This window comes from Zootoca vivipara, chromosome 7 (assembly GCF_963506605.1).
Source record: "Zootoca vivipara chromosome 7, rZooViv1.1, whole genome shotgun sequence".
Lineage (NCBI taxonomy): Eukaryota > Metazoa > Chordata > Lepidosauria > Squamata > Lacertidae > Zootoca > Zootoca vivipara.
The window spans coordinates 37,657,816-37,868,849 of record NC_083282.1 but is presented as its reverse complement, the minus strand read 5'-3'; the positions used below and the strand labels follow the sequence as shown (position 1 = coordinate 37,868,849).

Here is a 211,034-nt window from a genome sequence, read left to right as displayed (position 1 = left end):
TAATTGGCTTCCCATTTGCAGATTAACATTACAATTCTTTGTATTTAATGGTGCTTAGTCTCACGCAAGTATAGGATTTCACTAGTAAAGTATTTAAAATCTTAATTTAGAAAAGATTTGAATAGGAAATCCTTATCGCCCTCAAAGTCCAGTTCCTACTTTTCTGTTTTAATCCTGAAATAATCAATCGCAATGAGTTAAAACACAGAGACTTCCTTGATTCTGGAGTAAAACTAAGCCATCTGCTAAAAGTATAGGAGATCCTGGTCAAGATCAATAAATGCTTTAGGGACACACACACACATTTATTTTTAATAAATATATTTTTATCTCATGGCAGCAACATCTTGAATAATACACTGCAGATCATATTCTGGAGCTACAACCACTCCCCATCAGAATAAAAACAAGAGTCATGAAAAGAAGAGCCAGGGTCTACAACTAGACACAACTGCTTACAGTCCGATGGTTGGTTAAAGGAATATTTTCACTACCTGTGATGTAGATCCGGCAGTCATAAGCCGGTGGGAATTCCACAGATAACAAGGACTGTACCAATTTAATTGTAGTTGAAAGTTTGTGCCAGACCGCAACCACCAGCAATTGCTTCTTTTTCCTACCAATTATAAATAGAGGCGTGGGTGCGGCTGTGGGTCAAACCACTGAACCTAGGGCTTGCCGATCAGAAGGTTGGTGGTTCGAATCCCCGTGACGGGGTGAGCTCCCATTGCTCAGTCCCAGCTCCTGCCAACCTAGCAGTTCGAAAGCACGTCAAAATGCAAGTAGATAAATAGGTACCGCTACAGCGGGAAGGTAAAAGGTGTTTCCGTGTGTTTCTCTGGTTCGCCAGAAGCGACTTCGTCATGCTGGCCACATGACCCGGAAGCAGTACGCCGGCTCCCTCGGCCAGTAAAGCGAGATGAGCGCCGCAACCCCAGAGTCGGTCACGACTGGACCTAATGGTCAGGGGTCCCTTTACCTTTTTAGCCTGTCCCTTATCATTTAGGGTTAAAGATTTCCTAGAAAAGGTAAAAGGCGTTTCCGTGTGTTGCTCTGCTTCGCCAGAAGCGGCTTTGTCATGCTGGCCACATGACCTGGAAGCTATACGCTGGCTCCCTCGGCCAATAATGCGAGATGAGTGCTGCAACCCCAGAGTCGGTCACGACTGGACCTAATGGTCAGGGGTCCCTTTACCTTTATAAATAGAGTCACAGGCTCCTTTAAATAATAAGTTGAGCATAATCTTATCTTTGAGGGCCGTTAGTACATCAAATTTCTAAGGAGGTTATGTTTATGCGTAAATTTATTTGTTTTTACAAACTTTCATAGCAGCTAACTATCGGATACAATACGCCATTAAAAAACCCCCAGAAGAATCTATAAAACAAACCATAAGCCAATTAAAAACAACAGAAAACAAAAATGGGGGATAAGGTTATAGAATTCTATTTGCAGTGCTACCACTAAAAGGGCCCTGTTTTCAGACATTCTCCTTGAGGAGACCTGGAGGGCACCTTCTACTCACTTTAACTTGCCTGGCACACGTTCTTCAGGTATTCTAATTATTTAAATGTGTACTTCACATCTCTGCGTTCTGTGGCTCAGAGAACAACAGAGAAATATAAATACAATATAAAAACAAGTATATAATAAAAACAAACAAAACCACTCTGGTCCCTCTTTGGGCATGTGGAGCTTTGGTCCAGGGCACCTCAGGAATCACCTGAACCCTTATATCCCAGCTTGATTACTGAGATCATCTGCAGGAGCACCACTGGCCACCCCGAGAGTTGGTGAGGCTCATTTGGCAGCAAGAAATAGAACCTTTAGTGTCATCGGCTCAGTATTGTGGGATAATCTGCCAACAGATTCTGCAGGCACCTTCTGTGCTGATTTTTAAATGTCTCCTGAAAACTTTTCTTTTCTACCAGGTGTATGCAGGCAATTAGGAACACATCTGTCCATAATGGTTAATTGAGTATTTGCTTTTAACCTTTTATATAGTTTTCTGTATTGTGTGGTTTTGTGAATTTCATTGCAAACCACACAAACAAAATAGCAGTATATAAATATTTTAATAAGTAAATGAATAAAGGCTAATGCCTCAAACCGGATACATTCTGAAATGCTATAATTTCAAGTAAATAAAATGATTGACCTGTAATGGAAAGTTTAGATTAAAATCCTAGCTCTTATATGCAGCAGTCAGTGGGAGCATCTCTTGAGCAGACTTCAGCACTAAAGATGATTATGCAGGCAGAGGGTGGGAGGCAACTTGCCAGTTCTCTCTTTCCTGGCCGTCTCTACTGTCACCACATGGGAAGTGACTGCAGGGGCAGGGGCAAATTGGCAAAAATTGCCCCCCTCCCAATAGCAAAATCCCCCTACTACAAAGCTGGGCCCTCCAGGTGGTGGTATACTCCATCGGCCTCAGGTAGCAGGGCCCAATAGGTTCCCCATCTTTGCTCTACTGAACCAAAAACCTTCTGTGGGTGGAAGGCACCTTTCTGTCTGCAGGAGGTGAAGTCTGGATCCAGCCCGTTGTACTAGTGTCTAAAGGACAATTTTTTGTGCAAAATGCTATGAGTTCATATGCAGATGTATTACTATCATGAAATCTAAGAGACATGAATTACTACAACATGCATCCCTTATACATTTATAGGTCCCATTCAAACACAAAGCTGAAAAATAGAATTGTTTTATTGCAACATCATTTCTTTACAACAAGCAACTTAGGAACAACCGTTTAACAGAGAGCTTGTGCCAAATCAGCTGACTCATTATGGGAAGCGCTCAGGAAAGCCTGAGTTCTGCCAACTGGATTCTCAGCAGATGGCCTAACCGATAACCTTTCCCCTTCATCGGTATTCAATGAAGACTAACAATTAAGAAAGATGGTTCAGGCTGTCCAAAGGTTTTGTCAGCTTCAAGTCCCATTGGTCCCATGACTAACAAAGATGTTTCTAGCAGTGGCTTGACCTTAGATGTTATCAATTTCACTGTTAATGATTAGTGCACAGATAAATGTCATTTACTGGAAAGTTTGTGGATCACTGTTTGCACAGAAGGCAAGCAGTATTGCCTGAGATTATAGATACAGAAAATGTTGTATATTTTATAAAAAGACAATGCAGAACAGAATCTGACGACCTACAGTGAGTGTAGTTTAGAAGCAACAATAGCACCCAGTTACTAGATAGGGAAATATAATTTATAATCTGCTGTTTTCCCCAAATACTTTTATTTATTGTTCTGCGGTGTTAACCAAATATACAAAATAAAAAAATTCCTTCAGTAGCACCTTAAAGACCAACTAAGTTTATATTTTGGTATGAGCTTTCGTGTGCATGCACACTTCTTCAGATACACTAGAAACAGAAGTGTCAGACCCTATATATATACAGAGGGTGGTGGGGGTGGGTGGGAATGGGAGATGGGCTGATGGGAGTGGTAAACCTGTAGATGGCTGTTAATGGCTGCTGATGGCTGCAATTAGTCCTGGGCTGAGGTGCTAAATATACACCTCACCAAATATACACCAAATATACACCTCACCAAATATACAGTGAGGGGGGAAAGTATTTGATCCCCGTTTGCCCTCTGATGAAGAAATGACCAGTCCATAATTTTAATGGTAGATTTATTGTACCTGTGAGAGACAGAATAACAACAGGAAAACCCCCAGAAACCTAGAAGACAAAAGATCCACTATCAACCAGCCAGATGTCAGGCTACCTGGTATCTTCACTATATGTACAGTGGTACCTCGGTTTACAAACACAATTTGTTCCGGAAGTCTGTACTTAACCTGAAGCGTACATAACCTGAAGCGAACTTTCCCATTGAAAGTAATGGAAAGTGGATTAATCCGTTCCAGACAGGTCCGTGGAGTACTTAAACTGAAAATACTCAAACCGAAGCATGACTGTAATGAATTTAGATTAGAATTACCTGCTGTAAGGGAGAGGTCTTACCTGTAATCCCAGCTCGTTACAGTACCTGCACAAAAGACACCTGTCAACAGAAGCAATCAACAGGCAAATGGGCAAATTTAGCAGGGGATCAGATACTCCCCCCCTCACTGTATGTTAGAATGAAAATTTACACAGAAAGTTAGCAATTGTATTAGATACAGTGGTACCTTGGTTTGCATACGTCTTGGTTTGCAAACATGTCAAACCCAAAGGTTTGTGTCCTGGGTTGCAACTTTTTTTGGATTACAACCCATTTTTTTGGATTATAAATTTTCTGGGATGCTCCATTGGCGAAAGCGCACCTTGGGTTACAACATGTTTTGGTTTACAAATGGACCTCTGGAACGGATTATGGTTGTAAACCAAGGTACCACTGTATTTGGGTTCAAAGGTATCGTAAATGGGTTCCGCTTCCGCCTGCAGGAATGGCTGACCCTTGTTCCATCTCTCCGACCTTCATGAGGAATTTGGTGGTTGCTAGGGGAGTAAATGGCAACCCCCCTACCTCTCTGGGGATTACAGAGAGGGGCCGCAGGCCCGCAATGCCCCCAAACCCACCCCGACTGTTCAAGGGGTGGGGGGCTTGGGCTGAAAGCACTCATGAGGTGTCGGAACTCCCGGACGCTAACCTGCATGGCGGGATCTCCATGATTAAAGAAGACAATTAGGCTTAAATTCATGGACATGCTTCAGAAGGAGGGGCAGAAGCTCTGTTTACTGCCAAGGAATTTGCGCTGCTGAGGGTGAGAAGTCGAAGCTGTATTTTATCTGGAAGAAAGATTGATGGGGACGGAATGCGAAGGGAAGCGAGCTTTTTTTATTTTCTTCATATACTCTACGAGTTACTTCATACCTTCCCGGACACGATGTCCTTGTTTGTTTGGAACAAACGAGAAATAAAGGACACCTGAGTGAGTAATGAACTTTATAAACTATTGATATTGAGCATATTTTTTGAAGTTGTAAAATTGCTGAAGAGAGAAGCCCCCCTCTAACTGGATAGTCGGAGTGCCTGGAATGCGTTCGGTGGATTTATGGGGTGTGATGCACTTTGAATTTGAACAGCGATCTGAAGCTAAGTTCAGCTACAGGGCAAGGAGAGCCACAAATTTATCACAAGTTTATGCATAATGTGACGGCTGTGTCTTTTGCCTGGAAAAGCTGTAAATTTTACAAAGATCGTTGGTTTAAAAAAGTTTTGAGAAGAAGCGAAAGTGATCTAAGCTTTCTAAGATGGTGCTGCTCCGTGTTGAAAGACTGACGCAACAAGGGACACTCCACAAGAAGATTTATGGGGGGGCCGGACTGATTAAAACTCACACAGGAGAAAGAATATATGTGAAATCTCGTTTGATACTTATCTCAGCAGCTGTGGAAAAATCGGATGAAAGAAAAAAACATCTTAGTGACTGGTGGGGAAAGATCGGGACTATTATGGACTTTGAGTGACGATTTGGACTTTAGAAAAAGACGGCAGTGGACAGTTGCGAGGAATCCCCAAATTTTTGAAGCATGGGAACTCTGAAAATATTATATGATTTGGCATAACGTTCGGTTTAATTGATATGTATTTGTATAATTTGAAATAATGGATGTGATATAATTGTGTTTTAATTGGAAAATTAATAAAAATAGATTATTAAAAAAACAAAGGTATCGTAAATGAGACACCCAGAAGACATAACTGGGTACATGTTTGTACATACAAGAGTGCCAGCCAGATTGTGAACACTAGTATGTTATTCAGTCTTGATTCAAATTAATGGTCAGAAAAGAAAGTTATAATATTAACTTGCATGCCAGATCACATAACAGGTAATATCAAACTTTCAGAGATATTTGCTGTAATCCAGTACAGAATTAGCAATGCTAATTTGCTGTTATCCAGTACGGAACTAGTGATGCTAACATCCAGTGTTGTCATGCTGCCCTGAAAAAGTTGGCCACGGGTGAATGTAGTCCTTGAGTCAAAAAATAGTTAAAGACTCCTACAATAGACGCTTGGTGGTTTATTCCATCAAGCAGTATGAAATGTTCGAGTACAGTGGTACCTCATGTTACGTACTGCCCCCCTTATGAATGCTGTGGGTTATGCACTCTGCTAACCCGGAAGTAGATGCCCCTTGTTGTGACCTTTGCCCCGGAATGCAAGCAGAATTCACGCTCTGGAGGTGCCATTAGCGAAAGCTCGCCTCATGTTACGGCTTCCGGTTACGAATCGACCTGCGGAATGGATTAAGTACGTAACACGAGGTACCACTGTATTTCAAATTTCAGTTGCTATTACAGTTTATGCTGGCTTCAGCCACTGGCAAAATTACTTTGTATATCTTCATACCGACCATAGTAGGTCATTATTCTTATTTGACATAAAGGAACTTGGATAAAAGGACTCATTCAACACCACCTAGAGATCCAGGATTGATGCAGAACTGACACTAACCATTTACTGCAGTACCACATTGTCTTAATTGTTAGGAACATACTCCGTATGAACATTGTTCTTTCTGCCAACTGTTTACAGGCTTTCCCCTCCTTTTAAAACTTTTGACTTGGGTTCCCTTTTGGAAACAAGAATGCACTGAAATGTTGTTGGATCTAAGAGAGCTATGAAATCGGATTATGGAGATAGCAATTTATAAGAAGAGATATTTTGCTGCTAATAATGCCTCAAATAGGCATGGCTTTTGAGTACATCATTTGTTTTCTTAGCTTTCTGATAAAACTTTTTGAGCTTGATAGATGGGCTGCAAGGCAAACATTTCCATGGAGATAAGACTATTTGGAACTGGGAAAAGCTAATTGCTGGACAGTTGCTTCATTAATGAGTCTGATATCCCTTTCCTGCAGCAGAATAATTTCAAAAGGAGATAGGTAATGCTCCGGCAGGGAATCGGGAAATCTCAACAGGGTATCTTGTGTTATTTCTCACTGCCTCACAGATAAGAGAGATGTCATATGATGTATATATTTCAATTTATAACCAATTCTGTTTACAACCAGAAGGGATAAAATTGCATCTTCCTGAACACACATTTATTTTAAACCTACAGGCCCCATTGAGGTATAAACTCAGAATTACCTAGTTACTTCTAAGCAAGAAGAGGCAAAAATTAGAAGTAAAAATATATCAAAACTTAGGCCAAATCAGATGCCTTTGTTCTTTGCATGTTGTTTTAAAGGTAAAGGGTAAAGGGACCCCTGACCATTAGGTCCAGTTGCGGATGACATTGGGGTTGCGGCGCTCATCTCGCTTTATTGGCCGAGGGAGCCGGCGTACAACTTCCAGGTCATGTAGCCAACATGACTAAGCTGCTTCTGGCGAACCAGAGCAGTGCACGGAAATGCCATTTACCTTCCCACCAGAGCGGTACCTATTTATCTACTTGCACTTTGACATGCTTTCGAACTGCTAGGTTGGGAGGAGCTGGGACCTAGCAACAGGAGCTCACCCCGTCACGGGGATTCGAACCGCCAACCTTCTGATCGGCAAGCCCTAGGCTCTGTGGTTTAGGCATGCCCAATTGTTTCTTTTAAACTATGGCTTGCACAGATAGCCTACCCTGGAGGTAGCCAACAGGAGGTGGCCAGGTTGGCTGTGGCTGATAGACGTTGTAGTTCAACAGCATCTGGAGGGCACCTGACTATCTCTGACCTACATTGTCTCAGGACAGCGATAATTCAGCAGAATTAGAGGAACAAAGGAAGTTGTCTGATAGAAAGTCAGACCATTGGCCCATCTAGGTCAATATTGTTGACACTGACTGACAGGTGGCTCTCTGGGGTTTCAGGCAGAATCCTATTTTTTATTTTTTTTTAAGTATATGAATGTGTCTTTACTAATTGAAAAAGGCTTGTGAACAGTGCATTATATATGAGTGGTTAATGGTCAGTTCTGTTGGGAACGCTTAGTTATGCCCTACCTTTTGATGGGAGTTTGTTATATTAAAAAGTAATAAATTATAAAACCTGCTAAGATCCAAGTGGAAGAACACAACATACTAGCAGTTCACCAGAACCTTCAAAAGTTCTATTTACAAAAGTACAATTTTATGGGATATTGGAACTGTAGTCAGGAATGGACAAGTGGTCAACTTTTTATATATTTTTTCTATCACATTCAGCCTGCAAAAAAAATGAGAGCAAATAATGCTTAGGATTTTAAATGTTTTTATTTGTAACAGTATTACATGGTGTGTTACAGAAATTAATGGAAAATTTCTAAAAATTTGTTGGTTTTTTTCTGCTGAATGCATTACACATAAAGTTAAGGGTGAAAAAAAGAGATATTCAACAAATGGTTTTCCTCTGAGGTAAAGTTAAAGTAGATCTAGAAATGTACTGCAAAAACAGTCACTTTTATCTTTCTTTTCTTTATTAAAAAAATATGTGTTGGAATGCAGAAATCAAAATGAATAAAGGTACGAGAGTAAACATCTTTGCAACGAAGGTGCCCAGTACATTATTTGATCATAGGTTTTGTCAGACAGTTGAATGACTACGATCTATCAAAATATTTTTTTAATGACATGGTTGGAATCAAGAAACTACTGGAGACAGTACAGGATGGTGAGTGGGATTCCCTGGTTTAAAATTTAAAGTGACAAATTTAGTGCTATTAAAGAGCAGGAAGGGGAAAGCTTGTTGACTCCCCTGAACCTATTATGTATCTATCAAATGGTACAGTGTAGGCTCTGATATTATCTTGCTTCTAGACTATGGCAAAAAATGAATCTTCTGATGGTGGGACGGGGTAGCTATGGAGTCTCTTGTTTCAACCCCCACCCCCAAAAACCCCACAACCAAATGTTTACATGGAGCAAATTTCTTTGTGAGTTCTGATTTTGCTATCCCAACTTGATTCTCTTTTATAGCTACTGTGTAGTATTGGTTACATAAACTTTTCCCATCCTGGGAAGGTTCTTCAGAGTCGTATAATTACAGAAATCTTCAAACTATGATGTGAATGCTTTGGTCATTAGCTGAAAAGCTAATGAGACCACAACCTACTCCAAAGTTTTATGAAGAACTGAAATGTCACCTTCTTCTAATCCAATATCCCAACTCACAAATAGTAAATAATAGGGTTGCTATATTTCTGGAAGCAATATTCAGTATACAAAAGTTGAACTTTTTAAGGCAATCAACCTCAAAATCTTGGACATTTTGCCAATTTCCCGTAATTCCCCACCAAATGCTGTTTTCATGGGAATTCCAGATGTTTGGCAACCCTGTAAATAACTTTGCTAAGGAAGAATGTAGCATTTCTTATTAAATTCAATAATTGGAAGATTTATCTAAAAAGAAAATGTTTTCATTCACTTGGTTGAAGCAAAAATATACAATCCCACACATTTTAAATCCTACTGGGAAGGGGTTTTTTTTTCATCTTTCGTTTGATGTGAGTTTGCCACAGAGATCCTGACAATTAGAATAGAGAGAAGAACTGATAGGAACAGTGCATTAGATCTCACTTCTTTGATACTGAGCCTATCCACATCTAGTGGATTCACTCATTGGTAAAGCACACATTCAGCATATACTGTATTTCACAGTAACTGGCTGGAATTAGGAAATCTAGTTGCCAGCACCACCAAATCACCATCCTGTTCAGCTTTCAGCTGTGTGTGTAAAATGCTTTCATCCCCATCCAAACATATGGAAATATACAACTCCAGGCCTACACAAATCAATGGAAAATACACAGAAACCTTGGTGTTATGATCTAAAAACAAAAATCTGCATAACCCATTAAGCAATTCCTCATTTGGGTTCATTAACTTTTTTTTTTTTAGTGCTAAACCACTAAAATTCAATATATTGTGATCTGCATAGGAACTTCAGGAAAACACATTTGACCTGTATAACAATTCTCTGTAGGCCAAAAATATATAGATTCTTTATGCAAATTATGTGCTAAGGATAGGAACCAAACACTGCACTTTTCTTACATAAATGTTTAAAAAAGAGAATTTTTAAAAAGTTGTTTCTGATTTGTGTGTAAACAGTTTGATTTTTTCATTTTCTAGCTATGAAATGGCTATGGAATGTACTTTTTTCCCTTTAAAATGTACAGTATGTAGTAATAATATTTGTGTCATAAAAACAAGAAAATAAATCATGTGTTACCCATCAACTTTACTAATTGCTGACAACCTAATTGCTGGTGGGAAATGCACTTAAGCTTCAGCCCATTATTATAAGCATGTTTTGGGGGAAAACCATACGAGATGCAAGAGCCACAGACTGGGGGTTTCCACACTTCCAAAGTACTGCCATTTGCTACCTTCTCTACAGTGTCATGGCATTATTAAAAGAATTCTCATAACATTTTATATTTACAAAAAAAGCAAAAAAAAAAAACCTGGCAAATTTCATTCAAACTCCTTAAAGCCATTTCCCCTTAAACATTTAAAGAGTTTTATGGTAAGTTTTTTTAATCCTTTTTAATTTCAAGTTATAAAATAAAAATCCCATTTGAATTTTTCTGATGTACAAAAAGTGATAAAGATGAACAATTTGATCACAGAATCAGTTCACTATTTCAAAATTCATGCCATCTTCATCTTGGTTAATAAAGTCCATTCCAATCAAATCCAGAAAGCATACTGGAAGTATTTGGCAAACAATTTATTTATTTTCTCTCTCTCTTCAAAAATGGCACACAGAGAAGAAAAAGACTTGTCTGCATAGCATTACAGCAGCAAGATATCAAAGAAATAAAAAATATTCCTTTTCTGGTCTTTGTTTTAAGAGTCCCCTAGGAAATAACACTTTTCATCTTCTTCTTTTTCTTCATCAAAACATTTGATGTCCTTTTCTACCCACAGTAGAAGTATTCAAAACAAAAAAGCAGCATTTCATCTCTTTGATGTACTGTAATTTCAAAAGGTCCATTTGGCAACGTTTCCCAGTCAAGATGGATAATCAGCAGAATGGCAATCCATGGTTTCAAGTTAAGGATAATTTTCACAGGAGGCATATTGCTGCTAGAGTCAGTCACCTGTCTAAGAAAGGGGGATAGAATGGAACAGTCAAATAATTTGTCCCCCACCTTAAAATATGCCATTATGGAGTGGTTGGTATAAGGGGTGGGGGTGGGAATACAGCCAGATCAGTCTAATATGGTGATTAAAAAGTCACCATATCATCAAAATGTGCAGCCACGGAGCTCAATGGCTGTAGAATTCATGATTTTTTCCCCCTGCGTTTTTATATTATTAAATGATTAGCAGTCCTTTAACCGATTTGAACTGATTACTTCTATAATGTGGTGCACTGGAAATGGCAAAAAGGTTGACAAGGTGTGGTGGGAAAATGCTGGATAGTTGAAACTTGAGGAAAGGTTTTGATTGGATATTAGGACTGTGGAAGAAAACAAAAGTGTCATGTTCTGCCTTGGAGAGTTGCCACTGGTTGCCAAAACATTTTGCTTCTTGAACTGATGCAGTGAGGTGATTATCCTTTATTAGATGGGATCAACTGCAAGAAAATGTGGGAGCCAAAGGCCTGTCAAGGCTGTAGTTTTCTGTTTGAGTCTTGAAGCACCACAAGCGTGGGTCAACGCTATTTCTTAGGTCTGTTGATCTGGGCATAGAGAGGCTCTCTTTCCTGGGAACAATAGAAAGAAATGTGAATAGAGACAATTCTAGTCATTTGTATCTAAGCAGATGATTTCAGGGAAGTAGGTGAGTAGAATAAAAATGCTAAAGAAATAGCATTTTTATTATTTTGAATTATGATGGTGTTTGAAAAGGCAGTAATAATATAGAAGGATTCCGCAGTTCCACACTGTTTATTAAGAACCCAATTCATAGTTTAAGTTGAAATAATTATAATGAAATAGAATTCATGTAAATCTCACAGTACAGTTGAGGCCAGAAGAGGCTAAGTTTGCAATTATTGTTTTTAAACACACAGAGAGCAAATCGGCCCATTGCCCCCACACCCTGAAAGATGATTCAAGACAGCTGACTAAATGGTAAAAATATTGTATTTATTAAAATGTAGCAAAATTAGAGGGTCTGCCAATTAAACAAATACCTTAAGTGTAGGCAGGTGGAATCGATGAATGCATATGAGAGAAGCATCCCTCTATCCCATGGGAATGTAAGCCATTGCATTGTGAGTTCCCCAGCCAAGGACTGGGAGAAAAATCTTCCTTTTTGCTAAGCAAGCCTTGGGTATGTGAAACCCAACCTGCACACCCGACTCCTCCTGCGGGGCATTCATCTTGATGTGCAAACCACATCCTTAGCACTCTTTCAAGTACCAACAAACCTCAGACTATGGATGATGACTCACGAGTACCCATTACCACCATAAAGCCTCAGGGTGGCAGTGACCAGATCTTATCTCTTCTTACCTGCCGGCACTGAATGCCAAACAGCCAAGTTACCCTACAGTGTGAAGTAGATAAAAACAGGGAGTCCTAAGTGCCAACCAGGGGCTCCCTCTAAACTCCTTCTCACCCCCCCCCCCAAAAAAAGTGGCTAGGCAAAGCCCACTATAGAGGGGCAAGACAAAATGAGGGAGAAGGGGGCGGCAGTGTAACTTTAAATACTGGACTTGGCTGTCCTCTCCCATTACATACTCCTGCTCATATGGCTAGCTGTCCTCTCCCCCTGGGAGAAACCAGCTTGAGTCTCTATAAAGTCCAAGAAGGTGGGTGGATGAGGCAAATTCACCCCTGCTGAGAGCAAAGACATCATTCAGCTTATAAACATGCAGTTTTAGTTCAGGGAAATAATGACAAACTCCAGTTAAATATTTCACATCTCATACTATGAACTTTTCTGTTGGCGCATTCTAGCTATTAGATGCAGGAAGGCTTCACTCCAAAGTCAGTGTAGGTTTGATCAAAACAATAATGGCTAAAATGGTGAAACAATGGATGATGGTGAGCTAACAAGAAGCCCAATGCACTATGTCACCTTAGCATTCCATGGATATTATACAAATTCAAAAGCCAAGTAAATGTTAAGTCAGCGACAACAGATATATCAGTAGAACTACCATGTAATAGACACATTGCAAGCACTGGCAAATTTGGCTATAGAACTTCCTAAAGGATCTAAACATTTCTATATATTGCCCTAGTAAATTGACATCAGGACCTTGCCCCACTATGAAATCCTGGTGTGGAGCAGTGCTGTAGGACCTATGCTCCCTGCCTGTCGAGTCCAGCAATGGGCACATGCGAGTGATAAAACTTCTGGAGAACTTGGAAGCTTGCTCACAACTTTGTGACATTTGGGTTGGTCTTGACAAAAGTATACTGTTACAGGTTATTTCCAAATGGAGTGGTGGTGTTTGGGTGGTGGTCTAAAAATAGCAGGTTATTTTTCTTTGTAAATGACTAATTTAAAATTCTGAATTATATTATGATACTCTGTTTGCAGGGCTCGTAAGTCAAAAATCAAGGAGTTGGTGCATGCAACAGCAGCATATTTTGCATTCCAATCCACAAAGTATTCACTTCTCAAGAAGAAGGGTAATGGTAAGTATACCATATCTTGTCTTTATGGGTGATATCCAACAAGGTCAGTCTACTTGGGCAATGGACTTTTGCTTAGGCAAATGGGATTTCCACTTCCTCTCCCCCATCCCCTAAGCTTCCAGCACCCCTAAACAATCTGCTGTGGAGGCTAGGGGATCCTCAAAGGGTGCAAAGTTGGGGGTGGAGGGGGCTACAGAAGGGAGTAAAGGGAAGCCCTATCACATCTACTATTGTGATGCTGGATCTTGCCCCATGAATCTGTAATACCTATGCAGAGAATTCCAGCATTTCAAATCAGGTCTTACTGCACACATAATGAACATTATGTTCATCAGCATATTTACCCCAGTATGCAAGAAAGAATAACAATTCTATTCCAAGTTTGGGGACACTTCAAAGATTATGGTTACATAGATTGCTGCTGCATAGACCACAGACACTCACAATTCTGGCTAGTTTACAATACAATAGTACTTGAAAGAATGACGATTTGGCCTCTAGGCTTCATAAATTTTGATGGGATCTTTCACTCTGCTCTGGTGTAATCCTCACTTTATCCCCTAGAATAATGGCCCTGAAGTTTCAGAAAGGATCCAGCTATCTGTTGTCAGTGCACTTTGGGTCATATATTTAGCAGTGAATAGCAAATGCACATGATTGAACAAAGTAAATTAAAAAGCCGTTTATCACCTTATAGTACCAGAGGTGCATGAGAAGTAAATCACAAGGGACAGGAAAGATTATGTAAATAATGCCACAATAAGAGACGGCCCTTTCCTGGGTCAATTGTTATCAATTGGACACTGAAAAGCAGTACTAGGATAGCCAGCAAATTATACCACAACATGTCAGTCTTCAACACAAGAAGTATTTGATGTATGTACAAAGGTAGGTAGGTAGGTAATCCCCCCCAAAATGTCACTTACTATTAAAACTGTAAGATCCTTGAATGTTAACCAACTCATTGTAGCTTTGTCCTACACATCTGTCTTACATATTTAATATTAAGTGTCACTAGCTAACAGGGTATAGATACATTTTTTAAATGACCCTCAAAAATTATTCCATAGGACTGGCTCTCTTATCTTCTTTATAGCCTTTGCAAAAAACAACAACACATTTTTAACAAGACTCTTGCACCGCAATTCCCATTTCTTAGCTCTCAAAATTATCCTCTAATTCAGAAAGTCATTGCTAAAGTTTCAGCTTAAAAATGATCACAAATAGCCTTTATGTAGCTTAGCTTTACAACTAAGAGTAGTGTTTGGTCCCATTATTATTTTGCTAAGGGAACTACCATTCTGGACATTTTCTTCAAGCTAAAAGTATTACCAAATACCTTATATCCATTACTACTGTCCCTGTATTCTTTATTATCTTAACAGAGACCATCCCTTTTTGCTAGTGTAAGCCAACCGGACAAGGTGATGGGCAGATTTTTTCTTACTGATGTATGTAAGGCTGGCATAAAAGATGCATTATGAACTTAAACTTGCAATTCTCCCAAGGCTTCTTTGACCTCTGTGCTCCTATGTAGATTTTAAGCAGAGTGTTTTCCTTCTGGCTGGCTGAACAGAAAGTAGAATCTCAGCTGATGCATTTCAGAAAATACGTCTTCTGCTTCCTGATCATCCAGTCAGAAGGAAAGCCCTGTGTTGAGACTCTGCTGCAGAGAAAGAAGGTCAAGGAAACCCAAAGGAGTAGCACCTCAGTCGAGATTGTAATGTATCTTTTATACTACAATCTAGGCTTCTTTAGAGAGCCAGATCCAACAGTGGAGGGGTAAGTGCAGGGCTGTTCTGCTTCCTTGTGGTGAAGGGACCCTTGCTTTATGTACTCACTAGTGTCTTCAGCCCGTTAAATAAACGGGCGCTAGAACGCATGCCGGCTCCTCGATCCGGTGCTCCGCGCAGCGCTGATCAGCGCCGACCCGGCAGGCCGCCAGATCAAGGAAGCGGCCTGCCGGGTCGGCACCCAGCAGCGCTGCACGAAGCACCGGGGGACTGGCGGCGGGGAAGGCAGGCCGGCAGGCACTTGCTCTCTTGCCTGCCTGCATTCCCCACCACCTGTCACACGAAGATCGGCGGGCGCTGCTTGCCGGGGTTTGTCAACCCCGGCAAACAGCGCCCGCCGATCTTCGGCTGTCCCCCGATGCGCTACGGCTTGGGGAAGCAGGCAGGGAGACGCAACAGCCCGCAGCTTCCCGGGCTGTTGCGTCTCCTTGCCTGCTTCCCCAAACCAAAGCGCGTGGGGGACAGAGCCGAATTGCGGCGCGCGGGGGCTTTTCGCTGTTTGCCTTCCCCGAGCTAAGGGGGAGGCAAACGGCAAAAAGCCCCCGCCATGCCGCAATTCGGCTCCGGGACTGGCTTAGCGGTGGCGGGAAGAAGAGGAATTCCTCCCCTTCTTCCCGCCGCCAAGCCAGTCCGCAGCGGGGGCTTTTCGCCGTTTGCCTCCCCCTTCGCTCCGGGAAAGCAAACGGCGAAAAGCCCCCGCCGCGCCGCACTTCGGCTCGGGGACTGGCTTGGCGGCGGCGGGAAAAGGGGGAGGAATTCCTCCCCTTCTTCCCGCCGCTGCCAAGCCAAAGCCGGCTTCCCTTGGCGCCCGCTGCTGCTTTGGCTTCCTCGGGGAAGGCAAGCAGGCGGGCTGCCTGCCTGCTTGTGTTCGCTGAGGAAGCGCCGTCCCATGCCGGCGGTGGGCGGCAAGGCTGCCGGGGGGAGAGCTTCTTTCCCCCGCCGCCTCACCGCGCACCTCCAGCATGAGACTGGGCTTCGGAGCGGCGGTTGGCCGTTGTCTCTCCGTCCAATCCCTGTTTCCCCAGGACACATGCGCATTAGCGCGAAAACGGGACACAGGGACTGGACGCAGGGACAACTTGGACTTTATTATATAGGATTAATAACAGCTGCTATGTATAAAAACACCTTATGTTTCTAAAGTTCTCCTTTCCACTGGGCTTCATGATGAAAAACAAGCCTCTAATTGTGCTTTGCTTGGTTATTCTGTCTCTATGATGAGCTCATTTACTCAGCATAGACCAGGCATCCCCAAACTTTGGCCCTCCAGATGTTTTGGACTACAATTCCCCTCATCCCTGACCACTGGTCCTGTGAGCTAGGGATCATGGGAGTTGTAGGCCAAAACATCTGGAGGGCCGCAGTTTGGGGATGCCTGGCATAGCAGGACATAGTAATATATATACGGTATATATATATGTGTGATTACTAACCCCATAACTTGAGTATCAGTGGTGCTTTGGATTGCAACCGTTTTGGTTTACAACCACGTCAAACCCGGAAGTGTGTGTCCCTTTTTTGGATTACAACCGATTTTTTGGGGGGAGGCCCCATTGGCGAAAGCACGCCTTGGGTTATAACCTTTTTTGGTTTACACCCAGAGCTCCGGAATGGATTATGGTACCAAGGTACCACTGTAGTCATTAACTTGTATAACTAAATAACATGTATTGCTTCATAAACACTTGGCAAAATGGTTATGGGGCTGAATTTAGCTGGACCAGTTTGAGCTACAGTAAGTGGGTTGTATCTGGCCACTGTTATCCTGTGAGACAAAAGCACACTTGGCCCAGGGATTGGGGAAAATGTGTTCGCTTCACATTATAATGCAGACCTATCTAATGTGCCCTCTGCGAATGAATACACGAACTGGCAGGGGCGTACCCAGGATCAAAACTGGGGGGGGGGGGGAAGGAGGGAAGAGAGAGGAGGAAGGGGTGGGTGAGAGAGGGAGGGAGAAAAAGGAAGAAAGAAAGAGTGGGGAAGGAAGGATGGAGCTCCCGCCTGCCCCCCCCAGCTCAGGCTGCTCCTCCCCCCTCCCACATTCCTGTTGCTGGCTGCAGCCGCGGAGGGGGCAAAAACAGCCCGATTTCAGGCTGCTTCTCGCCCTCCCCACGTTCCTGTTGCTGGCTGCAGCCGCGGAGGGGGCAGAAACAGCCCGATTTCCATAACCCACAGCGACTTTTTGGAGGGAAAAAGTGCGGGTTATGGCCCATAAAATATGGCAAATTTTTTTTTTGCTTAAGTTCTTCAAGCCAAGACTTGCATGTGGAATTTCATGATTATTTTTTTTTGGGGGGGGGGATCACAAACTGATGTAGCTGCAGCTCCTCCAAGTTTTCAAGTACAGGTCCAAATATGTTAAATGACAATAGGCTCACCTACAGGTTACAAAACAAGCTGATTGTCTTCAAGACTGAAAGACAGGAAACTATGCACCATTGTTCTCCTATCTCAGTCTAGTTCTCCTCAAATTGAAGGTTCTGCGCTACGGGTGGCAACCTTTAGGCAGAAGCCAAAAGGAATGTGTCAGAGGGTAAAAACTGCATGTGGCTGATCACTGCTACAGGGGGATCAGCCCTTTATGCTAACAATCCTGTTGGGTTCTGACAAACTCTGCCTTCCTGTAAAAAAATCCTGCCCTTGATGGATAAAAAAAATAAAGATTGTAATACTTTTGAGCAAATGCTGCCTTTTCTTCACAACGCTAGCCAAGTCTTTGAAGAAATATAAATAAATGTATTATTGCTGTTTGCTACCTTTGTCTTGTGATCCACAAATCTACATTCTCTGAATTGAAACAATGTGCTACTGCCTAAGAATAATGCTGCACTCGATTTAAAAAACCAGAGCAAGGCAAACATTTTGCTTATCAGTAGATTGCAGATTTGACTACTAACAGCACGGTTGTCATTTCTTTAAAGGTTAGTTGTGAATTCCAAGTTTGAAAGCTTCAGTTTAAGATTCCAGGTAGATGCAAAGTGCAACGTAGTTCAAGATATAGGAACTGATAAGACACTTGATTATTCAAATACAAAGACTTTAAGATACTGGAGAAAAGAAGTGATAACAATGCAGAAAGCAAAATGACATTAAAAAAAAACACCAAGTGGGAGAGTGCACTTGAATATCATATTTACTTGAATCTAATGCTCACCTTTTTTGGCCAAATTATGTTATGAAAATTAAGGTGTGCATTATATTTGATGACACATTAGACTTGAGTAAATATGGTATATACAGAGGCAGCATAAACAATATCATTGAGTGAAGATAACAAAAGGAACAGATAGCTTCCGAGTGCATCAGAACCCTGTGTTTATGCCAAGTTTATTCACTTCCAAATTCTAAAGCCCTCTATAAATATGAAGACCTCTCTCTGACCCTCTTACTGGGAGAAGATGCTTAGCATTAATAAAGTAGGACTGAAGATATTGGGCCTTGTCACAGTTTTAACTATTGATCATACAGACCATACTTGGACTATTAGCCCTCTAAATATTGTGGTAGCTTCCAGGGAAAAGAGCAGGCCCATTCAATTCCTTAATGTAGCAGTAGCCAACATTGTGCCCTCTGGATAATTTAGGCCTCCAAGTTCCATTGGCCTAATGGTAGAGGGTCATTGGAGTTGTAGTCTAAATCATTTGGAGGGCACCATTTTGGCTTTTTCAGATAGACTATTATTTAACTGTAGATTTCCCCTACCTGATGAATGTGTGGGAGAGCCAAAATGGAACACCTGCTCATCTCTCCCTTTAAACTGTCATAATGCTGATATGGAGCCATACAATGTGCAAACATTAAAAAGCAAAGCTGAATAGTATAGTTCAAACTGATGGGGAAAGTGGGATAAAGGTACATTTTTAAAGAGACAAAGTAGTTATTGAAGAGTCTGAAACCCCCTTAGTTGTATACCGCTTAGACATCTAAAGCCACAAATGACAAAGCAAACATTTCAAATTTACCTCTCTCTCTTTTTTTTAAGTAACGGAGGAAGTAAGACAGCGCAGACTTTAGGGATGACAGTGGTTTCAGGTGAGGGCAGAAATGGTTTGAGGCTCATGGGAAAGGGACTATTGGATAGCGGCTAGTACATTCAGATATCTGTAGTTGGGAGCACATTCTTAAAAGCCTGGAAACCGATGCACATTATGCACTAAAAATAAATCCACCATTTCCATTAATTTGTGTCATATGCTCCATACACAGAAAGATGAGCAATAAATCACATAGTGCTTGAACTGTTTCAAATCACAGCACAGTGTAATAAAAGAAACATTTTTCATATGGCAGCATTGGAATACATTGAGATGAGATGGGGATGTTCAACACTCACAGGCACTGTAGCATCACAATCTTTCTGACAAAACACAGATGCCAGAATAAAAATAGCCACAGTCACCCTCATAAAACATCTATCAACACCCACAACATGCAGCGTGCAGTTAACGATTAAAGCAATTGTGTTGTCTTAGCATTTTGTCATGGAAAATATATATTTAAAATGGGTTATATGTTCTCTGTATCAATGGGTTGTTAACCCATAGACATCAACATTGTAATTTAATATTTTCATTAGACCCTTTAGCTAATAGGTTTTCCAGCTGACCATTATTGTGGCCACAGAGTGGGAAGGCACATCTTAATTTATTGATGGTGCTTAATTCATTCTCTTAGAAAATATGTTGCACTACTGATATCATTTCAGTCCTGGATGAACATTGCCTGCCACTTTGCAATTTCTATCAGAAAAAGATAAAATGCACAAAATACAAATATCTTAAATGCTAATCATGAATACCAGAAATTGGAGATCATCAATACTCTGTAAGAAAAACAACAACTATGAACCTGTTGTTGGTAATCTCTCATTTCACATTCTTCGTATCTCAAGAAGTGTGCATGCACACGAAAGCTCATGCCAATAACAAACTTAGTTGGTCTCTAAGGTGCTACTGGAAGGAATTTTTTTTAATCTCATTTCACAGTTGCTGTAATATATATTTTCCCTAGGGTTGTATTGTTTTATTATTATTATTCTGACAACACAAAAGTGCACCACCTGGAATGGAATTATCAACCAGTGATGCAAATGGTGTGAGAAGTAGTGAAATGAAGGTATGAAATATTCCATATTGTATATGTGGAATATATTATGTAAGTGGCTAGCATCAATGTAAATGAAGGCAGGCAATGGTGAATATGAATAGCTCAAAAGTGACAGAGATAAAAGGACAGATACCTACCCCAACCTGCGCTATCTAGCTATCGCCCTGTGGACTTACAGTATCACCAATGGGCTCACCAAATGGATCACTGTTGGATGAGGCCTGAGATCCATCAGGCTAGAATACAAGAACATAACACCTTTTTTTCTCAACAACAGAAAGGAAAACAAAGTCAGCAGTTATTTTCATGCAGTGGATGCATTTTAACATGAATGCCTATTGTGGATGAAAATAATTTAAAAGCCATATACTACAGCTGATATTTCCTAGGACCAACTGCTGCCAGTGGGCCAGCCCTGGGTAGGATAGTAAACTGATCTGAGCTCACAGAAACAGTCTTTTAAGTTAGTGCATTTTGGCCAAAGCTAACTTTACCTTCAAGACTTGGTCAAGAAGCAGACAAATGCCTAGTGCCTGGCTTCTGCTTTAAGCTTGCCTAATTCGTGGTTCTCGTTTGTGATGAGCCATTCATGTGAAGCAGTTGCCATGGCCACGTCTGACTATTTTTGCACCGCAACTCAAACCCAGCCAAATACAAGTTTTCAGCAATGTGAGAAGCAATCTGCATCTGTGTATGGTGCCCATAACTGGCTTGCGATCATCACAAGCAAATTTGGACACCACAGATCTGAGACCAGGTTGCCATTATCAACGTGAGGTCATGCTTCTGCTGTCACCTTGCAAGTGGGGCAGGCACAGAATCATGCGTTGGCTATCGTATTCACCACTCGTGCTATTCAACTTAAGCCAAGCCATGTGATTGTACTGACAGCAAAAGTTATCCATATTGTCACCTACCCAAGCCACTACCCATTTGCCTGTGCTGGGTTGTCCATTCCCACCATTATCATGTATACTTACTTTCATTTTCAAATGTCACTGATTCCCCCTTCCCCCCCTGGGAAATCAAATGTGTTGTGCTATTTTTACAAAGTCTGAAGAAATGTTCCAGCTCCTCCCCTTGAAAACAAACTCGGCATATAAAACATTCCTCCTGAATGCTAGAAAAGCCTCCATGAAGAGCATGGATTCCCTCTTCCCTGCCAATCATCCTCCCTGGCTTCCCCGGAGAAAGCAGAGGGAAGAACTCACTACCCTGTAAGACCCTTCCTAAGTTGAGTTCAGCCTGAAGGGGGCGAAACTCGACTCAGACACTGAGTGCCAGGGGCTGCATTTTGAACTCGCCCCATTTTATCACACCAACGTCTCGGAATCCCTTTTTTCTTTCTGTCCCAATATCTTTCTGTGTTTCTAAGGCAGAGCTGCCAATTTATATTGGCTACAACGGTGCCATCACACAAAGCTTCAATGGCACACTGCTTCCGGTTCTTGAAATCTAATTCACAGTTGCTCCTCCTGAATTCTGTCTCTTTGAAGAACTGGCAGGAGCAGGTAGATACGGACTAATAAATCATGAGAGAACAATCCAGCAGAAATGTATAGCAAGCAAGAACACTCAAATAGACTGCGTAAGCTGACATGTAGATAAAAATGTTAAGTTAATCTGTGCAACCTTCCATTGTGACTTGCACGTTTTTGCTTCAGTAGTATATGTGCTAGTCTAGCACACATTGGTGCTGATGGGGAAACTAGAAGAGTGAAGTGGGAGCAGTGATCAACACTCTGCCCTCTGTAATTTACATTAGTTGTGAGCAGTCAGGAGAAAATCAGAAGAGTTTGAAGGGTGGGGGAAGAGGGCTTGGTTCATTTTTTCTCTTTCCATTTGATTAAACATTGCATCAAATAGGGAGAAAAATTGAGGGAACATTTGGGTTCATATCCTAACTCTCTATTTTTTGCAGGGCAACCTTCATTGCCCAAAGTCAATGTTAAGTGTCTATAATTGGACTAGGAAACTCTCCTCTATTTTCTTCTACAGTCCAATTTTGCTGATTTAATACTACCTTTAATGTGATCTACAGCAAATGTTTTAGTACTCATGCAAAGTAGAATTTTCAAAATTTTCAAAACTGAACCATGTACATAGTAACTGAGCATGGTTACTCAGTTATGGATTTATGATTTAGTGTTGCTCCACTTACCGCTTCCTGTTCTTCACTTTTACTTGGACTTTCAAAGCCCTCTTCAAAGAGGTCATCTGCAGCAGGGTCACTGGTATGAGATGCTGAGGATTTGGATGGAGAACTTTGTCTAGGAGCAGGAGTTGGAGCTGAATAAAGACAACAGAGATAATTTGAATTGAGTGGATGACTGACTCCTAAATATCACCTGCTGGCAGGTATCTGGGTGGGCTATGAGCCTAGTGCCACTGTGTGATTTGGCAATTCCCCCCCAAAAAGAGATTAACAATAAATGGATCTGAGAAACTTGTCTCAAAAGGCAAAATTGCTCTTAGTAAAGTGTTTGGGAACCATTGAGTTTGTCAGTTTTGAAAGATTCAAAATATTTTAGTTTTAGTTTGCAAAATTCAGCAACCTTTTATCATTCATATGACAAGTACAGCAACAAACCATGTCCCGGGTTTACTTTGTTTTTAATTTATGCAGCAGTACCAATGCATTTATCTTAAAATCTTTAACAAAAATTACATAAATATAAATATAGAAGCTATATATCACTGGAAGATGTCCCTCTTAAAAAACAACAACCTACACATGCCTACTTAGTCGTTTCTTCTAACACTGTGAAACAAATGAAATATAAAATTAGCAGTTGTCCACTGAAATCACTTGCAAAGCAATTGTTGAAGTACCATCAGAAATACACATTAAGCACACTAAAGGAATGTTGCATCAGTGCGGTGATGATCCATCACCACACCCGCTCAACTCCAACTCCTCCATCCAATTTTATTGTGTGTTTAAGCACAGAAATCATCTCATCAGCAATTCTTAATTCAGGGTTGATTCACACAAAATGTTTTTGCAACAATGTAATCACAATGCTCAAGTAAGGCTGGTAATTATGAATCCAAAATCAGTAAGCCACCATTGCACCAAGCACAGCTTTCATTGGAGGAGGGGGGCAGAAACCCTCACCAAATTTCTGGATTTCCCTAGCTCACGAAGATCGCGAACAGAATCCCAGCTTTGGGAACTTCCAAAGCCGATTGTGCAAGCCAGTTTTTATGCATATTTAAGATGACACTCTTTCAACAACTAAATTACACTGTCTTTCAAAAATGAAATTCATTAAAAGTAATGTGTGTAATTAATTACGGACATCCGTGAACTCCATGTGATTATCCTCGATTTCATGTCTTCCCAATTTCAAAGACGCCCAATTTATTTAATTTTAAATTACATTCATGGATACTTCTGACAGCTCCATCTCAGAAAAGGGAAACAATGTGCGGAAGGTTGCGGCAGAAAAATGGGGAAATACTCACGTGAGTTCGTCGATGGCGTTGTAGAAGTCACAGGAGTCAAATTTAACTGAGAGATGTCAAAGTCATCACAATCATCTGCTTCCTGTGCCATCCCAACTTTGTTAAAGTAACTGGAGAAGGCCTCTGAGGTACAACTGAGGGAAGGCTGATCTGGTTTTCGTGATGGCACTGGCGGAGGCTGAGCCATCTGGAAATCTTTGAACATTTCTTTTCCTGCTTGCTGCCTAGGCCTATCTGTCTGCGGACTGGATCTGGTGGAATCGCTTGTAGGTGGAACGGTAGCAATGGGAGCAATGGTACCTTGAAACATGGCTGCTTGTAAAGGCAATACAGTTTGTGTTGGCATGAAGGCAGCAGGCTGAAACTGACCAGCTACAGATGGCCATGGTTGCTGGGTGGGAGAAAATATCCCAGGTTGTCCCCATGCAATTGACTGTCCTCCCTGCATCACCTGAGCAACTGGAGGCTGAGCACCCATGGCCAGTTGTTGTTGAACAAGAGGTTGTTGTCCCCAGAAGGAGGGCAGGACAGCTCCCATTGCAACATAACCTTCGGGGGGAAAGAGAGCGGGGACAATTTCAGAACAGGAAGAGCAAAAAAAAAAAAAAAAAAAAAACCAAACAGGGCAGCCAAAGAAGAAAAGTTGGTCAGATATACAAATGAGGAATCATAGGGAGTTTGGGTGGCTTCTGTTGCTCCACTGAAAGCGTTGTTGGACAGAGGCATGGGGCAGGTTCAGAAGCTGTTGCTAGACTACATGCAAAACTTAATCTATTTTACTGAGACAGCATTTTCCAGTAGGTAAGAGAAAGAAGGGAGTGTTCCTAATGATGTTTTCTCTGCCCCTTTCTTCTGAATGGAAATCTTCTATATTACAATATATGCTCACTCACCCAGCCTATCACAGACCAGTACTTAGTTGAAACAAAAAAAAATCCTTCCAGCAGGACCTTAGAGACCAATTAAGTTTGTTATTGGTATGAGCTTTCGTGTGTATGTACATTTCTTCAGATACCTGCATGCACACGAAAGCTCATACCAATGACAAACTTAGTTGGTCTCTAAGGTGCTACTGGATGGAATTTTTTTTTTATTTTGCTTCAACTACGGCAGACCAACACGGCTACCTACCTGTAACCAGTACTTAGTTGTAGCAGTACTTTGCTTCCAGTATTTCTAGCTTGACAAGCAGCTTTGGGAAACACATACGCTTACTTTATTCTTGCATTTTCAGTAGGTAGATTAACAAAGCGTATTGTCTTCACCTATTCTATACCTTAGTTTACATCTAAACCCTTTTCTTTCCATGTTGTCCGTTGCCCATTTATTACCCACAAATTTATCAAGGTAATTGCAATTGTGTTTTTGAAATGACCATCTGTGTAGACCTCTGATTCCCCCCCCCCCTATTTATACTGGACACTAACTCCTTACTCACTGGATTTCAGCAGCTGCAGTTATAACACAAGAGCAGAAAAGGTATCTAGATATGAAGAATGCCAATCATATATCCGAGATTTTGAGTAACATGCAGAAGCTGGGAAAACTCACACAAACTGTATGCAGAAAGGTGAAAGAAGTATGGAAAAAACATTCGCACCCATTCTGCCCCAGTGCATGCATACAATCCCCCCCCTGGTCCAGACATATAACACCCCCCCCCCGTCCTGGCATCTCTAGTCGAACAGGTATTGCAGGTTTTTGGAGCACTGCAGATAGCCTACAAGACCTATTTGATCTGGCTGATTAAAATAGAGCATGCACATCATATAGAATTGTATTTCTGTCCCTCTGTGAGAGTAAAGGTCAGCAACCAAGCCCACACTACTGCTTTAGAACGGTAGGAGACAGCTATATAAAGCAACACTTTGCCTCCCCTCCTCAGTTGTGTTTTGTCCTTCACCCAGCCACCTGCCCCTTTGGTGCAATGTCAGAACATTCCAGTTGCCAAAGATTTGTGGTGTTTTCCTCAAAGATGGGCCTAGGGCTTAATGGTCTCCTCCTACCTTTGTGAATTTGGTACCAGGGGTAGGTAAATATAATGAATATCCATACGCAAGTGCAATGTAGATTATACGAAGAAATGCACAAAAAGCAACACTGGTGCGTGCTCTGAAGCACTTGTAGAAGATAAAAGGAGTATCCTCCTACATAACCATTAAAATCTCAAAATAGGTAGGATTGTTAGGGGTCCTGAATAAATGACCCATAACCACAAGGATGGGTGTGTGTTACACAGGCAGAACTCCCTTGGCACAATGAAGACCATGAAGTAGGGAGATGGCTGATCCTCAGACCATTTGGGACCAGCAGTGATGGGAGGGAGTTTTGTCACCAGCATTTTTAGAAGCCATTGCAAAGACGTTAAAGTTATAGTTGATAAAAGTCTTTCCCCACTAAAAACCTAATCTGGTGTTCCATCTCATTAGCGCTGGGGTCCTGGTGCTATGATAACTCCATCATCTCTTTGAAACCCACTCACCCACCCCAATTACTATCATCTGTTTCCACTCTCCATGAAGCACACGTGCAATTGGCCTCATTAACCAACATTAATAGAAAAGAGCAGCCATGTGTGGTTAGCTTTCAAGTTTAGTTTTAGGTTTAGATAAGGTAGGACAGTGTTTGAATGTTTGTAGACCAGGGCTGCACTCCAAATGAAAGATGCCACTTCTTTTCTAAGAGATTTTCTTAAAATGTAGCCAAAAGATTCATTAGCTTGCAAAAACATTTTGTATGAAGGCCTAGTTTCAACATTTTACATACATTCACTTCTAATTCTTCTACGTTTACGTTTCAATTTTTGTCCACCCAGCACATCTTAAATTTCGTTTAGCTTCATAATTAGTGGCTCCCTCTCCTTAAAATCATGAGCTGGCTGGGTATACTAAAGCAGCATTAATATGTTATTCCCTTTTCTCATTTTAATGTTTACCCTACCTAGATTTTGACTTCTTTGTTTCTTTTCTTTTTTGCTATATGGAGATAAACAAGTTTTGCTGATGAGGCATGTACACAACAATAAGGTAGTCTTTATACCGCAAAAAAAAACCCAAACCCCACACATTTACTTTGCTATGGAAAGAAGAAGTTTTCTTGCTTTACGTTTCAAAGCCAGCTGTTAGCATGTCCACAGCTCTGAGTAGATAAAGCCAGGCTCATTCTGAATTTTTGTATGAGAGTGTTTCAAAACTTCACCCTATTTCATTTTCTCGACAATGGGATGTGTACGGTAACAAAATAAAAATAACACACAGAAGCGGAAAATGGGATAAGATTCAAACCACACCTGCAATCTGTTAGCAAATTATTATACAGGTAAATGTGCAAGTATGCAGATATAGCCTAATTGAACATCAAAGGAGCTGTGTGTTGTCCAGGCAGGAATGGCTGGCAGAGTGATGCTGCACTGCATCTCTTCTGGCAGTGGTGCTGCTACTGCTTACTGGGACAGTGCAGGACAAAGATCAGGGCTGCACAAGCACATCCAAACTCCTACACTGTCCCAGTAAACAGCAGAAATATCACCAATACACTGCACCAGCTACTTCTGCTAGCAATCGGGGACAGACTTCCTATGTCTGTATGTCCTTACCCTCTTCTTCTTCCTAGCAAAATCATGTAATATATGCATGTACATGCCTATGTACTTGCTTTGCACAATTTATTCCAGTCACAAAGTTTAATTTACTTGAAAGCAGAAACTAGAAATTTAGTGCAGACCACACACAGTTCTGGCTAATTCATACCTAACATTATAGTGGATTTCCGGTATTTTAAAGAGACAAACATACATTTTCATTTGTGTCATTTCTCCCAGATAAAGAACTACGTAAGCCAGGCACCCCCAAACTTTGGCCCTCCAGACGTTTTGGACTACAATTCCCATCTTCCCCAACCACTGGTCCTGTTAGCTAGGGATCATGGGAGTTGTAGGCCAAAACATCTGGAGGGCCGCAGTTTGGGGGTGCCTGACATAAGTGAAAGAGGGTTTAAGCAAAAGCAACTGCTCAACAATTCAGAGGTAGTAATGGGGAACAAATGTATTGTCTCTGTATTATTCCAAGTTTCAGAAATGACGTTAAGCTATCGTCACCGAAGAACAGTGAAAAACATAAATCAAACACCAGTCTTTTTTCTCCTGTGGCCACCGGAACTCCAGGAAAATCAAGAGAGAAAAGAAAGTGGCCTTGAGGAGGTCTTAACAGTAGCGTCTTAAGGTCATCAGGCGCCCTGGTGCAGATCCCTCGGGCGCCCCCCCACCTCTTAAAAAAAGGGAAAGCTCCGCTGCAGAGCGGAACAGGGTAGTAGTGCCCCTGCTCCACTCATTTACCTCTCTCCTCCAAGCGGCGCAGCTGGCGGGCGTCAAGGAGGAGGGAAAGGGAGGCCGCCGCGCAGCTCCCCCACTTGCTGGGGTGCCCCTCAGCGCCCCCCGGCACCCCGTGCCACTAGGGCCAATGGGCGAGCCGCCCCTGGGTCTTAAGCAGTTTGAGAAAGATCGCCCAAATGCCTTCAGAAGAATATGGAAGGATTTAGGAGCTGTTCACTGAATGAATAAAAAATGGATTGCCAAACTCTTAAGGTGTAAACTGTATCTACTGGGTTGGGGGACATAAATTAAATGCCTGATGTGAGGTGTTAATTTTATCTGTGATTTTATATCTGTAATATGTCATTCACTGCAGTCATTGATTAATGAGCAGGTATGCGGGAACTGGCACTAACTAAATTTACTAATTCATCAAGGGGCTAGAAGTTCTGATGTACAACAGAATAGCTCCCATTATAAGCCACATATGCCCAGACTGGCCTTTAAGTTCTCAAGTTATATAGCATGAGGTGAAAAACTCACCTGAGGGTACAGCAGCAGTGCTGTAAGGTACAGAACTAAATACATCTGCGCCAGCAGGAAGTGACTGGGATGAAGATGGGATAAAGGCATCACCTGGAGTTGCAGGGGTCTGTAAAACACGGCAAGATTAGAATGTGCTGATTAAACATACATGGGTGGCATCTCAGTTGTGGCTTCTGCTGCCAAGAACTGGCTCTACATCCTTTTTCCTAATTAAAAAAAGTGAATGAGAGAGGAAAGCATGGGCTTTTTGGGGGGGGGGGTAATAAGAGAGGAGATGTAGAAGGGAGAGAGCAGCAGAAGGGTGCGGAGGGAAAATAGCAGCAACTAGAACAGAATGGGAACCTGCATCAGGAAAATCTCTTATGATTTGTAATGTATTAAATAAAACTGAAAGTGTTCTTCCCCAGCTCCTAGGATATATGCTAATTCCTACAGCACCTGTTCTCTCCCACCCCCCATGGAAGGTCTAAGGCTGTGTGATATTAATAGCTTCACAGGGGATCAGTGTAAGCAATTAGTGCAGAAAAAGTAGAAAGGTAATGAGCAATTTTACATAGGGAAAAATTCAAACTGGGTAAAATGATTGCAAACCTTTTTGAAATTCTTTCAGCTTCAGTATGGGGCATTGTTAGTCATGAATATCTAAATGCATTATGCTGCTACAATAAGCCTGCTGAAAGTGGCATGTGAGAAAGAGGCAGGACATTTCTCTCCGGTACTTACAGGGGGGGAGGTTACATCAGGAGGAGTGGACATGTCCCCAAACAGCTCTAGTTGGGTAACAGCCTGCAAAGAATTGCAAAAAGAAAGAAAGAAAAACATTTAGGCATGTCTCATCTCTTATCCACTGAGCAACACAGAAGCCAGTTTTGTAATGGAAAGCAAGAATAACTTCTCAAAACAATTTTTTACTCGCAATTTTTTGGGGGCCAGTCTGTGAGGCAAACCTGAACAAATGTCTGTCACTTCATTAATATCTCATTGGCACTCTAGAGATTAAAGGATTTAAATATATATATATATATACATCCACAGATGGTGTGAAGAGGGAAATCTTTACACAGAACCACCTCCTAACCAGAAGATAGGATCAATCCCCCCCCCTGCATTTCGTAGAAATTTCCTCCTCATAGAGGAAGAAATTTATCCAAAGGTTGCAACCCTCCTCTGGAGGAGATCATCCCACAAAGGATGCTATGTCCATATCATCCTCTCACCAAGTGAGCTGTAATCCATCGAATGGAACAGTTCCTACTGCCCTATGTTGTTGTTTAGTCGTTTAGTCGTGTCCGACTCTTCATGACCCCATGGACCATAGCATGCCAGGCACTCCTGTCTTCCACTGCCTCCCGCAGTTTGGTCAAACTCATGTTCGTAGCTTCGAGAACACTGTCCAACCATCTCGTCCTCTGTCGTCCCCTTCTCCTAGTGCCCTCCATCTTTCCCAACATCAGGGTCTTTTCCAGGGAGTCTTCTCTTCTCATGAGGTGGCCAAAGTATTGGAGCCTCAGCTTCACGATCTGTCCTTCCAGTGAGCACTCAGGGCAGATTTCCTTCAGAATGGATAGATTTGATTTTCTTGCAGTCCATGGGACTCTCAAGAGTCTCCTCCAGCACCATAATTCAAAAGCATCAACTGCCCTATAGGTATCTACTATTGACTCCTGTCATCTAAACCAGGGTGTTCTAGATACATTTCTTCCCAAGGAAGGTTGTTTAAAGGCATCAACAAGTGTTCCCCCCCCCCACTAATAATTTACATCCTTCAGGCATTTCATTTGCATTAATCCCAATCTCTGGGATGAACTGTTGGGACAAAGGTGGCAGAACCAGCTCCTAAAAACCTATGAGAAATTAGCTGCATTTGGCAAAGAAGGAAACATTTTTTTATTTTTTTGCAGAGTGCCAGGAAGGAAGATTGTCCCTGTGGAAGGTATTTCTTGTTTCTGAACACACTGTGCAATAATAAAATATTTTGGTCATTTTGATACATTTTTCTGATTATTTTCTGCATTCAGTCCCTCTGTCCGCCTGCCCCCCTTTCTGGCAGCCTGCCTCCATCATCATAAATGCCTGTCCCACTTCAGGCTGCCACCAGCATATTATGCATAGGTGTGCTGAATATGCATGAAGAAATCCAGGTTGTGGAGCTAAAATCATGCTGCTGATAATGCCATATTAAATCTGGGCTCCAGTTGCAAGATTTGGACTTTATGGGCATTGGATTTGAACGTGGAGCTGCTTCACGAATAAAACGACCATTTATGGACACCCAGCAACTCCAGAGGCAGAACCAGCCAGTCTTCTCAAGCCAATCTTATGATTAACCATTAAATAATGTATGCTGTACTGCTCTGTTATTTCATTACTGGGACTCTCATGAACTTCACAGAGCCTTACATTCAAATCAGCATTCAAGCAGAGCTTTAGAGGTGTTCAATGTGCAAGCTAACTATTATGCTCAAGAAGTTACAGTCTCTAACATTATGCCTTCCAAGCTTGGAGTTTCTGCCTACTTATGAACAAATTCTACAAAAAGGATGTTAACTACCTGAGCTTGAAGGAACTCCAATTAAAGGCCCTCAAAACTGAAAGTGAACTGTGTTGTCTTAATTTGAAGGAAAGGGGACTAGCTATTCCACATGTAAATGTAAGAAAGGCAAGACAGATTTTCAGATGCTTGATTTGAAAGCATTTGGTCCTGTAAAATTTAATCATTTAATAAGATATCATTTTAAAGGTGTCCCTTTTGTTGCAAAAAAAGTTGTAAACCAATCCATTCTTTGTTTGACATGCCTGCTTTAAAAGATACTTCCAGAAGGAAATTCTTTCCTAATTATCACTGGTAGATTTTTTTTTAGCTTCTGCAAGGCAAAGGTGTTCTGATAAAACTGTGCTTCTTGGTAATCTTTAATTTTATGACAGCTTGGGAACTAGAGAATTATTTTGGGATGGACAGGTACACCCACCCACCCTACGATCAAGTAGGTTATAAGACAATGATGGAAGAGAAGTATTGATGGTAAACATTCCCTTTGTATAGCATACATTGGAAATACTTCACAGATTTTGAATTAAGTTATCCCTGGTCATTACAAGAACATCTACCAATAATTTAGAAAGCAAAACAGATTAGGTGAAACTCAGTTTTCTGTGTTTTTGAGTTGCATACTGTTGTCTCACAGTGTCCTAGCGTACTCAACTTTCAACTGGGCTTGCGAATAAGGCACACCATTTGAGACTGTCAGTGTAATTGCAAAGTGAATTATTGGACATTCACAGAATGATGCCAGGAAAGGAAGATATGATAAACTGATGAACAATTTGAGGAGGTGCATTAGCATGCAAATAGTGAAGCTGATCAAAATTAATTTGGCTAATATAAATAAATGATCTCTTTAGAAGCTAATAATTTTCTTTGAAAGAGCATATTTGAATTTGATTTACTAGAACATTTTCCGTGATGGCTGCATATTGAAAAAGTGCCTCTACAACTATGGGAATTAGGACAGCTCTTTAGAGGAAGTGTTTTTTTTAATAAAAAAATAAATGCTTTTAAATTATCCTTACCAGGCTAACAGGCACATCTGCTTTTGGAGGCAATTGTGTGTGGGGTGTTGCACATATGAACTGGTCAACAGATACCCAAAGCAGCAGGTGCAGATCTACAAACTGACCTCATGACTACATCATCCAGCCTTATCTTTGTTTTTTCCCCTCTATTTTTCCTTGCTCCCCCACCCTATTTCGTGTAATATCTTTTCTGATAAACGGTTCTGGAGAACTTTAAAGCTTGAAACACTTTTGTGTCATTTCGGTTGGTTCTACTAAAGATACTGTTCAACTGTGGATATGGGAGTTAAAAATTCAAAACATTCAAGTGTTTTCTCAAGTCTAGGCTAACCATACCCTTTTCTGTGGGCTTTTCCTCAGATGACTTCACCTCTGGATGTTCCACCCCGATAGTAATGCACAAAAATCTGTGGATTTTTTGTTTTGTTTTTTGCAACAGCTTTTAAAATTTTAGTGAGCAGAAACAAAGTGGTGCAAATGAGGTTGCCATACAGCGAAAGGAGCGTAGGAGGATAACTGATTAGCATAAAACCCCATCCCCACTGTGCAATCATTCATCACAATGCATAATTTTAATTTGAGCTGATTGAAGCACTATAACTCCTTCTCTCACACACTCTGCAATGGAAACACTGTGAGTAAAGCGCATCACAGGTGCAGGGTTTTTCTATATCTGCAAGAATCCTAAGTGTATATCTGTTGGTAATTAAATATTTAATGATATTTAAAGCATTTGTGTCTCACCCTTCAGGTGTACATGCACAACTCAGGGAAGCAAACAACATGTAACATCATGCTGCCTGTACAAGGGAAACATTTGCATTATTTGCACTCTGTCACCAGTGCCAAAGAATCTCCATACCTTACATGCTGCTGCTGCTGCTACTGCAAACCGCTTGTTAATGTGGAACTTGCTAGATGCAATTTGTATAGGAAAATTACTTAAGATTTCATATTTTAGAAATTTAAATATCTAATATACAAAGGAAACTCTGAGAAAGAAAATATGGGACTAGCTAGAGTTTCTTTTACCCCGTTATATATTTGCTGTGATGAAAAGGCAGCTGATGTATGACACACATATGAATGAGTTGTGCTTTTTTAAAAGATTTTTGTCGTCATTTCTTTGTGCAGAGAAAGGGAACTCTAAATGGTAAGTGGCAGAAATTTTGGAGAGACCGTTCACCACTGTGGAGGTGACAAATATGCTAGAAGGTGTCTGTAATTTTACCTCATATCTCTAACTTTTGACTTGCTTTGTCTTTGGGACTGTGTCTGGGGCTTGCCTTGGATGGAAGGCATTACTAGGGAAAGACCCTGTCCATTTTCTGCTTTAGAACTACAGGTCAGACTCAAAAACAGCTTCTTCTCAGGGTTTCTGAAATTTCAGCATGTTCAAATTTCACAAGCTGTTTGAGTAACACTGTGTGAAAGACAGATAAAGTGTTAAATATATGGATTATAATCAAACATTTGTGCTTTCTGCCAGCATCTTAAGAGCTTGTAGTAACTGGCACTAATCTCCGTTTAGTCATACTCTGCTAACTAGTTTGGTGAGTTCATCTATTTCTACAGAGAATGAGCTTACCTGAGTGACTCTACCAAGATTTTCATCTATGTCCAACAACAGGCTTCCATTCTCCAGCTGTAATGCATGATTGATGAAAATGAAAGTGAATGATTTATGAAAATGACATGTTCTACTGAGCACAACAATGATGACTTCAACAATTATTGATTTTACTTCTGAACAAGAGCTATTTTATAGTTTCCTGGTCAGATGCTTTTGCTAGCCTCAATGATTATATACATACTAGAAGTTTTCATGGTTATATTGTACAAAGAAACAGAACCCAGCGTGGGGAAGTGAAAATGAAGGGTTGGGAATATCCATTTAAGAAAAACCACAGTTCTCAGTGGCTTCCCTTGAGTTCTCTGGGCTGTGTACGTGGACTATAATATGGGACATTGAGGCAAGGGGTGTCTAGGGTGAGGGTGACTTCCACCTCTACTGTGTCCTACATTATTTTTCCTCATATATGAAAATGGTCAACATTCGTTCATAAGAGAAAAATAAATCCTTGCAGCTGAACACATTACAATGGACAGAAACACCACCCATTGCCTATAGTTATAGGGATGCCAGGGGAACCACACTAACCATTGGATTTCACCATTACTTTCTCTGAGCAAAATCACTTCTCTATCAGGGAAGGAAAAATAAAGTTCCAGAATGAATCAAAAAGTCCCTTCAAAATGAACCAGGCAGCCCTTTTGTATTTTCTGAATCTGGAGAAAAGCTCTACAACAGACTTCCACAATCTGGTGCCCTCTCGGTGTTTTGAACAGCAACTTCCACCATCCCTAGTCATTGGCCAAATCCTAGAGAAGAGACTTCCTGGTTTATTTTTAAGATGTTCTGGGGTGTCCCAGGGCTTTCAGGAATGTAGGTTTTTCTCACAACTTTGGCTTCCCTCATAAGCTAACAATACTGAAAGGCAGGAAGAGGCTCATATCTTCCAAAGCAATTACTTTGAATTGTGGCTTCACATTTTGCTTAATAGCTTTCATTCAAATGGGGCTAGAGATTTACTTTAAAAAATAATAATGCCAGGGTCCCTTTATTGGTTGTGGGCCCAGTACAGATAGCCCCTGAACTCCACCTCCCATCTCAATGGCCCCAGTCAGCATTTGTGCATCTATAAGCTGTCAGTTGGCCCAGTGCACCATTTCGGATTAATTTTCCTTTTGCTCTCCTGCCAGCAGGAGAATATGTAGCCACTACTTATGGACTCGCTTTAAGAAAGGCCTTCAAAACTTAACCAGCACATGACTTCAGAGAAGCATGAAGGCAGAGATGCAGTAATAGATTACTTTGCCACAAGTCATGTACATTTTCAGAATCTAAAACAAATTATCTTTTTTTCTTGGGACAGGATTCATCTTGTTTCTCCTCCTCCTGAGCATCACTCCAGCTGTCCTCAAAATTCTTCACTGCTGTCACGCTGAGTCACGCTGTGCCCTCAGCTGCCTTGCTGAACCAACACAGATTGCTCTTATGAAGCTGTCTAGAGAAACAGCAACAGCGTAACATTGGAGAAACATGTGTGCGGCGTTCAACAGACCATTAGCAACAACCTGATTGTGCTATGGCAGGACCTCCCAGAAAATAGTTGCCTGCCATGTCACTGCATGTCCCAAGTGCCCAATTATCATGGAGCACTTGGGCTGTATCCTCCATCAGTTCTTGTTCTGCATCACTTGCCGCTGAGGAGATGCTTCCTAAGGGTGAGCCATTAGTGTCTATTAGACCGTGGAAAAGTCTTCAGCGGAGACTTCACAGGACTACACTGCTCTAACTGGGGGCAAATATTTGGCACCGTTTGTCTGTCTTTCCTTAGACGTTTCAATACAAAAGGTTTCTCCAATTAGAGCAAACCCTCCTGTACCCCCCACCTGCTTCTTCCTAGCGTGCTGCAGAAACAACCGGCAGCATAGCAAGACGTTAGATGGTTTGATCTTTCTGTATAATTGCAGCCTTTGTGGATTTCTCTCTGTGTGTTAAAACGTAAAGGCTGCTTCTAATTACTTGAAAATCTGTCTCATCACAGATCAAAACATACACACACATACCCCACAGCTCAGTCAGTGAAGAACACACAAGCCAGTTGCCTGAAGGGGTGGGGGTGGGGGATAGCAGAAACCCTCCTACCAGGAAGGTAGTAAGCCTCCCAACAACCATTGTATCTCCTCCTGTCAGCATACAGAAAGAGAGGTTGCAAATGTTTCAACCTGATGTTTAAATTAAAAGGCACCTGCTTGGGTTTTGTAAGACTCTCCATTGCCATGGCATTTGTCACTTGGTAGAAGGGAAAAGACAAAATCATATTTGTTTTTTAAAATAAAAAATTGTAGGAGGGTAGTGAAACAACAGGATACAATGTAGGGTCTACCTGTGTTATGTTCATTGAGAAACGGACACGGGGGGGGGGAGGTGAGGTTGTATCACATGCTAATCCTACTCATCTAATAGAACAACTGAAGTTAATGGATACAACTAACTTAAGTTCATTAAGTTCAATGGGTCTAAAATCCCGGGGGTCTTGGATTCTTCACCTTCATATTTGACAGACAAAGCAAACAGTTTAGGCAATTAGTACATTTCAATTCCAAATAGCCATTCTCTTTTGAATTCCTCCTGCTGCTAATCTGGTGCTTGTTTTTCATGATATTCTATCATGTGTGTGCCTTATTTTACAATCTGCCTCTTGAGCATGTCTCATTCAGTCCAACGGAGGTTGTATAGAATTGATTTCTGATGAATTTTGCCCAATATATTTAGGTCTGCAAACCGCCTAGGAATGTATTCTCAGGAATCATTTATTCCTGGCATTAAGTCTCCTTTGTGCACCCACTGTTAATATTAGCAAATGCTCTGTGGGAGGCCTCCAAGCCTTAGAATAGTTTATTAAGCAATTAATGAAGTTTTTAATTCTTAAAATCTTTGCAGCAGGAAACGTTTGAGCAAATCATAAAAAATATCACTGTCTTGACCTAATGGATAGAGATGCTGCTTCAAAAATCTAATAAAGTAGTTAATTGCTTTGTCTCTCATCTCTATAATGCATTATTAAAAAGCCTTCTCAAAACTGACACATCTCAAAAATGCAAGCTCGGGAAGCTGAGAACAAGGCTCTCTCGTCTCTATTGTAAATCATTCCTGAGCTGCCAGGGGACTCCCACATTGGTGTGTGTGTTTGATCAGAAACTGCCTGAAGAAGTGCCCTGCTGGCTTAGGCCAGTGGCCCATTTAGTCCAGCATTGTCTTCTCACACTTTCTTAGTGATGCCTAGCAGAAGCCCACAAGCAGGACATGAGGACAACAGCATTCCCAGCAACTACCGGTAGTATCCAGAGGTATACTCCTTTCAACAATGGACATGGAACACAGCCAATACCCACTGATAGTCCTATTTTCCAATAATTTGTCTAATCTTCTTTTTTAAGCCATGTAATTTTTTGTTGCTATGCACTGCATGAAGAAACACTTCCTCTTGTCTGTTCCGAATCTTCCAACACTTAGCTTCATTAGATTACCCTAATTATTATGGCAGAGAAAATTTTCTCTAGCTACTTTCTTCACACAATGCATAATTTTCTACACCTCTATCCCTTTTCTCCTTACTTTTTCTCTAAACTAAATAGCCCCAAATGTTGTAAGGCTTTTGAAAGTACAAGTACATTGTGGCTACTGGATCGCCCCTATCCATATGCTTAGTGACACTCTCAACAAATCCTAAAAGGATAGTTAGATGGGACTTACACTTGCAGAAGCCATGCTAGTTGTTCTTCAGCAAGGCTTCTTCATCGGCTTGCTTGGTAATTCTAGCATTAATAATGCTTTCCACCAGCTTTCCTGGAACAGACGTTAATCTAACCAGATTGTAATTTCCCAGAAAACCCCATCACTACCTGACCTCTTTGTAAAAATTGGTCTTACATTGGCTATTTCTCCAACACAGAATAGCTTAGGGACAAGTTGCACTTTCATTGAAGGTCAGCAATTTCACATTTAAGTGAAATTCGTCTTGGGTGTCCTCTGGACCCAATTTCATTATATATCGTCAATATTACTTTATTTTTGTTTAGAATATTTAAGATATTTTATATGGCTTATTTTTTGCTTGTGTTAATGACTAAACCCAAGCAGTATCACTATGCTTTGTTTCAAGGCCCATGAAGTAGGGACTGAATCCATAGTTTGGAGCTGGTTTATGAATCTTGGCTTGCTTTAACCACAGTTTGTTGTTACTTCTGAACATAGGTTGGTGAGGGCTGCTTAGAAAGTTCTCATTAGCGCAGTGAGTGTTATGAGTGAAGTGTGTTATTTTGTTATAAGTTTCCTTTGTATTCCTCACACAGTTTTCAAATCCATCACTTCCAGATGAATGTCCAGGTTAGGTCAGCTAGCCACTGCTAATTATTTTCAAATTGTAGCTTAATGTATTTATAAGCAAGTGTTCACATTAAAATCTTTCAACGTTGAACACAATTCATTCAAGGAACATTAAGCATTCCACCTCACTTGTTGACTAGCTTCAAAAGAAGAACTTCCTCAGATAATCAAAATGCGTATTGAGCCATTTAAGTTTATTCTACTCAACTTGATTTTTGTAGTCAAGTTAATTCAAAACTCCTCTGTGATGTGTTTGTTTACCTTAAATAGGAATCTCATTAAATAGTATGATTTACAACAACACAACACCTAGAAGTCTTTGTAATGTCTTTCCTGACTTAATTCCCTAAGGCTGTTTGACTCATCTAGGCATTTATGTGCACCTCATGAAATGCTAGGTATGGTAAAGGGACCCTTGACCATTAGGTCCAGTCATGACTGACTCTAGGGTTGCAGTGCTCATCTCACATTATTGGCCGAGGGAGCCGGCGTACAGCTTCCAGGTCATGTGGCCAGCATGACAAAGCCGCTTCTGGCGAACCAGAGCAGCACATGGAAACGCCGTTTACCTTCCCGCTGTAGCGGTTCCTATTTATCTACTTGCATTTTGCCGTGCTTTCGAACTGCTAGGTTGGCAGGAGCTGGGACCGAGCAACGGGAGCTCACCCCGTTGCAGGGATTTGAACCGCCGACCTTCTGATCAGCAAGCCCTAGACTCTGTGGTTTAACCCACAGCACCACCTGGGTCCCTAATGAAATGCTACCTTATCATAATTTTATATAGCTTATTTGTTTGTTTTTAAATAAAAATGACCATAGGATTGTTAGGCATGGCGTAACTTTTGACTTGGTTGCAGCCAATTTATCTGTATTTGGCCCGATAATGTGAGTGAATAAGGTAGGAAGCTTATTTAAATGGGTAAAATACAAATGCAGGCTAAGTTACGAGGTAAGGTGAAGATAATACTCTGAAATCAACGGAAAACATGTTAAAATGCAGGCATTTTAGAGGAAATGCACTCTGGTTTTTATGAAAGGTATTTGGAAACAAGCAAGAACAAACTTCCAGGCTGCAAGCCTATAGTCACTTGGGGGATGCCCAAGGAATATAGGATTTGTCAGATCTTCCTTTCCAATGGTGAAAACACCCTCTGTATTGTGGAAAGGCATCTGCACCCACTGCCCTTCCAATGTTGGAGGCATGTCATGAGATGCTCCAGAATTCTCACAATCCTGACACATCCTTCAAACAGGAAGCATAGTAGCATAGCATAGGAAAAACATTTCTCCCTTCTTCTGCCTTGCTGGAATGAGCCCAACACACACACACCTTTGCCTACCCTTTATACCACTTTAGTCAAGGGGTGGTCTGCTTAAGCACGATACTTGATTGTTGACCCCTAGTTCTATGAATCTCATTACACAGAACATTATGCAAATATGAAAAAAAAACTCAAATCCAAAACAAAAGTGTAATGCTTGCTGTAAATGTTCAGAGTTATATGGTATTGTTAATTATCTGTTTAGAGATTTCAAGAATGAAAGCTTGTTTTTTCCTCCTCCTAGAAACAGTTCATTGGTTAACGAGAAAGGGTAATCATACTGCTGCACATACATACATACATATAAATATGCAATCATAGACACGCCTCTTACAAAGTTGAGCCACATTATTCATGTCCATAAGAGCAGACACAGCATGTTTACCAGTGATATTCAACATGGACTAGTAGACCCCAGGACTTACGTTATGGAGAATGAATATGTCCTCTCACTTTACAGGTTGCACCCACAGTAAAACTTGCCCTTCTTTGGCAATGCTGCTGGGAAGGATCCATTTTTGTTTTCCAAGACCTCAGAAGTTGAGGAGAGAGCAGGGAACCCTATGCCCATTTTACTAAGGTGGGATTAAACTGACAAATGTTTCCCTAAACTGGCAGGAAAACTCTTTTTCAAATCCTGTAATAGTTTGCAACTCGCAAAAACAAGAGAGGCTATTTAAGAAAGTACCATTGTTCTCTACTGAAGAGCTGAAGGTATAAATTTTCTGAGTGAACATGCTTGGTGGGATGGGAGATCATGTGAATTATAGCTAAACACATTGATTTAAGATGAATCCCCCCTCAAAAAGAAAGAAAGAAAAGGCTCTCAGTAATGTTTTTTGCTAGAACCCCCTCAACAAAAGGAGACAAAAACTATTCCATCAGTGTTGGTCCAATATGGGAAGGCAGAAACAGGCTCTCCCCACTCTCTGGGATATCAACAATGTTTCAGGCCATGTGCAGACAGTGGGAGAAATGTTTGCTTCCCTGTAATGTGGCATCTATTAGTTTATGCACACAGCAGTACGTGGTTTTCCAAGAGGGAAAAGCATAGTACTACTTCTGGTACAGATGCTCTGCATCACATCCCTACACCTCTGTTTGCAACATGCTTTTGCGCTAGCTATTTGAGATGGTTGGAAAGCACCCTTCAACACTTTTCTGGCGGTATGGGAACTAAATTAACATAAAATTAACATAAAAAACAAACTGTACATTTTAAAGGAGAATTTTGATAAAGTTACAACTTTTATTATGTTTTTGGAATATTAATAGAGGGAAGATGCTTGCTTTCAGAGACAGGTGCAGGGGCTCTATGAGTTAGAGGCAGCAGCAGTAATTTGAGAATAAAAATGAATCAATTTAAAGAGAATAATGTAGCAGTAACAGACATAATTTTCTTAATTAAAAGGTCTTACTGACAAAGTGTCTTTTTTCAATTATGTTTTTTTTCCCCTGGTCTGGGGGCCTCTTTTGGACTTGTTGCTAGTGGTAGTGTTGCAATACTCAGCAATTGCAACATAGCTGGGATTTTGCAGTACAGTAATACCTCGGGTTACGAACGCGATCCGTTCCGGAACGCAGTTCGTAACCCGAATAGTTCGTAAACCGAACGCAATGGGCGCCGCCATTTTGCGCATGCGCAAAGCACGATTTTCGCGCTTTGCACATGCGCAGATCGCGCACGCACCGCTTCTGCGCACGCGCGCGGGGCGAAAACACTTCCGGGTTTGCGCAGTTCGTAACCCGAACTGTTCGCAAACCGAGGTGGTCGTAACCCGAGGTACGACTGTACCTTTGTTTTCTCCCTTGGATTGTTATATGAACCAGGAGAGGAATAATTGGTGGAACATTCCAATAGGAAACATTACACTAATCAGTGATAGAATTGCTCCAGGAGATGCGACTATGCAATTTGATAACATTTGTCATTTTTTTAGTTTGCAATATTGTAGCATTTATAGCCTTGACATTCCTGCACTTTGCAAAAGTATCAAGTGAGGGAGAAGGATTCATTGTTGAAACACACTGACGGCGTATTGATGTCCCAAGCAGAAAGTTAAAGAGGATTTGCACATCACAATAAACACAGGACAGCAGTGATGAGTTCTCCTGTTCTGAAACATGCATTCGGATTTACCATATGCACCAATGTATCCATGCTATATTTGTCCCTACCCCAATCTACACTATTTGTTCTTATTGGTAAGATAGAAATGTGAAGACAAAGGTAATGTGACCCTAGAAATTCAGTGAAGGAACATATTATGTAAGAAATATTAATGTTTCCAGTGCAATTTCTATAGCTGAGAAGTATTTCATTCATAAAGACATCTTCATCTCACAACTGCCATCTAGCAAATACTATATATGCTCAAGGAAAAAAATAAATGCAACATTAATGCAATTATAAAATGTCTGGATGGAATTGTGGAAATAGGTCTCCCGCCTTGCTTAAGCAAGCTGCACACATTGCTAGAGGGCAGTGCCTGCAGATGCTCCCCCGAATGCCATCTGGATACTACTTTTGAATCCAAGGTACAAGAAAAGCATACCAAGGTACATTTAATAATACGACAGGGCAGCAAGGCTCATCAAATGCACACCACATACAGTGATATGTGTGCATTGCTAGAAACAACCTAACAACATTCCATGAAAACATATAGAGCATGACACAAAGTTGATAACATAGGTTGCAAAGAAGGCAGCAGCAGCAGCTGCATGTTGACTGCTTACAAATGCTTCTGCTACAATGGTGTGATTCTGCACTGAGACAAACACTTTTCACCTTTGCTACTCAAGCCTTGCCATTTATGATCACCAGAGTTCCCATGACAAATTGTACTAATATCAAGAAAAATAAATAAACTATGCTTCCAGGGCCGTCTCAAGCACGTCGGGCGCCCTGGCTCCGTGGTGTGGAGATTGCTCCGGCGCCCCCCGCAGCATGGTTTCCACGTAGCTCTGCCGCGCGACGCCCCCCTACCGGGCTGGCGCCCCACACCACCCAGACTACCCCTAGAGCCGGCCCTGTATGCTTCTAGCCCTACAAGTGCATCCGTAACATGGGGTTCATTCTGTATCTCTTGCTGGGTGAAACATCTACACACACACACACACACACACCATCTTTATTTTAAATAAACTAATAAAAAAATCATTTAAAAGTAGATCACTTTCTTTTTTGCCTGGCAAAACCAAATTCTCCTGGTCTGTTAAAACCCTCTTTAGTATATAGCTTTGGTATCTTCTGTGTGGAAGCCCACTTGCACCTACAAACTACTGGCATTTTCAGTCAGTTTCTTATTTGAAAACATTGATTTAAGAGTTGAACATCCAGTGAATACAGAAATCTAGACCTGGATAAGTTTTCAGAACTATGGTTTAAACTAAAATTTCACTGGTTAAATCTACAGTACTTAAACATTTTGTAGGCAGAAGCTTCCACTCATTAATTTCAATGGGGCTTCTGCAAGAAAGCTTCCGTTGGATTTTGACCCAAATGCTAAGAGAGTAGTTAAGGGTTAGTCTTACTTACTAAAAGCAGGTATGAGATTAAATTTAATGATCTGCTTTGAATTATACATAAAGGGGAAATCTCAAAACAGTATGAGTGGTGCCTGTTCATGCAACAGGGTGTCTGCTTTTCCTTCTTCATCCTGCAGCCCTATGCATGCCCCCCACCCTCCAAAAGAACTGCCCTGGAAACTCTGGATAGGGGCCCACTGTTGCCCAGATTTCCACTGCACAAGTGAGAAGACATCACTGGATCTAAGTGCATCTTTGTGTGTAAGCAATCCTGACTAGTCTTTTGCAACCAAGCAAACAAATGCAACATTAAAATTTGGGATGCTTAGAAATTATACATGAACAGATTGTTGTTATTGGTCCCAATTTAAGCTCAAAATTTGTGAAGCTCATTGCTAACACCAACCCTGACATTCCAACCCTGACATTCACAAACCTTCACCTGATTATTGTGAGTCATCGAATACCAAGGAGAATCCATGGAATTACTGACTTGCTAGCCATACTGAGTTTTCCTCCACGATCTTTAGTATCCAAATTGGCTTTCGTATTTACATTAGTAAAAATATTTTTGTGACTTGTAGCTCTGAGTAACCACTTGTACACCTACATACATCCATGCACATATACTGGTATTTGTATATTTTAACAAATGTGAATACAGTGGTAACTCGGTTTACAAACAGTCCCGTTTACGAACGCCTCCGTTTATGAACGCCGCGGACCCGGAAGTGTTTACATCCGGGTTCTGCGGCGTCGGATGCGCAGATGCGATCTGCGCAGCTCGCGCATGTGTGCGCAGAAGCGCTCTATTGGTGCTTCGCGCACACGCAGAAGCCTACCTTCGGGGAGCAAATGCCTCCGTTTACTAACGCCTCCGTGGAACGGATCGCGTTCGTAAACCGAGGTTCCACTGTAACTACTATTACTTCTACTACTGCTGTATAAGAATGCGACAGAAGCACAGCTTGAGTGGAATTAATCTTTCTGAAAGCCTACACCCATTCAAATCATAACTGATGTGGGCTGAGTCCTAATATCCTGATTTGCAAACAGATGACACCTACTCTGCCCAGGGATACATGACTAATCAATGGCAGGCAATGGGGGATTGTGGAAATGCAGTAGGGATACATCTTTATATAGCACTGTGATGAGTTGTTTGAAAGCCTTCATAAAATTGTAAACAGATAGTTTGGACATGTTGATGGGAAGATTAGGTTTTATTGTGACTTGAGTGACAGGCTTAGTGAAGGGTATTTACGGTTTGCCTCCTGTTGCTAAAAACACCATGACAAGCAGAACCTGACATGTGTGCATAATGGGAAGGCTTGGGGGGGGGGGGAAATGTAAGAAAAATAGCTCATTAAGAAGCTTGTATTTCAGCAAGCTTCATTTTCACATGCTGAGAAAACTGCAGCATTGGGGAGCCACTTGGCAAAGGCTGATTTACTCACATGCATTCCCAAAGGACTAAGTGGGAAGCTCTGTCCAAAAGTGGCAGGGAGGACTGGTCAACATCAATATCAAAACAGGAAGGAAGGAAGGAAAGGAAAGGAAAGGCATAATGTGGTCCAGCATTCATACTCAGCAGAGACACCAAATTAATTTTGCAGAATACAAATGCGTGTAGCTGTTATACACAATTTATTTTCACTCTCCAATTTCTACCCAGCAGATTAATTATGATGTCCATATGCAGCAGGAGAACAGGAAAATAGCCTTGCCAAGGCTGCTTTCCCCAAAATGAAAATGAACTGTCTTACATCAGCCGCAGTGTTATAAAGTACAGTGAATTAGAAAGAGGAGAGAATAAGGAAACACTTCTCTGTTGTTAAAGTCATTTAGCCAAAGTCATTTAGACATTCATGTGAGCAAGGTTTACTATTAATAAAGTAAGTGTCCGTGGATATCTAAATCAGATAGAGGCACACTGGGTAATACGGGCACAGAAATTGAATTTTAGAGTGCTGTCTAATAGAGAAAGCAATAAATGGGGGGGGGGGAATGAAGGCAACTGTCTTAAAGACAAAGAGGGCTGTGTATAAGAGAACATTACAGCCAATGAGTGGTTGAATAAGATATTGATTTTAATGTGTGCTTTATTTATTTTTAATTTGTAGAATTGCTGGATACCTGCCTACTCTGTGCCTCTTGCACACAGGTGAGAGGAGAGCAAAATCCTGTTATTTGCGCACTAATGGAGAATTACTGATCTGTTTTGTTTCTCAGCAATGCTGTAGCCAAGTCCTTGTTCCCAGGATATGGAGCCAGCCTTGGAGTAGACATGACCGGGGGGGGGGGCATTCTCCCTCTGGGGTACTTTTAGGCTTGGCTCTGATTTGTCACCAATTTCGCCCCCCCATTTTTTCTATGTTTAGTGTTTGTTACAATGCAACATATAAAGTAGTGGGGGCCAATGCGAAATTTTAGCGTATGGATATGTAAATTGTCTTTGTTTTCCCTAGAGTGTGTGCTACCAAAGTGATCTAGATGCGTTAGAAAATTTGCTATGGTAACTGCCACACAAGGGCCTGCATTACTCTGCTCGCCAACCTCCCTGTGATTCCCCGCACAGCAACCCATAAAGCTTTTTCTTCCTACCCCATGAAACTACAAAAGCCCACTTTCCATTGGGCCTCTTTGGTTTTCATTCATGGAAACCCAGCACTTTGATACGGCACTACAAAACCTGCAATGGAGGCTGCACAATGACAGCCTTACATTTTTATGTATGTAGGAAGACAAACCTGTGAGTGTTGAAGAACTATTGAAAACTTGTTACTCCTGCTTTGAATGGCATATACTTACACTTACAGGTTGACTTTTTGGCACATCATAAACACCTTCCTTCTTTTGGCTAGTAGGAACCTGTAGTAATAAATAAAAATGTAGTTAGGATTAAGGTAAACATACAAATATTGAGAGATGTAGTTGGTAGCTTGAAGGGTACTATGCATGATCCTGCACTTGTGCAAAACTGATAGTTTCTTATTGTAGTGAAACAGACAGATTACCATAGTCAGAGACAGTCCTCAGAACCCAGGTACACCATAATTCCCATTTCAGAGATCAGGGCCATATGGTTTTCCCCAATATGGAAAGAGACCCATTTATCCAACTGCCAAACAGCCAATTGAAGTAAACAAAACCAACAAAATATATATCCCTCATAAATAAGCTAAAACTTCTACAAGCAGTTGATTTTAATTTTCAATATATATCTAGGCTTTGAGCATCAACCGGTTAAAATATCAATATCAGATCCACATTTGTAACAGTTGATCAATTCCACCTTTTAAAACAGCGATTTAGTGCTTCCCAATTGCTCATGCTAATGGTCTTGTACATTTTGGAAGGTAAGGAGTGATCTAGACACAACATCTCACCAGGCAGCACCCTGTACCATATCAGAAGCATCAAGTGGTAGTTTACAGTTGTGAGTGACTAAACTCACAATACAAGCCAAAGCTTGGTTTTTAGCCAATTACTGTGCTTCCTTGAGAGGGCTGGCAATGAGCTACTTTATACCACTCAAATATAGATTTGTTAATGAGGAGAATACTTAGTTTATAGCTGAAAAGTATGTATATGTATGATAAGTTAACACCAATGTGTCCAACACAAATTAAACTAATACTTTTTTCTATGGTGTACACAATATTCAGGATAAAGCTTTCAAGGCGATATAAATAATATATACCAACATAAAAAGGCTGGGGGGGGGGGAAGGAAAGAAGTTATTAGAGAAATCACACCATACAAATTATATCTGTACTTCCATGAGTATGAAATGGTACACAAGTCATTGGGATAAATGAAAATGCTTAAAAGGAACTTTGGTCTATGGAATGTGCTTGACTGCTGGAGGCAATGAGAACACAGATGGAGCAATTCTATACCTGATAAATGTTTTCTTCTGTTTCAGGCTCACGGATTGGCTCATGTCCAGCCTCAAACACAATGTACTATTACATCAGCAGCAAAGGAGGAAAGGTCAAAGATGAATCAGAAAAGAAAAAAAGGCAATTTGGAACTTCAGAAGAAATAACCATAGACAAGCAGTAAAGAAGCAGGTCCAAAGTACAAGCTGGCTTAGGAGCAATTGACTTTTGCTGAAAGGCATATCATGCAACCTTCTTTTATGGAAGAGAAATAAAGGAGAAATGGAACTTTGCTAATTGTCATTTGACAAGTTTCCTGCTGTTTTCCCAGCAGAGATACAACCAAAGGCTCAATTCTGTTCCCACAGCAGCTACTGGGAATTTTTACTGTGGACTTCTGTGGGATCATAAAGAAGGCCTTGGGCTACTAAGGGTACTTTAAATCTGTTTGAGGGAAGGAGGGAGAATTAGCAAGTGCAATGAGTTAAATTTCAGCTTCGAGTTACTAATTGGGGGCTAATTTCTATACTACATTTGAGTACATAACATTATTATTATTATTATTATTATTATTATTATTAATTGAATTTATATGCCGCCCTAAACCCGGAGGTCTCAGGGCAGTTCCATAGTCAACAAGATCAGTTAAGAACAAGTGTTTATTTTTGACGGCAAAATTTATTAAAGAAAGGGCCAATTTGCAAGAAACAAAAAAAATGACTATCATCGTCACCTCCTTAAATTAGTGGCAGGGAAATCTGGCTCATAGCACTGGTCTCAGTGTGGCTATTCCCCGCAACCTGCGGCCACCTGGCCGACACAGGTGTCATAAGGTCACAATGGAACAATGGGAAGTTTAAAGTGAGCTTCTGGTTTTTCTTTTTGCAAGTGGGGCTCCTTGTCATGGCTTATCAGCTAAGCAGCACTGAAAAGAAGCCCCAGTAGAATCAACTTCAGCTGAGGAGTCTTGCTTGTACCTTTTTGAAGCGGTTTGCATTCAAACCGCTTTATAAAATGCAGCTAGCCTATTTGCAATGGCACTCCCAGCACCCAGTGACTTCAAATGGCTTCCTAAAATGAAGTTCTGTTTTATGAAGCAGTCTGAAAAGCAGTGCCAAAGGCATAGCCTTTTCCTATGGCCTTCTGGGCTGATTTATTCTCCCTGTGTGTATCCCCCCCACAAACCCCCCCACCCCGCTTAGTTTCCTTCCCACTTATTCTGATGGAAGAGAATGAAATGCACTACTTTCAGGGCTAGCATAGTTTGTCTCCCATTCCTGGGGTGTTTTTTGAGGATGGGAGGGCTTTGATCCACAGTTTCTTGCAGCAAGCCACCCCCAGTGCCCCATCTCTACTGTCAGTGGGACAACAGCTACAGACCCTTCCATAGCTTCACCAAGGAGGCATATAAGTTTGATTGCCCTCTCCAAGAAGGCAGATCTGAAAAATCTCACAACCTCAGAATGTCCTCCCAGGTACTAAAAGATTGCAGCATTACTATAATACATTCAGAATTTAGTATTAAGAATACTACCTATAAATCAGTGTTTTGAAGATATTTTATAATTTTAATAGCTGACTTGTTAGGCACCTAAATATTTCTCTCTCTTTTTTTAGCACTGTCACTCAACCTAAAAACTAAACCACATCCTTAACTATTTCTGAAACTCTGTTTTTATAAAGCTTCAGAAATTACCTGGTAAACAGGATCTTCTACATCTTCCTCCAAAATTGTCTATCGCAAAGAAAGTAGAAGAGAAGAGACAAAAAGGAAAGAACGTGAACAGCAGGTGTACAAGAGCCAAATACTGAGGAAAGATATTGCACATTGTTCAGTAAAGGAGGGCTAGATATCTACTCAACCTTGCACTGCATATATGAAGGCATACTCTGAAATTCTTCCAGTTTTAAATATCACAAATTACATATTCATGCAACCATTTCGTATGTCTACTGTGCTCAGTTTTGTTATTCTCAATCATTGCCAAATTGTATTATGGCACTACTGATAACAGCAATATTCACAGACAGCAGTGGAACTTACATAATCTCTTATCCACTGAAACTAGTAGCCAGTTACCAGGGCTCAGCAACATAAGATCCACTCATTTAATGGTACAGGTAAGAGAATAAGTTTGCATGATTCAAACTTCCTGATTTCTGTGGCAAAGGATCAGTTTTATTCTTTGTCCCTAGGATGTCTTAGCACAACAGTCCCAAATTCTCAGTAGTTGCTTTGTCACTTCATCATGGTACATTTCTATTAAAAAATAATTAGATACCTGATACACTGCTTGTTCACACTGTTTATCTTTTTGTGCCTTTTTTTCCAGCTCTTCCCTTTGTTTCAATTCATAAATGAGTTGAAAGAGGTCTCGCAAATCCAGAATTACAGGCTCCGCCTACAGAAAACAAATTAAGAGTATTTCAGTAATATGGGAAAGAAGACTAGCAAACAAAATGTGACCTTTCCTAATGAAACAGCTGGTCTTAAAAACACTTTTATTTAATAACGATATAATGGATTCATTTAGATGCATCAATGGATTCTTATACTCTTACTTGTGAGTAAACCATTAAAATTATCACATTGAAATTAGTGTTAGTGCTGAAGTATGAAATCATCTGATCCATAAAATGAATTTATATAGTTTGTAATGTTTGGCTGTAATGCAAACCTGGCAACATTTCTGCTGGAAGTTATTCTCTGGCTTCAAACATTAAGAGATTCTGCTCATGCTCTGTTAATGATCAGTAGGCCATGTCAAGACAAGACCAGCTGATTTGTAAGCACCTGGGCAGAAGTCCTTTAATGTTAGCCCTTTAGTCTCAGTGTCATTGTCATTGATCAATGTGAAATTATGTGACCTACAAAGCCAGCTGCTTTGTTGATGCATGCACATGTTATCTAATTTTAATATCCTCCCTGCTAATGAAACTATCATTGTTTCCTGGAATTACATGACCAGTCAACCCAACTGAAGTGAGGTCAATTCTCTTGATGGCTTCTTGAGAATGCTTTATGTGATTGTTCCTCCCCATCTATATCCAAATCCCTCTCTTGTTCCTATGTGATGTATTTGGGTGCACAGAGTGAGTGAATTTCAAAGCAACTCTCTATCATGGCTAGTGCTGTGGGAAAACTGCTGGAGAATTTGAACCAAGGTGCAGTTGCTAAGTTGCGGGGGAGCAATATAATAATGTGCATGTAGCAACATTATGAGATGAAAGTGAGTTCTCAGGTGAGCTTTTCCCAAATGCTTGCCAACAAAGCTCCTACCAGCCAAACCAATTCCAAAATGAACCACAGGTTCATCTCAGGTTCCATCTCAGGCTGGAAATTGTATATTTAGGTCCATTTGATCCTACTTATGGCAGACACCTATTAAAGTTTTGTGGAAATGAGTTAAATCCTGGGTTAAATCTACAAGTCAAAAGTTACTGAAGATAGGCTTCCACAGCCATATTGGAACTTTCATAACAATGTCTAGCCTGTGCCTAATGTGACTAAATCTACAGTACTCTAGCTTAACTTGGTTATGCAAATTGAGTTCTTGGGATGGCAGCCTTAGGCATTTTAAAACACTCCCAAACACATCCTTTCTCATTGAGTTAAATACCTTGTCTAGCTGCAAACTTTAACTAGGCAAAGGTTCATTTCTATATAAGCTAATTATATTTGCAGATTAATGGTAATTATAATTATGAGCATAAAAGGCATTGCTTATATTTATTAGTGGTTTCTAATACAATGAAATGAGAGTAGGCTATGCTAAGTAGCTATTTGTTTTCCATCGTTTTCTATCTAAATGAGTCTAGGACCCTAAGTAAACTTATTTGTATTCATCTAGTGTTTCCAGTTTAATTAGAAAGGAAAATAATTACTAATTAGAAGGAATACATCAAGAAAAAAATTGAGAAGGGTGAATTGTATTTCTTTCCAAGACTGGTATTGCTAAAGTGCCATCTCAGAACATTTATGCATGCACTTCTGACAGCATTATATACTGCATAAACAATGCTTCCAGGCTGCCCTTTCTAAGCAGCACTGTTCTAGACAGAGCTATCAAACTGAGTTAAACTGCAGAAAATGACAATAACCACGATACTTACTGCCTGGGCTGTTTTTATTGCCACAAATCTATGATTCCCTTCCTTTCCGCACACATATCCGAAGGCCCGATGGTCTGTGATATCCTTTGCGATGTATGAAATTTCATGAACTGCATGATGGTGCTGTAGTAGCTGTTCATAAACAAAAAGCACAAGAAGCACAGGGCATATTTTACCAAAGTTCACTTTTTTACTGAGGCATATAATTTACTTCTGTGAGGATACACCTGAATGACAATGATGTTTCAATAAAAAAGGTATATATTCTTCAAACTATTTTTATTGATTTGATATTACACTTACAACCATTTTCATGTATTATATGCATTTCATCCAGTGCTTAGTGTTCAGGCGCACTTTTCCAGTGTCTCCCAAGACAGACAGATGCCAACAACAACAAACCTTCCCTGTCTGTCACCACAGGTTCCTTCATTGCTACCTCACACTTTCAGGACTTTCAATGTAGAGTGCTCACTAAGGGATACTCATCCCCGCAGGGTTCTGTCCTGGGCACATCAACAGTATAGTGTCCCAATCAAGGGAAGTAATAGTACCACTCTATTCTGTCTTGGTCAGACCACACCTGGAGTACTGTGTCCAGTGCTGGGCACCACAATCTTAATCTTGATATTGACAAGCTGGAACATGTGCAGAGGAAGGTGACCAAGATAATCAAGGGTTTGGAAATCCAATACTTATGTTCAACAATTGAAGGAGTTGGGTATGTCAAGTCTGGTAAAGAAGAGACTGAGGGGGAGATATGATAGCAATCTTTAAATATCTAAAGGGCTGTCACTTGGAAGATGGAGCAAACTTGTTTTCTCCTTCTCTAGAACCTAGGACCTGAACCAATGGATTCAAGTTACCATAAAGGAAATTGAGACTAACCATCAGAAAGAACTTTCTATAGTAAGGGCTTTTTGACAGTGGAAAAGACTCCCATGGGAAGTGGTGGACTCTCCTTCCTTGGAGGTTCTTAAGCAGAGGCTGGATAGCCATCTGCCATGTACAATTAAGTTGAGATTCCTGCATTATAGCAGGTTGGATTGCATGACCCCTTGCGGTCTCTTCCAATTCTACAGTTCTACAAATCTGTGGCTGTTTTCTCATGTGCACTAGGACAGCTTGTGCTGTTAACAGCTCCTTTAGTAATCTTTTGTGCCTTGCAGACTGTCACAGAACGTGTGTGTGTGGTCTGCAGGCTCCAATTACAACCTGCAAGCAAATACACTTAGCCTAGAAATGTGAACAGACATGTGTAGGTCTGGGCAAAGCATGCAAAACTTTTTGCCTACATAGTTGCTCTTGCCTGATTTATCCCTTCAGCTCTTCTTAGTTTTCAACATGTGAAAGACTTTTGTCTGGCATAGAGGAGAGTTCAGGTCTGCAATTTCACTGCTTAATATAGCCTCCTGCTCGCTGCACTGACACATACATGTTTATTTGTGACAAATAGTGCTCTTTCTGCCCAAATTTGCCTTCTATGTAAAAAGAAGCATCACTTTATGTTTAAATAGCAATATTTAATTAGAATGTTTTTTTGGGAGGCGGGGATTCCTCTCAACATTTCCGTGTGTTTCAGATGTTGCACATTGCTTTGTATGCAAAGAGACAGCAAGTATGAACTTTAGGTGCTTGGATTTTATATTGTGAAGCTCTACAAAATGAAGTAAACAATAAATCCAGAAAATATCCTTACAAAATCCTTCTGCATCATTGTTGCATCCTAATAAAACTGCAGGGCACTGGCGAACCTGAATGAATTTTCTAGATATCTGCACTTTTTATGTGGGCGACACGTTATGATGAACATTTGAACATCTGGATAAACTAGCTGCTGACCCATTAATCAAAGTGGGTTTACTGGGTGGTGATTTCTGAAGAGAGAGGGAAATCAATATTCATGTCAACTTAGGCAGACCTCTAACTGTTCTTGTCCTTCAGTAAAGGGAACCACACTGACCAAGAAATATCTATCGTTAGATTGATATTGGCTGACATGCAAGTTTTTGCCTTTACAGAGGGCCTCTTCCTTTCTGAAAGAAAGGTAAACCATACCTGGTAAAAAAAAAAATCAAACCTGGAACTAGAATTTCTTACTAAGGATGATTTTCAATGCAAGCAGGACAGACGTTTTCTCGGCCAAAGGACTTTCCCTTCCTGTCCTCCTCCCTGCAGCTCATTGTGTACCCCACAATGTATTTGCTAGGGCTGCAAGGGAGAAAATGGAAGTCTGCTCACATGACATGGGATTTCATATAATTTTGGAGGGGTCAGTATGTTGCTTGGACTAATCACCAGAAAACACTTGTGTGAGTCACCACAGAAAATATACTAACTGGAAGCTTCCAATCATCTAAGCAAGTGGAGACTGGTAAAATTTAGGAGACAATGATTATGTAAATCTTACTTAGAAAGTGTACATTAAAAAAAGTATTATAGCATCATGGCTTCCATTTATTTCTGTGCCACCACATCTCTTATACTTGTAGCTTCTTCTTGTAGTGTTTAATTCTAGTTCTCTCACAAGCATGATATACTAAGTATTGTAATCAGTGAGTTACTTTATTCATTTATTGTATTGTCACAGCTAATATCAGTTATGTACCTGCAGGAGCATTGTTCAAAGTTGCTAAGTTTTTCCCCCACATTAAAAATGTCTTCCACTTCAAAAAAAGATAAAAAATGTACAAAAAGGTTACATGTGCACTGTTTGAGTCATTCTGATTCCTAAACAAACCATTTCATTGCCATGCATAGACAGGTAAAACAGAAAGAAAGCAGTTTCTCTATTCCAATAGAAAGGGTGAAATGCAAAATTCAGAGGACAATAAACATACTGTACAAGAACAATATTGTTCCAGGCTGTGATTTAGGCACTAACCAGTAGGAACAACAACAGGGCAGCAGTATGGATGCTATACAAGCCACTGTGAGCACAAGCAAATCACCAGTATAGGAGCACTTATCACTCATATATCCTACATTCCTATAAAGTTATGTAAAGAACACTATTATCAAATATCTGACAGGAATGGATGCATTGTTCTTATTGTAGACATGAAGGTGATGTCCCTAAAAGTTAGCGTTTATCTACTAATCCTGCAGTTTGTAAATCGACACAAAATATTCACAGAGGAAGGGTAGGAATCGGGGGGGGGGGGCTGGACAACAACTTCCACCAATTCTAACCACTAGCCATTCTGGCAAGGGCTGATGGGAGTTGGGAGTCCAACAATTCTGGAGGGCCCTGGCCATAGACTCTCACTTGCATCCTACCAAATATTATGCCATATTGCCAATAACTTCAGAAATAATAAGTTAATTACAGCGTGTAGTATAGCCATTCTTCATGAGAATTGCATGTTCCCCAGCATATTAATGATGCAATCTTATTTACATAATATAATTGTATTGATTTATTAGAATTTCTTTTCCTGTGCTCAAGTTGCAGGCTTTCTTTTGAATCACAAAATTAAATATCTTCCCCTCCTCAATTGCATATTATGGAGAATGTTATCTCAAGCTCCTATTCAATCAAAGTTCTTTGACAATGCTTTATTGATTGCCAAGCAATGTTTGCAGAGAAATTAAACTATGATCAGACTCCTTACTTGTGGAATTAGACATAAAGATTATTCTGCCATGGAAAAATATCACCTACAATGCTGAGACGGCAGATGGAAACATTTATTTGGGAACCCTCATTAACTGTTGGAAAATCATTACATCTCTAATGGCTGGTGATGCCAAAGTGTTACCTTGCAAACTGTACCAGGCTATTAAGAAGTTAGTTAAGCATGCCTACAGCAATAGCTTTGTCTGTATTTAATTTAAGGATTATTTAGAAAGATGACTGTCAAGAGATTTTTTTTAAAAAAATCGATGAATTTTTACTTTTTTTATCTTGGCATAGGAGATATGAAATATTATACTGCAGACTCTGATATGACAAAACGCTGCTGCATGTTGATTAGAAACATTAAACTGTTAGACATCAATTAAATTGGAAAAACTTTTTAATTGTACATATTTATGTGAAATGTTGACAGATAACGAACACACCTCTTTCCTCGTACAACTGTATGCTTAGTACTGTTAGTATTTTAGTTTTTTTCCGGGGAGCTGAATTGGTTCCTGTTTAACACAACAAACCAGCAAACCCTATTGAAAAAACTCACCAGCAAATCCTTCTCACCACAGTAATTCAGAGTCAAATCAATACACTGAGGAAGAGACAGGAGACCCACAAGCTAAAAACACCAGTATTTATTGATGTTTCTAATGGTGTTTCTATGAATTCCTTTTGCTGGTTTTATTCTTATATGCTGCATGAGAACTTGATACAGAGGAAGGTAAGGAGGAAAGAAAACAGGAAGATGAAAAAGTGCCTTATTTGATTATAATATGGGTGCAATAAGCAACTCTTTGTTAATGTATGGAAAACTTTGAGAGAAAAACAGTAATTTTAGGATATATTTTTGGAAATCCAGATATGAAACTCTGAATGGACCTATCACTGCAAAATGGCTCATTAATTCCAGCTTTTTCATGCCCTTGCTTGCATATGGGATTTGATAGGCTACAATGAAATTGCAAAACGGATAAAATGAAAATTACCCCTTGACATTTGTGAAATATAGTTTAATTACTAGCCCAGGCATAGGCAAACTCAACCCTCTAGATGTTTTGGGACTACAACTCCCATCATCCCTAGCGAACAGGACCAGTGGTCAGGGATGATGGGAGTTGTAGTCCCAAAACATCTGGAGGGTCGAGCTTGCCTATGCCTGTACTAGCCTTTCCATTAACAAGAACAACAATTTTGTTGTACAAAACCCATTTCCTAAGCCACTCTGGGCGGTTCCAGTACGTATAAAAACATAGTAAAACTTCAGACATTAAGAACTTCCCGATACAGGGCTGCCTTCAGATGTATTTTAAAAAGTTGTGTAGTTCTTTATCTTCTTGACATCTGATAGAAGGGTGTTCTACAGGGAGGGCACCATTAAAAATAATCTATTGGAATGTTGAGGGTTTCTTACAATCATCTCTCTGTCTCTCTCTCTCTCTCTCTCACACACACACACTTAGAAGCCAGCCTCATAATGAAGTATAAATTATTTGGAGGGCTAAAGGATGAGAGAACATGGAGATAATACAGCTCTGGCAGGAGTTCAGGATTGGCTCTCCTGGAGTGTTTGTATTTCACTGACATCCACACTACCCCCTTCCACTGCCCCCTCCCCATATTGGTAAGCAAGAGTGACAGATCCAGCTAGTAAACTAGCATATTTACTTTGCTCCACTTGGTGAGCTGCTTCTGCTAAGTCGTACTAGAAGAGATTTGTTTGCTTAATGTACTGCGCTTCATCCGTAGGTCTCAAGGCGGTTCAGAACATAATACAAGATAAAAGCACTTGTTACAGGTAGGTAGCCATGTTGGTCTGACGTAGTCAAAACAAAAAAATAAAAAAATTCCTTCCAGTAGCATCTTAAGAAACCAACTAAGTTTGTCATAGGTATGAGCTTTCGTGTGCATGCACACTAACCACCTGCCAACAATGGTCTTCAACTGGACAGTGTTGTTGTTTTTTAAAAAGGAAACCAAAACCAAAAACTAAACTAAGCAATGAAATCACTACAAACAAACACATAAAAGCCAACAGAAACCACATGAAATCCTTCTAATATAGGTTTTATAACCCAGCACAAACACTCCAAGTTCTAAAACACCCCTAACATAGTTCAGTCTGGACATGAGTGTTGCTGGGGCAGAGGAAAACTAAAAAAGCCTCCCTCTCAAAAAAAATTACCGGTAACTGATTTTGACTGGTTGTGTTTTATATTGTTAAGTCACTTTGCGATTTTGTTTCTTTTTTGGAGAAAGCAATTAAGAAATGTAATAAAAATAAACGAATGAATAAGCACAGTATCAAACATCACTAGTGCCATCATTAATTTGAATACCACTTTCAAGCATGTCCTCCCCCTAGAAAGTGCCTGTCTCAGCTCATTATGCATGGAGAAATCGTGTCCTCCCTCAAAGAGGTGAGACCTGGCAACCAAACCCTTGTGTTGTGGGTATGATTGGATAGCCACAACACCCAATTGGTAGGTCCCTTGTTGCTGGGTTTATTCTGACCAATGGGACGCTAGCCAAATGGATCAAGGGACCTATATATGCCAATGCACTTTCTCTCTTGGTCAGTGCATCGGAACACTCACCCACATCTGCCTATATTTAGGGCTTGCATGTTTGACCTTGCTATGCCATCATGTGTCATCTGTCATTGGGACAGGGGTATGGCAGGAATTTTCCCCACTTTGCTGACTGGCTGGTGCCATTTGGGTTTCGCCTGCCACGGAGCAAATCGTCACAACTTGTAAGGTTGCGGATAGGTTCTGGTTCAGGTGATAGGGATGGAGGAATGCTATAGCCATCCCTATGTGAAGGGGTATTCTGTTAAAGGAATCCAGGGACTCAATGCTTTGGTCAACCCTGCGAGGGGTTGTCCCTGTGCCTGAGTCCAGGAGGACATCTGGGTGCAGACATAGCCTGCTCCCGTCTTCCGCCTATCCGGGTGTTCACCCTAGGCTGACCTATGCTGGTGGCCTGGGTCAGCGCTAGCTGCAACGGTGCAGGGAGCTAGTCGAACCAGAGCCTATGCAACCACTCACTTGCTGTAATCAATAAAGTTGTGGCCTAAATTCTGCCAAAAACCAAACAAAAAATTTGAGTCTTGTGCGAATTTATTTAAGGGGGGGTTTAATGGTCTAAACATGCAAAGGGCTATTATGTAGATATGCACAAGAGAAAATGCTCCTTCAAGTAACCTGGCTAGAAGACATTTGCAGCTTTAAAGATTAATGCTAACACTTTGAACTTGGCTGGGAAATCTTCCCGGTTCTCAATTAAGCTTTGTTATATCTTTCCTGTGCAATCTGAAATTTTATTCCACTGCATCACTACTTTTACAGAGGTTTCTGCTCATGGATCCACTTAGCTATTAATTTTATTTTCTCTGTCTCCACTTACACCTGACTATATTGGCAAAATTGAATGGATCTAGCTACTTCAAAGATCTCTTGATTTTCCCATTTCTCTCCAGCTTCTAGAAGTCTGTCATAAAGCCATTCATCCTTTTCCTCACCCTGCCCTCTTCTTTCTTTTTCTGTGGCCTTCAAGTCATGGTGAAATCAATCAAGTTGATCAATTAAGCACTTAGAATGGCCAGGAATCACTTCCAATAAGAGGGTTAGCTTCCATGACAAAGACACAACAATACCACAGCTACCCTGTTTTTAATGAGGGAATTTATTTATTGAAAGACCACAGTATTAAGGTTGCAATTAATACTAAAGGAAACCAGTTAAAGCAGCCAATCTCCCAGTAAAGCTACATAAAGAAAGTCAATTCCAAAACCAAACAGAACACAAATATCAATAAAATATGCAGGGGAGGAATTCACAGGCATTATAGATACAGAACATTTTGCGTTAACTTGCTCTCAGAGCTTGCCACAGAATGTGAATAATTCAGATCTTATTTATTAATCGCTGTGGCCCATGCCCATTTTCTCAATACTCTGAGAAGACTGACAGACTGCCCATCACCTTTTGTTTGAGCTGGCTGAAGCCTATTAATTGTGTCTAATAATCTATGGGTGACATATAACATTAATCAGAGAATGGCTGCTGAAATCAATAAAATTCTAACTCCATTGATTTTAATGGATCTGCTTCAAGTATGACTTAGCTGGCTATCATCCTATTTCTATTAATAGCATTTTCTATAAACAACATCTTCTTCCTTTAGAAAGAAAAGGGGAGGGCAAACCTTCCATAAATGCAGTTCTATGAATGAAACACCATATACCTATCCATGCAGCATATAAGGGAATATGGAACACTGGTCATGCAGATTGCTTAGCATGGACTGGAGAATTATAGCCTCTACTTTCAGTTCCTTTCAGTTAAATTGTTGTGCCTGTTGCTAGCCTTTCCTGAATAATTTAATCTCTTCACATTCCTACAGTCATACCTCGGTTTAAGTATGCCTCGGTTTGAGTACTTTCAGTTTAAGTACTCCGCGGACCTGTCTGGAACGGATTAATCCACTTTCCATTACTTTCAATGGGAAAGTTCGCTTCAGGTTAGGTATGCTTCAGGTTAAGTATGGACTCCCGGAACCAATTACACTCATACCTCGGGTTAAGTACGCTTCAGGTTGAGTACTCTGCGGACCCGTCTGGAACGGATTAATCCACTTTCCATTACTTTCAATGGGAAAGTTCGCTTCAGGTTAAGTACGCTTCAGGTTAAGTACAGACTTCCGGAACCAATTGTGTTTGTAAACCGAGTTACCACTGTTATTTGAAATGACCTAAGCTGCATTTATCAAAAGCTTTCCTCACATATCATATGAAGAGGGCCCATACATTGAAAGAATGATCCCACCACCCGATGCCCGGCCAGAAGTACTACCCCTGCCCTAATATCTCATACAATTCAGCTATATTACTTTATTAATTACAAATGCACATTGTTTTTCTGACTGGGTTTCAAAACACATTTGTAATGCCCAGGGCCGGATTTAGGCTTGATGAGGCTCTAAGCTACTGAAGGTAATGAGGCTCTTTATATGTCCAGCTATCCTTTGTCAACAACAAATTGCTGCTGTTTTTTGTATTGAACATATACTATATGATAATTTATGGACCTAATGGGTATCTAAAGCCATTTGCACATGTTGCCATGCAACCAAGCCATGCAGAATGTTGTTGTTTAGTCGTTTAGTCGTGTCCGACTCTTCGTGACCCCATGGACCATAGCACGCCAGGCACTCCTGTCTTGCACTGCCTCCCGCAGTTTGGTCAAACTCATGTTCGTAGCTTTGAGAACACTGTCCAACCATCTTGTCCTCTGTCGTCCCCTTCTCCTTGTGCCCTCCATCTTTCCCAGCATCAAGGTCTTTTCCAAGGATTCTTCTCTTCTCATGAGGTGGCCAAAGTATTGGAGCCTCAGCTTCACGATCTGTCCTTCCAGGGAGCACTCAGGGCTGATTTCCTTAAGAATGGATAGGTTTGATCTTCTAGCAGTCCATGGGACTCTCAAGAGTCTCCTCCAGCACCATAATTCAAAAGCATCAATTCTTCGGCGATCAGCCTTCTTTATGGTCCAGCTCTCACTTCCATATATCACTACTGGGAAAACCATAGCTTTAACTATACGGACCTTTGTCGGCAAAGTGATGTCTCTGCTTTTTAAGATGCTGTCTAGGTTTGTCATTGCTTTTCTCCCAAGAAGCAGGCGTCTTTTAATTTCGTGACTGCTGTCACCATCTGCAGTGATCAAGGAGCCCAAGAAAGTAAAATCTCTCACTGCCTCCATTTCTTCCCCTTCTATTTGCCAGGAGGTGATGGGACCAGTGGCCATGATCTTGGTTTTTTTGATGTTGAGCTTCAGACCATATTTTGCGCTCTCCTCTTTCACCCTCATTAAAAGGTTCTTTAATTCCTCCTCACTTTCTGCCATCAAGGTTGTGTCATCTGCATATCTGAGGTTGTTGATATTTCTTCCGGCAATCTTAATTCCGGCTTGGGATTCATCTAGTCCAGCCTTTCGCATGATGAATTCTGCATATAAGTTAAATAAGCAGGGAGACAATATACAACCTTGTCGTACTCCTTTCCCAATTTTGAACCAATCAGTTGTTCCATATCCAGTTCTAACTGTAGCTTCTTGTCCCACATAGAGATTTCTCAGGAGACAGATGAGGTGATCAGGCACTCCCATTTCTTTAAGAACTTGCCATAGTTTGCTGTGGTCGACACAGTCAAAGGCTTTTGCATAGTCAATGAAGCAGAAGTAGACGTTTTTCTGGAACTCTCTAGCTTTCTCCATAATCCAGCGCATGTTTGCTATTTGGTCTCTGGTTCCTCTGCCCTTTCGAAATCCAGCTTGCACTCCTGGGAGTTCTCGATCCACATACTGCCTAAGCCTGCCTTGTAGAATTTTAAGCATAACCTTGCTAGCGTGTGAAATGAGCGCAATTGTGCGGTAGTTGGAGCATTCTTTGGCACTGCCCTTCTTTGGAATTGGGATGTAGACTGATCTTCTCCAATCCTCTGGCCATTGCTGAGTTTTCCAAACTTGCTGGCATATTGGGTGTAGCACCTTAACAGCATCATCTTTTAAGATTTTAAATAGTTCAGCTGGAATATCATCACTTCCACTGGCCTTGTTATTAGCAGTGCTTTCTAAGGCCCATTTGACTTCACTCTCCAAGATGTCTGGCTCAAGGTCAGCAACCACACTACCTGGGGTGTACGAGACCTCCATATCTTTCTGGTATAATTCCTCTGTGTATTCTTGCCACCTCTTCTTGATGTCTTCTGCTTCTGTTAGGTCCTTACCACTTTTGTCCTTGATTATGGTAATCTTTGTACGAAATGCTCCTTTCATATCTCCAATTTTCTTGAACAGATCTCTGGTTTTCCCCATTCTATTGTTTTCCTCTATTTCTTTGCATTGCTCATTTAAGAAGACCCTCTTGTCTCTCCTTGCTGTTTTTTGGAAATCTGCATTCAGTTTCCTGTATCTTTCCCTATCTCCCTTGCATTTTGCTTGCCTCCTCTCCTCCGCTATTTGTAAGGCCTCGTTGGATAGCCATTTTGCTTTCTTGCATTTCCTTTTCCTTGGGATGGTTTTCGTTGCTGCCTCCTGTATAATGTTACGAGCCTCCATCCATAGTTCTTCAGGCACTCTGTCCACCAAATCTAAATCCTTAAACCTGTTCCTCACTTCCACTGTGTATTCATAAGGGATTTGATCCAGATTGTATCTTACTGGCCCAGTGGTTTTTCCTACTTTCTTCAGTTTAAGCTGGAATTTTGCTATAAGAAGCTGATGATCTGAGTTACAGTCAGCTCCAGGTCTTGTTTTTGCTGACTGTATAGAGCTTCTCCATCTTTGGCTGCAGAGAATATAATCAATCTGATTTCGATGCTGCCCATTTGGTGATATCCATGTGTAGAGTCTTCTCTTGTGTTGTTGGAAGAGAGTGTTTGTGATGACCAGCTTGTTCTCTTGACAGAACTCTATTAGCCTTTGCCCTGCTTCATTTTGAACTCCAAGGCCAAACTTTCCAGTTGTTCCTTTTATCTCTTGATTCCCTACTTTAGCATTCCAATCCCCTGTAATGAGAAGAACATCCTTCTTTGGTGTCATTTCTAGAAGGTGTTGTAGGTCTTCATAGAATTGGTCAATTTCACTTTCTTCAGCACCGGTAGTTGGTGCATAAACTTGGATTACTGTGATGTTAAAAGGTCTGCCTTGGATTCGTATCGAGATCATTCTGTCATTTTTGAGATTGCATCCCATTACAGCTTTTGCCACTCTTTTGTTGACTATGAGGGCCACTCCATTTCTACTACGGGATTCTTGCCCACAGTAGTAGATATGATAGTCACCCGAACTGAATTCGCCCATTCCCTTCCATTTTAGTTCACTGATGCCCAGGATGTCGATATTTATTCTTGTCATCTCATTTTTGACCACATCCAGCTTACCTCCACTCATGGTTCTTACATTCCAGGTTCCTATGCAATATTTTTCTTTACAGCATCGGACTTTCCTTTCGCTTCCAGGCATATCCGCAACTGAGCGTCCTTTCGGCTTTGGCCCAGCCGCTTCATCAGCTCTGAATCTACTTGTACTTGTCCTCCGCTCTTCCTCAGTAGCATGTTGGACGCCTTCCGACCTGAGGGGCTCATCTTCCAGCGTCATAACTTTTATATGCCTGTTGTCTTTGTCCATGGAGTTTTCTTGGCAGGGATACTGGAGTGGCTTGCCAGTTCCTTCTCCAGGTGGATCACGTTTAGTCAAAACTCTCCACTATGACCTGTCCATCTTGGGTGGCCCTGCATGGCATAGCTCATAGCTTCTCTGAGTTATTCAAGCCCCTTCGCCACGACAAGGCATTGATCCATGAAGGGGATGCAGAATGTAGGCACCCTATATATATAGAAATGAGCAAACCAGTGATATTTTAGGGAGCAGGCGGGGCCCATTACTTACATCATAGGAGCCTACACAACACAAAACACTGTATGTAGGTTTTATTTTATTTGTTTTTTATCTTATATTTTGGAAATGCACATCCAGGTTTTCTTTTCCTTTAAATTCTTTTGGGGCCCCCAAGAGACTGGGGCCCTAAGCTATAGCTTTTTTTAGCTTATATGTAAACCCAGCACTGGTAATGCCAAATGCTGTCCATTTGTTTACCTGAGGTATGAAAAAAAATGCCGAAAGTCAAAGGCTTTGCTGAGCATATGCAATAACTTAGGCCCCTTCCAAATAATCATGCCAGTGACATTATTATTATTATCATTTATTATTATTATTATTATTGTTATTATTACTGCTGATGCTGCCATTTTCATTACTGTACATTGCATTTTGGCCTGTTTTTGTAATTAATAATAAAAACATCTTGGAACTATGAAATGAAAATCAGGCTTTATTATTTTTAATCAATGAATAAAAGAATTGTCTTTGGCTAAGGACTAAATCCAAGACACTATAACCATCAGCAACCCTGATGTTGCAGGTGTGCTCCAAAGAAATGACTGTGCAGTTGCTAGTAGGACCCCATTAAAAAAAATAAATCAAAATCCAGATTTAAAAAAATAAAATGTAATGTCAAACCAGGCCTCAGGCACAATCCAGCCATTCAGTTTCACTGTATGCCATGCATTGTCAAAAGAACTGCAGTGGTTGGAGCCTCGGAAACAATGCCCCGTGGCTTTTCAGAGTTATAGTCATATAAGACTTTCAATGCATATTGCGATATATGACAATGATACAGTCTTGCATGTGCCAGTGGCACTTTTGCACCGTTACCTAGAGGACATGGAACTCCATCTGCCACGTTGACTGGTGGCAGCCGCCTGTAAATATGAGACTGTAAAATAAGAATGTAAGAATAGCTCTTCTGCAGCAGACGAAAGGCCTACACTGAATTTAGATTGTTCAGTACCAATGTGAGCCAGATCACCATTGCTTCCATTAATGCCTTTTTTTTTACAAGGGAAACTGAGGCTTAAAAGATTTTCCTAATATGCTCACCACAAAAAGTATGGCTTAACCAAAAAAGCTTAACTTTTTCTGAAGGGAAAGGGGCGGCCACCTTATTAACTACTAATTCTTCTAGAAGACTATCACATTTGACTCTAAGCCATTAGGCAACTGTGTGAAATCTTGGTGATAAAGTATGGGAGAAATTTTTAAAGGTATTCCTCCCCCCCCCCCCTCCACACACACTAGTGTTCTCTATGTATCATATAGGAACAATGTCCTAGTGCACTAAAATGGATCTGAGAGTTTGGATTTTCAGCTCAAATGAAACTCAGAAGAGGTGGAGAAGTTTGATCTGTTCTTCAGCTAGAGGTGAGACTTTGATGTAAAGAGTCATGCAGCTGTATCACATACAAAGTCACTTCCTTAATAGCGAAGATTGTGTAGTCTCCTAGATTTTCAAAGTTTAAACAGAGAAGCAGACACAGTTTGTACCATCCTGTCCTGTTTATGAAGCACAAAGAGCAACTACAGATTTCAAATCCTTAATATTTGAGACTACTTTATTGAAAAATGAAGTTATCTCCTAAAAGTCGTTTCATGAAGACAATGTATTAGACAAGGCCCCAGTAGAATCTACTGCATACTTAGGGTCACATTCAATGAGACCCTTTGAAATTAATGGACCTAAGTTAGCCTTGTCCATTAACTTCAACGGGTCAACACTGAGAAACATTAGCACCGAATACCACCCAAAATATACACAAAACAATGCTCCTGCTTCCATTACAGTTTTCAATGTAAACTAATTTCCACCCTGTTTATATTTCATTCAATCGCAAGGGGTTCAAAGTAGTTTCCAATCATATAGCACTCCAGATTTGAAGCATTAATAAATAATAAGAGAAGACTCACAGCCATAAATGTTGAAACATGCACTGCCCTATATAATTTATAAAAGATTCTGGTTAGAAACTATTTCATTTTCAAAAGTCATAAAGACTCAAGATTTTCCTGGCAGAGAATTCCGTAAGTGTGATCCAATATAGTTTCAGTCAATACATTAAAATGCAGGAAAAGAAATGACTAGGGTTCGTTATAAAGCAAGAGTGGCATTTTTTTTATTTCTGCATTACAAGCCAGGCCATGCACCAGCCATTATGAGCAGAAGAAATGCCAGATTAAGAGTTCATATTTTCCTAGTGGCACATTGATTTTTTAATTTATATACCACTTAATATATTTTAAATACTTCTAAGTCAGGCATGTCAAACCTGCGGCCCTCCAGATGTTTTGGACTACAATTCCCATCTTCCCCAACCACTGGTCCTGCTAGCTAGGGATCATGGGAGTTGTAGGCCAAAACATCTGGAGGGCCGCAGGTTTGACATGCCTGTTCTAAGTGATGTACAAAAAACTGAGGCAACAACAGACAAATACTATAAAAATACAGTTACATATAAAAATGTTACATGAATAAAAAGTTACTCACATATATAAATGATTTTCACTTCCTTTCCCTCAAACACACTCTTCCCTCTCAACCTCAGGCTTCTCACTCAGAATCTAAACAAACCTTCAGCTCATCCACAAAAGTCTCACAACAAGTGGAGTTCATGGAAACAGCCTAGTCTCTCCCTCTAGACTTGCTTTTTATGGACAGGCCCAAGGTAGCTGGTACTTCCTCAGGCTGCCTACAGCTGTGTCCTTTTCAGCCACACTCACACAGGTGCAGCAGGTTTGTTGAGTTTCCTAGGAGGTGCAAAGGAAGGAAAGTGACTTCCCACCCTTTCTGTTCTATCCTCCTCCTCCTCCACCAGCTGGAATCTGCAGAAGCTTCTCCTATACAATTTTATCAAAATGGCAACCACCATTTGTTAGTAGATCCATTCCTAGATGCATCCACTACTTAAGTCCACAGCATCTGTCTCACCAACAGAAAAAGAGCCATATATTCCATTTGGGGTAACAGCTATTATCTAGAACAGGGGTGGCCAACTCCCAAGAGACTGCGATCTACTCACAGAGTTAAAAACAGGCAGTGATCTACCCATTTGGGGGGGGGGGTTCAGGCTGTTGAGCTTTTTTTTAGGGAGGAAAGCCCATTTTTAGGGGTTCAGGTCAAAGTTGTTGAGCTTTTTTAGGGGAGTCAAAGTTAGTGATCTACCGGTAGATCACGATCGACCTGTTGGACGTGCCTGAAAGTGCTCACTGGAAGGACAGATCCTGAAGCTGAGGCTCCAATACTTTGGCCACCTCATGAGAAGAGAAGACTCCCTGGAAAAGACCCTGATGTTGGGAAAGATTGAGGGCACTAGGAGAAGGGGACGACAGAGGATGAGATGGTTGGACACGACTAAACGACTAAACAACAACAAGTCCCACTGAACTCAGTCAGGTTTACTTCTCAGTAGGCATTTGTAGGGTTGCACTGTAAAAGAATAAACCAGGTGGCTCAATTATGCATGCTTTTTTGATGTTACAACAGATTGTATAATGCTGATAATGCATGGAAATTATTTCAGAACAACTAAAGCTGATTAAAACACAGCAGCTAATTATATTTCAGCAGCTTTCCCTGTGTCTATGAAATAAAACAAAATATGGTATTTATTCAGAATATTAATGGCAGCATTCTCTGGCAGGTAAGAGGCAAACCTTGCAGAAACAATGCAGCTCAACAAAGCATAATGCATGGGATATGGAACACAACGCAGCACAAATGAGCGGTACTAATCCTACATTGAATAATGCTAATTGCAGGTTAAAACCTTGTTTAGAAAACCAACTTCATGATATCCTTATACATGATCTAGGAACTTGTTATGTCTACCTATTGTCGGGATCTCAGTGTGGGGGAAGAACGATCCCCCAGGCACAAGGCAGGAAAGTTTCCAGGCTTCTCCCCGACTCCTTCATGACCCGTGCCTTGCTTTTGACACCAGGCACATGTCTATAAATCTTGCAGAGTAAAGCACAGATGGATTGAGGCAGAGATGTGTGCACTAAGCTACTTTTATTGCTAAGAATTAAGCAGAGCTAAAGAAAACATGTCTCCTCTCGATGAGAGAAGTCCAAAGAAGAATAAATAACAAACAGAAACAGAATACAGCAACATCTGCTCCTGTGATTCCCAACAGTTATTGCTGGAATGTATCAACACAGCTATATCCATGTGCTGAAAGTGAAAGGTAATATCTCTAAGCCTTCCATAATGTCAAGGTGGAAAGATGGGGGAAGGGAGAAGAAACGTCATGGTCAGAGTGAGGAGAGGATGCAGAGGGACATCTCCATTGTGACTGACAGGCCAAGCTTGTAATCAGATGGAATTATTGCACCTAGAAATTTAACCCCTTCATATTCTGCACCCCCAATTTTAAATGTACCTAGTTAAAAGTCCCTGTGTTTTCTGTGATATGGCATGTTTCAATAGGCAAAATGGGTATTTTTTGACCAATAGTTTATAGAAAATTATTCTAATCCTATAATTTGCAGAAAAGCTGCTGCACCCATCCTGTTGAAATTTAGCAAGATAGGCTTCCTGTTTCTGGCGGTGAGAAATGGCTGACTCCCATACGATCGGACTTCAGCCGTGCTGGCAATTCAGGATTGATATGGGGGTAATTAGCCCTGGCAGACTCCCCAGGGTGGGGGGAGGACTGTCTCGTAGACCTGCAGATTGTCCAAGATTGTCAGCTTGCATCAAGTGCAAGCAGCAGGACACTGGGTCCCAGAGCACGACATGGCTGGCACTCTCCGAAGCCACTCTCATAGCCGGAAATATCTGTTTGATAAAATAATTAGATTTGGACAATAAACAGACATAGCCTGGACCGAAGAAGACTGAGAAAAAACCTGCAGAACTGCACAGTCCCTGGTGTTCAAGCTTGGACTTCAAAGAGATTCTCATCATGGTGTTTGGATTACGGTGGTGACTGGTATGTTCTTCTTTTCTTCTCAATACCTACAATTGTTTTTCTACGCCAAGCCTCATTAAGAAACCTAATTTTTTAGGACTTCTATTTATAATTAAGTACAGCTTAATTATACATTGCACAGCTTTACTTAGACTTGAAAGACTTGATAAAGAAAGAAAAAAGATGGTGCTGGTTAATATGACGCAGCACAGAAAAAATGAGAGTTCCTCCCTTTTTTGAAGGAAGTGGGAGATGATTGCTGGCTGACTTTGTAGTGACTTGAAACAATAATTTGGGATAATATACAGTGCATCTGTTTGCAGAATTTATTCATTTTGAGCGAGAGAGAGGCTAAATGGATGTCTAGCAGCCCCCCTTCTAGGATTGTGTGGTCTCCAAAAGCCAATCGATCGCCAAATGACTTATATCTGTGGAATACAATTCATTTACATTGCATTATTGCAAAAAGTATGCTTAACAATCTTCAAACGACAGGCTTGGACAACAGCCTGGATTGGATTAATTTACCAGCATGGGAGTTGCTGTGTCATTAAACTTTATGATGGACAACAGCCCGGATTGGAAGATTGGAATGAAGTCAGGAAAAGCTGCTATGGCAAATAGACAGTTGAAGAAATACATATATACAAATAAAGCTGTATTCAATGGATGAAAGGATATATGATTTCTGACATCATTGAGAATCACATAGCCAGGGGCGGAAAATTTTAAAGCATTACGATTGGAATGTGGAAATATGAGAACAACAAAGAAGGCAGGAACGAAGATATTGGAGATATACTTCAAGAGGTCCAGACTATGGGAAGCCCGGAAAATTTAATAATTCATAATTTGGATTGTAATTTGGTTTTTTTATTTTAGTTTATTGTTTTTAATTGGATTATGATTTGATGGATAATTGGCTGTTGTTTTTTTTGAAAATTAATAAAAATGATTTAAAAAGAAAGAAATGTAGCAGGATACTCCAGTTCTGTGAAAAGGTATGGAAGAAATTATTACATTCTGTGTGTATAACTGTTCAACATTTCCCTTCGGCCAACTGTAGGTCTTATCTTATACAGGTTTAACTAGGACACCTGCCAGTTTCATCATGATCATCCCTGCTTGATAACCACCACAAATATGCAACATGCCATCCCATTCAATCTTGTATGTATATAGTAGACCAAGATTAAATGTCCATGCAACACACAGAAAAAAGCATTAGCCTTCTGACTCTGAAGGGGGAAAAGCAACTTGAAAGCAAATGACTGTATATGCTATTGTACATTTGGTATGAACTTTCTGAATACTACATCATCTGCAGCATGGAAGACTTTTACTAATAATTTCAGAATAATTTTGTGCATTGTTTTCCCCATCGTGGATTTTATGTATGGAAAATGTGGGTCTTATGTGTGGAAAATGTTGCCCTTGTGACATTTCATTGACATACTGTTTGTGAAGTGTTTTACAACATACCAAGTGGAAATTATTTTATCCCACATGCATATAGCTATATTGCTCATTTTGACCATAGATGGGTACAAAGATAAGTAATACATAAAGATTTTAAATTCTGCTAGGTGTTGTGTGTTTTTTTTAAAAAAATGCAGCCAGCAGAGGAAAAGATCCTGCAGTTTAAAAGTGAAAAGCAAAGCTAACTTGGCGCTTTCATTCCAATGAACATAGTAGTTTATTATTTTAGGCACAGTTCCTGGCCGAGACCACAATGACTCCACGGCTCGTGAGCAAATAAAAGAGGACAAATTGAATGTGAGAGCATGGAGAGAGAAAGAAAAAGTGAACAAAGAGCAGGATGCCAATTTGTGGTTTGATAGAAGAACTGCCTACAAAATGGGCCAGGAAGCAGGACTTCTGAGCGTGAACATGATTGAACTCTTTCCTCAGATGGGGCTGTTTATTCTCTTCAGAATTAGCAAAACACTATGTGGCTGCAAATGAATGGTCCACCACTGAATCTATGTGACCTGGAGCCTTTCATTCAGTTGTGTCACACAATAGGCGACAGAATTTCTCACTCCTGGAAAGCAAGTGTAGAAGAGAAAGGAAGTTGTAACCTTGGAACATTCTCCAAATATGAATGGGCTTCTCTTCAGATAACCGGCGTCTTAAACATGGCTTAACTATAAATGGAAAATAAATCTGCAATCCCAGTACACCTTCCATAAGGAGTGACTCTACTGATAAACCAAGGAAACGTTTTTGTGAGCGTCTCCATAAGGAATTTCTAGAGCATTTTCTCCAGCCCAATAACATACTGGAAATGGCACAGCCAGAAAACACTTGCAAATAAAATGGAATAATTATACACCATAAATAACACCCTCATCATCAAAAAAACAGTTTATATAGAAACGATCAAGGATCTAAATGAGTAAGGTATCTAGAAATGTGTTTACACTAAAATCATTGATATAAATTTCATATTGCAGGCATTCTTATTGTCTAGATTAAAAATCCATTCAATATGGTTAAGAATTCAGACTGGGTTTTCACTGGTTTATTGCATGTAACTGAAAGAGTGGAGTTATGTGTTATGCATTATCACTTGGCATTAAATTGTGCAGCCTCACACTTGTCCTGATCCCAGTAACGAGATCTGAGTGCAGAAGCCACTTGCTGGAACAGAAATTGCACATGTAAATCGGATATACTTCTGAAATTGATCCAGATATGGATGGACCTCTTCACTGTGATTGTTGTTTTTTTACTCAGATGTGCATTTAAGTGAAAATCTGAAAGTGCATCCCTGTTCAGATTATGGCACAACTAGCCATGCAGACTCCTTTGATCAGGCCATAAAGGTGTAAATTCTGCTTGTCAGCTTGGACCATCCTGCCCATCCCTCTGTCTGCCCACATACACATATCCACCTGCCTACCCACCTGCCTTGTACCTCCATCTCCTGTTCTCTCCTCCTCACCCTCCAATGCTGCACACAACGTCAGACTATAATGAAAATGTATACACAGGCAATTTATGAAATTTGTCTAAGAATAAAAAGGAGGAAACTAAAATCTATGTAATAACGCCAAACTGCACAGAGTCAGCCTTCCCATAAAGTACTGGCTTCAGCAGGAACCTTGCACAGGCCCATCACATTCCGACAGCTAACCTCTGTGTCATTTATTGAAATAGAGGAAGCTAACATTTTATTTTATTTTACTTGTTTCAGGAGCAAACACAACTAAAGCTGGCAAATGAAAAGGCTTGTTTGGTTACAGTATCAAAGCATTGACCAAGACAAGATAGACTTAGTTTAGCCTGCGAGATAAACCAGACCCTGCAGATTTTTTTTAAAAAAAGGCAATACTTGCTCCCAAATCTATAAAAGGCCAACTGTGGCTGACCTGGCAGTAGGTTTCCAGATTGCCCATCCATGCATTAGTCTGCATAATGTATTTGTGGGTTATGCCAATCAACATCTAATTTAAGACTGCAGGTTCCTCAAAATCTCATGAACCTTCTGTAATAATGATTGTGCATGACTTTATTTTCCTAGGCTAGAAAGGATAGAAAGTATAGCATACTTACTTGCAAAAAAAATAACTGAACTACAATTAATGGGACAGATCATGTGCATGATTCTGTGAAACTTGCCACAAGCCAGAGGAGGCAGGCAGAGAGAAGAATTATGGATGGGGATCTTTGGCAGAAGCTGCAAATAGACCACTTAATCTGTTATTGAGGTTGTACAAAGATTTCAGTGAATATGGTATGCACACCCTATAATGTTTTATTTATTTAATATTAAATTTCTATTATGCCCTTCATTTCAAAAGATTCCAGGAAGGTAAACATCAAAATATTAAAACAACATAATTTAAAATGAAAAAAAAACACATTTATATTGCAACAAATTGAAAACCATCTAAAAACATTTAAAAGCAATCACACTTGCTGATTTCAAGGTTGCCATGGGGAATATCTTCCAACCATCAAATGCCTGGGTAAATAAGAATATTTTGAAATATCACCTGAAGTCAATAATGAGGGAGACATACACACTCCACCAAGTAGGGCATTCAACAAATGAGGAGCCACCACCAAGAAGACCCTGGCATGGATCAATGCTAAGTGGGCATGGGGCCATGTTCCATGGCTTCGTTCCATCTAAACCCACAAATCCACTTAGTGGGCAAAGTAATATTATAAGTCGGTGTATACTTTGCTCCAGTTCTTTAACTGAGAAAAAACACATTTTTTGAAAGGACATCTCAAAGAGATTGTGAAATACAGTCGTACCTCAGAAGTCGAACAGAATCCGTTCCAGAAGTCCGTTCAACTTCCAAAACGTCCAGGAACCAAGGCGCAGCTTCTGATTGGCTGCAGGAGTTTCCTGCACTCAATCGTAAGCCGCGGAAGCTGCGTCGGACGTTCGGCTTCCAAAAAACATTTGCAAGCCGGAACACTTACTTCCAAGTTTGCGGCGTTCAGGAGCTGATTTGTTGACAACTAAGCCATTTGGCAATCAAGGTACCACTGTATAGCTACCGGTAAGTCCTAGGAGCTTGTCACATTGGGTTATAATACAGTATTTTATTTTTTTCCAATTAAAGCAAGATGGCATATTGAAAAGCCCTGCTGGGGAAGTGTTCGCACAGGACAAAGATCCAAGGACTTCATGGGCAGGATAAAATGCAAAAGCTGATTTTGGCCCTTTCTCATTTTCATGTAGATTAGGTTTAGCATTCAGCTTCATTCTTTTTTCTCTCATCTGGATCTCAAAGCAGAAATTACAATTAAATACTCAGTACACCAGCTTAGTTCAAAACAGGCATAACTCCTTTGAGTTGCTTTTTCTCATCCCCTTTTCTGGCTTTTTGCTGCAAAATCAGAGGATAAGTCTTTGAATGGGTCTCTAACACTATGCTGCTCTCACCTTGTATTTAAAGGCATGCAATGATTCTTTCATGGCTTTGAAGCAGTGTCTCTTGCTCCCTGGGTACATTTATTTATTTATTTTAGGAAGCAATATAGTTCCCCCCCTGCTTTAGCAACTGTGCACAGCATGATTTCAGGGTGTTTTTGTTGTTATCTTAATCAAAATTATCACTTAATTCATTTGACTGTTGCACAGTTCTCATAATCGTATTATATTCCCTCCCTTCTCAAGCTTTTCAGTGCATCATTGAAAAGCAGTTCATTCCGAGTTCATAGGCCCATATGACAAAAGCAAGGAACAAAAATATGAAAACAGCAAAATAATCAAAATAATCATAATGTTTTCTATCCCCCCCCCCTGCGGAATCTGAATGACTACCTACTCTAGGCAGGAAACATAAGGTTATATTCAGTCCACCAGACATCTTGAATCTACATCATGAACCAATTTTGGTATTTGATTTTAGTATTTAAAACAGAGAAATCTGGACTGATACAGCATCATTAATCTTGAATTACAGCAAATGAAGCGCCATAATAGCCACCATATCCCAACATTATCAGATTTACAGTAAGGTTTAATAATAATAATAATAATAATAATAATAATAATAATAATAATATGGTTTATTCTACTTCCCATCTCTAGTATCTGAAACTACTGGCAAATCTCCTGCATTTTGTGGAAAAGAATAAAATGTGTTAATTGAACATGGGTTCTTTGCATCTGGCAAGCCAACACAAAGTATCAGCAGCACCTGTATTGCTGGAAAATGTCAGAAATGCTACTAATACAACTGCTAATAGCAGAGCAAAAAACGAACAAACAAAAACCTGCAAAGCAATTGGTGATATATAGCATGCTGCATCGAGAGAAAAATATCGGCTACAAGTGGGGTAACTTTGCAGACTTACAGGAGAAGAAGATATCAAAGACAAATACTGTAGACACAAGACTTTAAACAGGAACATCACTCTTTGCTGTGGCGTTTTCACCACTTGTGACAAAACATTTCAGTGGTTCTGAAACGGACTCCTTTATTATTATGTCAAGAGTTCTCTTGTCAAGCACTTTCTCTTAGGCTGGAATGTCGCCCACAAAATTCTGCTGGTGCTAGAAAGGGCTTTCAGCTATACATAGATTAAGGGCAGGGCTGAATGTTGGTGTGTGTGTATAGGATAGTAAAGGTAAAGGGACCCCTGACCATTAGGTCCAGCCGTGACCGACTCTGGGGTTGCGCGCTCATCTCGCATTATTGGCCGAGGGAGCCGGCGTATAGCTTCCAGGTCATGTGGCCAGCATGACAAAGCCGCTTCTGGCAAACCAGAGCAGCACATGGAAACGCCGTTTACCTTCCCGCTGTAGAGGTTCCTATTTATCTACTTGCATTTTTACGTGCTTTCGAACTGCTAGGTTGGCAGGAGCTGGGACCAAGCAATGGGAGCTCACCCCGTCACAGGGATTTGAACCGCCGACCTTCTGATCAGCAAGCCCTAGGCTCAGTGGTTTAACCACAGCGCCACCTGGGTCCCTGTATAGGATAGTAGCTATGTATAATAAAAATCAACTGAACAAGTTAGTTCTGATTAAATTATTCAGTGATTTCAATGGGACAATTGTGATTAGTTTAGTTGAACTGAGGGCCAGGTCTTGATTACTCTGAACATTGGACATATTAAATCATTTATATCAACATATTATATTAGACAGAAATCAAAGTCCATCCTGAGCACCTTCAGGCTATAGCAGAAAAATTAAGTCATTTTTAAACTTAAAATAGTGAACATTATTACAGTGGTACCTCAGTTTACAAACACAATTGGTTTCGGAAGTCTGTACTTAACCTGAAGCAAACTTTCCCATTGAAAGTAATGGAAAGTGGATTAATCCATTCCAGACGGGTCCACGGAGTACTCAACCTGAAGCGTACTTAACCTGAGGTATGAGTGTAATTGGTTCCGGAAGTCCGTACTTAACCTGAAGCGTACTTAACCTGAAGCGAACTTTCCCATTGAAAGTAATCGAAAGTGGATTAATCCATTCCAGACAGGTCTGCGGAGTACTTAAACTGAAAATACTCAAACCTAGGTGTACTTAAACCGAGGTATGACTGTATTGATGTTATTATTGTGCGGATAAGATCATGCTATGAATTTTGCTCACTCTAAAAGCCTGACTCTAATCTAGCACTGGCAGCAAAAAAAGGCTCACCTTGAATTAACCGTAGAGAGTAGAATAGATGCCTAGCAATTCAGGCAACCACTTTCATGGATAGGACTTGCATGATATGGTTGTACACAAGTTGAGAAATATTAACCCTAGATGAGTTTTCAGCCTCAACAGATCGAGACACCCAAGTTAAGCCAGTTAAAAATGTCCTGCATCATACTCCATTCATCCATGTATCTGTTTCCTAACAATATTTTCTTCCTTTAAAAACCCTGTTTCCTAAGGGCATTTATTACATTACACTTCAGAATTTTTCATACATTGGGGGTGGGATCCTTTAATAATCATCTAGGCTCTTCTTGCTCTAGATACCATCAGCAATACTTTTAGTCTGACAACTGTGAAACAACAAATTATTCTCATCCCCCCCCATTCTAATGCTGTTGACCTTCCAGTCCAAACACACTAAGAAAGGAAATGAGAGATATCTTCAGAACTTTTAAAAAATGTAAGGCATAACATGAAATAACATTTAAGGCGTTGTTGTTTTTCATTCGCCGCTTTGAGGGTATTTTTGGGGTAGCAAGGCAGCCTATATATTTCAATATACTTATTTTTTTTTTACAAAAATTGCAAATCCAAATTCTATAGGTGCTGACAGTTTAAGATGCTGAAGTATTTCAAAGAATCTTGAAAAAAATTAAACCATGGGATTACCCCCCCCCCAAGAACAGACACTCCCCATCCTGCACCTATCTCTCAGTTCTTAGGGCTTTCCTCTCCAAGCTGATCCTGCAACATAGCAAGAATCACCTGAAATCTGACTTGTGTATATGGTGCCAACTTTGTGAGGCTGGCAGGTGCTGCATGCGGTGGTTGGCACTGTGCCACTGCTCCTGAGGCAAGATGCTACCATCCTACCAAAATGTCCACCATTAAAAATGCATGGCTATGTTATCTTGATATTTGCTGCCAGCTAAATTTGTAGAAAAGCTTGTAACAGTTTCAGAAAAACTTGCTGTAACAGAAATTAGGTCATAACAGCAACATTGGCTTCAAAACTGGGTCAGCCATTAAGAGAAACTTTATGACTGTGCACAACTGAAAGATCTAATCAATGGATTGTGACTAATATACCATGTTTATTGCTCTTATTTCTATGTGTGTACAGTATTGCCTTGCATTGCTGTTACACATGGCAAAATATGAAATTAAAATTAAAGGATTATAACTGGCTGCTGCAGATATGGGACTCCTGCAGTAGCACCAGCAGCAGCAGCAGCAGCAACAACAACAACAACAATTTATTTGTACCCCACCCATCTGACTGGGCTGCCCCAGCAACTCTGGGCAACTTCTGGTCTTTTGCTATCTAAAATATCTGGGGCGCACCAGGTTGGGGGGATGCTGTCCTAGCCACAAAAAAAGTATCAACACTACTTCAACCAGCAAAATGTCATCCTGAGTTCTGCTTCCTGATCATGCTAGTGTGTGGCAGAATGCTTTGAATGGGCATAAATTAACTGGAGGGTGGAGCCACTATATTATGAAACCATTATTCTGTAGTACCTACCTATCATTGGGGCATATTCCAGCCTCTTTAAAATCACAGAAAACTTGTGCCATCCAACATAATTTAATCAGTCCATAAGAGATTACTCGTAACAAATCTATCAGCTTCTGAAGTGTCACAGAACTATCTGTTCCTTCTTGCTGCAGCAGGGTATCATATAAAATATCAGGCAATAACAGGATGCCCTGTTTGCAAGCTTCACAGAGCATTGGCTACATGGAACTTTGGCCCAGGTTAGCATTATGCCTCTTAGGTCCTCACGTGGGAGTTTGTTGCCATTTTTTAAATACATCCATACTGGGTGTAGCATTGTTTTTGATTTTGATTTTTTTACTGGAGTCCACATTTTTACTGGTGTTTTTATTTATATTCAATATATGTATTCTTAACCTCAAAATATGTCTTTATATGTATATATCAAAACATGACAAAACTATTAAATTAGGAACCAAGTTTACAGTCTTAAAATAGTCCTGGAAACGTGAAAAATCTATAGACTGTTCCCGAGTTATAAATTCTGCATATCGATCTCAGTGATATCATTTTGAGGAGACTCAAGAGGGCTAATTATGCCAGCAAGTGAGCGAATAGAATAAATAGCACTTGGCATATTTGCTTGGGATATACATATTACACACTTTAAATGTCAGAATAAAAAGGAAATGATTTTTTATTAAAAAAAAGCCTTCTATCCTGATTGGCCAAACTTTGCCCTGCTTGACATACCCTCATAAGTTAAATGTACCCAGATATTTGACCCGTTCCACTTCTGGGAGATTGCTAAAAAAACAAATACTGAAGAATTTTTGGTACATTGCAAGTACCTGTATGCACTGGAAACTAATGAATTCTGGGTTTTTAAAGACAGCTATATTTTCCACTCAATAATCTTGAAGTAAGAAAGATGGTGCTGTCCTGCACAGATGTGGTTATCGTCTGGTTCTGCTTCACCCCCTATTCTTTTTTTGTTCCATGCAGTCACTTTGCTGCAAACATCAGTTAGTTGCTCTGTGATGGGCTGGGAAGGGTACACAGGGTATTACAAATCTAAGACATGTGGGATGTGAAACTTATAGCAGTCAAGTACAACATTCCTACAGTGGACATGTTAGGGCAGGCATCCCCAAACTGCGGCCCTCCAGATGTTTTGGCCTGCAACTCCCATGATCCCTAGCTAACAGGACCAGTGGTCGGGGAAGATGGGAATTGTAGTCCAAAACATCTGGAGGGCTGAAGTTTGGGGATGCCTGTGTTAGGGGGTGTTTTGTACCACTCAGGAGAAAACTTCCTGTTTCCTCCTGAGCTGGGACAGACTTCCACTGCATGTGACTTGATGTGGGTGTGGACTGTTGTTGATAGAGGAGCACACGGCCTCTATGTTCTGTTCTCTGTGTTCTCCATTTTTGTTTTCCTATGTGTTAGGAGAAGTGACTGCTCAGTCGCAGTTACTTGGGACTAATCCCCTTATGGGACAGCTCATGTAGATCGGGCATAGGCAACCTCAGCCCTCCAGATGTTTGGGGACCATCATCCCTGACCACTGGTCCTGTTAGCTAGGGCTCATGGGAGTTGTAATCCCAAAACATCTGGAGGGCTGAGGTTGTCTATGCCTGATGTAGATATATATATTTATGTAACCTAACCCTTCCTTTAGGGATCTGTCTGTAAACCTGAATGAATCTGTGAGTAAACTATTTTTATATTACGTTTAATCAGTTTCTCATGTCTATTCTTTTTAAGAGGGATTAGACGGGATATTACCAGGAATCTTAAGTAGTGAGGCTCAGACGAGCCAGCAACAAGCTAACCACTGTGTAATTTAAAAAGGGGGATGTTTGGAACTCTGCTAGGATATGGAGCTTGCTAGCACAAGTTAGGAAGGGTATCATTAAATCCTCTCCTGCCTCCCTAATCTTCCTCACAAGATGGAATCCAAAAACCCATGCATGCATTTTGGACATGAAGGGAAAGGTAAAGGGACCCCTGACCATTAGGTCCAGTCGTGACTGACTCTGGGGTTGCACGCTCATCTCGTATTATTGGCCGAGGGAGCCGGCGTATAGCTTTCAGGTCATGTGGCCAGCATGACAAAGCTGCTTCTGGCAAACCAGAGCAGCACATGGAAACGCCGTTTACCTTCCCGCTATAGCGGTTCCTATTTATCTACTTGCATTTTGATGTGCTTTCTAACTGCTAGGTTGGCAGGAGCTGGGACCGAGCAACGGGAGCTCACCCCATCACAGGGATTCGAACCGCCGACCTTCTGATCAGCAAGCCCTAGGCTCAGTGGTTTAGCCCACAGCGCCACCTGGGTCCCATACATGCATTTTGGACATACCCCCCCCCCCAAAAAAAACCCCACAGCCCTCCTCCCACAAATAGCAAAAAGAATTACAAACAGTAAAATTAAATCATCCCATGTTAGTTAGAGGGACAGTATATTTTCTTTCTCGGGTGTTTTAGAGGATTAAAGTGTTAAGGGGAGTGAAACTTCACCAACAACCGTTCTAATTCTTAGTGACAGTATTTGCCTTGAGTGACACTTTCCATCAGAAAGTGCAAGCACATCAAGCACACCCATCAAGACTTCAAGTACAAAGACAGCTAAAATATTAATTAACATGTATATTTTGTTCATGAATATTACATTTGCAGTACATGAAAGTACGCTATAAACGCGAAGGAAAACGTCGCAGGCAAGGTTTCTGACAGTAACCCAAATACATTATTTTAAGCTCTAATTACGGAGCAGTTCCTCTAAAACCATCCATCTAAAGTCAGGCCTGCCAATGCCAATTTTTAGAGAATTTGCTGGTTTAGGGCTACACATTGATTTTTTTATTGTGATAAATTAAAATCCAATATTAGCCAACAAGATACAAAGCGCACAAAAATCAACATTTGTCTCTTTTAAATTAGGTCAGACGTATGTGCATGAGTAACGCAGACAAATGAAAGCGATCAGACATGGGCATTTTAGTGAAATAAGTAATAATTTGGCAAATGATTACATGACAATGAACTTATCCAAACTGGGGCAGTGGGGCAGAGCCAGAGGACAGGAGGCTTATAGTCCACACAGGGATGCAGCAACTATCCACGATTTTCAGTTCCAGCAATGAAATTATTTATTTGCAGCTGTGAAGTATGCTAAATAGTCAGAAGCTGCTGTAATCCATGTGTGTTTGCCCCATGTAGAGAATCACTGAATTGCAGGTGGAAGCCTCCTCAGTGAAGATACCTTCCTGATTGACCACCGAGGCTGATCACTGGATCCTTCTAGGCAGAAAGGAGTAGAAAGAACTAGGCTTTATGCAGCTGATCCTTGCTTGAGCAACAAGGTCTTCCTGAATCCTAAGTTATTATTTGGACCAGCTTCTTGGTTTGACCCCAATAATTCATTTGTTCTTTGGTTTGAACTCCTGGCTGGCCCCTTGGTCCTATTCTTGACCCCTGATCTGTCTTGGGGCTCGTAGTGCCTGACTCACCTCAGACTGCTTGCCATGGCCCAGTCTCAATGTGAATATTGCAACTGTAGCAACCGCAGCTAATTAACTGCTTTTTCTTTTCTTTATTGTGTTCCGTGGAACATCTGGCACGATGAGGTAAAATCAGAATCAGCAGAATAAAGTGACTGTAGGAAGAAGGGCCTGTAACTGGGATTTCTCCTCATTTTATGACATCAACACTAGCAGGTTCTTAAGTGAGAACTGGTGTGAGAGCACACCAGTTGCAGGCCTATATCCTGTAGTGCATGGGGTGTGGTGCCATAATTCACTGGATCTCCCGTGAGTCACATTGTTGTTGCTTACTGGATATATCAGGGTGGGAGAGATGGTGGTGCAGTGCAAACACGCCAGCAGAACTAATCCTGCTGGTGCTTTTGCCACTTCCCCTCCTACCTCCTGTTCAGCAGCAGCAGCAGTGTGACCAACTGGTAATGACACACTGTGTCACACTATCCACTACTGGAATGACAATAGCAGACTTCACTCTCTCGTAGCTCTAGAAATTATATTATCATTCTGGCCAGGTGAAGCTAAAAATCCTCTTTCTCAGTTGCTAGCATCTTTGTGGATGCCCCCTCTGACTCATACTCGTTTTTTCTCCTTCTAGAAGTCTGGAGAAAACAAATTCCCTATGGACACAGTAATTGCTGTAACTTGGAAATGTCCTGGCAAGCCTAGATACTGCCACAATGCCTTGCAGATTTCACATCCCACTTCAGATACACTGAGAAGGATCAGCTTGGTGGACAACTGGCAACTCTTCCTTGGCATCACTTGTAGATTACAGGAAGTAGAATGCAACACTTGCATAAGGTTATAAGCTTAAGATAATCAAACAGGGCATCATACTTTGAATATATAGTACCCAGTACTATCCCAATAACTCTTCATAATTGACACTGCATTATTTACTTGTAAGTTTAATGATCTTGGTTATCCAATAACATAATATTAATTAGGAAAGCTAATTCTATCTGCCATTCAGTCTGGTTTTATTTCTAGCATCATGCTAAGTAGTTAATTTATATAAAAATTTAATTGAGATCCTTTTTAAAATTCAAGAGAGGGCATATGCCACTGTGAAGATAATTATAGTTAAGATAAAAAGCTGTTTTTCAGTGTGTTCTGATTTTATTTTTAATGTTTGACTTAAGCCCCTGTTAATCCAAAATAAAATTGTTTAAGTGACGGAACTATTATGATTTGACTATGAGATAATTTCAAACCATTCTTTAGCCTCTGTGTTATGAGATTTTAATATACTGTAACAACAACAACAACAACAACAAGCAGCCACTACCCTTTTAGTACATACTTTCAGCACATTACATATGAACACAAAACCCTCTTCTCTCCCCTTCCCCCATAACAGAGACTAGGAGTGCCAGCTTGGTCCCGCGACCATAGGTCCCTGGGGCTCTAGGTGCCATGCATGCATGGCCCTGGTATTGAAATTTGTGGGTGACCAGCCTCTTCAGGGGGAATTTTGTGGGTGCTCAGACACCCAGGGCCTCAGGGAGTTGGCACCTATGACAGAGACTGTTTTGGCTTCCTTGCAGCTGCAATCTGAATAACAATAAAATACATGATAATTGCATCCCCGCAATTAAGATCATGTGTATTTTGACACAAAATACCAGTTCAAATATCTGTCTTTCACATGGAAATGGACAGAAATGAGATCTTAATCAGGGGCGTCGCAACTGGGGGTGGGGGGGAGGCAGGCCGCCCCACGCTCCACTCTGCGGGGCTGCTGCAGCCGCCATCACAGAGAGGCCACCCTGGTGCTGTTGGTGGCCATCCGCCACTCAACAGTGGCCAGCCGGGCAGGGCGGGGCTGCGCACGGAGGCGGAGCTTGCTGGGCTGGGGCTCCCGCCTCTGGCTCACAACTGGGTGGCCAGCAAGGAGCCTGAGTGCAGGGCAGCAGGGCGCCCCGCCAGTAGCTTCGCCCAGCAGCTCCCAGCCAATGCGGAGCATGGGAGCCCTTTCGCGTTCCCAGCCCACGCTTAGAAAAAGCCAAGCCGGGGAGAAGAAGGCTTGAAGGACCGGGGAGCAGCGGGAAGGAACGCAATCTGTCTCCTCCATCTCTGATCTACAATGAGTGCCAAACAGAGCTGTCCTTCCCATTGGGTTTACTGGCACTGGAGGGTGGGGAGCTTTGGTGTGTGAGGTAGAGCTTTGCAGAAACACATTGATGCACTTATGGGCATGAACTACGTGCATGAACAAAAGGGAAGGTAGCATCAGTTTCCTACCCCCACCCATAGCTGCCAAGTTATCCCTTTTTTTAAGGGAAATTCCATTATGCTGAATAGGCTTCCTCACGAGAAAAGGGAAAACTTGGCAGCTATGCCCCCACCCCACACCAAAATAAAGCAAAATAAAACGTATCTGGGTGTGTGTCCTGCATATCGCTTAGGATGGGTCATAAAATTTTTTTCCCGAAAATGTTTCCTCCCTTGATCTTATCTCAGGTGTATGGTATAAACATAGTCAAATTTCAAATTTGGGACAAATCGGTTAATATTTAGACCCTGCTCCTACAGATTGAAATTTTGAAATTGTAAATTATCAACATGTTTTATCTTAAATAAATAAATATTGCAGAAAATAATAGTATCCAACTATTATTGCTCTACATAAAACCTAAAAATTATGTTTATTAGTTCACAATTTAACATACTGAGAATTAAATGAGTCAAATTCCTATGTTTTTATCACTTGTAGTGAGGCAAAATTTCAATCTGCAGGAACAGGGTCTAAATATTAACCGATTTGTCCCAAATTTGAAATTTGACTATGTTTATACCATACGCCTGAGAGAAGATCAAGGGAAGAAACATTTTTTATTTTTCTTTTAATGACCCACCTTAATATCCCTCCCACTGTCGGCTCCTGCTTTTGAGAGGGAGAGGGGGCTCAGCAGGGTGTGCTCGGCTTGCTAGGGGTTAAAAGGAACTGAGATAGAGTCCTAGAGATGATAGAAAATGAAATTGCCGGATACGTCCTCCAGAGCACAAGCCCCACCCTCCCAAGGTCTTTCCTGCAAAGAGAAGGCAAGAGGCTGTTGTCTCTCTGCTCTGCAAGTGCTGCCTCGGTGGCCCCTTCTGGGATCTGGCGAGTCTCCGCTTTCTTCTTGATGGGGTGCATTGGGGAGAAGACTATAGCGGACTATGCAGGGGGGGGGACACCTCCAAGTCAGGGAGCAGAGGGTCCTACCCCACCCCTCTGCAAAGCCAGAGAGGGAGCGAGTTTTTTTAGGTCTTCAACTACTACTACTACTACTACTACTACTACCACCGTGTTTCTCATATTTTAAGTCATCCCTACAAAATAAGCCATGGCAGGATTTTCCTGAGTTGAAGAAATATAAGACATACCCCAAAAATAAGCCGTAGTGGTGGGAGCAGGTCTGGATGGCGCCATGGAAGAGGAAGATGCCTGTCAGCGCCCGGAACCGGCTGCTGCTGCCCTCCAAAATGTCCAGCAGCATGCACCGCGCCAAGCGCTGACCCGGCGGCGGGACGCAGCAAGAGCCGCAGCGCGCACTGCTCCGAGCCCCGACCCGGCGGCGGGACCCAGCAAGAGCCTCAGCGCGCGCCGCGTGGAGCCCCGACCCGGCGGGACCCAGCAGCGTGCCCTGCTGAAGCGCCGACAACGCGCGCAGCAGCAGCCAGTTCCGGGCGCCGAGCCGCGACAGGAAGAGGAGGGACGCAGTGGGACGCAGCTACAACAACAAAAAACACCTGGCCGAGCCTTCATTGGCCGCCGCGGCTGCCACTCGCTGGTCCCTCCTCTTCCTGTCGCGCGCGCTGCAGGTCCCTCCGGTCCCGCCGCTGGGTTGGCGCTTGGCGCTGGCGCTGCTCCAAGCCCCAACCCGGCGGCTGGACGCAGCAAGAGCTGCAGCGTGCGCTGCTCCGAGCTGGGATCCAGCAAGAGCCTCAGCGCGCGCCGCGTGAAGCCCCGACCCGGCGGGACCCAGCAGCGTGCCCTGCTGAAGTGCCGACAATGCTCCCAGCAGCGCAGCAGCAGCCAGTTCCGGGCGCCGGACAGGGGAGGTACCACACTGTAATTTTTTTTAAATAATAAGACACCCCCCGAAAATAAGCCATAGGCTTATTTCCTTGAGTAAAAAAAATTATAAGACATGACTTATAATATGAGAAACACGGTACTACTACTACTACTAAAGCGAGTGACTGTTCCTGGGGAAGTCGGCAAAGGGAGCCCCTGCCCTCAGGGAGCGAAGGAGGGAGGGAGGCTCACCCCCCAGGACAAAACAAACATCGCCACCATGCCGGAGGTGGGGAAAGAGGAGGGAGTAGGACAGATGGGAGTCATGGCTCCCAAGAGGGTGAAGCTTTGCTAGTGCCCCAACAAAGCGGCCGCGAGCCTCCTGTCAAGCGTCGTAAAAGGATACAGGCTCCCACGTTGCCTTAAAAGGCTCCAACGTGGGAGTCTGTGTCACCTCCCCAGCACAGAGCTTGCTGGGCTGGGGAGGTGTGGACTCCGTACGGGGTGCCATGCAGACTGAGCATGTGCCACGCCCCCTGCGGAGTGTGCATGCGTGGGATGCCACACGTGCGCAGTCCGCACGGAGCGCCACGCAGGCACCGCCCCCGGTACCAGCCGGGGTAGGAAAGCCGCTGACCTTAATATGGCCTACATCACCTTATGTATTCTATCACAAAAGCCCCTCGCCCTAGTTTTAACAACTTTTAGGTATGCAGATAAAATCATATCAGTCATAGAAGTAGCTTCATTGAGGTACTGTGTCAAACAAACAAACAAAACAATTACTACACCTTAGGTATCGAAGGCTGTTGCTTTGATCTACAGTAAGCAATTTATGAAGCATGTCATCTGTTTTGTGTGACTTTATATCGGTCAAAAATTACTGCCCAGCCACGGGAAGCTTTCAAGGATACAAGTACCAAGAGATTCAATTGTGTTGTCTGGTGTCATTATTTTACTTACGCCTGTCTTCTCATCAAAGATTTTGATTCCTCCAAATGAGATAGTTAAAAATATTTTCTGCTTGTGTTCCCCTTTTGAACGAGTTGCAGCAACAATTCCCTGTTGGGAGAAAACAGAATGGTTCTGATTTAAAATAATTTGACATTTTGTCTCTGCCAATAGTCTGCAGACATTAGTGAGAAGTGGCGGTGTGTTGTTCCTTAAAGATCTGAACACTTTGAGCTTTCCATTGGTTTCAGATGTTGGTTTGGGGCAAAAATATTCTATTTTATAGATACAGTACTTGTTATTAAGTAACAAGTTATTAAGTATACTTGTTATCAAGTAACAAGTTATCAAGTATACTTGTTATTAAGTAACAAGTTATTAACTTGTTATTAAGTGGCACTGTGGTCTAAACCACAGAGCCTAGGGCTTGCCGATCAGAAGGTCGGCGGTTCGAATCCCCGCGACGGGGTGAGCTCCCATTGCTTGGTCCCTGCTCCTGCCAACCTAGCAGTTCAAAAGCACGTCAACGTGCAAGTAGATAAATAGGTACCACTCCAGTGGGAAGGTAAACGGCGTTTCCATGTGCTGCTCTGGTTCTCCAGAAGTGGCTTTGTCATGCTGGCCACATGACCCGGAAGCTGTACGCCGGCTCCCTCAGACAGTAAAGCAAGATGAGCGCTGCAACCCCAGAGTCGTCCGCGACTGGACCTAACGGTCAGGGGTCCCTTTACCTTTTTATTCTATTTTATCTATACGTGTTATTAAGTAAGACCCACTGAATTAAGTGGTACTGACTTCTGTATAAATGTACTGAGGACTGGGTTGGACATCGGCTTCCATATGCAGATCCACTTTACATATCAAGTTTCAAAACACTCTCCTGCTATGAACTGTGTGATTCATGTTTCATCTGAAACCATGCAGTTTTGCCACAATCAAAATCTTGCTGTACTAATAATTTCCCTGTACATTCTTCTTTTTTTCTGCTGCCTTGGAAGACAGCAGGAATGCTTTATTTCTAGGTAGGTGAAACTGATGAAATTTCCATGATGGGAAGTAGGTAGAAAATTCTTACCAGTAGTATCTCTGCCTCTTTTCTTTTCTGATTTGAGTTCTCCCTCCCCTCCCACACCTTTACACAAATATAAGATTTCTTTTTCTTTTTAAGTATTAGATTCATAAAGAATTATATAATCACAGAAGTAGAACAACCAGAGGACTAGTCCATTTTTTCCTCAACGAATAAGGCCTCTGATTGTGCATTCAAAAAGCCAAAATATGGTGTTTTATTTTTGATGCATTAATTAGAACCCCTTAGACAAACCACATCCCAAGTCTTTCTCTTTGCCACGTTAGGAAATGCATTTATTATTTATAAAATAACACTGTGACTAGAGGCAGCTGTATGACTTCTTCTGTTCCAATTCATTATTTTTAAAGCTAGTGTAGATAATATCATCAATACTCTTTCCAATAGCGATTTCTGGTGCTGAGCATGAACAGGATTGTAGCCAAAATGGGATCTCTGAGAAACAACATGGCAGTAGCAGATGGAATCCTGAACAGGGAACTGTAACTTCTGCAACCATTTGTTGCAGGTCTCATTTGTGGCAAAAAAAACAACATCATTGGGTCATAACTTTCTTTCGTTTTGTGAAAAATTCGTCTTGCGAATTGCGGTTTCCCATAGGAACACATTGAAATTTAATTAATGTGTTTCTATGGGCAAAAAAAGAAATTTCAATGCATTCCTATGGGAAACCGCGATTTGCAAGACGAATTTTTCGCAAAACTAATTGACTCGCGGAACGAATTAAATTCATCTTGCGAGGTACCACTGTATTTATAAACACCCCAGAATGTTTGCAGACCAGCTTCTGCAAAGGAAGTGAGAGCTGACCAACTAACTCAGATTAAATTTTGCACAGGCCTTCAGAGAAGAGCAACTGTGGGGGGGGGCAGGGTGGCGACTGGGAAGAAGTCTCAGAAACTAGGCTATCTAAGGTGAGTAAAGGAAGGAAGAAGAACAGGCATTAAACTGAGATAAGAATAGGTAGAAACTTGCAGAAAATAAAAGGAAAGGAACTGCAGATATCGAGTACAAAATTTACTAATACTATTACCATGCTTTGCTTCCACATATAGTCATTCTATATGTCATTATTGTTTGTTTCGGTTTAATAAATTAGATTTAATACTTCTAAGTCCTTCCATGGGTATTCTACAGGTGGAAGCTGTATTTTCTACATGTATTGTACTTGGTACCATGGGAACGAATATATATGTGGAGTATCTACTTTCAGTAATGTTTTGTAATGTGAAACTGGCAAAAGCATGCTATTTGGATGTACACTTTTTAAAAATTCACAGCAGTAATATTTTCAGACTCTGGTATGTAGTGCTTACAAATTACTAATCCCAGAACTGAAAGCAGCTCTCCAGCACACAACCCTAAATCAGGCTGTTTGCACATCCATTCAGTTGTGCTAACTACCCTGAGACATTCAATCAGTCCTGTGTTATTTTTAAGCTCAAGGCAACAAGAGTAATGTATACTCTCCAAGCAGTGTTAGAGACCAAGATATGAAAGCTAGGAGCTAATTGGCGCCTTAAACCTAGGTTATGGACGCAACAACAGAATGTCTAGGCACACTTTTTTATAACAAGAACACAGTGCTGAAAATAAATGAACTGCAGCTAAAGTATGATGTTCATTTTTCACCCACTGAGTACAGAAATTTTGCATTCCAAATTATTATAACATGACAGTGCTAGTTTATTTTTTTTAGCAGTGATTTTTGCTTTCTGGAGATTTATCGTGAGACATCACAAATATTCCTATAATAATATGCAACCACTACTCATGTTTCTGAACTGTTCTGTACCACAAGTTAACATTCACTGCATCCCTATGAATTTTTAATTTAGATCTGTATTGCAGCCAAAGACCCATTGAAAATTTCAGGACAAAATACAATTAAGACAGCCAACCACAAAAGAGAGAGGAACCAGGGCAGTCATTTTGTTTTGTCTCAAGCATGGTGATCCTTGTTTCTTTTAACTTCCGAGAGAATTTTTGCCATGCCCAGTGTAATATAATTAGATCTGTCATTCAAACGATATTTAATATGGGAGGCTTCAGATTTTCCCGGCAGATTTGCCAGTAGGTGTTTGATCAGCTGGTCCCTTGCTTGCTCATACTGCCTACAATGCAACAAAATATGCTTCATGCAATCGAGGTCCTGAGAACATAAACAAAGCCTATTCTGATAAGGGATGCCTCTCAGTCTACCATTTAGCACTTCCGATGGAAATACATTTAGTCTGGCTTTGTAAATAAACAACGATAGGTTGGTACAGACAGGTTCCTAAGATACCGACCGGTACTGTATGAGGGTATCTGAAAGTCGTACCCATATTGGATTCACGCTGCTACCAGGCCACAAATTACTTGAGATCAATATCGCAGGTCGCTATGTGAAATGTCCCAAAGCCTTTGCCTCAGGGATTCAAGGACGGTGTCATAGCCCAGTTGATACAAGAGGGCATCCCTATGGAATGATGAAAGCTTATGGAAGGAATCTGGCACAACTGGTGACTTGTCCCAGAGTCCAAATGCAAGTGGCCAGGTTCTGTGCCCTTCACGTAGGCCATTAAATGAGGCTGCCTTTAGTAGAAACAAATTAATATGCCGCAGGTAAATTTTCAGCAGAAGGACATGAATATTTAAAAAGAAATAAATAATATCATCATAGAACATGGTAAAAACCAGTAGAGCGGGAGCAAACAGCAATCTGAATTTGTGACACCACCTGTTTCTTTTGGTCCTAGTAACCTCTCAACATTACACAGGCAAGTCTCTCAATTATGCTAACAGGAATCAAACATTTTGGAGGAGAGATGGAAATTGAGACCCTCTGGGATGGAGACAAAAGGGCCAGCCTAGCCTTGTTAACAACCAGAAGCTCCCAAACCACTTGTTGGCAGATGGAACCAAGGAATGAATGAGAAAGAAGCTACAATCAGTTTAATCTTATGCATGTGCCATGGTACATGCCGCTTAGACACAAAAAGAGCCAGCCTTTCAAATTGGTTTCTTCCTTAATTACCAAGTACTTAAAATCCCTTTCCAACTTCTCTTTGTTTAAAGAATTGTATAAAAATATTGTAGAAACATAAGATGTGTGTGATGTATGTGTAGTAAATGTTAGCATATAAACTATAAATACGTACATCATATTCCACTGTATGTTTATGCTGCTTTGTTTTATGTCCCTTATCCTTACCCCATTTGCATGGACAATGTTGTTTCTCAGATCAGAGGTTTTGTTGGGAATACATATAAGTTTACTGGGAACATTTGCTTCTTCACCATGTAAAACAGGGGAACCCGTGGCCCTCCAGATGTTCCGGGACTCCAACTCATGTCAATCCCAGCCAACATGACAAACAGCCTGGGGTGATGAGAACTGCAGTCCAGCAACGTTAGGAAGGCTAGGTGTTTCCCATCCCTGATCTAAAATAAGAAATGACCTCCAAAAGGCATGGATCTTTGAATACAAAGTCTCTTCACATATTTCCTTCCCCTTTAAAATGCGCTTGGTCTTCCCCGTGCCATTATCACCACAGTTAATGTGATGATGTCAATGAGGGCAAGCAAAACAGATTTTCCTCCATTTCTTTGCATTGATACAGCCATGTGACTAAATCTGATTGGCCATGTCATGGCTTTTAATAGGAAGAAGGGCTTTTAAAAATTTGACAATGAAGCAGTCTATCAGAGCTCCAAACACCAGTGAATCGGTGCAAGAACATTGTTGCAAATGATGTTTCAGGTAGCTCTTTAACTCCCCAAATACCCTTTTTACATAAAAATGGCTCAGTCCAAATAAATGATACGGTACTTTGATCCAATAACATTTTTGGGGGGTGGGGAGAGTTTCACAACACCTTTAATTTCATCATGGAATCTTGACATAACTTGTCGCCTCGTGCCGCAGAAACTTCGTCTATCCCAATGAGTTTTGCTTTGTATCGAACACCGTCGCCTTTAAACCTTTTTATTAAAGTGGCTTCGCTGCGATCCTGACCTGAAAAGAGAGAGGTGCAGTTTTGAAATGCACGTAATTTTATGAAAGCAGTAGAAAAGCTAAAGGTCTACAGGCAAGTTAGATGTGTTAATATGCTTTGTTGTCTATATGTTTTATCAAAGTCCACATTTTTGAACCATGTTTATTCAGACTGCATGTGTGTGTGTGTGTGTGTGTGTGTGTGTGTGTGTGTGGTGTGCATTTCTACTCCTTAACTGGAATGAATTGAATATTTAAATATTATTTTAGTGCATACCAGTCAAGTCAACTTTCAAAGCCACAATCCATGTTACAGATGTTATCTCCCAACCACCACCACCACCACTGAAGTGTGACCAACAGCAATCTGCTTGAACAACTTAGTTGATGGCTCCTACACACCAGAGGGCAGTGGAAATGAGGAGGGCTGATGCAGGTCCTTCAGTACGTATCCTGATATGCGTTTCAAAAAAAGTGTACAAGCAAATTTACAATTGCCTATGTCCTTCCACACACTTATTGGGTGGGTTTTGTAGAACAACAACAGCAAGTTGTATCTATAGCATATCTTTCTACATGCCCTGTCAGTATGTAACTGGCATAATGGAATCAATAAATTAGAGGGCAGGAACAGCGAACAACTAATGGTATAAACCGGAAAGGTGAAAGTTGCTCCTCATATACAGATTCAAATTAGATTATTCTGGTTTAATTCAAATAGGGAAAATGTGGATTAACAGCTGAAAAATGCTTCAATGTGTATAAGCTCTCAGACTATCCCCGATGGAGGTCGCCAGCAAGAGCATCATTTGCCTTCCATGTAGAATGTTGCAGCTGCTACGAAATTTTGTACTACACAACATGTTTTAAAATCATTATTCCACATGCCTTCACAATTAGCCCTGCATGATAAGCTAGGATGAAAGAGAGATAAGAACTGGCCCAAGTCCAGCCATCTGGGAACACTCAAGTTTGGCTGAGATTTTGAACTTTTGATATCCCAAGTCAAAGTCTAGCAATCAATCCACCAAGTAACATGTATGATACTTTCAACTCAAATTAACAATGCTGCCAGTTCCCCACAACTTTGAACCTCTGAGAACCACAACCTCCAACATTCCACTTTAAAAAAATAATCACATTTATTATTTTTAGAAGACATCTGAAGGCAACCCTGTATCAGGAAATATTTAATGTCTAATGTTTTACAATTTTTTATATGTTGTAAGCTGCCCAGAGTTTAATGTTGTTGTTGTTGTTTATTGTGCTACAACCAAATGGTTCCCAGGACAGGGCACAATAACAACAACTACAATTATAGCAACAACTTCAGCAAAGTGCAGTAAAAGTAAAACATTATGCATCATAAAGCAATATACATCATTCTAAGAAAATTATAATAATTCCAAAATTTGTTTTTCCTCCTGTCCCATCCCCACAGATGGTTTTGAAAATAATAACAATAAAAATCACTAGGACCCCTGCATGCTTTCCTCCTGGGAGATGCCAGCTTGTGAATTCTGTGATTGATTAGTTTCAAATATGTAAGGACACTGGTGAGATGCCAACAAAACCACAGTTTTCCACCCACATCATCTCCTTATTACACCAAGTTCTCGTCTGAATTTCCAGACAGTATTTATCAAATGGTTGTGTCCTCATGCTCTTCAACAACATTTTATAAGAGACTAATGGCACATGGATGACGAGTCAGAAACTGTAAGTAATTTTTAAATTATGCTGGAGGGAAATGCTGAGGCAGATGTTACTACTGAGTGCTAAGAGCAATAAAGTAACATTTGCGACACTAAGCTCTGAGGGGAAATCACATCTGGATGCACAACAATGCTTAACATCACCATCAGGCTATTCTATGTGCCGTTCATGTGTGTAAACATTCTTGTCTCAATTATTTTGTTTTGCAGTAAATAAAATCTAATTTGCAAACTCTTTTTGTCAACAATCTTCATTATATCTAACAAGATAAGCACTGCCACAGTCCTTTTTTCCTGTGTGCTTGTGTGATGTGGCATAACATTTACTTCTCACTCACTGTTGGAACACTTAAATTCTAGCTGGCTTCCGATTATCTAGTCACTTGGGTGGTCATCACAGCACACTCCAGATGTTGTGGACTACAACTTTCAAAGTCTCTTGACCACTGTCCATGAGAGCTGTAGACCACAACATCTGGAAGGCATGGTGCTGTCTACCTCTGAACCAGGCAGAGCCTAGACTTCCCATACCAACAACCTGGTGATGTTCAGTTCTATGAACTTACCGTAAATGAATTTCCTATATTGTTTGTGCGTATTCAGCATTTATTTTTTTAAAAAGTATAATGAGAAATAAAGTGCTTTGATACAATTGAAAGGCTGATCAGTAAACTGTGGAGGTGGCACATATTTATAAAGTAGATAAAAATAGAATAAATAAATGCTAAAACCAAACAAAAGGATTAAAAAATCCTTGAAAAGAGTGAATACAGATATAAGGGCTGCCATCTGTTTAGTTAATCATTTGCTTTGATTTTAACCCATTAGTCAACTGATTAAAATAAGCATTTCTGTGGTTCAATGTAAGTATAATTTTGATTATGCACAGTCCATTTTTAGCTTTTTATACAAGCCCTTTCCACCATCTCTTCATGGACATCCTTAGGAATATAAAGTGGAAGCAGGAAAGCATAAATGAAATAAAAGTAGCAGTGCCTGCAGGAAAAAAAACTTATTTGGGGGTTTTCCCATTCTAAATTTAAGGTAATGTTAAGTGCAGTTCTGTTCAGATACTATTCTCACCTCCAAAGTAGAAAACACAATGGAATTGGGACTTTTTTTTTTGGATTTGCACACCTCTACATTTTCAGGGACGTGGGTGGTGCTGTGGGTTAAGCCAAAGAGCCTAGGGCTTGCCGATCAGAAGGTCAGCGGTTTGAATTCCCATGACGGGGTGAGCTCCTGTTGCTCGGGCCCAGATCCTGCCAACCTAGCAGTTCGAAAGCACGTCAAAGTACAGGTAGGTAAATAGGCGGGAAGGTAAACAGCGTTTCCGTGTGCTGCTCTGGTTCGCCAGAAGCAGCTTTGTCATGCTGGCCACATGACCTGGAAGCTGTACGCTGCCTCCCTTGGCCAATAACACGAGATGAGCGCTGCAACCCCAGAGTCAGTCACTAATGGTCAGGGGTCCCTTTACTTTTACATTTACATTCACCTTTACCTGGATCTTTCCTGCGAAAGGCTTTATGTCATAATTTTGAGCCTGAGACCTGTAAGCATTCTTTATCACACACAGGGATGTATGGAAATAGTAACGTTTGAAGAGGCCCCTTGCCAAGGCATATTCTCATTACACATGACAGCATTTAAAGGGAACATATTGAACAAGATCCCTGTGTGTGATTTAAAGCAGCATAAATAATACATTTCTGAATTATAATATACTGTAATGCTGCATGGGATGGTGAAAGAGTGGAAGCATCATTAAGCTGAACAACAAATTTGGAATGCTGCATGGAAAGCCCAGAGCAGAATTAATTGACCAGCTTTCTATTCCCTAAAGATGCGTCCAGCCTTATTCAGCTTTTCTGCCCTGTGATGTATATTCTTTTCTTGCCTTACACCTTACATATCCCTTCTTTCCTCTTCACTGTTATCTTACTCGTATAGGTAATTTACCCTTGTGGCTGCTTACATCCAGAGGTATTTTACTGAATGATGCATATCTTTGAAAGCTTTCAGAGGAAAGCGAAGTATCTTTCAGATCTCAAATTACTACTTACCCATGTAACATGTGTATGTTACCAGAACTCAGTCACAGCAACATGCTTCTTGCTGAATCCAGGTGTCTATACCTGTGTTTCCCAACCTTGGGTCTCCAGATGCTTTTTGAACCACAACTCCCATCATCTCTGACCACTGGTCTTGCTAGCTAGGGATGATGGGAGTTATAGTCCAAAAACAGCTGGAGACCCAAGGTTGGGAAACACAGGTATACACTGGTACTGATGCTGTTATAATTGACTCAGAAGATATTGCACACTGTGCCCATACAATGGCGTACTTAAGCCTGTTGTTTAGTCATTTAGTCGTGTCCGACTCTTCGTGATCCTATGGACCGTAATTAAAACGTGTAATTGTACAGGTGTTTGCAAAGACCTTGTATCTGAAGCATTTCAAGGGGTCTTGCCACTAACATTTAATTTGTGTAAGTGCTGTCCTCCTTTAAGACATGCATGTGCCATATGGAAACATTTCTCCTCTGTGACTAGCAGTGATGTGGATTGCTGTCGAATTAGAACATTGCACCTGGTTGTCTTTATCCTTTTCAGTCAACCGATTAATCTTCAGAGCTCTTCCATGCATTTTTGAATTTGCAACTCAAGCAAAGGCAGTCCTGTTACCACTGGTTGTTTTACATAGCTCAAAAAGCTAGCAAAAACTTCCCACCCTCCCATACACAACAACGAAACAATGACATTTACATTAAAAAAACTGGATGTCAGGGGAACCCCTTACAGGGAAACCCCCCCCCCAACATCCTGAGCAGCACGAGCAGCGGGTCAGGAGGAGGGAACAGGGGGTGGAGCGGAATGGAGAGAGAGTTCAGTGAGGCGTCGGAGCCATGGCAACGCTCGGGAGAGCAGACGGTAGAGTAAGGGCTCAGCGAGGTACAAGAGCCTATGCACCGCTCTGGTCAGCAAGGGGAATCAGAGGCACCATTCCTTCCAGCACTCAAAATGAGGTGAGTGCCAAGACGTAGGGCTAGGGGGAGGTGTTTTGGGGTGCACAGGCTATTTTGCTAGTGCCAAAGCAGACAATCGCCATTGCTGGATTATGAATCAGACTAGGCAGTCAAGTTTTCTGATATCTCTGCACTGTAAATAATATGCACAATAAAACTCTGAAAGACAGTGCGGTCTGGAGCGTCTTTACTCGAGAGTAGCCGCAGCAATCCCCTGACACTGAACTAAGACCATAGAACCTATTTTGGAAATTAAAGCTGGGGTCTGAATAGTTTTGAGGCTACTTATTCTCACCAACAGATCACCAGAAGTGATCTGATTTATATCATATTCTTATGTGACAGCCTCACCTTACATTCAGGTAATGGTCCATGAATCAGGCATCCCCAAACTGCGGCCCTCCAGATGTTTTGGCCTACAACTCCCATGATTCCTAGCTAATAGGACCAGTGGTCAGGGAAGATGGGAATTGTAGTCCAAAACATCTGGAGGGCCGAAGTTTGGGGATGCCTGCCATAAATCTTTCCAGAGCTTTTTAGTGAATGCTAGTATTCAACAGGACTAAGGCCTGGGAACTGTCTTCCACATCAGGGCTGAGTCATGGAATATGGAAAGGAACAATAAAAGGAAGCACATCTGAGCATTCAGCGTTTCTTTCTCACTAGGCAACCTGTAACCAACATATATTCAAGATTAAGAAGCAGAGCATTCATAATAGATGGGTATGGCTTCAAGACATGTAGATAACAAATTCTGTTCTGTCCCTGTATTGGGGGTGGGGGTGGGGTTGCATTTGCTATCGGAGCCAGAGTGGGCCTGTTTGCTTTGGGGTGAATATTGGCCAACAGGGCCATGGTAGCAATGTCAGGTTCATATCCCAAAGGAGCACGCAGTGAGGGGGAAAGAGTTTTCTCAGGCCCTGTTGTGTGACCACAGCATGTGTCTGGCAGCTGGCTCAGGAGATGGGAGTTGAAACCCTGCCATCAATGCACCTCACTTCCCACACTTCATTGATTTTTGCTAATTTGGTTGAATTATTCTGATTGCAGATCCTATAGTTGTTATAGTTTAATAAACTATAACACCCATCTCCCTTGTCTCGAATCTTCATGGGGGTGCTGACAGACTATGAGAATTAGAGGCATGGTGTTGAATGAAAGAAGTATCAAGTAAAAAAAAAAAAAACCCTGAGGCTGAGACCAAGTTCTGCGGACACAAGCTATTGAGAATGGGGGTTCTGTGGATCAGGGAGCCTAGGGCTTCAAACCAGGGAGAGCTCATTGCAAAACTGCTTGTTACAACTGTACTCATAAGGGACTTTGAAAAGCCTAACAGGCTTCTCAATTGACCACTGTCTTTTTAGCTCAGGATCCACTAAGAAACCTTGTCCTGGACGAGACTCAGGGTAAATAGAGTAGCTCGAAATTTAAAAAGATCAGACTTCCAATTCTGTTCTTTCTTTCTTTTTTCTTTTTTAAAAAAAGGCAAAACATTTCTTAGCAGCATATACTTTTATTTATATCTAAGTGCTCCTCAGGGCATAGGGTGAATCATCTGGTTTTTAAACCTTTAATGTATAACAATATTATCAGCAAAGACTATAGCATGCCTTAAGCAGAAGGCTCTATAGTATGACACTGCCCTGTCTTTTGCACTAATAAACTGCCCACACACTATCTGTCATACATTCAGATTATAAACTTGAGATAACGTTTTTCACACCTCAAAGGGATCTGATCCAGTAGCACGGTAAACACACTCTATGTTTTCATGGAGGCAATTAGCATTTTTATAGCGCAGACATGGTGAGAATACAAAACACTGCAGTCAAGAATGACCTCTAGGTGCTACAAACGCCTTAGAAAAAGATCAACTCACATTGCATTTGATTCCCCCATCTTTTACCTAATGGGGAATACTTAGAAATCTCTCTCTTCCTCCCCACACCATGCAACAAAATTTTATTCAAATCTACCTCTTTATTATGTGGTCATAGACCCAACAAATTAAAACCAAGAACCATGCATGTAAAATACATGTACTAAATACATTAAAATAGGCTGTAATACATATGTGATATAAGATGTCAGGAATATATAAAAGATGTCTAAAATAAGCTATACAACACAATACATAATGTGGACACTAAGAGTAAGGTATATTAAAAGGGGGGAAGTAAATAACATAATCAGATTATAAGTTTGATGTGTTTAATTAGTGTTCAGATTTTTGCAGCCAGAAATCTAGCCACAATCTCTGTTAATAATTTGTTCATATCTATCAAAGGGTAGGCAAGATACCATTCAGAAGCCCTGAAAATTTTGAGAGAATAGTAGTCACCAATTATTAAAATTAAGAAAGTTATAGAAAATAACTCTGTCCTGGAGGCCAAAACCTGTAAGCTTAGCAGCTCTCCTGCCATTGCATCTAGTCCAACCCACTTCCACTAAAGTCAGCCTCATACCTAAAGCACTTTTAACAAACATACATCTAGCTTTCTTTCCTTGTCAGTCTCCAAGGTCATAAATTAGTGAGGCAGCATACATAGCATAGATTTAAAAGCACACACACCCTAAAAATAATCAAGGGAAGTATAGTTTATCCCTCACCAAGCTACAATTCCCAGCACCCTTAACAAATCACAGTTCCTAGCATTTTTTTTTGCGGAGGGGGGGGGGGAGAATGTGTTCTAAATGTAAAGCATGCATAATTTTCTGGGACCTTCTTCATCCAGCGCAAACTCTCTACCACTGAGCTTGTGGTCCTTCCCATTGCTACCACCTCACCACCACAGATAATTACCCAAGGGTTATTTAAAAGAATCTCTAATCGCATGCAATAGTGTCAAAAAGCCACCTGCTAAAATTAAACAGGTCTGCCATTAACTTAAGTGCTGTGGACATTTTCATACATTGATTTAAGCCTTTCCACCATCCTAGCTAGCTTCTTCAAAGACTCATTCCCTTGGGACCTGCCCAGGAACATAGCCTATCCACTCGTTTTAGAAGGTGCTTGACACCTGCTTCAAATTCAAGGTGAACTCGCAGCAGCCCTTCCTGTCTCCAGATGTCAACAAAGATCAAACTGCTCCTCCCAGCAGAGTTCTTCTAACAGCTGCTTACTAAGAGAATGGTGGGAAATTCCTTCCTATTGAGATAGCAGCATGCACATGCGTTTGTGTTTGTGTGTATATATTTTTGTGCAACATTTTTATTTGCTTGTTTGTTTGGAAGCGAACACTGCAACTGACACTGCTCCCATATTTTTATTTTTAGAAAAATGCTGCTAAACTCCCACTGGTTTCAAGAGGATGAGAATTTTGTACCCAATAGGACTATACTTATGAAGATTATTCCAGAACTTAGGTGAATTTCCATTAGAGTTGCATTTCAAAAAATTACCCATAATTGTATGTGGAAATACAGTGATACCTTAACTACACCATCCCGTTATTTAGATTATCATCCCAGCAGTGCTTTCATTTTGTTTAGCATTGTCATTCATGGTAAACTCCAGTTGAGAGCTTTTTACAGCACTTTGCATGATTAGTACTTGAATAGCATTACTATATTCAAATGCCTCTGTACATCTCAATCCCTAGCACCAAGGGTATAATAAAGGGCTATTTTCTGTGTTTATTTGCAATCTGCCATTTTATACCATCCCTCCCACAATATTAGACATGACTTTGAAATGGAAGTCAATTGTGTATATCAAGGTGTGCTGTTTTTTCGTTCTTCTGATGGTTTTGTTTGGTTTTAAGGGTTTCCCTCTGCACCCAAGCCTCAGCAAATAACAGTAGATATCTGAGGTGTGCATTTCATCATTTTTACGAGTTAAACTAATGGCAGATTGAATTATTTCTTAATAGCACAAAGCGGAATTTGTGATTGAGACAAGAGGGCAAAATTACCGCGATGACCTCTGTATAAATTACATTTGATTAAACTTTTAGATAAATATCAGTGAGATTGTTTAGTGGAAGTCTACTGCAGGAGACACTGAGTGAGCACATGTTTTCCAGTGTAATGGAAGCAAAGAAAGATGAACAATTTCACACTAGTTCTAAAGAGCTGACTGATGAATTTTAATTTTGAATTTAGGACTTTCAAGATAAAGTTATATTATTATTTCTAGAAACACCATAACAGCCAGGAGCAATTATGTTTCGATTCTGCTTTGTTTCTATAAATGTGTGTTAATATTAAAGTGGAAATTTCATTAGAGTGCCTGTGGTATAGACGAGCATTTGCAGTGCAGATATAACCCTAGCTTTGGAGCCCACTTATGTAGAAAATTAAAGAACATGCAGCCTGCTCCTATACAAGCTTTCTGAGTGGTAAATCCTACTGTGTTTGATGGGCTCAATCCTGCACATATTTGAACTTGCTCATGAGGACAAGAAGAGTTTAAGAAGGTAGCACAAGAAAAATTTGACGAACGTCAACCGTTTACCATTGCAACGGAGAAAATGAAAAGAGGAAATCAATTTAAGTTGCTGTAGGCTGAATATCCTACAGATATTCAGATCCTGAAGCTGAGGCTCCAATACTTTAGCCACCTCATGAGAAGAGAAGACTCCCTGGAAAAGACCCTGATGTTGGGAAAGATGGAGGGCACAAGAAGGGGACAACAGAGGACGAGATGGCTGGACAGTGTTCTCGAAGCTACAAACATGAGCTCGACCAAACTGCGGGAGGCAGTGGAAGACAGGAGTGCCTGGCGTGCTCTGGTCCATGGGGTCACGAAGAGTCGGACACGACTAAACGACAACAAGGCTGAATATGATGGCTGATTTCTAAAACAGTTGTGAAAATTCTGACTCTAAGGCCCTTACCTCTGAATACCCCATTGCTAAAGCTTGAACAGATTGTGGGTTAATGAGTCATGAGAGAAATAAAATCTGTACACATTTAGAGATGAGCTGTTATTTATTCCTGCTTCACATTTTCAAGGAATAAGTCACATAATTTAAAACAACAACAACAACCAGGTTCAGTGCTAAGTCCTGATGGACCTTGACTCAAATATAGGGACAAACTAGATGCGACATACAGAATGGTATTTTCCCCCCATTCTCTCTCACTGAAAAGCAGCAGCAAAAGCTGCCCTCAACAGCTGGATTGTGACTGGAGGATGTGTGCTCAAAATGGCACCCACCAAGCCGTTCACCAAGTGGATTTCCCACATGCAGGTAAAAAGCAGCATGTGGAAAACAATTACCAGACTGCAAAGGATCTAGTTATGCAGTCCCTCCCCCCCCCCCAATATCCTTTTAGTTGGTGAACTTGCTGAAACCATTTTTGGTTCAAAAGGAAAACAACATGGAACTTTGCATAATATATCCTAATGGTACTTACTTGGGAGTAAGTCCCATTGAATTCAATAAGAATTATTTCTGAGTAAGCATGGTTGAGATGGCACTGTAAATTGGCCAAGTTCTGGTTAAACATTGAGGGCAGTTGTAAGAATGATTGGACAATGGGACAATCTACGGCTGAGCTGAAACTCCCCAAAATTTATCTCCCAACATATTCAGGATGCAAACGGGGGATTCATTTCAGCTATTTTCTGGAGGCATAAAAGGGGCAAGAATCAGTGGTGAGCTGTCAGGGACTGGCTGGACGACAAGGAGTGGTGGGAGATGCCAGCCAGGGAACCCCCAAGGGAAATCCCAGAGGAGGAAGGCTGAAAGCCTGGGGATTGGTGGTGGGACACGGAGGAGAGGTCAGAGTGGGGAGATGGGGAGGAGGTGTTGGATACTGAAGAGGTAACAAAGTTTAGTGAGCAGGGGGAACCTGTGATAGGCACCATTTCAGACTCCGAGGCTGAAGCAGAGGAGTGGAGTCAAGAGACCGCTGGACTCCAAGAACACACAGGATAATGAGGACAGAGGTGGGCAAAAACAGGTTGAGACTGCTTGGGAAACATCTGGGAGAGGAGGAGCCCTAGAAGGGGTGGAAGGCAGAGATCTTCAGTCCTGGCAACTGCTCTATTGCTCTAACTGCTGCTGAGTTGTATGCTGTTTCCTTGACATCACTGGCAACTGCTTCTTTGTGTTGACCTGCATCTGATTCCAGTCCAAGCTTGCAGTTGGAGGTGATGCTGCCCAAGGTTTGGGAAACTACCATTTTAATTTCTCAGGATTTAATAGACTGAACATAGGAAATGACCCTCACTCCAACTATGGAGCACAGTTTCATGATGAACCGTATTGGAGTGAGGGCAGTTCCTTCGTTCCACTATCTGAGAAGAAATGACAGCTCCCACCAAATCAAGGCCTCCAGGGAGCACCATTGCTACCAGGACCATGAAAAATGGGAAGGCAGTAAAAAAGAAAGAAAAAGAAACAAGGTGTAAGTTTGGGGAAGTTCTTTATTGCCCCTGGCACTCCGGGGGAGAAAACGCTGGAGAAGTTCAAATCAGAACTTCTAATTCAACTTTAAAACAATTTAATTGTTCCCAAAGATGCAAAACTTCCTGTGAAAGCGTTTTCTAAGAGGGCACTTTCACTTCATAACTTGTTCTATACAGTGGTACCTAAGTTTACGAATTTAATCCGTTCCTGAAGTCTGTTCTTAAACCAAACCTGTTCTTAAAACGAGGTGCGCTTTCCCTAATGAGGCCTCCTGCCGCTGGTGCCCTTCTACCATTTGGCTTCCTTTTGTAGACCAAGGTGAAGTTTGCAAGCCGGAATAGTTTTGAGGAGTTCGCAAACCGAATAGTTCATTAACAGGGCTGTTCGTAAAACGAGGTACCACTATTTGTATATTTTGCTCACCAGTTGTATAGTTTTATGAAGAAGTGGTCTATACATTTTTATGTAAATAGAAATAAGTTGTTTAAGCATTGTTCAAGGGGAGTTTCCACCTTGATCGTGAACTCAGGTGTCTTACTGATTTTAAATGAGACCTTGTTGTGTCTCAGTCTTTGGGGAAATCATTCAGTGACACGAAAGCAGAGAAGGCCTATACAGATGAGGGTCAGAAGGGGTCTGCCTCAGGGATTCCATGAGCCTGCCTAAGGGCACAACAAGACATTATGAAGTGAAGAGACAGGAGCTTTGGCAGTTGATGAGGCAAACACAATGTCTTTTGTGTTTTGCAAAGATTCTAGCAAGGGCAATAGAATACTGAGAAAGACCCCCCCCCCTTTCTCTCTCACATCATATGCATTTTCTCATTCTCCCTGTTTTAGTATTACTGGTTTGCTATTGCTTGAACAAGCATGCTGAGCCCCCATACTATGGCTCTGCTAAACACACTGCAACATGACACTGGTTGTGTTCACAGCTTGAAGCGACTTAGGTAGATCTCAACCAAGGACAGTCACTATTTGTCCCAGGCGAGCAGCAAATTGAATGGTTAGATTAAAATAAGTCAAAATAAATTGAATGTTTATACTCTGTCAGTGAATTCGCTAGTATTCTACCACCCACCCACCCACAACAAACAGTAAGATGTGAATAGTCCTAATATAATAATAATAATAGTTTGCGTGATCAAAGACCATATGGAACCAGTAGTATTTAAGAGGGGGAATGAATTCAGTTAATAAAATTGATCCCCAACAAAGGCCTTAAAATTATGTACCAACTTTTTATTCCCAATGGGGAAGCAGAAAACTTGTCCCAGAGGCAAGCAAAATCACTGCTTTCCTTTTGCAATCCAACGTTTTTGAAGAAGAAATTATTTTCATTTGGCCTCCCACTGCCTCCTCAACATCACAGAATGTCTTTCCCTGCTAGGGAAGCAACAGGAGGCCAAGAGGAAAGTTGCATTTTCCATGAGACTTTGGACTAAAAAAATGCTGTCAATTTCAAAATTACAACAGTGGCAAAGTGCTTCTTTCAATTGGTTCCTTTCATTTCTGCTCCCTACTGTCATTCCTATTGTCAAAGTGGCAGCAGGAGACAGTTAAACAAAACAAAGCACACAAAAAAATATATAATTACTGCAGGCACTCACCCTTGGACAGAACATTAACAAGAAGAAAAACATCCATAAAGCATACAGCATACCCAAGGCCAAGAGAGGAATGCCATGAACCCCTTTCTTAATGCAGCACTATAATTATTTTGATTTTGTTGCTTTATTTTAAAGTCTTATCAGCAAACATTCAGGCTACAAGGAAGGGAAATCCTAAAATGCATTACATGAACTAAAAATAAATGTTTCCACAAGCAAACTGTAAGGCATCTTTGAGGAGAGGACTTTAAAAGAAAACTTAGAATTATTCAATAGCAGAATTACTTGGTTGTTGTAGAGACTTGAGATACAGAAACCGAGAGCATTGGTAGATCAAGGGACCCAGGTAGGTATCATGGGAATAGATTTAGGAATCGAGGAATAAATAATGTATGGGGACAACTGATTATTTAAGAAGTCAACTATATATGAATGCTCATGCAAGCAAGCAAAAAATGCAGCGTCTCTAATTCAGAAGAATAAACATAATTTGGGACTCTGGGAATCAGCATTACCAACTGCAGCTCAGATTAGAATGTGAGGTTCTTTCTTTATTTATCGTGTCCTCCCTCAAAGCCTTGATATTTCTTCCAGCAATCTTACTTCCGGTTTGGGATTCATCCAGTCCAGCCTTTCACATGATGAATTCTGCATTTAAGTTAAATAAGCAGGGAGACAATATACAGCCTTGTCATACTCCTTTCCCAATTTTGAACCAATCAGTTATTCCATATTCAGTTCTAACTGTAGCTTCTTGTCCCACATAGAGATTTCTCAGGAGACAGATGAGGTGATCAGGCACTCCCATTTCTTTAAGAACTTGCCATAGTTTGCTGTAGTCGACACAGTCAAATGCTTTTGGGTAGTCAATGAAGCGAAAGTAGATGTTTTTCTGGAACTCTCTAGCTTTCTCCATAATCCAACACACACATGTTTGCAATTTGGTCTCTGGTTCCTCTGCCCCTTCGAAATCCAGCTTTCACTTCTGGGAGTTCTTGCTCCACATACTGCTTAAGCCTGCCTTGTAGAATTTTAAGCACAACCTTGCTAGCGTGTGAAATGAGCGCAATTGTGCGGTAGTTGGAGCATTCTTTGCCACTGCCCTTCTTTGGGATTGGGATGTAGACTGATCTTCTCCAATCCTCTGGCCACTACTGAGTTTTCTAAACTTGCTGGCATATTGAGTGTAGTACCTTAACAGCATCATCTTTTAAAAAATTTAATAGTTCAGCTGGAATAACATCACTTCCACTGGCATTGTTATTAGCAGTCCTTTCTAAGGCACATTTGACTTCACTCTCCAGGATGTCTGGCTCAAGGTCAGCAACCACACTACCTAGGGTGTATGAGACCTCCATATCTTTCTGGTATAATTCCTCTGTGTATTCTTGCCACCTCATCTTGATGTCTTCTGCTTCTGTTGGGTCCTTTCCACTTTTGTCCTTTATTATGGTAATCTTTGTACAAAATGTTCCTTTCATATCTCCAGTTTTCTTGAACAGATCTCTGGTTTTTCCCATTCTGTTGTTTTCCTCTTTTTCTTTGCACTGCTCGTTTAATAAGGCCCTCTAGTCTCTCTTTGCTATTTTTTTTGGAAATCTGCATTCAATTTCCTGTATCTTTCACTATCTCCCTCACATTTTGCTTGCCTCCTCTCCCCCGCTATTTGTAAGGTCTCATTGGACAGCCACTTTGCTTTCTTGCATTTCCTTTTCATTGGGATGGTTTTTGTTGCTGCCTCCTGTATAATGTTACGAGCCTCCATCCATAGTTCTTCAGGCACTCTGTCCCCCAAATCAAAATCCTTAAACCTGTTCCTCACTTCCACTGTATATTCATAAGGGATTTGATTTAGAACGTGTCTTACTGGCCCAGTGGTTTTTCCTACTTTCTTCAGTTTAAGTTGGAATTTTGCTATAAGAAGCTGATGATCTGAGTCACAGTCAGCTCCAGGTCTTGTTTTTGCGGACTGTATAGAGCTTTTCCATCTTTGGCTGCAGAGAATAATCAATCTGATTTCAATGCTGCCCATCTGGTGATGTCCATGTGTTGAGTCGTCTCTTGTGTTGTTGGAAAAGAGTGTTTGTATGACCAACTTGTTCTCTTAACAGAACTCTATTAGCCTTTGCCCTGCTTCATTTTTATCTCCAAGGCCAAACTTTGTTCCTTTTATCTCTTGACTCCCTACTTTAGCATTCCAATCCTCTATAATGAGAAGAACATCCTTCTTTGGTGTCATTTCTAGAAGGTGTTGTAAGTCTTCATAAAATTGGTCGATTTCAGTTTCTTCAGCACCAGTAGTTGGTGCATAAACTTGGATTACTGTGATGTTAAAAGGTCGCTTTTATAACATTTATATATAACATTTATATATAAATGTTATTTTTATAACAATTATATCGCATATACAATGCATATAAAATGCTTTCTCTTTACCAGTCTAGCTGAGTCCATAGTCTAAAGCAAACTATAGTTTATTGTGAATGAGCAGCATAATGGGGCATTCTGCTCAAATCATTCCCGCAATGCTCCTTCCTTAGCCAAACTAGGAGGAAATAAACCACAGCATTGATTTAGTGTTATGTGTGAACCAGTGCTCATGGTTAGTTTCCATCCAAGCAAACCACAAGGGGAAGTCAAGATTAAATCTTGGGTTCCTGTCAAGGTTTTCTTTGAAGTACACCATGACACTGGTCCACATGTCCTAGTTCAGCAAAGGGGGGAGCAGAGAGGATCGGATCTGAACAAGATACACCAGCACTCTGCTAATTCACAGTAAGCCATATTGGTTTCTGATTTTGGCTTACCATTAGGAGAACATGGTTCTGGGGGTGGGGAAACAAGTAATTATGATTTTCCAGGAGTCTAGAACTAAGGAAAGAAACCGCAGGACATAAGAGGGAGTATATCGTCATAAGACGTGTTCACATAGTATCAAACCATGGTTTGGTGCTATATCTAAACTATCCTACATACATAAGTATGTGAAATATGTTATTGCAGCCATATGGAGTCTAGAAAGAAGTATCTACCAGTAGTTTATTGATGTGTATCATAATACACATAGCAATCCTTAGAAACTGATCTAAATGTAGCCACCTTTTGGAAGACAGAAACTCAACTATACATATAAATTCGGCTCAAATCACATATCAGACAGGCACCTCTACTGCCTTTTTGGTAGCTGCTTAAGTCTTTCTTTTCTCAGCAAGCCTTTTGAGTGGCAATCTTTATCTGTACTGGATTTCAAAATGGGTTTTACATGTGACATGGTTTTAATTGGTTTTACATATGGGATTGTTTTTAAATTGTTGAGTTTTCTCTATAAAATATTTTTGAGGTATTTTAGGAGAAGCAATTCATAAATGGAATCAAATAATAAATAAAATAAAATAAAAAACATGTGCATCATTTGGAAGATCAGAACAAAGAATGGGTACGCAGATGTTATGTTTGCACCACATCTTAATAGATACTTTATGCTTTGCGTTTAATCTGTTCTGAGTCTTAGCAATTAGACATGTCAAAGAAATACAACGAAATCAGACTAAAATAAAATACGCAAAAAGACAGTGAATGTCAGTCTCAAGGTTGCCTCCCAGCAAAACCATTGTTATTCATTTAGTGCTATTGCAAGGAATCCAATACAAAATAATATCATAACCTAGACAGAATGTGATTAGTGTTTGCTTACTGAAGAAACATGCATATAAATCCTCTGAACACTTTCGCTTATGACCGTTGCTTATCATGGGAAAATCCCAAAATAATAATGCAGGGGAATAAGAAAAGAAGTAAAAACACCAGCAGAGTTTGGCTCTTTGTGCAGCTGGTCTTTTCTGGGTGGCAACAGCCTGGCAATTAGGACTCAGCTATACAGCTGCAAATATAACATTTTAAGTGTGTTTTAGGTGCAATATACAATGAGACACTAGATGGCAATGGTCATTCTTATGGAAAATTCAATGTATTTTTAAAAACGCAAAAAAAGCATTTTCAGAACAGTTTTTATAATAATAATAATAATAATAATAATAATAATTCATTATTTATACCCCACCCATCTGGCCGGGTTCCCCCAGCTACTCTGGGCGGCTTCCAACAAAATATTAAAATACAGAAATCCATCAAACATTAAAAGCTTCCCTAAACAGGGCTGCCTTGAGATGCCTTCTAAAGGTCTGATAATTGTTGTTCTCTTTGGCCTCTGGTGGGAGGGCATTCCACAGGGTGGGTGCCACTACCGAGAAGGCCCTCTGCCTGGTTCCACCTTAGAGCCCATCTGTTGATTCCACCTTAGAGCCCAGCTGTGAGGCCAGCTGTTCTCCATAAAAGGGAGGCAAGTTTGTGACTTTGAGGGTATTAGCCAAATGCTATTACATTTGGAGGGACTTATCATTACTTAAGATGAGGCAGCATAAGGCTTCCGACTTCACCCATTTCTTTTAATGAGTACAGGAGTTTTGCTAGCACTTCAAGTGTCACCATTCCCATTGGGCCATTCTGCCACCAGGGTGTTCTAATCACAGCTCTGCAGAATGCAGAATGCCGCCTGCTGTCTCATGGTAGCCCCCACAATGGAAAATTAACTGCATTAAGCCACCCCACAAAGATTGTTGCCATATTTGGGGGCTATTTTCAACCCATCACTCAAAAATGATTTAAAAAAAATCTGGGTCAAAGTATTCAGCTTTTTATATCACCTAAAAGAAAACCAGCACCAGAATAGCACCACATTCATTTGTACCTATTTCCAAATGGCCTGTGTATTTTACTGTATATCAAGGATGGGGAGCATATTTCAGCCTGACTGCCCCATTGCCTTTTGGAGAACCTTCCAGAGGCCAGAGGCAAGTGACTGATGGAGCCAAAAGCAAAACAGGATGGAACAGTCAGTTACACAGCTCTTATGGTAGACTATATTCCAACTATGCAAGGTGGTTTCTGTTGGCACACATATCTCCAACCAGGGAAGGACACAGTTCAAGGTCACTTTCTAGCCGGGAAATAACATCAAGGAGGGCATGGAGCAGGACCTGTGAAGGGCATAACTTGGGGAGGGCAAATGACCTGGTCAGAGTTCAAAGGGTTAATCTGAGAGGTCTGGGGGCTACATCACCCTCCCACAGCATGAGGTTCCCCACTTTTGTTGTATATATTTATGGTATACAGACAGATAAGACTTCAACATATTAATGTACCTAAGTCTTACATATGTTCCACTGTGTATTCCCCCCTCCCATTCATGTGCATTGATAAGAAGAAAACATCCCCTTTGGAAGGATCAAAACATATGAATTTGTTCTATTAAAGAATTAATTGCTGTCTCAGCTGAAACCAGAATGAAGCAAAACCAGCCTTACATCTAAGACATGAATGGAATTGTGATATTTTCTTAAAAAGAAACCTGCTAACATTTTAATACGGAGTTTAGGGAATGGAAACATGTCCAGCTCAGAAGTAAAGACTAGTAAAATTAGTTTATTCCTCCAGGACGTCCAGGGAGAGTACATGGTACATGTGATAGGTGAAGCTGATTATATATATATATATATATATATATATATAACCATTATTAACAACAATAATAACCTGTATGGCTCAAGCAAGGAATCAAATCTAATTCCAAAAGGTCCATTTCCAGTACTATAAATATAACCATACTGGCACTCTGAATCCTGAAACCCTCTATTAAAAATGAAGAAGAGCATAAACTTGCAAACTATTTGCTTATGGAGAGGCAGAAAGAGAGTTTAGACAATTTACTGGCAAGAAACTCCCACTGCAGTTCAACATGTGCCAACTTAATACGAACAACAACGATGCTAACAATAAAAATAATATTAACAAATGAACAGCAACAATGCGAAATGTTGTCGTAGTGAAATCTGGACTCAGGTTTGCAGAGTAACCGTGCTGCTTCAAGGCAGGAAATTGACCATATGCAAAGGACGGCCATATTAAAAGGCATATTTGTGTCAGTGTGTATCTGCTTGTTTCCAATGGAGATTTTGCTGAGCTCCAAGAGAAAAAAGAATCTGTGTGCTTCACAGGCTATTTCACTATACCCGTGCCAATGCGCTTTTCATGCTTTCCTGTAATGAAATGTGCATTCACTACCAGCACTATTTATAGGAGCAACACTGAAGCCTTTGATATGATGACAACATGATGGCATGATTTTCTTTCTGGGAGCCCCACCTGAGCCATCAACAGAAGAATCTTCTTATTGCTGGCTTTTTCCACATGCCTGCCTCTCCTCATCTTTGAACAAAATTGACCGCATCTAATCTTTTGTGCGAAAACAGCCTAATAATTTAACATTTGCATGCAAATTAGTGCACTGTAAGCTAGAGCACCACTAGGCTAGGTTAGTGTGCTATTAACTAGGGGATTCACAGGCGTATTGCATGCTAAGTAGGTCAATTTCTAGTCAGATAATTCTGGTTATTGCCAAGTATTTATTCATGAATTTCCTAATTCAACATATTTAAAGTAAGTCAGATTTACTGTTATATTTAAATCATGGCTCCCTATGTCCAGTTTTATCCACCTCCACATTTGCTGGTGTCACTAACCATATATTAAATTTTCCCCCCTTGCCTTATTTATGTCCTCCCTAATAAAATAATCATACTCCTGTTTGCTCTTGTTTTGTAAAAGTGAGAACAGGAAAGAGTCTTTAGCCACCAGGACTATGATTAAGAGACATTTTGCATACTTATTTGTTTTTATTACAAGTGCCTACTCTGTAAATGTGCATAGAATTTAGGATTTGTGTTTGCGTGCGTTTTATTTTTATTACCAATAAAAGCAGCAAGAACAAAACAATAAAATGTCCACAGTTGCACATCACATATTCTAGGTTGGATGCTTGAGGAATTCAGCTGCCATCATTTCTGATATGAATGGATCTGATTTGCGCCTCCTCCTAGACTAATGTACAGATTTGGACTTCATTATCCATTGGCTTCTGCATTTCCCAAATGTTCTGAATCAGTTTTTGGCTCCGAAAACATAAATACAGTGGGAGGGATTTGACCAATGAGTCGTGCTGGCGGAAGCCCATGCAAACACTTCTGCTGGTGCAATTAAATTGGCAGGGCGGAGGGTCAGTAGAACCCCCAAAACAGCATGCAGGGGAGGCAACACTGTTCTCTCTGGCAAGCTGATATGCTTATACAGATGGAACATTTGTAATAGCGCAATGTAGACTTCAGCCCATAATATGTATTGATATATGGCTATAGCTATAGCTAGATATAGTGCTTTCGGTTTGTTTGTTTTTTAGGGGGGGGAATGGTGCTGTTACTCACCAAGAGGTTGTCACAGTAAGTGTCACACTTTAAACATGGGGGGAGGGGAATGTCGGTACTGGGTACCCTTAAGGACCCCCCAGCAAAAATATTGTGTTTGCATATGTGGGTTTGTGTGTGTGTGTGTAGATGATAGATAGATAGATAGATGATAGATAGATAGATAGATAGATAGATAGATAGATAGATAGATAGATAGCACTGCATATAAGTCAGGGAGAATTATTGGGGGGTTTTAAATTTAAAAAGTTATCAAATAATACTTATAACTGATTACCTGTTATTGAATAGTTGAGAGGAATTCAGTCATCCATACACTGCATGGATGAGTGGTGAAATTTCATACGAGTAAAGCTGCGGTAGCAAAGCTATTACTGGGAAGGACTAGACAAATGGATTAGTAGCAAAGGAATATATTTTTTCAAATGAAGGTGGGCAAATTTTGACAAACAAGGAATTGGGTGCTCTGCAGCTCTTCGAAAGCACCTGGAATCAGCCATAGTCAGGTACAGTACCAGGTTGGATGAACTACTAGCCTGACCCAAAGGGAACAGGTTGCTTCACAGTTTCAGAATTTTAATGCAGACCCTACAAGTGCAGTCCTGGATTTACAGAAGCCATCCCGGTTTCTGATTTGATCCCAGAATGTTCCACTTTTCCTTAGGACGTCCCTATTTTCATTGGAGAAATGTTGGAGGGTATGCAGTCATGTGACCCCTGAGCCAAGGAGATAAGTAACTATACAATCTTTACGAGATATCTGAAGACAGACCTGTATAGGGAACTTTTTAAAATGGTTTTTTAAATGTTTTTATATATGTTGGAAGCCACCCAAAGTGGCTGGGGCAACCCAATCAGAAGAGTGGGGTATAAATTATTTATTTATTGTTGTTATTTAGGACATCTCTATTTTCATCAGAGAAATGTTAGAGGATATGTTAATGTATGTTGGAGCCTGCAACATACTGGAAGTCAGTGCATGGAAATGCCATTTACCTTCCCATTGCAGTGGTACCTATTTATCTACTAGCTCTGGTGTGCTTTTGAACTGCTAGGTTGGCAGAAGCTGGGCGAGAGGAATGGGAGTTCACCCTGTGGGGCAGATTTGAACCGCCAACCTTCTGATCAGCAAGCCCACGAGGCTCAGTGGTTTAGAACACAACGCCAACCGCGTCCCGCTATTAAAATCTTTAGAACATTAGACTATTAATATCATTGGAACATATCTATCCAAAATGCACGATAAGCTGTAATAATATGTGAAAGCTAAACTACATGCAACAAATTGAGGCTAGTACCAACTGGGCTAAATATGCAAGGGCTATATAATTACAGCTGCTGCGGGGGTGGGGGGGGAGTGCAGCTGTGATCACAAAAATAACTCCCTACAGCCCTGTTTGGAGAATTCTGACAGTATGAACTAGTCCTTAGTAAATAAACAGCTAAATATAAACTTGGAGCTTGTGGAAAAACTGAGCCACAATGTATTTTGCCCTTAATATCACAGTTTGGCTCTGTTTCACAGTAACAGGAATTTCTTAGAGTAAGAGGACGATGTGCACCATCTCTATGTTTGTCCCAGTAGACTTGAATGCAAAATGAGTGCAATACCTTGGTTTGCCAGTGACCTTTTTAATCAATGAAAAATAGAGACTGCAGTTATTTTTAAATACTTTCAATTACCAGGGTCCTAATGTGAACTTCCTAAGTGCTCTTTCTGCTATACTAATCAACTGCAATCATTATCCCTTTTTGTCTAGTTAGTCTTCCTGCTACGATTTAAATGGTATGTTTTGCCTCATTTTTAATCATTTTTCTAAGACCTTTATGCTATTGTCTGTAGGCATTCAATGGACTCTAATTGTTGATTATACACATAGTCATTATTTAACTGCCTAATGTAATGGTTAGTAAAATATATATACCATTCGCAGTGGTGGCTAATAAAGGCAGTCTTGGAATCACTATTGAAGTAATGGTGTTTTAAACTGAATGTCAATCCTTTCCTCCAACCTGTCATTTATTGCACCTTTGTATAAGGATACAGTATTATCATAATCTAACAGCAGTATCCAACTGCTTAAATTTATTTTGCTATATTTGTGTTAAAATAAACTAATCAGAATTAAATATAATTACAGTATATCAGAATTTAAGAGCTTATGGCAAGGATAGAGGATAGTTGTGGTCAATCAATAATGGCTTACAGGGTTATATGGTAGGCTAATGATAAATGATGCAGAAACTGTCTGATTTCCCCTTGTAGGATTCTCCAAGTCAACTGTAGAAGACCTCTACGACCTCAACACATCTCTTCTTTCCATCTCTGATGTGGCAGGTTTGATAGCTAGGTCCAAGGAAACTCTGTTTCTCCACAGGGATGCTGATCTGCCTCCCTGATATATTCTGAGGCTGTCCAAGTATGATTCTTCATATACTTTTCTTCCACAGGCAAGGGAGGGCCAATCGCACAGGGTTAAGTTAATGTGAGATAATTTAGTCTGGCATCTGATATTTTATTTTTTAAGGGTCATATTTTGCTATTTTAATTTTGTGTTTTTAATGTTGTCACATAAGACCAGCTCCATAAGTGCAGATACTACTTCGGTTAGCTAGTCATAATGCAACCATAGGAAGGCATACTCACATGTAGGTAGGGATGGGAGGGGGGAGATGCAGTTTTGTTTGCACTTTCATGTGAAGTTACCTAATTGGCACTTCTCAAACCAACATGCAAACTGAAGCACAGCTATCGTTCGAAATTGAAACGGGATATAAATAATAAAATTATTATGTTTGTTTATTTATTATTAATTAAAAGTAAAATAAAATAAAGGTAAAATGGATCCCTTTGAAAAAACAGTTTCCAGGAGCATAACGTATAAAAGTCGCTTTGAACAAGATTTGAAAGAAAATTATTAATTATATAACAATGCTAAAAGTTTATCCCTTAAAATAGTGGCTGCAGAAAGCTGAGCCTAGCTCGCTCGGGGAGCCATTGAGGAAAAAAATCAGACGGGCTGGGAAGAAAGTCTGTGTCTGCATATTTGGGCACAGAATCTGGCGACCGCCCTGGTTATTTTCAGGTCTTTGCCTAGCAAGAGCAGGTTGTATAATTGCTTTTCCGGGAGGCTTGCTAAGCTCACCAGTATGGGATCCAGGATCTCCCTTTGAGCTTCTTCATATAGAGGGCATCTGAAGAACAAATGCTCAGGGCTTCCTATTTCCCCTAATGGGCATACGCAGAGTCTTTGGGCATATGGGATTTTTTTGTAAAGCCCCTCCAGCACAGGCGTGGGCAATGCCGCGCTTCTGGCAAGTGGAAAAGCCCTTCTTGTGTTTTTTGACAGGAGAAAGGAGAGGTAAGGTGCCGGGGCGGCTATGTATCTCTCGATTTCTCCAGTTCTAAAATTATTATGAATAGGACGTCCCTATTTTCATCAGAGAAATGTTGGAGACTATGTCATACAGCCTGCCTCTGTTGCACATACTGTACAGTATGTGAGATTTTAGTCTCAGTGTCAAATTAACCTTTAAAGGTAAAGGGTAAAGGGACCCCTGACCATTAGGTCCAGTTGCGGACGACTCTGGGGTTGCGGCGCTCATCTCGCTTTACTGGAAACCACGGAAACGCCGTTTACCTTCCCTCCAGAGTGGTACCTATTTATCTACAGTTATACCTCGGTTTAAGTACGCCTCGGTTTGAGTATTTTCAGTTTAAGTACTCCGTGGACCTGTCTGGAATGGATTCATCAACTTTCCATTACTTTCAATGGGAAAGTTCGCTTCAGGCTAAGTACACTTCAGGTTAAGTACAGACTTCCGGAACCAATTGTGTTTGTAAACCGAGATACCACTGTACTTGCACTTTGACGTGCTTTCGAACTGCTAGGACTGGGAGCTGGGACTGAGCAACGGGAGCTCATCCCATTGCGGGGATTCAAACTGCCAACCTTCTGATTGGCAAGCCCTAGGCTCTGTGGAACCTTTACTTCCCTCAATAACAGGGACTTAGCAATTGGTGGCAGAAGCTTCACAATCTCCACCTCCAAAATCCATTAGAGCAGTACAGTGTGTTTGCTTTTGAGACCTCTCCACCCCTTAGCTTCTGCTTCTAAAATAATGCCAACAACATCTTCTGTGTTTGTTTGTTCTTACTACCATGTATGAAGGAGAACAATACAATTTTATTTATCAGGTGTCTGTTCATTTCCAATGTATATCAAATTTTAGGCTGTCAATTTTTCAGGAGAGAGCAAAAGTGGGAAAGAACATGGTAGAGTAATGGAGGGATCATGATTAAATATCTAATCCATAATTCAATAGCAAGGTTCTGCTGACATCATCAACACAGAGAAAGTTTTATTAAAATGCTTATGAACTCCAGAGGCAGACTAAGTTTGTATTTCTAAATTATAGTTCACTATACCCACATATCTATCATTTGCTATGTGGACAAATATATCCCTATGTATAAAGCAGATCACCTGGCAATCCTGAGATCACCGGATGACATAATGTTTTCAACTTTAACTGTTTTTATAAGCAGAAGAAATGGGGGCAAATACATAGCATTTGCAGAAGTGTTCAGAATTTAGATGCTTTGTTTGGAACATGGTTTTCTTCTTGAAAAGTTTTTAAAATGAAATATAGATTATTGGTGTGGTAATAATTTTCTGCAGTGGCAGGAAGAAAAAGGCAGGAATGTTGTTTGGTTGTAATGAAGCAATTAGAACCCATGGAGCACAGGCAAAGAAGCATTTACAGGCAAACCCCGATTTGCATGGGAGTCGCATTTTGGGTCATTAAGCTCATTGGTAGAGCCCAATCCACCCCATATGCTCCATTCCACCCCGCATGACCTCACCTCACCGTTCTGCTCCATGCCACCCTCTTCCTGGTCCAAAAATGGCCCGTGCATGCACGGTCGTGCTTTCTTAGAACACGCACAAAACAGGGGTTCCCTGTACAGTACTTATTTTTCTTATACTCTAGTTTTCTAATACCACAAGGGCCTGGATGCTGTTTTCTTTGCTTGTTAAAAAGACAAGATACTTTGGGCAATCCACCACTACAAAGTGTCTTTTTTTGAAGTCTGTATCAGTTACAGGACCATAGAGCAAACCCCAAATTCTGTGCAAAGAGGATTGCCAACTTTGCATACACGTAGCTGGACAAACATGTCAATTTCAGCTTCTCTCATGTTTCTGTTTTAATTTTTTCAACTTGTTTATCACATTTCTGCATCCCCCAAAAAAAATTTGTTAAAAGTTCTCATTCTCAGCTTGTATTTCTCCTTTTTGTTTTTGTGCCAGACCATAACACATGGCTAGTGTGGATCAGAAACTGTGCAAACCTGAGTTAGAGGGTTGAGCTTCAGAAACCCATATGCTGTACATATCCTTGCTCAGCTATGAGGTTCACTGTGTCGTCTTTGGCAAATCACTACTCCTGAGATTGGATAACTCCCTGCGTATAACCTTTAGGTCCTTATATAAAAAGGAAAATACCGTATATAAATGGTATAAACATAATGTGTTCCTGAGAAATAAGAACTTTTATATAGAGGGAGGGCTCAATTTCTGCACAAAATGGATTTAAGAGTAAGGATGGCAATGCTCACAAATCTGAATGGAGAACCATTATCCTTAGCCTGTTTTGTTGTTAGTACAGTTATGGAATGAATGTTACCATTCTTTTTAGATCTATGTGTATCTTAAATGATAAGTTTGAAGAAGCAAGGCGATGTCGATTCTCCTAATGGGTGATTTTCATCATTTATTCAACAGTCTGCTTATTAATTATTTGCACTGATATTACATTTTCTTACAGTATCTCCCTGCATATGACACTTCCTCCCTCCCCCCTCAAAAGGAAATAGAAGAATGCTGAAAGAAGGGGGGAAAGAAGCAGCAAGAATACATTTAACACAACATTTGATTTCACTTCACCAAACCAGAATTACTGACCTAGGAAAAACAAAACCATCTCTAGAAATAAATCAAAATCCTGTCTACATTAATCTAATTGCACCAGTGGCAGCTAAGTAGTCCCTTAAGCAATTTAAGCTTCCTTCTTTGGGAGGGGAGGAAACCCCCATCAACACCCCTTTGGGAACACAAGTTGGAGAACAAGTCAGTTATGATCTATTTCTCTGTAATAACAGCTCCCCCCCTCTTCTCATAAAAAATAGGTGTCAGTTCCCTGCAATTAAAAAGCAAAACAAAATACCATGCTTTGTACTAAGAGTAGATAAACCAACTGCAGCTAAATGACCTCACTGAGCTTCACCTTCCTTCATGTTTATTTTTAACAAGCCCAAGATCCAAAATTACTATACTGGCAAGATGACAGAATTCATGATACACCGTTGTTATAGTTCAAGGGAGTAAATTATGCTTTCAGCCACCCCATGCCTCCTATCTGCCTAGTTGTTTTAATAAATCACCGGGCGAAATAAAAACAGAAGATGGATATCCATGATGCACAATATCAATGAGCTCCCCTACTATATGTGAGTAATGATCTGGTCTGTCACTGAGGGCAGTTCAGTATGTTCGGGGCCATGCTTCCACAGGATAAACAAGCAACTATATTATTATTATTATTATTATTATTATTATTATTATTATTATTTCAGGTATACAATTTCAGCATAAATTACAATGCAAAGCAGGTATGAGAAACCTCCAGCCGATGGGCCTAATTAGCCCCAGTAAGGATCCTAATTTGGCCGGCAAGTCCCTTTCTCCCAAACCATGGCCACCTGTACCACCTCTGGCACCTTTTATGATGTCAGGTGTGAGGCAGCTAGAGGCATGGGTGCCATCACTTGGTTCATTTCCAAGTGCATTCATTTGCTACTTAAAGTGCTACTTTGTACTTGACCTTCATTTGCATTATTTTATTCTGATGCTTTGTAATGCTCCGTTTAATGTTTTAAAGTAGGTTGTAAACCACTTTCGAGTGGGTTTTTAAAACTATAAAGGGGTATATAAATGAGTCAAATACAGGGGGGGGGGGACAACATATTCCATTATTGTCACACAAAATTAACAATGCTTATCATTTACATGATTTATTACATCATTTACATGGGGGCACAGGTGGCGCTGTGGGCTAAACCACTGAGCCTAGGGCTTGCTGATCAGAAGGTCAGCGGTTCGAATCCCTGCAACGGGGTGAGCTCCCATTGCTTGGTCCCAGCTCCTGCCAACCTAGCAGTAAGAAAGCATGTCAAAGTGCAAGTAGATAAATAGGTACTGCAACAGCGGGAAGGTAAACGGCGTTTCCATGTGCTGCTCTGGTTCGCAAGAAGCGGCTTTGTCATGCTGGCCACATGACCTGGAAGCTGTACGCCGGCTCCCTCGGCCAATAATGCGAGATGAGCGCGCAACCCCAGAGTCAGTCACGACTGGACCTAATGGTCAGGGGTCCCTTTACCTTTTATCATTTACATAGCACATCCGAAGCGTTGCATGTGCAATATCTCAAACTTGAAACAGCTTTGTAAAGTGGACCGGTTTTGTCACCCCCATATTGCAGAAGCAGGGAGACTCAGAACAGTGGTGTATCTTGCATTTATCTGACTGGGTCTTGCTCTGCACAGCCAGTGCATTGACCTAATGCTACTCATTGCAAAGCTTCACCTTAGACATGTCTGTCTGTCTGTCTGTCTGTCTGTCTGTCTGTCTTCCTTCATTATTCTCTCTTTGCTCAAAAGATAGGTATCTACTCATTTATGTGACACCTATGCACCTGTCAATGTGAGCTCTGGCCCACAAAAGATTAAGCTGGAATAAATTCACTATTCTTTAAAGGTGTCATAAAATTCTGTCATTTTTTGCCATACACACGACTAACCTAGTGAGTCGCTGGCTTAGGTGGAATTAGGAATGGGGATTTCCCAGCTCATAAGTCACTAAGCAACTACACTACAGTAGTTCTCAGAAAAGCTTCTTTTCCCCCCTGCTTGCTTAATTGGTGAAGTTGCTCCTTCCAAGAAAACCAAGAGCAGAGGAGTCAAAGAATCTTCACAACAACCTGCATGACTTGTTAGAAGAGAAAACTATTTTGAATGATGAACAAGAAGGGTTTAGGCAGCGTAGAGGCAGTATAGATCATTTTAAGAAATTGTGCATGGCCATGTAGAAACAGTAATACTGGCTCATGTATTTCTATTTTGCTATTTTTTATGGAGATTTGTGTACAGAGTTAATCACCCCACCACCATCATTATTATCTCATTCATGGTGATTGGCGGATTATTACATGACTTTTCTCCTTGCAAACCAAGATAAGCTAATGATAGCAAAGGATGCATTTATTTATTTTTTTAAAAAAAAGTGGTTGCCATTAAAGTAAGGGCCTTATGAAATTCCCTATTATAATTTGTATAATTTTAAATTTAATTTGGCAATTTTATCTGCTTAGTTGCATTCATACATGTTTGTGTTTTGCACGCAGATTGCAAATACAGTGGTACCTCCGTTTAAGTACACAATTGGTTCCGGAGGTCTGTACTTAACCTGAAGCGAACTTTCCCATTGAAAGTAATGGAAAGTGGATTAACCCATTCCAGACGGGTCCATGGAGTACTTAAACTGAAAGTACTCAAACCAAAGCGTACTTAAACCGAGGTATGACTGTATCTATCTATCTCAGTCATTGCAACAAAAGATCACTTGCCTGTTATTTAGCTGCCAGAGCTTTATAGCAGCCCATATGAATGTTTTCAGTCCAAATGTGCAAGACTGAATATATGACTATACAATGTTGTCTTATACAGACTCCATCAATTGGTAATGACAACCCAATGTAATAAGAACATGCCTTCCAGCCTTGATACCTGAGATCATTTGTTATTATTACTTTTTGATGATGATGATGATAAAAAAGAAGTTGAACCTGGAACCTTATGCATGCAAACCATGAACTCAGCAAGCATACATAAAACCCATCTAACCCAAAATCCAACAATCCAGATAGATTACCATGTATAAGATGAAGGTCACTCTGCAAAAAGTAGTGCATTAACAGAACTAAAGAATTTAATAGGGCTTGTAATATCCTGTGAATCCCTTTTCCTAAGACAATATTGTCTCTACAAATAGCCCTTGTATGGAGTAATTATTTGGGGATTAGGAAAAGCTAATAAAAACTGTGTTGGAAGAGAATTTGAGATAACAAGGTTGTGATGTGCCCAAGGGAACAGATGCATCTGATAGCAGTTTAATCAAACTTGATTAGGAGAAACATTTACCTATACTTGACCAATATATTTTGATAAAAATCTACATTAGGAAGGCTCAGCTATACATCTACCAAGTCTGGTGGTAAATATTTACTTTAACTTTCTCACTTCATTAGGACGAAAGACAACTTAAATGGCACTTGTATCTAGAGAGTTTGTGTGAACCCCTAGTATGATGGTGGTCAGGAGAGCAGACAATTAAAATTCAGGTTGAGAGCTATGAGCCAGAACCAGTGCCCTTGCATGCTTTACAGCACAGCAGTGGGAGGCCTTATAGTACAGTGGTACCTCGGTTTATGAACACAATTGGTTCCGGAAGTCTGTTCATAAACTGAAGCGGACTTTCCCATTGAAAGTAATGGAAAGTGGATTAATCTGTTCCAGATGGTCCGCGGAGTACTTAAACTGAAGCGTTCATAAACTGAAGCGAACTTTCCCATTGAAAGTAATGGAAAGTGGATTAATCCGTTCCAGATGGGTCCGCGGAGTACTCAACCTGAAGTGTACTTAACCCGAAGCATGGGTGTAATTGGTTCCGGAAGTCTGTTCATAAACTGAAGCGTTCATAAACTGAAGCGAACTTTCCCATTGAAAGTAATGGAAAGTGAATTAATCCGTTCCACATGGGTCCGCGGCGTTCATAAACCAAAAGTTCATAAACTGAGGTGTTCGTAAACCGAGGTTCCACTGAGGGAAGGGCACTTCCCTTGCCTGAAATGTCCCATGATCTGAGAGACCTGGACAGGAGCACTTGCATAATTTTAAAAGGAGCCATATTTCTACACAGGAATCCTAGGAGCCAACTCCTAGGGGCCGATGGGTCTTTGCCCCCCAGTAAAACATTTGAAGGGATGGGGCCTCCGGAAATTGATGGGCATTGCCATTCAAATAGTGTGTGCATGCCACATCATGTGATCAATTATGCAGGGCTCCCTCACCTGCTCCCTCAATATTTTATTCAAGCTGGCACCACTGACATGAATGTACACGGGAAAATAGCCAGAGCTTTGAATCATAGCTACAAATCTTTTGGATCATAGCCAATATCTGTCTGTTTTTTGTGTGTCCTACACTGGAGAGCATAAGGTTATACTAATGAGGGCATGTTTACATTAGGAGCACCCAAACCAGAAACTGCAAGGCGGTTTTGTTTTAAGTTATAACAAGAAATTCCGTTGATAGAAACATTCCAGAAAACAAGGAAGTGAATTAAATAAACAAATTACTGCATATATACCAGTGTTCAAAGCCAATGATGGTTTTGCCAGAAGTAAATTATAAAAGATCTGCGTATTAGAAATGCATTTTATGCATAAAACAGTGATAGTATACTACATGCAATGACCCTAAACCACAGTAAAGTGAAACAGGAAAAAATAAAGTTTGAGCAGTGTATAATTATTATTGACCTAAATTCAGGTTACTTCATTTTATCTTATTTAGGCATTCCATCAGCAAGAGCATTCCACATTAAAAGAAATGTGCAGCTTGTCTTTCTTTTCAACTCCCTCTGATATAGAATTTGCTTTGCACTTCTCAGGAAGTTATCAGTACTGTGCAGGATCAGGAACTTCATTCTTAACAGAAAAGGAAACCTCTTTAGGGATTTGATTCTATCCTGTTATCTTCAAAAGAATTAACTTTAAAAGTTGGTGTTTCGTTTTGGTTAATATATGCTTCATTTAGAATCATGCAATTTTTTATAATTAAATTCAGCTATGTGTAATAGCTTAAATCTGCAACCAAGCACAGATCTGTATTCATAAAATTTACTTCTACGCTTTGGATCCAGCATTTCCTAAATTCTTAAGGGCAGTTCAGAGTTGTGGCTGTGGTTCCGCACTTCTAAATCTGCCCATGTGCATTGAAACACAGTGAAGGGTTACAACAACACTTGCATAGTTTTATCTATTGTGATGTTTAACAAAGAAAGGGAAATCTCAAATTGTATTTATGCAGAGAGGCTGCATGACTGTATAATCTGGTAATTGTAGGAAGAAAAAGAAATGCTTTGAAGGTACACCCTATAAATATCAAATGCAACTAGGAGCTGCATTTTAGTAGCAGAAAGCACTTTAATCAATGAAAACACACTGGATATATTAAAAACACACACACCCAAAAAAAAACCCTCCCATAGAGTGATGGTGCAAAGTTTAATATGTGACTTTAAAACACATGGTTATAAAGAACATACCAATATTTAAAATGTTTTCCATTATATCCTCCAACATTAGAGCAATCAGCCATTTTTAGCTGTGTCACCTCCAAAGTAATTTGCTAATATAAAGTGCTACTGTTGTGCACAATGTAAAGCGTGTTGACACATTTTATTTGATGGTTCGTGTAGCTTAGCTGAAGCATGCTTAAAGAATAAAACATATCAGTTTGAAGTAATAGCTACTAATAGCCTGATATGATACTGATAAAAAAGAACAAGAAGTCAAATTTTACACCTCAGTGCACTTCATTTTGTCTCCTGTTCAGTGACAGAATTCAATATGGTCTAGCTTAGAGTGACAGCATCATGCAGGAGCTGTCACCTAAGGGAGCTTATACATCTTGAAATTTTTCACAAAAGTGAAACTGAGTGACAGCAAAATAAAATGATGCTTTTAACTCAAGTTGGTAGATCAGAAAAGTCAATGGAAACATTCAGAGTTAGTTTAGGCCCTTTGGTGATGGATCTTTCCAGGAGAACAGCTGCAGTTTCTAAAGTACTGAAATGCTTTAAGCAGGCATCTCTCGACACATCAAACCAGAGAGCTATACCTCCGTTGAGGATTAAATGGTTTAAAAGCAATACAGGCTCTGTTGGCATCATTTAATAAAGCTATATGACCCTTAGAATTATGTTTCTGACTGTAACAGTGACATCATATATCTTCTCTTCCCTCACTTACACATAAATATGTGAAGCAGGAAGGTATATAATCAACAGAACCTACCAAGAGACGTTCTTGTTGGGGGAAACTCATCTAAATTGAATAATTTCTTTTCTTTTTGAGTCAGAAGGTTGTTGGGTATATAGATATATCTGTATATAGATATATATCCCTAAATCCGATTCTAATCTCCTAGTGCCACAGCCTGCAAGTTTCTGCACTTTGTCATAGACCGGGGGGAAATGCAAACCTCTTTCAAACAAAACATTAAAGCACTGTGCATTGCGCTCGTCTTACTCCATTTTCTTCCAATGTGGCAAAGACACTTCAGCAAATTACAAATTGAGAAAGATAAGTAATTATTCAATCTGTCCAAGATGTGTCATCATGTTTTATAAATCCCAGTTGTGCCATCAACACCAAGACAATGTCCTTCTGTGCTCACTCTTTCAATAAATTTCAGATTATTAGGGTTCCCTCCCATTACTGCATGGACTCCTGACAGGGCATGAATAATACTCTCTTTTATGTATGCTTATTTTGCATATATGCAAAATATATTGGCCCTTAATTCTTCTAAACCATTTTCTTCTGGACATCTTTTATCACAACCAAAGAGACTTTAACTATTACTATCTTTTGCTTCCAGGAAGCTTACTCTTGTACAAATGATACTATCCCTCTTCCACTTTACTGTACCTTGCCCAAGTCATAATTTATATCATGGCTTTCTAGCCTTGTATTTCTTTTCTCTATTTTATCATCAATGTGAGAACAAACCGGGTCCTCCCTTAAAGAAGGCATGTGTTGGGGTGAGACCTGGCAACCCAACCCTGTGTTGTGGGTGGGTAAGATTGGATAGCCACGGCACCCAATTGGTAGGTCCCTTGATGCAGGGTTCAATCGGGCCAATGGGATGCATGATAAATGTATCAAGGGACGTATATATGCCCATGCACGTGACCCAGAGCTTCCTCTTTTGGTGTGTGCATCGGAACACCAACCCACCTCACCCTGTGTTGTGGGTGGGTATGATTGCATAGCCACAACACCTGATTGGTAGGCACCTTGATGCTGGGTTTAATCTGACCATTGGGATGCTAGCCAAATGGATCAAGGGACCTATATATGCCAATGCACATGACCCTGAGCCTTCTCTCTTGGTCAGTGCATCAGAACACTCACCCACATCTCCCTATATTTAGGGCTTGCACGCTTGACCTTGCTATGTCGTTGGGACAGGGGCACGGCAATAAGGGCACGGCAATAATTTTCCCCACTTGGCTGATTGGCTGTTGCCATTTGGGTTTCGCCTGCCGCATAGCAAATCATCACAACTTGTAAGGTTGTGGATAGGCTCTGGTTCAGGTGAAAGGGATGGGTGGACGCTCTCGCCATCCCTATGAGAAGGGTATTCCGTTAAAGGAATCCAGGGACTCAATGGTTTGGTCACCCCTGTGAGGGGGTTGTGCTCATGCCAGAGTCCAGGGGGACATCTGGGTGCAGACATAGCCTGTTCCTGGCTTTCTGCCTATCCGGGTGTTCACCCTAGGCTGACCTATGCTGGTGCCCTGGGTCAGCGCTGCCTGCGAGGGTGCAGGGAGCTAGTCGAACTAGAGCCTATGCAACCACTCACTTGCTGTAATCAATAAAGTTGTGGCCTAAATTCTGCCAAAGACCAAACCAAAATTTGAGTCTTGTCTGGATTTCTTTAAGGGGGAGGTTTAAACATCTTAACATGCAAACAGAGTATGCAGAACCTATTATCCAACTAAGCCTCAAAATTTATGACATTAGGAGATTCTTTCAAATGAAATGCAACTCTATGTGTGCCAGGGAGACTGGAACCCTTTCTTGTCTGAATGCCACTTGGCAAATTATATTATACCTAGAAATAGTGGTTTTTTCAGTAGTTTGGACATTTTCTCGCATGATACATTAGACAAATTTTCTATAACAGAAAAGGCTGTATTGACTCAAAAGTATTTTGGATTTAGAATTGTCTTCCTTTTTTTTATTCAGCTTTAACTATCACAAGTGATGGAGAGTCTTCTTGTGAAGCCACTCATGAGCTCCTGCAATGAACAGTGTACCCCTAGGCATATTTACTCAGAAGTATGTCTCACTGTGTTCAGTAACTCTTAGGGCACAATCCTATGGTCTATACAGGCAAAGAGGGAGAGAGGTCCACACACAAAGAAGGAGGGCTACCCTTCGAAGCTCCCTACCAATTACTGTGGAAGGCACCTGTTATGTACTGAGCTGAATCCTAGAACAATAGGATTCAGAATCAGCGGGAGCTACCCAATCCAACTCCAGGTGGAAGTGAATCCGCAACCTGATTGGCCTGCTGGAGCAGCCAATCAGGCGGCTGGCAGAAGTGAATCTGCTACCTGATTGGCCTGTAGGAGCAGCCAATCAGGCTGCAGGCAGAAGTCAATCCACAATATAATTGGCCCACAGGTGTAGCCCTGAAGTAGCCAATCACGCAAGGCCCATTGTGTAAATAATGTATATAAGCAGATGGTTTTGGGAAAAGAGCCATTCGTCTTCTCTTCTTCTCCTTGATGAATATGAGCTGAATAAAGAGCATGAAATTCACTCTCGACTCCGAGTATATTTCACTGGCGACGAAGGTGGGATCCTGCTGAGCTGACTGCCACCACGCACTGCACCGCAGCACCGCCACCTGCTGCACCGCTGCATCACACCGTGCATCCAGGCTTCAGCTCCAGGACCCAAGGAACCCAGAATGGCAACCGACAGCAGCTTCTCGCCATTCAAACCAGCATCAGGAGACTGGGAAGGGTACGCCGCCCGTTTCAACTTCCTCCTGCAAGCGAAAGAAGTCACCAACGATGCCATGAAGAGGGCGACATTCTTCAGCGTCTGTGGAGAGGAGACGTTTGAAATCGCCCGGGCTCTCCTTGCACCTAGAGATGTCGCTACCGTCTCTTACAAAACAATAATGGAACGGCTGAAGGAGCACTTTTCACCACAGCCCTCGGTGGTAGCTTGCCGAAATGCCTTCTACGCAAAGCGGCAAGCCCCGGGGGAAACCATAACTGGGTTTGTGACCTCCCTCCGCCAAGCCGCCCGGTTATGCAACTTCTCAGAGTTGGAGAACATGCTTCGTGACCGCCTCGTCGGTGGCCTGAGGGACGAGATGTTGCAACGACGCCTCTACGCCAAAAAAGACCTCACGTTCCAGATTGCTCTGGAGGAAGCCCTGGCAACCGAAGCCGCCGAGAGGTCAACGCAAGAGGCACGACCGGCCCCGCCATCCCAACCGAGGGTCTACCACGAAGACCTCACCGACGAATCCGAATCTGACAGGGAGGAAGTACACCGAGTACAGCGGCGCACTCAAGCAGCACACACACCACAGCAGCCTCGACGAGAAGGAGGGAACTGTGCAAGCTGCGGGGAGAACCACGAGAGGAGGACCTGTCGTTTCCGCAACGCAGAGTGCAGGCAGTGCAGAAAATTGGGACACATCGCCCGGGTGTGTCGGGCTCGACTCACCCGTCGACAAGCATCAGATGACCGACCCAGGAGCCCCAGGTCACACGGCACCATGCACCAAGGCAACTCGACGGAGATCACGGACTACCAGGTATTCCAGTTGCCCCATCCCAGCACAGAGAAAATTTATATAGAGGTACAGATAGAGGGAGCCCCATGCCGCATGGAGCTGGACACGGGTTCAACTCTATCCATAATCTCGGCCCGAACATTAAGGGAACTGTGCCCTAATGGGGGTCCCAAACTAAGGCCGGCCCCATTCACCCTCCGGGACTTCCAGAAACGTAAGGTCCCTACAATGGGGGTGGGGACCTTCAGGGTGCAATATCAAGGGCGAAAGCAACAATTGGACTTGCTGGTAGTTAAGGGCCCCTACGTTAGCTTACTGGGACTGGCATGGTTTGGACCTCTGGGGCTAGCCGTTACCGGGGTGAACCGCACTAGCTTACAAGTGGACGTGGACGCCATATGCAAAGAGTTTCCAGGGGTTTTCGATGGGGCATTGGGACGATATACAGGACCCCCCATTGCCCTACAGCTAGACCCCGCTGTACGACCCATCAGGCACAAGGCCCGCCAGGTCCCGTTCGCCCTGAAACCCCGCATAGACGAGGAATTGGACCGGCTCGTGGAGCAAGGAGTGCTGGAGCCGGTGCCCAACGCCCCCTGGGAAACTCCAATTGTCACACCCGTCAAGCCTAACGGTTCGGTCCGCATCTGTGCAGACTACAAATGCACCATAAACAAGGCTCTCACGGCCCATGCATACCCAGTGCCAGTGGTCAGCCATGTCCTCGCCACCCTGGCTGGGTCAAAAATCTTTGGCAAACTGGACTTGGCCCAAGCGTATCAACAGTTGCCTGTGGACGAAGCCACAGCAGAGGCTCAGACGATTGTGACGCACAGAGGGGCATTCAGAGTAAAGCGGCTGCAATTTGGCGTTAGCGTGGCACCAGGCATATTCCAGAATCTAATGGACTCTCTCCTTAAAGGGATTCCTGGCGTCACCCCCTTCTTCGATGATGTACTGATCGCCGGGCCCACACCAGAGGAATTTGAGGACCGCCTCCGCTCCGTCCTGCACCGTTTCCAGACGGCGGGCCTCAAGGTGAAGCGGGAAAAGTGTTTACTGGGAGTGCCGCAGGTGGACTTTCTGGGATTTAAGGTGGACGCAGAAGGGGTCCATCCAACCGGTGACAAGGTACGGGCCATTTGTGAGGCCCCAGCGCCCAAGAGCAAGCCCGAACTTCAGTCATTCTTGGGACTATTGAACTTTTACCATGCCTTCCTTCCCCATAAGGCAGCGGTAGCGGAGCCCCTACACAGACTCCTAGATAAAAGGGCCCCTTGGGTGTGGGGCCAGCGACAAAGGGCCGCATTCCAGGCAGTCAAGGACTTGCTCGTCTCGAACTCGGTCTTGGCACACTTCGACGAGAGGCTGCCAGTGGTGCTGGCATGCGACGCCTCTCCCTATGGCATCGGCGCTGTCCTGGGACACCAACTCCCGGATGGAAGAGAGGTGCCGGTGGCATACTTCTCCCAGACGCTTGCTGCAGCCGAACGAAACTACTCACAGATTGACAAGGAGGGTCTGGCAATCGTGAAGGGCGTAAAAAAATTCCATGATTTCTTGTACGGGCGGCCCTTTACCATAGTGACTGACCACAAGCCGTTGCTTGGCCTGTTTGCCCCCGAGAAGCAGACCCCCCAAGTGTTGTCTCCACGTGTCCTCAGGTGGTCAATTTTCCTTGCCGGCTACCAGTATGCACTAATCCACCGCCCTGGGAAGGCGATGGGCCACGCAGACGCACTCAGCAGGCTACCACTACCAGAAACAGGCCCCGACCCAGCGCCTGCGCAAGAGGTTATGACCCTGGAGCTGCTTCCCGACCGACCCATTCAGGCACAAGAAGTTGCGCACCATTCCACAAAAGATAGGGTCATCTCCCGGGTCCTGGACTGGGTGTGGCGAGGATGGCCCAGCAGCAGCCCCGGGCCAGAATTCGCTGGCTACACAAACCGCAAACATGAACTGTCGGCCCACAAGGGGTGCCTGTTATGGGGAAGCAGGGTTGTTGTTCCCCAGCCCCTCCGCAAAAGGGTCCTCACAGCCCTACACGAGACACACCCAGGGGTAGTGAGGATGAAGGCCCTTGCCAGGAGTTATGTGTGGTGGCCGGGGATTGACAGAGAGATAGAGGCCTGGGTCCAACACTGCCAGACCTGCCAAGAATCCCGCCCGGATCCCCCAAGGGCCCCAGTCCAGCCCTGGGAGTCCGCCCGACATCCATGGTCACGCTTGCACGTGGACTTCGCTGGCCCCTTCCAGGGAAAAACATTCTTCATAGTGGTGGATTCCTACACCAAATGGCTGGAGGTCGCACTGGTACCGTCCACTTCTACGGCGGCAGTCATCCGGGTACTACGTAAGCTGTTTGCAACCCACGGGCTCCCTGACACCCTCGTCTCAGACAATGGAACCGCATTCACGTCAGAGGAGTTCCAGACCTTCACAGCGCAGAACGCCATCCGCCACATCCGCTCAGCACCATTCCACCCTGCCACCAATGGCCAAGCGGAGTGCATGGTGCGGACCACCAAGGACAGCCTCCGCCGCATAACACAAGGGGACTGGGAATACCGCCTTGCCGCATTTCTTCTAGCACAGCACAGCACCCCAAGCACAACGACGGGCCGGAGCCCAGCTGAACTACTCATGGGCCGGCGCCTTGCAACTAGACTGGACCGACTTCACCCCGACAGAGCTCAGGATGAGGTAGTGGTGGGGAAAGGCAGGAACCCCCGGACATTTGTGGCCCAGGACCCAGTGTATGCAAAGAATTTTGGGGCAGGCCCAGCATGGGTACCCGCCACAGTCACCAAGGTGACCGGTCCCGTGTCGTACGAGGTACTAACGGAAGGGGGGCAATGTTGGCGCCGCCACTGCGACCAGCTACGGTGACGATTCCCAGGAGGAACCCGGGAGGAGAGCGGGACAGAGGGGTCCCAAGGGGACAGCAGGGCAGTGAGGCCTGTAGAGCGAGAGGGGTGGGCAGGGGAAGCAGAAGCAGTAGGCACAGAGGGGCGCCCCGAGGCTGGAAGGACACCGGAACCAGAGTCACAACCTAGTGGTTCAGTGGCGCCAGACCAGACAGCCCCGGCACAGCCAGCAGCCTCGGAACACGAGCCAGAACCAGAACCCCTGACCAAGGAACACCCCAGGCCACAACGCACACGGAGGCGGCCAGCAGACCTTGGGGACTACGAATGCAACTTCCCGGGCAGGACTGGAACTTAGAGGGGAGGGGTGTTATGTACTGAGCTGAATCCTAGAACAATAGGATTCAGAATCAGCGGGAGCTACCCAATCCAACTCCAGGTGGAAGTGAATCCGCAACCTGATTGGCCTGCTGGAGCAGCCAATCAGGCGGCTGGCAGAAGTGAATCTGCTACCTGATTGGCCTGTAGGAGCAGCCAATCAGGCTGCAGGCAGAAGTCAATCCACAATATAATTGGCCCACAGGTGTAGCCCTGAAGTAGCCAATCACGCAAGGCCCATTGTGTAAATAATGTATATAAGCAGATGGTTTTGGGAAAAGAGCCATTCGTCTTCTCTTCTTCTCCTTGATGAATATGAGCTGAATAAAGAGCATGAAATTCACTCTCGACTCCGAGTATATTTCAGCACCACTCTCAACGCCCAACCCAACCCCACTTTCCAAGACTAGCAGGGTTTTGGATTTGGACATTCTTCCACCACAGATTCTCTGCCCCCTTCCCTCATGGGATCGCACTGCTAATAAGAAATAAGTATAACCTATAAAAAACCTGTGATATTGCTATCATGCTCTTTCCCCCAAATAAACACTATTAAAAAGCAGCATGAACAGTGCTCAAGTATGCCAGCACTGAGAGTCAAAACAGCAGCAAAGGTCTTTAGCCTAATGACAGTAAATACTAGAAGCTCAAGCAATTAAAAAGGGGACCAAGAATAAATAAGACACATTAATTAACACAGCATTTAAGTCTGTGTAGGTGTAGTTACAAAATCGTAATCTTCTTTAAACAAACAAACTTGTAAGCACTTTGGGTAATAGACCTGTCAAACCTCTTCTTTTTAGAGTTCTATATGCATAAATGGTACTGTGTGTGTGTGTGTGTGAGAGAGAGAGAGAGAGAGAGAGAGGTGATTTAGATTGCCAGCTCATTCACACTTAACTTGGGAGCAAGCACAACTAAACATGGCAGAACTTACTCCAAGAAAATATACAACTGAGCTGTTAGTTGTTTCTCATTTAACAATTTTTTTAAAAAAGAAAAAAAATCCTTACAGTGTCATTACACACACACACACAGAGAGAGAGAGAGAGAGAGAGAGAGAGAGAGAGAGAGAGATTACACAAAGTCAGCTAGGCTGGTTCTACTGCCTTGCAGAGCTTGGAATTTAAAAAATAATAATAATTTCACTCTTGTGGTTTTTTTTTAAAAAAAGGCAAAAGTAATTTTGAGGCAATCACACTATTGCATCAGAATATTTCCCCCCCCCACTCATTTTTAATTAGTGTAAAAGGAGTCATCTTCATAAATCTGAATCCCTGAAACATGCAGCAAACCGTGCACATGTTTCAGTCTAAACAATTTAAAAATGGGAGGAGGATGGATCACTGACATGGTGACACTGGTTCATAAACAAGATCAAGCAATGGGGAGCCCTAAAATTCCTGAAGTAATTCAGAATGGAGAATTTCAGAAACTTTTTGACAATTCCTGTCGAATGAGAAAAGTATTTAACCATTAATATGACAATAAGTATACAAGTGGAGATGGAGCAATCCTTCTATTTCAGTTTCTCATTTTTCCATTCCTAAGTTCAGTTTTCCACATTCCACATCAGTCTGCAATACTTTTTTTTTATTTATAAAAAAGAGGTCATCATAAAAACTGTTTTCATCAGCATGTTAGTGTGGATTTCTCTTAATCTACACATTTGTATGCTATGTTGCCTAATAAACACATTATAGCAAAGCAGTCTCCCCAATGCATTTTGTGGTCTTATTTTCATTAATATATGAGTGTCAGCTACTTCTGTATATGGAAATCAACTGGAGAGTACTCTCAAGAGAGGCTTTGGGTGTTATGGGAAAGAGATAGAACTGGATGTGTGAGTGGCTCAGTGGCAAGCTAGGCACCATATTAGCATATATGTTCATATAAACATGGATCTGCTTCAATCAAGTGCTTGAACTTGTTCTGGGAAGGGAATACCTATATTGCTCCAATGTGTGCGCACACGATTTCCAAGTATATTGAATATAAAGTGTAAACTGCTTTTAAAAAACCCAACGAAGTGAATATTTTCAAATAATTATTCATCTTGAGAAGCATGTAGCATCTGGACATCCTTGAAATGCATCAACTATACTTGCAAATAGTTCAGGTGCATACCAGAACTTCCAAAATATCTAGTACGGCCAATTTAAATTCAGCATGTCAACAGCTGTTACTCTTGGGAAATCAAGTGGTAAACGTGAAATGATTGCCCAGTTCTTAAAATTAAAAATGCCCAGTATCAGCCCAGGTCTACCCTTTGCCACACACTTAAATCACATAACGTTTCTAAATAGACTATCAATTTAGAATCTGTTCATTTCCCCCAACTGCAAGATGTGATGAAATGTGAGAAGTTGCATTTAGAAACTCACAAGAGATGCAACTAGAAATGTGAGTGCACGTGAAGCTTGCCACTTCATTTAAAACACCACCCCACAGTAAATGATCTGATCCAGGGCTTTTTTTCCAGCTGGAACTCACCAGAAAACAGTTCTGGCATTTCTCAGGTTGGTGCCATTGCTATTGTGAGTCGAGGACCCGCCACCCGCACAGAGATAAATAAGACACAAGGACAAATGTATTTTAGGTTAATGGGCTAAATAAGGCCACAACTTTATTGGTTACAGCATGTGAGTGGTATTGGCTTAGGCATTGGATCAAACAATCTATGCTTGACCCTTCCCCGCTCAGCGGGGGGGTGGGGTCATTCAAGGGTTAACAGCCAGTGGGAGGAGCTTGTTGATGCAAATACAACTGGAAGCTTCGTCACCGGGAGTAGTGCCATAGCCCTAGCCACCAGCAGGGCATCGGACAGGATCCACAACCGCCGGATTCCTTTAACAGAATGCCCAAACAAGGGGGAGGTAGGTGATGGCCACAACCTGCCCTGCAACACACCACACATATTCTAATGCCCAACCACCAATACCCGAAAAGTTGTGCCATTGCTACTATAAGAGATCAAGGGATGTATTCATGATGATGCACTCCTTTTCCTGCAAAAATAGCACAAAATTCTGATCTAATTCTTTTGTGCATCTATAACCACAAGCATGCTGCACCAGTAAATCTTGTGACTCAATAGAATGATGCAGAAAACCAACTGCATCTTTAGTTCTATTGCATTCACATCATTTGGACAAACTGGTGTTAATTTATATGCAAAGGTATATAAGGTCTCTAGAACTTTACAACATGCAGCCCTTATACTCCTATAAGCAGCAGAACAACCGTTGGCTTATTAATAATTGAGTGTGACAATTCAGAGTGCAATTTAACTACATCCAGTCTGACCTGCCATTGTTAGGATATAGCTTATACAAGAAATCTTTACCCTTCTCGCTCTAGCTGCAGAGGTCAAGAGTGAGGATGCTTGTAATTCACTTGGGCTTTACTTAGGGAGTCCCCTTTCCACTCTGCCATCTCACTAAATGTTTGCAATTTGCAGGTTACCTTTTCCACTTAACTAGCAAAACAAATGGAAGCTGTCAAGGACAACTCTCAGAACAATATGTCAACGTGTCCCTTCCCAATGACCTCTGTTATTATATTAGTAACTTTTATTCCTGGGGGTAAGCTGCGATGGTTATTCAAATTACCCACAGCCACATTCAAACTGCTTTCCCGCTACTACTGGTAAATCCACAGAGCTACTTTTAAGGATTACTGGAGTATTAAAGAAAGAGGCTGAACCCGATGGCATACAAGATGTAATACTTGATGTTGAATTGTTTAGTAGTAGGAAGAATCATTACGGAAATTCCAGGAATTCAGGAGTGCATGATGTCTGAGCCCAAAGTTTTCCAGCCCAAAACCTCAGTCCCTAGATATGCATAGAATCTTGGTTTTTCCCTTGCTCTTCCAGGGCACAGCTACCATCATGGTCTGCCCAATTACAAAATAATCTACTCTGTAAAAAGAAAAAGCACACTATAGTACTCCATGAGGAAATGCTCAAGGTTACCAAATATTCATGGCTGAATGGAGATTTGAATCTTGGTAGCCTGGCTCCTAGTCTGGCAATGACTTCAGTTAGGCTTTATTTATTCAGTTATTGTTGTTGTTGTTGTTTAGTTGTGTCCGACTCTTCGTGGCACCATGGACCAGAGCATGGCAAAGGGGCTTGAATAACTCAGAGAAGCTATGAGCTATGCCGTGTAGGGCCACCCAAGATGGACAGGTCTTAGTGGAGAGTTTTGACTAAACGTGATCCACCTGGAGTAGGAACTGGCAAGCGACTCCAGTATCCCTGCCAAGAAAACTCCATGGACAAAGACAGCAGGCATATTTATTTGGTTACTTTATAATATACTGTTTATAAATTATTATCGATGAGGTATATATATCATTGTTGTTACTTTGTGCTTTTTAAATCTTTATAAATCACCTTATGGACACAGTTTGTTCTTAAAGGCAGACTAGAAAGAAATGACTTTGAATTAAGAATTCACATGCATTTGTGCATGTAAAATGTCAACACAGAGAGACTGACCCTACACTATAGTGCACACTAATTTATACATCTGCACTCTTTTGTGTGTGTGTGTGTGTGTGTGTGTGTGTGTGTTATTTTTAAAAGTGCATAAATTGTTCAGAGAAGCAATGACACTCTGCAGGTTTTCCACTGATACAGAAGTATATAGGGCATAAATGCAGAAAACTCTACAGGAGCAGAATGACCGCTTGTGCACATCCCTACATGAGCTGTCTTTCCTCCTTTGCTTCCTCAATGTTCTTCCTTCCTCTAAATTTGATTAATTGGAAATCTTATATCCAACCCCCTATGATAGTAAATTGCTAATTTCTATGTTAAATCAAATCTAGAGAACAAAAGGTTACCCAATGCTGACAGATTGGCAGCCCTGGATTCAAGATGAGACTTCCAGCACATGCATATAAGCATATGCATACAAGCAACGCAACACTTTCAGAATACTTTATTTTTTCCCCCCCTTTCTCTTTATGCTTTCACCAGCTGTAATGTTCTAGAATAATCCTGGGATTATTCTACATCTGTACCAGATCACATTTATACCATCATTTCACTGTAAATCAGATCAATATCCCAGCTTTCTTCTTTCATTATAAAGCCTTTCCCCTATTTTCGGTGTGTGTGTGTATGTGTGACCACACACCATAGATTACATTAATTTTTTGGCTCTAAGTACTGCATGTGTCGAGGCTTCCAGTGTGACAAGGGGATTCTGACAATACCACTTACACAGTGAACTGGAGACCAGCAGGCACATCACGTTTGGTTCACATTTTAAAGTAAACTTATCTAATTTGCACTGAAACACAGATATCCTTTGAAATTTGCACGCCATTCTATTTTGCAATGCAGTTCTCCAAGCCCTCCCCCCAAAAGTGTTAAAAAGCACGTTACAGAAATATGTATATTTAGACAAAAATGCATACAAATGTGTATATATCTCTAAGGAGAAATGTGCATGAAACTGTACATTTTCAGGGGGATTTCTGTTTTAAAAATTGCAAATTGATTCAGTAATAGGATAAACCGCAGCTAAGGCTGGAAAAATGACAAACTGAGAGAAACTGAAATGGACGGATATGCCCATCCATGTTTGAGCCCCAAAGCCTGTCATATCTTGTATCCAAGTTGAAAACACTACGAGCAACAGCATTTGGTTTCACCAACTTCCACAATGAGCATTCAGAGAAATAAGCAGATGTAGTCAATTCACATATTCACAGGGTTATATGTTACCACTAAAAATACAGTGAACACATGGCATGCTAATTTCTTCTCTAATGTGCAAAATGCAGCCAAAGTAGAAACCAATTTCAAAACTTGGTTGTGACATGGAAGAAAGGGTGTGACCATGTTCCATACAGTCTGAAGCTAAACATGTTGGCACAGTCTGCTTTATAAGATAATTATAGTTCCACTTCATAAAGATAATAGAAGAGCATTCCACCTAATGACTGCTTAATTACAATATTACATATTCTCAAAAAAGCATGTTAAGTTTTTAGGTTCAGCTATCATTAAGGTTAAACAAATCTTATTATATGCAACATGATATTTTTTTTACTTAGGAAAGTACACAAAGGTTCCTGCCATTGTAATTATAAGCATGTGAGACTGATGGACAGAGGCAAATTTCAAAATTCAACTAAAATACATACACTCCAGGGAGCTAGAAATGTTTTTCCTGAAGCCTTGTCATAGAAAAGACATGTATTAGATGGGCTAGTGCTTTGATTCTATCATTTATATAGGTTTCACGGAGATATTTTGCTGCTATCTAATTTTTCCCCTTATATCCAATGACATGAAAAGGGAGGGGGGAATCTCATGGGTAAAGCAGCTTGATACAGTCAAACAATTATGAGAGATTTTCTTTGCTTTTAATGGCGTTCTAAGGCTGAACTTTGCTGAAGCACTGTGAAAAATAAATTCTACGAAACAATTTTTTTCATCTCAGTCTCAAAAATAATAACTATTCTACAAACCCAGTGCTTTTATTATATAATGGAAATATACAACTCTTTAATGCAGTGCAACAAGATGAATTGTGAGGGGTGGAAAGCGAAAGATCTTCCTCTCTCCCGGATGCCGGAAGACAGAAAGGTGTGTGTGGTTGGTGGGGGAATATTGACAAATTCTTGACCTTCTTGCATTGTAATTCAAGCTAGCGGCTTGTGAAGCTTGACTCCTGTGAGCCCGTAAAGTTCTCTCTAAGCCCAGCTGAGAAACTTCACTGGCATTTCTAATTTCAGCCTCAGCAGAATATTGTTACATGCCACCTCCAGTCTGCCAAGTGGAGCAAGATTCCAGGGGGGGTTCCAGGTGTTCACCCAGAGTCGTGTTTTCATTGGAAAAGCAAGAAACAGCAGAGGCTAGAAGAAATATGGTTTATTTTATACAGGCACCACAGGCACCTTTTCCTATGGTGACATCAAACCCACTGTAATCCTTGTCTGATGCTGAATGTCTCACCTTTTGTGAGGGTAAGGACTCTGCTAGTCCAACCCCCTGCAGTGCAGGAATCTCAGTTAAATCATCTATGACAGATGGCCATCTAATCTTTGCTTAAAAACCTCCACTACACTGTTGAACAGCTCTTACTATCAGAAAGTTTTTTCTGATGTTTAGTCAGAATCTCCTTTCTTGTAACTGGAAGCCTTTGGTTCAAGTCCTACCCTTCAGAGCAGGAGAAAACAAGCTTGCACCATTTTCCATGTGACAGCCCTTAAGATATTTGAAGGTGACTAACATATCTCCTCTCAGTCTCCTCTTTTCCAGGCTACCCAACCCCTTCAACCATTCCTCATAAGATTTGGTTTCCAGACCCTTGATAATCTCAGTTGCCCTCCTCTGCACATGTTCCAGTTTGTCAACATCCTTCTTTAATTGTGATGCCCAGAATTGGACAGTATTCCAGATTAACAGAAATGTGGCTTATCCAACACTGATTAAAAGATTTGTCCATATTCTTTTGACAAATTGTTTATATCATGCCATTAAATATATTTAATTCCCTTATAAAGATGTGTGGATTGCAGATACTATTGCCTTAAAGAGTGCTACTGACAATACATAATTATTTATGGTCTATTCTATTGAGATCACTACCACTTAATAGCATCTTTTTTGAAAACAGCAACTATTACATATTAAGAATGTATGACATCTGTGATGGAAATTCCTAGCCTCACCTTTCAGAGAGCTTCCTTCTTACAAACCCAGATTTTTAAACCTTTCAGATTGTCAATCTTAAATAATTTTGCAGCAAAGGAGGCATTTAAATGGTTTAGAGTTTAATGCAGGGCAATAACCTTGAATATTTTAAAGCAAGCAAGAAATAAGCTTAACCGCATTTCTGAGTAGTCTAAAGAGGCATAATCTGAACAGTGCTTATAGCTACTGCCTCTTTAGTTTCAGATTTCAGGCTGTTAGAACCTATGGTTTAAACCTAAGGGGGAATTTCCCCCCTTTGAACAAAATTACTTGAAATGGAAATTTCATTACTGACCTTGGACAATCTCCCAAAGATAAAATACTTTGAAAATTTCACCCTTTCTTTGAATATAGCTAGCCTTCTAACAGCAAAAGAGAGAAAGTATGTCCCACAGTAGGAATACAGCAGTTTATAGAAGATTAAAACTATTATATATTTAGTATCATCAAGAGAAAGAAAGTAAATGGTGGACACCAGGAGCAATCTCAAGATATGTAATCCCGAGGCATCAACTTGCAGGTTTGCTTCACAGTGAGCATACTCATATGGAAATGTTAATGTAATGTTTCTGTGGTCTACGTAAGTTCTTCTGGAAGCAGCATGCCAAGGAAGCTGCCCCTAATATCTTTGCTTATTCCTTCTAAAAATAATTCTAATATATATATTCCCCAGCTTGCAGAATCTTAGCTCATATACTGTCCCATGTAATAGCTAAAACAACTGCATAATCCAGAGATAACAAGGCACCCAACCATTCTGAATAGGGCAATGCAAAATTCCAAGAAAGAGAGTCTGGGATGGATTCAGATGTTGGGTTTATTTTCAGGGTTTCCATACATCCGGAATTCCCCAGACATTGCTAGGAAACTGTGTCCAGGCAGAAATCCCTTTAATGTCCTGGAAAATCTGTACATATGGCTCAAAAATGTGTTGTTGTTGTTGTATTTGGGGGGGGGGATCTTGCAAAAAAGACTTCAACAACTTTTGTGTCCAGATTTTCACTTTTTGGAATATGGCAGCCCTCATTACATGAAATTGACTGTCTACGGTACTAGTGCTACGGTACTAGGACAAGATGGTTGGACAGTGTTCTCGAAGCTACGAACATGAGTTTGACCAAACTGCGGGAGGCAGTGCAAGACAGGAGTGCCTGGCGTGCTATGGTCCATGGGGTCACGAAGAGTCGGACATGACTAAACGACTAAACAACAACAACCTGTTATGGTGGGACGCGGGTGGCGCTGTGGTCTAAACCACTGAGCCTTGGGCTTGCTGATCAGAAGGTCAGCAGTTCGAATCCTCACGACAGAGTGAGCTCCCATTGCTTGGTCCCTGCTTCTGCCAACCTAGCCATTTGAAAGCATGCCAATGCAAGTAGATAAATAGGTACTGCTCCGGCGGGAAGGTAAACGCTGTTTCTGTGCGCTGCTCTGGTTCGCCAGAAGCGGCTTAATCATGCTGGCCACATGACCCGGAAGCTGTCTGTGGACAAACGCCAGCTCCCTCGGCCAGTAAAGCGAGATGAGCGCCGCAACCCCAGAGTCATTCATGACTGGACCTAACGGTCAGGGGTACCTTTACATTTACCTTTTTACCTGTTACGGTATGGAACTGTGGCTATTTGTGTGCATGCACACAAAAGCGCATACCAATGATAAACTTTGTTGGTCTCTAAGGTGCTACTGGAAGGAATTTTTTGTTTTTGTTTATAATGTGTTTAATGTCCACAGGAAACATTAAAAGAAACAAATAAGGAAATGTTCAGAAGATGGAATAAAGTGCTATCTGAATGCCATCTAAGCAGGCAAATGTGCATTCATTATTAGATCACCGAACTCTTCCTGAAACTCTTTTGTGTGCCCCCCCAAAAAAACAACAACAGCAAGTTTTCTTCACATGTACAATGTATCAGACTAGGAGCAATGCAGCAGCAGGTGTTATCTTGAAAAATGCACGGCAGAGGCCAAAATGATGTGATCATATATTTTTGTGCATTTTTATTTGTTTTCTTTCTTTGCAGTTGTGGCAGAGAAGGTAATTTGGATTAGAGACGCAGCACTAAAAAGAGCAAGGAACAGAGCACTTTCCCAGCATTCTATTTTTTGTCATTTAAATGCCCCTCCTGAAGCTCTTAATAGTTATTTTTGGGGGGCAGGGGAAGAGACAAATAGAATGCAGGTATCCTGTCTTTGCAGCCTTGGGGGACAATTTTAAACAGTTGATTAGAGATCACTGAAATGTATAACAGATTCACTAGAGAAATGGAACATAAGTCTTCACTAGATCTGGGAGCAAAAGAAACACCTAATATACGTTAAACTGGGGCAATATCTGTAATCATGTAAGAAAATAAATTAGTTATTTTCGGAAATCACTATTCAGTTTGCCTGTTTGGAAAATCTGAATCGCAGATAGTGGAAGACAGTGAAATGTGTTGTTTCTTGTGCTGTTATGAAACTTTTGCATAGTTTCAACATCACTGATATAATATTTCAAAAGAACCCATAACGTGGCTCTGTGAGGTTTTTCCCGAACACAAAATACTTTTGGAATTAGTAAATATTCTGAAATCAATTTAAGTATGTTAAACATATGCTGAATTTACTTCGTTCGGAAGTGGCTTCAATGGCTGGAATTAGATGTGACAGGAGACGCATGTCTGTGGCTGAAAACAGCAGCTCAGCATCATGTCCTTTCCTCACCACGCAGTAATGTTAAGTACTATAAACATCTTCTTTTGTTCTCCATCTGTGCTCCACTTGATTGGCTTCTGTTCGTTTTAAAGTACTAGAGCAGGCGTATGGAACCTTTTTTTCTCAGTTTGAGGGCCACATTCTATTCCGGGTAACATTCTGAGGACCACTTATCAATGGTAAGTGGACCCAGAGGCAAATGTGAACAGAATAGCAAATGTCAATTTTACCACTGTACACAACACACCTCTCTATACAGCATCCAGACAAGCCAGAGGCATTATCAGAGTTCAGGAATATATTCTAGTCAGGCAATACTTAGTGTGCAAAGCAGGGTCAGGGAGGGGTGGGGAAAAGGTTCCAAAGGTGAGACCAAGAGGCATGGAAGGCCGCATTCTGAGTCTGAGGCTCTCCAATTTTGTACAAGAGTGAGTAACTCTGGGATGCAACTTTCAACAGCAGCCAGTATGACACATCACGTCCCATTTCAACTGTAGATCACGTTCTAAGCTTATTTCTTCCCGTTATGCTCTTTTCAATGCTGTTTCACTGTAATATCCACATTGTTAAGTGTTTTCCACCACTTACAAAGTATGATGGGAAATCTGATCAACTACAGCTTCATATTTGATCAACAGGTTCCAATCACCTGTTTGTTCAGAGAGGGAACAGGGTGGGTGCTGTTACTGCACCTTTTTCCTCCCCCCAAAATTATGTTGAGCCACCTGACTGATCTTATAGGCATTATTTGTCATTTCCAGCATGTCACCATCACTCTCTTTGTAAAAAGCTTTAATTTATTACAAAAATACTAAGAAATATGCCATAGCTATATTTGGACAACTTCAATCTCTTTGGAGATTTTTAGTCACAATTGATGGTGCAAAATATATCTGTTACATTCATAAACATTCATAATGCCTTAGCATGTTGACAGTTGATGCACCGAATATCATATGAGGAATTATTTCATTCTGCAATAAATGTATTTTTTCTATGTACAATATGTGTTGGATTTGGCTTGTTCTTATTTGCTGAAGCATCCATGCTCATGAAAGCCACTTTGGGATTATTTGAGGGAGACATAATGAAATCACCTCTTATTACTGAAGTTTCATTGTTCTCCAGATACCCTTGTGCAGAATAAAAATGACACAAATTCCATTCTTCCATTCTATAATCCAGCATTATAGTGCTGCTGAAGGATATTTTCAATTTGCCATAGAATCTGAAGGATACTTTCAATTTGGTGTAGAAAATTGTTTTTGTTTGGAGGCCATGCCTATGTTGTTGTCCATATAAACTATATTCTAGGGCAGACATGCATCTAAAAGTAACTCAGCAGGAAAGAGCTGCTCAAAATACGACAGGACCAGATCACCCGGGATCAGCACCTGGGTGCAAGTGATAAAAGTTTCTAATAAGACTAGCACTCATGCTGCAGTTATCTTTACAGGTATGCTGACTTCATCTCTCTGATAAATGGAAAGGGCAACTCAAATTTTAGTCAGTCAACAGTGTCGAAACTGTGTGTGTACACACAGGCTCTGTGTACCGTCATCATTGATAGGCAAGGTGTACACATTATGCTAGTGAAGCCACCCACAAGTCTTTGTTTTCTCCTCTTGCAGAAGTCTGTCTCAGGTCTTGTTTCCCTTACTAACTTCCCTCATGAAAAATCTGCAATTCTAAACATTTATTTAATAGAGAGGTGTAGTTGAGGCACCTTCTCACGTTGAAGGAACACGTGACAGGTTTCCTGAGCTAGCCACACCCCTACTGCCAACGTGCCCACAGCCATGACCCCAGTCATGCACACCAATGCGCATGAATATGGGTTGTCCATGCAAGTCAGGATACTGTCCCAATCATAATCCCTCCTCACATGAAAGAGCTCTAAGCGTATTAATTTATTTGTGCAAGATCCACTTCTCATGCACACGGAATGAACAGATATTTGAGTCGTAGCCATTGAGTGACTTGGTGGTGGGATTTAGGATTAGCCTCACTACCTGCTCACATATATGAAGGAGAATCATCTCACCCGCACCCCCCCCCCTAGATTTGCAAAGACTTAAGAACTGGATTTGCAAATGACTCAAAAATATCACTTTACATCTTAAAAGTTTAAATATGCAATGGATCAGTTAGGTAAATCCAGCAATTGAAAAAAGGGGCTTACTTTTGCCTCTATGTGCCTCTGTTGTTTTTAAAGACAATGGCTTTGATCACAAGTTGCCTTTCATTATTATGCTGTTTCTACCTTCCCAGCAGGTGGCACTGTGGGTTAAACCACTGAGCCTAGGGCTTGCCGATCAGAAGGCAGGTGGTTCGAATCCCTGTGACAGGGTGAGCTCCCGTTGCTTGGTCCCAGCTCCTGCCAACCTAGCAGTTCAAAAGCACATCAAAGTGCAAGTAGATAAATAGGTACTGTTACAGTGGGAAGGTAAACGGCATTTCCGTGTGCTGCTCTGGTTCACCAGAAGTGGCTTTGTCATGCTGGCCACATGACCTGGAAGCTGTACGCCGGCTCCCTCAGCCAATAATGCGAGATGAGCGCCGCAACCCCAGAGTCGGTCACGACTTGACCTAATGGTCAGGGGTCCCTTTACCTTTACCTTCCCAGCCACCAAATTCCAAATAAGCCTGCTAGGATGCAAACAAGGGCAGGAACCTGCCACACCCTCCATTCTTTTTCTTTTCTTTTCTTTTTTTTTAAAAAAATATTTTTATTAAGGATTTTCTTGGGTTACAAAGGTAGTGCAGTGTCTCATGCATCGTTTTTACACATCAATTTTACTTGTTGAGACATTAGGAACCCCTACACATATCACGAAAAACAGGAACATTGGCAATCCACCGCACCCTCCATTCTGTCTATTCATTCTCACACTAGAACAATTGAATAATCTTTGTAAGGAATCTCTAACTCAAGAAGAACAGTTATCATTTTGCCATTATTTTGGATACCTTTGCTCTACTAATGAAAGCTGAAGTAGCATTAGCTCTTTTCTTCTGCAAAACTTCCCACTGGCGCCTCACATTCAGTTTTTGATGTACTATAACTATCACTCTGTAACCTCTCACTAAGTGGTGTTGCCTTCCAAGATTACTCTGTCACATTTCTTGACAGCAAATTTTTCTTCACCTGAACTCTATTTTACCTCTTGTCCTCTGACTTTACTTTTGCAATTAATCTCTACTATGGAACTATGAAAAACTGGTACCCGCTGAAAATCAAACCACAGCCATGGTGTTTTTCTTTATCTATTTGGGCAGCAATAGCTTCAAAGAACCACAGACAACCAGTGAAGCATGAGCCTTCTCTTCTAGAACTTGGGCACTAACAACCATTTTATCACTATTTCAGGTATGTGGATAGCAACTCACCTTCCTCATCAAGAGTTTAACAGGCACAACTAGGAAGCAAGACGCTTAACAAAATTCTTTCCCTCTGGATTTGGGATTTAAAATGATCTTTTTTTGTGGAACAGCACTGATGCATTAGCAAGCTGCCATTCCTAGATTTGATTCCTGGACTTCAGCTGGGCATGTGCATTATGGCACAGTTTTCAGTCCTCCCTGAACCACGGCTCCTGGTTCTGAAGACACTTGGCAATATCTTGATGTGATCACACAAACGTGAGATTCCTTCTTGCACTGTGATTTATTCAAAGCAAATGTGCACAGTTGGAAGTTGCAGCAGGAAAAAAAAATGCAATTCTGGTGTCGAAATGCAGCTGTGTCATTGTTCCTTTCCCCCAGCATTTTAACCAATGTGGACTTGTGCAATGATAACCTGAGAAACACAGGACTAAATTTGAAAACTTCAGCAAGCTCTGTGTTGCACCAATCATGAAATTAATGTTCAGAATTCTCCAAGTTAAACTGAAAGGCACACTGAGTGGGAAATGGAGCACAGCAAACCCATCAATGAAATAATGGAATGGAACAGGTGACACACAATCATCCCTATATACACAAGTAACAAAATGCCTTTGGCAGATGGGAAAATACCTGATGCTAGGCCACGGTGGGAAGATTTTATCACAAATTTCACTGCCAGCACACCAGAAAGAAGAGTCAAGACAACCAGATGTGAATACAAAAGAAACAAACTAGGCAGATTCAACCAACGTAACCAGATCAAATTAAGTCTGGGCAGCTTTTCATTAATAGATGGGGGAAATTTCTACTCCCATCACCTGGGCAAGTTAACAGCCCGCACTGTGTGCATGCAGCAAGGTTTCCTAAGATTCCTCCGTCCCTGCTGCGCTTGTAAGAGCCTGACATGCACACCGTGGCCCCATTGGCCAATGCTCACCCCCAATGAGTCCACCAGGCCAAAGTGCACCCCCCAGCACCCCCAAGCCATGCCTGACAACAGTGACTAGCGGACGACCACAACCCAACACTGCCTCAGGTAAATTTTGTCACCTGCCCGGACTACATGCCAATTAGCCAAACTGAAGGAGCAGCATTCCAACAGACGAACATCACCCAACAACATGGAGTTCACTCAAAATAGAAGACCCAGTGCCAATTTGGGTCTCCCAAAAAAGTCCTACTCAGCATCTGGAAAACAGATGACGAGTCAGTAGGTTCACACTGTGAAAGGGTGACAGGGTGGGTGCCGTATAAAGAAGAAGGGGGGCAGAGCAGGCTTAAATAGCCTGTCACCACTTCTCCCCATTGGGCAAAATAAGCCTCAGGCCATACATCTCCTCTTTTTCTAGGGGAGGGTGGGTTTGACAAATTCGCCCCACCACCCATAAAGGGTGGGAACGCCAATGTGAAACACAGTGTTGATCCTCTCTAAATGTCAGGTTTTTAATTCTGTAGCATAAATTGGCTGTATGGTAGTTTCAATGGCTTGAAGATGGTGTTGTTGTTGTTGTTGTTGCTGCTGCTGCTGCTGCTGTTACAACGCTAACAGAGAATCCACAGCATGCCAAAGTAAAGGAAGAGTAACCTCAGGGCTATCAAATTCAACATATATGTAACTGGGCAATTATCAAGAAAGTCCAACAGAGTCACATTTCACTTCAATGAAGGAAATTTATGAAAATGAGGGGGACTGGTTAAAATGATGCTTAAAAAATAGCTCTGAATTGGATAAATGAGTATTAAAATGGCAATTCCCATTCAATATAAAGAAATGTAAAGTGATGCAAAGCTTTTTACGTACAATATCACTTCGTCACATGGAGAATTGCATGTTTGAATACTTTTGTGGGGGGAAATGCTCCCCGCACATAGAAAAGTAGTGTGTTGGAGCATGCAAGACTAGAAACTTTTTTTTAACATTCCAGCTTTCTGTAGGCAGAGAGTTTCTGATGGGAGGGTGTCTTAAGTGGTACAGTCCTGTGATATTGCACTACATTATCTCTACTGACTGACATTTCATCTATTTATATTATATATTTAGTTGGGAGAAAGAACAGCCTTTACCTTTCCAAATCAGTTGCTATTTATTATTATTCTCTTTTCCATTCTAAGGCCAACCAACGTATTTTTATTTATTTATTTATTATGTATTTTGCTCTCCCCTATATTATTCTGTTATTATATCAGTTTTTGTATGTCAGAAAAGCCTTGGCCTGCAATCAATACCAAAGCCTGAAATATTGTTCCCCTATATCTCCATGGAGACAGAAGTAAATTCTCTGTTGTTGCAATGTGTTAGGACTACATTTATCAATATGTAGGTCATGCACATAACCCGCAAGGAGATCACTGAAGCTATTTATTTAAAAGGTTAATGTGCTGACTGTCTCCGTATCCATAAGAACTCCAGTAAACCCTCTTAGCCCTGTGTCAATACCCTCTCGAAGTGGTAATAGCTTGACTCAAAATGTGAATTTCATTGTGACATCAAAATAAAACCCAAAGATGAGCCTTATGTCCTCAAGTGCCTCTGCATCCCATTAATCTGTAATAAAAGCTGTTGTCTTCATGTAACAGAGGGGAACTCTGAAATTCAAGGCTATGGATGTCTACAAAAGGAGACAAGCTGCAGCACTTTACCACAACCCTTATAATTCCTCTGTGGAATATCTAAACATTTAGCTTTGGGCAACCTTTTATTCAAATTATCCTAGCTCCAAGTTTGGGCTCATGTTAGGAAGGGATTTAAATTATTGGAAAGCAACCCAGCACCTCTAGGTATGTGCACCAATGCTTAGTTATGAAGGAATTACAATTTGCTTATCAATTTTATACTGTTTCAATGCTCTAGTATATATTTCTTGTCTTCTTCTTCTTTGGAGATCACTCGAGTAAGATTGTCTTCCATAAACACGGTTTTAACAATGAGTCTGTAAGTGACTGTGGGGGCCAATTCTGGATCCACACATCCTTCCACAGTGAGGACATTGGTTTTTCGGTAGGAGTTGATCATGGTGTGGATTTGCCAAGCATGACTTCTTCTTAGCACATTTCTCCCTTGCGTCCTGAGTTCGAGTGTCTTCAAAGCCCATGACACCTTTGGTAAAGGCTGTTCTCCAACTGGAGTCCTCGCAGGCCAGTGTTTCCCAGTTGTCAGGTTTATACTACATTTTTTAAGATTTGCCTTGAGACAGTCTTTAAACCTCTTTTGTTGACCACCAGCATTATGCTTTCCATTTTAAAGTTCGGAATAGAGTAGTTGCTTTGGAAGATGATCATCAGGCATCCCCACAACATGGCCATCCAACAAAGTTGATGTTGAAGAATCATTGCTTCAACACTGGTAATCTTTGCTTCATCCAGTACACAGATATAGCTATTTTGTTATATATTTTGTTTTTTTAAAAAAGGAAGGAAGGAAGGAAAGAAGGAAGGTAAAGGACCCCTGAACGGATAAGTCCAGTCAAAGGTGACTATGCGGTTGCGGCGGTCATCTCACTTTTAGGCTGAGGGAGCCAGGTCATGTGGCCAGCATGTCTAAACCACTTCTGGTGCACACTGTGTGACGGAAACCAGAGCACATGGAAACATTGTTTACCTTCCTGCCACTGTGTTACCTATTTATCTACTTGCAGTGGCATGCTTTCAAACTACTAGGTTGGCAGGAGCTGGGACAGAGCAACGGGAGCTCACCCCGTCACGGGGATGCAAACCACCGACCTTCTGATCAGCAAGCCCAAGAGCAGGCACCCCCAAACTTCGGCCCTCCAGATGTTTTGGACCACTGGTCCTGTTAGCTAGGGATCAAGGGAGTTGTAGGCCAAAACATCTGGAGGGCCGCAGATTGGGGATGCCTGCTAAAAGAGGCTCAGTAGTTGAAACAACAGTGCCACCCGCGTCCCTAGATATATTATGTAACCCATTCTGGGATCACATTGTGGTTAGGGGTGGGGAATAAATGAAATGATGAAAACAAAATAAATAGTACTATGTGAATCACAGAGAATTTTGATAGCCAAAATGATGTGCAAAGTGGGTGTGAAATGCACAAAGGAGAGATCAATAATGAATGTTTTACATTCCCTTACTGATTCTTTAGGACTTTGTTTCCCTTTCATGCCTTCTGTGTTGCGATGAGCTTTTATTTAGGTGCAACATTTGAGTTAGAAATTATGAACAAGGCTCACTGATGTTATTAGCGGAGATCATGAACCCGTGCTGGCGGGGGCTGAAGGGAGCTGGGGAGCCACAGGTTTCCCCATCCCTACCATTAGTGTAGAAATGTTCTACTCAACCTCTTAGCAAATACAGATATTTCATAGTAACACTTTTCACTCAACTAAAACAGAGTGAGGAAGAGACTTGATTTATGACTTCATTGTTTGCTGAAACAGCCAGCAGATTCTAAACAATTGTTAGTGTTGTTGTGCCTATTTATAGTGCTGTCAGGCCCATGAACTACTTGCTCATGTATTCACTCTTATTGGTTGAGCACTCAAGCTCATTGTTCAACACCTTGGGAGGGCATTCCCAAGCAACCAGCATCAGCAAGTGTGCATGTGTTAGGAAAGGAGGCATTTTCTCTTTCCCGTGCCAAAGTTTTCTGTCTCTTTCTCTGTGTGACTGCATATGTTCATATTTGTGTTATGTAAAAACAAAACAAAACCCATTTGTTGCTGTAAGGGTGACTACAGGGAGCCAGCCCCCATCATCCTGACGTCCATCTCATCAAGTACAGAGAGCACCAGTGGTTCTGAAGCAGCCAGAGGGGGAGGGGGAGACTCGGAGGAGAGAAATCAGAGGGGAGGAACAATGGGAAAGCTCGGGGGGGGGGGGCGGAGGGATGCAGGCAGACACTTAGGGATGCTGCAGAGCCAGGGCACCGACCGCTGAGGGAGGAAGCTGAAAGGGCATCATTCCTTCCAGCATCAGAAGTAAGGAGAGCGCCGCAACGCAGGTCAAGGGGGTGGCGTTTTGGGGTGCCCAGACTACTTTGCTGGTGTAGGAACAGATGTATGCCATTGCCGGATTCTGATTCGGGATGAGAGGTCATGTTTTAAGCTATCTCTACACTGTAAATAAATAGTACAATAAAGACAAACTGGACTCAAGCGGAGTCACTCTAGAGTAGCCACGACGACCCTCTGACAGTTACAGTCATAGAAGAGAATGATTTGTATACTTACAGGAATGAGATTGACTGATTTTCTACTGCCCTCATAGACTATTATTTGTTTCCATCTGTGTGTGGTGGAGTGAAGTGGATAAACTCACTGTAGCTAATGACTACTGCGGGTTCCACAGACAAGGCTAAGACATTTAGCATTTCCTGGTAATAACATTTAGCATTTCCACAGTTCAAAAACGTGTAATTTCAAAAGCCTTAAGCCTAGAAATGATTGCTGTGAGCAGCTCAGAGGGCACTGCCAAACAACACTGCCTGTTTGGCATCCTTTTAGTGCCTGCATGGCCTCTGATTGGGATAGAAGCTCAATCCATCTAGACCTCCACACAATGAATAGAGTCCTAATTTTGGGGTTCTGGCCTTTTTGCTCAACTGCATTAGTCAGTATTCCATTGGCTGCATTTGGGTTATTGTGCCTTGCCTTGTTTTGTTTTGTTCTTTCATCCCAAAAGAGGCATTACTCCTATTGCTTTTAAGGTATTATTTTTGTAAACTGAGCCTAACAGCTTGGAGAAATTGTATGAATACCTTGTGGTGAGATGTACATGCCGTCATCCTCACAGAGTGTCCTTCTCCCTATTTTTCCTGCCCTTAGAAATTAGTGGAACCATTAGTTCTGATGGAGGTGGGAACCAGCCTTCTCAAGGCACAGCCTAGGAAATGTGTTGATCATTCTAATCTTCTGAAACACAGAAGACTCTAATCTTCTAATCTTCTGAAACACACACATACTAATTAAAATGGTTGTGGGAGGGTACTTAACCCTTCCAATTCCCATCAATTCTTCCCATGAAATCCTCCTTTCCAGGTAACACCGCACCACCAATGTAGGGTAGTATCAGGAGAGCAGAGGACAACCCTGCCAAAATTTCTCCCTGGCAAGTACCCTCCATGATCCACCTACATACTCCTGTTATCTCCCAAACATCTACTTACACCCTGTGTCAATATCTATTCTCTAGAATGCAGTGAACTGCCTTCAAGCTCTGTTCAACAGCCCATACAATTCCGAGTCCAATACACAATCCTGGATTTAGAAACCATTGCCCTCAAACCATTAGGATTTCAACTCATGCTAGTTTCACAAATTGAGCAAGAGTGTAGCACCCAGAGCCAGTATTAAGAGTTGTTGCAACAGAATCATTGATCTAGTCCTTGTGCAGAGTAGAAATTAATGCTTTAAACCATGAAAATGAGTTTCAAAACTATACTGCAAAGTATCTTAAACTAGTTACAAAATAAACACTGGCAAAATACAAAGTAAAGCTTTGCTCTTTAACAAACTAGCAATGTGATCTTATCTGCTTTTTAGTTCACTAGCTTTCCTCTCTCATGTCCCAGAGCAACTTGATTGTTCATCATCATGGAACTTAGCTTCTACTGCTAATGCCACTGTTTGGCTGACTAAAAACCAGTGAGTTATCAGGTTTCACCTTCCTGAGGTGAGAGATCTGCTGCTCATGTTTCCGGGATGCATTATCAATTAGCCTAAAGACTGAAATAGAAACATCCAATTTTTCTACTGCATCTCTCTGCCTAATGCAAACTTCTCTACTTTGCAAATACAATCCTTTACATTCGTTTTCAAACTTCAGTGCATACAAACATTACATTTTATGTATATTAAACCCATTTCTGTAACAGTAGGTACTTGACAGACCTATCTCTCCTACAAAAGGCAGGAATAGGAAAATAAATGGCTTTCCCCATTGTGACTCAGTTGAGAAATGTTTTTGTAGCTTGTGCTACTACTCAAAACATCTCCAATTAATGCTGCCAGTAACTGTTTCACACAAGAGATTTATTTAGAAAAGCATTTGAACTCAATTAAGTTTTGCTGCACATGGATCTATGAATGAATTAAATAAAACCATGTTGTTACTGTGGGAAATGCCTACTGCACATAAAAAAACCAGTTCTTGACAGTGATCTCCACCACTTTAACACTAGCAAAAATTATTATTTTGCTACATGTCAGGAAGCATCAGTCTTGAAACAGAAATGCTACAACGAAAAATTATTATTAAATGAAATGGACTGCATGAAATCTAGATTATATTTTCTCAGAAGGGTCCAACTGTTGTATGGATATTATCTCTAGAGCAGCCTTCCCCAGCCTGTCACTCTTCAGATATTCTGGACTACCATATTTGACTATGAGTTATGCTGGCTAGGGCTGATGGCAATTGTAGTCCAAAACATCTGGAGGGCCCCAAATTGAACCCTTCTCCAGGTCTCTCTCTCTGAGGAAGGATCGAAGAGTGATGACAAGGAAGAGCGACATTTGAGTTGTGGCTCCCAAACTGTGGAATGTTCTCCCTACCAAGGTAAACTTGACACCTTCAGTAACATTTTTTTCAGTGCTGCATAAAGACTTACTTTTTTCCCAGGCTTCTGGTGGACTTAGTGGATGTTGTTTCATTGTTATTGTGTTGCCAAAACTTCCAATGGCTGTTGGATAAGTGAGGTGTAGGTGGGTGTAGGCATGTTTTCAACGAATTGTAGGCGTTTCACATGGATTTGTTAATGTTTCACATAGTTTAGTAATGACATTATCTATTTGTGTTTATGTTTTTTTAATGTGTTGCAAGTCACTTGGAGACCTTTGGGCAGCAAGTGGCTAACAAGTCTAACAAATCATCACCATCAATCTTGCTAACTAGCACAATAGATGGTTCTCTCTTTTGTTAGGAAACCACTCATCACTCCTAAAATTGCTTAGGCCAGATAGGCAGGCAAACCCAACCCAGATCTTCCTCCTCTTCACTGAACGTCTTAGCATGCATCTGCTGAATGGAAGGAAGTGAAAACAAATGAGTGCGCAAATCAACATGCCTGAGTGCAAGATGTGCCACAATGTGGTTCACTGGAGCTTGAGTCCACAAGCAGGCACCTCTCCAAGAGGTCAAAAACAAGTATTCTTCAGACCTGTAGTGCATGACAAATGTAAGATGAAAAGTAGACCACCAACCAGAAAAGAGGAGAGATGACTAACCTACAGTATATTATCAGAACACATCTTTTCCCAGTATAGTCAAAGTCTCAAAAGAACTTGGGAAATCATTTTAAATTTCAAGAGGCTGAAGTAAATCTTGAATATTTGATTCACATTCCATAAATATTTACACAAATGGGCCTTCTCTATGTATTACAAGCACACCAGAGGTTACACGTTTTTTAGAAAGTATGGCTAATAAAACCTTACAATTCCCTGTCCCAAGGCTACTAACAGCCAGCTCCTTATCCACTCTCTCAGCAGACTCATCGCTGTGAATAGACAGGCAGCCAACTCATGAGTAGGGTCATTAATAATTTGCCACCCCCTTGTGGTAGGATGCCTAATTTGTGAGGAAATGACCAAGAGTGTATGAGAGAGAACTTAATTAAGTCCCTGGGAACACTCCTTCAAATCCCTCTCTCCGCTTCTGCTAATAATTTTAGGAAAGGGTGGAGCAGGAACAGACATACACCAAGTTTTATTACTACAAGCCATTTGCTATTAGGAACATAAGAAGCTGCCTTCTACTGGACAGGCCAGTGGTCCATCTAGCTCAATACTGTCTACAGTGACTGGCAGGAAATCTCCCTACCTGGGAGTTTATACATGCAAAGCAGATGCTCTATCCCTGAGCTACAGCCCTTCTACATTTTAATTAGTGGTCTCAAATATCTCCAGGATGCCATATATATCTTGGGTTCCATGATCACTGCAGATGGTGACAGCAGCCACGAAATTAAAAGACGCCTGCTTCTTGGGAGAAAAGCAATGAGAAACCTAGACAGCATCTTAAAAAGCAGAGACATCACCTTGCCTACAAATGTGTGAATAGTTAAAGCAATGGTTTTCCCAGTAGTGATGTATGGAAGTGAGAGCTGGACCATAAAGAAGGATGATCGCCGAAGAATTGATGCTTTTGAATTATGGTGCTGGAGGAGACTCTTGAGAGTCCCATGGACTGCAAGAAGATCAAACCTATCCATCCTGAAGGAAATCAGCCCTGAGTGCTCACTGGAAGGACAGATCCTGAAGCTGAGGCTCCAATACTTTGGCCACCTCATGAGAAGAGAAGACTCCCTGGAAAAGACCCTGATGTTGGGAAAGATTGAGGGCACTAGGAGAAGGGGATGACAGAGGACGAGATGGTTGGACAGTGTTCTCGAAGCTACTAACATAAGTTTGACCAAACTGTGGGAGGCAGTGGAAGACAGGAGTGCCTGGCGTGCTCTGGTCAATGGGGTCACAAAGAGTCGGACACGACTGAACGACTAAACAACAACAAATATATATATATATATATATATATATATATATATATATATATATATATATATATATTATACCCCGCCCACTCTGGGCAGCGTCCAACAAAAAATTAAAAACACAATAAAAGATCAGATATTAAAAACTTCCCTAAACAGGGCTGCCTTTAGATGTCTTCTAAAAGATGTTACTTGATACAGTGAGTAACAAGACAGCTATAAGTCAGGGACCGTATATTATATTCAGATGGTGTTAACCAAAGCACTGGAGTGACATTCTTTAGTTGTGTGACCTTGGGAGAAAACACAAGTAGTCTTTTGGTCCGAGCCATGTACTTTGCCCACAAAGTTCAAAACATTTTGTTACACATCCACTGAGTATGTTGCTGCTCCATATGGCCAAGTTTCAGCTGCCCGTATCAGACTTGTGCTTTTTTTTATTTCACTGTGCTCCTCATGATAAGAGCCTATGGAGGAAGCATCCAAGCCTCTCCCTGTCCTGGCTTCAGTTGGGAAGCTCTGACCTTCAGCAAACACTTGCCTGACAGTCATGTTGACATGGGATGCTTGCAGATACTTGGCACAGACTTGCCAGTCCTCCTGAGAGCAGGGCTCCATAACAGAGTTTTCAGGAAGGTCAGCAGGGAGACGCAGCTTTAGGCAAGAAGGCAAAGGCTTCCCCTCCAGTTTTCTGTTGTGGGCTCAGAGCCAAATAAAGACATCTATCTATCTATCCCCTTCAGGTTGGGCAGAATCCTGGGGACTGTGTGGTACAGCAGGCGGCTGAAGCCGGGCATGATCATCATGTCCCCGCTGTGCATGAACATGGCCACAGGGGCTTAATCTCGTTTCGGCCCCCCTAACAAAAATATGGATGACTGTCCAAAACAGAATGATAGAAGCGTCTGAGAACAGTCCAATTTTCGGACTCATCCACATGAAATCCCAGAGATGAATCAAAGTGATAGTAGTTGAGGATTCCTGCTTCTGCTTGGAAACGTGGAAAACCACAAGCTTTAGCCACTTGCTCCGAGAGGAAAGCCAAATCAGATGGAAAGGGCGTGTAGTGGTTGGCTGAATATTTCTTTGTATTCCCGTTATAATGGTAACCCAAAATCACCCAGCGAAGCTTTTCCAGTAAAGTTTCTGAGGCCCATTTGCTGGAACTTTTGTTTCGCAACTGATGCTGACTCTTCCTCCATAGATCAGTCGTCTCCATAGAAGACATGTGCATATCCAAATTGCCCACATTAGGCTTTTATTTATGTTTTATGGTTTTATGGGAGGTATTTTTGATGGGGTGGTGGGTTATTGTCTTGTGAAGAACCCTGTGTTTCTAATCAGATGAAGGCAGGTATCCAAAAACGAATAAAATAAATAAAATCTCTCTGAAGAGACACTGGTTTTGCTATAAAAAAAAAATTCCCATCCCAGACAAAATCTCTTTTGAATGTTTTTATTGGCTTGAGCAAACACTGTGCCAATTCTACAGGCACAGCTCTGGTTGGTTCTGCCAAGCACTGCAGAGCCTGGGAGTAAACTACACTGCGGGATTCAAAATAAACCTGAAAGATGCCTTTGAATATTCCCTGTGTGCAGTTAGAGATGAGTAGCAGCAGAAAGCTAAACTTCAGAAGGGAGAAAAGAGGGCAACAGAGTATAGCACAAGAAATTGGACCCATGTTACTTTAAAAGCTTTATACACACACATCATTAATAATTCACATAATACCTCACATGTGCCACTTATTTACTGCCATAAATTTCATTAAGACATTGTAGTGGCTCCATAGGGCAAAGCAGTGAGCATTGCACTGTCTGAACAATGAAAACTCTGGCAGGTAAAAGCCCTCGGTAAAGATTTAACCACATACACTCCTCCGAGAGTGGACTTAGCTCGCATTTCTTAAATGCTCCTTTGCTCTTACACATCCCTGACCTTTTTTTTATCTTGGATCACTTTAGGCCAAGTCTTTGTTACAGTCCCTGAATGTTAGTACACAGCCGAGTGAAAACAGAAAAATAAGAAATACATTGCACTCCACTTTTCCTTCATGGCAACACGGTGTTATATCACATATACAACACATATAAAACACTTTTTTCTTTCCCAATCTAGCTGAGTCCATGGAGGAGCAGAAAAACTGCAGGTGTAAGTAGCTACATTTTTCTTGGTTGAGCTGGTCATGGGTTCAGAAGAGTGCAAGTGTGGTTCACAACCTGCCAATGTGGCAGAAGGAAAAAGTCCAGTGAAAGGAGGGAAGGCAAAAGCAAGAATTCTGGGAGGAAACTCCTCTCAATCTTATGAACCAGCTGCACCAGGGCTTAAGCAGTTTAAAAACATCAACACAGCAAACAAAGAAGGGGGCTCTTGTTTCCATTTCCCCAAACGCTTTCTGTTAAGTACTCAAGGCCAAACAAGACATGGTGCTAGTTATACAAACATAAATTGTGTGTAATCGGACAAGTCCAAATTAATGAACAAATAAATCAATGCAAGAAGTATTCAATATTGTTCAACAAATCACTGGGTAACAAATTACTTTAAAAAACCCCTGAAGGTATCTTTTATCCAGTATCTAACAAGAGAAATGGGGAAAGCCAGTTTACAACTACTGTGGAGCCTTTTAATTAAAACCAGACTTTGTATTGGGTAGCACTGGAAATCACCAGGACCCCCCATTATAACAGAATGGGTAAGAGAGTTGTCTTACTAACTAAACTTTTTTATAAGCATTTTTATTAGATTTTCCAATTTAAATATCTAATCCATTTTCCAATTACATAAATTATACAAATATCAATTAAACATTTTAACCAAATCTTCTGCCAAATAATAATCTTACTAACTAAACTTTTAGGGTTAGCCAAAATACACAACTGACACAAGATGACAGATTTATCAAAAATATTTATTTGACAATTATTAGAATAAGGCACAATACAAGACATAACCATCTATTTTTTTCTCTGTTCTTTAATGAACTTTAAAAAAGTAAACCATTGTTATGATTAAGACATTGATATATTAATGGGTAACAAATTAACTCGAACCACCTCCATGCTTGCCTTGTTTGTATTTCTACTCTTTTTCTGTGGTGATATATAATAAGTAGAAACATTCTTATCTCATTTCAAATAGCCTTTTAAAGTAAATCGCAGGCGGAGGGTTGATCCTGATTAGCATTGGGGAAGGGTAGCCCTGCACCTGCCATTTGCACTGATAGGAAAACTCCCATGAACACTAATGGAAGCTTTCCTTCCAATGCAAATAGCATGTGTGTGGGTTAAATCCCTTCTCTTTTCCACACCGGGTGTCCTAATCTGCTGTTTACTTTTCAAAATACACTGTGTGAATGGTTGTCTGATCTAGTTTGGCCCTAAGTGTGTGGATTTTGTTTTCCAGGGCACCAGATATAGGGGGCAGGCATCATATTTTCCTCACAGTAGGAATTTGAAACACGACGGTTACTCTTTCACCCTGTCTACTTCTTTTAAAACATGTTGAAATGAGATGTGCTACAATTCCAATCAATAAATGAGTTAAAGTTCCCAATTACGAAGAACATACATAAACTGTTACTCTCCTGCTCGCATGGTTATTTTGAGCTGAATAGGTTCCCTGTTCCATCTATGCAATTTACTGGAAGAGCCGAAACCTCTTTATCTCTAAATCAAAGGCCTTATTTATTGGGAATAAAAAATTCCATTGCGTAACAAACTAGGTGATTACCAACACAACTTCAGGTGCCTTGCTTGCTAGATCCCATTGATGGCAGTTAATGAACTTGAAAAATACACATTTTTTCAAAATGTCAATTGTGTCACACACTGCACTAGGCTAGGGTTCATTTGTTGATGTATACGTGGTGTGACTCAATCCAATGAAAAATAAATGGGGGAAGGGGAGAATCAGCTTTCCTTTTCACTTTTACTGCACAGCATGCTTTGGAATTTTATATATAGCTTGGTTTTTTATTTTTTTAAAAAACCACATACCTCCTTCTGTAGCCTATACTACGATATCTGAATGAACACGATTCAAGACACTGATACTTGGACTTTCAGTAAGGAACATGATTAATTTGGATGCATCCTACTGCCAATATATAGTGGGTGGTGTGCATTTTTCAATTCTGTTTTCATGATGGGAAGTGATTGATAGCAGGAGCCACAGTTTTCCATGAATGGGTGCATGGAGTGTCACAGTACTAGGAAACTCTGCGAGAGAACTGCAGGCTAGAAAAGCATTTGTGCTCACGTTCTGTTTGTTCTAATAAGAATTGCACACTATTCAGTTACTCTGTTTATGGCACACTTCAATTTCCTGTGACATTATTTTATGAAGCTTACTGGAGTAAATATTACAAGAAGTGAATTGAACATTTTACTGCCAATAGAAATTATGTCTGAAACAGCTTCTCTCTATATGCTTCAATTCATTGTTATTTGCAATTATACACAAATAATACTCAAAAGAGCAACTGGACACGTGATTTTTTTAATTTCATGTTTTTTAAATTCACGTTTGCATACCAAAGAAAACCCAATAAGGATGACTACATATAATTTATTTTGCAAAAAAACAAACAAACAGGTGCAAATATAAAATATAGTATGCTGTCTAATTTAGTTGACAATCACATACCAGAACTGGTGCTTGATCCCAGTGATAGGGTTAAAAGCAAAATCAGCAGAAACTGGTTGAGGAACTTACACATAGAGACCAAGACTTAAACAAATGCTTGGTTTAATGGAGAAAGGAAAAATTACAAAAATTAAATTAAGCTTGCACAAAATACCCGCACAACCAAACCACCCACCAAGAGCACACTGGGAAAACGCCCAGCACAGAGGCAACACACAACACCCCTGATATACCCTGCATCATCAGCTTCACAGCAACACCTGTAGAGCTGCTCCACAGCTGCAGAGCCCCAGTCATTAAATCTTTCCTGACTCTTAAAGGTACAGTGAAACAATAATGACACTTTTACACAATCATTCAACACCCAGCATCTCTATGGCCACATTCCAGTAAGGGCTCAGGTTGATAATGTGTATCCAAAAGCAGAAAGCATAACAGTAAACAGTACATATAACTGATATTATTTGGATGGAATAATTTCAAAAGCCTCATTTGTAAATATAATAAGGCAAAGAGTCTCTATGATTTATATGTGTTGCCCCATGGATTCACTGAATATCAATCCTGATAATATTGATACTGGTACGTGATAATCAAAGTGCATTTATTTCTTTTCAGTTATGTGGACAGAAGAAGCTGGTCTGCAGGATGTGTTTATCTGCATGTTATCTCACTTTTCCTGGCTCTCTTGTTCAGAATTATGGATTTTACAGTGACAATCCTCCCCCCCCCCAAATTATTATGTTAAATTAATTGGTCTGTAGGCCACAGACAGGCAACAGCTTTCTGTTACTATATGTGAATGGAAACTTTCTGTGTGCAATTCTTCATTGTGCATGAGTAGCGTTGCACTAAGTACTGAGCAGAATCTGGAGCATCCTGCATACACAGAGTTCCATGCGCAAACTGTAGCTCCTGAATTGCGATCCAAGGTCCTAATATACTATGTGCACATAATACATGGAAAACACGTTTCACAAAAACTTTACTAAACCACGTGTATGCCTCATACAAAATTAGTGATATTCTTTACGTGTAATAATATGTTGTCAACCACTGCCTCACACTGAAAGGAACACTTTATTAAGTTGAAGCTCCATATAATTTTTTTTTGGGGGGGGGGATTCTCTGTAATTTCCAGTTACCCAAACAAAATAGAAGAACTGCTATGAAAGTTTGTTTTCCTACAGAGCTGGCAATCCTGGATCTTTAATATGAAGCCACATGGCTGGGCTGGCCATGAGTCCAACATGTAGAAGTGAATTTCCAGGGTGGTAGCCAATGCTGTGCTAAGGTAAAGTTATTTAGTGCTTGTTCTGCTGACAAAATGTTTTGCACTAGCAGAATCTTGTTGCACAAGAGAATACACAAACAAGTTGCCAATAACTTTGTTGCAGAACAGATTGTGCAATCACTGCCCTTTTTACATGCGGAGACTGTTTACATTATTAAAGCATGAAGGAGGCTTTAGAGTAGGTGTCAACAACGTTTTCTGCCCGTGGGCCAGGGGATTCCCACAGACTATTGCCCGTGGGCCAGACATAGGCCACACAGGCACAGAAGCGATTTCCGGTACTGGCTGCCCATTTCCAAAATGTCCACAGTGCCAGAAATAGCTTCTGCAGCTGCGTAGATGCGATTTCCGGCGTCGCTCGGCGAGTCCCCGCGCTGCGCTGTGCCGGTTTACCGCAGCGCGTGGGAGACTTGCCGAGCAGGCAGCTCGGTTCACGGGCGGCCCATGGGCTGGATAAACGGCCTCCATGGGTGGCTGGAGGTTGCCGATGCCTGCTTTAGAGACACACACATTCATGTCAAATACATACTAAAAATATTTGTCCTTTGCCTTTTACTATTATTTTTCCACAGTTTGGATGTTTAAATTTCAAGAAGGCCTTATCTCAAGAGGAACATATTAAAGGTGAAGCTGAAGGTAGGACTTCAGTACAGCAGAATGAGGAGCAATAGATGGAAATGTTATATATGAATAAATAGCAACATGTCAACAAGCATTCCTTAAGTGCACATAAGTAAACAAGAGAGTCTTTAATGTAATCTGAAACATATTGATTCATTCATTCAAGTAGTCCCATGAGTCTGAAATAACCACTCATATGAGTTTGCCATGATTTAAAACAATTGTCCCATGAATTTTAATTACAAACTATAACTATCATTCTATAACCATAAACCATTCTGGCTTGGATCCTATGCTGCTGCTCTGCTCACTTTAAGGGAAGAGGAGATTTCCAACAACTTCACCCTCCATTTGCAGCTCCCTACATGGGCTTGCTGATCAGAAGGTCAGCGGTTCGAATCCCTGCGATGCGGTGAGCACCCGTTTTTCAGTCTCAGGTCCTGCCAACCTAGCAGTTCAGCGGTTTGAATCCCTGTGATGGGGTGAGCTCCCATTTTTCAGTCTCAGCTCCTGCCAACCTAGCAGTTCGAAAGCACGTCAAGTGCAAGTAGATAAATAGGTACAGCTCTGGTGGGAAGCTAAACGTGCTGCTCTGGTTCACCAGAAGCGGCTTAATCATGCTGGCCACATGACCCGGAAAAACTGTCTGCAGACAAACATCAGCTCCCTCGGCCAGTAAAGCAAGATGAGCGCCGCAACCCCAAAGTCATCCACGACTGGACTTAATGGTCAGGGGTCCCTTAACCTTTACCTTTACCTTACATGATATCTCATTCCATTCCCAAAGGTCATGAACATGAACTCTGTTCTATTCATAAAAGGGAAGTTAGGAACAAAGTTTCTGATTATATAATTTAATTTCAGCATTTCGAACCTCTCACAATTCATTCTCTTATGCTAACCTAAGGATGTGGACCAAATTGCTGCTGTTTGATTGTCAGGAACATCCCAACTGGCTTATTGCCACTGCCAAACACCCACTGCTTTTTGAGAAGTCCACTTGACTTAAAATAAAAATGACTTAAAATAAAATAAAAGTTGTAAGTTGTTCTGATACTTTTAAGGATTTTGTGATCAAAAGCATCTCTGGTCTTAGTCCAGTATGCATATCGTTACAGTCACATCTTTATTGTGGTATCTGAAGAAGTGTGCATGCACACGAAAGCTCATACCAAAATAAAAACTTAGTTGGTCTTTAAGGTGCTACTGAAGGAATTTTTTTTATTTTACTTCGATCCAGACCAACACGGCTACCTACCTGTAACCATCTTTATTGTGGTAATTCAATCCACTAGCTCACTATCAAAACAGCACTCAGCAAGAGTGGGAGCAAGCAAGCATACATTATCAGTAGAACAGCAGAACCTGGGGCAATGTGGTACCAGAAAGGACAGGCAAACCATAGAGGGGATTGAAATACAGCCATCTCCACTGCTACAGCCAAACAGCTTGGACTCATCACAACTTCCACCATTCTGAGTTAGGGGGACTCCAACCTAAGTCCACAAACCACCAAGAGAAAAGAAAGCATCTCAACAAGCCAGAGGGAAAAAAAATCTGCTAGAGTCTGTACTGGTGCTATGAAGACAAAAAGACAGAATCCAAGATCTGGAAGTCAAAACTACAGTATGAGGGGACAATAGCCACAGTCCAGCTATTACATCAATTGGAGCCAATAGGTCGACTTGCGATTCTCCCTCCACTCCATTTCCTGCATTTTTCATAGATGAGTAGCTTAATGCTACCATCCCAGATATGGGTTTGCCAGCCTCCTGCACTGCAATTCAAAGACAAACTTGGGAGATGGGTGGGTGCTGAAGCCTTGACAGCTAAAATAGCTGGAGGAGGAGCCAGATGAAAGAAGGTAACAAGGAAGACCTAGTACAACCCACAGGAGGATTTGGCCATAAATTCTGAGCTCCCATTATGGGGAAACTTTAGTCAGAACACCAACATATGTACATATGAAGTAGTACTTCCAAAATGACACATCTTTCCTTGTCTTCCCCTTATGGCAGGAGGCATTTCTCCCATTTTATCCAGAGATTCAGTGTCTATAGATGGGAAAACTTTTGTTGTCAGCTTCTCTGAGCGAACTTACAGGCGCAGACATGACGCACAGTTCTAAGGAAGATTATTGTACATTTTATACTTTGAAGATCCAAGGTTAACAGTGAAAACATAGTATCTGACAAACACAGGAGATTTTAGTTAACTGTCATTAACCTAGTTCTTTCAACAATAGTTGTGCTTTGTATAATAAAGGAGCATGTGTAAAAAACAAAACAAATTAAAGGACAAAGTGTTTCCCCCTAATGCTCACATCAGCTGTGAATAGTGTGTCCTTTCACCATTTTGTAGAGGAGGGAGATTGGAGCAAAAGTGTTTTCAGTGTAAGGTTGTTAGTTACATGGCATCAATATACACCCAAATCTGTATACCTATGTGCAGACCAACATGAATTTCATAGCAATAGCACTTAGCAGAATCAGATTGGCTACATAACACTGCAACTTCACCATGTTCATTATGTGATTCCTGATTGGCAAGGATCAGTCAGGAAATAACAAAGCCAAGGGAAAACATGAAATGCTGAATCGGCTAGCAGAGTGGAATTAATTGTTGTGAAAAGCAGTGGGAATGGTCACTTTTAAAGTGCTTTGAGGAAACATGCATTACCTTTCTAAAGCATTTATTTCTTTTTAGGCAACTTGGACAACAGAACAAAACAGCAAAGCAACAATACGTGCATCTATCAGGAATTTAGCTAATTTTCTAAAACCATGAAGAATCTAAGTATAAATAGAACACAATCTGTACCAAACTGCAAAGTATGGGGAGTTCCTACCTTTCTTCTTCGAGTCTTTCTTTGTGCTGGTTTTAACAGCCCCTTGAAGTTCTGTCTCAGTTGACATCCTATTATATCCTTAGTCCTCTTCACACAGATCCAGTATCTTGGCCAGGCTCATTTAGAACAACTCTCCAAGAGAATAACTCAGCTCCTCAGATACTAGAATGCAGACAGTTCATTTCATTCACCCTTTTGGAGTGCTGCAAGAAAAAGCAACATAAGGGTGGGTCATCTTCTGTAGAATCAGGTTATCCAAGAAAGATTAAACCTATGACAAACCATCCACGGAGGTGTAGTTATGAACACTCAGCTGAAACTGCTTATCCACTTTTGTGTTAATTTCCAAGGGTGCTGAAAAGTAGCTCCTGTATTCTGTGACCTTCAGCACTCAAGAACTCCTTTGAAGTTTCAACACCCCTTTGTCCCCATGACTCCTGCTTCTGTTCTGTGCCAGCAGCTATGGTTCACTTCACATTTTGGTTTGAAAAGCGTGAATTAGGTAGGTTTTCATCCTCCCCTATCCCTACCTTGGAATATCAAGTAATGCCTTCACTAGTACCTGTTTTCTTGCTTCTCTGGCAGTCTCCATCATTCCTTCACTCTCAACCCAAACTTCTCTAGGTAAACTGACTATAGTTTGCTTGACCTCATTTTTATTTCTGTTTCTGATGGCGTCCTCAGTAAGACACAGTATTGCTAACCAGTTGTGTGTCCCAAAGTCCTATTCCTATTAGGATTCAATACGACTTGCAACTGAATCCTGACAAGACTCCCCACAGTTCTGCTCCTGACAATGATTTAGGAAACCCAGTTCTTCACAATTTAGGAGATTAAAGCTTCTCAACACTAGAGAATGATTTGACAATTTAAATCACTTATTGAAGCTAAGTCTATAAAACCACTTGCCCTTTTCAAATCCAGGCTCTTTCAACATTTTGAAATGTTTCAATAACACTACATGGCTATGCACAATTTGAATTGATTTAATATTCCTTTAGTGTGTCAGGGTTTATGTATGGTTCTTCTTAATGAGCTCTTCAGATCTGTATGTGAATTATGCAACTTTCAAGGACAGATCTTCAAAGTGTGCTCAATTGATTTAAAAGTATAAAGTTTCTGCCTCCTCTCCCAGAAACCCAAATAAATAAATCAACCGTCCAAAAAACAACACATAAACAACCCAAAATCAAACCAACCAATTTCTAAAATAGTTGATGCTTCAGATGAGCTGTAAATTACCTTTCTGAATGGAAAATGGAAATTTAATCTATGAAATGAAGGAAAGCTTTAACTGCTATAAAAAAACCTTTACAAGAACATCATTTCTAATTAGTCAAAACCAGGGGTCCCCAGACTACGGCCCCCGGGCCGGATGCGGCCCAATTAGCCTCCCAATCCGGCCCGCGACGACCCCCGCCGCCCGCCGCCCGCTCTTACAGCGCGCGGCGCGGCGGCGGTCTTCAAAATCGGAAAAAAATTGCCGAAAATCCTTTGTGCGCATGCGTATGGGCCTCTCCCGACCCAGAAGAGGTTATTTCCGGTGCACTTCCAGGTCGGGAGAGGCCCATATGCATGTGCACAAGCGATTTTCGGCGATTTTTCCCCGACCGTGTGCGTGTGCGCATGCGCACGGGCGCGCACTCCCCGGCCCTCCGGCCCGCCGCGCGGTCGGCGCGGCGGGCAACAGCCCGAAGCCCGGTAAGTATGAGGACCCCTGGTCAAAACTATTTAAAAGCCATAAAAGAAAGTTTGGTCTGGATAAGATGAAGGCTTAAAACTTTGTCTATAATATGTATGGTGGAAAGGGTTGGGATGAGGAAGAACATTCCAATCTATGTGGATGAAGGATGCTGAAGAAAAGCAATACTAGCTCCCAGAAAACATTTGGAAGCAAATTTCTGCCCAAACATGTAAGTGCAATATTTAAGGATCATTCTTGAACTAAAGTTCTTACTCCATCACAGCTTTTGCTCCCTGACATGAGCAGCAGAAAATGGAATTACTAGGCAAAAAATAACATGCTGAAAAGACAACTGTAGAAAAGCTGCAAAAATGGTATGTCAGCAAACAGCTCCCTTTCACAGAATCAGGCCACAATCATGTTATTTATCTAAATTAATATCAAGGAAAATCAAATGTGTAAACAGCACTTGATATTAGTCTTTATACTTGTTAAGGCTGTCACTTGAAATGATAAAACTGACATATTGTCAAACTTTTTCATGACTTTGTACAAGGTCCTGTGTTGGGACAAATCAGAAAAACATGTCTGAAGGACAATATTTCAGAATTTAGACGCAAGGTTACAATAACAAAGTTGGCCAATAAGTTGTCCTAAATTTGAAGGGTATGCCCATGATTACATATAGGGTGCCTGTAACAGTAAGTCCTCAGAATCTGGGCAACAAATGTTGTTTAGAAGGGAAATGAAAGCTAAAGCAAACCGCACATGCAGGTTATGCTATATAAATTTAAGGTTTGTTAGGTTATTTATTTTTAACAGAACAATGGAGAATTCAGCTTCAGAAAAACAAGATGAGAAAACACAGAACTCCAATAATAAATTTGGGCAAGGGAAATTTTGGACACATTCTTAGTTTACCAGATCATATTTCTCAATTGAAATTTAGAAAGGAATGTATTATGAGAAAAAGCTGTTCACATCAGAATGGTTTAAGTCCTTTCACTGCCAAGGATTGTAAGCAACATCAGGGAACTTGCCTCAAACATTCGGCCTCGGTGCTCACATCTGTAAAATGGCTTTAATACTATACTAATACTGACTCATGCAACTAATATTATGTGTGTGAAAACCATCAGGATTGCAAAAGTGTAATGAAAATTTAGAACACCTACATAAAATAGTTGTAGTAGTATATTGCTATAAAATTATAAAATTCAGACTTGTTACTGAAAGTAGCATTTTTATTACTGGTTTTCTTAAGGGAAAGTGACATTGACAATCATAGTTTATCTTGAGCTTGGGTGGAGAAGGCCTTTTTCCTTTTGATTAAGTCCTGTCTATGCTTTATTAAGCTGTACAACAAGATTGACAAGGGGAAGGATGCTTTCAACAACCGTCCCAGCCTGGATCTAGTGCTTTGTCTTTCAAGTTCTTTCAACAGAAGCGGAAGGAAGCTTTTCCCCTTTAATTATCATGGCATATTATTTCTTTTTAAGGAGCTGTCAGCTACACAGCATTCACTTAATGGGTCTCTCATTCAGATAATGACAATGGAACTGTTTCACAGGAGTGGCTGTTTAAACACAATATAAATAACCTCAATTTCTGGGGGCTGGGGTGCAGGGAGAAAGGTTGATTAAAACAAAAATATACTGATGTGTTTTAATCTTTGTTGGAAGCCGCCCAGAGTGACTGGGGAAACCCAGCCGGATGGGCGGGATACAAATAAATCATCATCATCATCATCACCATCATCATCATCAGGATTACTTTGTAGAACACATATAGCCCTAGCCTAAAGCAAAAAGAAGTGTTAAAAAGCAGGGGAGGAAAATGGCAACTACTGAAACTACTGAAACACCACTGGAGTTCAACATACTTTTAAGGGTTTATATCCAAGAAAGCAATACAACTGTGAAGCTCTGATATTGTCTGCCATTTAGAAAATATGCTTAAGAGATGTTAGGGCAAAACATACTTCCACTGGGTTCTTTCAAAGAATAAAATCTTGAAAACAAATATGGACACACTCCAAGAACGTTTGCACTCTCTCCATTGAAACAAATGCTGGCAATTTGAGATCATGTGTCCTCATTTGCATCTATCTGCCATGAAGTTCAGATATATACAGAACCAAAGCTGACAATAACTTGACTCGGAATATGAACTTGTTCATCTTACAGTGCTTGACTGCATTACAAACTGATCAGAAATCCCTCTGCTCTCTCACCCCCCCCCCTGAAAAAAAATTCCTCTTCAGCTCAAAATTTAAATGCCTGGAATGGTACAATGTTCCCATTGTACCATTCCGGGCATTTAAATTTTGAGAACTATGACCAATGTAGTTTTTTATGCTTCCCTCGTCCTCGTCCTGGAATCTATATTCCCAGAATGTCCTTGCAACTGAGACACTGTGATGAGCCTAGATACCAGCATCTTAGGTACAAGTAGCACTGGACTATTTAGTCCTGGCTCCTACAACATATTTAGCATCCGAAGCATTGTACACCAGCAGTGATCAGCAGGGTGGCATTGCACACCTGGTTTTCTGACCCCTAGCCAGGACAAAATAAACATCCAGGCATTTGAGGAATTTTAGACACGCTTCTTGGCAACCCTGATATCAATGGATGAGAGAGCTTAACTGTAACTGTTTTTACAATTGCTTTTAAATTGTTTCATTGTTGACATGTTTGATGATGGTGGTGATGTTACTACAAACACCACCTTATTAGTAAAAAGGAAAGGAGAAGAGTATGTGGGGTGTTGTTCAGGGACCAGTATGGGTGCCATGGGTAATGTCACTATCACCAAAGCAATAAAATCTGAATTTTGAAACTGAGAATTGAGGGGGCAAACCTATTTGGAGTGGGTTTGTGGGTCCAAAATCAAAATCAAGCAAAGGGTAGCTCATCTTTCACGAACCTCAATGAAACATACATAGGAGAACTTCCTGTGAACTGGTTTACAAGTCTTACGGACATGCTCCCACACAAATTTATTTAAAAGCCAATGTCACGCCCTATTATCCTCTAAACAGTGCATATGAAAGCAAAGTCTTGACATGTGTAAAGCAGGGGTCAGAATAAGGTCATGCAACAATGCTTTTTTTCCTTCCAACTGTAGGTCTTTGCATGGGTCATGACAGAAAAACGCTTACATATTTTCCACATTTCATCTGTTTTGATATCCAAATCAGAATGGCAAGCAGGCTGCTATTCAGAGCCACAGCTTTCATTGTCTCTGCCAATCTAGGTCATTGTTTAATTTCTTTTCCAAAAGGGGGGAGGAAAGAGCATGTTTTATCAATGAGATGTCATTTCTGCTCTTCTGTTATTCTCACTGTAGTTTAAGAACCACAATTGCATAATTAGTTTTAAAATGTTGTTTCTCCTCCATAACATTTCAGCTCTTGTGTTACACCACACTATTATTTATTACAAAAGTGCCCCCATGACTTAGATTTTCCTGCAGATTATATGCAATCTTCTTATTTTAACAAACATGAGAAGACTTCCATTCTCTTTTTGAGTGCACAAAGGAGCAATGCAAACAATTTCTGAATTAATTGGCTTTTAATTCTAAGAGAAGTACAGAGCTTATACCCTGAATGCATCTTATGATGATATAATACCTAGGAATTAATGAAGTAAACATTTGAAAACCCAATTAAATACAGTTAAAGTACTAGCAGCAGTTGTATTACTATTTGCTCTGCACAACTGATTAAAGGCTTCAAGTTTATCTTTCCACCACACTTCTAGAAATATTTTTATTTTAAGAATCAGTTGGCATTTGCACTAAATAAGCATTTAACAGTTTTCATAGCTTGGGCTACAAGACACACTTTTGATTTTAATTGAACAAAAGCAGCCTAGACAGGAGAAAATAGTTTTGTGGCCTGTAATATTTTGAGCATTAATGAGCTAATACACAGCTATCACTTGGGTTAAGAAGAGTTAGTAAACTAGAAATACATTTATACCTCGTCGCTCAAAATGCATCAGTAAAGACCACCACCTAAACTCTCCTGGCTAGAAAATAACACAACACAAGGAAAATGTTGTATGTCCTATATTACACATGTACAATAGGACTTTTCAATCAACTGGTGCCCCAGATAGAACTGGTACAAATATAGAAAATTCAGTTTATATGTTTTCTCTGGGAACAAGGAGAAAGAAGAAGCACACAAACAATTGAAAAGAAGCCAGCCAAGGAACAAAGTTGTGTTTGGTGAGTCAATTAAATGCTAGAGTTGAAGTACTGAACGTTCAATGGCAAGAACCAAAACAACGTACTGCTTTTAACCTGGTGCATCAACAGTTCTAAGTACTGTACTGCAGGGGGGGGGGGAACGAACCTTACAGTTCCTGCAGAAACAGTCTGTTTCAGAGAGTTCCATGTACTGTACACTTAAAAGTGTGATTCATTTAAGGGGGGGAGGACTGGTTTACACAGCACTTCACCAGCAACACACAAACATGTGAGTTCCTGGGGAATAATTTACTGTTGCTTTGCCTCTCCCCAGCCTTTTTTTTTACTCCATACTGAGGTAAGCCAAGATTTGATCTGGATGTTGTCCAAACTCATGCCCATGATTAAAGTAGGGTTGCCAGACTCAATAGAGGACAGGACTTAATTGCCCTGCTCTCTTTTGATTCTGGAAACCTTAAAGAGAAACCAGCAGACCCTTTGCTTGGAACTTAAATAAAGGGTCTGCTGGTTTCTCTTTAAGGTTTCCAGACTCAAAAGAGAGCAGGGCAATTAAAGGCACAGAAGTCCTGTCCTCTATTGAGTCTGGCAACCCTAGATTAAAGTCTATCCTCACCCACCACTAAATAACAAAGTGAGAGCTTAATCCAGGTTGAACCCAGGTTGGACCAGCATGCTAAACCAATCCCTGGCTTAGATCAGCAACACAGTGCCAGTGAAAAGGACATGGAAGGAGCAAAGCAGCCATAAGCTCCTCTCTGGGAGCTCACTGTTTGCACAGTCCCATTAAGGTCAGCATAGTGCAAATACATTGGTGGATACAACCTGCTGATCCCAACCAGGTGTTTGTATGGCACCAACCTCTCCCCTCCCCACTACCTCCTGGTAAGCAGCAGCAATGTGACCCACTGGCAGTCAGGGGAGCAGTGATGCTCATCAAACCATCCACTACTGATGTAACTGCAATAATAACTGTAGACATAGATCCTAATAAAGAGATGGCTACATGCAAGGAAGTGTTGCAGCACATGACTGCTTACAAACAGATAAAAACTGCATGTACTGGTCATAGATAAGAAATAAGTACTGACTGTCATTCACAGCAGAAAATAAATTTACACAGACACGCTCTATCCACAGTATACAATGCAATGCACAAGCTTGCTTAGATGCACACCTCCGTTTGATCTATGTGCATCATGTGCCTCCTGGCACAGCATTTGACATCCACACACAGAATGCAGTAGTATGTGATGATTTGAGCCCATCTTCTATGTGTGGACCTCCCTTACTGGACTGGGACAACAGTCAAAATTATGATGGGACCCGGAAATAGGAGGAGGGAGGCTCTGAAAAGAAGAGCCTGGGTACAAATTCTGGGTCAATCTATTTATCTGTTTATTTGGTTTATATACCACCCTTTATCAAGAGATCCCAGGGCAGTGTACAATATTAAGAACACATTTTACAGAGCATCAGTAATAAAAACACATTAAAGGCTTAATAGAAAGCTTAATAACAGACCATAGATGATTTAAGGGCCATAGACCTTAATAAAGAAGAATGGTTTTGCTTGGTGCCTAAAGGCATGACATGATGGTACCTGGCAAGCCTCTTTGGGGAAAGCATTCCACTGTTGGGAAGTCACCAGAGAAAAGGCCTGTTCTCTTGCTGCCACCCATCGAACCTCTTGAGGAGAGAGGACATAAAGAAGGGCCTCAGATGACAAGCACAGGGTCCAGTTTGGTTTTTATGGGGAGAGGAGGTCCTTAAGGTATTCAGACAGCTTTATAGGTCAACACCAGCAGTTTAACTTAGGCATGGAAACTAATTGGCAGTCAATGCAGTCAGGCCAGGATTGGCATTATATGCTCAGAGAGTCTTGTTCTGTGGAGCAATCTGGCCATTGCATCGTCTGAAGTTTCCAAACAGTCTTCAGAGGCAGCCCCACGTATAACGCATGACACTAATCCAATCAAAATAAAATTTTTAAAAATCCTTCCAGTAGCACCTTAGAGACCAACTAAGTTTGTCACTGGCAGGGCCGGCGCATCCAGTCAGGCGAGCTAGGCAGTCGCCTAGGGCACCAAAATGGAGGGGGCGCTGGCCAGCCTGCCCCCCTCCCCCCACCGCCGCCCGCCTGCCGGGCCCAGAAGGGAGAGCAAGGGCTCTGGCAGCGCCTTCCCTCACCGCCAGCACGGTGAGCAAGAGCGCAACAACGCGCCACCGGGGCTGCAGACAGGCAGGAGAGCACCTGCCATGGCGCCCGGAAGCTCTGGGCTGCAACAGGCGCTCGCGGAGGCTAGGAGCGCCATGCCCCACCACCTGCGCCACCTGACCTGGGGCTGGAGAAGGGACCTGGCAGGCAGGGCCGCCTTTGCGCACCTCTCCACCTCTGGGGCCACCTACCTCCTGCGCTGGCCGCCCCTTGGGGCAACGGCGGGAGAGCGAGTGGGGGATGAGGGGCGCGGCGCTGGAGCGGTGCGGGACTCTGTGCGCCCTTCCAGCACTCTGGTTGACCCTCGCGCCTGCCTGCCCACCCCCACCCGCCCCAGTCCCGCTGCCTCAGGACTCCCCGTGTGGGACGGGAGGCGAGGTGGGCGGCTGGGGAGCCTCTTCTGCCTCAGACCAACACGGCTACCTACCTGTAACTAATCCAATCAGTAATCTCTGTGCTTATAAGTACACAACACTGTCTCATTCACAACACAGTATATTAAGCAGATAAAGTATGATTATGATACACTTATACATGGCATTGTCCTCATAATCACATTTAAATTAAACTGAGGTCCTAGTCTTCCAAAATATGTCCTTATTTTCCTCCACCTAGTTCCTTTAAAATACATTGATATTATTTCTGTGGGGGGGAATCCTTCACAGATGGACCATTTTCAGTTTTCCAATGTCACAGTAACTCTCTTAGCAATCAGCAAGCATTAAAAAAAAATTCACTTCCCATGGCCTCTTGGGATTCTGTGTACTTCAGGCACATCTGCTATGTATTTCTTTGCTTCTATATAGAAAAAAGTCATCTGACCTAAGCTCTGGGAATATTCATAGTTACTCATTTTTTTAAAAAAGAAAAACAATTAGATGAAGATGAGAGTACAGTCCACCAAGAGCATCTGACCTATTTATTGTAATTTGTAATATGCGTGATTATCTTAATTCCACACAGATTGTCAGTCATGTAACCTAGATCTGCAGACAGGCTTAACTAGCCATACTATGTGATGAGGGAGATAAATACTATTAATAATAGCACTTTTCTGTATACATACAAATGCTTTTGATTCTTAATTCATTTATCATCACAGCAAGCCTGTGAGCAGGTATAGATTTAATCTCTGAATAGGTTAAGTTTGGAGATATCTCACAGGGCCCCTTTCATAACCAAATACATCAAGCCCTCAAATGCATTGCATTGGCCCAATGCAGAAAACAATGAAACATTTGGGAACCTGAAGTAAATCGATTTGCTCTCTAACTCTAAAATACTGCCGTGTGCAAATGTACTCATAGTTTTATACACTTGAGGAAATAAACTACTTGTAATTTATAAAGGGTGGTGGTGGTACAATTGCTCACTTATTTTCTTCTTCTTTGGCCAATTCTGTATTTTAACACAGTGTGACCATAACTGACACAAGGGTTATGTTCCCAGATGGTTGCATACATAAATGCAAAATTGTGCAAAGTCAGAATGACCCCCACAGAACCACTCCCATCATCTGAGATCTTGCAAGTTCTTGGACAGTCCCACAAGAACCTCTAGAGCAAGAATATCTGCTCCTATTATATTTATTTATTGGTGATCCACATAAAGCTGTGATCGCATAAGCAAAATCAGCATGTTGAGATCCTACTGTATATTCACTTACTATGGTTATATAATTGGAAATGACCAAATTACTTGAATCGTTAATCTGTCATGCCTGTTGGATATTAAACATAACATCAGAGGAAGAGAACTTTCCACCATTTTCTTACACTATATTCTTTGGCAAAGTGCAAAGCGACAGAGCAAGTTCCACCAAGTTATATTTTAGCTGAGACGTATAATTTATTTATACACACCAGAATTATTCTTCATAGATTTTTGTCATGTATTTGATGATACAATGAAGTCCAGCTGCTACTGTGATTTACAATCCCCAAATCCTATCTGCCTTCTTGAAAGGAGCTTCTTAAAATACAATTTTTACAGATTTCGACAACAGTAATGTACAAAAGCAAAAACACATCAATAAAAACAAAAATCAAAAAAAATGATTATATTATGATGAAAAACACAAAAGTACACAAAGTCTTCTCAAACTTTGTAAAGTAGGGGGAAAACACAAATGAGCTCAAAAGAGCTAATTCTACCCTAAACATTAGATGTAACTACCTAGCCTCTTATATACTGTATATTCCTGCGTTATAAGACTACTTTTTAAACCAGGAAAATCTTCTCAAAGGCCAGGGGTCGTCTTATATGTCGGGTTGTATTTCTTATACGGCAAGTATATCCCAAACTCTATATTTTAACTGGAAAAGTTGGGGGTCGTCTTATATGCCCAGTCGTCTTATATTGATGATTTTTTTCCCAACTATTTAATATCTGCTCTATTTACATGATTCTCAAAATTTAAGTTAGACCTTCTGATGAAGACACAAACTATTCACTGGGTGAGGGTACTCTTCCTAGGAAGCTTTACAACTGAGCTTTGCTCCTGCTGCCAAATTATCTCTGCATTCCCTGTTTGTCTACTTCTTTGAGGCTGCCCAGATATCATCCTGCAAGGGGTTGCTTCCAATGTAGCCTGCTAGCTTCTGCTACCTGCACTTACTGCACTATTCACCCTCCAAATGCACCCAGCTAGGCAATTGTCTATATAACAATTTTAAAAACCTTGTTCATGAGCACATCCACCACAAACCAAACCATGTACCCTATGCATACACTGCATTATCTACAAACCTGGTTTAGTCCTGAAGTAGCTCTGTGAACTTTTAAAATGCTTTCAGTAAGATAATTATTAGAATACGTGGTCTTTGAAACACTGTCTTAAAGTACTGGTATTATGCTTGGTAAATGAAAACTCCCATTTTCCAACCTCCTGTACACTGAAATAACTAACAAAGGAACGATAAATTCGTACTTTACCAATGCTACGCTGTTGGGACTTATTGTGACAAGCTGAAGGGATTTTCTCCCCTCTTTCGAAGCTCTGGATTCCGTTTTTACAAAGCGAAATAGAGACTTAGGAATGAGAGGGGGCAAAGTACACAGCTAAGATCAGAGTATGATGTAATTAAGTCTGTTAAATGTCTACTAAAGTGAAGCTGGAGAGAAGTGAAACTTACCCAGTCACAAAGAGTCATCTCCAGAGAGAACCAGGGGAGGAGGAATAAATACCAAGAGATAGGTTTTTTTACATGTATTTGAACATACTGAAAGTCAGAGCTTTCAAACCCACTGAAGACATAGCTTTCTAAGCTGGTACAGACATTATGTGGAGCTAAACAACAACTTTAGTGTTGTATGAATCAGACTAGCCTTTCTCAAGGCTTCTCCCTCTTCCTCTGGCATGGCCACAAACAGTTGGAAGGCTTTGTCTTCCTATTATTATTATTATTATTATTATTATTATTATTATTATTATTAGAATGTAACCCTGTGTAAGTTGAAAGTTGCGTGTATGTGGGGGGGGGGAAATACTTTGTGTGTGGGTTAGTTAGAGTTGCCAAATTCCAAGAAGTAAAAATCTGGACACCCCAAGGCTTCTTTTTTTAAGGAAAACCCCAAAGTTATTACGAGAATGCAAAAAAGGGGGGGGAATGGTTTACTTGCCGAGGATCCATGACAACTCAGAGACAATGGGAGCGTCTCCACCCCCTTCGTTCACTGAGGTCCAGCACCTCAGTTCCCTCACTGCGAGAAGCAAAGTTACAGGGGACTAAGCAGAGGGCCTTCTCAGTAGTGGCGGCCGCCCTGTGGAACACCCTCCCATCAGATGTCAAGGAAATAAACAACTATTTGACTTTTAAAAGACATCTGAAGGCAGCCCTGTTTAGGGAAGTTTTTTAATGTTTGATGTTTTATCATGTTTTAAATATTCTCTTGGGAGTCGCCTACAGGGGAGGCCCGGCCAGATGGGTAGGGTATTATTATTATTATTATTATTATTATTATTATTATTATTATTATTATATTTTTTCCCCAAGCCTTATAAATATGCAGTGGCCTGATTTTCCTCAGGATCCCTACAGACTGCGGTTCCGATCAGTGGCGTAGGAAGCCACTCAGGCACCCGGAACAGCAAACGTGACGCGCACCCAGGGGCGGGGTGTTGCTACGTAGCGTGCATGCACAGCGATGCTACGTACGATGCTTGCATCGCTACATTGTGACGCTGTGCATGCATGCTACAGAGCGGGGTGCCACCACCACCGCTCATGCTGCCCCCCAAAAGACAGAGCTAGGAGCAGGCCGCCCCCTCCACTCCCCCCTTGCTACGCCCCTGGTTCTGATGACAATCTCCCACCCACCCCACCCACCATATAACCCGAAATTAAATACTGCAATGAAAGAGCACAGCCAAGGCTGCATGCTACACAGGCAGCATAAAGTTTAGTTTGGCCTTCAGTTGCTTAAATCAGGAAGTCAATCTTCACAAAAATTATTTCATTCGCAAAGGTTCCAAATGATATACAGGGCACATTTGAGTCAGCTATTTAAAAAATGTGCTCAACTTAAAAGTTAACAAATGGAACATCTGTTAAAATTAACTCATCAAAACTTTTGTGAACAGCTTTTATAAATTAGTATCAGATATTTTGGGATAATTATTCTGAGTAAAGTTATTTTGCAATACCTTTAGTGTGATCACAGAACTGTTATGAACAGAAAATGAAGCAATATTCACAGAGTTTTAAATAATTTTTGAGCACATGAATCATTCAAACTGCAAATTCACTTACTGACATGACAGCCAGAATGTAGGCCTAGTGCAAAAAACCCCCCACAAAAACCCTTATCTTTTAAAATGGTAAATCGTGTCTTCCCTCAAAAAGGGCACGAGTTGCGGTGAGACCTGGCAACCAAACCCTGTGTTGTGGGTGGGTGTGATCAGAAAGGTCCCTTGATGTTGGGTTCAATCTGACCAATGGGATGCTAGCCAAATGGCTCAAGGGACCTATATATGCCAATGCACGTGACACTCATCTTTCTCTATTGGTTAGTGCACCGGAACACCCGCCCACCTCTCCCTATATTCAGGGCTTGCGCGCTTGACCTTGCTATGCCATCATGTGTCACCTGTCATTGGGACAGGGGCACGGCATGAATTTTCCCCACTTGGCTGATTGGCTGATGCCATCTGGGTATCACCTGCGGTGTAGCAAATAGTCACAACTTGTAAGGTTCTGGATAGGCTCTGGTTCAGGTGATAGGGATGGGGGAACGCTCTCGCCATCCCTATGTGAAGGGGTATTCCATTAAAGGAATCCAGGGACTCAATGGTTTGGTCAACCCTGCGAGGGGTTGTGCCTGAGTCCAGGGGGACATCTGGGTGGTGGACATAGCATGTCCCTGGCTTTCTGACATTCCAGATGTTCACCCTTGGCTGACCTATGACGGTGCAGGGAGCTAGACGAACCAGAGCCTATGTAACCACTCACTTGCTGTAATCAACAAAGTTGTGGCCTAAATTCTGCCAAAAACCAAATCAAAAATTTGAGTCTTGTGTGAATTTATTTAAGGGGGAGGTTTAAAGGTCTAAATACACACACACACACACACACACACACACACCTAAAAAAACCCAACTGATTTATATGGAATATGCAGTTCTAAAGTTTAGAATCTAAACCTTGGCAAGCTGGAACATATACTACAATCATTTTTAGTCCCTTTCTTTGTGTGTGTGTGCATGTAATAAGTTTATTGTAGGCTCTGACCACACAACCCATGCATCCTAACAACAACAACTGCCCTTTCTTCTATGGAGGCCTCCTATCCCAACACAGACAAAAATAATAGGTGTGCAGTGCTAAAATCATCAACAGAGATCACCATTGCAGTAGAGATCAAAAAGTAGACAGCTTGGGTAGCATGAAGGATGGAGCAGATGGATAACATGCCACAAAAAGGCATACACATTTTCAGGTCACCCAGGTAGTTTACAGTGAGGAGCCATTCACCTTCTCCTGTCATGCTATACTTTATTTTCTCCTGGAAAGCAATTACAGGACAAATGCCAAGCTACAGTAGGTATTCTTTTTCCAGTAGCAGCAGCAGCATCTGGTCTCTTGGCAGACTCCATGGGCAATTTTACTGGCAGTTTAAGTATTGCCTTTGGGTCAGTCACAGTGATATTGTTCATGAGCTGTCTGGCAACAGCTTCTTCCTAGATGTCATAATCCTTTTGATTTACTTTCAAGGAATTATAATGTTTTATCTGCTTCAGAAAGTGTTGACCTTAAAGGCCTCTGGAGGACATCTAAGGAAACGTGGCGGGGGGGGGGAATACAGGCCGTGGCGGCGGCAGCAGCACTCTTGATAACAGTAACCAAATGCAAAACATATTGGTCTGATGTTATTCATTAATCTATTTGGCTATTTCCCATATAGCCAATGATCCACATCCAGCTGCTGTACTGAACCATTATGGCTTCCGGATCAGCTCCTTGAAACATACATAATATAGTCCACTGCTCCAAAAATCATAGTAGTAGCACACACGGATGCAAGCTCTTTTACCCAAGTCCTGAACCTGAGCAGAGAAAAATGCAGAATACAAAGCTAGATTAATGGGAATGCTATATGGTTAGATTGAAAGTTAAATGACGGTAGAGAGAGAAATGCTAATGTGAGCCAGAATAGCAGGATATGCGTAGTTTAGATAAGCTGCACAGACATCTAATGCAAACATCACATCCTGGTTCACTTTTGAAGTCGCGGTTCGAAGGCAAAGACTGACTTTCTCAACTCTTGAATGTGGGACATCTCTTTTAATGAACGGACACTACATTGCCAGTTTGTGAGTCCAGAAAGAAAGAAAGAAAGAAAGAAAGAAAGAAAGAAAGAAAGAAAGAAAGAAAGAAAGAAAGAAAGACCCAACCAAAAACCTTGAGTTTATTGACCCAAACTCTCAGGTCCCTCTTGGCTGCATGACTAAGGTAGAACTAACAGCTGAATTTTTTCCCCATTATAAAAGATATACAAAAGGAAAAAAAAATCTTTTTCAAAGAATATGCATTAAGTGCGGGTGGCGCTGTGGGCTAAACCACAGAGCCTAGGGCTTGCCGAACAGAAGGTCAGCGGTTTCAATCCCCGCAATGTGGTGAGCTCCCATTGCTCTGTCCCAGCTCCTGCCCACCTAGCAGTTTGAAAGCATGTCAAAGTGCAAGTAGATAAATAGGTACCGCTCTGGTGGGAAGGTAAACGGCATTTTCGTGCGCTGCTCTGGTTCACCTGAAGTGGCTTAGTCATGCTAGCCACTGTACGCCAGCTCCCTCGGCCTAGAGAGCGAGATGCGCGCCACAACCTCAGAGTCGTCCGCGACTGGAGCTAACGGTCAGGGGTCCCTTTACCTTTAATATAAAGAAAAATGGCCTAATTTGTAGGTCATGGTAAACCATACTTAATGGTTTATTGTGAATGCTGTTTTCTGGGCAGTCTTTACACCAGCAAACATTGGTTACAGTTTGTACTTTTTAAGGGAGTCAAGCAAATCACAATCCCTGCTTCGGACATAATGCTAAGACACAGACCATGGATTGTTTCCTCTCAGTATGAGTGGGATGAAGTCAGGTGGTCAACACTGGTGCAGTCACAGTAGTCCTTTAACTATGGTTTACTAATATATGCAAGCACATACGCATAGGAATGCCTAGAGGTTTTTGCTTTGTAACTTATGACTTTTGAAAAAGATTTTATTGAAGGTGAAGGCCAACCAATTAACAAACAATATAAAAAGAAAAAAAGGAACTACAGAAGCAGTATGGGGTTTATATTTCTAGCTGAATGGAATGGGTGCCATACAGAGGTGCATTAGGATAATCCAATTTCGTTCTGCTACTCAGATATGCCTCTTGCTATTTCCATACTAAAATAGTAACTAATTATCCCTGGTTTGATTATCTCATCCTAATGCTTTTGCAGAAAATCATCAGCTGTTCTGCTCTTCATCATACTTAGATATAAGAAAACTAATATGAATCGCATTCATTAATTCCAAGATGATCTGTAATATTTCACCTTGTGAAACACATCTCCATTGGATTTCATCTTTTGAATCACTTCTACAAAAAACGTAGATGATATAGTTGCTTGAAGACTGCCAAATGTTCTCAATAAAGAAAGGCGCATAGCGCAATAAAGTCTAATCAATAAATGAAACCCTAAATAACAGATGGCCATATAGCAGCCTAAAAGAGATGGTGCTCATCATGCAAGATACATTTGATTCATTAGTGTGTGTTTTAGAGCTTTATACCAGACATCCCCAGACTTCGGCCCTCCAGATGTTTTGGACTACAATTCCCATCATCCCTGACCACTGGTCCTGTTTGCTAGGGATCATGGGAGTTGTAGGCCAAAACATCTGGAGGGCCGCAGTTTGGGGATGCCTGCTTTATACAATGGAGTTTCTAGCTTGAATGAGATTACCAGTGAACAGGGAGGCACACCAGGGCCTTTCATAGATACCCTGTCCCTTTTTAGTGACAGGTATAAGCAAAAATAAATTATCAAAACCAGGCAAAAAAGTGCCTCTAAGCAAGATCTGTCTCCTGCTTTTAGTTTTTTGTAATGTGGCCAGATCGTTATAGTGGCTCAATAATTAAATAAAAAAATTTTGGCTCAGAATTATAATGTTCTTGGCATAAAAAAATATCAATTGCTAATTTAAGTATCCAGCACCAAAGATGGAGGAATAAATTCTGAAGCAGGGAGCCTGTTCAACACATACAGCCTCCCCTTGGAATATCGGGGTTCTAAACCAAGCAGGGACACTTCACAAGTAGAATTAATTCCCTGCTGCAGAAGTCACCCAGTGTGGAAGGGATGGTATGTTAGGGGGCAGAAGCTAGCACACCTGTGATGGTTCTCCTTCATCAAATGAGGCTTTAGAACACTATTGATAAAGCTTCTTGGCAGTTTCAGGAGCTAAAAAAAACCCCTCTACATCAAGGCAAGGTCAGGTATGTGAGTGTAGAAAGCCAGGTCAGGATGGTGGGTACATGATGCTCGACTTAGGGGCACTTCAGATGTTTTCAACTGTGGCAGCCTTAAGTCATATCACAAGAAACTGAGCAGGGAGCAAAGCTAATTAGGTAAAAGTGAAATTGTCAAAATGCAACAACACAAGAGGGTAGTCAAGACCATACTCCTGAGCCTAGGTAGCACATGAATTAAATATCTATCTTATTTACTGATGCAGCAAAGCAGGATCTTGCTCAAAGTCAAGAGTGTAGTACCAACAGGAACAGCACTTGGACAAAGCATGGTCGAAAGGGCTGGGACTGGGCTTGGCCGATTCAGACTTCTCCTTATCTAGCAATCCCTATTTCCTGCCAACTTGGAGAAAGTATGGCATCCAATCAGTCTTTGCCTGAGATACAGATGTTCCTGTGCCTAGTCCATCATCCTCTAATGTTGCACAGGTTATGAGAAACTCCCTACTTCCCTAGCATTTACCAAGTAGGAAGGTCTAGACTTTAAGTGAGCTTATGATGGTGGGAAGGGACACAGGTGGCGCTGTGGGTTAAACCACAGAGCCTAGGGCTTGCTGATCAGAAGGTGGGCAGTTCGAATCCCTGCAACGGGGTGAGCTCCCGTTGCTCAGTCCCAACTCCTGCCAACCTAGCAGTTCAAAAGCACGTCAAAGTGCAAGTAGATAAATAGGTGGCGGGAAGGTAAACGGTGTTTTCGTGTGTTGCTCTGGTTCACCAGAAGCGGCTTAGTCATGCTGGCCATATGACCTGGAAGCTGTACGCCGGCTCTCTCGGCCAATAATGCGAGATGAGCACCGCAACCCCAGAGTTGTCCACAACTGGACCTAATGGTCAGGAGTCCCTTTACCTTTATGATGGTGGGAATCCCATTGCAAGAAATAAGATAAGGCCTCCAGAGACCCTATAAATGAACAACATACTAAGAGTGCAGGTATTTTCTTTTGCAATGCATTTTATTATTACTGGGAGTGGAGGGGGGGGAAGAATGCATCATCTGGATGCAAGGTTAAAAAAAAGACATTGGGACTTAATGTTCTGCTTAGTTAAGGGATAAGAAAACAGTCTGCCTCTGGCTGTGCAGTCTGCAGGGACTGAACTTGCAGTTTGTGATGCTGGAGAGAACAGGATGATGAAGGAAAACCTTGTTAGCACCCAATAAAGCATTGGAAAGCATTATTATAATATAATTCATCTGAACTCACTATTAGCATTGTAAAAATCCTGGAGGAATAAAAGGGGGAAATAACTATGATTAAATAAATAAAAAATGGATTCAGATTTTTACAAGATGATTATGCACTATTCTGATATGTAGTAAATTTGGCTGCAACATATTCAGAGGTTTCAGGATACATATCAGCACATTATTTCTAGAAAACTGTAGTCTTCTGCTTTACGCTCCCAATCTTGCCACCACCATTCCCCCAAAATCTGTAGCCATTGCAACAGACTGAAGTCATGTGTCACTTGTGGTGACTGAGTGACTACTTGATGCCATTGGAATGATCTTTCATAGCCAATTCATTCTTGTTTGGTCTGTGTCACAGCTGGCGTTGCTCCCCCCCCCCCCCACAATTTGGTGAAGCTTTAGATGTCAAAGTTTGAAAACCCTGCCATGAATTCTTATTTATTTCTGAAATGATTTTCTTTTTAAATCTCCTGACACTTAAAGTAGTCCATCTTAGGGGGTGGGATAAGAAATGGCATTGCAGAAATCATGTGATCAGAGACAAATTACCGGTATTACCTATAGCCTCTTCTTTGCAAATGAAGTAGCTACCGAATACTTCTCAGATTGCATGTGTTTGGGCTTAAATTAACAGACACAGCTATACTATTTTACTACCTATTGGCACCTTCTGGCAGGATGATGCAGACAATTTGCTTACAAATATTCATGTCAAAGACAAAAGCCACAAAATAGCCCCAGAAGCTACCACTTGGTAAATACTTATCTTTACCTATTCTGTCATATATTGCAATAGGCTGGACTACACTTAGATTGGACAAAATCCAGAAACCAGTTCAACAGTTGTACTTTGTTAATTTTGACACAGGAGAGCAATAACAGAGGCAAAGCCCCCAAATGGTACTGAAACAGAATCTTCTGACATAGCACAACTGTGAAAGGTAGAGTTGGGTGACTCTGCCATTCTTGGTTTCTTTCAGTTTTTCATCCAACTAGACTTAAATTCATTTCTCTTCATTTCCACATGCAATTTTTTTTTTTAAAAAAATTCAGAGTCCTCATGAAAATTCACCAGCATTTCAGTGTTAGTTTCTTCTAAAACAGTGTTTCCCAACCAGTGTGCCTCCAGATGTTTTGGGACTACAACTCCCATCATCCCTAGCTAGCAAGACCAGTGGTCAGGAATGATGGGAGTTGTAGTCCCAAAACATCTGGAGGCACACTGGTTGGGGAACACTGTTCTAAAATACACATTTGATATGCTTAGTGTTGACATTTTTGCAAAGCAATTTCACATAGTATAATACATCATTCTATGTTATTTTCATTAATATATAGTTCACCCCAGCATATGCATTTTTGTACACATTGCAAACTATTGCAAAAATTTGGAGAAGTGTGCATTTTGAAGGATGACTATGTTTCAGTTTCTACATGGTTCTGGAAAGTACAATTCAGGTTGTTTCACACTTAAATGGGAACTGAACTAATTTTATCCTCCATCTCTAGGAAGGATATGTGCCCACTTGTTGAAGTTAGGGAGAATGTGCAGGACAGTTATGACACCTCCAAGTTCATATGGGTTTGTATGCCTTTTGAGGCCCTCAGAGCTGTGGAGATTGCTACAGTTCATGCCACTTTCAAATTAAGAATAAGGGTCTCAAGGGAAAGCTTCATTTGGAGAGAGAGAGAGATACATCACAGCTGAGACAGACAGCCTTTTGATAGTGATTTCCCAGACCTATTTTCAAGCAGAACTAGGGTTGCCAGACTCAATAGAGGACAGGACTTCTGTGCCTTTAATTGCCCTGAGTCTGGAAACCTTAAAGAGAAACCAGCAGACCCTTTGTTTAATTTCCAAGCAAAGGGTCTTCTGGTTTCTCCTTAAGGTTTCCAGACTCAAAAGACAGCAGGGCAATTAAAGGCACAGAAGTCCTGTCCTCTATTGAGTCTGGCAACCCTAAGCCGAGCAGGCAGAAGAAAGGTGTAGATACTCAATGAAAGAAATGACTAAAGAATGGGAATGCCTGAACAATGTTTTTAAAAAGTCTAGGAAGTAACAACAACAAACAACAAACAAAAACATTTTACATAGATTATTTGTAAAATAAATTGACTTAAAGGTCAGTTTTTCACAGCGTAGAGTGTTTGCATCTCTGTGGTGCCCTTAAACTCACTTGCACACACTTGCAACCTTTGTGTAGTTTATTAAAGCAATCATTAAGCTTTGGCACTTTGAGGCTGATGAGTATTACCTAAGCCAGCACTCTTTGGAGCTAATCGTGTACAATTTAACATTATCAAAGCACAGACAGTCCTCATTCAAGCCAAGTGTGAAAGTTTTTAAATTAGCTTTCACAGTTTGATTCACAGACAGCAAATGTAAACTGGCACTGGATTAATTTTTTCTCCCTGACGACAATCTGGAACAGAATAGCCCAAAGGCTATTGTAGGCCATTTGCTTTAACTATTACTGAAGATTCACAATACAAGCTGAGTTCCAACTGGGACTGAAGCTCTAGGAGAAAAGGGAAGCTTAATATTATCCTCATTAAGCAAACTACTGTGTGTTTTGAAAATAAGTTCTTTAATTTTGTCACTTTCAAGTAGGTCTAGATCACTCTTTCAGTTTTAGTCTCTGCAATTTTAGTCTTCAGCAATAGTCTCCGCAGGGAGGCAGATCCTATGTAAATAAGAGTAAATAAAAAGAAATGAAGGACAGGAATGGATATCATTATCAACAAAGAACTTCTATAACTCAAGAACCTGCACATGCACCAGTTACAGTGATAATAAAGGTGTTCAGGTACTGGAAGCAAGAGGAAGGAGCAAAGTTAACTGGGCAGGAAGACTAGAGGAGAAGTGAGCATTAAGATCACAAACTGGGGATTTCATACCAATACAGGTAGGAATATGTGTACATCAGGATGATAGACTGGATGAAACTTAAAATGAAAATGCAATAGTTTCCGCAGGGAGGCAGATCCTATGTAAATAAGAGTAAATAAAAAGAAATGAAAGACCCAGGTAGGGGCAGATGGAAAGTGATGGGAGCAGAATGCCCAGGCAAGGCAGAATGAAGAAAATGTCAACTCTATATATGGCAGCTGTAAAGTGATTTCCATGGTTCTTCATCAAAAGGGATACATAGAGCTGGAAAAGTTGCTAGTAAAGGAAAACTAACATGATGAGGGAGATGGAGCAATGCCCCTCTAAGAAAAGGTGGAGTTTTAGTTTAGGGAAAGAAGAAGAAAAAAAAGCAAGCATGGAGAGACAGGACAAAGATGTGTAAGATTTATGCATGATGTGTTCAAGGATGACAGAAATAAGTCTCTCTCTCTCTTTTAATTCTAGAACCCAAAGTCATCCAATGAACCTCATGGGTTGGAGATTCAGGACAGACAAAGAGAAAGACTTCTTCAGACATTGCAAAGTTAAACTATGGAATTAACTACTACAATATGTGGTGAAGCAGCATGCTTCTTAAATGCAGCTGCCGATGAACAACAGTAGGACAGTCTATTGCATTTATGCCCTGCATTTGGACTTCCCATACCTATCTGGTTGTCCAGTGTGGAAAAAGGATAGACCCTTGATGTGATCCAGCAGGGACCATGTTAAGTTCTTACATAGGATGAGACAACATTGGCCCTAGAGTCTTCAGGAGTAAATGCTTATGTATTTGGAATTGAGAAAGAAATCTGCATGTGATTCACAGGAAATGTGTCAGGGTGACTGATGTAGCGGAAGTGTGGGTGAGAATATTCACTTATATAAAGGATGGTGGATAAATTGACTTTTGGATGGGTGCAGGGCTGACAGAGGAGAAGTAAAACATCTGCTTCACTAATACAGAGGCACAGATGTCATTGCTGATGTTGTTGCTCTCCATGTTTTATTTTCATGGTCAACCAGATGCTGGAGGATATGAATTTTATGTTTGCCACAAATATTCCCTCCAGTTCTAAAACAGTCCAATTCCTGCGACACAAATATCTGAGTCCCAGTCCAATGCATAATCTTAGCTCTGTGTGGAAGTCTTCACCAGTGTTTACTGATATATTATGCATGCAGTAATAATTAGGCCCAGTGAGCTGGTTCAAGTATCTTAGAGCCATCTAATTGCTAGATGGTGTTATTTATTTAGCAACAGTGTTACAGCCACCGTTCTATGCTCACTGGCCTTCAGCAGATACTAATTGTAATATTTCAGGCTACTGAAACTCATAGGCAAAGTATCAATACTTTGGCAAAATACTATACAATCTTAGATTTAAAACCTGGTTTACACATGTTGGAGAAAGAGTTAGGAGTAAATTGGCAGAGTGCTGAAGTGGTGGAATAAAGTATTCCATCTGAGATTTCAGTGTTTGCCAGGTATTTATTGCATGAGGAAGCCTTCAACCTGATACCCCACACCTGCAGTATCAGTGGTACAATGCATTATACTGTCTCAAAACTCTAATACTTCATTCTGCTGCAAATGCAGACAAGGCCTTTATTAGTTCACATCATCATCACCATCACCATCATCACTACTATTAGCTTGACACATAAGAAGTTTCAAAGCAACTGATTTAAAAGCATAAAGGTTTGCACAAAAGCAGAGGGAAAGAACGATGTATCATACTATTGATATGAAAGATGAATCAGGAGTGGCATATGGCTCAAATAATAAATATGAGGTGCATCCTTGTGCGTAGTAGTCCATGCTAAACAGCAACACAAACACAAACCAGAATTGTTTATATATAATGTAAGACACAATAGGCTGCACTAGGTTCCTAACAAGTTCAAAGTTATTAGGCACTGGTATTATTTACAATGGTGCTTCATAATAAACTTCAAGGCTATTGGCCTACACTTTGTCACATAAGTTTCTTTTTAAAGAAAAAATGTTTACTTAAAGGCATGTAAGTTTGAAAAATATGCTATTTATTTATTTAAGCAAATAATTTATATATCCCTTAACTACCTATGACTGTGATCAAGCACAGTAGCATTACTTAAATACTGTATCACTGAAGTCAAATACAAAATACAAATTTATTCTTTACATTTGTATTCCCTGTCCACATAGAAGGGCAGCTTGCAACAATAAAGCTAAATGCAGGACACAATATATAACATTTTTTAAAATGAACAGGATAGAAACAGGTCAACAAACAATAACCAGGCTAGGCTATTTGAGGGCCAAATGCTACATTGTACTTAATGTGTAGCTATGTGTTTAATGATTGGTGTTGGGGTAATGATTGGTATCCAGATTACAGTATGCAGGGAGGGAAGATTAATCTCTTCCACATTCAGCCATGATCAAAATGACAATATTTCCCAAGGCACAGCTACAAGAATTAGAAAAAATGTTGCTGCCGAAGCCAGTCGGAACTCCCCACCACCACCACCACCAACATTGATACAGGGGGAGATAACCAATTTTCATCCTGATTGTGGCTTTGCTTGCTGTGATCCCAATAGCACTTGAGGACCCTCTGCATGTAATTTAAGAAACACTAGAGATACAGCTGCAAGTCACATGTGAAGCATAGGGTGTGGTTTGGCCCTCTGAAGGACCTCAGTTGAGTACATATATACTCAAACCATTTTTGATGCTATTCTCTGACACAGATATTCTGAGTTCGTTGCATATCATTTAGAATAGCCTACTGATTCATCATGTATTGCACGCTGGAAAAGCCAAATAAAGGTATATACTTTTGTTTACACTGCACAGATCACAGAGATTACACAGATTACACAGTTTGTAAACAACATGCTGCATTTTAATGCGATGGGATCTTTTGTTATGGAAGCCAAAAAAGCGCACAGATGCACTGGACCTAAAGTTCTAATGTGGAAAAAACAAAAGCACAGCTTTTGATGGAAATGAGTGGTCAGGCTATTTGTAATGAGATCCAGGACCTTTGACTCTAGGTCACCAATTGCAATCCCTCTAGACTAACAGTCACTCAGAAGCTGTGACCACCTAAGAACTGTTCAATGCCTGTAAAGTGTCGGCAGTCTCATTTCCATTTATAATGTGCCAATGTCCACTTGCATCAAATTAATTCTAGGCCAAGTATTGAACTGGGAATGGAGGCAGGAAGAGGCCTTATTCCTGGGAGAAGCAATACGAAATGAAAAGAGCAGAGCACCACAGAGTTAAAGGAGCACAGGCAAACAGTGCGGGGGGGAAAGAAGTTTATAGAAGACAGCTCCTTTGCAGAATTAACAGCAATATGCCTTATGGCAGGGATGGGGAGCCTGTGGCCTAGGGGCCAAATGTTATCCTCCAGGCCTCCCTAATGAGACTCTTGTGACCTTCTCTAAGCTACCTCCTCATTCTACTCCACACATTCCTCAAGTGCTTCTCAAGAATTATATTGCTTCTCATTTGGTGGATGGAGGAATCATGTGCGGAAACATCTTGAGTTTTGCATACTTCTATTTGTGTATTTAATCTCCACTGACATACTGGCACGTCTCCTGAGTTGTGTGTGGGAGCACCAAATAAGCTTCTCAATAGTACATGAAGTTGCTGAGGAACCCATAATGCAGGATTCAGGAGGCCTTAGTCACTTCATGGCTGCTGGCTGCTACTCCTAGCAACATATACTGAACAAAATCAGAAAACTATTTCCCAGAGACTAAATAGTATTACTTGTATCATTTAGTTATTATAAAGACAATCATGTACACACTGGGATTCAACCCCAATTTATTCAGATTAGAGAGACAGGAGAAAATGTTCATGCCCATGATCCAGCAAGGATCTATTAGAAATCATCACATCAGTAAAACATATTTATTTACAAATGCTCCCCCCAAAAAAAAGTTTAAGTATTGTTGCTCTTACCAGTGAACTAAGGTTTTGAGGAAACTGGCAGTAAAAGTAGGGCAGCTTATGGCTTAGTGGCATTTATAATGTGTCAAGCAAGTGATAAAATGGTAGTTTAAAAAATGGGTCAGGAGAGCAAACAAAAAGATAAATGGAAAATGAAGACCACAAATCTTGCAAAGATGCTACATAGCTCATATAAAAATAGTAGACAATCTAATGAAGAAGCAAGGGCTTTGGTTAAGAGGGGAAACTCTGGGCTTTTACTCAAGACCTCTTAATGTGTATTAGTTACCCTTTAACCATCTGTTGTACTCATAATCAGGATGCTTAGACTGGATTTTCCTCTACTCTTCTAATGCATGCTTATGGATGAAGCAGGAGTTCTAATCTGCTATACAGCTGATTCACATTCACATATGAGAAAGCTCCTACACGGGAAACATTTCCTTCAAGTCAATCAGCTGAAACTTGCATGTAAGAGCAGCATGTGATCAATGCACTTTTCATTAACTCATGGTAGCCTTCCAAGTAGGGATTTTGTTATACATAAGGAGACCATTGAGCGCTGTAATTATGGAACCAGTACATGACACATACACACCCAAAAGATAAAGATTAAATATTTGAAAATATAAGGGCATGATCATATGCATGCTGCAACCGAAAAAGGGAAGATCTATTAAAGTGATACACAGCTTCCCATCTTAGTTTCCCAAGATATTTTTACAGATGGGTTTACACATGCATATTACATGAAAACAGTGTTAGTGTGGCTTCCATGGTTAAGATAATGCCAAATGAGATGAAATGTATAATTTGGAAGAACACAATGCTAAAATCACAGTTTTGCATGTTCCAGCTATGCACACACTCTTCTTCCTCAAGCAAACAATGATCACATGAGTGTGTTGTGGCTATATTGAACAGTAAGCACTAAAAAAGAAAATAGGATAAAATTTACCTTTGGCTGTATATATTTCTCTTTCCTCCCCACCCCCATGGGCCTGCTTCCTATACTGCACCTACTAAAAACATGATTACAACATGTACCCACCTCTGCTAAATATTGTGGGCTGAGGCAAAGACATGCCATTTCTAGCCACAACCAGTATACAAGCCCAGTTGAATACAGGAAGCTCTGACTTTTCTGGAATGCAGTCCAGACTCTTCTCATCTTTTCAAAAGAATCGCTAAACATCTTTGGGAGCAAACAAGAGAGAGGACAAAGGGGATTGGGCTGAGTTTGACACCGCCTCAAATGTTGTTCCTGCAGCTAGATGCTTTACTCCGCTTTTATGGCTCTGTTATCACTTCACAATGAACCTTTCTAGAAGACAGGAGAAGGTGAGACACGTGCTCTTTCTGCCATTGGCAAAAGCTCTAAATTAAGTGGAATATCCCTTGCTATGTCCTCTGCAATGTCAAGAAAACTCATGGTAATGGCTATTTCTATGGGGCATCTGGAGTAAGGCTAGTCAACCTAGGGTAGACAACACAGCAAATGAATCTGTGGACCCCTTCATTTTATCCATTTCTGTTGTCCATACAGAAACACAAGAACATATTAATGTTAGGGACTCCATCTGGGTAAACAACCTAAATTTCTAATCTGGATTTCTACTGCCTGCGTTCCAGAACAATGCTGGTATTTTCTATAATACCAATTAAAATCCCACAATAATGCAAATCAAAGAGGGAAAATTCTTACTACCTTTTATAGCTTTTTATTATTGCAAGTTACAGCAAAGTTGCAGCAGGGAGATCTGTTTCTAGGATTTCACTCAATGCTCTTTAAAGTACTTTGTAGAAAGAAAATACAGCCTCAACATAATTTGTTTTCTATAACAGCATGTTGCCCCATCTTTTAAAGAAACTTCTGTCAATACTTTTTTTCTTATTGTATTTTAAGGCTGCCTTCCAAAAACTATAATATAAACTTTAGATGATGTTACTTCAAACCACTGTCAACTCAGCGGTGCAAATTTATTTATTACAAGGCACTGCAGTGTAGTATACAGTACAGCTCTGATGTCTTTGAACATGACTGTTTTTACTTTTGTTTTGAATCAGCATTTGAAAATTGTTCCTATTGATCTACCATCTCAGCCAAAATGCATTTGCTTTTGTCACCAAGACAAATAAAAAACAACAACAAGCAAATAAAAAAGCAACCTGTGAATGTAGTAAGGTAGTTCTCATCTCACAGTCAAAGGGTGCAAAGAAAATCTCCACGGAGATCAAAACCAATTAACCCACAGTCCTTTCGGTTCTTATGACTGCTCTGAAAGTCAAAAGGATTGAATGTACTGCATGCAGTTTGAGGAGGAATTCTTCTACGGTTTGGATTTTTGAAAGGACATCACCTTCTTAATACATTTGCTAGGAGTAGTTTGCACTGATTGTGATCAATGTTTTATTCTGCACTGGTAGCTGATGAGGGAAGAACAGGCCATATACTTACATTCCCCACAATGCATCATTTTTACTGCGTCTCAAAACTGGCAGCAAGCGGGCACATCCAATAGTGTATTACTTCCTTCTCTCATTCATGACGGTGTCACACACAGGCTCTGCGATTCTGAAAAAGAAGCATTTCCCAGGTTCTGAGGACAGAGGTTTCCCAACCAATCCATCATGCTTTGTGTGCTAATGATAGATTCATGCATAAGAGACACCATAAGCAGTGCAAGGCAGCAGGCATGAAAAGGAGTGAATCAACTGTCAACGGTTGCGATCTGAAGGACTGCAAGGCTGTGATTAGAATTTTCAATCACAGCTTCCACAATTCATCATGTTATTCAGGAAAGGATGAAGGACTCTCCTCTCCCCCCCCCCTTTTAAAAACGCACACACCAGAAATGTTCCTTCATAGTTTCTCTCACCCAGCCCCCAACCTCAGTATTAGCATAATAAGTTTCTAGGACACGGGGTTGGGGGTTGGGGTGGAGAATACAAAACTTGCTGGTTTACATGAATCTGCCTTGAGAACGTATTGGCTACTTGTTGTTTGCAGGAATAAAAACCCCTGTAATAATCTCTTTAGGCGCACTGATGAATTTTGGCAGGAATCAAGAAGCAAGAGTCTCCCTCTTCTCTCCCTTGAGCTTCAAGTCATGTACCACATACATGCAAAATCCCAACCCAATGACCCTGGGAGGGTAGCATGAGGCATAAAGAAACATACCCTCAGAATTTGCTTACAGTCCTCCCACAGATAATTTTATTTTACGGTCTTTAAACAAAGTTACACATTATTTTTGACACCTGACCTAATTTATAAGGAGGTATTTAATTTATCAGGCATACTGGAGATAACACAGAATGAGCATATACTATGCAGTTCCAGTAACCAGGATTGTGTGTATTATATGATTCTGCTGCTCAGCAATGGAAAGTGATTTGGGGCACGTGTCACGATGCAGTGACATCCACAACCTTTGCAAATTGGGCAAGAAATAGTATACTGAAATCCTTGTGCCATCAGAGTCTAAAGAGCCAGAAGCAGTTTCATGGGTGAGTGGTATTGTAGCACTAGGAAGAACTTTATGCCAGTAAGAGCTTTTTCGCAGTAGAACAGACTCTCTCCAAAGGTGGGGATGGGGAAGTTAGTTGGACTAGGCAGCCTACAAGGTTCCATCCAACTCAATTGTTCTACCTGCTCTTTGGGCACAAAGTCTGGAAGTTACATCTACCTACTAGTTGGCTTTTGCCTCAGTGCCTGCTCTTCCTCTTGGAGAAATAGAATCGGCCCAATCTAAGGAACCTAAATTATACTCCTAATTTAAAAGCAATATGGGAAATACACAATTAGTGTATATATATGTGAATGTACGAGGGACCCAGGTGGCGCTGTGGGCTAAACCACTGAGCCTAGGGCTTGCTGATCAGAAGGTTGGCGGTTCGAACCCCTGTGACGGGGTGAGCTCCCGTTGCTTGGTCCCAGCTCCTGCCAACCTAGCAGTTCGAAAGCACATCAAAATGCAAGTAGATAAATAGGAACCGCTATAGCGGGAAGGTAAACGGCGTTTCCATGTGCTGCTCTGGTTTGCCAGAAGCGGCTTTGTCATGCTGGCCACATGACCTGGAAGCTATACGCCGGCTCCCTCGGCCAATAATGCGAGATGAGCACGCAACCCCAGAGTCGGTCACGGCTGGACCTAATGGTCAGGGGTCCCTTTACCTTTACTTATGTGAATGTACACAGACAATGAATAAGGGGAGGATACTATTAGTTGTGTCAGCAGATCACAGTAAAGACATGACTCCTAGACAGACAGAACCTGAGGTCTCGCTCAAGGCAGTATTTTTTGACAAATCCCCAGGCTGGATTTTACGACATTCCTGTGGAGTACAAAACACCATGATGCATGGCACACATGTTAAGATTTTTGAAACAACTATTATTGAGGTAAGCTGACATTACTGTGGAATTCATAAGCTGCTAAAACTTTGGAGGCATATTACAGAACACGGTTGAGAATTACTTCAACCTGTATTCTTCCTGTAAATCTCACAACTAATCTCTGCTTTAGTGCCCAAACAAATGTAAAAATAGCCTAAAAATGGGAATATCTATTTCTGTTCCCTAGAAAATATCACTTGCAGGAAAAGCATACTACAGATACACAAATCCTCTCCTTTCAAATAATCCTTCAGTCTAATCTTCCAGGGACCTATTTTGATCTTTCCCTTGGCAAGCAACATCCCTCAGCATTTTCTAACTGTTCCAGATCTTTTGAGCAAGAGGTCAGCTGTAATTCTGACAGCTAGCAAGCAAAACATGTGTGGATAACTATAAAGGGGGTTGGATATTAACATATTTTAACCCAGATTGACAGTTGAGTTAGTGAGATTATCATTTCGCTGCTCTGCCATGGGCCCTGATATTTAGTGAACCATTTCAACACTCTGTCAGGGGTGAAAAAGCCATTGTTGTTGGCAGCAAACCTCTCTTGTTATTGGGAGGAAAGAGGGGGGGAGTTATCAGATAGGGCTACTGTAATCAACAGAAATAGAAAACTAACGTAAAGCATGGAAGAAAAAGTAGAATTAGAAATCTTAACCAGTATAAACAATTGCTAATTAAAAAAGAAAGGAAGGAAGGAAGTCACAAGTTCATGTTTGGACGCTTTCCATAGATTTGTGGAGTAGGTTGGGCTTTACTTTCATAGCTGCCCAGGCACTTACTGAATATTTTTGCTCAGGCAAGTCAAAACATGTTAACAAAGTTAGCTGCAGGGGACCATGTATGGGCCGGCACCTACTGCTGAAAGAAGATACTAAACCCCCCATCAATAATAATAATAATAATAATAATAATAATAATTTATTATTTATACCCTGCCCTTCTGGCTGGGTTTCCCCAGCCACTCTGGGCAGCTTCCAACAAAATATTAAAATACAATACAAAACAAAAGCTGTCAAAATTCCAAAAAGTGCTCTGAGGTTGAGGTAGAAAAATGGAAGCTTCTTCCAGAAGGGAAGAGAAGCATTTGAGGAATTGGATAACTTATTTCAGCACAGCAGTAATCCAGCTCTACAGTAGCCACACCAGACTCTTGGAAAAAAACCCACAAGGTTTCCAATCTGCTCCTCAAAGAAACCTGACAGTTATTGATTAGGCATGGAAAAATAGTAATGCTGGCAATGTAACCAACTCCATGGGGCACACAGTTGGGGTTGCTCAACAAACTTCTTCTGATGGGAATAAATTTTTAAACCTCTTGGTCATCCTTACATTAAATATCATCACCACATTAGAAAATATGTCTTCTGTTGGTTTTAGCAGTTATGATGAAGGTTGTATCCCCAAATGTTTTCACATGCAAGGCCAAACTACACATGGCATTAAAAATGTATTTGCAATGTATGGCTTCTTAAAACATTTTACATCAGCTTTAATCATTGCAGTTGGCATAGGGGTGGAATTTAACCCTTTTATTCCATGCTGTAGTCCTGGGGAAAATCCTTCTTCTGCAGCTGGTATTTGCTTTGAGGAAAAATCCTCTGTAGAGTCCAGAAAGCAGCCCAGGAAGCTACCTTAGACCAGGCATCCCCAAACTCGACTCTCCAGATGTTTTGGGACTACAACTCCCATCATCCCTAGTTAACAGGACCAGTGGTCAGGGATGATGGGAATTGTAGTCCCAAAACATCTGGAGGGCCGAGTTTGGGGATGCCTGCCTTAGACTAAGTCAGATTTTGGCCCACCTAACTCAGCATTTCCTACACTGATTGGCAGCTGCTCTCCATGGTTTCAAGAAGGAGTTTCCCACAGTCCTCTTTGAATAAGTCAGTGGTTGAACCTGAGGCAATGTGAATGCAAAGCATGTGCTGCTGAGGAAGGTTCAAATTTCACCTCTGCACCAGTTGCAATCTTCATAAACTAATTTCTCTTTCCCTCTCAACTAATGCTATTTTTATAACATTGAGGATTGCATACGAAAATTCATTTGACATCATGTCCCGTTTGGCCAACAAACTCACTGCCTGAAGTAGCTTTGCTTCTTCGGGGAAGGAGGGGGCATTCAGTTCATCCAGAAGCTAGCAGCCCAGTTTAATCAGGAAAAAAACAACAACAACTACGGTAGTAAAAGTGGGTTGGTTGGTAGAAAATACAATTTCGAGCCAAATTACAAGTCAAATCCTATCCTGTTGTGCTCCCATGAGAGCATGATAGAGTTTGAACTCTCAATTCCATCCCACTGTGTCATCTAAGTCCTACTACTTCCTTCCACATTTTTCCAAGCATCTACTGAAAACTGTCTTGTAGGTAAGGAAAGGTTATTATGATTCACTGATTTTATCTATTCATTGATGTTATCTACAGCAGTAGCAGTAGCTGTAGTATTTTCCCAACAAGTAGGCATTTCTTAATGATTAATGATACTAAGATATTAGCGATATTATTATTATTTTTTAAAAAAACAACAACACCTGAGCTTAACCTCTTCTGATCTTGCACCTGATAGAGAGAAATAATGGTTACAGCAGTAACAGAAGATGGTGGGCAAGACAGGATCTTCAGCGATACAACAAATCACAAATGACTGAATGCTTTCCTAGTCATGTTGGCTGATTCATAGGAAACTGAATATATAGATTTTGATTCACCATTTTGTTACTGAAAATGTTGTTCCAAATGCAGTTCACAAAGAGGAGAGTGTCTTAAATATATATTTGGCTAGATTGGCATGGCTTTTTGGCAGGTCTGACTAACTGGGCACATTTAATTGACTCTGGCTGATTGGCTTTGATGCGTAACTTCAGTTTTTTGAATACAGGGTGGAATCCTATTGGTGTCCTCCACAAACAGAAGCCATCTGTCAGCAGAACAGGGAGGAAAGCATATTTTGGAAATTCCCTGCACTACCAGGTGGTGGAAAGGGATGCAGCTAGGAGGAGAGTATGCTACCAGAGGGGTGGAACCAAATGGAGTAACACTCTGCTGCTCAAGGGTTCACAGATATCTGCAAATGGCTTTGTAGACAAAGTGAAATAAAATACCGCAAACCTGGTTCACGTGCCAAAGCACACCATAGTGCAAAAGTGTAATTGTGTGGGCTCTGAGGGAGGAGATTTGGGACTCAGCTACATTGATTTTTTTTAAAAAGCAGTTTGAATGTGTTATAAACATGTAACACCAGATGGCGCTGTAAAGCACAAAACGTTTCTATACAGTTTTACATAGCGGTGGTTTTATATATATATATGACTAATTTATAGCGAGGGTTTTTTTTCCTGTGTGTATATCCACCCCAAGTCTGCTTCACTATTCCTGCTTATTTTGCAGCTGTGGTGCACTGAGCAAAGCCATGGCTTGATAGTGTACCATACTGAGCCATGACTTGATTTAATATGAACCAGAGCTCAGGGTTTTCGTCTCATGAGCATGAGCTGCAAAAAAAAAAAAAAAAAACCATTGGTTACAGATTGTGCTTAGTTTAGAGAGAGCTAAACCACAAACCCAGGGTTCAGACCTGCTAAGCCAAGTCAAGTCAAGCAATGACTTAGCTCAGCACAGTGGAGTAGCAAAATGACTGGGGCAGAGCAAAACAGTCATAACCTCCCCCCCCGGAGCCCCCCCCAACACACCTATGCTAAGACACTTGGCATAATGTGTGAACCAGGCTAATGCTAAGCAGTACACACATCCCTCTATAAAGTAGGTACAAGCCTACGAGAATAGATGGAAAATAGGCAAACATATTAATCAACCCTGTTGGATTTACAAACATAGCAAAACATGACTTTTACTAGGGGAGACAATAAGGAACTTTGTCTTTATTGTTGGTCAAAAAGGGGGTTACATCCCTGACCATGCTCCAAGGCAACAGCCAAACCCATGCTCCAAGGCAACAGAGGTAACAATAAAAATTTTGTCTTCAAAAAATTAATGTACCAAACTAATATTAAAGAGTGCTTGCTACCTTTCGTTGCATTTCTTTTGGGGAAAACCCCCATCATCAAGGTGTGGAAAGAGTTCACCTTGCCTTATGTGTCTTGGTAAACGGCTGTAAGACAGTTAATACTGCCAGTTCAATTGATTGTCTGCAGTGTGTAAAAATGGGACATTTTAGACTGTTGTTATTATGCACGATTATTGTGATATACAGCTCTGACCTTTCCAGATAATATCTCGACTGTTCCCTGCAGCTTACCTGCAAGAAAACGGCCAAACTCATTTCCCCTCAGGTCCTTCCTTAAACAAATAAATCAGTGTGTTCACTGATTGAAATATTTCACTACCCATCAAGTTTGCTCTCTCCTTCCATTTTCTCAGACCAGCCTCCCTGACCTCAGTGTCACAGAGCAGTGATTAAATTTTAATGACATATAGCACCCAGTGGTAAGTCTAAGTGAGTAGTTATGCACAAATAATGCAGTTCTGTATAAAATTCAACTAAATGGCTGATATGACTTTGTGTATATTTTTAGCACAGACAGTCAAGGTACTGGCAGTCCCCCTGTCCCCAACTCCTTTAACCTTTTTCTTCTTACAACCCTCCCAACCTAACTGCAAGACATTAATTTTTGGTGTCAGATGGCACTGGGTAGAAATTTGGATCCTACAAATAAGAGTAAAAAACCTTAAAAATCAGAAAAAAATACATGTTTATCTTCCTCGTAATATATGTAGATAGTGCATTATAGAAGATTATTTGTTTTTATTTCTCCAACTTAGATCACAGAATCATAGTAGAGTTGTAAGGTACCCCCAAGGGTCATCTAGTCCAACCCCCCTGCAATGCAGGAATCTCAGCTAAAGCATCCACGACATATGGCCATACAACCTGTATGCATTTCTTCAAATGAAATAAAAATGGAATGCATCAGTGTAATAGGCCAGTCAATGCAGCAACAAGGCACATATATTTCAATAGCATAAGGCTTAGATCCATATAAAACTAAATGCTTGTCAAGGCATATGAATTAATATAGAGACAGAGCAATTTTAATGTAAAGATAACAAGTAGGTTTTGATATCATTCTAGATTTTGCTTCAGACATACCCTAAGAGGCACAGGCTATGTGGGCTTATATATCTAATGAAAACAAAACACTGTATGTAATACTCAGCTATCTCCATGTCTTCAGTTAAATCTTCTGCCCACTTCTCGCCTATACATGAGTAGATGTGTTTCATAGGGAAAGTTACACACTCCAAACCAAAATTCAGTGGGCAAGGAGTGGGAAGTCTGGTTTCACATGACCAAGGAAACTAAACACGTCAAATTTATCATCGCCACAGAACTCTTAAACTACTTGGAAGGATATGCTGGAAGGATATGCTTAAGCATGAGGGCTGTCAATCAATATCTGCTATGGACCTACATAACCATGTGCAAGACTGAAGCCTGTATGGTCAGAATGTGTCCATTCCTGCAACTCTGAATTGTCTGTGATTATTAAGACCCACAAAGTCCCTTCCAACTCTAGAATTCTATGATTCTATTGGTCTTCACTCTAAAAATCCCCAAACCTGGGTAAGTGTGATATTCTCCCTACATTCCCTTCACTCTGAGGATTAAGCAGACCCCCTAATATAGCTCTTATTCCTACTGCGATCTCATTAATAACACACAACTGATAACAAATAGTTGAAAAATGCATTACACACTGCAGAAGCAATTTTTAAAACAACAACAATGCAATGTGACATTTTTGTTTCCCTTTATCAGACATCAGGTACACAAACACAAATGGGACATATCTCTGAAACTCTCCATAACATTTTTTTAAAAAAACCCAATACATATTTAGCTATGGTTTGGGATATTTGCTGGGAGGATAAAATGGGACGGTGGAGATAACCATATATGCCACCTTGAGCTCCTTGCAGGAAATACAGGATATAAATTTAATTTAATTAATTCAAAGTGTGTGTGGGGGGGGAGAAAACACAACAATAAATGTGTAATATCTGCTTCCAACTTTTATAAATTTTATTTTTCCTTAAGAGTGTTTTTTGGGGGAGGGGTAGAATTACTACATGCTGATAAATTTTCTTACGGTACTGGAGTTAGATAGAACAACAGGCCACCAGCTGGTTGTTATTATTATTATTATTATTATTATTATTATTATTATTATTATTATTCATAATAATAATAAAATACAAAGCAGCAAAATCTTTCAGAAGAGTATTAAACCACTAGCAAGCACTTTAGGAAATACTACTGCTAGTGTTTTAAAGGGTTTATCCAGCTGAGTTAGTCGATTAGCAGACTGTTAAATCATTGTGGAGATGTGTTTGGAATTATAAATATCCTTGTGTATACTCAGGAAATCTTGGAAGAACACACATAACCTCACTTATCTGTAAGGCCTGCATAATATCAAAATGTTTAGAAAATCAGCTGTTTAATAAACAGAAATTATTTGTAAATCACACACACAGTTATGCATGGTTATATGGGCACACATTGTGGATTTAAATAGCCATGGTTTATGGATACCAGAAGTTTAATCAAAGGCTACTTCACTGCAATGAAAAAAATGAAAAAAAATAAAGATGATGGTATCCTACTACACCCATGGTGAATATAATTTTACACTTGTCATTTTTTCTGATACTGTGGGCTACTTTTCTTCTTTCTAGATTTTCTGTGTTGTATTTTTTGAAATATGCTGTGACATATAGGGGGAAAAATGATAAGAAATGGAAAGACGAAATAGGCTCCATTTATTTTAAGTGGGTAATTTTCTCTTGTGCAAATTTTGCAGGATGCCAACCTGAAAATATTTATTTGCAAATACTGTTTGCACGTGGAGACCTTTTAACCACCCCCAAAATAAATTCAGACAAGACTCAAATTTTGGTTTGGTTTTTGGCAGAATTTAGGCCACGATTTTATTGATTACAATCAAGTGAATGGTTGCATAGGCTCTGGCTCAACTAGCTCCCTTCACCCTTGCAGGCAGTGCTGACCCTGGGCACCAACCATAGGTCAGCCCCAGGTGAACCCTGGGACAGTGCCAAGCAGAAGCCCTGCTAGGCCTCCACCCAGATGTCCCCTGGACTCAGGCTCAGGGCACAACCCCTCACAGGGAGTCCGTGGATTCCTTTAGAGGAATACCCAACACATAGGGATGGCTAGAGCGTTCTGCCACCCCATCACCTGAACCAGAGCCTATCCGCAACCTTATAAGTTGTGGCGATTTGTTACGCGGCAGGCGAAACCCAAATGGCACCAGCTAATCAGTCAAGTGGGAAAATTCCTGCTGTGTCTCTGTCCCAACGGCAGGCGGCACACGACAGCATAACAAGGTCAAGCACGCAAGCCCTAAATTTAGGGAGAGGTGGGCGGGTGTTCCGATGCACAGAGCCCCAAAGAGGAAGCTCGGGGACACATGAATGGGCTTAAATAGAGGTTCCTCGATTGCTTTGACTGGCGTCCCTCTTGCTCAATTGCTCCCAAGATCGAGGGACATCCAATAGGGTGTTGCAGCTATCCAAACGTTCCCACCCACAATACTGGTTGTCAGGTCGCACCACAACACATGCCCTCTTGTTAGGGAGGACCCAGTTTATGAGGTTATGAAACAATAAAGTGGTTCCTCACACACTTGTTCCAGTGACTCTACGCAAAATCTTATTTGATTTATTTATTTATTCAAATTTAAACACTATAAAACTAGATAAAAGCATATTTTGGTAGAAGAGGTAGATAATATACTCCCAAAAGGCTTATTTTTACAGCATTCAGCAACCGTAAGTTATGATGCCAGCAAGAATGAAACTTTGTCCCATGCTGAAATTAAACCTCAATTCAAATCTATCATCATTACAGTTAGTGATTACAATTTGCAAATCACTAGTTAAAAAGCCAAGTCCATGGGGAATTTTAATTTTACATCTTGTAGCAAAGTGTGATAATGCTAAGAGACCCATGTAAATCTTGAGATTCTGGGAAGATTAGCTTGCATTCATAACAACCCTTGGGCAAGAGATAGTGAAGCAGATGTATGTCTGCAATATTTCGATATTCAGCTCTAGCATCAAGGCTTTAAGCTTGAAGATGCCCCCAAAATAGCAGATATGAAGAGAACTCAGAACCAAAACAGCACATTGCATAGTGAAAGCCATGCCACACACCCCGCCTTAACAATTAACCCACTAATCCGTACAATTAACCCAATAAATATCAGGGATCACAATGAGCTAAATACCAGATACAACCTGGCTTGCAAGGATAGCTCAGCCAGTAGAGCGGGTTTGAGCCCCATGTTGGGCAAAAAGATTCCTGCATTGCAGGGGGTTAGACTAGATGACCCTCGTGGAACCTTCCAACCCAACTATTCTACGATAGGTAGTGCTGAATGAGAGATGGAACTCTGACAAAAAGTGCCCTATACAGGCACAGGTTTTGATGAAACTGAACAACATGAATGGACACAACCCAAATTTCTTGAGATTCAATGTCCTTCCTCCCTCCCCTCCAAAATGCTTCTTAACATTACATTACAAAAGCGAAGAACAAGACACAATACTTCATAGGGCACACCAGTTCCCCTGGCTTTGCCTTACTGACCTTCCTTTCCTGCCTAATATGGAACTGTAAACCTGCAGACAAAGCCAGTGCTATTTTTCATTTCTTCACAACAATGTTAGGTGCTTTATAAATAAATACTGTATTTATTCTAGAGTAGCCAATCTACTACAGAGCATCTATTGAAAATGCCAGAACCTCAAGGATCAGCAGATGACAGAACCAAAGGAAAATTGTTAGCAGGCCTACTTCAATAAAGAGGCTTTAAAGTTGTGGATGTGATAAATAGTTGCATGCTTACTTTTCTCTGCTTCAAACTTGGATTACACCAGGTATCCTTTGTAACTGGCTGCTGTACCGTAAACATACAAGACGTTGAACTTTTGAACCGTGGCACAATGGCTTGCTCTCAAATGGTTTGCTATCAAAGATTGAATTAGGGTAAAATGCTCTTCTTCTTCAAAAACTGTCAAACAAGCTCACTATATACAATTGCTTCACATTCCTCATGGCATGGATAGCAGGGGTCTCACTAGACGGTAATGTTCTAGCAGCATTATTATTACACAATCATTCAAACCCTGGAACTCAGAAATTAGGACTTACCATTAGGATTCAATTGGAAACATACACTAAAAAAAATAAATAAACTCTAGATTTCAGGGGACCCTACAAACACAGAAGTAAATAATATTGGAGATTTAGCAATTCTCCACACACCTGCATAGGCACAAGTCTCACTTGAATTCAGTGGGGTTTACTTCTGAGAAGACTGAAAGGAGATAAGATAGCCATCTTCAAATACCTAAGGGCTGCCTCATGGAAGATGGAGGAAGCTTGTGTTCTCCTGCTCCAGAGGGTAGGACTCAAACTGATGGATCCAAGTTACAAGAAACGAGATTCCAATTAAACACAAGGAAGAACTTTCTTAAAGAGCCGTTCGACAGTGGAATGGACTCCCTTGAGAGATTGCGGACTTTGCTCCCTTGGAGATTTCAAAGCAGAGGTTGGATGGCCATCTGAAATGGATGTTTTAGTTGAGATTCCTGCATTGCAGGGGTTAGACTAGATGACCATCTATGATTCTATATACCGGTATGTCTGTCATTGTGCACACTAATTGGTAATTATTATTATTTTGTCCTCAACCTGCCTTCCTTTACAATCAGCAGCCATGATTGTATTGCAGCGGAGTCACGCCATGCCTGGGAAAGCTTAAGGCCAATTGTGGTTTTATGGTCTTCCTAATCACCAGCTTAGTTTTCCAAAAACGCAAAAAGCTCTATCGCTGAGGGACACTGTGGGTAATAAAAAGAAGAAGCAAAAAACCCTAAACCAACAATCACGGTAGCTTCTCCAATATCACAGGAACTGCTTTAAAAAAACAAAAACAGAAAACAACAACAATTTAATGGAAAGTTAAGAATTCCAGGGCATTGCATTTTGGGGAAACTAAGGTGACTGTTGGCACCCAGAACAGCTGGGTGGGCAGTAGGCTGTGACCACTCTTGAAATACCTGTTTTACTGGCATGGTGCTGATTATGTAGCCTGGGAAAATACTAGCTAATTTTACATTGCAACATGTCACACTGATCTAAGAAGCACCCAGCTCACAACTCTCTCCACATCTACAGTTTCACCACCAACACATTCTTGGGAGCTGGAAAACAAGGAAAATAAAAAGTGAAGAAATACAGTTGTTAGTGCCAAACCCTAAGTCATTGCCTAATTTCCAGTTTAGCAGAAAGCCATGAGAGATATTGCCAGGGAAACTAGTATTAAAAATGTGCACCTGAAATAAGGATTCACATTTGGATTTTGAATACATTTGCATGAAGTTTTCTTTCACCTTAGTGTGAAATACATGTTTTTCTCACTGCATGTATCAATAATTTTCATCTCACAAATATTTGGTACAGTAATTTGGTACTCAGAAATATGTTGATGACATTAATGTTTCATTTACAATCATTCCAGAACTGCCTCGAACTTTATATCTTGAATGTTCTATCCTTAATAAAGCTATCATTGGAGATGTAATTTATTATTCGTGAAGACTAAGATTAATCACTGAATTGGAGGTTAACCTATCAGACAACATCAACCCAACATACTGAAATGAATACCGCTACTCAAAAAAAGCTCCTCGTGTAATTCAGTTCATTTGATTTTCAGGTGATAATATCTTGCTAGGAAGAAAGAGATCGGAGAAATAAGACTTTTCTGCAGCATGTTAAAATTTGTGCTTTGTAATTTACCAAAAGGAAGAAAATGAATCATGTGCAGTCATTCCATACTTATTACAGAACTAGCACTAAAGAGAACATTTTCTTTCGAAACTGTCTCACCTATAAAGCAAATATCAATAAACACATTCATCTACCTGATTTATAGGGTGGTCAACCAAATCCTGAATCCTGAACCAAATTGGGTCATTTTGGGTCAACCCAAGATTTCTTGACAGCTTTCTTTGTAGTTTCCCTTGATTTCTTGAGGCCATCCCTTTTGCATATACTGTAGAAGTTCCTAGTTTTTTGAAAATGCTAACTTGGAGTCTAAGGCTACACGTACATTTTTACGTGATTCTGACTTGAACTGTTTGCAAGCACAGGAGCGAAGCTATGCATGTCTACTCAGAAATAAGCCTCATTGACTTTAATGACATCCACTCCTACCTAAGTGTTCACAGGATTGCAGCCTCAATGCATTCAAAAGCAATTCATTTTCAACTTAAAAACCAAGGATGCAGGCTTTGCAACAACAAACATGGAAAGACCAAGAAGAAAGAACACAAGGAACTGGAAATGCGTGCAGCATTTCTATACAGGCATAAGATACATTAGGTCTCCATTTGTTTAGAATGCTTGAGAATCAAAAATATAATAATATGTATGTGTGAAAGAATCATACCGTATTTCATTGACCCATTTTGAGTGCAAAATATTTGTCAAAAATCAAAGATCTAACAGATGTTTTACCTAACCCATGCACTGAGATGGAGAAAGGATACGTACTGGTTTTGTGTGTGTTGTGTCTGTCACTACATCTTGTGCCTTTGACTTCCTTTTTGGCACGTGGCTCTCTTGTTTTGTGGCAGGTTGTACCTTATGAGGAAAAGAAATCTGTTGCTGTAAGTAATACAACGATCCCTTTAAAATATTACAGTATGTAATCCTCTGCAAGTTAACTACATGCCGAGTGAGGAAGAATCGCTTTTGATCGTTCCAAATATATCTGGCACTAATTAGAGCTTAATAAAAAGGGGGGAAATGCAGGCAGCAATTAATTCCCAGGTGCACTAACAAGGTACAGGAAAGTAGGATTCTTGCATGACATTGCCAGTGTCATTGTAAAACAGGAAATGACTAGCTGAGAATCCACCAGCAAATGAGGGTGACACTCTCACTGAAGAAAAGTCATCCATGCTAAATTTTCCACAGTGAAAAGGGAGGGAAATAGATTCTGGAAAGGTCCCTAATTTCATGGTTTGGCAGATGCATAGTTAGGACACAATATGAAGTCATGCCTATCAGGTGAATCTCATTCTGCAGTGAAGTATTAATCTGCTGCTAATACACTTTATACCTCATAGTTTGAAGGAGAATAATGGCATACATGGAAGATGTCAGGATTCAGCCCCAGCTGCACATTGGAGCAAGGACAGGAAGAAAGGATATAATTTAGCTGCATATTTTATTTTGTAAAAGTGAAATGAAAATTGAAATATTAATAAAATATTTGCCACAATGGCTGTTGATGAACTAAACAGCAGTTCGCTTTTATGAAGACAAGGTGGCTCACATTAAAGTTTAAAGGAAGTGTGAGTCTACATTAATTACCCAGATGCTAGATTGCATTAAAGGCACAGCTGAAAGCATAAAGGAGAAAAAGCACAAGGTACTAACTTGCCTGAAATCATACCTAAATATTATTATTATTATTACTGTCTGGAGTGTCTGGAGGCGGTTGGAGGATGGATGGATGGCGGCTAACAGATTGAGGTTGAATCCTGACAAGACAGAAGTACTGTTTGTTGGGGACAGGAGGCAGGTAGGTGTGGGGGACTCCCTGGTCCTGAATGGGGTAACTGTGCCCCTGAAGGACTCACTTCATTTTGGACCCACAGCTGTCGATGGAGGTGCAGGTTAATTCTGTGTGAAGGACAGCTGTTTATCAGCTCCATCTGGTACGCAGGCTGAGACCCTACCTTCCCGCGGATTGTCTCACCAGAGTGGTGCATGCTCTGGTTATCTCTCGCTTGGACTACTGCAATGCGCTCTACCTTTGAAGGTGACCTGGAAACTACAACTACATCCAGAATGCGGCAGCTAGACTGGTGACTGGGGGCACCGGCCTTGAAAGACCTACAATGGCTAGGTAAAAAGGAACTGCGAGATAAGAGTGAGAAATAAAGCCGAATGACGGGAGAGAGGGAAGTCACAGCTCGGCAGAGTGAAATGAACTGAGATGGGTGAATATAAGATGAATTGTATAAAAAAAATGTTGTTTTTATTTTGTTTGTTTATTTGGAAAAAGTTAATAATTTTTTATTATTGTTAAAAAAAGAAAGACCTACATTGGCTCCCAGTACGTTTCCGAGCACAATTCAAAGTGTTGGTGCTGACCTTTAAAACCCTAAACGGCCTCGGTCCAGTATACCTGAAGGAGCGTCTCCACCCCCATCATTCTGCCCGGACACTGAGGTCCAGCACCGAGGGCCTTCTGGTGGTTCCCTCATTGTGAGAAGCTAAGTTACAGGGAACCAGGCAGAGGGCCTCCTCAGTAGTGGCACCCGCCCTATGGAACACCCTCCCACCAGAAGTCAAAGAGAAAAACAGCTACCAGACTTTTAGAGGACATCTGAAGGCAGCCCTGTTTAGGGAAGCTTTTAATGTTTAATAGATTATTGTATTTTAATACTTCTGTTGGAAGCCGCCTAGAGTGGCTGGGGAAACCCAGCCAGATGGGTGGGGTATAAATAATAAATTATTATTAAATTGTTATATTACTACTACTACTACTACTATTACACCTTTCAACTGACTGGAAATAGAATCATTTGTCCATTACAAGTGATCTGCTTATAATTGGTGCACAAGCCAATTCCAATTACTTCATAGTAGCTCTATTTTCCCAGTAGTAATGTATGGAAGTGAGAGCTGGACCATAAAGAAGGCTGATCGCCGAAGAATTGATTCTTTTGAATTATAGTGCTGGAGGAGACTCTTGAGAGTCCCATGGACTGCAAGAAGATCAAACCTATCCATTCTTAAGGAAATCAGCCCTGAGTGCTCACTGGAAGGACAGATTCTGAAGCTGAGGCTCCAATACTTTGGCCACCTCATGAGAAGAGAAGAATCCTTGGAAAAGACCCTGATGTTGGGAAAGATGGAGGGCACAAGGAGAAGGGGACGACAGAGGACGAGATGGTTGGACAGTGTTCTCGAAGCTATGAACATGAGTTTGACCAAGCTGCGGGAGGCAGTGGAAGAAAGGAGTGCCTGGCGTGCTCTGGTCCATGGGGTCACGAAGAGTCGGACACGACTAAACGACTAATCAACAAAGCTCTATTAATATATGGGACTACTTGGAATCAAGAAGGTTGTGATTTTGAATTTTACTGAAATCCAAGTAATGGCAACTGGCATTTAGATTGGTCTTCAAGGTATGTTCTTTTGATTGTCATTTATCCCAAGTAGAACTTGAACGACATTTTGCATGTGACATTGAATAGCCTTATCATCTTGCTAAGTACCATGAGTAAAGCCACAAATCATCATCTTTAAATATGTATTAACACTTCTGCTGCTGGCTTTGCTTTCCAAGTGTGATCATATTTCTCAAATAACGTTTATTTTGTCACAGACATTTCTAAAACCATAATTGACTGATGGTATGAATTCATATTTAATCTTAGAAGTAAACTAGAAAGGCTTCCTACAGGTCTCTCAAAACCATAGCTTACTGCAGAAAAGAGGAAACGTCTAGCATTGCTATTTAATTACTTGCTGAAATAACATGCAACCTCTTGCTGTTTTTAATGTGATGTACTTTTCTTCAACTGTATTTAACAATATATTGAATAACCCTTATTACCCTAAGCAAATGATTTTTTCCCCCATACAAACCTGTACTGCAGAAAATGAAAAAAAAGTTTAATTGTCTATGTTCACCTTCTTGAGGAGTTTTCTACAACTTTTTTTTTAAAAAGAAGGTTTATCATGGTTTCAAAAATTACTATGTCCCTAAAGTACAGCAGGCGCTTAAAAACAAATACCACTGGTTTCCACCGATAATGCTCATCAAATTTCAGTTTAAATGTGATACTGACGTGTTGAAAACACTTATGTGGGTTGGTGTTTTACAGAATTTCTCTGTCATTTAGCTGCTATCCAACATGAGCTTCCTCGGTTTGCCAGCTTTCAACCTCCCTCCCAATGAAGCCCTTCTCTTTCTTCTTTCTGCTAACAGCATATATATAGCCCTTCCTGTATGAAAGACTTGTAGCAAGGCTTCTATCCCACTAGTGACTTCCTAATTCCCTGTCTCTGCTAAGCCTCTATTCTTCATGTTGTTCCTCATCCACATAACCTACTCATAGTCCTGTTTCTAAGCCAATGGCACGACCTCACTTTAGCTACTCTGCCTCTGGGTCTCCATTCCCTAGCTTTCTTACCTCGTGGGTTCTCTTCCATTCAGCCTCCAACAGCTACACACTTCTGTTCCCTAACCTTATGTAAAGAGCCATAATAATAATAATAATAATAATAATAATAATAATAATAATAATAATAATATTCCTCCCATCTGACTGGGTTGCCACAGCCTCTTCTACTTCCATCACAGAAGATGCACTGTCTTTCCACATTATATTGAACCATTCACACACAAAAATCACTTTGTGGTACAACTCCACAGTACAAGCCATATGTGTGATCAGCTCCCTAGTTTTCTCTCAGTTGCAACCATACCAACAACAACGTACTTCCACATGGATTGTAGAGGTCTCAGAGGCCTTGCTGTAAGTGTGCCACAGAGGGAAAATTAATTTTCTGCAGAGTTGCATTGGGTCCTGTTTCAACATGTGACAAAAATGTTGACAGGCTTTCAACATCTGGTTAGTTTTGCTTCACTGTGGCTTGTTCTACTTGCTTATTATATATTGCATTTGAATTGTTTGCTGTTAATGAGATTGATTCATTCGAATTGTATTTTAGGACTGTATCTATGTTTACTCCATTGTGAGCCTTTCTGAGCATTACTGTAGAAGAGCAGGATGCAAATGATAAAGTCAACCCCTCTTGCAACAGTGTGCTTAAAACTTCTCCAGCTATATGAAGAGCCACTCAAGAAGATAGTTTGCCACCTGCAGCTGTGCCACACAGACAAGAAGTCTTGATAGAAAATAATGTTTTTGTGGGGTAGTTTGAAGCTTAAGAACGACTGGCATACAAACTATTTCCAGATATGAGGTGGGTCCATACAAATAAGATTATATAGTATGAAGTGATTTTTTTAAAGAAAACTTCTTGCACAAACTTTCTATTTGGGAAAAGAAAGCTATTTTCCACCTCCAGCAAGCACGGCACTGCTCCTCAATACATGTAGAAGTGATGACACACATACATTGTGATTCACGATACATTGCCAGTACAAATATTATGAAATCGCTATCACAATGTGGCCTTCGAACCATTTTTGGATGGTGTACCAATTCATCGCCCATCCCTACACCATGCTACTTAACCATCTACATGAAGCCACTAGGAGGTTTGGGCTGCTGTACATCAGTGTGCTGACGACACTCAGCTCTATCTATCCTTTCCTTTCTATCCTCCGATCCCAGGGAAACTGCTGAAATCCTAAACAGGTGCCTAGAAGCATTTTCGGGATGGATGCTATCAAACAAGCTGGTGTTGAATCCAAATTGTGAGTGGAGAGATTCCCAGCTCTGGAAAGACCAAGTATGCAGTCAGGAGCGCAGTGGATTCAGCACTGATGGAAGAAGAGTGCTTTCTACTAGCTTTGGCTGCTACATCAACTGCACCCCCTATATGGACAGCGCTGACCTTGCCGCAGTGATCCATGCTCTGCTTCTGTCAATACTGTAATTTGATCTATGTGAGGCAGCCTTTAAAATGGTTCAGAAACTTCAGCTGGTCAAAGTCCTATTGAGGGTGAGGCAGTCACGTCTGTGACACCTTTACTATTTCAACTGTGCTGGTTACCGGTGCGCTTCCAAGGCCAATTTAAAGTGCTGTTTTTTATATTTAAAGCCCTAACTGTTTCGGACCCATTTATTAGACCACCTGCCCTCAAAACATTCTGTCTGTGCTTTGGATGCTCAGCTGGTGTGTCCAACCACTTAAGTCGGTTAGAGTTGTGGTCATAAAGGAGAGATGCTTCTCTGCTGCAGCCCCATAATTATGGCATTCCTTTGCATTGGACATGCATCAAAATTATGCATTGCAAGATTTTTGAAAGGCCTTGAAGATGTTGCCTGCAAAATGGCCTTCCAGGCAAGATGTTTTAATAGCTGGGTGACTGCCTGATTGTTGTTGTTTTCTGACTCTGTGGCTACATTTCCTTATGTGAAGTGTTGCCGAGTTGTAGTTTTAAGTTCTGAAATTTTGTATCACTGTTCTTTTCTCTTTCTGTTAGGGTTGCCAGACTCAATAGCGGACAGGACTTCTGTGCCTTTAATTGCCCTGCTCTCTTTTGAGTCTGGAAACCTTAAAGAGAAACCAGCAGACCCTTTGCTTGGAAATTAAACAAAGGGTCTGCTGGTTTCTCTTTAAGGTTTCCGGACTCAAAAGAGAGCAGGGCAATTAAAGGCACAGAAGTCATGTCCTCTATTGAGTCTGGCAACCCTACTTTCTGTTGTTTTTATTGTGAGCCACTTTGAATGAGCATCTGGTCAGCAAAGTGGCCAAAACATATTTAAAAGTTAATAAACAAACAAAGAAATGTAATCAGAGCAGTATTATTTCTTTGAACTGTGGTTACATAATTTATTTAACTTTTTCTATAGTAGTTTCAATTGTTACTTAAAAGGGTATATGTTTTGCTATGTTGGCTGCTGGAGTATTGTTGTTTTTTACGGTATCCCCTTGTAAATATATTGGAATATTTGTGCTGTAAGGGTGTATTGATTTAATGGTTATAAATTCTGTATTGCTTATTAATTGAAGTGCAATGTGGGACAGCCTTCTCATATATTTAGTAAAAATTTATTGATAATTATTGTAGAATTTTTATTGTTAGATATTTTTTCATGTGGTTTGACCGCTTGTGGCTGAAAAGTGTGAGAAACGTATTTGTGGTCTTCATATTCTGTAGTTCATTTGAGTAAAGCCAGCACTTTCAAATGCACATATTTAAAATCTTCATGAAAGAGTTGAAGATTCTCTTATCTTAGTTTGCTGGTAAAATCTGGGCTGCACTATATTTTTAGATTGCCACACACTGCGCAAAAATAGACAACTATCATGAGATCTGTCTTCTTACAGAAAGAAAGATGAGAGGGCAATTCTAGAACCACTTACAAAATTATAATCCCATTCATTTCTGAGGGACTGCAGCAGAATACTGTGAAGTGGTACTTGGATCGCTCTTGAGGTATTACTGCCAGCATTACTATATGAATGACCGTCTGAGACAAAACAAAGGAAACACAGATTTAAGCAATAAAAGATTTCTTCATACCCAGCAAATAGCAAAATTGAAAAATCAATAGCAATTTGGCAACATTTGTGCATGTGAAGACTGATCAGGTTTAAACAATCCTGCACAGTCAGTATTACTCTTCTGTCTGTGAGAAGGGACTGCATAGGGCCTTCAGAAATAAACTCAGCAAATGCCATGCCTTCCTCAGTAGATACGTGGCTGCTATTTCTTGCCTCTATAATTCCCCTTACCACCATTGTAAAACAGGAGAGTGATTATCTCGAAGAGCCACTGCCATTCAGAGCAGACAGCATTAGCTGTACAAGTTAGTGTCATAGGTTGATGTGGTTATCCACAAACCAAATTCCTTTTCGTTTATCACTTTTTTTCTCTACAAAACTACACATAAATAATGGAGTTCCTTTAGTCCAACATAAATTGGGCAAATGATGCCCTTGTTAAATAAATTTATGAAATAGCAATGAAAGTTAAGAGTTCCTGATGTGGAACGTCTTCAATTCACCAAACTTGGACTTTTCACACACAAGACCTTCCTGGAAGATCTTCCCCAAGATAGTAGACAACACATTTTGCTTCTCTAGTCTGTTGTTTTTGAGCCATCTGGCAACACAAAAACATGAAACCGAGAAGTCGCATAGGTATTCATATACTCCTCGTTAATTTTATCATAATTTAAAACAAAAGGTTATGATCTATGAAAACTTTAACAACTTTGCCTCTCCACTGCAAAAGCCATTCAGTCTTACACAGTCAAGTCCAAGGAAGAGCAACTTTCTCTCTTTTTTAACCAACAGCACACCAGTCTGGACAGCAAAAGCACAGAGGCCCGGATTGTGGGTAGTTTTATTTTAAAACTCCCTGTCTCTGGAGTGCATCCTGTTCTGAGTCTCACACACCTTCCAAAAGCACTCACACAGAACAATCCTAAACACTGCTCTTCACACCAGCCAGCACAGAAGATGGTGTGCGAGGTTTCTTCTTCTTTTTGCTGTGCCAGCTCCAGGGCATCTGTGGACTGGATCCACACCACTTCTACCCTATTTAGGATGTGATGCCCCACGCACCGCAAAAATAGATGCTCCGGGATCATGCCCTTGGTTCGACATCGACTGCATTATGGCCAAAGAAGCCCTCATGATGGCATACACAAGCTTTAAAACTAATAAATCAATAACAACAAACAAAGCCACCACCCAAATCTATGATCTTAAAAAGTGCTATAAAAATATCGTAAAGCAGAAAAAGAAAGAGGCAATGATGGCCA

General features: G+C 41.1%; 1 protein-coding gene and 1 pseudogene across 6 annotated transcripts; both read right to left on the bottom strand.

Moving 5' to 3' along the window:
- Positions 1-11,467: 11,467 nt before the first annotated feature.
- On the bottom strand, positions 11,468-189,916 carry DAB1 (DAB adaptor protein 1). Of its 6 annotated transcripts, none has more exons than XM_035121493.2 (15): positions 172,986-173,141; positions 161,932-162,134; positions 90,154-90,293; positions 85,216-85,314; positions 51,081-51,212; positions 49,250-49,369; positions 48,664-48,702; positions 46,986-47,051; positions 45,895-45,954; positions 33,863-33,919; positions 29,425-29,487; positions 28,699-28,807; positions 23,847-24,395; positions 22,540-22,667; positions 11,468-11,588 (listed from the first exon to the last, which is right to left on the bottom strand). In XM_035121493.2, exons 2-15 carry the CDS (start codon positions 161,996-161,998, stop codon positions 11,544-11,546), a joined length of 1,674 nt encoding a protein of 557 aa, XP_034977384.2. In that variant the 5' UTR covers positions 161,999-162,134; positions 172,986-173,141; the 3' UTR covers positions 11,468-11,543. The 6 variants fall into 6 exon arrangements, with proteins under 6 accessions (XP_034977384.2, XP_034977380.2, XP_034977379.2 ...); XM_035121489.2 differs by lacking the exons at positions 11,468-11,588; positions 172,986-173,141 and adding exons at positions 19,047-20,614; positions 189,552-189,916; XM_035121488.2 differs by lacking the exon at positions 11,468-11,588 and adding an exon at positions 19,047-20,614 and having other exon boundaries at positions 172,981-173,141.
- On the bottom strand, positions 152,692-161,196 carry LOC132592476 (nucleic acid dioxygenase ALKBH1-like; annotated as a pseudogene).
- Positions 189,917-211,034: the final 21,118 nt, after the last annotated feature.

Excerpts from the sequence above, each read along its gene's own strand:
- DAB1 (XM_035121489.2), bottom strand. The coding sequence starts at position 161,998 with ATGTCAACTGAGACAGAACTTCAAGGGGCTGTTAAAACCAGCACAAAG. Across the intron at positions 90,294-161,931 it reads GAAAGACTCGAAGAAGAAAG|GTCAGGATCGCAGCGAAGCC; the intron begins GTAGGAACTCCC and ends CTCTCTTTTCAG. Across the intron at positions 29,488-33,862 it reads ATCTTGGTAGAGTCACTCAG|GCTGTTACCCAACTAGAGCT; the intron begins GTAAGCTCATTC and ends AATTCTTTGCAG.